The 242,562-nt window shown below is 38.9% G+C and overlaps 3 protein-coding genes and 1 non-coding gene across 7 annotated transcripts; 3 read left to right on the top strand and 1 right to left on the bottom strand.

Annotated features, from left to right (window-relative positions):
- The first annotated feature begins 7,942 nt into the window (after positions 1 to 7,942).
- Positions 7,943 to 49,423, top strand: CARNMT1 (carnosine N-methyltransferase 1). 2 transcript variants are annotated; one of them, XM_043890835.1, is made up of 9 exons: positions 8,274 to 8,401; positions 14,069 to 14,133; positions 14,959 to 15,154; positions 15,981 to 16,144; positions 28,575 to 28,715; positions 29,657 to 29,835; positions 31,846 to 31,959; positions 46,061 to 46,164; positions 46,838 to 49,423. In XM_043890835.1, exons 2-9 carry the CDS (start codon positions 14,087 to 14,089, stop codon positions 46,937 to 46,939), a joined length of 1,047 nt encoding a protein of 348 aa, XP_043746770.1. In that variant the 5' UTR covers positions 8,274 to 8,401; positions 14,069 to 14,086; the 3' UTR covers positions 46,940 to 49,423. The 2 variants fall into 2 exon arrangements, with proteins under 2 accessions (XP_043746769.1, XP_043746770.1); XM_043890834.1 differs by lacking the exon at positions 14,069 to 14,133 and having other exon boundaries at positions 7,943 to 8,401.
- Positions 49,424 to 52,909: 3,486 nt separating this feature from the next.
- On the top strand, positions 52,910 to 58,553 carry C29H9orf40 (chromosome 29 C9orf40 homolog). Its single transcript, XM_043890836.1, has 2 exons — positions 52,910 to 53,598; positions 57,980 to 58,553. The coding sequence occupies exons 1-2, from the start codon at positions 53,170 to 53,172 to the stop codon at positions 58,136 to 58,138; spliced, it is 588 nt and encodes a 195-aa protein (XP_043746771.1). The 5' UTR covers positions 52,910 to 53,169; the 3' UTR covers positions 58,139 to 58,553.
- Positions 58,554 to 66,135: 7,582 nt separating this feature from the next.
- TRPM6 (transient receptor potential cation channel subfamily M member 6) lies at positions 66,136 to 240,859 on the top strand. 3 transcript variants are annotated; one of them, XM_043891277.1, is made up of 41 exons: positions 66,136 to 66,247; positions 89,946 to 90,034; positions 90,891 to 91,056; positions 145,854 to 145,933; positions 148,460 to 148,498; positions 149,338 to 149,515; positions 151,828 to 152,041; positions 155,593 to 155,717; positions 158,010 to 158,181; positions 160,619 to 160,787; positions 162,061 to 162,184; positions 164,500 to 164,572; positions 164,691 to 164,791; positions 167,844 to 167,978; positions 169,061 to 169,114; positions 171,037 to 171,177; positions 173,360 to 173,494; positions 175,365 to 175,645; positions 176,822 to 177,050; positions 179,568 to 179,714; positions 183,502 to 183,648; positions 186,292 to 186,420; positions 188,031 to 188,282; positions 191,631 to 191,805; positions 192,010 to 192,124; positions 195,805 to 195,998; positions 198,917 to 199,049; positions 206,360 to 207,492; positions 207,636 to 207,748; positions 209,376 to 209,499; positions 211,593 to 211,684; positions 213,253 to 213,311; positions 214,981 to 215,006; positions 216,509 to 216,559; positions 218,029 to 218,094; positions 219,884 to 220,170; positions 220,569 to 220,651; positions 221,403 to 221,608; positions 228,339 to 228,390; positions 233,492 to 233,598; positions 236,094 to 240,859. In XM_043891277.1, exons 3-41 carry the CDS (start codon positions 91,048 to 91,050, stop codon positions 236,225 to 236,227), a joined length of 6,084 nt encoding a protein of 2,027 aa, XP_043747212.1. In that variant the 5' UTR covers positions 66,136 to 66,247; positions 89,946 to 90,034; positions 90,891 to 91,047; the 3' UTR covers positions 236,228 to 240,859. The 3 variants fall into 3 exon arrangements, with proteins under 3 accessions (XP_043747212.1, XP_043747213.1, XP_043747211.1); XM_043891278.1 differs by lacking the exons at positions 66,136 to 66,247; positions 89,946 to 90,034 and having other exon boundaries at positions 90,867 to 91,056; XM_043891276.1 differs by lacking the exons at positions 66,136 to 66,247; positions 89,946 to 90,034; positions 90,891 to 91,056 and adding an exon at positions 125,091 to 125,130.
- On the bottom strand, positions 130,098 to 130,177 carry LOC122686363. Its single transcript, XR_006338732.1, has one exon. It is a non-coding gene; the product is annotated as a small nucleolar RNA U2-19 (small nucleolar RNA).
- Positions 240,860 to 242,562: the final 1,703 nt, after the last annotated feature.

Raw genomic sequence — 242,562 nt, 5'->3', positions numbered from 1 at the left:
GACCCCTTCCCTCCTGTTTCAGTATTAGTTACCTTCCTAGAAGCAAACTACCCCCATCCCCACCTAGCTTAGACTATAAGACTTTCTCACTGATAAGAGAAAAGAGAGGCCTGATAGGTTTAGGTCAAGATCAAAAATCCTGATTATATTTCAGGATTATAAAGATAATATTAGTTGAAATCTGTCCAGGTAATTCTATGTCTTTTGTCTATTATTAGTTTAGAAATGGGAATGTGAGGCACTTTGGGAATTCTGCTGGGTGGCTCCCAGGAAAGTGTGCCTACTGTAGAGAAGACATATATATGGGAGGAAACAGGTTTTGTTAAATTTGCAGTATCTGAGTGTGATGCCTGGAACTGTGGCAACCATCTCATGATTGTGAGGAATTAAGCTGGCCTGTTGAAATAGCAGAGCCCCAGGACAGAAAGAGCTGGGTTGATAATGTAGCTAACTCAGTCTGGAGCTGATGTACCATTGGAACGTCATGCTATTTTAGATAGTAAATGTCATTATTACTTAAGTTAGTTTCGGTTGGGTGTTCTGTTCATATCACGGAGAGCAGTCTAATGCAGGCACCTAATGTAGGCTCTCAGAGAGAAAGAATACAAGAGACTTTCATCTGTCATAAGTAAAAGCATTCATATGTGTGTGTATGTTCTGTGTTGTTTCTAAAGCAGTGCTTTTCAAATTTTAATGTACCTATGAAACACCAGGGAATATTACTTAAATGCAAATTCAATAGGTGAGCCTGAAATACTGCATTTCTAAGAAGCTCCTAGGATTTGTCTACAGTGCTGTAATAGGGTTCACACCTTTGAGTAAATGTAGATCACAGCTATACTTCATTAAAGGTTAAATAGATGGAAAACTTACAAGTGACTAATAGAATTTTTAAAGGGAGAGCCATGAATCCGGATGAGGTACAACAGTGACTGCTAATTCAAATAGATTAGTCCAATGTGTGTGAGTACCTACTACGCTAAGTCGCTTCAGTCCTGTCCAACTCTTTGTGACCCTATGGACTGTAGCCCACCAAGCTCCTCTGTTCATAGTATTTTTCAGGCAAGAATAGTGGAGTGGGTTGCCATTTCCTTCTCCAGGGGATCTTCCCAACCAGAGATGGAATCTGCATCTCTTGTATCTCCTGCATTGGCAGGCGGGTTCTTTACCACCAGCACCATGGGAGATTAGTCCAATAATATTACTTATTAATTTCAGAAAAGGAAAGGGCTATATAGGTGGTGAAACCAGGACAAGATTTTAGAGGCTACCTCTACAGAGAAAAGGGAAGTAGTAGAACGTGTCTTTCTTATTTGTAGCAGGTGCTCAGACAAAGCACAAATCCATGATACTAGCAGGGCTTTCAGATGACTTTTATAGGCCTTTTGCCTGAAAATACTGTGGTATTCCCCCCTTCACTACCATAGGCAATCTAAATTACCACCACCAAAATAGTCTGTAAAATAAGTGTAAGGAAGCCCAAATTTTTATTTTCCCCCCATCATTACTACTTTGACACGTTTCTTTTTTTGGGGGGAGGAGGGAGTAATAGGTGTATTGCTCTTCTTAAATTTTGAAAGGAGTATATTTGCTTGACTGGTACCCTACACATATACATGGGGATGTCAATAAGGTCACTTGGCCCAAGATTTATGGATGGGGAAGCACAGAGTAATGTCAATTCAATTATTTTTTTAACGTGAAATGTTCTCAACAATGACAAAAAATAAATGATTTAGAGCTTAGAGAATGAGAAAATTTCCTTATAGGGACTACTTTAGTGCTTCTGGGAAAAAATAGTGACTCCTAACAGTATGGTGGATAATCTATGACTTATTTTGAGTAATAGTTTGAGTTAGTTTGAAATTAACTATTGAGAGCATTAAACTATGTGTATATGAAGACTGCAACTGGAAGTGGCTCTTGTGATTAAAATATAAAGATTCACTTAAAGTACAAAGAAATCATTTACAGTAGTCATATCTTTAGTTCCATTATTTAAAGACAGATGATGGTATCTTTAGCCTAAATCCAGGTATTATTAATAGGACAAAGAAAACAAAAGCAAAACTAGCTAGTTCTGAGTTGAAGACAGCACTCATAAAGAGCGGACTTACTGGAGGGATTCCAAGAAGGAGAAACTGTAAATCCTAGAATGATGATGATTATAAGTAGACTCTGATATTAAGCTGAGGAAGTCTCTACCTGCTTTCCCCTTTTTCCATGAGGTCCTTAGATCAATAGCAGCTTGAATCTTTGTTTATAAAAACAAGATATTTAAACATAAAAAGTAGGAAAGAATTTCTCTGCATAAGCATATTTCTTGAAAAATCTAATCTCTCGTTTCATCAGTAACATATACATATCTTTTCTTGCCCACCTCGAATGTCATATTGCTGTAAACAATTATTTGTGGGACTTCCCTGGTGATCTAGTGGTTAAAAATCTGTGCTTCATATCTAGGGTTACTGAAGTCTCACAAGCTGTGAGCAAAATGATAATAATAATTTCTTTTTTAAAAAAAGCAAGTATTTGCAATGTTATTTGCAAAAGTTAAAAAAAAGAGAGACTTCATGAAACTTATTTAGAAAAAATAAGATCAACTTGAGTTGAGGCAGTAAATCCAGGGAATAAAGTTTTTTTTAGCTTTGTTCACTTCCTTTCAGATTTGGTCTTTACCATTGAGGAGCTGTATGACTTTGATAGTGTTACTTAAAGTCTTTTAATTAAGTGTTTTCATCTGTTAAAAAACCAGGAATGATGATACTACTGTAAGTACTAAGTTAAAGGCAATGACGTAGGTAGTGTTTAACACAGTGCCTAGCACTTGTAAATTCTTTTATTCATTCCATAAACTGGTTTCAGAAAACCATGAGACAGATACTGTGCTGGATGTTTGGGTATACGGGCTTGAACAAAACACATATGCCTCTTACCCTCAAAGAAGTTAAGAGTCTAACAGGGAAAGCATCTGGTTAAAAGGTAAACCAACTTAATATACAAGCACAGACTTGGGGAATGTGAGACACAAAAAAATATCAGTTCAGTTCAATTCAGTTGCTCAGTCATGTCTGACTCTTTGTGACCCCATGGACTGTAGCACAGCAGGCCTCCCTGTCCATCACCAACTCCCAGAGTTTACTCAAACTCCCTTGAGTTGATGCCATCCAACCATCTCATCCTCTGTTTTTCCCCACTCTTCTCCCCTTCAATCTTTCCCAGCATGAGGGTCTTTTCCAATGACTCAGCTCTTCGCATGAAGTGGCCACAGTATTGGAGTTTCAACTTCAACATCAGTTCTTCAAATGACATTCAAGACTGATTTCCTTTAGGACAGACTGGTTATGACTAATAGGTGAATAGGCTTGTTTATTTCTCAGTCTTTATTTATAAACATTTATTTATTATAGACTCAACATTCAAAACACCAAGATCATGGCAACTGATCCTACCACTTCATGGCAAATAGATGGGGAAAATGTGGAAACGGTGTCAGATTTCATTTTCTTGCGCTCCAAAATCAATGCAGACAGTGACTGCAGCCATGAAATTAAAAAACGCTTGCTCTTTGGAAGAATAGCTATGACAAACCTAGATAGTATATTAAAAAGCAGAGACATCACTTTTCTAACAAAGGTCTGTATAGTCAAAGCTACGGTTTTTCCAGTAGTCATGTATGGATGTGAGAGTTGGACCATAAAGAAGGCTGAGCACTGAAGAACTCACACTTTCCAACTGTGGTGCTCGAGAAGACTCTTGATAGTCCCTTGGGCAGCAAGGAGATCAAACCAGTCAACCCTAAAGGAAATCAACCCTGAATATTCATTGGAAGGACTGATGCTGAAGCTGAAGCTCTAATACTTTGGCCACCTGATGTGAAGAACTGACTCATTGGAAAAGACCCTGATGCTGGGAAAGATTGAAGGCAGGAGAAGGGGAGGACAGAGGATGAGATGGTTGAATGCCATCACTGACTGGATGGAGATGAGTTTGAGCAAGCTCAGGAAGATAGTGATGGACAGAGAAGCCTGGTATGCTGTAGTTCATGGGGCTGAAAAGAGCTGGACATGACTTAGTGACTGAACAACAACAAATTCATTATACAACAACCTTGAGAATAGCGAAGGAATAACTTTGTTGGTGGTCTTCCAAGGTGCAAAGTGGTAAAGAATCCACGTGCCAATGGAGGAGATGCAGGTTCAATTCCTGGGTGGAGAAGACCCCCTGGAGGAGGAAATGGCAACCCACTTCAGTATTCTTGCCCAGGAAATCCCATGGACAGAGAAGCCTGGCAGGCTACAGTCCAAGGGGTTGTAAAAGAGTCAGATGCAACAGAGTGACTGAGGACACATGCATGTAAATTTGTTGGTAGAACTGGAAAACTAAGCTATTATTAGTGTGTTTTGGATATTAATTATTTGATATTAATTGACATCTGGATGAAAACATTCCAAAACTTTTAGCCAAAGGGCTCTATTTTTTTGTTGTTGTTGTTGAGAGATTCCTGTAGGAGAAACTCATTGCCAAGAAGTTAGAAAGAGGAAGTCTTAAGAAAAGTGTTTTAAAAGGTAAAACGTATATTATAAAGAGCTAAAAGGAGAGAAAACATTTATTAAGCCAATATACCAGACATTTTCACTCTTTATCTCATTTATTTCTCCCAACGGGGCCCTGTATTAAGGGTACTATTATATCATTTTAGAACGGTCTAAACCTCAATACGGTCTAAACCTCAAGTAGCTTTTTAAACAGATCACACTAACTGGCAGAGCAAAAAGGAGAAGTCCATGCTTCTATTAGCTTTTGGCTGCCTTTAGCTCAGTGCAAGAGGTAAAGGAGGGAACAACACATTTGTTGGAAAGAATGAATGAATAAATGTACTTCAGCTCTGCTCTTTACGTGTCCCTGCATAAGGCAATTAATTTTCTGAGCCTGTCTTCATTTTTTAAAGCTAATTATTTAAAACATTTATTTAGTTTTGATTGCATGAGGTCTTTGTTGCTGCACAGGCTTTCTCGAGTTATGGCGAGTGGGGGCCACTTTCTAGTTCTGGTGGGCAGGCTTTTCATGGCGGTAGCTTCTCCTGTTGCTCTTTGTGGGCTCTAGGCATGCGGGTTCAGTAATGTAGTGCAGGGGCTTAGCTGCTTTGAGGCATGTGGGATTTTCTCAGACCAGGGATTGAACGAACCTGTGTCCCCTGCATTAGCAGGTAAATTCTTAACCACTGGACCACTAGGGAAATCCTCTTCATTTGTTAAAGGAAGATAACAAGACTTCCTTCACAGAAATGAGGTAAGGAACAAATAAGGTGATACAATAGGGAAAAGCAAAATATAAAATATTAAATGTTAGGTAATGTCAGCTACAAATTGGCACTTGCCATGGGTGTTTGTTATCTAACACTTACAAGGATTAAATCATGTGTTGCTGCAGCTGCTGACCTTTAACGGTCCCTGAAGGAGTTCAGGGTGGAGAGGAAAAAGCAGGCACTCTGTCTGTGCTCGGGGAAGCATTGGCAGGACAGATTTCAGATAGTTAGATATTCTAAGGAGTTGGTTTATGAGCCCAATTCTTATACTTCCTCATATCTAGAAGAGCACCAAAATCCTTCATGGTAACAACTGTTTCTCATGACTAGCTAAATGACTAGCTAAATGAGACTAACAGAAACGGTCTACCCAAAGTATATGCTTGATTGCATGCGCTCCGCCTTTACCAAAATCACATATATACTGTCCCTTCCCCTTACCTCTTTGGAACAGTTTCTCAGAGCAAAATGGGGTGCTGTCTCCTGGGATGCAATACTCATTTTGCCCCAAATAAAACTTAACTTGAAATCCTCACGTTGTGCATTTTTTAAGTTGACAGTAGCGTGATACAAGTAACAAATTGATATGCATAATTTGTGTGTACAAATGAAAACAGCTGGAGAAGGGCATGGCAACCCACTCCAGAAGTCTTGCTTGGAGAATTCCATGGACAGAGGAGCCTGGTGGGCTCCACGGGTTACAAAGAGTCGGACATGACTTTTCACTTTTGTGCATTGGAGAAGGAAATGGCAACCCACTCCAGTGTTCTTGCCTGGAGAATCCCAGGGACGGAGGAGCCTGGTGTGCTGCAGTCTATGGGGTCGCACAGAGTCGGACACGACTGATGCGACTTAGCAGCAGCAACAGCATACATAACTTCCAAGCACCAGACCCTAAGAGAAATGGTACTGCATAGAAAAGTTGGAAAAATAAGCAAGAAATTTATACACACACACACATATATTTATATATATATTATGGGGTGGTTAGTTTTTTTTTATATACCCACTGCTTTATCTCTTTATTTATTTATGGCTGCACTGGGTCTTCCTTGCTGCACACAGGCTTTCTCTGGTTGCAGAGAATGGGGGCTACTCTATAGTTGTGGTGTGCAGGCTTCTCATTGCTATGGCTTCTCTAGTTATAGAGCACAGGCTCTAGGCTGCAGGCTTTGAACTTGTGGCTAGCAGGCTCTAGAGGTGTGGGATTCAGTTGCTCCTTGGCATATGGAATGTTCCCTGACCAGGGATTGAACCCATGTCCCCTGCCTTGGCAGATGGGTTCCTATCCACTGCACCACCAGGGAAGTCTCCAAGAAATCGATATATTTATCTGAAAGGGGATATGGGCGGTTAGCAACAGGGTAAAGAAACCACATTTGTAACCTTTGCATTTCCCTTTTTAATTTTGAACCATGTGTTACTGCGTTGCTATTCAAAGAAATAGACTTTAAACTTTATAAAAACATTATATAGAAATGTAGCATTTCTATATGTAATATGTAACATTTCTATATGTTATTAACATAGAATAACCACAGTACTTTTCACTGCCTTTTTTTCAATTACTAAATTATGAAAATTAAGCCACTTCATTTTCAACATGATAATATCTTTTTACCAGAATTTGTGGCCCCAGGGCAAGTTTGTTGTTGTTGAGAATGAAACAGTCTTACCATTATTTTGAAGTGCTTCCCTGATGGTTCAGAGGTAAAGAATCTGCTCGCATTGCAGACGATGCGGGGAGGGGGGTGCGGGGTGGGGGAGGGGGAGATGCTGGTTCTATCCCTGGGAGGTAAGATCCCCTGGAGAAGGAAATGGCAACTAGTTCCAGTATTCTTGCTGGGACAATCCCAGGGACAGAGGAGCCTGGCGGGCTATGTAGTTCATGGGGTCGCAAAGTGGGAGATGCGACTGAGAAGGCACGCACCATTATTATGAAAGACTAATTTCCTCGATGGTAGATTAAATTGAGTGGAATGAGTTATTTTCTAAGAATAACACTAAGTGCAGGTAGGGCAGCCGTTTTGTTCCTGAGTTCACAGAGAAATGGAGAGAAAAGTGAACGAAGAGTTAGTGGTTAACTCTGACCTTGCTATGGGGTACCATTAGTCGTGCACCGCTACGGCTCCTGAGAGCTTTGGCGGTCTTCCAAAGCGCGTGTACTAGATAGGGTCCTGAATTTTTCCTAATCTGCTGCCATGACCAGTCCAGGGTGGGATTAGGACTTTCCTAGGTCCCCAAACACTGGAAAGATGACAGTATCCCTCTCTCTTTATGCAATTAAAAACAGAAATTCACTTAAGAAATTAAAAGTTAAATTAGGGTGAATGAAAGGCCTTCCTTCTAGACTTCCTGAAATAAAAGTGCAGAATAAATTCATCAAAGCTGAACTTTTTTCCTGCATTTTCTTTCCTTTCCAATATGTTAAAAAGTCTGTTCCACCATCCAGAACTCGCAGGCTCTAAAGCCGGAACCACGCGGCTCCCCTAAGTGGCCAGCCCTAACCCACCAGCAATCTCCTTCGCCCCACCCATCTGGCACTTAGCCCCGCCTACTTCACGTGTCGCCGTGACGTCAGCACGCCGTCGCAGAAGCCGGGCATCAAATGAGCGCAGGTGGCTGCGGTCCTTCGTCGGGCTCTCGAATGCGCAGGCGCTGTCGTTCCGGGAGCTCTGAAGACCTGGCGGAGCCCGGCGCGGATGGAGGCCTCAGGGCGGCGGGGGCGGAGCGCGCCGCGAGCGGGGGGCATGTCCGCGGCGGGCGCCGTCTAGAGGAAGGCCGAGCAGCCACCACCACGCTTTCAGTCGCGGCGAGACGCAAGCGAGCCAGGCTGAGGGCCGCGGCGGCGATGCAGCGACGGCGGCGCCCACCGCCGCCGGCCTCTCAGCTGCCGGAGGGCTGCGGGGGAGGCGGCGGCGGCCGCGGGGGAGGCGGCGGGAGCGAGGAGGTGGAAGTGCAGTTCTCCGCCGGGCGTTTGGGCTCCGCCGCGGCAGTTTCGGCGCCGGCGGCCGCGCGCAGTACGGAGGAAGAGGAGGAGAGGCTCGAGCGCGAGCACTTCTGGAAGATCATAAATGCCTTCCGCTACTACGGGTAAGGAGCCCGTGGCGGACCCCGGCTCAGCCCGTCGGGGCGCCAGCCGCTTGCGGCGGACCCGCCGGACGCCACGCCTCCGGGGCGTCGGAGCCGGGCGGCCTGAGCTGACCTCCGGGCCCCCGAGTCATCTCGCACCACCTTAGCCCCTCCCGGCCCAGCACACCCGCGTGTCTGCCGCGCCGTCTGCTGCTCAGCCTCTTGTCTTCTGACCTCAGGATCAGATTATCCCTCTTGCCTTCCATCCCTCGTTAAAGGTTTGGCTTTGAGGCCCGTGGGGATGACCGGAAAAGTGCTGTAAGAATTTCAGATAGAAGATGTTGATGGTAAAATCGTCCAGTGCTGGGCATGATTTGTTTGTGTTGTCGATGTCCTCCAAACTGAACAGACGGAGAGCCCAAGTTCACCTACACGTGGGATGCTGTAGGACATTTTTTCCCAAACTGTTGCCAGTTCTTGTTGAGGGCAGCATTAAGATCCCCCGGCCCTCCCCGCCCCAGCACCCCCTCCCCCGCGCCCCGGCGCTGTGAGCGCACAGGCACTTTTGTGGTCCCCTACCCCCACCCCCTATTTGGCGCGGGGAACGCACAGGCACTTTTGTGGTGAGCCAGTGAATGATGCCACTCGGTGTCTTTAACTGGTGGGTGAAATTAAGGTCGCAGATAGTCCGGATGTTCTAAAATTTGCAAATTTTTAGGGAGGGAAATGAGAAAACACTGTAGGAGCCGCCTTTATGATCTTCTCTGCAAATATGTATCGATTTCTCACTGGATTGGGCATCGTGGTAGGATTTTTAAACTTCCTAACTTGCACTTTCTTATAAATAAATCTAAAAGTAGCTTAGTCACAAACTTGTAATTACAAGATCTGAAAGGGACTTAAAACAACTGGGTTTTCAGGTAAAGAAAGCACTTTTATTCGTATGACGGATGAGTCCACCGACCACTGTGTTCTGAGTCTGCATTTGGAATCAGATAGATGTGACCTCCTACTCAAGTAAAACTGTTCCCTTAGATGGGCTCCTACTGTGCTTTATGCAAATTTTTTAATATTGCTTGACTGACCTCCTCAAGGGCAGGGACTGATCCTTATTTATTTTTATGTCACCAGTGCCTGGCGTTTTGTTGGAACTCTATTTTTAACGGGACGAGTAGTAGCAAAGAAGTACATTTGTCATTCCCAGATAGTCTGTCAAGTTTGTAACTGATGGTTAGTTTGTTACTATTCTGAATTTCAAAACTTGTTTAATAAAAGCTTTTTTAGACTCTGGTTACATTTGTGACATGAATTTTTGAGGTTGAAAGATCTTGATGAAATAATTTACTAATTAAACCCAGGCATATGAACCATGGACCACATTACTTACGGAGCTCTGAAGGGAATTTGTAGTATGGGGATTTTATTAGTGTCAACAGAGGGAGAAAGGCAGACAACCAGAGAATTGAATTTGTTGTAAGTATTATGTCTGGAAGAACCACACAGGGAGAGGAAGAAGCTGACATTAGGTAGCTCAAAGTGGTAGGTACAGAAAAGTCTGGTATATTTTAATGTTGAAAAATCTAGAAAGAATATTGGGAAATGTCCTGGGACTGTAGTAGACACAGCTGATATGTGTGTTTGTATATTAGGCGTAGTATGTATTAGGACTACTTTAGAATTGATATTTGTGATTAAGTATCAGCTGGGCCTTTTTGTGGGGGAGGGCAAGGGATTTTGATCTGAAACTAGGACCCAAGTGTGGTAATACCGAAAAGGACAGTGTGTGTGTGTTCAGGTGTTTGTGATACTGTTTCCTACACTCTTCTCCCTCTTCTGTAGCAGTTCAGTGTGAGATCGAGGAAAATTTCATTTTTTACAGCAATCCTTTTTATTTGTATGTACTCAAAGAAAAAAATGGAAATCCCTTATACTAAAAATAGTATACAGTTAAACATATATTTAGAATTATGGAAAGGATTGTGTTGCAGAAAACACTGAATTATTACTTTCCAACATTTTATAATCTTACAGACCTATACTGCCCAATATAATAGCCACTAATCACATCTGGCTGAATTTAAGCTTAAATTAATTAAAATGTAGTAAGATTTACAGTTCGTCTTTTCAGTCTAGGTAGCCGTATTTCAGGTGCTCAGTAGCCACATGTGGCTATTGGCTGCTGTCTTGGACAGTGCAGATGTAAGCCTTTCCATCACTGTAGTAAGTTCTTAGGGACAGTCCTATTCTAGACTGTTAGCAGGTACATCCAGATATTGGAGAACTGGGTTTTACTGCTCACTGTCTTTTCGTCAGGATATAGGAGATTTAAATAAAGGTCGTGAGGCAAGAAATGTCTTCTGATTAATATTTTCTCTTTCCAGTGTACTTTCTCTTTCCAGTGTACTTTCTACAGATTTTGCTTAGATGACATAGTCTCACTAAGGTAAAATGATTATAGCATTGTACTGAATAGCAAAAAATGTTAGCCTTAAGTTACCACTTTTGTTATAAATGGAGATACCGACTGATATAGGATATGCTACATTTGAAATAGCAAAGGTCTGGTCAGAAATGTCCTACTTTTAGAAATAGCAGTTAGGTGGGATCTTAAACACTGAGATGCAGAGCTCATGGGGGAGGAAATGGTAGCCCACTCCAGTGTCCTTGCCTGGAGAATCCCAGGGACGGCGGAGCCTGGTGGGCTGCCGTCTATGGGGTCGCACAGAGTCGGCCGAGACTGATGCGACCTAGCAGCAGCAGCAGCAGCAGGGCTCATTTTTACAGGTGAGGGCATAGGCATGTGAAGAAGTAAGCGACTTGCACAGCATTGTCCAACCAAATTGTGGTAGAGTCTGGCCTGAAATCTAAAAGCATTAACTAAAAATTTACCCTGTATTAGTAAGCAGTGATGCTAGTAAGACAGTTTCAACTTTGGGTATTTAATAAATATTTAAAATGGGTTGAGACACTCTGCTGAATAGCTTTGTTTCCCTGTTTGAAATTCTAGAACAGTTCAACAGGAGCGGAGGAATGGGTCTGTGACTCTTGGCCAGATCTATCATTGGACCCACTCTTACAAAAGGTGACTGAGTCAGAGTTGGGGTCACTGCCTTGTAGAGGGAGCTTGAGGTAGGGATACACTTGAGGAAATATAGCCACTGACCCTACTTTCTCCTCTGAGGTACCCAAGAATGTGGCCTCTTAATGCTGACTCAGTTCAGAACCAAGGAGAGTCTGAAGGTTGTAAAACATTTCTTTAAAACAGGGTTGGCTCTTTTCTTAAAGAGCCAGGCAATGAATATTTTAAACTCTGAGAGCTAGGTGGTCTTTGTTAAAGCTGTAGGCCTGTGTGCTTGTGTGAAAGCAACCGCAGGTAGGATGTGAAGGAATGAGCATAGCTGTGTTCCAGTAGAACTCTTTACAAAAGCAGGCAAGTAGCCAGGAGGTCATAACTTGTCTGCCGCTGTCTTAAGCACATCGGTGATGTAAGCATTTACAGAAGAGCCAGTTAAATTAGCCCCGGTTAAAAAATCCCACAGACAGAGGAGCCTGGCAGGCTACAGTCTATGGGGGTCACAAAAAGTCAGGCACGACTGAGTGACTTAACATGCTTGCATGCACGAAAGGGTTCTGGTCATCTTGGTCGTGTGAGCTGTGAGTAGAGGCATTTTAGGATGACTCGTTAGTTTCTGACTTGGTGGATGTATATGGTGTACCATTGATCAACAGCAGCCATTTAGGAAGAAGTACACATTTCTTTGGTGGGACATGTGCTAAGTTCAGGTTGGGAATGCTGAGTTTTGAGGTGTGCTCAGAGGGAGATTGTAGGGCATCCAGGGCCAAGGAATTCAAGGAAGGAGTTACTATGAGACTCTTTAACATGTTGACAGTAAATTATAAATGGTTGCAGCTCTGCTGTTTGCTGACTTTAAGTAGTTCCTTGGTGTCACACTCTACTGATAGCATTGTCAATTGATACAGTTTTTCTGAAAATCAGTTTGTATCAAGAACTTTACATACTCTTACCTTTTCTGATGTGGTAATTCTTTTGGGAATTTGTGGTAATTTTTTTCCCTCTAGAATATAGATAGATTTTGAATACAAAAAGTACATTGTGTAGTCAGGTAAAAGTATCTAGATGCCCAATATTTGGGAAGTAGCTAAGTAAATTTTCGTTGTGTAAGATGGGATGATGAGCAGTCCTTTTAGTCGTTTTTGTCTTATAGTCGTTTGAGAACTTTTTTCTGCCCTGGGAAAATTATTTTGATAAGGATGAAGAATTTCAAGTGTTTCTAAAACTTTAATATCCATATGAGTCATTTGATGATCTTGTTAAAAGGCAGATTACATTTCAGTAGGTCTTGCATGGGACGGTGATTCTCCACTTCCAACCACTTCCAAGTAACATGCTGCATTTTTGACTAGAAAGGTATTAGATTACTTTGTCTTAAACAACAGCAATAAAGCAGAAATATGCCAAAGAGTTAGAAGTGCTTACCTCTAGAAGAGGAATTATTAGGAACTTACCCCCCACTGAGTACTTTTACTGCTCTGTATTTTTCATATTTTCACTATGTATACATTAATTTTATAAATTAGATATACCTCCTATATTTGAGCTCTAATGTTTTAGGCACTGGGCTAAGTGTGTAGTATGCATTATTTTGTTATCATTTCGGTGAAGTGTGTTAGGTAGGCAGAGGGATATACTGGTATTTGCCTCATGGAGTTTTATAGTGACTTGGTTTAGTGCCTGACACTTACTAAATCTCAATAAGTCATAGCTTCTATCATTATCATCATTGTTATATATTCCTTGTTCATGTGTATGAGGCAGTTTAGGCACAGAGAAAGGAAGTAACTTGCCAAGAGTCACATAGCGAATAGGTAGCATAACCTGGATTTCAGTCCAGATCTGTTGGACTCCAGAGGTCACTATTAGACTGTCTCCAGGGGTTATTAAAAAAAAAAAGAAAAAGCAGCAACAATTGGTGCAACCACTGCCAACTCCAGTTTACATTATCCCTAACCACCCTCAGAATACCACCACACACAGTCTTCTAAAAATGTGACTAGGTTTTTGCATAAGTTTTGTCAAGGGTTTCTTCAGAATCTCCTTAGATGGGACTGTTCAGAAATTAGACACTGATTTGACATAAGAAGATAAAAATGAGAGAATTATTTGGATGATTAGAGGGATTCACACAACCAAATGAAAAAGAATATTTTTCATTTCCATTTAGTACTGAGTAAATGCCATGAACGTTTAAAAGAAACACATCATGCATTTATGTATTTGTTTATTTGTATATGTAAAATGTAAAGAATGATGTAGTGAACATCTATCACCCAGTTTAAAAAAAGAACAATATCTTATCATTTTCCCCTCAAAGGACGTTTTTCTGAATTTTCATTTCCTTGCTTTGCTTGTAGTTTTTCTACGTATGTTCAGTCCCTACAATATATTGCTTATTTTTATATAAGATGAAATTTGTACATTATGTATTTTTCTGCAACTTGCTTTTTTCCAACAAATATTTTGTTCCTGAGTTTTATCCATTTTATTGTGTGTAGCTGTATTTATTGATTGTATTCCGTTGTACAACTATATTGTATTTTCTTTGTTCAGTCTATTGGAGATGGACTTTCTGGGTTGTTTCCAGATTTTTTTCTTGTTATTTCTTGCAGTGCTGTGATGAGACATTCATGTGTCATGTGCCCATTTGCAAGAGTTTCTTGATTTTGTGTCTAAGGTGTGTATGATTGTTAGGTCATAGGGAGTGTGCATATTTTTACTAGGTAATGCTAAATTTTCTGAAGTGGTTGTACTAATTTATGCACCCACCATCAATCAGAATATAAATATTCTAAATCTTCCAAATTTTTACCAATATTTCATATAGTCGTTTAAATTTTGCCCATCTGTCTGACTGATGTAAAATGATATTTCATTGTGAGTGTAATATTTAACTTAGAAATGATGTTCTTTTTAGGTTTTATAAATTGGTTGTCTTCAGAGTGACCTTTAGAGTTATCTGGAAACTGTTGTGAATGTTGTTGTATAAAAAGCTATAGAATTTCAGTTTTTCATTTGTTTACTACTTTTGTGGCATGTAAGATCATTTATAGTATTTTTAAAAAGTTCAACTTGGTTGACTCAATAATTTTAAAACACAGTTTATGTGTATTCTGATTTTAGAGCAGCATTCTGCTACTTGATGGATAAATCTAAAGCATTCAGCTGTTTTGCTGAAAACCTTTTTTGGAAATTGAAATCATAAAAATAAACTTATTGTGCATTAATCCTCTTTATGTTTGCTTTTTTTCCTCCCTTCTAATTGATGCAGATGTTTTAAACTATTGGTCTTTTGTTTAGTTGCTTACAGAGTTTGTAATACGATGTCAACATAGAAAACTTCATAAGTCAATATCCTTTAAAAAACTGAAAGGTTGTAAATGGCTGGACAGTATACATTTTAGGGAAATAATCTGTACAGGAAGACAACCTTAAAATATTTTAAGATTGGCCTCTGGTGAGAATTCTTTTGCCAATTAAAAAAACACCTTTTATGTTTTAGCACCAGTATGCATGAGCGAGTGCACCGAACAGAAAGACAGTTTCGATCACTCCCAGCTAATCAACAGAAACTACTTCCTCAGTTTCTTCTTCACTTGGACAAGATCCGGAAATGTGTTGATCATAATCAAGAAATACTACTGACCATTGTGAATGATTGCATACATATGTTTGAAAATAAAGAATATGGAGAAGATGTATGTGAAATTTTGTTCTCTTTGTTTTTATTTTAGGATTTAATCTCTATATTTTGAGATCTTTCTGGATTTCGTTTCTGTAATTTTGCACAGCTCATTTGCTCTACTGGGAGAATATTTTCACTTATTATGTTCAGTCCCTTTTATTAGGCTTGATAGCACAGTATAACAGAAACTGGATTTGTTGGCAGATTTTTTTTTCCCCCCTCAACATACTAAGATAATTGTTGGCATTTTGATACACTTTTCACGTAGTGTTCTGACTATTACAGCATGTGGAGTTAGTGACTTACATTTTTTATAAACAATTTTACTAGCTATGTAAAATTAATTCACCTTGATATTTTCAGAATCATATCTATTGATATTCATCTTTTACTTTAAAAAAATTAATTTTTACTTATAACTCTCAAGGGACTGGCAGAAATAGGAGCTCAAGTCCTTCTTGTATCCACAGGGCAGATCCAGTTGGGCCACTTGAGCCTGTCCATGCTGTCCCATGAGTGACCTGAAGGAACTTTCTTCCCTCTCTTACAGTTTGGTCTCCATGGCAGTCCAGTTCCGATCCTCTCCTGAGTACAGGTTGCTTAGTTAGATGGTGGCTTCATGATTAATGGGCCATAATTTATTGAGGGTAGAAGTGAGACCACCAAACTCTTTTCATTTAGGATCTCAAGCTGCACTTGAACTCAGGTTGAGGTGAGAGGCTAGTGATTTACCCTCTAAACCATCTATAAGGGATCGTTATAGCGTGATTATTTAACTGTAACCATATGCAAGAGTGATTACTTTCTGAAAAACTAATTGATTTCTGTTTTTTAAACAGGGGAATGGAAAGATTATGCCAGCATCTACGTTTGACATGGATAAGTTAAAATCCACATTGAAACAGTTTGTGAGAGACTGGAGTGAAACTGGGAAAGCAGAAAGGGATGCCTGCTACCAACCAATCATTAAAGAAATTTTAAAAAATTTCCCAAAAGAGAAATGGTAAATAGTATCTTGCTTTTAACCAATTTCTTGAAGCTATGTAAGCACTGAGTTTCTCTGAGAGAAATTTCACAGCCTTGATTCATTTTCACAGTTGTTGTGTGCCTGTATTTTTTCATGTGTTGGTGTGTGCTGTTAATATGAGAAGTTCTTGGGTGCTTCATCTGTGTGAGATTGCAGTTAATGTTTTGAATAATTATTGTTTTAGCACTGTGGGACATTATCTAGAAATTAAATAATGGTTAGATGGAATGTTTGTTATCAATGATGTCTATCCTTTTATAATTTATGGCAGAGTGAAAAGCTCTAAACTATTTTAATTTTTCTCTTTATGGCATATGTGTATGCAAATGAGCGATCTATAGCTCAGAGAAGAGATTCTTAACTTTTTTATGCCATGAAAACTTTGAACAGTCTGAAGCCCATATTTTCTTTTTCAGTAAAACATTTCTAAATGAGTAAAGTGACATACATAGGATTGCAAAGAAACCAGTTATTTTGAAATATGGTTATCAAAATGCTAAAGCAAGCTTGTGATATAACCTGCTTTTTTATCATGTATCACATTTAAGTCTTAAAAGGAGATTTTAATAGATTTTGAAAATACCTGAATACTAATATGTTATTTTGAGAATCTCAATAGCTAATATGAAGTGAAAATATATATAATTTCTGTTGGTGATAAAGTCACGGGTACTTCTAAAGCTACTGTTGTTTGTTGGCTGCATTCACAGTTGATAGAAACATCAGTTAAAGGCTAATGAAATTAAAATATAATTTTTTCTTCACCTGCTTGTACGTATAGTGAATTCTTTCCATAGACCTCTTTGGTCCATGGATCCCAGGTTAGGAACCTGACTCAGAGGTTATCTGTTTAAAGAGAACCAATGGATGGAGTTCAGTCTAGGATCTTTGAGGAAAGAAAGCCTCCTTTTCCTCATCTTCCCCTCTTTGTTGATTGACATCTTTAAGTTTAGATGTATCTGTTTCAGAAATTTTAATACATATGCGTATGTCCCTTCTCTTTTTTGCAAACATTTTATTTTGAAATAAGTTCAAAGTTACCCAAGAAGTTGTATGAATTGTATAGAGAGCTCCCGTGTATTTTTCACCTAAATTCACCAATTCTTAGCATTTTACATTTGCTTTTTTGTTTCCTTTTCCTACTTCCCTTCATTCTTCCCTCTTTTATGTGTTTATCCACGGCAGTACATATACACAATTATTTAAACTATTTGAGACGTCAGTTTGTATTATATCCTGTTTTTTACTGCTTATTATTTGAGCTTTTTCTTAAGAACAATGATATTCTCTTACATAAACCCAGTGCAGTTACCAGATTGAGGAAATTTAAATTTGAATACTGTCTTCTTATCTATGGTCTATATTTAAACTTCACAAATTATCCTGATAATGTCCTCTGTAATACTTATTTTTCTGTTCAGTCTAGGATCCAGTCAAGGATGTTAGGTTTAATTCTGATGTCTTAGTCTTTAATCTGGAAGAGTTCCTTGGTCTTGTTTTTTTTTAACTTTCATGACATTGACATTTTTGAAGAATATGTGGAAGTAATTTTTTAGAATATTCTTCAGTTTGACATTGTCTTAGGCTTCTTCATGGTTAGGTCTAGATTGTGTGTCCTCTCTCAAAATAATACAGAGTTGATGTTGTATCCTTTTCAGGATATTACCTTCAGAGATATGCAATGTCTGTTAGTCGCTCATTGATTTTAATCAAGATGTTATTTGGTTCTTCCCACTATTTAGTTACTGTTTCTCTTCTTGCAACTAATAAGCAGTTGTTGAGGAGATACTTTGAGACCATGCAGTTAGTATCCTGCTCCTTTGCAAATCCTCTCCCTCCTAAAATTGTCATCCATTGAATCTTGCATGAGCTAACCTTGTTACGATGTTTGTGGAATGGTGATTTTCTAACTCTACAGTTACCAGCATCCTGTTAATATTCTTATCTGTCTATTACAGGGGTGACTCATGGTTCCTATTTATTCAGTAGGTTATAATCCACTACCATTGTTTTTTAAATTTTCTTCTTTAAATTTCCTCAGGTTTGGCCAATAGGATTCCAGTTGGTTGGTGCCTATGTCCTTTTGGCATGGCATGCTTCAATTAGTTTTTGGAGCACTTCCTTACTTTCTGGAATAATAAAGACATTTCAGTTCAATCTTGTATCTTCCCTGCTTAAGTCCTGGAGTGGGTATTTTCCCAAGGACCTGGTCCCTTTTAATGTAGAATGTAGTGTAGAGACCAAGATCTGGCAGTAGGCATGTCATTGTCCCTAAGATGTCATTGCTTATGGATCAGATAGAAATTAAACACACACCCCAAACACAAGAGATCATGAGTTCATATTGGTACTTTCAATTCTAATCCAACCCTGTTGGATTCCTCCTGTAGCTTCCCCCATTCTCTCTGTCTCTCAGTCTCTTCCACAGTGAAAAACCTGACTTCTGACATCAGTATATTTGCTTACTCACTCAGTCCTACAATACTTGGGCTTCCCTGGTAGCTCAGATGGTAAAGAATCTGCCTGTAATATGGGAGACCTGGGTTCGATCCCTGGGTTGGGAAGAAGATCCCTTGGAGAAGGGACTGACTACCCACTCCAGTATTATTGCCTGGAGAAGTCCATGGACAGAGGAACCTGGCAAGCTACAGTCTGTGGGGTCGCAAAGAGTCGAACACTACTGAGCAACTAACACTTTCTTTTTGTACAATACACACAAAAGTTTCAGAATTGTTACCTCCATATTATAGGAAAAACAAAACTACCAAAAGGAGTTCAGGATTTGCCAGGAAGTATTCTCCCCTCTAAGGGTTTTTAATAGAAATATTCTTCACTGTTTACTCAAATTAGCTCCCTTTCAGCCTTCTCACCCTAGGTGTGGTTATATTTTTTTATGTGAAATTTAGTATATTTAGGTTTATTTTTGTTTGCTTTTAGTTTTAGGGTTGTGTGTCCCTGCCTCCTCCCCCATTCCTATTGGTTTTTTAATATTTTGATTTGTGGACTATCATCTTGACAAAACTATATAAAAAAAGTGATATTCAGAAAAAATGTCATTCATTCCTCTGTCTTTTCTTTACCCCACTCTACCGCATAGGAAATCAGTATTATTGATTTTTCATTTATCCTTCTTCTTTGTGTTTTCAGTCTTTTATGAAGGTACGTAGGTATTTTTTCCCCCTCTCTAGGTATCCCGTTTTGTCATACACAAACCGCAGCATAATATATATTTTATTTTGCACTTTAATTTTTTTTCACTTAATGATACATCCTAAATTAGCTGTATATCAGTTCATGGAGATCTTAGTCGATCCTTTTTTTTTTTTTTTTAACAGTTTCAGACTACTTCGATCTCCTATACTTGGTTATTTAAGTAAAGAAGTTGGCAGTATCTTGCAATTATAATGCTACAGTTAATAACATTGTGCATGTTTATTTTTGGATTGCTGGAGGTGTATCTCTAGTGTAAATTCTTAGATGTGAGATTGCTGCATCTGAAAGGTAGATGTATATTGGTGCAACAAAATACCATAAATTTAATTGCTTAAAACAGCACACATTTATACTATATAGTTTCTGTGTGGGTAGGGATCTGGGCATGGTGTCACTCTGTGTAGGATCTTAAAAGGCTATAAACAAGATATCTGCTGGACTTTGTTCTCATCCAGAGACTTGACTGTAGAAACACAGACTTGCAAGCTCATGCAGATTGTTGGCAGAATTTGTTTCATGGTGGTTATAGGCCCGGGCTTCTTGCTGACTGAGGGCTAGAAGCTTATCTCAGCTCCTGAAGGTCCCTCACACTCCCTTGGGGGCCTTCACAATTGCTACTTGGACTTCCTCAAGCTAGCAAGAAAGTCTCTAGAGTAAGCAGGCTCTGTTACATTATAAGACTTCATTGAGTGTTTTATAATGTAACACAATCACAGGAGTGACATGTATTGGCCTTGCTCAGTTGGTAAAGAATCTGCCTGCAGTGCAGGAGACCTGGGTTCGATTCCTGGTTTGGGAAGATTCCCCTAGAGAAGGAAATGGCAACCCACTCCAGTATTCTTGCCTGGAGAATTCCATGGACAGGAACCTGGCAGGCCACCGTCCCCAGGGTCGCAAAGAGTCAAGACAGGACTGAGCAACAACACTTTCACTTTTTTCATATGTAAGTATTTATTTCTGGACTCTCTGTTCTATTCCATTGGTCTATATGTCCTTATGCCAGTACCATACTTATTTTAATTTCTATAACTTTGCAAGTTTTGAAGTCAGGAAGTATGATTTGTACATTTTATTCTTTTTCAAGATTATTTTAGTTCTTTGGGGCTCTTTGCAATTTTATATGAGTTTCAGAATCAGTTTCTCTATTTCTCTGAAAGAGGCTGTTGGAATATTGCCAGGGATTGTGTTGAATATGTAGTTTGTTTCTGGTGGTATTGATATCTTAATAATGAATAATGTTTCCCAGGTGGTGCTAGTGGTAAAGAACCCACCTGCCAATGTAGGAGACGTAATAGGTGTAGGCTTGATCCCTGGGTGGGAAGACCCCTGGAGAAGCGCATGGCAACCCACTCCTTTATTCTTGCCTGGAGAATCCTATGGACAGAGGAACCTGGTGGGTTATAGTCCATAGGGTTGCAAAGAGTTGGACACACCTGAAGTGATTTAGCACTAGCACTAATTCATGAATATAGCATGTCTTTCCATTTATTTAGGTATTCTTTAATATCTTTCAGCCTTGTTTTTTAAGTTTCAGTATACAAGTTTTCAGTGTAGCATCTTCTTGGTTAGATTTAATTCTAAGTTTTTCATTCTTTTTCATGTTATATAAATGGAACTGTTTTCTTCATTTCCTCTTCTGACTGTTCTTTGCCGATGGATAGAAACAGAACTGATTTTTTTTTAATGTGTTTATTTTTATGTGTTGCAACTTTGCTTAATTTGTTTACTGGCTCTAGTAGCTTTCTTGTTGATTCTTCGGGATTTCCTACATAAAAGATCATCTTGCTTGTGAATGAAGGTAGTTTTTGCCTGTTCCTTTCCCATTTAAATATCTCTGGAAGTACATCCTTATCTAGTTTCTGGTCTTAGAGGAAAAGCTTTCAGTCTTTCACTTTTGAGTGTAATTTTAACTCTAGGTTTTTTATGAATACCCTTTTTTGATATTGAGAAATTTTCCCTATCTTCTATTTCCTGAGAGTTTTTGTCATGAAAGGATGTTGCATTTGTCAAATGCCTTTTCTATGTCAAATGAAGTGATCATTTTTTTTCTTTTTCCTATTAATAATTTTCTTTTATTCTTTAAGGCTACCTTTGTTTACTCTAATAAGTGCTACAAGTTATTTTGTTAATTTTTTTTTTTTTTTTATTTTGTTAATTTTTATCAGTGGTCCTACATTAAATATTCTACAACTGTTAAAATCATAATCTAGTCTCATATTTCCTTATTTTTCATACTTTTTATAAATAAATGTTTTCAGTTTAGGGAACTTTTATAAAGATTCTAGTTGGTATACTCAATGTATGTACTATCTATAAAATAATAGATCATATATTTTACTAGCCTTTGTAAACATAAAGTCCAAGTATTTCTCAATATTCAAAATATCTTTGTTTATGAAAAGTAGATTGTGAGATAAGAGTCTTTACAGTTGGAATATACCAAAGTTTGGGTATTTTTGGAAGGCTGAATGCCAAATGCATATGTCAGCATAATTTCTAGCACTTTAAATATGATTTCATTCATACTTAGTGATCACTGAATCATGTATATTACCATAGTATCCTGTCAGCATAACAGTGTTAGCTATAGTAAAAGGGGATCTCACGGTTAAAGGCACTTCATGAACCAGCACAAGTATTATTTTACTGTTATTTACCTGTTAGTAGTAGTATTTTTATTACTGTTGACAGATAAAATGTAGACTGGTGAGAAAAGAATGAATTAACTTTAATGTTTCTAACAGGTTATTTTAATGTAAAAGAATAATTTAAAAATGTTTTAAATAGGTATTTTACAGGATTCAAAATTTTAAAGGTTTCAAAGGATATAAAGTCTCCTCCCCAGTTACCCATTTCCCTTCTCTGATAGTAATCAATATTATAAAAGTAGGCAGGGATGTATGAATTTTAAATCAAGTGCATCAAAATATCAAACTTTTTTTTGTCATTCTGGTACCCAATGGAAAATTTACATATTTCTTCCTCTGTCATTTGTTTTGCTTGTTTAATTTAGATTGGTTTCCTTAGAGCATATAAGATGAGTTTTTCAAAAATCCTTAAAAATAAGCTTAACAAAACATAGCAAAGTCTTTATCCGTATTAAAGCCATAACTTTGCCACAAAAGGTAAATTCTAAGTCCTGAAAAAGGGACATGATTGTAGCGCTTCAGAATTCAGGTAAATTCTGCTCAAGTTTGGGTCTCAGATAAAATTTTTAGGATTCTGTTTGTGCCACAGCAAACACCTGTGAATTTGCTATTGTTAAACTCAGGCTGAATATCAGGAATGTTTATGTCAGCTAGCCTTTTGATTGTGTTCTTTTCTTTTTGAAATTTCAATAAAGGCCTTTTCTAACAGATCTGTTTGCAAAACATAATATACTTAAATATGCATAAATTAAATATTCTTGTGGTCATTAAAATACTTTTTTCCTGTGTAAGCATATTTGTCTTATCAGTTTGTCCAATTTGTTCCTGTTGAGAATTTTTAAATGTCTAAGTTTACAAGTATAAGCAGCTTTGAAGCTGACAGACTGACATGTGTATTGGGGCCTGTTTGTAAATTAATGAAATGCTGTTTTAGTTGTGCTGAACGCCAGATACCTCAGTTATTATTATTTCAGAAATTTAGTGCTATGAGTTTATAGTTGCTAAGGAAAGAGAGATTCTTAGGTTCAAGTCCTATTGGAAATGGGAAATCATAACCATGTAGAACCATATTCTTTTATGAATCCTGAAAACTACTGGATTGTAGTTTTTAGATCTTAGTTTCATTAACTCAGTCTATTTTAGAAGAATTTGAAGTGTTATTTTGTTTGTGGGTGGTAAATCTATTGTGTCTTTGCCTCTCAGAATATGTCTAACCCTTCAAGAAGACTTTTAAAACCCTTTAAAGATGGCTTTTTCTACTTAGATTAAAATAAAGAATGTAAGTTATAAAAGAATTATTTTCAGCTGAAAGAAACCATTTTATAAGAGCAAATGAAGATTGCCAAATAATGCAAAGGTAGTTTAGAGGCTGAAAATAGTCTCTTTAATATTTTAAGAGATATTAAGATAAAATAAATAAGATAATTAATAATATCTCTTTAATCCAGAAAGCTCTCTTAGACCAGAGAGACAAATAAATATTTCAGATTTCTTTCTGATCAAGATCCCAAGTGCCTACATTCCAGGATTTCAAGTACTTAAAAATCTTGAAAAACTTTTTTCAAGTATTAAAAAAAAAAAAGTGGAAAAACAATTCAAGACGATAACCTAGTAGAAAAATAGTGTAAATAGTAAACAGAAAAATAAATATAACATGCTTAATCTCATAAGAAAATGCAAATATAAAAACCATACTAAGATGCCATTTTAATCTACTGCAAGAATTTGAAAATTATATAACTTACTGAAGGTATGAGGAAACATATGTTGCTGGTGGAAAAATAAATTAGTAAAATTTAATGGAGGGCAATTTGGTAACATTGAACAAAATTCAGTTTTGATCCTTGCAATTCAGTTTGAGGAAAGCTTTCTACAGATAAACTCCTGCATATGGAAATTATTTATGCCAAAGATATTAGCTTTAATGTTATATAACAAGATATTGGAAGCAATCTAAATGTCCTTAATTAGCATTATTATTTTGATACATTATTTTATAGTATTAAATGGACTACTTAGTCATAAAACAGATTAAGAAAGCTCTGTGTACTGATTGGGAAAGAAGTTCAAGGTATATTAAGTCAGGAATTGGTAAGCTTTTTCTTAAAGGGCCAGCTAGAAAATATTTTAGGCTTTGTAGGCATTGTGGTCTCTGGCTACTGACTATTTAGCTGTTGTCATGAGAATGTTGCCATAGACAATACATAAATGAATGGGCATGGCTGTGTTCCAATAAAGCCTTTTTACAAATACAGGTGACTGGCTAGTGGGTTATAATTGCTGACCCCTGTATTAAATGACAGAAGCAAAGTGATGAACTGGGCATATAAAGAAAGGTATGAATGAAGCACTGAAAGCGCTGAGGAGTGAGTTAAAGCTTTGCCTGGGATATTTGGGAAAAGAAAGACTTTATAGATAAGGTGATCATTTAAGTTTCTGCAGGTATGTTGGAGCTCTCAAGATTAAGGTGAGAAAGTGTTTTCTGGAATTGATGAGAAGTTGTCTTGGTGATGTACGAAGTTCTTTGTTGGAAGTAGATAACTAAGTTGGGACCATACTTTTGAAGGGACTAGACACAAATTCTGATTTCTAAACCATTTTCTAGTTTGAATAAAGTGTCTCAACATCCATCTCTATTAAACCTTGACATTTTGCCATATTTATTTTAGATCTCTTTGTTGTTGTTTATCAGTTGAAACTGCTCTGCAGACCATACAGAGCACATTCTTCTCTCTTTCTGGAGATAACAACTAGCATAAATTTGTTATTCTAATCTTAGCTTTCTACATTAGCTACATGTTTATATATACATATATGAATAACATATTGTATTCTGTATGTTTTAAAAGATCATTCAATGGTTTGTGATGTCATTTCACAATTGTTTTTTGCCCAAAATCATGTGTTTATGAGTTCTCTGTATGGATTAGCCGTGTTCAATAGAAATACATTGCAAGTCACCTGTGTTACTTTTAAATTTTCTAGTAGTCACATGAAAAGTGAAACAGGTGAGATTAATAATATACTTTAATAACCCAGTATATCTAAAACATGTTAACATATGTTACGGTATACAAGATTTTAATGAGATATTTTACATTCCTTTATACTGTCTTTGAATATTGGCATTTATTTTATACATGTAGCACATTTCAATAGAACTAATCATATTTTAAGTATGTAGCAGCCACATGTGGGTGGTGGCTTCCACCGTGTGAATTGTGATTGTAATAGAACCAAACCCTTGAAAGTTGTACCTAACACTTACCACCAGGGGTCAGCCAAGTGTCATCATGCTGACACACCAAGAAAAAGTATTTTGTGTGTTGGAATTTGCTTATTTGCAGGTACTGTGCAAAAATTATTCTGTGTACAATAAAGGAAACTTCTCCCAAGAACAGCATTTACTGACAGTAAAATAGCTGGAGAGCAAAGGCTGGTATAAACATGGCCAACCACGGTGCAGCCATGGCCTCTTCAAACCCACAAGGGCTCTCTGTACTCTTTATTCTTGCTTGTCTGGAAGAGCATTGGAAGTTTCCCACTATTATCAGAGGTGTTACATTTGTAGTAAATATATTGCTTATCCATCAATTCAGTTCAATAGCTCAGTTGTGTCCGACTCTGCGACCCCATGGACTGCAGCACACCAGGCTTCCCTGTCCGTCACCAACTCCCAGACCCTACTCAAATTCATGTGCATTGAGTCGGTGATGCCATCCAAACATCTCATCCTCTGTTGTCCCCTTCTCCTCCCACCTTCAATCTTTCCCTGCATCACTGGAGGAGGGAATGACAAACCACTTCAGTATTCTTGCCTTGAGAATCCCATGAACAGTATGAAAAGGCAAAAAAGATTGCTCATCCATAGTCCAGCCTAATAACTACATACACTTGTTTACATGCCAGTTTTTTGCTAAGAATCTCAAGCAGGCAACACTTGATTACTGAGGCACATATTAATTATATGGCTCCTGGTTTTCTAAGTTTAAAGTCAGCTCACCGAAAAGGTCTAAACTTAAATTTACATTTCTCTTATTTTCATAGAAAATGCCCTAGACTTCATAAAGACTCAGTTGAAAATGCCTTTTAGAAAGCCTTTGTTTTATATACATTGTGATTAGAGACTTTTTCTTGTATGCTGTTAATGTCCCTTATATGAAGACCCAATAGAAAAAAAAAATTCTAAGAGCAAAGGTTTGGCAAAAAATTCTCCCATTCATTGCTTGATTCTTGATCAGTTTTTCAGTTCTTAGTTTGTTTTATGTGTTTCCTTTAGTATGTCTACTGAAATCTTTTTTTTCTTAATACAAATAATTGGTAGATCTATAGTAATCTCTATTAACTCTTAAGGTAAGGCTTGCTATATTCTTTATTCTGTGGCTTTAGGACAGCCTTTCAATAGCAGTTCTATATAGAAACTTTCTGCCACAAGGTAGGAATAGAATTCTAAAGCTTGATTAGTTCAGGAGTACTTAATAATAGCTGTCAAAAAGCTAACTTTTTTTTTTTTTTAAAGCTAACTTTAAGTGAATAAAATATTAGTACTGTTATTAATACAACTTTCCTTTAAATTAAGGTTGGCATGATTTCTAATTTCTGCATGGTAGTCTTTTACTTTCTTAGAAATTGATTATTATTGATTATTTGGATAAAGATTTAAATATTCTATGAATTTACTTCCAGATCCTTTATATTTTCTGTTGTATTACCTTGATTTTTTTAAAAAAATTGCTGAACAGAGCCACTTGGGGAAAATGCATGTTTTTGATTGGACAAATAGAAACTGAGAAAAGATAAGAGGTAGTTCTAGAGAGTAAATGTTTTGCTGGGTCTAGAAGGGCGTAGAAGATGATGATGAGTCCTTTATACAAGGGCCAGCATGGTGTCCTACAGATAGGAGGTTTTTAAAATCTAGTGTTAAAAATATGTGTGTAAAAAATATGTGTTAAAAATATGTTAGATAACCCATATAGGTAGGCGTGAACCAAATGAGATGTTCCCATTTTCTTTATTAAAAATCAAAGTGTTCATACACATGGACATATTGTATATAATCTGGAATGAAAAGGCAACATTTTATTTTATCTTAGTGAAAACTTTTATAAGGCACCTTGGTTTTAGTTTGCCCATGTCAAGTATTAAAGAATATCTTACTAATCACAATAAGCCTATTTGTCAGAAATCATTTTTTAACAAATTTCAATGTATGCCTTATTGTATATATAAAATTCAGCTGTGAAACAGGCTAAATAGACTTCTTTGAGGTTTTTATACAAATATATGTTCCATATATATCTAAGATTGAAAGACCCTAGACAAATCCTCTTGTTACTATATTTGTAGACTGAATTTTGAAAAGCCCCATAGTTCTGTTCGTTTGTTTTCTTTTTCTTTCTTTTTTTTTTTCGTTCGTTTGTTTTCAAAGTGGGGAATGCTAAAGGTTATCATATGAGCTGCTAGTAAAAAGTCCTGTTGCTGTTTTGGAGCACATCAAACTTAAAGACCATACAGTTTAAAGATAAAGAAGTGTTCATGGGAGTAGATTTGGAAACTGGATTTGTTTTATGAGCTAAATTTGGGGAATACAGACAGTAGTGAAATTCCCTTTTCATTGACGTGATAACAGCTGATTATATACTTTTTTCTTTGGTTTTCCACAAGAATACCATTTTAGTTTCCTTAAGATTATATTGAGCCAGAAGTCCTGAAAGGTCTTTGCTTTGCTAAGGCTTTTTGGTGATCTGAAAGTAGAATGGCAGATGTAATAGCAAAGGAAATTTGTGATGGTAAGGTCATGGTAGTAAGTGGAGAACAGTTTGGTTGCAAACCTATGGCATGGTGTGATGTCTTTGCCATTATGTATGTTCAATTAGTGAAGAAGGAAATGGCAACCCACTCTAGTATTCTTGCCTGGGAAATCTCATGGACAGAGGAGCCTGGCGGGCTGCAGATCATGGGGTTGCAGAGAGTTGGACACAACTGAGCAACTTAACCACAACAACAGCAGTGCTCAATTAGAAAGCAGTTCCCTATCTTCCTTATAAGAATATCCCAGCTCCAAATTCTTCTGCCAACTGAAATATATCAGATTTTAAAGAGAGACCTGACACATTAAAATCTGCTTGTACTTGATTTGGCTATATAAACCATTGTATTAGAAACAGAATTTAGAAATAAAGTTTTGTTTTTACTGTTTCATTTGCTGAAATAATTGTGTTCAGTTTCTTTGTTATGTACAGAGATTCCTTTGGAATGACTTGTCTTTCCAAGACAGGTGATAGCTAGGCGTATCTTCATTATTTTTCTTCTGAAAAATAATACTTTGGGGATAAAACCCTAGTCTGCTAACATTTGATAATTCCTTATATGCTTATTTCTCATTGATATTTAGAAGTATTTCTCAAATTTAAGAAGTTAGAGCATTGAGTGAGCTTATTCTTATTAAATATCTTAAGTTTTTAATTGTTAATATGGATTTTGTCTTTTTTTTTCCTGCCCTTTCCTTTGAGGAGTTTGGACATAATTGCCTTATTTCATTTCAGGGATCCTTCTAAAGTAAATATTCTGGTACCTGGTGCTGGACTAGGAAGACTGGCCTGGGAAATAGCTATGCTAGGTTATGCTTGTCAAGGAAATGAATGGAGTTTTTTTATGCTTTTTTCTTCCAACTTTGTACTCAACAGGTATTTAATTTACTTTTTGCTAGAAACAGTAATTTCTCAGAATCGGATTGACTTACCCTATTTTTGAAAAATTCTGAATTTGAAGAGAAGTGCATAGTGTCTAATTATGGTATATATCATAAGTGTTTCTTGTATCGAAATTAAATTGCTTATACAGTTACTACTTTCATTGGTTGCCTAGTTAACAGAATGTTGAACAGGATGGGTAAGGGATGTTTTAAAAAGTGATTGGGTATTCATGAAACTGAAATGATTTCTCTGCAGAATTTAGGGCTGAGTATTGTCCAGGAAGGAGTGTTTTCTTATTGTTCCTTAAGCTTATTCAGCCCTTTGTTTCTTTAGTGGGATAAGATTTTAATGTGGTGATCACATTTTTTTTACTTAATCAAATTCTCATAAAATGACTCCACATAACTGAGTTGGAAAGATTTCTCAGAACTTCTGTGGCCTCATTTATAAAGTAGTGGAAAATAGTCTTTAAATCCAGAAGAGGTATGTTAGAGAAAAAATAAATAGCTGCCTTGTTTAAACAATATGTTGTCTTGGTAGCAGTGTGAGTTAGAAGTTAGTGAAAAGGTAAAAAGGAGAGTGTTACAAAAAAATTAAAATAATTAGGTAACAAAACATACCATTTTTTGAAAAAAAAAATAGACTGTTTTTCACTTGGGCTCAAGTTTTAACAGTATGTGTTTAAAAATTTGAATGAACAGCACATCTGCATATCTGAATTTACCTTAACTTTGTTTCTGTCTTTTAATCCATGATTGGTTACTCATCTACATGCATATGTGGAGTTTCAGATAATTGGGTAGAGTATAGTGGTAACCCTTTTTTTAGTTATATAAGTAAATCTTCAATCAGATTATAAATTTTGGTATTTAAAGTAGATTTTCTTGGTAAAATATTTAGTTAACACTGAATTTTATGCTCATATTTTACAGATGTTCTGAAATTAATAAATATAAGCTTTATCCCTGGATTCATCAGTTTAGCAATAACCGGAGGTCAGCTGATCAGATTCGACCCATCTTTTTCCCTGATGTTGACCCCCACAGTCTTCCTCCTGGTTCTAACTTTTCTATGACAGCAGGAGATTTTCAGGAGATATACTCAGAGTGCAGTAAGTCCAAAGCAAGCATTTTAAAAATCACATCCTTTATTCTAAATTTAATGAGCTAATTTTGTACTGAGCCAAAGTTGTTATTCATTTTGATGGTAGAATTTAAGGTATAGTTCAGTGACAGTTTATCAATAGAATATTTTCAGAGTTATCTGTAAGACAGTCATGGGAACTATAAAGAAATATGGGATCTGCAGTTGAGAAATTTAGACTCTGTTGGGTCTATTAATATAAGACAACATGGACAGTGACTTGAAGAATAGGGAGGAATGGCATTCAGAGGTACAAAGATATGAATGAGTAGGTAATTAGGGATGATGGAATGGCCTGGCTACAAGGAAAAAGGACTTTGTGGGATTTAATGGGCGATGAGGCTAGAGAAGTAGGTTGGTTCCAGAGTGTGGAGGCCCTTTACAATCAGACTGTGAAGTTTGGACTTGAGCCTGGCAAAAGGTAGAAGAAATTTGAGCTAGTCATTAGAGAAAGGGAGATGTTAATGGGGAAAGAGGAGAGAGACTTGTCAATAAAAAGAAAAAAAGAAGGCTGAGGGGTGAGCAAGTTTGTTTGTTTAACAGGTATTTGTTGAGCACCTGCTAAGTAGGAGGTACATGCCAGGTCCTGCAGAGACAGCAATGAGGAAAACAAAGGTCCTGTTCACAGGGAACCCGTATTCTAGTTTGGAGAGAGGCAATAACAAATTAATATTGTGAGGAAGAAAAATAAGGCAGGTAAAGGGGATAATGATTGGCTGGGGAGGGTCTGCTGTTTTATATGGAATTACCAAGAAGGTCTTTCTTAGGGGGGACTTAAAAATTGAGCAGAGAACCTTGTAAGACTGAAGAGGCAAGTCATTCAGATATATGGGGGAAAGGGTTGCAGACAGAGGAAACGCAAAGGAAGGAGGATTCCGGGGTGTGACGGATACTTGCTCTGCTCAAGAAGAGCTAGAGGATCAGTTTGGCTGTGATGTGAGCAGTGGGCGGGTGATGGGAGGTGAGGTTAGAGAGGGTTTGGTGAGACAAACTTGTAGGCCATAGCTAAGACTTCAAATTGTCCTCAAAGCGGAACGGGAGGCCTTGGAGAGAGGAGAGCAGGAGAGTAACGAGGTAGTGAAGTGACTGTTTTTCCCTGAATGCCGGCACTGGGAGGTCCTGCGCTGAAGGTACAAGGAGAGACGTGGTGTTAGCATAAGTCAGGGAGCAGGGTCTCAAAATAGAAGTGAGATAATGAAAAACATTGCTTTGGCAAGTAAAAATGACTTTCTTCTGGAGCACGGTTTGAAAGAGGAGCTGGGGAAGGTGACCCCCGGTTGGATGAAGGGCCTTATCTGTACAGACCGCCACTTTCAGCGCAGTCTCTTCTGTCTCTGTGCCAAGCCACGGCCTCCAGCTCCAGAAGGCAGACGGTTCTCTGTTGGCTTTTCACCCTCTGCTGCTGACTGTCCCATCCCCCCTTTTAACTGGCATTTCCCCCAAGTACTGGTGGACGCTTGTGTATTTTGATACCATTCATTTCTCACGTGGCAACAGATGCATTCAGTCTTTTTTGAAACCTTCCAGAATTGGTAGTTAACACTGGTTTAAATCACAACTTAAAATGACTGTTACTTTCATTGCAACTGGTTTTATTTTTAAATTTAAAAAAATCTTTAATTCTTAAAATTTTTATTAGAGTCATCATAACTGATTTAAATAAAGCTAGAAATTGAAAAGATTATAAATAAAACTCATAAATATTATTTGGTGAAGATATAGTGATATAGGTTATCAAAAATGATTTCCAAATTGGTTACGTTATCAAATTAGCAATAAAAGCTTTTATGAATGACGGCGTATTTTGTAAATGATTATTTGGTTGCCTAGATTATAGTATTTGATTGGAAGGGTTTAGCTTCTATACCTCTGCAGTTAAATATTCATATCTGTAAAGAGGTAACTGGTTCATTTATAGAATTCATGAAAAGAAAGGCAAAATAGCATAACATGTAGTAATTTGATTTTCCTTAAATAGATACCTGGGACTGTATTGCTACCTGTTTCTTCATAGACACAGCTCACAATGTAATTGATTATATTGATACAATATGGAAAATACTCAAGCCAGGTGGAATTTGGATAAATCTAGGTAAGTTCCTCAGTATTTATTAGAACTTCTACATTAATCTGAGTACTTATAGCTGTCCTGCATTTGGTAACTTCACACATAGTACTAAATATTCACGAAAGTTGTCATTATGTTTTACGTTCGGTTTTTTTCATAATATATTTTTAATTGGAGGATAATTTGCTATATAATTACCGTGTTGGTTTCTGCCATACCTCAACATGAATCAGCCGTATGTCACATATGCCCCCTTCCTCCTGAACCTGTCTTCCATCTCCCAGCCCATTCCACCCCTCTCTGTTGTCACAGAGCACCAGGTTTGAGTTTCCTTCATCGTACAGCAAATTGTCACTGGCTATCCACCGTACATGTGGCAATGTATATTTTTCCATGCTACTCTTAATTCGTCCCACCCTCTCCCTCTTCCACTGAGTCCACAGGTCTGCTCATTATGTCTGTGTCTCCACTGCAGCCCTGCAAATAGGTTCATCAGTACTGTCTTTCCAGACTCCATGTACATGCGTTAATATACAGTATTTGTTTTCCTCTTTCTGACATACTTCACTCTGTATAACAGGCTCTAGGTTCATTTACTTCATCAGAATTTACTCTGCATTTTTTTTATGGCTGAGTAATATTCCATTATATATGTACCACAACTTCTTTATCCATTCATCTGTCAGTGGACATCTAGGTTGCCTCCATGTCCTAGCTCTTATAAACAGTGCTGCAGTGAGCATTGGGGTACATGTGTCTTTTCCAATGATGGTTTTGGAACCATGGTGAGATTGTTGCATTGTATGATATTTTTATTCCTCGCTTTTTTAAGGAATCTCCCTACGGTTCTCTATAATAGCCGTATCAATTTATATCCCACCAAAGTGCAGGCATTTCTCCAAAGAAGACACAGAGATGGCTAATAAACACGTTAAAAGATGCTCAACATCACTCATTATTAGAAATGCAAATCAAAACTACAATGAAGTATCACTTCACACTGGTCAGAATGGCCATCACCAAAATATCTACAAACAATAAATGCTGGAAAGGGTGTGGAGAAAAGGGAACTCTCTTGCAATGTTGTACGTGTTTTAAAACCTTCATAGTTTACTTTACACTGCATTCTAGTTAGTGGTGCAGTTCCTCCAATCATAGCTAGTCCCTCCAAAAGCAGTGGAACCCCCAAAAGTTGTGTATCCATACTAGGTCAGTCTCATAGCAGCCATAATTTCAAAGAGGTGGTGGTGGTTTAGTTACTAAGTCGTGTCCAACTCTTGCGAGCCCATGGACTGTAGCCCACCAGGCTCCTCTGTCCATGGGATTCTCCAGGCAAAAATACTAGAGTGGGTTGCCATTTCCTTCTCCAGGGGATCTTCCTGACTCAGCAATTGAACCTAGGTCTCCTGCATTGCAAGCAGATTCTTTACTGACTGAGCTACAGGGAAGCCCAAAGAGGTACTAATTATTAATTCAATGATAATCATCCCCTCATCTTCCCAATTCTCCACTCCATGGAGAAACAGCACTTCTGTTCAGGAGAGTGGTCTTTTAAAATTTCTGTAATGAAACATTGAAGGGGAAGCACTTAATCTCTCCCATGAAATCCTCCTCCCTGGTGTATATATGTATGGGGAAAGAGGAGGTATGATAACTTATGTATCTCCTTTAAATTTAAGAAAGAGTAGAAATATAACTTCATTTATGCAAAAACCTTTTTACTGCATCTTATTGCTAGTTGCTAGAAATCAAATGATGAGTATCACATGGTCCTTTCCATCCAAAGCCTAAGGGAAATTGCCCATTTTATCCTGTTCCTTTAAAATAAAGGGGAAATAATGATAATTAAGGTAAATGTACTTTTCTTTTTTTAGTAAGATAGATAATCCTTATTAAGAAAGAGTATATACATAAAAGTCGAGTAAATACATAAAAGTCAAGTAAATATTGAGTTCTTGGTCTTGAGTATTTGTGTAGTTCTGTTGGTAGGTTCTGTCACTTGCTCTCTTTAATGATTTAGCTTACCAGAGATGTAGTCAGTAGGTCTAAGCCTCCAGGTCATAGTAGGTCTTTTCCAAACTTCTTTTTAGAAGTCCATAGGACAGATGAGAGCAGCGTAATATATAGCCATGATATGAAGCAAGTATCTCAAACTTATGAGTCTTCCTTAAAAGAGAAGTACTCCTTTTCTGAAGGAATGACTAAAAGATAGCATTGCCAACTGGGTATTTGCTTCCTTGTGGTTAGGCATAATGTTGGCCACTTACAAAATATCTGTGTAGTCTCAGAACAACCATATGTTGAAATGGGGTTTACTATATAGTTGAAGAAACTGAATCTTGGGTTAAGTAACTAGCAGAAAAGTTGTGGAGCTTATATATGGCAGATGGGCTGACAGCCCAGATCCAACCCCTTGACTGCCTAATCAGCTACCTCTGCAGGCTTGCACTGGGTCAGTCTGTAACTTACCTTTATTCTGACTGTGTGTTTCTGTGTCTAAAATTTTTCATACCAGTTATTGAGTTATGTAAGGTTCTGTGTATTTCCAGACCATTTGACTTAACTTTCATAGAAACAATTTTTCTTTTTGAATGTTTATTGGTTTATTAATATGTTACTAAGTTCTATAACAACAACAGTTACAACCGCCTGGAGCAAATACATGTGGCCCTTGGTAAGTAAACTGTTCGATAAGACTAGATGTGCTGAGGTGTGGCCTGTGGTCTGTCATTGGCATCACAGTTAATGCAGCATGTTTGTTAACATGAGATCAGTTAAGAAGAGGGCTTCCACTCTTCTTACCAGGGAGTTTCTCTTATGCTCCAAGCCAGGGTGTCCAACTTGGATGCACCACAGATGCTTCCTGATGCATGTGCCTGGAGGAAATGATGCCCATGCTTCCCCTTTGCCTTTTGTGTTCCATCATCTACTCAGATTTCCCCAACCAGAAAACTGGTATAGGCGTTTAACCTTTCTTCTCCATGTGCATCTAGTCAGTCTATAAGTTTTACCTCCTAAAACTCATTAATAGCTCTTATATCTCTTTATAATCCAGGGTTTCTCAACCACTGTACTTGTAAAGTTATCTTCAACGCTTTACCCTCCTTTCAGTTCTCCATTTACCACCAGAGTGGTCTTCCCAATGTGCAAATCTATTCTTATCAGATCTCTCCTGCATGACAGTCTAGCTTTGTTGGTAACCTAAACCCTTCTGGGCGTGTACAGGGCCCTTTGTGATCTCTCTTCTGTCTTGTCTCCCAGCTTCATGTTTTTGTTTTGTTTTTGCTGCCCTTCCTTGTCCTTACCTCAGGCACTAGTCTTCTGACCTAGAAAGCCCTTTCTGTTTCCTCTCGATTTTCATTTGGCTCTTCCCTATGTGCTCTTTAACACTGCTCAGAAGATCCTTTCAGATTGGGTTAAATATTATGTTATTTCTCTTTTATATTCTCACAAGTCTGTCAGCATTTAATGCATTGTGGTGTAGTCACTCATCATTTTGTTTCCCCTACTAGTTTCTAAGTTTTACAAGGGCAGGAATCTAGTGCTTCTTCCTCACTTGGAGTTAACTGTTATGTGTATAAATGGATGTATTGTTTTAGAATTTGAAATAAGGATCAGAGTAAGATGCCACAGAAGATTGGCTGCTAAGAGACATGATGATAAAATGGCATTTACATTGGTAAATTCATAACATTCCTGTGTTTTGAGCTTCAGTCATGTGGACTTGGAAAATTAGTTTCATCTGTAAACTGAGAATGTGTCCCCAGCCCCTTGGGGCTCTAACTTATGCAGATGACACCACCCTTATGGCAGAAAGTGAAGAGGAACTAAAGAGCCTCTTGATGAAAGTGAAAGAGGAGAGTGAAAAAGTTGGCTTAAAGCTCAACATTCAGAAAACTAAGATCAGGGCATCCAGTCCCGTCACTTCACGGCAAATAGATGGGGAAATAGTGGAAACAGTGACAGACTTTATTTTGGGGGGCTTCAAAATCATTGCAGATGGCGACTGTAGCCATGAAATTAAAAGACGCTTACTCCTTGGAAGAAAAGTTATGACAGACCTAGACAACATATTATAAAGCAAAGACATTACTTGGCCAACAAAGGTCCATCTAGTCAAGGCTGTGGTCTTTCCAGTAGTCATGTATGGACGTGAGAGTTGGACTGTGAAGAAAGCTGAGCGCCAAAGAATTGATGCTTTTGAACTGTGGTGTTGGAGAAGACTCTTGAGAGTCCCTTGGACTGCAAGGAGATCCAACCAGTCCATCCTAAAGGAAATCAGTCCGGAATATTCATGGGAAGGGCTGATGCTAAAGCTGAAACTCGAATACTTTGGCCACCTGATGTGAAGAACTGACTCATTTGAAAGACCCTGATGCTGGGAAAGATTGAAGGTAGGAGAAGGGGACGGACAGAGGATGAGATGGTTGGATGGCATCACTGACTCAATGGACATGAGTTTGTATAAACTCTGGGAGTTGGTGATGGACAGGGAGGCCTGGTATGCTGCGGTTCATGGGGTCGCAAAGAGTTGGATGCAACTGAACTGATGCTTATATAGACCAGAATATCAGTATATTCATATGTAATGAGAAATGTGCCCACTAGCCATTCTGGAATACTAAAAAGTTATGTTGGAAGTTAAATTATAATGAAAAATTTGCCATAGTGTATGAAATTAGAGTTGGGAATATTATTAACTTATAAAATGCTCTGAGGGGTATTTAAGGTACTCACTTGAATGTTTTGCAGGTTTGGGAAAACTAGTGAGCTTTTCAAGGGAACTGTTATGTATGCATATATCCTTTGGGAAAGGCTCTGATTTGGCAAAATGCAGAAAAATGCCTATGCATCCTGTTTTTCATGGTGACTAGTACCCCTTAAATGCATCTATATGTAATTTAGTTTTAAAAGTGGGGGTGAAGGAGTGTGTGTGTGTGTGTGTCTGTGTCTGTGTGTACACTCATGCCCTGATACATAGTTGGAAAGTGGAAGGCAGGCAGTTACCAAAGTGAATCTACCTTCATCTGGAAGAATTAACAAGTTAAAAGTACCAAAGGGGATCTTTGTAATGTGTAATGAGAAATGGAGCCTATCAGAATTTAGAGCACTGTAAAGCTACAGAATTTTTAAAAACATGAGAGATTGCCTATAAAAGGTAGATGATTGGACACATTGGACACATACATTAGTTCCTCATTGAGATCATGTTAACAGTTTATAAAAAGTTATAAACATGGATAAAGAATGGCAGGATGTCATCAGGGGACAAAAGAATGTAACAATATTTTAGAAGATGGAGTAGGTGGATAAGTTTTGCAAAGAAACCAATGTGAATACAGCCAGTTGGCCTGGAATAACCATGGAAAATGAGGCACCAAATGAAACAAACATAAATTGAAAGTCTATATGTAGGGAATAGCTGACCTCTTATGTAACCAAGACACCCACCTTATGCCCATTTCCAGACCATGCTTAGCCAGGAGACCAGAAATTTAATTCACTGGAAAAACTGAATGGAAAAGGAGCAGAATTTATGAAAGCATGGCCTAATAAAGAGTGAGGATGAAATGCAGGACAGAAAAGAAGAGGATTAATTAAAAGTCTGCATTGGAAAATGATTGGACAGTGACCGCCAGTCATCCTACTTCTACCTGCAACATCTCCCTACCCTGCCTATAAAGCTTTTTGCTGGGATTTGGGTACCGGCTATCTGTTTTGCACGGATGCAAGCCATGTTTATTTAAGTGGGCATATTAATATAGTTACAGAGCTTTTAGTAATTGTATGGTGGATCTTTTTTTCTTTTTTTCCAGTTTTATTTATTTATTTTCTTTATTGTATTGGTTTTGCCACACATTGACATGAATCCAACATTGAGTGTACATGTGTTCCCCATCCTGAATCCCTCACCCACGTTCCTCCCCATCCCATCCCTTTGGGTCATCCCAGTGCACCAGCCCTGAGCACCCTATATCATGCATCGAACCTGGACTGGCAATTTGTTTCACATATCATAATTTACATGTTTCAATACTTAAATCCTTTCTGTATCTTTATGTTTTAGATGTATCTCTTATATACAGCATATAGTTAAATTTTGCTTCCCTGGTGGCTCAGCTGGTAAAGAATCCACCTGCAATGAGGGAGACCTCAGTTCAATCCCTGGGTTGGGGAAGATCCCCTGGAGAAGGGAATGGCTACCCACTCCAGTATTCTGACCTGGAAAACTCCATGGACTGTATAGTCCACGGGGTTGCAAAGAGTTTTACACATCTGAGCAACTTCCACTTCACTTCATCTAGTCTAATAATCACTGTCTCTTAACTGGAACTTTTAGAACCTTAAGGATATAAATGATTTAAATAAATGTATCCCAGATTCAACAAAATGGGATCTCCTTCAAGCTGGCTCCTATGTCCTTTTGACATATCCCTGCCATTGTCTGAGCATCTCCTTTCTGGCACAACTAGGTATTCTGGGCTCATCTTCCACTTTTTCTCCTGAGATCAGCCAGTTTTTCCAAGGATTTCTGGTTCCATTTAATGGGGAATGGTATGTAGAGATGAAATTCTGGGTTCTCCCACCGTCATGGTGTTGCTTCTAGGCCTTTTTATAAGTATATGTATGTATCCTTCTATGTCCATAAACGAGGTCATGTTTACAGACTGTGAGTTTATGCTGATACTTCTAGTTCTATAGCAACTCTAGGTATGGAGTGCAAAGTTGGCATATAGCTTTCAGCACATTTAAGATGTCATTCCAGCAGTTTCTGTTTTTGCTGTTTAGAATTCAGCTATTTTAATTGTTGCTTCTTTGAGTAATCAGGTTTGTTTTTTAAGATTTTCACTTTGTAGTTTTTTTCAGGCTCAATATTATATGCAGGTATGAATTATTCTTTTTAAAAACTATACAGTTTGTTGGGCTACCTGAGTCTGTAAATTTTTTCATCAGTTCTGAAAAATCTTAGCTTAAAACAGGTCGCCACTTGCCAATATGAGACAAGCATAACATCAACATAAATAATAACAGTTATTATTTCTTTGTATACCTCCTCTCCCACATTCTTTTTCTCTTCTTCTGGAAATGCACACTCACTCACAAAGCTTTCACTTTGCTTTACTTGCTATTTTTTTTTCTTGTGTTGGTCTCTCTGTCCTGCGTTCTAGGTAATTTTTTCTGACCTATCTTCTTCCCATTCACAATTTTTTTCTTTCACTGTGTCTAATATCTATTTTATTTCCATTTGGTGGGGACTTTGTGTGTGTGTGGGGGGAGGTTACTTTTGTTATTTTGTTTGTTTGGTTTTAGTCGGCTTTGTCATTTAAGAATGTGCTGTTCTCTGCATGTATTTTCTTGATGGTCTTTTACTTCTCTGAAAACACGGAGTGTATTCAGTGCGATAATTGTGACATCTCAGCTGTTTGCAGGTCAGCCTCTGCTTTCTCTTGTTCCTGCTGGTTCTTGGCTATAGTTGTTTGTTTCCCTGGGCTATAAGATGCAAAACTGTACATGTAATATCTCATTCTAATGCATCAAGGAAAGGAGATACTGCAAGGAGATACATTAAGTTTTCAAGTGGTTGTCTGTGTTTATTAGGACTGGACATGGGTTTGATTTTATTTTATGTTATTCAAGTTATGTTAGCTTTCTGTTATTGAGCGTACATTATACTTACAGTCAAGGAAAAAACGTTTCTTTGCTTCTGGTATTTCCATTAAAAAATGTGAAGACAAAATGGATTAAAGACCTAAATGTAAGACCAGAAACTATAAAACTCTTAGAGAAAAACAGAGACAGAACACTCGATGACATTAATCAAAGCAAAATCCTCTATGATCCACCTCCTAGGGTAATGGAAATAAAAACAAAAGTAAACAAGTGGGACCTGATTAAACTTGAAAGCTTTTGCACAGGAAAGGAAACTATAAGCAAGGTGAAAAGACAACCCTAGGAATGGGAGAAAATAATGGCAAATGAAATAACTGACAAAGGATTAATTTCTAAAATATACAAGCAGCTCATATAACTCAATACCAGGAAAACAAACAACCCAGTGAAAAAGTGGGGAAAAGACCTAAACAACATTTCTCCAAAGAAGACATACAGATGGCTAACAAACACATGAAAAGATGCTCAACATCACTCATTATTAGAGAAATGCAAATCAAAACTACAATGAGATATCACCTCACACCAGTCAGAATGGGCATCATCACAAATTCCACAAATAATAAATTCTGGAGAGGGTGTGGAGAAAAGGGAACGCTCTTGCACTGTTGGTGGGGATGTAAACAGATACAGCAACTATGGAAGACAGTATGGGGATTCCTTAAAAAACTAGGAATAAAACCACCATATGACCCAGCAATCCCACTCCTAGGAGTATATTCTGAGGAAACCAGGGTTGAAAAAGACACATGTATCCCACTGTTCATTGAAGCACTATTTACAATAGCTAGAACATGGAAGCAATCTAGATGCCCATTGACAGATGAATGGATAAAGAAGTTGTGGTACATATACACAATGGAATATTACTCAGCCATAAAAAAAGAACAATTTGAGTCAGTTCTGATGAGGTGGATGAACCTAGAACCTATCATACAGAGTGAAGTGAGTCAGAAAGAGAAAGATACATATCGTATTCTAACACACATATACAGAATCTAGAAAAATGGTTCTGAAGAATTTATTTACAGGGCAGCAATGGAGAAAAGACATAGAGAATAGACTTATGGACATCGGGAGAGGGTGAGATGTATGGAAAGAGAAACATGGAAACTTAGTTCAGTTCAGTCGCTCGTTTGTATCCAACTCTTTGCGACTCCATGAATTGCAGCACGCCAGGCCTCCCTGTCCATCACCAACTCCCAGAGTTGACTCAAACTCATGTCCATCAAGTCAGTGATGCCATCCAGCCATCTCATCCTCTGTCATCCGCTTTCTCCTCCTGGCCCCAATTCCTCCTAGCATCAGGGTCTTTTCCAATGAGTCAACTCTTCGCATGAGGTGGCCAAAGTACTGGAGTTTCAGCTTCAGCATCAGTCCTTCCAGTGAACACCCAGGACTGATCTCCTTTAGGATGGACTGGTTGGATCTCCTTGCAGTCCAAGGGACTCTCAAGAGTCTTCTCCAACACCACAGTTCAAAAGCATCAATTCTTTGGTGCTCTGCTTTCTTCACAGTCCCAACTTTCACATCCGTACATGACCACTGGAAAAACCATAGCCTTGACTAGACAGACCTTTGTTGGCAAAGTAGTGTCTCTGCTTTTTAATATGCTATATAGGTTGGTCATAACTTTCCTTCCAAGGAGTAAGCGTCTTTTAATTTCATGGCTGCAGTCACCATCTGCAGTGACTTTGGAGCCCCCCAAAAATAAAGTCAGCCATTGTTTCCACTGTTTACCCATCTATTTCCCATGAAGTGATGGGACCAGATGCCATGATCTTAGTTTTCTGAATGTTGAGCTTTAAGCCAACTTTTTCACTCTCCTCTTTTACTTTCATCAAGAGGCTTTTTAGTTCCTCTTCACTTTCTGCCATAAGGGTGGTGTCATCTGCATATCTGAGGTTATTGATGTTTCTCCTGGCAATCTTGATTCCAGCTTGTGCTTCTTCCAGCCCAGCATTCCTCATGATGTACTCTGCATATAAGTTAAATAATCAGGGTGACAATATACAGCCTTGATGTACTCCTTTTCCTATTTGGAATCAGTCTGTTGTTCCATGTCCAGCTCTAACTGTTGCTTCCTGACCTGCATACAGGTTTCTCAAGAGGCAGGTCAGGTGGTCTGGTATTCCCATTTCTTTCAGAATTTTCCACAGTTTATTGTGATCCACATAGTCAAAGCCTTTGGCATAGTCAATAAAGCAGAAATAGATGTTTTTCTGGAACTCTCTTGCTCTTTTGATGATCCAGCAGGTGTTGGCAATTTGATCTCTGGTTCCTCTGCCTTTTCTAAAACCAGCTTGAACATCTGGAAGTTCACGGTTCACGTATTGCTGAAGCCTGGCTTGGAGAATTTTAAGCATTACTTTACTAGTGTGTGAGATAAGTGCAATTGTGCGGTAGTTTGAGCATTCTTTGGGATTGCCTTTCTTTGGAATTGGAATGAAAACTGACCTTTTCCAGTCCTGTGGCCATGGCTGAGTTGGCATATTGAGTGCAGCACTTTCACAGCAGCATCTTTCAGGATTTGAAATAGCTCAACTGGAATTTCATCACCTCCACTAGCTTTGTTCCATAGTAATGCTTTCTAAAGCCTACTTGACTTCACATTCCAGGATGTCTGGCTCTAGGTGAGTGATCTCACCATCGTGATTATCTGGGTCATGAAGATCTTTTTTGTACAGTTCTTCTGTGTATTCTTGTCACCTCTTCTTAGCATCTTCTGCTTCTGTTAGGTCCCTACCATTTCTGTCCTTTACGGTGCCCATCTTGCATGAAATGTTCCCTTGGTATCTCTAATTTTCTTGAAGAGATCTCTAATCTTTCCCATTCTATTGTTTTCCTCTATTTCTTTGCATTGATCACTGAGGAAGGCTTTCTTATCTCTCCTTGTTATTCTCTGGAACTCTGCATTCAAATGGGAATATCTTATCTTTTCTCCTTTGCTTTTTGCTTCTCTTCTTTTCACAGCTATTTGTAAGGCCTCCTCAGACAGCCATTTTGCTTTTTTTGCCTTTGTTTTCCATGGGGATGGTCTTGATCCCTGTCTCCTGTACAGTGTCATGAACCTCTGTCCATCATTCATCAGGCACTCGATAGATCTAGTCCCTTAAATCTATTTCTCACTTCCACTCTATAATCATAAGGGATTTAATTTAGGTCATACCTGAATGGTCTAGTGGTTTTCCCTACTTTCTTCAATTTAGGTCTGAATTTGGCAGTAAGGAGTTCATGACCTGAGCCACAGTCAGCTCCCAGTCTTGTTTTTGCTGACTGTATGAGCTTCTCCATTTTTGGCTGCAAAGAATATAATCAGTCTGATTTCGGTATTGACCATCTGGTGATGTCCATGTATAGAGTCTTCTCTTGTCATATGTCAAATAGATAGCCAATGGAATTTGCTGTATGGCTCAGGAAACTCAAACAGGGGCTCTGTATCAACCTAGAGGTGTGAGATGGGGCGGGAGATGGGATGAGGTTCAAAAGGGAGGGGATATATGTATACCTAAGGCTGATTCATGCTGAGGTTTGACAGAAAATGGCAAAATTCTGTAAAGCAATTATCCTTCAATAAAAAATTTTTAAAAATGTGAAGAGACAATGAGAATTGAGAAAATAAAGAACTCCTTCAGGAATGTGACAGTGTTTTATTCATCTTTATATATTCAGTGCCAAGTATTTGCTTGGTGCTTGATAAACATTCCTTTAAAGAATGAGCTGGGGACTTCCTTGGGGGTTCAGTGGTTAAGACTTTGTTCTTCCACTGCAGGGGGCGCAGGTTCATTTCCTGGTTGGTGAACTCACATCTTGCATGACTTGTGGCATGGCCATAAAATAAATTTAACAAATAAAAATTTAAAGATAGTAAAGAATGAGCATAATAAATGTGACAAACTGCTCAGCCTCAAGGAAATGCAGATGAAATTGTGCATGGCCTATTATTTTCCTCTTGCCAAATTAGCAAATACTTAGTTTAATAAAAATAGTGTGTTTTTTCTTTTTTAGATTTTTTTGAGGAGGGGTATAGTTGACATAAATTCACTTTTTTAAAATGTATAACTTGAAGTATTTTGGAAGCTGGATAATCATGCAGCCATTACATATATCAAGATAGGGAACATTTCTATCACTCCCCAAAAAAGGTCTCTTCTGACCCTTTGTAGTCAGTTCTCTCATCTTCAGTATCTGGCAGGTAGCGCTCTGTTTTATGTTATTATAGTTCTCCGTTTGCCAGAAAATGATATAAATAGAATCATACAGTAAGTTGCTTTTTGTGCCTGGCATCCTTCACTTAGCATAATGCTTTTGAAATTCATTTCGTTGCATGTACCAGTGGCTTTTTTCTTTTTATTGCTGAGTAGTATTTCATTCTGTTTATTCTTTGACTGGTTGATAGACATTTGGGTTGTTCCCAAATTATTACAGTTATGAATAAAGTTACTATAAACCCTCATGTACAAATCTTTGTGTAGCCACAAGCTTTCATTCCTACTGGTGGAATTGCTGGGTCATATGTGGAACATGCATGTATAACTTTACAACAAACAGCCAACCGGTTTTCCAGTGTGACTGTACCATTGCATTCCCACCCCTTGTTAAGTAAGGTGTTAAAACAAGTACTTAATTGCGAGTGAAAAGTACTATGTCTCTATTGGGAAGCATTTTGGCAGTCTGAATCAAGTTTAGTAAAAATATTTACTATCTTTGACCTAGAAACTCCACTTCAAGGCATGTCTTTGTAATATCTCTCTGAAATATACGCAGATATGTTTGCTGAAATACCATTTGTAATAGGAGACTGAAAAATACAAAGCAACTGTAATGGCTGTCTTCAGGTGATAAAATTACAGATGATTAACTACATTCAGTGCTATGCTGGGCATTATAGTAGATTAAAAAGAAACGTAAGATATGTTCCTTTGTTCATGTAGCTTGTAATGAAACACACCATGAGTAGAAGTAAAATATGGTCTGAGTCTGTAAGAAGCGTAGGAATGTGTTTATGTAAATGTAATAAAACAGTATTGTTGGAGGTTCTTCAAATAATCGAGAAACAGCATATGCTTTAGTAGTGGAGATACTTGGCAATGAGGCTCTGCATTCTTTAATAAAAGAATGTTTCAAAAGCTTTGGGATGATCTTGGATACAACAGGTGCTCAGTAAATGGTAGCACCTTCCATTTTTACTAGTACTAATAAAACTTAACAGGAACTTAAGTTTGGTGGAGTAGTTTGGTGGGGAATCATTACTGTCTTGAGAAAAGAACACTAATATATAAATTATAGTTATTTTATTCTAGTGGTTTATGTACAGTAAAAAAAAAAGAAAAAGAAAAACCTTTTAACCCTAAGTAAGTATGTTCCACAGAATGGTGAGCAGTTTGGGAACAGCAATTTTGTCTTGTTTGTTGCTTTTATCTCTTATGCTTATTAACACATGGTAAGAGGAGTGGGGTAGGGTGGGGGTGGTGAGTTGGTCTCAGGATTTATAATTAAACCAATGAAAGTAAAGATTGTCTAGTCCCTTAGTATAACTATGGAATGATAATGTTACCTGGATGAAGTGGATAGATTGGGCAAAATGTGAGATTTAAAAGAATGGAATATCTGGTTTGAGCCAGATAACAGTTCCTTGGATATCTAGAGTGAGACAACAGTAAAGGGGAATGTCATTTTAAAAAGTTGTAATAAAAAAAAAAAAAAAAGAAGAAGTTGTAATAGCTGTGGTTAACCTAGCACCTTCTGTATGCATGGTGTGTTATATCACATTAAAGTCATGTTACAGATGGGGAAGAATTAGTTGGTGTTAGAGCTGGAATATTAACTGTGCTTTTAAAAAGCCAGCTCTAGGTGGTCCAGTGATTAAGACTTGGAACATTTGTACTGTGGTGGTCTGGGTTCGATCCCTAGTTGAGGAACTAAGATCCCACAAGCCATGCAGCGCAGCCAAAAAAAAAAAAAAGCCTGCTCTAGTATCACCTTTTCCTTCTAGGAAGCCATGCCTATAACTCTCCAACCCCCCTTACCCCCACACTTTTTCCTGCCATCTGGCTTGAAGAACCTTCTCTGTTTTCATGAAATAGTTTGTAACTGCAGTTTTGCATATACTTATGGAATTATAGTTACAGTATACCCTTGCATTTTGGGGACTTGGTATTCTGTGAGTCAGCCACTCCTTCAGGAACTTAGAGTTACCGCTGTAAAGCCCATGATGTGGAGAATCACAGTGCAAGGCTGTTAAAACAAGAGGGACTCACTCCTGTGAATGTAGGACCAGCACTCAAATGGCAAAGTTTTACAGATACTTGTCTTTGGCAAATGTAACAGTTCTTTACTTCTCCCTTTTACATTTCATCCTCTGCCCAACTTATTACTCAACTTGGAGTTCAGTTTAAACAGCTAGTAGTGCATGTTTATATTTAAGTAGTGTCATAATGTCTTTAAATTATAGGTCCTCTGCTGTACCACTTTGAAAATTTGGCGAATGAACTTTCCATAGAATTGAGCTATGAGGATATAAAAAATGTTGTTCTGCAGTATGGATTCCAGTTAGAGGTAAGGATGGAATGAGTATTGTCAACTCTCAGAGCACTCAAACAGGAATGGTGATATCATGGCAGTTACTGGCTTTACTTAACCTCTTTTGTTTTCTAACCCATGAAGTGAAAATAATACTTCTTAGCTTTTAGAATTATAGGGATTTGGGATAATGTGTATGTAAGTGGAAAACTGTCATACCTAGTGTAATCACCTTTCAGTAAGTGGTAGCTGACTTTTATCATAATACTGGCATTTGTAGACAGATCGCAGGTAGATAGGATGGGAGGTCAGGTGTAACAGGGATATTGTTTACTATATGTACTTTTGTACTGTGTGGTCTTCCCTTATGTGATTATAACGTTTCATGATACTTCGACTATTGTTTTAGTTTATTTAGAAGCATTTGATTCATTTAAAAAATAAACAACAGGTTTGTTCTTAAAGATAAAAAGAAGCAATATATTATAGTAATTTTGAGTTCAGGCTCTGGAATTAAGACTTCTTGAGCGTGAATTCCAGTTTCACTGCTTACTGTTAAATGTGACCTGTTGTTTGTAAACTGAGATTACTTATAGTGCCAATCTTAGAGGGTACTTATGTGTAATAAATGAATAATACACAGAGTATGTTTAAAATAGCACTATTGTTGTCGGTTTCATCATCATTATAATTACTGTTTGCATTTCAGGTGGAAAAAGAATCTGTCTTGTCAACGTATACTGTGAATGATCTATCCATGATGAAATACTACTATGAATGTGTTTTGTTTGTGGTGCGTAAACCACAATAACAGTCTCAAGTGATTATCATCAAGAAAAAAGTTTAATATTAAATGCTGAAATAAACAACTCAAAATCAACTATCATAATGACAGGACACAACCTCAAATCAGTGGTGCCTTCTTATTCCTAACAAAATTTAGAAATAGTGTCTATTTTCTTAATATGTCTATCGCTTTTTCAGAAATATACTATGCCATGCATATTTGTACTACACAAGTAAAAATGGAGGAAATGTCTTCAAGTATACTTTTTCCTTGAAGCCCAGAATTATCTTTCAGTAGAAAAAACTTTATTTCCAGTGTCTTCATGAAGCTGTCCGTTAAGTCTGCCATATGAATAACTTATAGTATTGCAATCCATAAAAATCTCCCTTTTTGTTGTTTTGTATGCATCATACATGTTAAGTCTAAGGATCCTCTGTCACTTTCAACATCTGGAATTGGGATTTTGTTTACTTTGAACCTAAGCAATCTATACAGAAAATGCATATCCTTTTATCAAATTATTTTATTTTCTAGCTCAGCTGGACTTATAGTTACAAAATGTTGAATTTATAGGATCAAATTAGCCTTTTGGTCATACTAAGTTGAACACTTTGAAAGCATACTCATCATGGATCACTCTGAAATATATGAGATCTCAGCATTCTAAGTGAGGCACAAAAGTATTTATTAAAGGTACTGCTAGGAAACTGGGAAAATAAGAATAAAATCTGTCCATTTGAAATGTATGATTTCAAACTATAAATGAATACATTTTGTCAGTTAGATGTTTACAATAATGTATTTCCTTTAGATTACCTGAATTACAAAAGCAAGCACTTTTTTTTTCCGTTAAAACAATTATATACTAGTAAAAACTGTCATGATAGTATTAATGTGGAGAAATTTTCATTATGAAATTTAGGGATAAATTACTGCCCATGGTCTGTGTATTTAATATTCTAAGCAGCAGCCATTAGTATAATTCCAGATTAGTATCCATTTTGTTCCCTGATAGCTATAGCTAAAACAGTATATGCTGCTTTAAATTTCTACCTCTAGCAGATCTTTTTTGGAGGGAGTTTTCCTTTGTATTTTTTAATGTTTATTACCCTGTTTTCCAGTAGCTTGATAAATAGATGACTAATTTAATGTGTTTTAACCTTTTCTTGGAGAAAAGGGAGTAATATTGAATATTTTCATAGTTGGTTGTGATGACATTAAGTGACCTCTGTGGCAATTTTAATTAAATAGACTTAATCTCAGTAATGTGCTGGTAACATAAATGTCATGTTTTCATAGGAAAACTTATTTATAAATCTTTACACTGAAAAAAAAAAAAAATCTTTACACCTTTATTGTCAGTTAGGTGAGGGGAGTCCGGGTGTGATTTGGCATCTTACCAGTATGATCTTTTCTGCATACACTACAGGAGTGCCTGTGGCCTTTATGTCCATGATGCAATAAAGGATTCCATTAAGTTGATTTGTCAAGTTATAGACACCTGTATGTAACCTACTGAATGTTTCTGAAAAACTATTTCTCTTTATTTTGTGTTCCTGAGTACTTGGCAGATGTTCATTTAGTGGAAATTCTTACCTACCACATGAATGAACTTGAAATTAATTGCAAGGGAAAAACGAACTTATTTTCTTTTAAAGAAACTTAAAAGGAGCATAAATGTTTCTAAAAAGCCATTGAAAGGAATGCATGCCGTTTGTAATTTAGAAATGCTTTTTATTCACTGATAAGTATTCACTTTTTTACAGCTTGTATCCAAACAAACGATTTTGGTTTTCTCATAAAGGGAAAAACAGGTTGAAACCAGTGGGTTGGCATTATTCCTTAAAATTTTTGCTATCAGGTTTTATCCTTTAATAATGTTATTTGTACTTCTAAATTACAGCTTTTAGTTAATTATGAAATCAGTTATTTCATTTGTTTCTTGATTTCTCCATATTATGAACGCTGTTTTTAAAATATACTACACAAATTTGCATCCCTTTTTTTCTCTTAATAGCTTTTGTAGTTAATACATTCTAAACTTGAAAATTGTGGTATCAATCAATAATGGAGGTGTCACTGGAGGATTTAATTTTGTATTATGTGTAGAAATAGCTACTAAAATGTGTAAGCCTTAAAGTTTAAAACATTTTTCTTAAATATACTCAGATTTTTCATTTATTTTCATAAAGTGGGAGGAGATAGGTCATTGTGCTTGCTTTTGTTTCTTTTTTTATTTCCATAATCTGAAGCAGTACAGGCTAGGGTATGTTAATCAAGTGAGCAAGATGAGATATGTAAAATATGAAGAGAAGCTGTATAAATCACAGTATAAAATTACTAAGTTTGGGAACTGTAAAATGTACTGTATTTATATGTAACTCACTCTACAAGTTGCCACAAAGGCTGAATTGGAAGCTTCATGTCTGCATGAAATTTCCTATATTTTTAATGTGTATGATGGACTTAATTTTTCTTGAATATTAAAATCTGACAATTGCTATGAAACTGTATTTGCTTGCTTGTTTCCATCTAACCTGGCATAACCATAGATATGGGAATTTTAATTAATTGAGAACAATGTATTTGGACCCTGGAATTAGCCTTTTATATGCTTCTAGAAAGTCATTATGATTAGTTGAACTCTGAGTATGCTAGGCCTTGTACTAATTAAACTTGGTCTTTGGTTTTGTTATATAATCAAACAAGAATTGAAGAAGATGCCAGCACCAGCGATTAGTGTGACGAGCGCTGAACTGGCACTTAGATACTCTCCTGAGTTATTATTTGTGATCTTGGGCAAAGCATTCTGAGTTTGTTTCCTCATCTATGAAAGAGGACTGATACCCAGTTCAGTGGTTTTTATGAGGTCCTCTGTACTATATGTGAAATACTAATATTATACAGGCATACCTCCTTTTATTGCACTTTGCAAATAGTGCCTTTTTTTTTTTTTTTTACAAATTGAAGTTTTGTGACAACCCTTGTGTCTAGCAAGTCTGTCAGCATCACTTTTCCAACAGTATTTACTCACTTCATGTCTTTGTGTCATTTTGGTAATTCTTGCACTACAAACTTTTTCGTTATTATTGTATTTTGCTGTGATGTTCGGTAAACACTGATTTTAAGGTATGCACATTTTTAAAGACATTTAATAGATGACAGTATAATGTAAACCTAACATTCGTATGCCCTAGGAAACCAAAATATTTGTGTGACTCACTTTATTGCAATATTAGCTTTATTGCAGTGGTATCTGCAATATCTCTAATGTATGCCTGTGTGAATCTGTGAAAGCACACAGTGGACAAGTAAATGTGATTTCCATATATGTTGACTGCTGTATACACAAATCAGTTCCACATGGATGAAAGATTTAAATATGGAAGCAAAAATATAAAACCATAAAATGTCTAGAACTTGGAACAGGAAAGGACTTCTTAACAAGTAGTATGTGTAAACCAGACAACTAAACACTGATAAACTTGACTATGTTAAAATTAAGATATCAGACAGTAAAAATACAAGACATACTGGGAGCAAATATTTATAATATTTACAACAGCTACTACTCATAAGAACATTGCTTTCTAGAATATAAAAGAAGCTCTTCCAAATCAGTTAGAAAAAAACAACCATACCAACTTTTTAAAGTTGCAAAGAATTTAACAATCCTTTCACAAAAAGCTAGAGGTCCAAGTTGGGCCAAGCAGAGGCTGGCTGGGATCAGGTAGAGTGGTCTTGAAGCAGAGGTGATGGTGAAAAGGCCTACAACTTAAGACAAAAAAGCATAAACTATAGACAATGAAAGAAAAGACTGATAATGTAGACCACATTTACTCAACAAGACACCATGCAGAGTAAAGAGCCAGAATTACTGCTCCAGGAATGGCCCATAAACTATGTAAAAAGAGGTCCAGTTTCACTGGGGAAATACAAACAGGCCACAGTGAGATATATCACACTGCTCATGTAGGACCATGCTAAGTTTACTGGTGAGGATGTGACAAAAAGGCATCTCATCTTGTACTAGAATAAGCTTGTAAATAGCACCTCAGGAAGCTAGTCCACGTGAAGTTAAACATACACTGTACTACTCAGGAATTCCATCCTGGAGAGACAGGCGGCTCAGTGGTAAAGAATCCACCTGCCAGTGTAGGAGACACAGGAAACCTGGGTTCGATCCCGGGTTTGGGAAGATCTCCTGGCAGGGGAAATGGCAACCCACTCCAGTATTCTTTCCTGGGAAATCCCATGGACAGAGAACCCTGGCGGGATACAGTTCATAGGAGTGCAGAGTCAGACACGACTGAGCAACTAAACATGCATGCAGAGACATTCTTGCACATGCGCCTTAGAAATTATGAAGCATGCTCATATCAGGAATTCTCAGATGTCTCAAAGAATCTGCCTGCCAACATAGGAGACTCGGAGACACGGGCTACATCCCTGGGTTGGAAAGATCCTCTGGAGGAAGAAATGGCAACCCACTCCAGTATTCTTACCTAGAAAATTCCATGAACTAAAGGAGCCTGGCAGGCTATAGTCTAAGGGATCTAAGAGTTGGACATGACTGAGCACACACACATGTTAACAGTACACTATCTCTAAAATTTGAAAAAAACTCAAATGCTTATCAACAATGAAGTGTATTCATATGGTGGAATACTGTATTTAACATGAATGAAATTACATGCATAAAAATATGAAATAAGGAAAATAAAACAAATGACCAGTTTTTAAAATTGGGTAAAATTTGAGTATTTTACCTAAGAAGACATACAGATAGCAACTAAGCACGTAAAAGATCCTGAATATCATTAGTCATTAGGGAAATCCAATGGGATAAACTACAATGGGATACATGAGATATTTACTTAGATTAAAATTAGTCTGACCAAACTAAGTGTTGGAAAGGACATGTAGGAGTCTCTGAAACACTGCTAGGTGGAATGAAGAATGGTACAACCACTTTGGAAACCAGTCTGGCAGTTTTAAAAAAGTTAAATATACACACTTACTATGTGATCCAACCTTTCCACTCCTAAGTGTTTACCTGAGAGAAAAAAAAAAAGCCTATGTCCATTCAAAGCCTTACACATAAATGTTCTCTGCAGCCCCAAACTGAATACAACCTACATGTCCACCGAAAGTGAATGAATAAACAGACTGTGATATATCCATATATATGTAATAAACGGCAAGTTATTCTGCCAGAAAAAGAATGGAATTTTGCCGTTTGCAACAATATGGATGGATTTAAAGGTATAAATACGGTATCGCTTTACTTATTATGTGGAATCTAAAAAAAATAAATGAGCAAATAGAGAAACAGTCATAGATACACACAACAAACAGGCGGTTGCCAGAGGGGAGGGGGACTGGGGATGAGAGAAAACGGGAGGAAATGCAAAGATCAAACAGAAAAGCTACTGTTTACTACCTTACTTATTATATTTCTATAATAAACAATTGGTTGCTCCTAACTTCTCACAACAGGCTTGATGTATAGGGGCGTGGGATAATTAATTACTAATCATAGAACAATTATCTTCCTTGCACACTTTTCTCTAGAAGATCATAGTAGTTTCTCCCTTTAAATCACTTATACATAATTTTCTTCCTCACCTTTTTCTTTACTTGGTTTCTGTTTTCATTAACTATTAAAAATAAGGTTGTTTCTCTCGTCCTTTGACAACACATACCGTTTTGCTCTAAGAAAGGCTTTGGAATCTCACTTCTGACCACCGCGCAGAGGAAGCAAGGAACGCTGCCTTCCCCACATAATTTAAAAGCCAATCTCAAGTTTCAGTCGCAAAGCGACACAGATACTCTGAAACCTTTGCAGCGCCACTGGGCCTTTAATTAGCCCGCCTCGCCCCCGGGCGCGCACTTCCGGCCGCGGGGGCACTCGGGAGCTCGCCCCGCGAGCCTCCACCAACCAGGGGCTCTGCCTGGCTTGCGCGAATGCGCGCGCGCACATTTGTGCGCAGGTTCGAATCTCCGCCGCCTCGCGGTTGCTTCCCCAACGTCCGGCAGCGCCTCGGCGGCGGCGGCGAGAGCTGCGCGCGCGAGCTGGGCCGGATCGGCTGCCCCGCCCCCTCTGCCCTCTGCACTTTCCAGCCGCGGCCTCGCCTGGACTCGCAGTTCGCCCTCCCTCGCGCACTGCGCGCTCCGCCCTCGTCTTCCGCCCCCACAGCTATCGGCACTCGGCGTCCCGCGCCGGGCGGGCTCCGCCCGAGCCTTCGGGGCCCATGGCCAAACGCCGTGCGGCCGAGCCGCTGACGTTCCACGTGCCTTGGAAGCGGCTCCTGCTCTGCGACTTTCCTGAGGAGCCGCCGCCGCCGCCGCTCTGGATCCCGCCGCCGGGGGCCTCGCATCCCGGGCGGCCCCTCGGCTTCCCCGAGCTGCCCCGAAAGCGTAAAATCGACGCGGGGGCTATGACTGAGCCTTCGGTTTCGCCCAGCAAGCGCCGCGACGACGGGGATACCGGTGCTCAGGGCGGCGCGGAGCGTGAGGGCCGCGGCCTGGAGACCGGCGAGTCGCAGCTGCTGCAGCCGCCCGTGCGGCCCCGCGGGCCGGGGGAGGAGCCCCGGGGTGTCCGGCCCCCGAGAGGCGGTGGCGACGATGGGGCGGGGCGCGCAGAGTCCCAGCGGGGAGACTGGGGGGCCGCACCGCGCCAGGTAGGGGCTGGTGGTGGGCTGGGCGCTCCGACGGGGTGCGGGGGACGGGGTGGGGGAGAAAGGGTCACCCTTTTCCCGGCACTGCGCGTCCCGGGAAGGAACCTATCGTCCCCTTCTAAAGTGTTTGTCACGACACCCCCGCCCAAGATGAAAAGCTGGGGTCCTCCCCATGAGAATGTACACTGACACCCCCCCTCCCCGCGCCCGAAGCAACGCATCAAAGACCCTAGAGCTCGCCTTGGGCAGCGTCTTGGTTCGTTAGGACGGGCGGAGAGCACTAAGCTTAACTAGGGGGAAACAGACCGTTGGATGAAGTATACGCGTGGCCTTGCATCTTCAGCATTTGTGCTGTCCAAGAAGGAAGCAGGGGCGTGGGTCATCACAGACGGGAGAGCTTGGTAAAGACGTTGACCGTGAACCGCGATAAGTTAAGCTCCACGACAAAAGTTCAGAGAAAGGTGTATTGCGTCTTCCTCGGTTTAACGATGATTGTTTTCTGGAATTCATGATCGATTTCTTTCTAAAGAGGGTGACCAATGTAGTAGCCACCAGTTGGACGTCCTTTAAGGGATGGTACAGCTCTTTTGGTTGACAGAAAGGGCCTCCGTATCTCGGGGAAAAGGCATTCTTAACGCAGTGTGAAGTCTGATCCTATGAAAAAGGATCAGAAAATTAATCTGGTTCTTAACATCAGGCATATGTATGAGGATCTTTGGAGAGTTCCGCTTCAGTGGGAAATGAGCCTGCCCCATATCTGCACATAAGATGTCTAGATAGGTGTGGCAGCCACTCGAATTGTGACAACACCTGAGGTGTGACTAGTTCAAACTGAGATGTGCTCAGAGTGGAAAATAACACACTAGATTTCAAAGATTTCAAGAAATTTTATATTGATTGGACATTGAAATAATTTGAAGGTACTGGATTGAATAAAATATATACTTTTTAAATATGGCCATTCAGTCAGGTCAGTTCAGTCTCTCAGTCGTGTCCGACTCTTTGCGACCCCATGGACTGCGGCACTCCAGGCCTCCCTGTCCGTCACTAACTCCGGGAGTTTACTCAAACTCATGTCCATGGAATCGGTGATGCCATCCAACCATCTCATCCTCTGTCATCCCCTTCTCCTCCCGCCTTCAATCTTTCCCAGCATCAGGGTCCTTTCAAATGAGTCAGTTCTTCGAATCAGGTGACCAAAGTATTGGAGTTTCAGCTTCAGCATCAGCCCTTCCCATGAATATTCAGGACTGATTTCCTTTAGGGTAAACTGGTTGGATTTCCTTGCAGTCCAAGGGACTCTCAAGTATGGCCATTAGAGAATTTTAAATGATGTTTGTGACTGGCATTGTGTATTATTGGGCAGCTTTGGTCTCATCTTAGGAATTCAAGCAGCGTTTTGGCACTTACGGGTTGAACCAGGAGCTTTGCAGGTGGAAGAAGCAAATGAAGAGCTGAGACTTCACCAAGTTCTCTTCAACCACTACATCATATCATCTGCCCCACTTTTCTCCATTGTCCTAAATATCATAAGCATTGATAGTATTTTTCAAATACTTCGCCAGTAAAATAAGAGTAGTTTGGAAAGATCTTGTTCTGTGGTCGTCAGAAATTATCCTTTAGATATAATTATTATGATTAGTGTTTCTACCCCGGGTTTTCTTGGAATTTAGAAAATGAACCTTATTTAGACTTTTTTAATTCAAACTGCTTTTAGATGTTCAAGTCCTCTTAAGACTGAATGATAGCAGTTAGTTTTAAAGTAGAGTAAAGAGTTATAATTTGCAGTTAAATCATGTCATACCAATGTGCAAAACCTGAAAAAAAAAAAATGTAGAATGATAGTCATCCAGACATATTTGGTATGGAGGTAAGTACTGTATAGTCTGAGAACTTGACTGTTTCTGTTACCCTACCCATACCTAGGCTTGTCTTTCCTACCAGAGTATACTGACTGCAGTATGCCACAAATTGGTAAAAGGGAAATGAAAATGGCAGGTAGGCAAAGGAATTTTTTAGTAAACTGACAGCAGACATCTGCGTAGAATCTCCTAGACGCTAGAATCTCCTGGAATCTCCTACAATCTCCTATATCTTCTTCCACAGCAGTGACTACATCTAGAAGCTTTCTGCTTCCGGGACTCACTATAAGCCTGTAGCAGGGAACAAGCTTGTTTTGAGGGGTTTCTACATAAAGGCTAGTCCCCTGTTCTCTTTCCCCAGGAACCCTTATGTTCCTTTTTTTTGTCCTGTTCCTTGAGCTGCTGCTTTGTGCAAACTTAATTTTCTTCAGCTGCTTTTTTTCTTTACTGCCACCAAAGATGCTTGATTTTTGTGTTATAAGAGTCTTACAGCCCAGGGAAAATAGGATATAGCAGAAACATACAGAAGTTAAAAAGTTTTTTAGTTCCTGTAGCAAAAGTCTTCCCGGTTCCTCTTGTTCTCAGAGTTCAAGTCCCTATCCTTACCCTTGGGATCTCATTTAGGAAGAATTTCCTTAAATATGTCCTTTCTATATGAAGGATGAAATCTAGGCGGAATGATGGTACCTGTTTTCTGTCCTAGAATCTCAAGAGTATTTATTGAGTTGTTTCAGGTATTTTCTTAACTGGAGAACTAAAAACCAGGTGTTACTTCAATGAATATTCATGTATTTTCTCATGTTAGAGTCACTTTATGCAGATTCAATATTATCAGTGCTGACCTTTACTGTTATTAATTGATATTTTAAATAGCAGAAATGGTGTGATTTTAGTTTATAGTGATGCAGATTCATAGGCTTCTTGGGATATAATAGCTAGCTATATTTGGCAGTTACAGTGCTAAACCATAATTCGCACAAGAGCAAAGAGTCTGTCTTCTTTTATCTGTGATGAAATAGACTTCGGTCAAGATCAGAGTTAATGGGTGGTGGAGTTATCATATAAATGCAGACCTGTCCTGTGGGCAAAGTTTGTGCTCTTAGTAGGTTATACTGACCTTGTTAAGGGATCTTTTTTGATTTGTGTTTTATAAGTAGATAATTTGAACAATAGATTTTTTTCCAAGAGACAGAGAAATAGGTCATTGTTTTTAACCCTGTTTAAAATGAAATTTTTCTTGGCATCGTTTGTTATTAAATTTTTATCCCAGTGTTAAGAAATTCCCAAGGGACTCTTAATTCGCTAAGCCTTAGTGTCTAAGGCACTGAATGAACTTATTGAAAAGTCCTGTGCTCTCCATTTAAGTAACTAGCGACATGTGCCTATTGAGCATTGAAATGCGGCCAGTCTGAATAGTGCTGGAAGTGGAAAATACCTGGCAGATTTTAAGGTTTTAATTACCATGACAAGAGAAGTGTAAAACATCACATTAATTTTTTAAAATATTGACTGTATCTTGAAATCATAGTGATTTTGGTTCTACTAGGTCAAGTAAAATTTTAAGATTGATTTCACATGTTTCTTTTTACTCTTTTTTTTTTTTTAACTGAAGATACCAGAAATTTTAAAATTATATATGTGGCTTCTGTTATATTTCTGTTGGATACTGCTGCTATAGCAAGTATGAACCTAAAGTACAGACACGACTTAATAGACTATATAGATATATTGATACCCATTGAGGAAAGGTGTTAACCTTCAAAGTGATCACCTTGGAGGTCTGTATATAATTGCAGTGCACAACGTATTTAGGGGAGGCTTTTGAAATTTTGTGCCAATTTTGAAATTCTTTGGAACATCAACTTCATAGTTACTTGAAACAGTTTTATAGCCTTTAAGAATAAGTTGTTGAATTTTTAAAGGACTCGCACTCACTTGAATTTATCAGTTTTGTTTTATTGAGTTAAAAGTCATGTCTTGAACAAAATGGTATGTTTAATAAAATGATCAGTTTCAGATTTTCTTGTTATTTACTATATTTTTATTTTAATGTTTTTTTAGAAGGTTGTCAAAATATTTTAGCCTATGTAAAATCAACCCCTTAAAATTCCAAACCTCAGGGCAGAGGCCAAAAGTAAGTTTTAAGATGTGTCTATGTATTTTTTATATTGTTTTCCTCATTGAAATGTAAAAAAATTCTAAGACCATCTTCAGACATTATTTTTGGGTTGACAAATAGAAGAAAATTCTGGGAAGAGACGCTTTTGGAGGAGATTCTTTTAAATTTAAACTACTAGCAAGAAATACTTTCACAGATTCATGAATATGAAAATACAGATTTGACTGAACCCATGAAGTACTCTGATTAGGCAGAATTAATGTTTATTTGTTGAAGATGCAAAATTAAAGACTGCAAAATTTTATGTGAGTTTGCTTTTAAAACAAAAAATGGGTTTCATGAAAAACCTCAACTTTTTCTAGACCATTGATGTGCTTTCATCTCTCTCTTCTTTTCACTAAAGCTCAGTGAAGAATTTTGGCAGTATAACACCTTCCAGTACTGGAGGAACCCTTTACCGCCTATTGATCTGGCAGACATTGAGGATGTAAGCGAAGACAACCTGATAGAAACAGCACTGCAGGGCAAGAATGAAGTGGCTGAGATTGACATGGAGTCTTGACAGAAGGAGCTAAAGAAGTGGGTTTTTCTCAACTCGAGGAGACATCTCTAAGTGAATTTATGTTAAGGAACAAAGTTATTTTCCATACTTGATGTGGTATCATTCCCAAACCTGAAAAATGAGGAAAAGTTGTTTCAAAGATGAATGCCTGCAGTTACTACTGTACCTCCCAATGGGGATTTGTCAAGGATATAGTGCAGTTATAGGGGAAGTACAATATGTGTGCATTCTTAAGAAAAATGTATGTGTAGGTTCTAAATTTGAAGATATCAGTCTTACAAAATGGAATTCTGACTGTTACAGAAATAGATGGGAAACATTCAAATATTCCTGTTGTTGCACCAAAAAGTTAATTTGTGTACATGAAATGAATATTGTTTTATAATAACTTATTAATAAAATACTTTCTAATACACTTCATTGACTCTTTTTTTGTTGAACAAATAGCTGACTTAAACATCTGTGCAAACTTAAAATGGGATTCTTTCTGAAACCTGGTATAGTTTTAAAAGAGCTTTCTAAATGTAAAGTAGTGAGAATTTCAGTTTGGGTAGCATGTTTGTATAACTTCCAGTAATTAATATTTGCTAAACTTGACTTTAGGCCATCAGTAATGGATAAAGAACAAAGAGAATTGGGCAGGTGATTCATTCCCCTCCTTTCCTAGGATAAGAAGAAATTTATATTTCTTTTTATTTTTTTATTATTTCTTGATTTTGAATTTCTTTGAGGACATGGTGTTTATTGCTTATTATCTAGACTTGTAGTCATCAACACTTACAACTTTCAAAGATTCTGCATGGGCCCCACTCTTGAGAGATTCTCATATAATTGTTCTGAGGTGGGCTTGTGTATAACTTTTTTTAAGCACCAATCCTTCTTCCTTCCATTTCTCAAATGTGCAGACTGGTTTGAGAACCACTAGACTAGTTTGAGAACCATTCGACTAATAGTAGGTTTTCCTGTTTAAAGGGAATAACTAATGAGCTGAAGCACTGCCTTCTTAATTAGCTTTGTTTTTATTTTGCTCTGTTGATGGCTTTGTTACAACTAAATTGTTGTGTTATTAGTCTTTCATTGTTAAAGAAATTAAGCAATTTGTGTTTTTAGTTATATTAGTATCAATAATTAAGTTAATTAACTTTTGTACTGCATCCAGAATATTGGCTTTGTAATTGACTGACTTGTCTTTGTATATATTTTTTGTTGTTGTTAATGACATTAGATCCAAAAGTTAGGAAGGATGATAAATGCCATTGAGAGGGAGAAGAAATACTAGTGTGTACTGTAAAGTGTGTACTGTAACATTTAAGTATGGGCTGACATCAGTAAGAATATTCTAGAAGAGAAGACAAACTGTATAGCTAAGTCTTTGGGGTCAGGTTTGGTTCAAAGTCTTGTCCTGCTGCTTTCTACCTAATCTAATGTTAACTTGGGCTTCCTTGTTGGCTCAGCTGGTAAAGAATCCACCTGCAATGTGGGAGACCTGGGTTCAGTCCCGGGCTGGGAAGATATCCTGGGAGAGGGCATAGCAACTCACTCCAGTATTCTTGCCTGGAGAATCCCAGGGACTGGGGAGCCTGGTGGGCTGCCGTCTGTGGGGTCGCAGAGTCGGACACGACTGAAGCAACTTAGCAGCCAAGCCCCAGATGTGTCACTTGTAAAATTAGAATAAATAATATCTACCTCAGACTATTATGAAGCAATGTACTAAGTACCTGCATCACCTTGTCTAATTCTCATAATATTCTTAAAGGTACAAAAAAGTTATTTGGAATAAATGTGCTTCCTATAGTTGCACTTCATTCCACTTTAAATTGCTATTAGAAGTAATAAGGAGAAGAGCTGGAATTTGAAGAAATAGCAAAGGAACTATGGAGCGGGGGGTAGCAGTTAAAGTGTAGTGAAAAGGGGAAACTTTCTTCCTCCTTTATAGTTAATCTTGAGGGTAAGAAGGTGCCCTTTTATTTTTGGAAGGTGTCCATTTTTTTGCACTTCTCTTCCTAGTGCCTGAACAATGCCTGCCACATAGTAGATGGTTGCATGAACGAATGAATGTGTGCTCTTATCTGTTGGGAAGGTCATGCTGGCACTTTTAGGCCATTTCCCTTAGAGGTGTATACAAACGGTTTGTTGTAGAGATCCAGTAGTAAGACATTGGAAATGTGTTAAGTTTATTGTATTTATTATGTAATAACTAACACTATAAGGACTAAGATGTCTCCCAAATGAGCAATAAGAGATGGTTTACTTTGACAGGAAATTTCATAGGTTACCACATTGCAGTGTCTGAGTGAAGATGCAGAGTAGCTTGGATGTCTTTTTCAAGGATATGTCAAAAAGCATTAAAACCATAAGGTAAAGATTCAGGGAAAATACTTGCTATTATTATGTTAAAAGTTTTAATATTTTATGTAGGTGTATATGTATTTTAGTACAATGTAATAAAATTTATACATATATATTAATATGTAAAATATGTATAATATACACATACAGGGTATGTATGTGTGTGGTTACATATATAGAGAGATTTGAAATAATTTTGTCCTTTAAAAAAAAAAATTGTTAGCCTCAAGTAACTTGGCAAAATAGCCTTGTGGATAAATTGAAATGGAAATTAAAAAGTAGGTTTTTTTTTTTAAGTTGTATGCCCTTCACTCAGATTCCCTAACGTAGCATCTTACATTATCACAGTATTACTATGAACATGAGGAAATTAACATCAGTATAATTCTATTATACTTTTATGAGGACATGGAAAGAGTGACATCAGACAACTTCTTTAAAGAATGTATGTCAATAACCTAAAGGGAAGATTCAGATTTCATTGCTGTTCTGCTAACATCCCTTTTCTGGCTCAGGATTCAATCCATGTTATATGTTTAGTTGTATCTCCTTAGTCCTCAAAATTTCTTTGCCTTTCACAACCTTGGTACTTTTTGAAGAGGACTGGTTAGTTATTTCATCAGATGACACTTGATTTCTGTTGATTTGTCTGATATTTCCCATAATTATGCATTTTTGATGAGAACTTCGTAGAAGTGGTGTAAGCTCAGTTCATTGTACCAGGAGGCACTGATGTCAGTTTGTGTCGTTGGTGATTGTAACTTTGGTTAGTTGGTTAAGGTGGTGTCTGCCATGCTTCTTTCTTGTAAAGTTACAGTTTTCTCCTTTAATTAATAATTATCTTCTGGAAAAGTTTTTTTGAAACTATATAAATTTCTCATTCTGCACACAAGTTTTAGAAGCTTGATGATTCTTGCCTGAAATACTTATTTCTCTGGCATATGTCAAATGTTAATTTTCTGTTTCCATCATCTCTACCATATTTATTAGAATTCTACTGTAGAGGAGAGCTTTGCTTTCATCCTCATTTCTATAGTCAGTTGATTATATCAATATAGACTAATGAGTATATATTTTATCCTGTGAGTTATAATCTGTTGCTATCATTATTTAGTTACACAAATCCCAGGTTTAATCATTGAAAGTCCCTTCAAGTTGGTTCTTTTGCTCTCCCCCTTTTAAAATGCATTTTGTTATTTATTGTGTGAATACTGATTAATATTGGCGGAACACTTCTGCACTTAGAAGGTGAAGGATAGAAATCAGTGCCAGCTGTGGCATCACTATGTTACTTAACAATCTGAGTCTTGTTTTTCTCCTCAGAAAATGGGAACACTAATACTTACCTCAGAGGAACAGAGTTGAGGTGAAATGACATGGTAATTGTGGGGAACCCATAATTGCCACTAAAGACTCATTTATCTCCCTTTACAGTACTTCAAGTGCATGTATTCATTATCTTTCTGATAGATAGTTATTAGTGATATCAGTACCTAAAGTTGACTGAGGCAAATGCTCTACGGAGGTCACTTTTAAAGAATTTCAGCTATTATCTGGAGTCTACAAACCTAAACAGTAATATCATAACAGTTTATATTTGTTGGTTGTATGGCCGCAAGATAGGCAGAGATGGATCCCAAAATTTCCAGCCCCTGTTGTAACATCCAGTTATGTGATCAAACACTAATTTAGGTACTACTGTGACTACTTTGCTGATGTTACTAAGGTCTCAAACCAGTTGCTCTTAAGATAGGGAGATGAACTTGGTGGGCCTGATATAAATCACACAAGCCCTTTAGAAATGAGTAGAAGGTTAGAGATAGAGGAAGTCAAAGAGCTACAAAGTGTGGTAGGGGGTTCAATAGGAGAGTAATTCTCTGACTTTGAAGATTGAGGGAGCCCATGTGCAAGAACCTGAGAGCAATCACCAGAGGCTGTGGGTATGTCCTTGTGGCCACCCAGAAAGAAAATGGGACCTCAGTCCTACAACCTCAAGGATCTAAACTCAGCCAACAACCTGAATGAACTTGAAAGTGGTTTCTTCCAAAGAACTTTGAGAAGGAGCATAACCTGGCTGACATCTTGATTTCAGCTTAATGATACTCTGAACAGAGAACATTACCTGTCAAACTGGACTTTTGACATACAAAAGTGAGTTAATTCAGTGGTTCCAGATTTTGGACACAGAGACCACTCGCGGGGAGGACAGTTTTTCCACGGACCAGGGTGTGTCTGGGGGTGATGGTTTGGGGGTGATTCAAGGACATTTATTGGGCAATTTGTTTCTATTATTGCATCAGCTCATCAGACATTAAATCCCAGAGTTTGGGCACCCCCGAGTTAATTGAAGAGGTTTGTTTTTCTAGACTGCTTAGTTTGTGATAATTTATTATGCAGCAATAGAAAGCTAATAGAGACCCCATCACTTTTTAGCACTTCCTTATCTTCTCACACAAGACATCTGCCACAGATGTTTCTCTTGTAAATTTTCTACCCTAGTCCTGAAATTATTTCTCCAAAAAGCCCTGACTTCTTTATTAGAGAAAGGTATTTAGAAATGAAGAGCTCAGTGCAAGATATACTTGTTGGTATTGGGTATCATCGCTTTCTATGTCCTCTCAGCTGACAGAACAATAAAATATATTTGTGTATACAACTGTATGTATTTCTATAACCTAGATAGCATGTTAAAAAGCAGAGACATTACTTTGCCAACAAAGGTCCGTCTAGTCAAGGGTATGGTTTTTCCAGTGGTCATGTATGGATGTGAGAGTTGGACTGTGAGGAAAGCTGAGTGCCGAAAAATTGATGCTTTTGAACTGTGGTGTTGGAGAAGACTCTTGAGAGTCCCTTGGACTGCAAGGAGATCCAACCAGTCTATCCTAAAGGAGATCAGTCCTGGGTGTTCATTGGAAGGATTGATGCTGAAGCTGAAACTCCAGTACTTTGGCCACCTCATGCGAAGAGTTGACTCATTGGAAAAGACCCTGATGCTGGGAGGGATTGGGGGCAGGAGGAGAAGGGGACGACAGAGGATGAGATGGTTGGATGGCATCACCGACTCAATGGGCATGAGTTTGAGTAAACTCCGGGAGTTGGTGATGGGCAGGGAGGCCTGGCGTGCTGTGACTCATGGGGTCGCAGAGTCGGACACGACTGAGCAACTGAACTGAACTGACTGATATCTATCTGACTGTTGTGTCTATATCTGTGTAAACATTTTTTATTTTTGGCTGCACAGCTTGCGCAATCCTAGTTCCCTGACCAGGGGTTGAACTCTGCAATGCTAGCACTGAGTCCTAAACCACTGAACCGTCAAGGAATCTTGTACACCTTTTTTTAATGGATTTTTAAAATATTTAAAAACACATGAATTCGTATGGAGCTTCCCAGGTTTCACTAGTGATAAAAGAATCCACCTGCCAGTGTGGTATTAGAGGTATTAGAGATGAGGGTTCGATCCCTGAGTTGGGAAGATCCTCATCTGGAGGAAATGGTACCCCACTTCAGTATTCTTGCTTGGAAAATTCCACAGACAGAGGAGCCTGGTGGACTACAGTCCATGTAGTCACAAAGAGTCAGATAGAACTGAGCGTCTGAGCACATGAATTCATACTGATGCAATATGGCAGGGTTCATTTTTATCTTCCCCTCTTTCCTTATTTGTTAACTCTTCTCCAGTTGTGAGAAAACTGAGCTGTTTATCCAGAGTGTAATTATTTACTCAATTCTTGGCTCAACTATATATATATATATATATATATATATATATATATATATATATAAAACATAATGTAAATTGTTAACCCATACTTCTGTAAAAAACAGGGTAGCTAATTCGATTAAAATATCTGTATACATTTCTTTTTGTCTTTGGTCTTTGGATATTCAATTAAAATACTGTTTTCCAAAGTTACTTCAGTTGGTTCTTATTTCTCATCCCTCTCTTCAAAAGTGGTTATGTTATTTATTTGTAATATAGTTGGGTTTAATTGTTTCTGTTTTGACTTTACATCTTTGTCCTTTTAATTTTATAAGCTTGTAAAACATCCACATAGTTCTACAAGTCAGCTATACAAAAATGTATCATCAGAGAAGTCATTCCCACTAAATCTTTTACCCTACTCTCATTCCCTTGTTTTTCCTACTTTATTCTCACCCCTGAAAGTGAAACTCATTAATTGCTGATTTGTTCTGTTGTTTTTATTTTTGCACTAATGGGCAGGTAGACATGGAATTTCTTCTCTATATATAATATATAGACAAGTCATACAAATTTGTTATGAAACTATGATTCTAATAAATGAGTAATGAATTAAACTGCAAAAAAGTAGTTTACAAAAAAAAATGGACACGAGCAAAATATTTTGGTTGAGATCTGTCTGCATCTGTCTAGATGGTTGTCCCTCAGGTAACTGCATCAGTATTTATTCACCAGTTCTCTATCGAACTGTTGAATTGTTTCCAATCTTTTCTGTTACAGATAATGCCGCAATAAATTACTTTGTGCATCAAAAAATAATAATAATTTCTAATCAATTGTGGTCCTAAATTTAAGATACTACTTTCCTATATAAATTGGCAAAAGTTGCAGGTAATGCTTTAGTTTTACTAACACCTTTTTAAAAAAATTTTATTTTTTTTAGTTGGAGACTAATTACTTTACAATATTGTAGTGGTTTTTGCCATATTGATATGAATCACCCATGGATTTACATGTGTTTCCCATCTTGAACCCCCCTCCCACCTCCCTCCCCATCCCATCCCTCTGGGTCATCCCAGTGCACCCTGTCTCATGCATTGAACCTGGACTGGCGATCTGTTTCACATGATAATGTACATATTTCAAAGCTATTCTCTCAGATCATCCCTCCCTTGCCTTCTCCCACAGAGTCCAAAAGACTGTTCTATACCTCTGTGTCTCTTTTTCTATCTCACATATAGGGTTATCGTTACCATCTTTCTAAAGTCCACATATATCTAACACCTTTCTTAAAAGCAATTTGATGATATGCCTTAAGAGTGTTACTATAATTTGAACTGGTCATTCTATATAGGAAAATTATCCTGAAAATAATCAGAATTAAATGCACACTTATACATCACAGTATTATTTATAATAGTATAATATTATAAATAAATAATAGCTTTGAAGTGAATGGATGGATAATTTAAGTATGTATAACCAAATGAAACCATAATGTTACTAAGAATTTTAATGACATAGAAAAATGCTTAAAAATAAGTGAGAATAGGGACTTCCCTGGTGGTCCTGTGATTAAGACTCAGTGCTCCCAGTTTGCAGTGCCTGGGTTCAATCCCTGGTCGGAGAACTAGATCTCACATCTGTTGTGCCACACTTAAGACTTAGGACAGCCAAATAAGTATTTTAAAAAATAAGTGAGAATAAAATTAGGTCTTTAAGGGCTGATCAAGGTGCAATAAACTACATTCTTTCTCTTTCCCACTAATTACAACTAAAAACTCCAGCAAAAATACATCTGTGGTCTCTGAAAACTAAATGAAAACTACTGGGTTGGAAACAGAAGTCAAATTTGGCAAAGCAACTCATACAATGTTAAGTGTTCTGGTTTTATTTCTTACCCTTTTTCCCAGCTTTGAATAAAGAGTAAACACCCAACAGAACCCCGTGGCAGCGTGGGCAGTCCAGATTCTGAGAGAAGCTTCATTTTTTGGGTAGAAGACCAGGAAAGAAAGCTGCTTTGAGTAGAAGAAAGAGTTCTGGAGATAAGAGAGCTGGTAAGTACATAGAGTAATTCTGTATATAAACTGGCACTAGTCCTGGGCTCATCCCTAAGGCAGGGGTCCCCACCCTCTGGGATCTAATGTCTGATGGTCTGAGGTGGAGCTGTTGTAATAATTATGGAAATAAAGTGCACAATAAATGTCATATGCTTGAATCATCCCCAAACCACCTCCCCTGCCCCCACCACACCTGATCCGTGGAAAATTGTCTTCCATGAAGCCGGTTCCTGGTGCCAAAAATGCTGGGGACCACTGCCCTAAGGTGCACATGCGTGGGACAGATTAAAAGCTATATAGCAAAGACGTTGAGAACTAAATCACAGTATGAACTTGTGCCCAGTTTCTTCCCTGGTATCTGAGTGATGCATGCATGGGGCAGGCCCTTAGCAGCATAGCCAAGACTTTGACCACTAAACTGACTTTAGAACCATACGCACAAAAGAGACAGAATTTATGGTCTGAACCTAACTGGCCTGCTTTAAAAAAAATCAACATCCTTCAGTGGATTTTAAAAGGACCCATAATCTCACGATGTAATATTTGGGACAAAATCCAAAATACTTAACATGCAAACAATCAGGAAAATGTAATCAATTTACAAGGGAATAATAATCAACAGATGCCAATTCTATGGTAAGACACATGTTAGAATTATGAAAGTTGTTTTTGTGTTGAAATATAGTTGATTTACAATCAACAGTATATTAGTTTCAGCTGTACAGCATAGTGATTCAGTGTTTTAATAGATTATACTCCATCAAAAGTTATTACAGGATACTGGCTATAATTCCTTGTGTTATACAATATATCTGTATTACTTGTCTATTTTATACATATAGTTTGCATCTTCTAATTGCATACCCTTAATTTGGCCTTCCCCTCTTCCTTTTCCCCTCTAGTAACCACTAATTTGTTTTCAATATCTGTGAGTCTGTTTCTGTTTTGAGATATGTATCATTGTATTATTTTTTAGATTCCACATATAAGTGATCATCTAAGGTTTTTTCTTTGTCTGATTTCTTTCACTAAGCACGATATTCTCTAGGTTCATCCACATTGCTGCAAATAGCAAAATTCCATCCTTTTTATGCTGGAATAATATTCCATTGCATGTATATACGGCATCATCTTTATTCATTCATCTACTGATGGACACTTAGGTTGCTTCCATATCTTGACCATTGTAAATAGTGATGGCTATGAATGCTGGTGTGCATGTATATTTTTGACTTAGTATTATTGTTTTATATATTCCCAGGAGTGGAATTGCTTGATCATGTGGTTCAGTTCAGTTCAGTCTCTCAGTCATGTCCAACTCTTTGTGATCCCATGGACTGCAGCACGCCAGGCCTCCCTGTCCATCACCAACTCCTGGAGCTTACCCATACTCATGTCCATCAAGTCAGTGATGCGATTCAACCATTTCATCCTCTGTTGTCCCCTTCTCTTCATGCCTTCAATCCTTCCCAGCTTCAGGGTCTTTTTCAATGCGTCAGTTCTTTGCATCAGGTGGCCAAAGTACTAGAGCTTCAGCTTCAGCATCAGTCCTTCCAAGGAATATTCTGGACTGATTTCCTCTAGGATTGACTGGTTTGATCTCCTTGCAGTCCAAGGGACTCTCAAGAGTCTTCCACACCACAGTTCAAAAGCATCAATTCTTTGGTGCTCAGCTTTCTTTATGGTCCAACTCTCATATCCGTACATGACTACTGGAAAAACCATAGCTTTGACCATACGGACCTTTGTGAGCAAAGTAATGTCTCTGCTTTTTAATATGCTGTTTAGGTTTGTCATAGCTTTTTATCCAAGGAGCATAAGTCTTTTAATTTCATGGCTGCAGTCACCCTCTGCAGTGACTTTTAATTTCATGGCTGCAGTCACCATTTGCAGTGATTTTGGAGCACAAGAAAATGAAGTCATATGGTAGTTCTATTTTTTAATTTTTGGGGGGAATCTCTATACTGTTTTCCATAGTGCTTGCATGAATTTACATTCCCACCAACAGTGGCTCAGGGTTCCCTTTTCTCCGCATCCTCTCCAAAATTTATTATTTGTAGACTTTTAAAAATTCATAAGGTAAATTTATTTTTATTAATTTTTATTGAAGTATAGTTGCTTTGCAATGTTAGTTTCTGCTGTACAGTGAAGTGAATCAGCGATATGTATACATATATCCTCTCTCTTTTGGATGTCCTTCCCACGTAGATTACCACAGAGCATTGAGTAGAGTCCTCTGTGCTGTATATTGATAGTAGATTCTCATTAGTTATCTATTTTATACATAACAGTGTATATATATATATCAATCATGATCTCCCAGTTCATCTCACTCCTCTTCCCCCTCTGATATCCATTTATCTGTTCTCAGCATCTGTATATTTGTAGACTTTTTGGTGATAGCCATTCTGACACATGTGAAGTGAAATCTCATTGAGAATTTGATTTGCATTTCCCTGATGACTAGCAATATTGAGAATCTTTTCAAGTGCCTGTTGGCCATCTGTATATTTTCTTCAGGAAAATGTCTATGTGGGTTTAGGTATTCTGCCTATTTGTTCTTAATATTGAGTTGGTGATCTGTTTATATATTTTTGATATTAATCCCTTGCTGGTCATGTCATTTACAATTATTTTCTTCCAGTCAATAGGTTGTCTTTTCATTTTGTTGATGGTTTCCTTTGCTCTGCAAAAGCTTTTAACTTTAACTGGTTTCATTTGTTTAATTTTGCCTTTGTTTCTTTTGCTTTACAAGGCAAGTCTAAAAAATATTGCTATGATTTATGCCTCTTGAGAAACCTGTATGCAGGTCAGGAAGCAATGGTGAGAACTGGACATGGAACAACAGACTGGTTCCAAATAGGAAAAGGGATATATCAAGGCTGTATATTGTCACCCTGCTTGTTTAACTTATATGCAGAGTACATCATGAGAAACACTGGGCTGGATGAAGCACAAGCTGGAATCAAGATTGCCAGGAGAAATATCAATAACCTCAGATATGCAGATGACACCACCCTTATGACAGAAAGTGAAGAAGAACTAAAGAGCCTCTTGATGAAAGTGAAAGAGGAGAGTGAAAAAGTTGGCTTAAAGCTCAACATTCAGAAAACTAAGATCATGGCATCTGGTCCCATCACTTCATGGCAAATAGATGGGGAAACAATGGAAACAGTGGCAGAGTATTTTTTGGGGCTCCAAAATCACTGCAAATGGTAATTGCAACCATGAAAAGACGCTTACTCCTTGGAAGGAAAGTTATGACCAACCCAGACAGCATATTAAAAAGCAGAGACATTACTTTGCCGACAAAGGTCCATCTAGTCAAGGCTATAGTTTTTCCAGTAGTCATGTATGGATGTGAGAGTTGGGCTATAAAGAAAGCTGAGCGCCAAAGAATTGATGTATTTGAACTGTGTTGTTGGAGAAGACTCTTGAGAGTCCCTTGGACTGCAAGGAGATCCAACCAGTCCATCCTAAAGGTGATCAGTCCTGGTTGTTCATTGGAAGGACTGATACTGGAGCTGAAACTCCAATACTTTGGCTACCTGATGCAAAGAGCTGCCTCATTTGAAACGACCCTGATGTTGGGAAAGATTGAAGGCAGGAGGAGAAGGGGATGACAGAGGATGAGATGGTTAGATGGCATCACCGATTCAATGGACATGAGTTTGGATAAACTCTGGGAGTTGGTGATGGACAGGGAGGCCTGGTGTGCTGTGGTTCATGGGGTCGCAAGGGGTTGGACATGACTGAGCGACTGAACTGAGCTGATGTCAATGAGTATTCTACCTATGTTTTCTTCTAGGAGTTTTATGGTTTCAGGTCTTATATGTGGCTCTTTAATCCATTTTGTTTTTATTTTTGTATGTAGTGTTAGGAAGTATTAAAATCTCATTCTTTTATATGTAGCCCTTCAGTTTTCCCAGCACCACTTATTGAAGAGATGGTCTTTTGTCCACTGTATATTCTTGCCCCTTTGCTTATAGATTAACTGGCCATAAGTTAATAAGTGCATGGGTTTAATTCTGGGCTCTCTATTCTGTTCCATTGCTCTATGTGTCAGTTTTTGTGCCAGAGTCATACTGTTGGTTACTGTGGCTCTGTAGTATAGTCTGAAGTCTGGGAGTATGTTAGCTCTAGCTTTGTTCTTTTTTCTCAAGTTTGCTTTGGCAACTTTTGTGTTTCCATATGAATTATTTGTAATTATCCATAAGGGTAGTTATTTGGAAAATGTCACAGGTATTTTGATAGGGATTGTTTTAAATCTTTAGATAGCTTAAGTAGTATGAACACTTTAACTATTAATTCTTTCAGTCCATGAACATGACATACATTTGCATTTGTTTGTACCATCTTCAGAGTCCTCCATGCAGTATCTTATACTTTCCAGAGTATAGATCTTTCACCTCCTTGGTTAAGTTTATTCCTAGTTATTTTATTCTTTTCCAAAAAAAGTCTGAAGTAAAAAGCATAACCTACCATCTAAAGAAGTGAGAAAAGGAAGAAAAAAATCAAAGCCCCAAGTCAGCAGAAAATAGGAAATAATAAAGACCAGGGAAGGAAACAAAACAGAAGTTCAGAAAACAGTAGGAAAGATCAGTGAAACCAAGAGCTGGTGTTTGCAAAAAGCTAAACAAAACTGACAAACTATTAGCCAGGGTAACCAGGAAGAAAAGAAAGAGGAAAAAATAAACAAAGTAACAAATGATAGAAGAGAAATTACAACCAATACCACAGAGATGTAGAAAATGATAAGAGAATGCTACCATCAGTTATATGCTGACAAATCAGACAACCTAGAAGAAACAGGTACATTTTTAGACATATAACTTGCCAAGACTGAACCAAGAAGAAACAGACAATTTAAACAGCTTGATAACCAATAGTGGAATTGAGCTTGTAATTTAAAAACTTCCAAAAAAGTAAAATCCAGGATCGAACAACTTCACAGGGGAATTCTACCAAATATATAAATAAGGAATAATACCTATCTTTCTAAGAATATATATATATATATAAAAAAGCTAAACTAAAAGAATGGAACACTCCCAAATTCATTCTATGAGGCCACCATTACCCTAATACCAAAACTAGACAAAAACACTACAGAAAAAGAAGTTTATGGTTTTGTTTTTTAGTCCAAGGTAGAGTGATGTTGTAATCATTATATTACTCCTGAATATTTTATTTGGGTATTTCTAAAGGCTTACTGAGCCTTTTGAACACCTGGACTTTTAAAAATAGTATTGTTTTTCATATAAATAGCTCAATATTTTTAATTAACTGTTTAAAATATATTGGCTTGACCTTAAGATGAAAGGTAGTAGTTATCAGTCTTACAAAGGGCATTCTTACATAATTCTGCAATGCTTATTAAAATTTGAAAGCAATATTTTTAAATATGATAGTTTTTCTAACTTGAGCTTGTAAAGTTGCAGGTGCAAAAGTATGGGTGTATTCAATAATGTCTAATAGAATTCTAGCTAAGCTTTACAGGCCTCATTTGATCACTGTGTTTCATTGTTAAACAAGCAGCTATGGTATATGTGCTGCCGAAGCGAGCACTAAACAAGCAGCTGTAAAGTCTTGCAGACAAAGATGCTAACCCAGCACACGGCTGTATCTGTTCATGGCTAAATCTGTCATCTATAAGTGATAAATCTGTATTTAAAAATGTGTGTTATTTTTCTGACCATATAAGCGACATATGCTCATTTTGAAAATTCATTAGAGCATGATGATATAGAAAAATTAAAATCATGTTTCCAGAGACAATCATGGTTTTAGCTTGATTTTTCTTATCTATAGTAATATATATGTATTTGAATTCAACATCATTGCTTTATTTAATCAAAGAAAGACAGGACATGGCTGAATATACATTTAATTTTTTTTTCAAATTCACATTGTTTTTAGAGTGCTCTTGAGTTGTTAACACAGTCTTCTATTTTTAAATTAATTTTTATTGAAGTGAATTTCCTTTACAATGTTGTATTAGTCTGCTGTACAGCAAAGCGAATCAGCAATGTGTATATCTATATGCCATCTTTTTTGGATTTCCTTCCCATTTAGGTTGCCACAGGCCACTGAGCAGAGTTCTGTGGGCCATACAGTAGGTTCTCATTGTACATAGTCATGTCCGACTCTCCTCAACCCCATGGACTATACAGTCCATGGAATTCTCCTGGTCAGAATACTGGAGTGGGTAACCTTTCCCTTCTCCAGGGGATCTTCCCAACCCAGGGATGAAACCCAAGTCTCCCACATTGCAGGCAGATTCTTTACTAGTTGAGCCACAAGGGAAGCACAAAAATTCTGGAGTGGTTAGCCTATCCCTTCTCCAGGGGATCTTCCCAACCTAGGAATCAAACCGGGATCTCCTGCATTGCAGGCGGATTCTTTACCAACTGAGCTATCAGGGAAGCCAAAGTTTTCATTAGTTATCTATTTTATACATTGCAACATATATATATATATATATATCTCAATCCCAATCTCCCTATTCCTCCCACCTCCTCTTCTCTCCTTGGTATCCATATGGTTGTTCTCTACATCTGTTAACACGCTCTTCTTTTGTGATCTTTCCGTGTGCTTGAAATTCTGAAGTATTTTAAAATTTAATTTTAATTTATTAAAATTGAATAACTTGATTTAATTTAATGTATTAATTAATTTATTAAAATGAAGTGTACTCTTAGGAATTTAAGCAATTCAGGTAAGTGTGAAGAAGAATGTAAAAATGCCACCACTATCACTTACAGGTAATATATTCTTTAGCATTTATTTATTTGGCTGCACCAGGTCTTAGTTGTGGCACACAGAATCATTGCAGCAAGCAGGATCTTTTGTTATGGCATGTGAACACTTGGTTGCAGCATGTGAGATCTAGTTCCCCGACTAGGGATCAAACCCAGGCCCTCTGCATTGGGAGCATGGAGTCTTGGCCACTGGACCACCAGGGAAGCCTCAGAAATAATGTTTGACAACACTAAATGAGCATCATGTCCAGTACCTCTTGGTGTATAGAGAAATTTATGGATGGAAATACACTGGTGGATAGAAGATAGACAGAAGTAGGTTCATATTTAATAAAATGGCACATGAATAGTACCACATGCAACTTGAATTTAATAGAAGAAATTGAAGTAAAAATGGAAGAAGTTGCTAAACATCAGATAAATGTTTCTTTGCCACTATATATTGTAGCAAATAAAGTATCAAAAGTTAAAAAAGAGAGATCATGAAGAAGTCCATATGACTTACATGCTTTAATTTTATTTATTTTTGGCCATGCTGTGCGACTTGCCAGATCTTGGTTCCCTGATTGGGGATTGAATCCAGGCCCATTGCAGTAGAAACTTGGAGCCCCAGCCTCTGGATTGCCAGGGAATTCCCCCAAGAGTTTTTTTTAATGAAGGGAAAAAAAAGCATAAAACTTAGACAATTATTAGATATACTAGTGAGTGAGAAGGGATCCTGAGGCAGAGAGAGTTAGATAAAACATGACACTGAATTTTCAGACCTTGGTAAAACAGACAATAGCAATGGACCATTGCTAGAAGTAGAGAAGTAAGAATGGGAATTGTCAGAATGAAGGCAAGGCTAGTTTAGAAGAGTTAAATTGAACTTGGTGGTGGCTGCAAATATTTAACAAGTAGTCAGGAATTTTAGGCTGAAAAAGTCTTGAGGCTGAAGCATTAGACTTTAGAGTCATTTTCCTGGAGGTGCCCACTGAAGCAGCAGGAGTAATCGAGATATTGAGGGAGAACAGAGAAAGAAGATGGTGGCCCCATACTTAGGACCACTGCCTCTTTCAAACTATAGAAGGAGGTAAAAAAAAAAAAAAAAAAACTATAGAAGGGTATGAGTCAGAGGAAAGGCAGTCAGAGAGTGGGAAAGAGGGTGTAGTATCTCTCAAACCAAGAATGGGGAGACGGTTTCTATTCAAAGAAGATGAATCTTAGCAAAAGTCAAATCAAACTATTGACATATTTCAAAGGATTATTTTTCAGGAATCAAAGCCAGAGGCTTATACAGAGTAAGTGGTCAGGAAACATGACCCTTAACTCTGAGAGATGTCCCAGCCACCAGAAATGTAGGCAAGATGACCCCATTAAGTAATATCTGAGAGCTCACACTTGTTGAAACTGTGTGGTTATATACATATGATTCCTATATGTTTTTTTTTTGGGGGGGGGGTAACCCATCAGCATATTATATAGATAATATTCATGGTTCTAGGATTTGCAAAGTTCTAGGTGAAAGTCAAATTTGAGACAATATATATATTCCTATTTGGTCTTTTTGCAAAGCCTTTTTAGAATTTTCTTTGTCACACTTCTGACCTGTACACAATTTTGCTATGGATCATATTAGTTTTAATTGTGGGTCACTTAGTATAGCACACTTTTTTCATCTTTACTGCTTATTAAGTGTTACTCCAACTATGATTCCATTCTTATAGGGTACTAATGGCTCCATGACAAAACCAGCCTTGGCAATGACCCATCATGTGGCCAAGAACTATGGCCTCCTTGGGCCAAATGTCATTCAGTGATGCCAAGTCAAAATAATACTTCAAGGTGTCTTAACAGTTGGAAATGTCACTCATGTGTTTCATTCTGTTAGAATCATAGACAGTAGATTTTATTTAATGTTTGGCAATGTTCTGGTCAATAGCTTCTAAAGATTAAATATACCGGAACACATCTTCCTTTAAGAAAAAAACCTGAAAATGTCACGGAAAATAGGAAAGAACCATGGATATTAAAGTGTTTAGAATTCTACTTTTCTCTGTGAAAAGCCAAAAAGCCAAAAAAGTTATTATTTTTGTCTACTCCATCCCCTTGCAGTAGTGAGGACTCTAGACTGGCTCAGTTATACTTGAGGGGCTGTGTGTGTTTGTATGTGTGTGCTAATATGACACTGTGCAAAATGAATTGGACATAGACTTTGGAGGATAACATACTAGGCAGGCAGCAAGTCTAATGGTTCAGAAATGAAGATGTAAAGGTTACTACCAAATGAGAATAACAGTGAGAAGATTATAGATTAAACATTGTAATGAAAACTAGACAGTTCTAGCATACTTCTTCCTAAGTTACACTTCTGTGAGCTTGAGAAGGATTGGTCTGTTAAATAGGAATACTTATTGTACCTGCCTTATAAAATTGTTATGCAGAATAAATGAGAAAATGAATGCAAAACCAGCACCCAGTTTTTGTTTATTTATTTATTTAGTTTGATTTCTTTTTTTTTTTTTTTCCATTTATTTTTATTAGTTGGAGGCTAACTACTTTACAATATTGTAGTGGTTTTTGTCATACATTGACATGAATCAGCCATGGAGTTACATGTATTCCCCATCCCGATCCCCCCTCCCACCTCCCTCTACACCCAATTCCTCCGGGTCTTCCCAGTGCACCAGGTCTGAGCACTTGTCTCATGCATCCAGCCTGGTCTGGTGATCTGTTTCACCCTAGATAATATACATGTTTCGATGCTGTTCTTTTGAAACATCCCACCCTCGCCTTCTCCCACAGAGTCCAAAAGTCTGTTCTGTACATCTGTGTCTCTTTTTCTGTTTTGCATATAGGGTTATCGTTACCATCTTTCTAAATTCCATATATATGTGTTAGTATACTGTATTGGTCTTTATCTTTCTGGCTTACTTCACTCTGTATAATGGGCTCCAGTTTCATCCATCTCATTAGAACTGATTCAAATGAATTCTTTTTAATGGCTGAGTAATATTCCGTGGTGTATATGTACCACAGCTTCCTTATCCATTCATCTGCTGATGGGCATCTAGATTGCTTCCATGTCCTGGCTATTATAAACAGTGCTGCGATGAACATTGGGGTGCACATGTCTCTTTCAGATCTGGTTTCCTCGGTGTGTATGCCCAGAAGTGGGATTGCTGGGTCATATGGCAGTTCTAATTCCAGTTTTTTAAGAAATCTCCACACTGTTCTCCATAGTGGCTGTACTAGTTTGCATTCCCACCAACAGTATAAGAGGGTTCCCTTTTCTCCACACCCTCTCCAGCATTTATTGCTTGTAGGCTTTTGGATAGCAGCTATCCTGACTGGCGTGTAATGGTACCTCATTGTGGTTTTGATTTGCATTTCTCTGATAATGAGTGATGTTGAGCATCTTTTCATGTGTTTGTTAGCCATCTGTATGTCTTCTTTGGAGAAATGTCTGTTTAGTTCTTTGGCCCATTTTTTGATTGGGTCATTTATTTTTCTGGAATTGAGCTGCAGGAGTTGCTTGTATATTTTTGAGATTAATCCTTTGTCTGTTGCTTCATTTGCTACTATTTTCTCCCAATCTGAGGGCTGTCTTTTCACCTTGCTTATAGTTTCCTTTGTTGTGCAAAAGCTTTTAAGTTTCATTAGGTCCCATTTGTTTATTTTTGCTTTTATTTCCAATATTCTGGGAGGTGGATCATAGAGGATCCTGCTGTGATTTATGTCGGAGAGTGTTTTGCCTATGTTCTCCTCTAGGAGTTTTATAGTTTCTGGTCTTACATTTAGATCTTTAATCCATTTTGAGTTTATTTTTGTGTACGGTGTTAGAAAGTGTTCTAGTTTCATTCTTTTACAAGTGGTTGACCAGTTTTCCCAGCACCACTTGTTAAAGAGGTTGTCTTTTTTCCATTGTATATCCTTGCCTCCTTTGTCAAAGATAAGGTGTCCATAGGTTCGTGGATTTATCTCTGGGCTTTCTATTCTGTTCCATTGATCTATATTTCTGTCTTTGTGCCAGTACCATATTGTCTTGATGACTGTGGCTTTGTAGTATAGTTTCCTCCAGTAACATTCTTCTTTCTCAAGATTACTTTGGCTATTCGAGGTTTTTTGTATTTCCATACAAATTGTGAAATTATTTGTTCTAGTTCTGTGAAGAATATCATTGGTAGCTTGATAAGGATTGCATTGAATCTATAGATTGCTTTGGGTAGTATAGCCATTTTGACAATATTGATTCTTCCAATCCATGAACATGGTATATTTCTCCATCTGTTTGTGTCCTCTTTGATTTTTTCATCAGTGTTTTATAGTTTTCTATGTATAGGTCTTTTGTTTCTTTAGGTAGATATACTCCTAAGTATTTTATTCTTTTTGTTGCAATGGTGAATGGAACTGTTTCCTTAATCTCTCTTTCTGTTTTCTCATTGTTAGTGTATAGGAATGCAAGGGATTTCTGTGTGTTAATTTTATATCCTGCAACTTTACTATATTCATTGATTAGCTCTAGTAATTTTCTGGTAGAGTCTTTAGGGTTTTCTGTGTAGAGGATCATGTCATCTGCAAACAGCGAGAGTTTCACTTCTTCTTTTCCTATCTGGATTCCTTTTACTTCTTTTTCTGCTCTGATTGTAGTGGCCAAAACTTCCAAAACTATGTTGAATAGTAGTGGTGAGAGTGGGCACCCTTGTCTCGTTCTTGATTTCAGGGGAAATACTTACAATTTTTCACCATTGAGGGTAATGCTTGCTGTGGGTTTGTCATATATAGCTTTTATTATGTTGAGGTATGTTCCTTCTATTCCTGCTTTCTGGAGAGTTTTAATCATAAATGAGTGTTGAATTTTGTCAAAGGCTTTTTCTGCATCTATTGAGATAATCATATCATTTTTATCTTTCAATTTTTTAATGTGGTGTATTACATTGATTGATTTGCAGATATTAAAGAATCCTTGCATTCCTGGGATAAAGCCCACTTGACCATGATGTATGATTTGTTTAATATGTTGTTGGATTCTGTTTGCTAGACTTTTGTTAAGGATTTTTGCATTTATGTTCATCAGTGATATTGGCCTGTAGTTTTCTTTTTTTGTGGCATCTTTGTCTGGTTTTGGAATTAGGGTGATGGTGGCCTCATAGAATGAGTTTGGAAGTTTACCTTCTTCTGCAATTTTCTGGAAGAGTTTGAGTAAGATAGGTGTTGGCTCTTCTCTAAATTTTTGGTAGAATTCAGCTGTGAAGCCATCTGGTCCTGGGCTTTTGTTTGCTGGAAGATTTCCTTGCTTGTGATGGGTCTGTTAAGATCTTCTATTTCTTCCTGGTTCAGTTTTGGAAAGTTATACTTTTCTAAGAATTTGTCCATTTCTTCCAAGTTGTCCATTTTATTGGCATAGAGCTGCTGGTAGTAGTCTCTTATGATCCTTTGTATTTCAGTGTTGTCTGTTGTGATCTCTCCATTTTCATTTCTAATTTTGTTAATTTGGTTCTTCTCCCTTTGTTTCTTAATGAGTCTTGCTAACGGTTTGTCAATTTTGTTTATTTTTTCAAAAAACCAGCTTTTAGCTTTGTTGATTTTGCTATGGCCTCTTTAGTTTCTTTTGCATTTATTTCTGCCCTAATTTTTAAGATTTCTTTCCTTCTACTAATCCTGGGGTTCTTCATTTCTTCCTTCTCTGGTTGCTTTAGGTGTAGAGTTAGGTTATTTACTTGACTTTTTTCTTGTTTCTTGATGTAAGCCTGTAATGCTATGAACCTTCCTCTTAGCACTGCTTTTACAGTGTCCCATAGGTTTTGGGTTGTTGTGTTTTCATTTTTATTCGTTTCTATGCATATTTTGATTTCTTTTTTGATTTCTTCTATGATTTGTTGGTTATTCAGAAGCATGTTATTTAGCCTCCATATGTTTGAATTTTTAATAATTTTTTTCCTGTAATTGAGATCTAATCTTACTGCACTGTGGTCAGAAAAGATGACTGGAATGATTTCAATTTTTTTGAATTTCCCAAGGCTAGATTTATGGCCCAGGATGTGATCTATTCTGGAGAAGGTTCCGTGTGCACTTGAGAAAAAGGTGACGTTGATTGTTTTGGGGTGAAATGTCCTATAGATATCAATTAGGTCTAGCTGGTCCATTGTGTCATTTAAAGTTTGTGTTTCCTTGTTAATTTTCTGTTTAGTTGATCTATCCATAGTTGTGAGTGGGGTATTAAATTCTCCCACTATTATTGTGTTACTATTAATTTCCTCTTTCATACTCGTTAGCGTTTGCCTTACATATTGTGTTGCTCCTATGTTGGGTGCATATATATTTATAATTGTTATATCTTCTTCTTGAATTGATCCTTTGATCATTATGTAGTGTCCTTCTTTGTCTCTTTTCACAGCCTTTATTTGAAAGTCTATTTTATCTGATATGAGTATTGCGACTCCTGCTTTCTTTTGGTCTCCGTTTGCGTGAAATATTTTTTTCCAGCCCTTCACTTTTAGTCTGTATGTGTCCCTTGTTTTGAGGTGGGTCTCTTGTAGACAGCATATATAGGGGTCTTGTTTTTGTATCCATTCAGCCAGTCTTTGTCTTTTGGTTGGGGCATTCAACCCATTTACATTTAAGGTTATTATTGATAGGTATGGTCCCGTTGCCATTTACTTTGTTGTTTTGGATTCATGTTTATACAACCTTTCTGTGTTTCCTGTCTAGAGAAGATCCTTTAGCATTTGTCGAAGAGCTGGTTTGGTGGCAGCACCCAGTTTGTAATAGGTACTTAATAAATGATGGCATTTGGCTTCCTCACACACGCTGTCTCCTTGAAGGCATTTGCTGGTGAGGAATGTTTTTCTCTCCTCCGAAGGCATTGTAAGTGGAGTAGAAGTTGATAAACCAGATGGCATCTTAGTAGAAAGGGTGGGAAAATATAAGACATGTAATGGTCTCCACTTTCCTTTAGATAGCCTGTTACCATAGTGACCTGTGAATTGTCTGTAGCTATGAGGGTAGATGGAGCAATGTATGTTCTTCCAATCTGAGACATATCCTGCTTGAGTTCAGTTTCCAGCTCTAGGCCTCATTCCCTTTCCCAGTGTCCTGCCTTCCCTGTTTCTTTTGAACTCAGATGTAATTCCTTATCTTTGCTCAAAATGTCAAATATGAAGAGTTCATTACTGAGGGACTTCTCTGCACCCGAGCACCAAGTCACCATTCTGGGTGAGGATGAAATCATTTCAGGTAGGACTCAATTAGCATCTTAGGTTGGTGCCTAATGCTGGCACTAGGGTTACTGCAGCTGTATCGAAGCATGAAGAGAGATACTTGATTTGATCATATAAAAATAATGCTGATTTCAGGCACTTGCATTTTATCATTTAGGTCTAATTACTTTGTAACATCATGAGTATGGCTATCATTAACTGACTCTGAGTCAACTGAACATAAGCTATGATTGTCTGTACATGTGTTTTTATTATGCTTTAATTATAGTAACCTAGAAGGAAGTGGTAGCCCACTCCAGTGTTCTTGCATGGAGAATCCTAGGGACGGCGGAGCCTGGTGGGCTGCCGTCTATGGGGTCACACAGAGTCGGACACGACTGAAGCGACTTAGCAGCAGCAGCAGCATAATATTCATAATAAAAATAGGTAGTGATACTGTATGTCACTCAAAATAGTTAATATTGGGCTTTGCTGTATTATGGAGATTATACAATCCTTTCTTGAAAGTTTCAATACATATTTGAATAGTTAATGTTATAAAATATTGACTACAGTCTCTGTGCTGTACAGTATATCCTGGTAGCTTGTTTATTTTGTACATAGTAGTTTGTACCTGTTAGTCCTCTGCCCTTATCTTGCCCCTCCGTGTCTCCCTCTCCCCACTGGTAACTAGTTTGTTCTCTGTGTCTGTGAGTCAGTCTCTGTTTTGGTGTATTCATTTGTTTATTTTTTTTTCCACATGTAAGTGATAGCACACAATATTTATCTTTCTTTGACTTATTTCACTAAGCATAATAGCCTACGGGTCTTCCATTTTGTTACAAATGGCAAAATTTCATTATTTTTTATGGCTAAGTAATATTCCTTTGTGTGCATGTGTAATATATATCTTCTTTATCTACTCATATGTTAATGGACACTTATGTTGCTTCCATATCTTGGCAATTGTAAAAATGTTGCTGTGAACATTGGGGTGCACACATCTTTTCAAATTAGTGTTTTTACTTTCTTCAGATGAATAACCAGGAGTGGAATTATTGGATCCTGTGGTGGCTCTATTTTTAGTTTTTAAACAGTTTTTACTGGAATATAGTTGATTTACTTACAATGTTGTATTTGTTTCCGGTGTACGGCAAAGTAAATCAGTTACACATATACAGGATCCATTTTTTCTGTTTAGATTCTTTTCCCATGTAGGCTTTTACAGAATATTGCGTAGAGTTAACTGTACTATCGCGTAGGTTCTGATGAGTTATCTGTTTTACATACAGCAGTGTGTATATGTCAATCCCAATCTTCTGTTTGTCCTTTCCCACCTTATCTTCTGGTAACCATAAGTTTGTCTTCTACATCTGTGACTCTACTTCTGTTTTGTAATTAAGTTCATTTGTGCCCCTTTCTTAGATTACACATGTAAGCAATGTTGTTTAATATTTGTCTTTCTGAATCTGACGTAATTCACTCAGTATAACAATCTCTAGGTCCATTCATGTTGCCGCAAATGGCATTATTTTGTTCTTTTTATGGCATATAATATTTCACTGTATATATGTACCACATCTTCTTTATCTATTCCTCTGTTGACGGACATTTAGGTTTCTTCCATGTCCTGGCTATTGCAGATAGCACTGCACTGAATATTGGGGTGCAAGTATCTTTTCAAATTATTGTTTTATCCAGGTATATACCTACGAGTGGAATTGCTGGATCATGTGATAGTTCTGTTTTTACTTTGTTGAGGAACCTCCATGCTGTTTTCCATGGTGGCTGCACCAATTTACATTCCCACCAAGTGTGGATAAGGATTTCCTTTTCTACATATTTTTTCTAACATTTATTATCTGGGATCTTTTTCATAATAGCCATTCTGACAGGCATGAGGTGATCGTTCACTGTGGTTTTGATTTGCATTACCCAGATGGTTAGGATGTTGAGCATCTGTTCATGTGCTTGTTGGCCATCTGTATGTCTTCTTTGGGAAAATGACTGTTCAGCTTTTTTGCCAATTTTTTAATCAAATTATTTATTTATTTTTTCGTATTGAATTGTATTTACTCAGTTGTGTCTGACTCTTTGCGACCCCAAGGACTATAGCACACCAGGTTTCCCTGTCCTTCACCATCTCCTGGAGAATCCTCAAACTCAGGTCCGTTGAGTCGGTGATACTATCCAGTCTTCTAATCCTCTGTCATCCCCTTCTCCTGCCTTCAGTCTTTCCCAGCATCAGGATCTTTTCTAATTAGTTGGCTCTTCACTTCAGGTGGTCAAAGTACTGAAGCTTCAGCTTCGGCATCTGTCCTTCTGATGACTGTTTAGGATTGATTTCCTTTAGGATTGACTGGTTTGATCTTGCAGTCCAAGGGACTCTCAAGAATCTTCTCCAACACCACAGTTTGAAAACATCAGTTCTTTAGAACTCAGCCTTCTTTATGGTCCAACTCTCACATCCATACATGACTACTCGAAAAACCATAGCTTTGCAGACCTTTGTGTGCAAAGTAATGTCTCTGCTTTTTGTACACTATCTAGGTTTGTCATAGCTTTTCTTCCAAGGAGCAAGTGTATTTTAATTTCATGGCTGCAGTCACTATCTACAGTGATTTTGGAACCCAAGAAAATAAAGTCTGTCACTGTTTCCATTGTTTCCCCATCTATTTGCCATGAAGTGATTGGACTCGATGCCATGATGTTAGTTTTCTGAATGTCGAGTTTTAAGCCAGGTTTTTCACTCTCCTCTTTCACCTTCATCAAGAGACTCTTTAGTTCCTCTTTGCTTTCTGCCATAAGGGTAGTGTCATCTGCATATCTGAGGTTATTGATATTTCTTCCAGCAATCTTGATTTCAGCTTGTGCTTCATCCAGCCCTCCATTTCACATGATGTACTCTGCATGTAAGTTAAATAGGCAGGGTGACAATATACAGACTTGATGCACTCCTTTTCCAGTTTGGAACCTGTCCATTGTTTCATGTCCAGTTCTAACTGTTGCTTTTTGACCTGCATACAGGTTTCTCAGGAGGCAGGTAAGGTGGTCTGGTATTCCCATCTCTTGGAGAATTTTCCACAGTTGTGATCCATACAGTCAAAGGCTTTAGCATAGTCAATGAAACAGAAGTAGATGTTTTTTTTGAATTCTCTTGCTTTTTCCATGGTCCAATGGATGTTGGCAGTTTGATCTGCGGTTCCTCTGTCTTCTCTAAAACCAGCTATACATCTGAAAGTTCTTGGTTCATGTACTGTTAAAGCCTAGCTTAAAGGATTTTGAGCATTACCGTGCTAGCATGTGAAATGAGTGCAATTTTGTGATAGTTTGAACATTCTTTGGCATTGCCTTTCTTTGGGATTGGAATGAAAACTGACCTTTTCTAGTTCTGTGGCCACTGCTGAGTTTTCCAAATTTGCTAGCATATTGAGTGTAACATTTTAACAGCGTCATCTTTGAGGATTTGAAATAGCTTAGCTGGAATTCCGTCACCTCCACTAGCTTTTTTTGCTGTGATCTTTCCTAAGGCCCACTTGACTTTACACTCCAGGTTGTCTGACCCTAAGTGAGTGATCACACAATCATGGTTATCTGGGCCATGAAGATCTTTTTTGTATAGTTCTTCTGTATATTCTTGCCATCTCTTCTTAATACCTTTTGCTTCTGTTACATACTGCTTCTGTCCTTTATTGTGCCCATCTTTGCATGAAATGTTCCCTTGGTATCTCTAATTTTCTTGAAGAGATTTCTAGTCTCTCCCGTTCTATTGTTTTCCTCTATTTCTTTGCATTGTTCACTTAGGAAGGCTTTCTTAACTCTGCTTGTTGTTCTCTGGAATTCTGCATTCAGATGGATCCCTTTCCTTTTCTCCTTTGCCTTTTGCTTCACTTCTTTTCTCAACTATTTGTAAGGCCTTCTCAGACAACCGTTTTGCCTTTTTGCATTTCTTTTTCTTGGGGATAGTTTGATCACTGCCTCCTATACAATGTTACAAATTTCCATCCATAGTTCTTTAGGCACTCTGTATATCAGATTTAATCCCTTGAATCTATTTGTCACTTTTACTATATAATCATAAGGTATTTGATTTAGATCATACCTGAATGGTCTAGTGGTTTTCCCTACTTTCTTCAGTTTAAGTCTGAATTTTGCAATAAGGAGTTCATGATCTGAGCCACAGTCAGCTCCCAGCCTTGTTTTTGCAGATTCTACAGAGCTTCTTCATCTTCAGCTGCAAAGAATATAATCAATGTGATTTTGATATTGACCATCTGGTGATGTCCATGTGTAGAGTCATCTCTTATGTTGTTGGAAGAGGGTGTTTCCTGTGACCAGTGTGTTCTCTTGGCAAAACTTTGTTAGACTTTGCCCTGCTTCATTTTGTACTCCAAGGCCAAACTTGCCTATTATTCCAGGTATCTCTTGACTTCCTACTTTGCCTTTCAGTCCCTTTTGATAAAAAGGACATCTTTTTTTGGTGTTAGTTCTAGAAGGTCTTGTAGGTCTTAATAGATCCGTTCAACTTCAGCTTCTTCGACATCAGTGATTTTGGCATAGACTTCAATTATTGTGATACTGAATTGTTTGGCTTGGAAATGAACAGAGATCATTCTGTTGTTTTTGAGATTGCACCCAGGTACTGCATTTTGGACTCTTTTGTTGACTATGATGGCTACTCCATTTCCCCTGTGGGATTCTTGCCCACAGTAGTAGATATAATGGTCATCTGAATTAAATTCACCCATTCCCATCCATTTTAGTTCACTGATTCCTAAAATGTTGATGTTTACTCTTGCCATCTCCTGTTTGACCAGTTCCAATGTATCTTGATTCATGGACCTAACATTCCAGGTTCCTATGCAGTATCGCTCTTTACAGCATCGGCCCTCACGTTCACCGCAGACCCATCCACAGCTGCGCTGTTTCCTCTTTGGCTCAGCCTCCTCATTCCTTCTGGAGCTATTTCGCCACTCCTCTCCATGTCATACTGGGCACCTACTGACCTGTGAGTTCATCTTTCAGTGTCATATCTTTTTGCCTTTTCATACTGTTCATGGGGTTCTCAAGGCAAGAATGCTGAAGAGGTTTGATGTTCCCTTCTCTAGTGGACTACGTTTTGTCAGAACTCTCCACCATGATCCGTCCATCTTGGGTGGCCCTACACGGCATGGCTTATAGTTTCATTGAGTCAGACAAGGCTGTGAGCCAAGTGATCAGTTTGGTTATCTTTCTGTGACCGTGGTTTTCTTTCTGTCTGCCCTCTGATGGATGAGGATAAGAGGCTTGTGGAAGCTTCCTGATGGGAGGGACTGGCTGTGTGAATTGTAGGAGCTGTTTATATATTTTGGATGTTAACCCCTTATCAGTGGTATCATATGCAAATATTTTCTCTCATTCAGTAGTCTTTTCATTTTGTTGATGGTTTCCTTTGCTGTACAAAAGCTAAGTTTTTAAGTATCATTTGTTCATATTTGTTTTTGTTTCTGTTGCCTTTAGGAGACAGATCTAAAAAATATTCCTACAGTTTATGTCAAAGAGTGTTCTGCCTATATTTTTTTTCTTGGAGTTTTATGGTTTCTGGTCTTACATTTTTGCGTTTAGTGCATTTTGAGTTTATTTTTGTATATGTTGTAAGAAGTGCTGTAATCTCAGTCTCTTGCAGCTCCTCAGTTTTCCCAGAACCACTTATTAAAGAGACTTTCTTTGCCATTGTATATTCCTGCCCCTCTTCTGGTAGATTAATTGACCATAAGTGTGTGGGTTTATTTCTGGGATCTCTGTTCTGTTCCATTGGTCTTGTGGCTGTTTTTCTGCCAGTAACATACTACTTTGTTTACTATAGCTTGCACTATAGTTTGAAGTCTGAGAGCATGATAACCTCTAGCTTTGTTCTTTCCTCAAGATTGCTTTGGCTTTTTGGAGTCTCTTGTGGTTCCATATAAATTTTAGGATTATTTTTTCTAGTTATGTTAAAAAATGTCATGAGTATTTTGATAGGAATTGCATTAAATCTGTAGCTAGCTTTGGTCTGTATGAATATTTTAACAATATTAAATCATTAACTCATGAACACAGCATATCTTTCCATTTCCTTGTATCATTTTTCAATTTCCTTCATCAATATCTTATAATTTTTAGAGTATAGGTCTTTCGCTTCCTTGGTTAAGTTTATTCCTAGTGATTTTATTCTGTTTGATGTGATTTTAAACAGGATTGTTTCTTTGATTTCTCTTTCTAATAGTTCATTTTCAGTGTATAGAAAAGGAACATATTTCTGTATATTAATCTTATATCCTGCAGTGTTGCTGAATTCATTTATTAGATCTAATAGCTTTTTGACATAGACTTTAAGGTTTTCAATGTAAAGTATATGTCATCTGCAAATAGTGACAGTTTTACTTCTTCCTTTCCAGTTTGGGTTCTTTTTATTTATTTTTCTTGTATGACTGCTGTGATTAGAACTTCCAATACTATGTTAAATAGAAGTGGCAAGAATGGGTGTCATCTTTTTCCTGATTTTATAGGAAATGCTTTCAACTGTTCACCATTGACTATGATGCTGCTGCTGCTGCTGCTAAGTTGCTTCAGTCGTGTCTGACTCTATGTGACCCCATAGACGGCAGCCCACCAGGCTTCTCCGTCCATGGGATTTTCCAGGCAAGAGTACTGGAGTGGGGAGCCATTACCTTCTCTGGACTATGATGTTAGGTAATGGGTTTGTCATAAATGGTCTTTACTATGTTGAGATCAAATTGCCAACATCCGCTGGATCATCAAAAAAGCAAGAGAGTTCCAGAAAAACATCTATTTCTGCTTTATTGACTATGCCAAAGCCTTTGACTGTGTGGATCACAATAAATTGTGGAAAATTCTGAAAGAGATGGGAATACCAGACCACCTGACCTGCTTCTTGAGAAACCTGTATGCAGGTCAGGAAGCAACAGTTAGAACTGGACATGGAACAACAGACTGGTTCCAAATAGGAAAAGGAGTACGTCAAGGCTGTATACTGTCACCCTGCTTATTTAACTTATATGCAGAGTACATCATGAGAAACACTGGGCTGGATGAAGCACAAGCTGGAATCAAGATTGCCGGGAGAAACATCAATAACCTCAGATATGCAGATGACACCACCCTTATGACAGAAAGTGAAGAACTAAAGAGCCTCTTGATGAAAGTGAAAGAGGAGAGTGAAAAAGTTGGCTTAAAGCTCAACATTCAGAAAACTAAGATCATGGCATCTGGTCCCATCACTTCATGGCAAATAGATGGAGAAACACTGGAAACAGTGGCTGACTTTATTTTGTGGGGCTCCAAAATCACTGCAAATGGTGATTGCAGCCATGGAATTAAAAGACGCTTACTCCTTGGAAGGAAAGTTATGACCAACCTACACAGCATATTAAAAAGCAGAGACATTGCTTTGTCAACAAGAGTCCATCTAGTCAAGGCTATAGTTTTTCCAGTAGCCATGTATGGATGTGAGAGTTGGACTATAAAGAAAGCTGAGCACCAAAGAATTGATATATTTGAACTGTGTTGTTGGAGAAGACTCTTGAGAGTCCCTTGGACTGCAAGGAGATCCAACCAGTCCAGCCTGAAGGAGATCAGTCCTGTGTGTTTTGAAAGACTGATGTTGAAGCTGAAACTCCAATACTTTGGCCACCTGATGTGAAGAGCTGACTCATTTGAAAAGACTGATGCTGGGAAAGATTGAGGGCAGAAGGAGAAGGGGACGACAGAGGATGAGATGGTTGGATGGCATCACCGACTCGATGGACACGGGTTTGGGTGAACTCCGGGAGTTGGTGATGGACAGGGAGGCCTGGCCTGCTGTGGTTCATGGGGTCGCAAAGAGTCAGACACGACTGAGTGACTGAACTGAACTCAACTGATGTTGAAATATGTTCCCTTTATATCCACTTTGATGAGAATTTTTTATTGTTAACAGATGTTGAATTTTGTTAAATGCTTTATGTTTCTCGAGATGATCATGTGATTTTTATTCTTCCTTTTGTTAATGTGGTGTATCATACTGATTGACTTGTGGATATTAAACCCTCCTTGTATCCCTGGAATAAGTCCCATTTGATCATGCTGTATGATCTTTTTAATATATTGTTGGATTTGGTTTTCTAATATTTAGCTGAGTACTTTTGCATCTATGTTTACCAGAGATATTGGCCTGTAATTTTCTTTTTTTATAGTCTCTTTGGTTTTGATATCAGGGTAATGGTAACATCATAGAATGAATCTGAGCATGTTGTGTCCTCTTTAATTTTTTTGTGTAGTTTGAGAAAGATAGATATTAGCTTGTATTTATGTGTTTGGTAGCACTTCTCTGTGAAACTGTCTGGTCCTAGACTTTTTGTTTTCTGAGTTTTTTGATTACCAGTTCAATTTCACTGTTAGTGATTGTCTATTTCTTCCTGATTCAATCTTGGCAGATTTTATGTTTCTAAAAATTTATCCATTTCTTCTAGGTTGTCTAGTTTGTTAGCATATAGCTGATGGTAGTATTCTCTTATGATTTTTTAATCTCTGTGGTGTTAATTATAATTTCTCTTCTTTCTTATTTTGTTTATTTTGGTCCTCTTTTGAGACTACATATTTTTAATACTTCCCTGAGGTAGTGTTTCTTGCCCTTTCCTTTGTGTGTTATTGTCCAATTCAATTAAGGATCTGATGAACCCTAAGCATGTTTTCCCCAGAAAAATACACACAATTCTAAAATTTACATATAATTCAGTGTGTTCCCAGAATCCCTTAAATTGTAGGCTAAGAACTTCAGTTTTGGAAGATTTGTTTGTTTTGCTTTTGCTTTTTTCATGTGCTTGTTGTCACTGTTCTTTTGTAAAACTGAATAATGATGAATTTCAGTGCTTATGATCCAGGCACTATCATAAAGATAAGCAATGAAGATGACTTAGAGCTTGTGTTTTGGGAGTGGGGGGAGAGGGAATTTTCCTTCAACTTTCTAGCTGTTTGTTACAGCCCAACAAAATGAAGTGAAGGTGTGGTAGTTAGAACTGTAAAGTGCTCAGCGTTTAGGCATGCAGTGAATATTGAAAACTAACTCAGAGTGCCTGTTAAATTTCAGACAAAAGCAATAGAAAGTTGCAGACATAAAAACTAGTTGAGTTTATTTGGAATTGTTTTACAGCATTGTAACTGTTCAAACTTGGTTTCTTTGGTGGTGATGCAATTGAATTCCTAGAAGAAACTTAACAATTCGTGGAAAATACCTCAGGAAGGGTGATATGAACTCTGAGTCATCAATCTACTTCTAGTTCAGCAATCTAAGGCTATGAGGAAAATGAGGTTTCTAGTGTAATAAACACAACTGACAATGAGCTCTTACACTCTTTACTCAGCACTGTATTTGAGACCCAGTTTCAACTTTCCTAGGCCAGTTGACAGGAAATGCAATGCACCATCTACTTCACCCTGTTGGTGGAGTGAAAGCCCTCCTAAGGGAAACCGTGCATCTGTGTTATCACCTTAGGCTCCTACTCACAAATACTGCACCGAAGTTTGTCTAAATAAATCTCTGCCATTTCTTCCTCATATGTGGGTGAGTTTTCTTTTTTCTTTTACAAGTATTTATGAAGGACAGATTAGGCAGTAATGCTATTCATGACAATCATTTTAAAGAAAAAAAATCTTTTGGTGACTATCTAATGCTTCCAAATTATGTACACCTACCTATTAATTAGTTCTTCCTCATTTTTCCATGTCCCTGGTTTCCAGAAGAGTTGAGAACTGTCAGTTCAAAAGGACACTGAAGCTTTAGACACAAGAATGGCTTGGAAGAGAAACAAGGCTGAGAGAACACGAAGGTATTGCTATGCTAAGCTAAGCTAAGCTAAGCTAAGTCACTTCAGTCGTGTCCGGCTCTGCGCGACCCCATAGACAGCAGCCCACCAGGCTACCCCGTCCCTGGGATTCTCCAGGCAAAAACACTGGAGTGGGTTGCCATTTCCTTCTCCAATGCATGAAAGAGAAAAGTGAAAGTGAAGTCGCTCAGTCGTGTCTGACTCAGCGACCCCATGGACTGCAGCCTACCAGGCTCCTCCATCCACGGGATTTTCCAGGCAAGAGTACTGGAGTGGGGTGCCATTGCCTTCTCTGAAAGGTACTGCTAATATTACTTATAAAACTTTGGATTTTTTTTCTATTTTTTTTTTTTTCCACATCACGTGCCATATGGGATATTAGTTACCTGACCAGGGCTCAAACCTGTGGCCTCTGCAGTGGAAGTGCAATGTCTTAACCACTGGATCATTAGGGAAGTCCCCAAACCTTGGAATTTGAAGAAAATGGATCTTTCTTTTAAGGGGGTGATAAAGAAATTAAAAGTAAGAAAAAGCCTTTTATAATCATAGTTTTAATAAAATAACCACTAACAAAGTTGGTAGAGGTTCTAAATACACTTTTATTTAACTAAGGAACTAAATGCTGGCTCAGAAGGACAGTGTATTCACTGCGCACATGTCCAGGGTTGATAAGGTTCCCTTAGCCAGTTTCCTACAGCTGGAGAGCTCAAGCAGATGACGACAACAAGAGTGTTAATCATTTTCCCGATTCCCAGGCAATCTTAGTCACAAGTTCCTGCTAAAAGTGAAATCAGCCCCTTGGGTTTAAAAGCAGCTGAAAACTTTTTCCTCAGTTCACGTTGGAATTTCTCCCTTTCAGGTTAAGCACATGGAAATTTGTTTGGCAACTCTTTTTACATCACAGTTTCCATTACTTGCTCCCACAAACTGGGGTTTATCTGATTGTGTGGTAGATGGAAACCTCAGGATAAAATTCAATGGCTGAAGGTTGAGTGAAATTTATCCTGGCCGTGGTTATGAAGAGGGTAAGTGACTGGACCTCTTTGTTGCTCTTGAGTTTATTTTCTCATATGCTAGATTTTATATACTATAAAATGCAAAAGGCATAATCTTGCATTTATAGTCAACCATTTAAATGTGTTTGGTCATTGTTTTTAAGTGATCACAGGCCAAAACAAAGAATTTAAAACACACAATTAGGCATTCATGCCAAACAAAATTGTTTCATTTTCCTCCTAAAAATAATTGTCTATTAACTATGCAGTTTATTTGGTTAATTGAACTGTAATTAAAATGTCTTTCTACATTGATGGAATGTTGAACTGTTTAGTAAGTAGACTGGAGACAGTTTTAAGTGATCAAAAAGATAAATAATTTTTTTTATTGGAACTAGTCAAAGCAGGAACTGAATGGAACATCTGGGGGGATACTTCAAATGTCAGATACTCTAGCAGAAACTTATTTTATGGCTGTGTGTTTTTATTTAGCAAGATGATTTTATTTTCTTGTTTCTTGAAATCAATTTGAAGTTAGTCATAACAGTTTTATAAATGAAACCTAAACAGATATTTCAATTATTGTTTTTCTGGAAAAATAAAGAATGATATTTGGGTATAACAGATACTTTCATTAGAAGAATACTGACTTTTCTTTCACATTTCAATTGTGGTGACCTTTTATTTAAAAAAAAAAATCCAGAATTTCTCTTTTGAGGCCCAGAACAGTCCTGGGCACATAGAAGACTTTGTGGGATTAGCTATTGATTATTTGTCTAGTTTTAAGTCTGCACGTACATTAATGGATACCAGAATATATCTTCTAGTCACTTGTATAAAACTTTATTCAGTACTCAATAAGTCAGTGATGAATTTAAAAGGAAGTAGAAAAGGGTCTTTATCTGAAAGGAATTTAATTTGCCTCTTTCCCACTATAAACCAAATCTTTCCATTTTGGAGAACTTTAATACTTTTCTTTTGAGTGTTGGAAAAATTATGGAAAATGCCGCCTATTTTTTACAGCAACAGCGCATCATTCCTGTCCTATGATCCTTTCTGTCCTCAATATCCAACACAGGGCTTCACACACAGTAGGATGGCATTGTTGCTGAGTATTCTTTCCACAAATTTTATGCAGTTCTTAACTGTTTGGGGTTGATTTTGTAGATCTTTTTTCTTCTCTTGTATTTCTTGACTATATAAGGTTTAAAAAATTAAAAATTAAAATTAGAAAAAAAAAAAAAGGAAAAATCCACAGAACTGCATAAGCCCAATGTAGAAGCAGAGGTTTATAACAACAATAAAAAGTGTGACTGAGGAAAAAAAAGCTCAAAAGCTTAATTGGGTTTCTTAGTGCCAATAAAATAGACAACTACAATGGCAGGGAGTCGGGGAAGAAAGGAAAAGAAAAAAAAATCCAAAAGAATCTACAGAACAAGTAAAAAAATAAGAATAATAAATGTTTTTCTTGAGTCAGTGCTGTCAGAGTCTTTCCGTCGCTGGGAATCACAGTCCACCTCGCCTCCCTAGGAAGCCCTCCACCACTGTGCTGATCTCTGGCCCTGCTGTGGGGGCAGCTCGGATTCTAACCTGGTCCTACTCCTGCGTGTTCTTCCCTCCAGTGTCCACAGCTATCAGAGCTAGTGCGTTTTCTTTTGTGGGAGCTCTCAGTGACCTTTTATATATTCCATAGACACAGAGTCTGCCTAGTGGATTAATCATGTGGATTTAATCTGCAGCTTGTATGGCTGGTGGGAAGGTTCTGGGTCTTCTTCCTTAGTCAGTCTGCCCCTGGGTTTCCATTGTGGTTTTATTCCCACCTCTGCATGTGGGTCGTCCATTGCGGTTTACTCCTGAGGCTGCCCTGGAGGGCTTGGGTTTGCCCCTGTGAGGGTCATGTTGGAGGTGGTGCAACTGCTTGGGTCACAGGGGTTCTGGCAGCACCAGGTACTCAGAGGAGTTGGCGGTTAGGGCAGCAGGAAATACAGTGCTTGAGAAGGGTATGGCAACTAGTATTGGCCAATACGCTCCAGTGTTCTTGCCTGGAGAACCCCACTTCCTGACAGAAGCCTGGCAAGCCACTGTCTACAGGGTTGCAAAGAGTCCGACGCAATGGGAAGCAACCCTGGGTGCACAGACGCAAGACTTTTTTTGCCTGTGGCAGCTCTGCCCCAGTGAGAGTTGAGTATGAAGGTGGCATAGCTGCTTGGCTTGTGGGGACCCTGGCGGCGCCAAGTGTGCAGGGACACGGACTGCCTCCGCTGCAGGAGTTATGGCCCTCGCAGAGTCTTTTTTTGAGCCTCTTGTAGCTGGTGATCAGAAGGTCTCTCTGGCCTTTCTCCGTAGCTCCGCCCATTCAGGCACTTAGAGGGTTTCCTTGCCTGGGGTCCTTTGCTGTTGTTTGGCGCTTCAGGCACATAGAGGGGGCCCCCCTGGCTGGCGTCCTACCTAAAAGGGCACCCTGGGTGGGGTCCTACTCTGTAGTTCAGTGCGTCAGGCATTTGATGGGTCAGCCTCTCTATTGTTCAGCTAACTGATGCTGGCATGTGGGAAGAGAGAGACTATGGTGATGGCTCCACCCCCTAAGTGTGACTCAGCAGTATCACCCTGCTTCCATGGCTGCCTGGCTTTCCTTCACTTGCGTTTCCCACCACAATCTCCTCCCTCAAATCCCCTCAATCTGTCTCTCTGCAGTCAACAACAGCTCTTGCCTTGGGATTTCTCCACAATCCCTAAACTCCAGCTCCCAGCCACTGTGCCCTCCAGGGGACCAGCTTTCATGTCCGGGGTATGTATGGATGTGGCAAGGACTGTCTGATTCTCATTCCATTTAGGCTGCCACGGATCACTTGTTTCACTCTCAGCCTTAAATGTTTCTCCTCTGACTCAGACAATTGCCCCGATGTGGGGATTGGATCCCTGCTTCAGTTCCCCCACTGGCCAAGGGCAGGTCCAGTCCTATGAACACTCCTGTTTTCCCCCCTAGGTCCTTCATCTTACCAAGTTTTGCGTGGTTCTATATATTCTTTTCTGCTGGTCAGGTCCTCCTGTCCACTCTCAGGTGGTGTTCTCATGTGCTTCGGTGGCTGAAGGTGTATTCCTGATGTATCCATGGATAGAGATGCACTCCACGTCCACCTGCTCCTCCACCATCTTGTTCTCCTGCAGTTCTTAATCATGGCATATTGCTGTCATCCCTCCTCCCTCCTCCTAGGCTGAACATTGTATTCCATAGACACTTAGTACATTTGTTGAATGAATGATTGGTAATTGACTCTGGCATGTAATTTCTGTGAATATGGGTGATAAATTGGGTTCTGAGGGAGATGAGTAAAGGCTGTATCAGTTTGGGATTCTTCTGGTTGTCAGTGACAGAATACCTGACTAAAATTGGCAGAAGCAGAAGCAAAAGGGAGTTTATTGGCTCATATAGCAGTTTACTGATGCACCTGATTTGAGAAACAGCTAGACACTATGGCAAAAAGCGATCTGTCTTGTCTCTCTTTCTCTTATTTTGTTCTTAGGCTTTCTCTTTGAGGTTATAGAATAGCTGCCAGAATCTCCAAGAACCATTTTGTCTCAGATTCCAACCCAATGGGAAAAAAGTAAGTGTCTTTCAGCAATCCTGGAAAACATGAAAGTTCCTCAGAGTGGGCCAAGAGTGACGGTAGCCAGGAGAGTTACTGTCCTGGTTTCATGAGCTTCTGGGGTCCAGGGGTAAAGCCTCGAGCAGGACAGCTGAACTGAAGATGGGGAAAGGAGAGTCCCCTAGTAAAAATCAAGATTGTTGCCACAAGAAAGGGGAATAGCTACTTGAAAATTACACAACAAATGTCAAACGCAAGGTAAGAGGATTACTTCATTCTCTTTTTTTCCATTCTCCTTAACATAAATATATCCAAATATGAGTAAATAATGGCTGGGAGAACTCAATTAACTCTAACTCTATAAGGATGTGCATATAGGTACTAACTGTTAAAAAAGAGAAAGCAGCTGGAAAGACAGAAGAAGAGGGCTTCTGAGTTGTTTGAACCCAGAGTCCCATCTAGAACAGTGACCCTGAAATTTGCTCTATATTGAAATTATCTGGGGGTAATTCTGATGCTCAGGCCATTCCTTATAAAACATACCCTTATAAAGCTTCAGCACTTTTAGGCTCTGAGGTGTGTCGTATTAAATGCAAGTTGGAGACCCAGTAGTCAAGGGAGATATCATGGAAGATTTAGTATGGTTTTAAAGGTACTTGAAACTGTACCTTGGATATAATAGATCCGCCATAAAAACCTGATAATGATTTAAAAGAGGAAAAGAACATGACCGGGCAAAGGTGTGTGTGGGGATATTTGTAAACTGTTTACTGTGTGTCTGCATCATGTTCAACTCTCAGTATACATTTCTCACTTATCTTCTTAGTCAAGATTTAAAAAAGCAAAACTCAATGTACAGTGAGGAAATAAAGGTTCAGTAATGCAAAGTAACTTGGCAAAAGGTCAACCAGTAAGTAAAACAGGTCTTTTGGGCTCCAGATTATACACTCTTTCACAATACCACAATCTGTGACAAATTGCAGATGTCAGGCATGAGTTTAAAGGGGAGCTCAGCTGTTGGGTGTAGCAAGTAAATTTACCTGACTAAAGAATAGAGTATAGACCAGGCATGAAGGCAGTACTGAGAAATGGACAGACGTGGCCTCATCTGCAGCACAGGCTGGGAAACAAGGACCTGTGTGCCAAGTCCAGTCCACCACCTGTTTTTATAAATAATATTTTCTTGGAACACAGCCACATTTGTTTTCATATTATCTATGGCTGCTTTTGTACTACCACAGCAGACCTGAGTAGTTGTGACAGATACCATATGACTTATAAAGTCTAGCCAGCACTTTACAGAAAAAGTCTGACCTAGAGTTTGACCTAGAGTTTATGTTTTCAGGTGATAAGCAGTTCTGAGACTGGATTAGATTGCCATTAGCAGTCTAGGACTGATAATGCTTGTGGCTGTGTGAGTAGGATTCTTCTTTACACGCCAGTCAGCATGGCTGCTATCCAAAAGTCTACAAGCAATAAATGCTGGAGAGGGTGTGGAGAAAAGGGAACCCTCTTACACTGTTGGTAGGAATGCAAACTAGTACAGCCACTATGGAGAACAGTGTGGAGATTTCTTAAAAAACTGGAATTAGAACTGCCATATGACCCAGCAATCCCACTTCTGGGCATACACACCGAGGAAACCAGATCTGAAAGAGACACGTGCACCCCAATGTTCATCACAGCACTGTTTATAATAGCCAGGACATGGAAGCAACCTAGATGCCCATCAGCAGACGAATGGATAAGGAAGCTGTGGTACATATACACCACGGAATATTACTCAGCCATTAAAAAGAATTCATTTGAATCAGTTCTAATGAGATGGATGAAACTGGAGCCCATTATACAGAGTGAAGTAAGCGAGAAAGATAAAGAACATTACAGCATACTAACACATATATATGGAATTTAGAAAGATGGTAACGATAACCCTATATGCAAAACAGAAAAAGAGACACAGATGTACAGAACAGACTTTTGGACTCTGTGGGAGAAGGCGAGGGTGGGATGTTTCAAAAGAACAGCATCGAAACATGAATATTATCTATAGTGAAACAGATCACCAGCCCAGGTTGGATGCATGAGACAAGTGCTCGGGCCTGATGCACTGGGAAGACCCGGAGGAATTGGGTGGAGAGGGAGGTGGGAGGGGGGATCGGGATGGGGAATACATGTAACTCCATGGCTGATTCATGTCAATGTATGACAAAACCACTACAATATTGTAAAGTAGTTAGCCTCCAACTAATAAAAATAAATGAAAAAAAAAAAAAACAACCAAAAAACAAACAAAAAAAACCTCCATTCATTCATTCAGTTAACATTTACTGAGCATCTACAAGGTGCCTGACTTTCTGAACTCAGTTGAAATGCAGTGCAATAAATTCTACAGTGAAAAATAGGATTCCAAAATAAGATATATTTTCTCTCTGCTTCTAGGTTACATGAGGGCAGGTTTTGCTTCTGTTTTTACTCATCATCATGGTCTCAGCCTAGTAGACAGTAGAGGGGTCACTAAACTTTTGATGATTAAAAAAATGATCAATTAATGTGGTAGAGGTAAACGTAGGATGCCAGAGAAACATAGTTAACCCAAGCTGATAGAATGAGGTCAAGTTATGAAGCTGAAGAGGTGGAAGAAGTGAAAGGACAGAAGGCTACAAATTGGGGAGGGAAAGGAGCAGGGAGGAGGGAGGGCTTATAGTGGGAGTTCACTGAACCCATCTTGGGCGAGGTCTATCACTGTGGGAATGGAGAGAAAGAGAACTATGATCCTGAGCAGCATTTGCTGACAGATTTGATGTGATAATATAACACAGAAAAATCTATTCAGTTCCCAAATCAAAACCCTACAGAAGCTTCCTGTTGCCGACAGGATAAAATCAAGATTACTTGGTGAGACCTTGAAGTCATCTACAGTTTGTTCTCTGTTGGTTTAATAGTGAAAGTGAAAGTCACTCAGTCATGTCTGACTCTTTGTGACCCCATGGATTATACAGTCCATGGGATTCTCCAGGCCAGAATATTGGACTGGGTTGCCGTTTCCTTCTCCAGGGGATCTTCCCAACCCAGGATCAAACCCAGGTCTCCTGCATTGCAGGTGGGTTCTTGACCAGCTGAGTCACCAGGGAAACCCAACAATGCTGGAGTGGTGGCCTATCCCTTCTCTAGCGGATCTTCCTGGCCCAGGAGTTGAACTGGGGTCTCCTGCATTGCAGGCAGATTCTTTACCAGCTGAGCTACCAGGGAAGCCCCTGCTTTAACCATACTGCCCTTAATTCCTTACCTCAGTTCCCACCATCGAGTTTTATGCTTTCTGATTATGCTTTATTCAGTCTTGACTTTGTGCCTTGTAAAAAGACATATCCCCACTTGGGATGCCCTTTTCTTTCTCTCTGCCTCCTACTCATTATATCAGAAGTAAAATACACCTAGACTCTTCTTTTTTTCTTTTTGGCCTCACCACATGGCCTGCGGGATCTTACTTCCCCACCAGGGACAGAACCCATGCCTCCTGCAGTGGGAGTGTGAGTCTTAACTACCAGAGCGCCAGGGAGGTCCCGCAGGCAGACTTGACGTATTCTCCCACCTACTCCAGTCCTCACTGCATGTCTTCTCCAGACCCCCCATGCTAACATCCACTTCTCATCTTCAGACACAAAATCATACTGCCTAGGACTCTTTTGAGCTGTTTTGTGGGTTAATGCTTTACATCCATCATGAGAATGAAGGGTCCTGGGAAAAGCGGTCATAAAATGTTTCCCACACGTCTTCTGAGTGCCCAACAGTACTTTGTGCACACTTGATATTTAAGTAGACACTTAAATACTTACTGAGTAAATAAATGAGTGAGTCAGATGAATAAAAAGTTATGAGGTTAGATATGCTGCTAAAAAAGGAAGTCAAAGAATGGATAATAACAAGAGGAGATGCTAATAGCACAAGGAAAATAAATAGTACTTTGTGGTTTGAAGTACTCTCAAAAAGTACAGGTTTTGAGGGAAAATATTTAAATTTACTTTAAAACATTATAGTAGAAATTCAGATGTGGAAAAATAAGCTTATATACTTCTCAGTTTAGGGTACTTTATCATAATCTATAAGATTTTTTTAAAAAAATCTGTTTATTTCTGTGTCCCTCTTTATCTCTATTCCTATTGTCATTACTCTATGGCAGCCATTCTAGTTCAGTTAATGTGTGTTCTCTTTTTATATCAGTTTTTGTAAACTGTGTATTTTTTGTTTTTTAGTACATGTTTAAAACATATATTCTGTAATGCCTAATGGATCTCAGTTTGTGTTCTTTTTTCACTAAGTGGTAAAGTTTTAAAGATCTGTACAAATTGCTACCATATAGATCTGTTGTTTCTACATGAGGCATCATTATGAATTCACCACATTTTACCTATTTACACCTCCAGTGATAGAAAGCATATTAAAACCTCATATTGTTTCTTCATACATCTAGTGTGAGAGTTTATTTGGGTTATATCTCCAGGAATGGCATTTCTGGATCACAGAGTATGTATTATTTAATTTGACTAAGAAGTACTAAATTTTACTGCAGAATGGTGACATTAGTTTATATACATGTCCCCTCTTCTCAGCCCCCTCCCTTTCCAAATAAAGCCTCTTTCACTTTAAAAAAAAAAAAGAAGAAAAGAAATCTGCCTGTGGGAACCTTTCCAGGCTCTGTGTCAGGGTTTCTATAAATTGGTACTTGGGTGCAATCTCAAAAGCAACAGAATGATCTCTGTTCATTTTCAAGGCAAACCATTCAATATCACAGTAATCCAAGTCTATGCCCCAACCATTCTTCTATGTGAAAGAAGCTGAAGTTGAACGGTTCTATGAGGACCTACAAGACCTTCTAGAACTAACACCAAAAAAAGATGTCCTTTTCATTGTAGGGGACTGGAAAGCAAAAGTAGGAAATCAAGAGTTACCTGGAGTAACAGGCAAGTTTGGCCTTGGAGTACAGAATGAAGCAGGGCAAAGGATAACAGTTTTGCCAAGAGAACGCCCTCTTCCAACAACACAAGAGATGACTCTACACATGGACATCACCAGATGGTGAATACCAAAATCAGATTGATTATTTCTTTGCATTCGAAGATGGAGAAGCTCTATACAGTCAGCCAAAACAAGACCAGGATCTGACTGTGGCTCAGATCATGAACTCCTTATTGCAAAATTCAGACTTCGATTGAAGAAAGTAGGGAAAAACCACTTGACCATTTAGGTATGACCTAAATCAAATACAGTGGGAGTGACAAATAGATTCAACGGCTTAGATATGATAGACAAAGTGCCTGAAAAACTATGAGCGGAGGTTCAAACATTGTACGGAAAGTGGTGATCAAAACCATCCCCAAGAAATAGAAATGCAAAAAGGCAAAATGGTTGTCTGAGGAGGCCTTACAAATAACTGAGAAAAGAGAAGCTAAAGGCAAAGGAGAAAAGGAAAGATATGCCCATCTGAATGCAGAGTTCCAAAGAATAGTAAGGAGAGAGAAGAAAGCCTTCTTAAGTGAACAATGCAAAGAAATAGAGGAAAACAACAGAATGGGAAAGACTAGAGATGTCTTGACAAAAATTAAAGATACCAAGGGAACATTTCATGCAAAGATGGGCACCATAAAGAACAGAAATGGCATGGACCTAACAGAAGCAGAAGATACAAGAAGCGGTGACAAGAAGACACAGAAACTATACAGATCCTCAAAGATGATGCTGTTAAAGTGCTGCACTCAACATGCCAGCAAATTTGAAAGCTCAGCAGTGGCCACAGGACTGGAAGAGGTCCGTTTTCATTCCAAACCCGAAGAAAGGCAATGCCAAAGAATGTTCAAGTTCAGTTCAGTTCAGTAACTTAGTCGTGTCCAACTCTTTGCGACCCCATGGACTGCAGCACGCCACGCTTCCCTGTCCATCACCAACTCCCAGAGCTTGCTCAAACTCATGTCCATCGAGTCAGTGCTGCCATCCAACCATTTCATCCTCTGTCATCTCTTTCTCCTCCTGCCTTCAGTCTTTCCCAGCTGGGAAAGATTGCTGGGAAAGAATGTTCAAACTACCACATAACTGCATTCATTTTACACGCTAGCAAAGTAATACTCAAAATTCTCCAGGCTAGCCTTCAACAGTACGTGAATCGAGAACTTCCAGATGTTCAAGCTGGATTTAGAAAAGGCAGAGCAATGAGAGATCAAATTGCCAACATCTGTTGAATCCTAAAAAAGCAAGAGAATTCGAGAAAAACATCTACTTCTGCTTTATTGACTACGTAAAGCCTTTGACTGTGTGAACCATATCAGTGGAAAATTCTTCAAGAGATGGGAATACCAGACCACCTTACCTGCCTCCTGAGAAATCTGTGTGCAAATCAAGAAGCAACAGTTAGAACCAGACATGGAACAACTGACTGGTTCCAAATTGGGAAAGGAGTACTTCAAGTCTGTATATTGTCACCCTGCTTATTTAACTCATATGCAGAGTACATCATGAGAAATGCCGGGCTGGATGAAGCACAAGCTGGATTCCAGATTGCCAGGAGAAATATCAATAAGCTCATATTATGCAGATGACATCACACTTATGGGCAGAAAGTGAAGAGGAACTAAAGAGCCTCTTGATGAAAGTGAAAGAGGAGAGTGAAAAACCTGGCTTAAAACTCAACATTCAAAAAACTAAGATCATGGCATCCGGTCCCATCACGTCATGACAAATAGATGGGGAAACAATGGAAATAGTGACAGACTTTATTTTCTTGGGCTCCAAAATCACTGCAGATGGTGACTGCAGCCATGAAATTAAAAGATGCTTGCTCCTTGGAAGAAAAGCTATGACAAACTTAAACAGAATATTAAAAAGCATAGACATTACTTTGCCAACAAATATCCATATAGTCAAAGCTGTGGTTTCTCCAGTAGTCATGTATCGATGTGAGAGTTGGACCATAAAGAAGGCTGAGCGCTGAAGAATTGATATATTTTAACTGTGGTGTTGGAGAAGACTCTTGAGAGTCTCTTAGACTGCACGGAGATCCAACCAGTCCATCCTAAAGGAAATCAGTCCTAAATATTCATTGGAAGGCCTGATGCTGAAGCTGAAGCTCCAATACTTTGGCCACCTGATGTGAAGGGCCAATTCATTAGAAAAGACCCTGATGCTGGGAAAGATTGAAGTCAGGAGGAGAAGGGGACGACAGAGGATGAGATGGTTGGATGGCATCACTGACTCGATGGACATGAGTTTGAGCAAACTCCAGGAGATGGTGAAGGGCGGGGAAGCCTGGTGTGCTGCAGTCCATGGGGTCACAAAGAGTCGGACATGACTGAGCGACTGAACAGCAAATGAGAACTTCTTCTTATCTAGTTCTCTAATTTTTGCTAGACTAACACAGTTAAAACTGATATCTCGTCATTTTAATATGTGTTCCGTTGTTTATTAATGAGCTTCAATATCTTCAGTTTATTTCACTTTCTTCCATAAATTGTCTGATTTTGAGATATTGTCTGTTATTTATTAAGGGAATTATTTTGCTTGTTAATTTTTTAAATGTCTTTTTGGATCCTTTATTTTTATTATTAAAATTTTTTTCTTTTTAATTGATTTTTGGCTGTGCTGGATCTTCATTGCTGTGTATGGGCTTTCTCTAGTTGCAGAGAGTCGGGGCTACTCTTCATTATTGTACATAGCCTTCTCATTGTGGTGACTTCTCTTGTTGAGGAGCAGGGATCTAGGTGCATGGCCTTCAGTAGTTGCAGCTTGTGGGCTAACTAGTTGTGGGTGCATGAGATTTGTTGCTTTGCAGAATGTGTGATCTTCCCAGATCAAGGATCAAACCTGTGTCCCCTGCATTGGTAGGCAGGTTCTTAAGCACTAGACTACCAGGGAAGTCCTGCTTGCCGATTTATAATTATAGTAAATGTTTACTAAAACATTTTTAAACCAAGAAAATTAGCTTAAGTTGTAACATTGAATTACTTTATACCAAATACCTCTTACTTTTTTATTATTGAACATTATTTCTGAGTTTGAGACGATTGCAGTGGCTATGTAGTTGTTTGACCCTCTCAAATCCCCACATATAGAATATATAGCAAAACAACAACAACAACAAAAAAAACCCATGGAGAAAATTTGCAACAGAACTAAATAAACTAAGTTTCTACTTTGGCATGTAAGGAGATTAGAAGTTTCACTTCCAATGTCACACCAAGAAAAAAACTGAACAAATTGAAAATCAACAACTCTTTTCTGAAGAAATGTCAACAGAAACTTCTAAAACTGAAATGCAAAGAGAAAAGGGAATGAAATGAAAAAGACAGATATAAAAAAGAGATATTTGATCCTATGGGACAATTAGAAAATGCATAACATATTGCTTCCCAGGTGGCTCAGTGGTGAAGACCCCACCTGCCAGTGAAGGAGATGTGGGTTTGATCCCTCGGTGAGGAAGATACCCTGGAGGATGAACTGGCAACTCACTTCTGTATTTTTGCCTGGAAAATTCCATGGCCAGAGGATCCTGTGGGCTACAGTCTATGGGGTCACAAAGAATCATATATGACTGAGTACACACACACACTCACAACATCTGTGCAATGGCAATATCAGAAGAAGAAAGGGATAAGCACAGATATTTCCCCAAATTAGTGATAAGTACCAAACCACAGATCCAGAAGCTCATAGAACACCAAGAAGAATAAACAGCAAACTAAGTGACAAGTTAACTCTAGGAAATCCTGAGTACAATCAGGTAGAAATCACCAACAACCAGATTGTGTATGTTATTATCATCTATGTGCAAGATAGCAGAGAGAAGCAGTGGGGTGGCAGATGAACTGAGAACAGGAGAAACTCAAAGATGCGGCCAGATCATCACTAAGAAGTGTGGTGGGCACTTTGAGAACATCAGCTGACCTTGGGAGAGGTTCTGCCTACTCCACCAGTGAGTGAGGGCAAGCAGCCTTGTGATAAAGCATAAAGGACTATTAAGTCCACCCCATCATCTCTTGAAATGAACCCTCTATGGTTTCTTCTCAGAAGTGCTCAAATGGGAAAACTTTCTGGGAGTGAAAACAATATTGTTTTCATGAGCTTTCCCTGAGTAATCTACTGAAGAACAACTTATCAACCAAAATAATATGAGAGACCTTATCATATCATTGTACTGGTAGTAGGCATCAAATATACTGTATGATTACTTGTAGAACTAATATTATGTGAATATTTAAAAGGAAAAGTGTATGTAATGATGACCTGATCAAAGAATATAGACATCGTATAAGTACTTTAAAAGGAGAAAATTATGGTAGCATATGCAAAAGTTGTTCAAATGGCCTTCAGAAGTCATAATGATTAGTGATAGTATTGGAATTGTTTTCTGAGACTGTTGTATGTTTACGTAGAATAAACCAAATGACTAATTAATCGTTATTTAATTTTGTTGCCTCTGTCCTTGAGAACCAGGATTCTTTGTGTAGTTGAAAACAATCAGATTTAATATAAAAGAAGTTAAATAAAAATCTTTAATCCTGTATATGAATTGGAAATTTAAGTATGAACTCATAAGATATTTTATCTCTCTACTGAAAAGATCTAGAAATAATGAGCAACCAATCACCCATGGCACCCAGACTCTGGTCTTTCTCTAGATCATTCTGAATAAAATAAACCAGGACTTCTTGAAGAAATAGCTAATTTTTTTTTTAAGCCCATACTTTTCTTTTTCTTTCTTTCCTTTTTTTTTTTGGCTGTGTCACACGGCATGTGGGATCTTGGTTTCCTGACCAGAGGTAGAACCTGGGCCCCCTGAAATTGGAAGCTCAGAGTCTTAACCACTGGACCACCAGGAAGTTAGAGCAGGCAATTTTAAGAAAACCCTGAAAACCTATAGAGAACAAAAGAGCTATTACAGACTACTAGGATCATCTCAAATAACTCAGGAGACCATTTGAAGAGGCCTCCACTGGGAAAGAGGAGATAAATTGAGTTTCAGTAGCAGTAAGAATTGCAATGAATTGTAAATTAGTTACGTAGTACTGCTGTGTAGAAAAAAGTTGCTCTGGGACTTCACTTGTGGTCCAGTGGTTAAGACATCCCACTTCTAATGCAGGGGGTATGGGTTCAATCTGTGGTCAGGGAATGAAGATCCTGCATGTCACAACTAAAAGATCCCACATGCTGCAACTAAGGGCTTCCCAGGTGGCTCTGTGGTAAAGAACCCACCTGTCAAGGTAGGAGTCCCAGGAAATGTGAGTTCAATCCCTGGGTCAGGAAGAGCCTCTGGAGGAGGAAATGGCACCCTACTCCAGTATTCTTGCCTGGAAAATTCCATGGACAGAGGAGCCTGGCAGGCTGCAGTCCATGGGTCACAAAGAGTTGAACACAACTGAGACCCAGTGCAGCAAAATAAATAAATAAATATTAAAAAAAATAAATGTGGGAATCAGGTGGAGAGGGAGGTGGGAGGGGGGATCGGGATGGGGAATACATGTAACTCCATGGCTGATTCATGTCAATGTATGACAAAACCCACTGCAATGTTGTGAAGTAATTAGCCTCCAACTAATAAAAATAAATGAAAAAAAGAAAAAAATAAATAAAATGGATAAGCAACAACAACAAAAAATAAAGTGTGTATTAGTCACTCAGTTGTGTCTGAAACTTTGCAACCCCTTGGGACTACAGCCTGCTAGGCTCCTCTGTCCATGGAATTCTCCAGGCAAGAATACTGGAGTGGGGTGCCATTTCCTTCTCCAGTAGATCCACCTGACCCAGGGATCAAACCTGGGTCTTCTGCATTGCAGGTAGATTCTTTACCATCTGAGTCACCAAAGCATTAATTTAAAAAAAAAAATTGCTTCAAAGCCTTGCTTAAAGCCAGATAAGTTTATCATATTGTGGTTTCACAGAGTCAGGAATTCATGATCAACTTAACTGTTATCTTATCTCAGGGTCCTTAGGGAGATTGCAGTCAGGCTGTTCAGTGGGAATATGCTTATTGGAATCTGGGCATGGAAGATCCACTTTGAAACACATTCACATGGCTCTTTTTTTCTTTTTTTTTTTTAATTTTTTTAACACCCAAAACATTTTGTACTGGAGTATAGCCAATTAACAATGTTGTGATAGTTTCAGACGAACAGTGAAGGGACTCAGCTGTACATACACATGTATCCAATCTCCCCTAAACCCGTTTCCCATCCGGGCTGACACATAACGTTGAGCAGAGTTCCATGTGCTATACAATAGGTTTTGTAGGTTATCCATTTTAAATATAGCAATGTGTACATGAACTTACTTACAAAACAGAAAGAGACTCACGGACTTAGAAAACGAACTCATGGTTGCTGTGGGGGCGGGCTGGTTAAGGACTTTGGGAAGGTCACGTGTACATGACTCTTGACAGGAGGCTTACAGGCAGCTTACGACATGGCTTCCCCCAGAGTGAGTGTGAAGAAACGGCAGTCCGGTGAGTGCTCACTAAAAACGAAAGCTGAAGACTTTTCACCTAACCTCGAAAGTGGCACACCATTACTTCTGCTGTACAAGCATACCTTGTTTTATTGTGTTTTGCTTTATTGTACTTCATAGATGATGCTTTTATTTTACAAATTGAAGGTTTGTGACCACCCTGCATTGAGCAAGTCTCTTGGCTCATTTTTTCCAACAGCATTTGCTCACTGTGTGACTCTGGGTCAGATGTTGATAATTCCTGCAATATTTCACACTTTATCATTGTTATATTTGTTATGGTGATCTGTGATCTTTGATGTCACTATTATAATTGTTTTAGGCACCATGAACCATACCCATATAAGATGGTGAACTTAAAAAAATGTGTGTGTTCTGACTGTTCCACCTACTGGTTGTTCCCCCTTCTCTATCCCTCTCATTGGGCCTTCTTATTCTGAGATACAACAATATTGAAGTTAGGCCCATAATGACCCTACAAGTGACATCTAAGTGTTCACTTTAGATCAAAAGCCAGAAATGATTAAGCTTAGTGAAGAAGGTATGTCGAAAAGATATAGCCAGAAAGCTGAGTCTCTTGCACAAAACAGTCAACCAACTTGTGAATGCAAAGGAAATGTTCTTGAAGGGAATGAAAAGTGCTACTCTAGTGAACCCACAAATGGTAAGAAAGTGAAACAGCCTTATTGCTGATATGGGTAAATTTTGAGTGATCTGGATAGAAGAGAAAATGAGCCCCAAATTTCCTAATTCAGAGCAAGGTCCTAATTCTCTTTAATTCTATGAAGGCTGAGAGAAATGAGAAAGCTGCTGAAGAAAAATTTGAAGCTAGCAGAGATTACTTAATGAGATTAAAGAAAGAAGCCATTTCCACAACATAAGTGCAAGGTGAAGCAGCAAGTGTTGATGTAGAAGCTGTAGCAAGTTATCCAGAAGATAAGATAATTAATGAAAATGGCTACAGTAAAAAAGAGATTTTCAGCACGAACAAATCACACTTATATTGCAAGAAGATGCCATCTAGGACTTTCAAAGCTAGAGAGGAGAAATCAGTGCCTGACTTCAGAAAATTTCCAAGGACAGGCTGACTCTCTTATTAGGGGCTTATGTAGCTGATGTCTTTAAGCCGAATATTTTAAGCCCACAGTGGAGACCTCTATTGCTCAGAAAAGAAAGATTATTTTCGAAGTGTTATTGCCCATTGACAATATACCTGGTCATCCAAGAGCTGTGATGGAGATGTACGATAAGATTAATGTTGTTTTCATGCCTGCAAATACAAAGTTCATATATCAGCCCATGGATCAAGGAGTCATTTGTAATTTCAAGCATTATTATTGAAGAAATATACTTCATGAGACTATAGCTACCATAGATAGTGATTCCTCTGATGCTAAGGAAATTTAAAACCTCTGGAAAGGATTCACTATTCTATTTAACGCATGCTAAGTTGCTTCAGTCGTGTCCAACTCTTTGCAACACTGTGGATTGTAGCCCGTCAGGCTCCTCTGTCTATGGGATTCTCTAGGCAACAATACTGGGGTGGGTTGCCATGCCCTCCTCCAGGGGATCTTCTCGACCCAGGGATTGAACCCACAGCTCTTATGTCTCCTGCATTGGCAGGCAGGTTCTTTACCACTAGCATCGCCTGGGAGGCCCATTCTATTTAATAGATACCATTAAGAACATTTGTGGAACTTCCCTGGTAGTCCAGTGGTTAAAAGTCTGCCTTGCAATGCAGGGGATGTGGATTCCATCCCTAGTTGGGGAACTAAGATCCCATATGCCACAGGGCAGCAAAGCCCACGTGCTATAACTACTGAGCCCATGAGCTCTGGAGCCCACCCACCACACCAAAAGATCCTGCATGATGCGAGTAAGACATGACATAGCCAAATAAATAAACAAATAAAAATATTTTTAAAGAGAACATTTGTGATTAATGGGAAGAGTTTAAAATATCAACATTAATAGAAGTTTGAAAAAAGTTGATTCCAACCCTCATGGGTGATTTTAAGGGGTTTGGTATTTCAGTGGAGGAAGTAACTGTGGGTGTGGGAGAACTAGAATTAGGCATGGAGCCTGAAGATGTGACTGAATTGCTATAATCTTATGATAAAACTTTAAAGAATGAGGAGTTTCATATTATGGATGAGTGAAGAAATTGCTTTCTTGAGATGCAATCTACTCCTAGTGAAGGTGCTGTGAAGATTGTTGAAATGACAACAAAGGATTTAGAATATTACATAAATTTTGTTGATAAAGTAGTGGCAGATTCTGAGAGGACTGACTTCAATTTTAAAAAAGTTCTACTGTGGTAAAAGGCCATCTCAGATCATTGCAGGCTACAGAGAAATCATTCATGAGAGGAAGAGTCAGTCAGCGCAGCAAACTTTATTGTTGTCTTATTTTAAGAAATTGATTAGGATGGCCAAAGCCACCCCAACCTTTAGCAACCACTGCCCTGATTAGTCAGCAGTCATCAACATCGAGGCAAGACCCTCCACCAGTAAAAGTTTAGGGCTCACTAAAGACTCAGATAATGGTTAGAAATTTTTAGCAGTAAAGTATTTTAAAATTAAGATATGTACTTTTTAAAAAAGACAATGATATTTATTTATTTTTTTAAAAGACAATGATATTTAATAGTCTACAGTATAATGTAAGTATAACTTTTATATGCATGGGGAAACCAAAAAACTCATGTGACTAGCTTTATTGCAATGTTCTCTTTATTCTGGAACTCGACTCACAATATCTCTGAGGATGCTTGTAATTTATTGGTTAAACAGAGCAACCCTTTCTATGTGGGAGGGGACCATATAAAGGTGTCAATACTGGAAGCCAGGGATCACTGGGGGCCAACTTGGATTCTGGCTTCCACAATCTGACCCATTAGATATGCTTAAATCCATGAGTTCATAGCAGAGAAAATTTAGAAACCTGACATAAAAGACCCATATTTAAAAAAATAGGCGAGACTCTAGCAGCTAGGGATGCACATTTGATTGATAAAATTATAAAGAAATGCAAGGGAAGTTATCAAAGTCAGGAGAGTGGAAGTGAATGACTGCTAAAAGCCAAGATAGTAGTTACTTTTGGAAGGGGTGGTAACAGTCTGTGATAGATATGGGGCACATGGAGAGGCTTCTTTGTGGCTAGCAAAGGTTTGTTTCTTGACCTGCTGTCAATAATTTACTGAGATGTTAATTTGTTTCATGTGGTTTTTCTTTATCTGTGTTTTATTTTACAATAAAAAGATAAAAACAACATCTCTGAAAATAATACATCCATGTGGTAAAATGCTCAAACAGTGGAAGATTTTATATAGTTAAAAAATCAGTATTTCCAACTCATCTACTAGTCCTTGAATTTTCTTCCCTAGAGGTATCTGTTGTCACCTGCTTCTTGTGTATCTATCCGGAGATCTCATGCGTATAAAATCACCCACACACGCACAAGTATGTGTATAAATATGCATAAAATTTGTTTTCATTTAAAAGTATAAGTGGTAGAATTAGAATACCATGCACATATTCTGATCTTTATTTCACTTTTTTTTTTTTAAAGTTTGCTCCAGTTCTTATAGCCAGGATGCTATTATGTGTGTGTGTGTGTGTGTGTGTGTGTGTCTTTTTTTGCGGGGGGAGGGGGAGTGGGTGGGTGCTGTGCTGGTTATTGTTTCTCTGAGGGCTTTTCTCTAGTTGCAGTGAGGAGGGGGCTACTCTCTAGTTGCGGTTCTCATTGTGGTGGCTTCTCATTGCAGAACACAGGCTCCAAGGGACCTGGGCTTCAATAGCTGGAGCGTGTGGATTCAGCAGTTGCGACTCTGGTCTCTAGAGCACGGGCTCAATAGTTGAGCTTCCCAGGTGGCGCTAGTGGTAAAGAACCCACCTGCCAGTGCATAAGACATGAGATGTGGGTTCAGTCCCTGGGTTGGGAAGATCCCCTGGAGGAGGGCATGGCAATCCACTCCAGTATTCTTGCCTGGAGAATCCCAAGGCCAGAGGAGCCTGATGGACTATAGGCCATAGGGTCACAAAGAGTCGGACATCACTGAAGTGACTTAGGATGGCACATCAGTATTGTATATGATATAAGACACTGTAAGGTGTTACTGATACTAGACATCAAAAACAAAAAGATAACGTGAAAAAAATTCGTATTTACTTACAGATAAAATAATTCATGCTTTGATACCAAAGAAGCAGCAATGTGATTGCTTTATGGTATCTTTGTCTAATCAAAAAGATTGCCTCATGGTAGACTAGCCTATACACATGAGTTTGAGCAGGCTCCAGGAGATGGTGATGGACAGGGCAGCCTGGCGTGCTGCAGTCCATGGGGTCACAAAGAGTTGGACATGACTTAGCAACTGAACTGAAGGAATAAATCATTATAAAATTTTTGCAGCATGCAGGATAACAGTCCTATTCATAATACAGTATTGGAAATACTGTTTTGTTTTTTAAAAAACCACTTACCTGTGATAATGGGCTGATACGCAGTTTCTCCAGTTACAAGAGAGAAGCGTACTGTATGGTAATGTTATTCTTTGAAAGAAATATTATAAAACAGTAAAGAAAACTAACACATTATTAATTTATATTAAATATCATTACTTTATGCCTATGTAGGAATAGATTAGCACCTACATATGTTTTATGAATTCATCATATACCTTTTTCTTAATTTTTTTCAATATTTTTAGACCATGCAGTTCTTCTGCACATTTTTTCAAACTGTCAAAAATATTTTTAAAAATTTCATTGTATTTGTCGAAAAATATCCATGTATATGTGAACAGCCTACCCACTCCATCCACCCCAGACCAGGGGCTTCCTAGGTGGTTCAGTGGTAAAGAATCTGCCTGCAATGTAGGAGACTTGAGTTTGATCCCTGGGTCAGGAAGATCCCATGGAGAAGGAAATGGCAATCTCTCCAGTATTCTTGCCTAAGAAATCCCACAAAGAGAGGAGCCTGGCGGGCTACAGTCCATGGAGTCAAAAAAGACTCCGATTCAACTTTTCAACTAAATGAAAGTGAAAGTCGCTCAGTCGTGTCTGACTCTTTGCAACACCTTGGACTATACAGACCATGGAACTCTCCAGGCCAGAATACTGGAGTAGGTAGCCTTTCCCTTCTCCAGGGGATCTCTTCAGCCCAGGGATCAAACCCAGGTTTCCCACATTGCAGGTGGATTCTTTACTGGCTGAGCCACAAGGGAAGCCCCTTGCTGTTACAACTAAATAGCAACAACAATAAGTGAACCCACACAGTTGAATGTCTTTCAAAGGGTCAGTTCCTATTTTTAGGCTACAATCCATGTATTTTAACCTGCAAATAGCAGTTTAAGTCAGAAGTTAACTTTTCTAAGAATATACTTTATTAGGTCAGCAGATACGTTTCTAATTTCTTAATGTGGAGGTATCTACCATTCATATAGATTTTGAAGGTACCTATTTTTCATGAAGTTTAAAATTCACCTTTTTTTTTCATCCAACTTCTCAAGCAAACCTGTTCACCCTTTTATTCAGACAAGATTACTGAGGGAGGGGTGGATTCTGGAGTTAGCAAAGTGTTTCTTCAGCATTTCCCTCAATGAACTCAGATTTTATGGCCAAGTGCTAAAAACAACACACCTGGGATTAACCTTTGTGCTTTTAAGCTGATAGCTGCCTGTTTATGGTGATAACCAAGATTAAAGGAGGCAGATGTACAGGCTTCTACAGCCTTTAAACTCTAATCTTGGACCAGTAAATGTTTTCCTGGGCACCAAATTATATTGTTTTGTTTTTATTTTTTAAACTTAGTCAAGTGTTAACTATTTTTTTTCCTTTAATATTTACTGGATTTTCATTCACTTAGGTAGTATTTATTGAGCACCTACCATGCAGTTAACAGTGGGCTACCGTGGGGATATGAAGAAAGGAAGTACAAACACAGAACTTACAGTCTTGCAGGGATTCACAATATATGCACATATGAATTGTATTTGTTCACTAGGTTCAAGATGAACAAGATGTATTATATATACCTCATGTTTGTCTCAATGTATGTAAACATATATAAACATATGCAGTATACATGTAAATATACATGTCTACTAAGTGGGATGGCACAGATAATTAGAAAGTGGGCAAGATGCAGTATGGAAATTATTGGAAGGGGCAATAAGGCTAAACAGTTGAAAGGTGATGTGACTCTGATTTGTCAGGTAAGACTGTGCTGCAGCAAGCTCTGGAGCTTTTTTTCTTTTCCTTTTGAAATAATTACAGACTCACGGAAGTAGAAACAAATAATACAAAGAGGTCCCATGTACCATTCCCCCAGTTTTCCCCGATAGTGACATCTTATGTAACTTGAGTACAATACCCAAACTGGCATACTGACATTGGAACAACCTGCAGCTCTTTTCCAGATTTCACCAGTTTTATATGTATATACTTCCATGGAGCTAAGTTTTGATAAACAAGTTCAATAGACCGAGAAGAGGAATGAGAAAAGACTAGAGATAAGCAAAACCTCACAGGGCATTTATTTTGAAAAACTGTTCTGTTTCTTCTTCTTCCAACTCTTAGGCCTCCCCTAAGTAAATTATCACACTGCTTCCTCACTGGGGGTTGACTTGTAACCGCCTCTTCACAAATTTTACCCAAGCACGTACTCCTGTTCTCTCTCTCTCTTTTTAAATTGAAGTATGGTTGATTTTTGGAGAAGGAAATGGCAACCCACTCCAGTATTCTTGCTTAGAGAATCCCATGGACTGTAACCTGTCAGGCTCCTCTGTCCATAGGGTCGCAAGATTTGGACACGACTTAGTGACTGAACCAGTCTTCCCTCGTGGCTCCGAGGTTAAAGTATCTGCCTCCAGTGTGGGAGACCCCGGTTTGATCCCTGGGTCAGGAAGATCCCCTGGAGAAGGAAATGGCAACCCACTCCAATATCCATGCCTGGAGAATGCCATGGACGGAGGAGCCTGGTAGGCTACAGTCCACAGGGCCTTGAAGAGTCGGACACGACTGAGCGACTTCACTTTCACTTTCTTTTAGTGACTAAACCACCATAGTCGATTTACAATGTGTGTTAATTACTGCCGAACAGCAAAGTGATTCAGTTATGTTGTCGTTGTTCAGTCGCTAAGTCATGATTCAGTTATCCATACATACATATGTGTGTGTGTGTGTGTATCTGTACTCTTTTAAAAAGATTCTTTTCCATTATGGTCTATCATAGGATTGAATTTAGATATCTGTGCTATGCAGTAGGACCTTATTGTTTATCCATTCTGTATGTAAAAACTTACATCTACTACCCCAACCTCCCACTCCATCCCTCCCCCACCCCTCCCCCCTCCCCCCCCCTTAGCAACCACCAGTCTGTTCTCTATGTCCATAATTCTGTTTTTACTTCATAGATAGGTTCATCTGTGTTATATTTTAGATTCCACATATAAGTGATATCATATGGTATTTGTCTTTCTCTTTCTACTTACTTCACTAGTATGATAACCTCTTAGTTACATTCATATTACTGCAAGTGGCATTATTTCATTATTTTTATGGCCAGGTAGTATTCCACTGTGTATATGTGCATCTTCTTTACCCATTTATCTGTCACTCCTGTTCATTTATTCCAGTGATCCAAACATAGGCAGTCTCCCTCCTAGAAATTATTTTTCTGTAGGCTAGTTTGTAAATAAGCAGTTTGGAACCTGGAACAGATTTTCTAATGGCAACAGAGGCACATGAGTTATAGGTTCCCTGGCCTATCTCTGGGCCTGTGTTACTCAAAATGTAACTAATATGTATACAGAACAATTCTGATCATTGCTGTACATGGTGGTAGAGGTGCGGTTTCTGAGAGTTAGGGAGCAGGATTCTGTTATGTCAGATGGGCTCCTATTCTTCATAGCTCTATTGCTACAAACCCCCCACTGCATACAGTGAGTAATATTAAAGGAAAAGCCCCCTTTTTAATATGCTTTTAATTACACAAAATAAAACCTTTCCTAATTTAAGTATAGAGAAGGAAATGGCAACCCACTCCAGTACTTTTGCCTGGAAAATTCCATGGACAGAGGAGCCTGGTAGGCTACAGTCTATGGAGTTGCAAAGAGTCGGACAAGACTGAGCGACTTCACTTTCACTTTTCACTTTCATGCATTGGAGAGGGAAATGGCAACCCACTGCAGTATTCTTGCCTGGAGAATCCCAGGGACAGAGGAGCCTGGTGGGCTGCCATCTACGGGGTTGCACAGAGTCGGACACGACTGAAACGACTTAGCAGCAGCAGCAGCAATTTAAGTATTCACCAGCTAAACTATCAGTTCTATAAAGATGACAGAGGAAGTGCAGATAAGGGAGCTGTTAAGAGAACTAAGCAGAGGAATATTGAAGAGACCTTCTTAACGAAAATATAGCAGAATAATATATTTGTTGTCTCTGACAGGCAGAGTCACCAGTGATTCATTCTTCATATTCTCTCTCTTTCTCCCTCATCCCCACTTTCTCTGTCTTTCTTGTATCTTTCTGAATTCTCCAAATTCTCTACAACTGGGATGCATTGCTTTTATAGCCAGAAAAATGAGAGTACTCTGGAATGAAAGAGGTGCATGCAGGTTTTTTGAAGCAGTTCCCAATATGCTTAGCAGGAGAGGAGGTAAAATATGGAGCATTCTACTACCATGTGGAGGTAGAATACACTCCACGTGGTGGAGGTGAGGTGGTTTCCAGGTACGGTAACATGTACCTTCTGAGTAGGCACAGGCACATACACAATTCAGAACTTTACAGAGGAGAAGTTTACTCTGAAAAGGGACAGATGCTACCTCTTCCTTGGTTCCTGCAATGAAATATGAAGCCACCATTGACACCATTGGGCAGCATCCTGCCAGAGTCAAGAAAGGAGTCTGATTACTACTGAGCCATAAGTGCTTTAAGTCCTGGGTTTACATCCATTACTTCCATTCTGGAAGAAGTTATACTGAAAATCTTCCACTTCCCTTAAGGCATGTTGAACTAAATCTGCTATCAGTACGTGCTCATCCTCAAGAGAGGAGAAAGAAGAGCGAGTAAAGTGTCTAGATATCTCTTAGTAATATCTTCCTGAAATACTTTTTTTTCCTGATACTAATGATGTTCCTATGATCATGTTCATAGATCCTTTTCCATTTCTGCACAGAGCATCCAAGAGCAGCGTTTGGGCTTCCTGAATCCTCTCTATGCTGTCCCAGATAGGACTTGAAATCTATAAATACTTACGCCATGCCCTTTAAATATAGTCTACAAGTCCACATGAAAGTATTTGTCTTCTAATCTCTCCTTATCTTAATGATGATTGCATTACTTGCAGTAATCATCTGCTGTTACAATTTTGATTTCCATTATGCTATTATTTTATAGATTATTTTATGGGAACATAATATACATGTTCAATATGTTTGGCTTCGCCCTATAGATACAATCATGCTGACCTAAGCATACTAATGCCATAAAAAGCTAAAATGTTTTAACTTGCTTATTCTTCATGTTTTTTTAAAAAACTGAGAATTTCTCAGTCTAATAAAATAGAGATACTTAGCAATTTGAATCTGTTTCTTGATAATGTTAAGAGAGGGTAATCTGGAGCAAATATGACACTTTAGTAAGGATAATAAAGTTCCTACCTCAGTTTAATTTGGTTGTATAAACATTTCTTGCATGATGGACCATGTAAATGCTAGGTGATGCAAACATGAGAAAGAAGCAGTTCCTATCTTTACAGGATGTACAATCTAGTCAAAACAAAACAAAAATTGATGAAGGCTTTTAAATGAATATCCCTTTTGTCATTGTACCAAGGAGGTCTGTAATAGTCAGAGACACTAGAGTGATTGTGAAGAACCTCCTGGCTGAAGAGAAGTAGGGTATAGGAAGGACCGTGGGTGGCACAAGTGGTAGGATGACTACATAAATGTGGGCAGTTTTGTGAATAAAAGAGGTGCTACTAACATTTATGCCTATTCAAGAAGTGTAATATTAGATTATTTTAGGCCAACAGGAAGTTATGATGCCCCTTGTTAAAAAAAGTGATTTAGGAGAACTTCCATGAATCTAAATGGTAGGGAAGTATATTTGTTTGCTAGCACTGCCATAAATGGATGACTCAAACAATGGAAATTTTATTGTCTTGCAGATCTGGAAGTTAAACATCCAGAATCAAGGTGTTAGCAGGGTCAATTCCTCCTGAAGACTGTGAGGGAAAGATCTGTTCCAGGCCTCTCTCTGTAGCTTAAAAAGATTGTCTTTTTTCTATATCTTGACATCATCTCCCCTCTATGCATGCCTCTTGTGTCCAAATTTCCCCATTTTATAAGGACACTAGCCATATTATCTTAGAGTCCATCCTAATGACCTCATTTATCCTGATAACCTCTATAAAGATCCTAACTCCAGATTAGGTCACATTCTGAAATACTGGGTAGTAGTACACCAGTGTATCTTTGTTGGAGAGGGGCATGATTCAACTAGCAACAGGAAGGATGGTAGAAACTTGACAAGAGCACCACAGTCAAAGAGATGTTACGTCTGAATGGCTAGTGGGTACCATCTTCTTATATACATCATGATCAGGAGGCAGTTCTATCATAGGCTTTAATAAGGTAAGATGGGTAGGGAGAATAAACAGAATGGAGGATGACTAGAGAAATAGAAAGTCTGGGGGGATTATTAGTGTTCCACAATTCCTCTTTCCATTGGGCAATTAAGACTGGCCACTGATGGCAGAAGGATGTTCAAGTGGCAGTTGACTAGAGCAGGTAGAACTATGGGATGCCACGTTTGGGAGGTGCCACAAATAGGCTGGTCAATTTTTATCACATTGGTTGATAATTCTCTACTTTGAGATCTGACTCTTCACGTATGAAATTAAAGCTATTTTTTCCTTTACCCATCTCTACATGGATTTTATGATTACTAAAATAATAAATATGATGAATTCTGAACTCTGTGGAGAAATAATCCTGAGTTAGTTCAACATGTTTTAGGGACAGGAAGTACTAAGCTTGAAAAAAAAGGAAGTACCAGTTGAGTCAATATAATACACAAATCTTTAAACATTAAAAAAATATAGCCTTGGTACATAACTTGTGGGCTCAAGGGGCCTGGGAAGTGAGTGAAATGCATGTTTTATTCAGTCAGGAAGAATAAACAATCAGTAAAAGTATAATAGGGCTTCCTTGGTGGCTCAGTGGTAAAGAATCTTCCTGCAACGCATAAGACTGCCTCCAATGCAGTACACGCGGGTTTGATCTCTGAGTTGAGAAGATTCCCCTGGAGAATAAAAGGGCAGCCCACTCCAGTATTCTTGCCTGGGATTCCCATGGACAAAGGAGCCGGGCGGGCTCTAGTCCATGGGGTCACAAGAGTTGGACATAACTTAGCGACTAAACTGCCACCACAAAAATATAGGAATTTCTTGTACACTAATCCTGTAAATCATTGCAAGATATTTAAGATGTTCATTTTAAATTAATACATTTTTTTTTGGAAAATGAGGCCTCATTACAGAATACTTGTGCTGTGTGCTTAGTCGCTCAGTCGTGTCCCACCCTTTGAGGCCCCATGGACTGTAGTCCGCCAGGCTCCTCTGTCCATGGGAATTCTTCAGGCAAGAATACTGGAGTGGGTTGCCATGCCCTCCTCCAGGGGATTTTCCCAACCCAGGGACTGAACCCAGGTCTCCTGCTTTGCAGGTGGATTCTTTACCAGCTGAGGTAACAGGATACTTGGAAAAATGAAAAGTCATTTCTTTCTAATTTTTTCTACGTGGTTTCTGACGTGGTGGTTTAGTTGCGAAGTCAGTTTTTGACACAGTTGTGCTCATACAGTACACACGGATGTTCTAGCTCCCTTTTTGGTTTTGCATACTTTTCATTGTTAGCATTTTTTAAAGTTACATAATTGCCCATCTAATAGTTCACTTAATTACTTGTCAAATAATAGACTTCATAACTTTCTAATGTATTATGTTATTTAATTTTGATATAAATATCTAATTATGTGAATGTGCATCATATTAGGGCTTTGAGGGGCAAGAGATGTGATATTTCTGGGTCAAAGGATTAGGAAAGCTTTTATGACAGCATTTTGTTCTTAGGTTAGTAAAATAGTTTCTATTTTACCAGAGCCTAAGATGACTAAATTGTGTGGTTGGACTGTAGCAATTCTGAATTTAATACCTAAACATAATGACCCATCTTAAAGAAATTTGAATTATTAGACCCTCAAGGATATTACAGAAATGCTTGGGCATCTTTTTCTGTTAAAAAATTTTTTTTGTTTGTCTGTGTGAGCATCTTTATCATCAAGTAAATCACATGCAGTTTGTTTAGAGAAAGGTGTAATAGAAATATTTAATCAGTACTGGAAGTGTGCAGATTGTAATCACAAAATAAAACCTTGAAGTTAAGATTATTGTGGATAGGAACTCTGATAGGATGGAAACACCATGGGCCTTGTAGTTCCAGTTAAACTGGAACTGCAGCTCTGCCACTTATTCAATCTATGACTCTGGACAAGTTTGAAGTTTTCAGAATCTCAGCTATTGTATAAAATGGTGGCTAATAATGTATTAAATAAAAATAAGGCATATATCTAACAGTCTAGCCCACAGTGAGTGCCAACTTATTACTAATTAGGAGTAATTTCTTCCCTTCTTTATTTATGGCATACACTGAAAATCTAAAGAATATTTCAGGAGGAAATATATAATTTAAAATACTTAAAAGACTTTCATTTTAGTTGAAGGAACTCTACAAAAGAGTTTTGCAGCTTTCTGTGAGGCTTTACCATACTCTTTTTTTTTTTTTAATTTTTTTTTACCATACTCTTTTAAAAATAAAAAAACTGGACTTCCCTGGAGAAGACTCTGTGCTTCTGTTGCAAGGAGCATGAGTTTGATACCTAGTTGGGGGAATTTCCCCATGCCATACCTTGTGGCCAAAAAATAAATAAATAAAAGATAAAATGAAGAGTTAAGAAGAAAAAAAAGGCAATACTAGATAATCGAGTTAGGTATGGAGGGTTTAATTAGTTGGTTCCTTCTGGTTATTTATTTTTTCAGTCTCTTAGTTTCTCACCTGAAATGGAAAAACACAATTCCTTAAACTACTAGTGGTTCACCTTTTAGGGAGAACATAATAGGTTGAATGCTGTTTCCTTTCAAGCAATTTAATCAAGAGAAGAGGGCTAAGGTTTAAACATCTCCTGGTGGTGGTTTAGTTGCTAGGTCGTATCAGACTCTTGTGACCCCATGGACTGGAGTCCACCAGGCTCCTCTGTTCATGGGATTTCCCAGGCAAGAATATTGAAATGGGTTGCCATTTCCTCCTCCAGGGGTACTTCCTGACCCTGGGATCGAACTCATGTTTCCCATGTCTCCTACACTGTAGTCAGATTCTTTATACACTGAGCTATCAGGGAAGCCCCATAAAAAATTTCTTACTAGCAGACATTTCTTGTTGAATAAATATATTCTTAATTCTGATATATATAAGTAATAAAAACCAAGTTCTGATTCAAACAGTCATCCAACTAAATTTTTAATGAATGCTTGTTACATTCAAGGTGTGTGTAGAGAAAACAATGGACCTTTACAGTCACATACCTCTGTTTTCAAATTTTTGTTGGCTTCACACCTAACTAGCTGTGAGACTGGTGACATTCATGATGAAGATTTCTGACCCTCAGTGAAGCCTCACCAGAGATTTTGTGCAGAACAAAATTAGGAAAACGATGTGGAAAGAAACTGAGTTATCTACTGTGGCACAACACACAACCCCCAGGTTTAGTGGCTTAAGATACCATCAGTTCATTATTTCTCACGATGCTGATGGTTGGCTGGTTTCTCCACGTGATTTTTCTTCCAGGATGGTGGTCTCAGGGCAGTATTATGATAGGGTGAAGCCTGAAGCTGCAGGGCCACTGGAGGCCTAGGTCAGGAACTTAAACCACTGTGGCCACATTTTATTGGCCACAAGTCTAGCTCAGACTCATGGGGTGGAGAAGAGATTAGGCCGCTGCATGGGAGGGCTATTGCAAAATTACCTTGCAAAAAAGTATGCTGCTGGGCTGAGAGGAATATATGGTTAGTAAATCAGCTATAGAATCAGTTGTGTTTGTCTTTAAGAAGCTGCAAATGATGCTGCTTCTCAGGGTGCCTGGCACTTTGTTACAGTCAGTCTTCATCTTCCTCTTTTCTTCCCTTTGAGAATCATTCAATGTTGCATTTGAAGACAGTTCCAAAGGAGTTTGGGCTTGGTGTCAATGTTTGCAGTACACACTTTTAAACAGCACCCATAGCTATAAGAAGCCACCAGAGTAGGCTTGTATAACAATCTTGTGTGATAAGACACCCAGTTAAATTTGAATTTCAGATAAGCAGCAAATAGTATTTTAGAAGAAGCATGTCTTTTCTTGTTAACAGTTTGGCTTATATTCTTATAGGACTTTCCTGTGAATATTCCAACTTACACATGTACATTAAAAAAAAAACAACAGAAACATACTTACCTTTACTAGTTGCTATTTTCTCTTTCCATATCTGTTCATGTAGATCTAACTCATTCTTTTAAAAGCTGCATGGTGTTTTATGGTATGGACACATCACAGTTTATTTAAGCACCCACTAATGGCTCTTTGGATTATTGGCAATCTCTCTTCATTACAAAGGGTGCTACTGTGTATATCCTTATACACATATCTTAGTGCGTTTCTGAAATACGAAATTCTAAGACTGAATTGTGTTGGAAAAGGTTATGCCTTGAATCCACATCTCTCTAGTGAAGTGATAGTCGCTCAGTCGTGTCTGGCTCTTTGCGACCCCATGGACTATACAGTCCATGGAATTCTCCAGGCCAGAATACTGGAGTGGATAGCCTTTCCCTTCTCCAGGGGATCTTCTCAACTGAGGGATCAAATCAGGTCTCCCACATTTGAGGCGAATTCTTTACCAGCTGAGCCACCAGGGAAGCCCCCAGATCTCTAACATGCCTTCAAAAAGGGTATCATTTTAAACTCTTACCAAAAGTATCTGAGGGTTCCTGTTTCTCCCCTGGCCAATCATGAATATTTTTTTAAATTAATCATTTATTTTATTTTACAATATTGTATCGGTTTTGCCATACATTGACTTGACTCCTCCATCTGTGTACATGGGTTCCCCATCCGGAACGCCCCTCCCACCTCCCTCCCCACCCCATCCCTCAGGGTCATCCCAGTGCACCAGCCCTGAGCACCCTGTCTCATGCATCGAACATGGACTGGCGATTCGTTTCACGTATGATAATATACATGTTTCAATGCCATTCTCCCAAATCATCCCCCCCCTCGTCCTCTCCCACAGAGTCCAAAAGACTGTTCAATACATCTGTGTCTCTTTTGCTGTCTCGCATACAGGGTTATCATTACCATCTTTCTAAATTCCATATATATGCGTTAGTATACTGTATTGGTGTTTTTCTTTCTGGCTTACTTCACTTTGTATAATAGGCTCCAGTTTCATCCACCTCATTAGAACTGATTCAAATGTATTCTTTTTAGTGGCTGAGTAATATTCCTTTGTGTATATGTACCACAGCTTTCTTATCCATTCATCTGCTGATGGACATCTAGGTTGCTTTCATGTCCTGGCTATTATAAGCAGTGCCCAACCATGAATATTTTAATCTTTGTTTATGTGACAGGATAAGTGATTCATTTTCATAGCAGAAAAACAAATTGGGAGCATACTCCCACAGAAGCACTGAATAAGAAAAACATTTATTCAGTAGGCATAAGAAAATATATTGCTACCTTTCAAAAGGAAATTTGATTTGTAGCTGTTTAGGAGAATAAATGGATGGAATTCAAACTTAGCACCTTTGGTTTGAATGGGAAGGTTTGAAAACAGAAACAGTCACATAAGAATGAATTGGAGGTCTGGATTTTATCCTTCCTCACTGGAAGCATGTGCTATACTGTGCTTCGGTCGTGTCTGACTTTTTGTGACCCTATGGACTGTAGCCCGCCAAGTCCTCTGCCCATGGGATTCTCCTGGCAAGAATACTGGAGTGGGTTGCCATGCCCTCCTCCCGGGGATCTTCCTGACTCAGGGATTGAACCTGTGTCTCTAAAGTCTTCCCTCGTAGCTCAGTCAGTAAAAGAGTCTGCCTGCAATGCAGGAGACCTGGGTTTGATTCCTGGGTCAGGAAGATCCCCTGGAGAAGAAAATGGCAACCCACTCCGGTATCCTTGCCTGGAGAATCCCATGGACAGAGGAGCCTGGCAGGGTACAGTCTATGGGGTTGCAAGAGTCGGACATGAATGAACTACTAAGCACATTCTAAAGTCTCCGGCACTGGCAGCTGGGCTCTTTACCACTGGCACTACCTGGGAAGCCCCCACCTTTCTTTAAATTAATAGCCCATACCTTTAAACTTCTCCCACTGTGAAATGCCCTCTAGATCCATCATCATTTCCATCCCCTGCTTCAGAATGCTACTTCATTTATTTTGTTTCTTTTATGCTTCTGAAAGGAGAGTAGTGGTGGCTCCCCAAAGTGAAAACCATGAGCAGGAGATACACTATGATTCAGTGGGTAAGAGCTTCTCATGGTGCTCTTTCTTCTTGGTGCAAAGAGTTATTTATCCAAATAAAGGAAAATGAACCAAATCCAAGCTTGTAAAATTTTCTTTAGGAGAAGAATGCATATTTTAGAACCTACTTCTTAGTAGTCCCCAATAACTGGGACTCATTAAGATTTTCACATATAGGGAATTCCCTGGTGGTCCAGTGGTTAGAATTCTGTGCTTTCATTGCGAGGAGCACCAGTTCAATCCCTGGTCAGAGAACTAAGACCTCACAAGCTGCGCAACATGGCCAAAACCAAACAAAAACATTTTTACATATAAAAAAAGTGTTGTCATACTCATTTTTCTCTGTTGAAAAATCAGCTGTTTCCCTTCATTTTGAAATCTCTAGGTTGACTTTAAAAGTTAATGCCTTAAAGCCATGTGAGATCAGGGATAAAACATTTACAATGTTCAGGGTAAAAACAGAGATCTGATAAAGAAGAAAACAAAGGAGAAAAGAAAGGGAAGAGGAAGAAAAGGATTAGGAAAGGACAACAAATGAGAAAATAAAGCTGTGTATGTTGATGAGTGTTACCAGTGGTGACCCAGGTACTGTTTCACTTTTAATTGTTCCTCCTCCCTACAAACCCAAGCTCCTTGAGGACTGGACAATGTCTTATTCATCTTTGTTTTCCTAGCACCCAGCAGGATGTCTGACAAGCAGTCTGTGTTCAGGAAATATTTGTTGGCTTGAATTAAACCACCCTAAACTACTAATGAACATCCTAAAGTTTAAATTTCATTGCTGTCCACTAGGCAAAGGTATACTTGTGGCCAGGAGATTTTTTTTTAGACAAGTTTTAAGTTGAGTGAGCTGCTTGTGAAAGATACAGATTCCTGGGCCCCACCCCAGAAATTACTATATAGATGGTTTAGGTGGCCTGGGTGGGGCCTGGGAATCTGCACTTTTAACAAATGCCTCAGTTGTTTCTGTTACGGCTTGGAGACCAAAGGCACCTTGTACTAGCACATCAGATGTTTTAAGCCCTAAAATTGTCCTGATATTTTAGACTCTGCCTTGAGGCTTGATCTGAAAAGAATATGTGACTATCCTGATATGTAAATTTACCAAAGAGCTTAAACTAGATGTTAATTACAGTGCGCCAAAACTCTTAAGAATCTTGAGTTCCAAATGTTTAGTTTTCTTGTGGGTCTGCAGATATTTGAGAGCTCCCAGTCTCTAGTGCTGAGGCAGACCTAACAGAGGAGATGTGTGGAGAAATACCAACCAAGAGGTGCTTACATGCCTTAGAGGGGCTCCTGAATCCGTTAACTGCTCACATTAAAATTTTGAGGGAACTGGGTCAAGGAGAAAGAGAGTAAATGTGCTAATAGAAAAACAACAACAAAATGTTAATATGCAAATAAGATGTTCAAGTTTTCTAACAAAGAAAAATTAAAACCACATTGAGAAATGAGAGAAGGGACTTCCATCAGCAGTCTGGCAGTTAAGACTTTGCTCTTCCATGGCAGGGAGTGCAGGTTCATCCCTGGGTGGGGGAATTAAGATCGCATATAAACATGGCAACCCACTCCAGTATTCCTGCCTGGAGAATCCCATGGACAGAGGAGCCTGGCCGGCTACAGTCCATAGGGTCACATGACTGAAGCGACTTAGCAAGCGTGTATGCATGCTGCCTGGTGGGGTCAACAAGAAGGAAAAAAAGAAGAAAAAAATGAGTGGAAAAAAAAAGTGTCTGCAAATGTGAGCTCACTGGGCAGAAATTCAGAATGGACTAATTTGAAGTCAGTTAAGGATGAATAGCTACCATTGTTAACTACACTTGTAATAAGTGAGCCTCATCCCTGCCAGCATACTGGGATTCACCCACAGTAACTGACAGCAGCCTTAAAAAGCTTGCCTAACCAGGGGAACCCACCGAAAATACAGAAATCACAAAACTTCTGATTGTATCTTCTGGATTTCAGAATAGCCTCTGAGGAAAGGGGTTTATTCACCATCGTTCCCACTGTGCAGATAAACAAACAAACCCAGGCCCAGAGGGGTCACCTAACACCCAACAACTCCCAGATAGTAAAAGACTGCTTGTTAGGTTACCCCCCGCCCCCGCGTCCTCCCAGCACCTGACTGAACAAGACCAACACAATTAAATATACAATTAGATATATCTGTGATGATGATGAAAATCTCATCTGACCCTCCCTATACTCCTTGATCCAGGTAAGGTCGGAATCACCTTTCTACATTGGAGGTAACTGAGGCCAAAAGGTATTGTGACAAATCTATAGGACTGTAAAAGGCAGCGTGTGGAGGTGGAGCTCAGATCTGACTCCACAAGTCAGAAGCTCAGATAAGGCTTTGGTAGCGGGGCCGGCGAGTCCAGGATGAACGCTCCTTCCGCGGCGGAGCGCTTACAGGTAAGCCGGGTGCCGGTCGGCGGGGCTGTCTTCGGCGACTTTTCCAGATTTGAGCCCAGGGCCCTGGGTGCTTTGTAGGTGGGGCCGGCCATGCTTATTTAAGTAGAATCTAGAATAGATGGGACTTACGAAATATCTGCTCTCAAGTCCTCTGGTCTCCACCCGGAGCCGATTATCATATTTGAGGGTTCGCTACCGTAGGACACTTAAGTGCACGCCCCACAGCCCGGGTTCCGGGAGCTGGAATGGGGCCAGCGCGGAGGTGGTATCAGAGCGGAAGCCTAACGGGGCTGGGGGTCCGCTTAGGGCTGTGGGGAACCCGTCCCGGGAGAGGAGGCAGTTCTCTGGTTCCTCTCCGGGCGGGCGGCGGAGGAGACCGGACGTGGCGTGAGCCGGTCCCCGGGAGGAGAGAAGGCTCGGTTCGGAGCGGAGAGGCACGTCGGGGCGGCGCAGACCTGGAGAAGCCGGGCGTCGCGGCTCCGGGAGGCGGCGGGAGGGCTCCCAGGCCCCTGCCTGCACCCTTACGGGTCCCCGAGTCCCGGCGCGATGAGAGTGCAGGTCAAGGTAAACACCGCCGCCCAAACACCCGCCCGGGGCCCCCTCCCGGGGCTCCGCTCCATCCTCTACCTCCCGCCGCCGGAGCTTGCAGCGGGAGCTGCGCGCTGGCTCCTCCCGACTCCCATCCGAAGTGCGACGGGAAGTTTTTGGTTTTTTTTTTTTTTTGGTTGGGGGTGGGGAGAGGGAGGGCGCCCCCGGCTGCTGGGGAGCCTTGAAGGAGCTTGGGGAATTGGGGACAGGAGTGGAGACCCTGGTCGTGCCTTGGTCTCTTGTAAGGCGGCCAGACCTCGAACTGGCTATCACCTGCCTGTTTTGTCTGGGCTGGCACACGTGTGAAGTAGTATGGTTTTATTGTGCACGTTTTATTCTTGCATTTCGGCATAGTTTGGTTTTTGGTAGCGCATCCTCGCTTCACCAGTAGCTACGATATTGAACAAGTTACTGAACCTCTGTACTTTGGCTTCCCCATCTGGAAAATGGGATGAGGATTGTAATTTGAACATTAAATGAGATGCTATATATGAAATCACATTTCGAATAACATTGATTGGATTACAGAAGTTTGATTGTTATTATTTCACCCAGACAATAATCTTGTAAGATCTAAACATCACCACCCACCCACTCCCTCCACACTGGTTTATAGGTGAGGAAAATGAAGTTGAGGGAGGAGAATAGTTAGGATTGGAGCCCAGGGTAGTGGTTTAAAACACTGAGAGTATGGATATCTTGCACAGGATTTTGAGCATTTGTTCCTTAGGGAGAAGGTGGTTCATTTTTAACTACCAAAGTGGGGACTGATTCTTGAATTTCTTTTTTCCCTGTATAAAAATTTTGGTGTTTTGTTTTTCATTTGCTTTGGATTCTTCCATGACTGATAAAGCGTTGGATATTCTGGCTTGACTGACACCTGGGTTGGCTGTAAGAATCTGTTTCTTAGGTATTCCACCCCACCCCACCCCACCCCCCACCCCCCTGCGACCCCCTCCCCCTGTTAGGTATGGTTTTCTGATGTGGGTCTCGCAGTTGTGATTTTTCTCTTTTTTACTCCTTGGTTTGATTGAAGTTGTATATACACACAGTTCAGAAACAAATAATTCCATAAGGTTCATTACTAAAAACAGCAGAACTTGTGTGTCATTTTCTTCTTTTCAGAAAGAGCAGTCATGGTCATCTCTTTTAGCTAGTTGGTACTTATTCATGTCTAAATAATGCTTGTATTACTCCTTGATTTTTCAGGTTTAGTCTTTATGCACTGTCTTTCCAGAATGGAATATGAGTATTTAGCTTTCTTCTAAGTTCCTGCACCTATCACTAACATCTTTTCTCTTCCATCTATCTTCAGAATATAGTTAACTCATATATATATGTATACATACATATATATGTATGTATATATATTTAAGTCAGTATTTAGTTCAATCAACATTACTATGCCTTCCTATCCACTATTAAGAACTGGATTATGTACTACATGGTTACTTTCCTTTTCTTACTATTGTTTCCCCCTAGAATTGTTTTTCTGTGTGTGTTTGCAGAATTTTCTGTAGAGTTTCCACTAATTTAACTACACATTCTTTGCCAGTTGTCTAAATCCTCTCCCAAGATCTTTCACTGCAGTGGCTATTTCAATCAGTTTTATCTCGTGGAATACTGCTTTGTGGCCCGCTTTGCCTGTCCACAATGGTGGTCCTTGGTGTTGGGTGCACAGCTGTTAACTTCTCTCTTTACCATCCTTTTGGAGATTCCCTTTGAGTCTCTCTGATGTTGGATCCTATTTCTTGTATCCCATGTCGTTGTCTTTCTTATTTCCCATTATTTTGATGGAGCACATTCTCCAGTAGGTCTCTGAGAAAGGTTACATGTAAACTGAATCAATGTATTCCTTTTTTTTTTAAATATTTTTTTTTGATGTGGATCATTTTTAAGGTCTTTATTGAATTGGTTACAATATTGTGTCTTTTATTTTTTGGTAGCAAGGCATGCGGGAACTTAGTTCCTTTACCAGGGATTGAACACACACTTCCCTGAACTTGGAAGGTGAATCTTAACCAGGGACCACCAGGGAAGTCCCTGAATCAGTGTATTCTTGTGACTTATTATCCTTCCACATTTTTTTTTCTTACCAAAGTTTCACTAATAATATAAAAATATGTTCTTTTGGTAAATAATTCAAACCCTACAAATAGAAATTCAAACAGAAAGTTTCCTTTCTGTCTTTGCTCCTCATCTCTCTTAAACCCAGAAGTAACCAAACCATTGGATTTGAAGCATATTATTTCAGTACATTATTGTTATATATTACTATATACAATATATTGTTTTGATTTGTGCATTTGTTTTTACATAAAGGAAATTATACTGATTATTGATATGCAACCTGATTCCTTTAAAAGTAGTTCTTGGACTATTTTTCCATGTCAGTACAAACTGATGCTTTCCTGGCTAATATATTCAGATGAATTGGATCATTCAAAATCAAGCATATAAAATTTTCTGCACAATTACTCTTCTAGTTTCACTCAGCCAATAAGTAATTACTGAGTGCTAAATCCTGTTCCAGAACCTGGGAATATACAGTTAAGAAAACCTTCATTTTTGAGGTAGGTAGGGATGGTGAGATGGTTCTAGATGTTGGAATTGAGTGCAGCTGCAGCTTTAATGAGCTTGTTTTTCCTCTCCTTGGGTACACACATCATTCAATCACGTCTGTCTGTCTTTCTCCATAGAAAACAACCATTACAAATTGGACTCCATACCTTCTGTGCCACCAGCGCAACAGAACCATACCTCTGAGATTCAGAAATGGGTATTCTGAATAGATAAACACGATATACACATACAATGGAATATTATTCAGCCTTAAAAAAGAAGGAATTCTTGTACCATGCTACATCATGGATGAACCTTGAGGACATTATGCTAGATGCAATGCTCAGTCACGAAAAGACAAATATTGAATGATTCTGTTTAAATGAGATGTCTAAAGTAGTCCAGTGCACAGAAAGAAAAAGTAGAATGATGGTTGCTAGAGCCTGGAAGACTGGGAAATGAGAAGTTGTGTAATGGGAATAAAGTTTAATTTTTGCAGGATGAAAACATCCTAGAGTTTGGTTGCACAAGTTTAAATAGAGTTAATAATACTAAACTGCAGACTATAAAATGGCTAAGATGGTAAATTCTACATTATGTGTATTTTACCACCATTTTTTAAAAAATAAGAAAAAAAAGTTCACACAAGCTCTGTAGTGGGGTTTGTCCTCTACTTTGTAATTTTCATTTTATTTTTCACAGCGCTGGGTCTCCATTGCTTTTCTCTCATTGCAGAGATCGGGGACTACTCTGGTTGTGGTGCGTGGGTTTTCATTGCACTGGCTTCTTTTGTTGCGGAGCACAGGCTCTAGTGCATGTGGACTTCAGTGGCTGTGGCTCCCGAGTTCTAGAGCACAGGCTCCATAGTTGTGCTCAGGCTCCGTTGCTCCATGACATGTGGCATTTTCCCAGACCAGGGATTGAAACTGTGCCTCCTGCATTGACAGGCCAGTTCTTTACCACTGAGCCACCAGGGAAGCCCTGTCCTATACGTTGAATTCATGATCGAACCTGTTTTTAGCTAGGTTCAGCTTTTGCATGGAATCATGGCTTTTTTAGGGGTTGGGGTAACAATGGACTTCCCTGGAAACTCTTCTTGGCACCATAACCTTTAGCATGTCCCTTTGTTGGTGGTAGCCCAGTGCTATTTTTCATTTTTTTTTCCACGAGTTTTGGCATTTCCATATCTCTGGGGAAAAGGTCCCTAAGTTGTTTATGGCACAGATAAACTTTGAGACTATCTCAGAATTACACAATTGAGAGAAGTGAGAAGTGGTCATTTTGTTTGCCTTAAAAATTTCATTCTTTTCCTGGTTTTGTAAGCACGTGCCTCTCTGTGAGAGCCTTCTGGTCTGTTTTGACTGGAGAAGATGACTTTTACTGCTTGCATGGCACAGACAGGTGCCTTCCCTGGCCCTAGTTCTCCTGCAGTTTCCCAGCTGGCATTTATTTTCCAGCCCTGGCCTGATGTGGAATGATCCTCTGCCATTTGCTGGCTCTGGATCTTGACGCCCACCCACATCAGATAAGAGTCAGGTATCCAGGGGTTTCAGATGTGCTGTGTGTTTTGATTGGAGAGATCAGCCTGGTGAACTGGGTTCTTCTTCTTCTTTTTTTTTTTTTTTCTATTTCCCTGAGCTCAGATCAAGTGTAGTTATGAGGGTCTGTAGTAAAACCTTGTCATCATTGCTCAGAACTGATCAGCCTTTCATACATGCACACCCCCAGCCCACTCTCACTTATCCATCAGTGAATCCTCAGTTATTCACTGTCACCTTTACACACACACACACCTTATTTTAAATTATTCTCTTGCTTTTCAGAACTACTGAGATCATATGTCAGGTGGACTCAGAGGTCTTCTGGTGCTCAGATTTGGCTATTTTCATCATTAATCCTCTTCAGTTAGAGCAGATCTCAGAGAATGGGTTGTTCTTTATTCTCCCACCTCACCCTAAACTATGTGTGGGCATCATATAGAATTTTCTTCCCAGGCAAACTCAAAGCTCAGTGGGGTAAATGACTATAAACAAGTGACATTCTCTCCTCACTTTACCTATTGTGGACTTGGAGCTTCTTGTAAATAGTTTTTTGTTTTTTCAATTATGTGCTTTATTTTTAAAAAGTAATTTTATGTGTTTATTTATTTTTGCCTATTCTGGGTCTCTGTTGCTGCCCAGGCTTTTCTCTAGTTGCAGAGAGCTGGAACTACTCTCTTGCTGCAGAACATGGGCTCTGGGGTGTGTGGGCCTCAGCGGTTGTGGCATATGGGCTGTGTAGTCCTGGTTCCCAGGCTCTAGAGCACAGGCTCCATAGTTGTGGTGCACAGGCTTAGCTGCTTCACGACACGTGGGAACTTCCTGGACCAGTGATGGAACCTATGTCTCCTGCATTAGCAGGCAGATTCTTTACCACTGAGCCACTAAAAGTGAAAGTGAAAGTATCAGTTGCTCAGTCGTGTCCAGCTCTTTGTGGCCCCATGGACTGTAGCCCTCCAGGCTACCGAGCCACTGTTGCTGCTGCTGCTAAGTCCCTTCAGTCGTGTCCGACTCTCTGCGACCCCATAGACGGCAGCCCACCAGGCTCCCCCGTCCCTGGAATTCTCCAGGCAAGAACACTGGAGTGGGTTGCCATTTCCTTCTCCAATGCATGAAAGTGAAAAGTGAAAGTGAAGTTGCCCAGTCGTGTCCAACTCCTAGTGACCCCGTGGACTGCAGCCTACAAGGCTCCTCCATCCACGGGATTTTCCAGGCAAGAGTACTGGAGTGGGTTGCCATTGCCTTCTCCGACTGAGCCACTAGGGAAGCCCAAATAGTCATTTTTGACATCAGCAAACCACCTGTCCCAGGGGTGGAACCATTTTTATCTGTCAGGAACTTGTGCTTTCTATAGCAGGAGTGCTGGTAACCTTGGAGAAAACATACTCTTGGGATTATTTCCTTGTCCTGAGAGTTTAACATTCTTTTTTTATCTTCCTTGGGCTATGGGATAGGAGGACAGCTCAGGTTGCCCACACAAACCAAAGGAATTTAGGTCCAGGCAAAATTTGTGTGTGATTAGAAGATCATAGAGCCTGAAAATCATATGCCATTTTGGAATGTCTAGCAAGTTCTTTCCTTTCTCACTGATTTCTCTCACTTGTTGCTGAAAAAAAGAATAGGATATGGTAATTGTAGATGTTCTAGAAATATCAGGGAGGCCAGAAGAGTAATGAAAGTAACCAAGAGTCAGGAAAAGTAGTTTCACTGCTGACTGCACATTCTCCTGGCCTCAGGCAAGTTAGGTCAGTTTTCTTATCTGTAAAGCAAATGGCCACTGTTTGCTGGCTGCTTCTTTCTAAAGGCTGTGAATGTGCTTGGAGTTAGAGATTCCTTTGACAATCTGATGAAAGCTATAGATAAGTGACTCAAAAACTCACAGTGGAAACCTGACCTGCTGGGCACACAGGCTTACTGGGCAATTTAAACTCTGTCTAAAAATGACTGCCCACCCTTGGCCTTAACAGACCATTGCCAAATTAGGATGCAACCTAGTATTACCAGATTCTGTTTTTTGCTTGCTTGTTTGTTTAAACTTTGCTCCTTGTTAAGGAAAATGCGGATGTATAGATTTTTTGTTGAACATGAAACCTCTGGGTTTTTACATTTTTCTAGTTGCTTCAAAGATTTTTGAAAACACTTTATGGGCTGAACAAAGCATATTCATGGCTTGCTTTCTTCCTATGGATAGAAACATATCTGTATTTTGTTTTCCACTATGGTTAAACCCAAATTATTTATGGGTTTATTTGGGGGCTTTTCTCTCTTTCTGCCTGTGCCACTTCCTCCTTAAAATTTTTTTAGTGGATTTATTGAGATATATTCACATATCATATAACTCACACATTTAAATTATATAATTTAATGAGTTTTTTTTATCTTCACAGAGTTGTGCATCCATCACCACAGTCAATTTTAGAACATACCCACCATCCCTCATCCTCCTTAGCTGTCCCTCCAACTCCATCAGCCGCAGGCAACCACTGGTGTACTTTCTTTCTCTATGGATTTGCCTATTCTGGGCATTTTATATAAATAGACTCATACAATGTATATGCCTTTGTGACTGATTCCTTTCCCTTCGCATAACATTTTCATGGTTCATCCATGTTGTAGCATGTAACGGTACTTCTTTGTATTACTGAATAATGTTTCATTGTGTGGATATGTCATGTTTTATTTGTCCACTCATCCCTTGATGGATATTTTTGTTGTTTTTGCTTTTTTTTTTTCTTGTCTATACTGCTATGAACATTTGCGTACAGGGTTTTGTGTGGACATTTGCTTTCATTTCTCTTGGGTAGATACTTAGAAATGGACTAGCGGGATCATATGGTAATTCTGTGTTTAGCCATTTGAGGGACCTCCAGACTTTTCCGTAGCGCCTGTACTGCATTTCATGCCCACCAGTGATCTATGAGAGTTCCAATTTCTCCCCATCCTTGCCAATACTTTGTATTGTCTGCATTTTTTATTATAGCCATCCTAGTAGGTGTGAAGAGGTATCTCACTGTGATTTAGATTTGCATTTAAATGACTAATGATGTGGAAAATCTTCCTGTGTTCCCTGGTCAGTTGTATATCTTCTCTGGAGAACAGCATATTCAGACCCTTGTACAGCACTTATTTTCAATAGAGCTCTTGAGATTTTCTCTTGAGAAATGCATGTATTCATATCCATGCAAAAGTTGTTACACAATTTCTAGGGGTTTATGACCCTCTTGATATCTCTCTCTGGGTCTGAGGATACCCACAGAGGTTGGGGTATGAAGCAGAGAATTTTCTGGGCACTTCATGTGCTTTATGTCACTCTTATATCTGCTAAGGACCTTATGGGATTTGTGTGAGGATCAGATCTTCGGGAAGTGATTTGGAAACCCCAAATCATTGTTCAGCTTCAGGGGTTGGTACACGTGCAAGTTCTGAGGGTAAATGATGGTGAAATGAAGTCATTAAAGGTGTGGACTTGAATCTGACTGCCCATATTTGAATCCTGGTGTCATTTTTATGAACTATTGTGTTCTTGGGAAAATTACTCAACCTCTCTGACTCAGTGTCCTCATTTGTAAAATGGAGATAATAACTGAAACTACTTCCCACATGTTCTGGGGCAAAGTTAATATAAACAAAGTGTTTTGCCTTGTGCAAGTGGGTACATAGAGAGGGCTGAATAAATTGTTACCTTGCTGCTGTGGACTAAATGTTTGTGTCCCCCGCAAGTTCATTTATTGAAGCTCCAATCTACAATGTGATGGTATTTGGAGGTGGAACCTTTGGGAAATAATTAAGTCTTCAGAGTAAAGCGCTCATGAGTGGGATTAGTGCTCTTACAAGAGACACAAAAGATTTGAATGCTTTCTCTGCCATGTGGAATTATAGTAAGCAGGTGGCTATTATGAACAAGAAGAGAGTTCCCACCAGAACCCAACCATGAGGGCACCCCGATCTTGGACTTCCAGGCTATGGAATGTTGAGAAATAAATATTTGTAGTGTGAGCCATCCAGCCTATGGTGTTCTGTTACAGTAACCCAACTAAGATACCTGCTATTTATATTATCTTAGGGCTTTCCAGGTGGCATTAGTTGTAAAGAACCTGCATAGCAATGCAGGAGATCATAGAGACTCGGGTTCAATCCCTGGGTTGGGAAGATTCCCTGGAGGAGGAAATGGCAACCCACTCTCATGTTCTTGCCTGGGAGATCCCATGGACAGAGGGGTCTGGTGGACTACAGTCCATAGGGTCGCAAGAGTGGGTGGGACATGACTGAAGCGACTTAGCACGTAAGCGTATAGAACAGGATGGGCTTCCAAGGTGGCTCAGTGGTAAAGAATTCATCTGCCAATGCAGGAGACCCAGGTTCCATCCCTGAGTTGGGATGATCCTCTGGAGAAGGAAAGGGCAACCCTCTCTAGTATTCTCGCCTGGGAAACTCGGGAGGAGTTCCCAGAGGAGCCTGGCGAGCTGGAGCCTCAAAGGAGTCGGACATGACTTAGAGACCAAACAACAACAACATAGAATAGCACAGGTTATTAGCTTATAGTGGAGCAGGTTGGCCTTTGAATATGAGAACACCTTTCTTCTTCCTGGAGAAAATAGATATCTTCTGTTGATATTTTATTTCTTTTTATTTTTTAATTTTTTTCTCTGTTGATATTTTAAAGAACTAAGAGTTTTTTGTTTTTTGTTTTTTTTCTATAAACTGAATCTTGTTATCTTAGGAAAGAGAATTTTCCTCCCAGAAGGATTTCAGTACAGAGGGTACTTTACAGATCCTTGGCCTGGATCAGTTAATCCTGACTGACCTTTGTCACCTCTGTTAGTGTCTGTTTAAAGTGATTTAAAACAAACAAATAAAAACCAAACCCCCCAATTCTTGTCCTTATCTGGCCTAGAGAAACTCAGATTCCAAGTAGTCAGTATTGTTCTGTGATCAGGTCAAGTGAGTAGATCTTGCTGGATTAAAACAAAGGGAGTCCAAAGTCTTAAGATTTAAACTCTTTATAGTATTAGCTAGAGTCTTTAGGGCAGTCTTTTCTTTTTTTGCTATACCACACAGCTTGTGGGATCTTAGTTCAGTGACCAGGGATTGAACGCAGGGCATAGCAGTGACAGTGCGGAGTCTTGACCACTGGACTGCCATGGAATTCCCTGGGACAGTGTTAAGAAAGACAAACTAGGAGGGAGTCAGTGACTTGGCAGAAGACTTTACAAATTGGATCTTTGTTCTTGGATGAGATAAAGAGGCAAACCTCTCAGGCTCATGTTTTGGTCTCTTGAGCTGTTAATAGCCACTACTTTTAAGAATAGCCACTATTTCCAAGAGAAACCACAGTTTGAGAAGCAGCTCTTTTAGTGGAGATGTTTCAGCTGGAAAGTGCATCTTGCTGGCTGGTGTTTGGGTTCAGCAAATACTGAGTGTGAAAAGCAGGGTGGTAGATGAAGGAATAGGAGCCGTTTACCCAGAAGGAGACATCTGAAGTCCTTCTCTGTGGGGTCTCCTTGATGTCAGAGTCCTTCATTTCAGTTTAACTGAAGGGACAAGCTCTGTAAGTTTTAGCCCAGGAGAGAGTTTCTAAGAATTACTGGAATCCCAATATGTTGTCAGTGTTGTTTTCTAACCCGCAGACAGTGATGTGTGTGTGTGTGTGTGTGTGTGTGTGTATGTATGTATGTATGTATGTATGGTGGGTGGGTTTTGTTAAAGAAAAAATTTTCATGACATTTGTTAAAGAGAACAAGGAAGACCAGTCAAGAAAAAATGATTGCAATGGGAGTTTTCGGGAGGCAAGAGAGATAGGGCTTAACTCCAAATACAAGGGAAGTGGAGATTTATTGGCAAGGAGCAGGATACCATCAGTGAATGGGAAGGGTTAAGAGGAAACATCAAGGCTGGGGGATTCTTACTAGACCACTCAACAGGAGTCTTGTGGAAGCTGGGCCAGAGTGGAGTGATCAGATACCAAGCGTGGGGGAGTTTTGCTAAATTAACTCAGCTGGATTCTAAAAAATTGACTAAGTGAGCTAATGACAGAGCCCAAATTTGGGGCCTAGTTAGAAAGAGGATTCAAGTCGGAAGTAGCCTGACTCAAGTTTGGTCAGGGAAGAGAGTCTTCCTCAGTGACTGAGGTAGGACAGTCTTCTGAAGAGAGTCTTCCTCAGTGACTGAGGTAGGACAGTCTTCTGAAGAGAGTCTTCCTCAGTGACTGAGGTAGGACAGTCTTCTGAAGAGAGTCTTCCTCAGTGACTGAGGTAGGACAGTCTTCTGAAGAGAGTCTTCCTCAGTGACTGAGGTAGGACAGTCTTCTGTTTAACACAATCACAAAACATGTGAGCGTTTGAGTGACACCTTCTTTAAAGGAGAAAGTTGCTTTTCTTTTGTTTAATCACGTTTTTAGAATTGTCTTCTTAGGTCATTTCAAGGTCTCTTCCTTATGAATAGAATATACTTCTTCTCATCTTAAAATAGCAGAAGAAATTAGATATAGAAGAAATGTCTTAATAGTCAATACCCAGTGGAAATGAAAACCTGTTGTATAGTTTGGCTTTCAATGACTTAGAAAAAGGCATTGTGCAATAACTGTGTTCCCCTTTACTTCCTGAATTGCATTGAAAGTACAGTCAGTCTCTAAACAACAATATGGGAACTTTGAAAATCAAATATAACAACCAGAAAGAGGAGTTGGGAACTTTTTTCCTAGCAAATGGTATTTCATATCTGCCAACCTTTGTTGCTTACAGAATTCTTGGTACCCCACTGACACTTCTGATTCTCAACTTCCTGGACCAACCTCATTCCATAAAAACATCTTTTTCCTCCTTGAATTTTAGGGGAATTGTTTGTTCTGGATGTGATTTTTTTTCTTAGAAAAAGAAACAAACAACCAACCTGATTTGTACCCTACCCTACATCTTTCAGCTTAAATTCAGATAAAAATCTTAACAATTTCTATCTTTTAAATTAAACATTTCAAAGATTTTAAAAACTAAGTAAAAAATCCTAAAGATAAATGTAAAAATCTTACATTAAGATGTAAGATTTAGGGGAGGTAATATTCTTAGTTGATAAAGGGTGGAAGCCTCTTGGAAAAGAATATACCAAAATTGCATCCTGTGGAAACAAGTGTGTGATATCCTCAAAGGTGATCCTTGATTAAATATAATTAGGGGAACAATGGATAGTTTATTCCTTCTGGAGTCATATGAACAGAAAATGTTTTCCAACTGCTCATATGAGCAGAAAAGATTTTCTCCTTTCTTATCTGTTGTACTGGTGACATTTACACCATTTTCAAAATTACTTATTAAAAAAAAAGTTACTGGGGCTTGGCTAACATGTTCCATGAAAGAGTAAAGGTTTAGAGTCCAAGAACTAAGAGAAATCCAAGAACTATAACTAATGTTATAATTTTAACAATTATGACATTATGGTGGTGGTTGTGGTTTAGTTGCTAAGTCATGTCCGAATCTTGGCGACCCCATGTACTGTAGTGCACCAAGCTCCTCTGTCCTTGGGATTTCCCAGGCTAGAACACTGGAGTGGGTTGCCTTTTCCTTCTCCAGGGCATCTTCCCAACCCAGGGGGTTGAACTCAGGTCTCCTGCATTGCAGGTGGATTCTTTACCACCTGAGCTAGCTGTCACCTGCTACTGTAACATTACAGCAAATCTGTTCTAAGTAGCAGTTATGCACACAGTTGTAAAATGTTTACCGAAAGTGATTGTAATTATTTTTTTTAAATATAAGCAGAGTACCTATTTCTAAGTGTAGCTAAAGAAATGCTGAGGAAAATGTATAGCTGGATAGCTGGGCAGTTGGAAATTATTTTAACAATCCTTGGGGTGAATTACCCAGGAAGAATAGTATTTATCCAGTTTTCTGATAGAGATTTCTTACAGACTAGAAAAGGAAACACATTTACCTTGCCCTTGCTCTCTACTTCTTTTCCTTTCATTATACCTTGCTCTGACTTGTCCACTTGCCTGAAATCTCCAATTACATGTCACACAGTCTAGTCCTGTGGGCACACATTTTTTTTTTTTGGTTAGTGTATTAGGGACATTCCTGGAAAGTCATATGATAGTTTCTCCATAGGGTGAACAGTGAGATACTCTTGGTGTTCCCCATCTTTCTTTCTTTCTTCTTTTGTTTTTTTTGGCTGTGCCTCATGGCATGTGGGATTTTAGTTCCCTGACCAGGAATCAAATCCATGCTCCCTGCACTGCAAGAGTGGAGTCTTAACCACTGGACTGCCAGGGAAGTCCCACCTGCATCAATTTGAAATTTGTTGGATCCTCTACTGAGAGAGCATTTCCTATGCCTTGTGGTTCACAGAAAAGATACTGTGCTATGCTGATGTATTGTAAAGAGCTAGTAATGAAAAGGGGCACTGTGATTCCACTTGTGTATCACCTGCCTTTCTGTCTGGTTAAGATGAGCAAAGGAGAATGCTGAGATTTGCAGCCATCACAGCTAAATGGAGATGTGGAGAGCATAGGGCATATTCTGAAAAGCATAGATAAGAGGGGCTGGAGCAGAATTACCAAGAAGGGAAAGTTTGCCACTCTACTGCTTGCCTGTGTCACAAGAAGAAGCATTTTCCTCAAGGCTGAGTCTTCCTCCTTGGCTATTCATATTATTTTGTTTCCTGCTCCTCACCCCCAGAGTCTCTAAAGTCATTTTTATTCTCTCTTCCGTCTTCACTCTTTTATCTACATACATGTTTCCAGCTTTTTTTTTTTTTTTTTGTTTCCAGCTTTTTTAACATAAAGTCAACCTCTCAACTTTGTCTGTTAAACACAGTGCAGAAGAGTGCTGCTGCTGCTAAGTCGCTCAGTCGTGTCCGACTCTGAGTGACCCCATGGACTGCAGCCCACCAGGCTCCTCCGTCCATGGAATTTTCCAGGCAAGAGTACTGGAGTGGGGTGCCATTGCCTTCTCCGCAAAACAGTGCTAGTGCGTGTATTCCATAGAACCTGCACCATTCTGTCGAGGCGGTAATTGTATCTGTCTCACAGTTGTGAATAGCATTTAATGCATTTAGCACAGCCCTTGACGTATATAAAAGTCTACATAAGCATTGACTTTGCTTTATATTGTTGATCTAGTGGCTGTTTTCTTTCTTTCTTCCAAGGATATCGTACACTAGCTGCCTTCTCTGTTTTACAATCTACTTTCTGATTCTCTCTCAATCTGTGTGTTTGTCATGGACAATAAAAATTGTCCTTCTTACTTTCTTTTCATTATTAAACACTTCTCAGTATCTCTTTGAAAGTAGCTACTTTTGTAATAATACAAAATTTAGAGAGAAAAATTTTCTCCCTTCTCAACTTCAGGTATCATGTCATCCTGATTAATAACTCTGATTTTTATTCCCTGAAATTTATTCTATACCCTATGCTTCAGTTCAGTTCACTTCAGTCGCTCAGTCATGTCTGACTCTTTGCAACCCCATGAATCGCAGCACGCCAGGCCTCCCTGTCCATCACCAACTCCCGGAGTTTACCCAAACTCATGCCCATTGAGTTGGTGATGCCATCCAGCCATCTCATCCTCTGTCATCCCCTTCTCCTCCTGCCCCCAGTCCCTCCCAGCATCAGGGTCTTTTCCAATGAGTCAACTCTTCGCATGAGGTGGCCAGAGTACTGGAGTTTCAGCTGCAGCATCAGTCCTTCCAATGAACACCCAGGGCTGATCTCCTTTAGGATGGATTGGTTGGATCTCCTTGCAGTCCAAGGGACTCTCAAGAGTCTTCTCCAACATGGTCAGATGTTCCCAAAGGTTCCTGGCTCTTTTATCTTCTCTGTTTTCTCCTCCTCAGTGACTTTGTGGCTTTTGTTGTACCTTAACATTGGTGTCTTCTGAATTCTTCTCCAGGCCTAAGTCTCTACATTTCTAACCACCATTGAACTTCATCAGTCACCTTTCAAAACCTTTGTCATCTTTTGGGGGCTTCCCTGGAAGTTCCATGGTTAAGACTCCAAGCTTCCAGTTCAAGGCATGTAAGTTTGATCCCTGGTTGAGGAACTTAAGATCCTACATGATGTGCAGGGAAAAAATATCTTTGTCATCTTTCAAGGACTTTCTTAAGTTTTGTGACCTCCTTCAAGCCTCCCCCAAATACTGGCAGACAGAAGGGATTTCTGCTTCCAAGGAGTCCCACAGCCTGCCCTTGTGCCATACTTGGTATTAATGTCTATCAGTAAACATAGGTTCTTCTCTTTTGGTGTTAGTCTCTGGGACCCAATTTTATTTATTATTTTTATTAGAGTTATATAATATGCCCATCAAAGTATTTTGAATGAATGAATGGATAAAACTATTATTCTTATAAGTATCAATGGAGGAGTAGGTAGGCTGACAGAACATATACTGCCTGTGAGTTCTGGAGGGCTTATGCCTGGTACTTACCAGTGACGTCTTTGGGAGGATCCATGTGGTAGGTACTAAAGTCAGATGTAAAAGTAAAAATAAATGCAGTCAAATGTATCCTTCGAAAACCTCCTACATTGCTCAGAAAGAGAAGTATGTGAAGATTTGATCTCTAACTGCTTTTTTCTCTATGTTGGAATTTTCTTTAGTTGAACACCAGATTAAGTAGGTGATGTTGAAATACTGCAGTGCACTCACTGAGATGAGATGGGCAGACTAAGATGTGCGTGTGGGACCTGAGCCCAGCCAGGAAATGGCAGATCCTGTCTCATTCATACTGAACCCTAGTGCCTATGTGTGGTCACTTTTAGGCAGTGATCTTTCAAATGTGGTACCCCTGGGGACTACTCGGGATCTTTGAGACCCTTTCAGAGTTCCTCAAAGTCAAAATTATTTTTATACTGGTACATTTTCCTTTTTCACTCATTCTATCATAAGCATACAGTGGAGTTTTCCAGACATTACAGGACAAATCCATGATATCTAAAATGTTTAATAAAATACTATTTCCTTTTTCTAACTCCATGTCCCTGTCAGGTCAATTCTTTTTATGTACATCAACCAAAACCACCTTGTAACAGATTGAATGCAGAAGCAGATATAAGAATCCTGCTGTTTAAAGCCAGACAAAAATGCAATGCTTTTCTCATAAACCTTTAAAAAAATACTTTTCATGAAAACTATATTATTTATTTTAACATGTACTAGGTTGATTATAATTATTGATTTTTTAAATGAATTAATGGGGAGATACTTTAAAGAGTCCCAGTTTTAATTTCTAATATGTAAATATTGGTAGCTATATTCCACAAGTAAAAGTTCTGTGAAGGTCCTTGGCAAATTTAATGAATATGGAGTTCTAACTCCCCAAACTTTGAGAGCTGCTTCTCGTGGTCATGCTGTACTTCTGAATGTGGAATGGCATTGAAATTACCCACACCTGAACATTTTATATCTTTTCTCTCACCCTTCTTTTTCTAATCCTCCCTCATTCTTTTATTTTCCACTTAAAAAAAATTGAAATATAGTTAATTTACAATGTGTTAGTTTCAAGTATACAGCAAAATGATTCAGTTATACATGCATATATATGTATGTGTTCTTTTTCAGATTCTTTTTCATTATAAATTATTATAAGATATTGAATATAGTTTCCTGTGCTATACAGTAGATCCTTGTTATTTACTTATTTTGTATATAATAGTGTGTATATATTAATTCCAAACTCCTAATTTATCTCTCTCCATCTCCCCTCCCCCCCCATTACCCACTTTGATAGCCATAAGTTTGTTGTCTGTGTCTGTTAGTCTATTTATGTTTTGTAAATAAATTCATTTGTATCATTTTTTTAGATTCCCCATATAAGTGATATCATATAATATTTGTCTTTCTCTGACTTACTTCACTCTATGATAAGCCCTCTCTTACTCTTTCAGCAAAGATTTTGAATTAAATATGTGGTATGTGTGGTATTTAAATATGTTAAATATATGGTACGTATCTGCATGGAATTGGAAGCAGCAGTGTTCTTTCTGCCCTGTTACACTTGAAAGTGAAACATGTAATCTTCATTGTATATATGCCTTACTATGGATAACATAAATGCCATTACCTTTAGCCTGTAATTCCTAGTAAAGGCTTTATTGTCTCAGAGGATGGTGGGTTTTCTAAAAGTCGATTATTTGAGTATAGTTCTGCTAATAGTAAAGCTTCACTCCAAGAAACTTCTAGACTATGTTCACTTAGGTGTAGTACTTGTAAAGTTTTGGATAATTTAAGAAGATATTTGTAGCATAAATAAAGACCATCTGTGTACCTGAATAACAAATTTGTGAATGCTTTGCTGAGTGGAAATTGGAAATTGAATATATCTAACTTGAAAACCTTCTTAGAGTGGTTCTACAGCAACTAGGCCCCGCATTCAGTTAAACTCTGTATTTCACTATCCAGGGATAGTTGTAAAGAACACTCATAAAGGAAGCCTCCTATTTCCTTCTTCCTACTTATCAAAATGATTTCACATGATCTGAAGTTATAAACATCTTGTTTGCAAGTTTAGTTCCCTGAAGATAAGGCTGAGCATGTGTGAGAGCGGAGGGAAGGATGTCTTCTCATTGCCATTTGAAATTGTGTTTTTGGACTAATATAAAGAGAGCTTTCACCAATTTGGGCTGTGGAGGGATGTATGACATTTTAACTTGAACGTTTTATGATATACTCTACTAAGTAGGTCACTGTTGACTTCTGATTCCCCATTAGACTCTGTGGAGGATTCATAAATGTTTTACTCATATACTCATGAGTTTATATAATCTAAATAGTCATTCTGAAGTTCTAAATGCTTTTGCTCAGTAAGGCAGTGTATAGAAATGTCAGTAAAATTTCTCACCCAATAGGGGGAAGTGGCATTCTAGGGAATTGGGAGTTATTTAGTTGATATTCTATTAAAGATGTTACCATTAAAAAAAAAAGAAGAAAAATAAAAAGAAATCATTACTATCAAAATAGTGCTTACCTTTGACAAACCAAAGAGAAGAAAACCTGTAAGGTTATTTTGTGTTCATGAAGAAGTACTCCTAAATGATGCCTTCTGGAAAGATTATTTACTGGAAAACCAGTGAGGTTAACTTGTGGCAGTGTGGTGAGCCAGATCCTCAGTTTTGGGTTATTTTAGATTTGGATGCCCTTTACCTAAGACTCTTAATCTCAGATCAAGTGAGTCCCATGAGGTATCCCTCCGATTACGGCAAAACACCGTGGGAGACCCTGAGCTGAGTCTCCTAGTAGACGGGCTGGCTTTGCATTGATGCATTTCCCCAGCCAACACGTCCATCTGCCTGGCACTCAATTTGAGTATGTCGTTGCTCCAAGGGAGGGGCTGTGTAAAGAAAATAAAAAATGTCAGTCTGGAATGTGAAAATGTTTTCTGTATTTGATCCATTCTGGTGCTTCCCTGCATGGTGTAGATTCCATGATAAATAAACTAATGCCTATCTTGAAGTAGACTGTAATAATGTGGAGAAGAAAACAACTGAATAGGTGTGAGTAAGTGTTGTATGTATAAAAACATAGATATAAAATAAAGTAGTCAGTTTTACCTGGAAAAAGTATGTTTTAAGTGTTTAATTTTTTTTTAAGTATGAAAAAGTTAAAAAAAAATTACTTGTTAAGCTGTGTGCCCTTCAGCCCCTAATCACACAGTCTCCTGGATATTAAAAAAGAAAAATCCATGAACATTTAGAAGAATTTTTTTTTTTTAAAAAATCAAGAAATGCCTCTAAGACTATTCCTTCTCAGAGATTCCCCTGAGAAAGAATCTGTTATCCGGAAACCCTATAAAGCCCTAGTGTAGAAATACTTTCAGTGACATCAGGAATTAATTCATGTATAGCTACCATTAGAGAATTAGTCTTAGACATTTCTTTGCTGTTCACCACCCTCACCCTAGTCCTGGGCATGTAAAATCTGATATATATTCGGGTGAGGCAAACTTTGTGCCAACACAGCCTAAGACTGGCACTATTTTCCTTCTTTTCCATCTGCCTTTCCCTTCCCTAAATAATACCAACGATGAAAACACAACCTCACTGCCCCAGTATATAAAAAATACCCAGTCTATAAAGACTGCCATGGTTGCTGCAGAAATGGCACATTCTCTACTGTCAACAACAATGTTCTGCTCCAAGTGGCAAACACATGTCGATTGTTTGCCCTGAATAGATTTGGGCTATTGAATCAGAACCAACGGACATATGGCTTCTAATAGTACTCTGTTGAACTGAACATGGGGGGACCTCTTCCACAGGTGCTGAAGTGTATATTGCAAAGGCTACCATTATGAGGTAGGGACAAAAAAATAAAGTTCTAATTTGAGAATTGTTTTGAAACACTTGCAAATTAAGCCTGCTTTTCTTTTCCTGTAGTTTTGAGATAAGATATGGGAGTTGCAGGAGGAAGGTTTCCATGTTCTTGTTAGGGCACAGGTTTCCTGTTTACACCCTTGGAGAGAAAATTGTATACATGAATTCTTGAAGTTCTGTTTTAAGTGTGTTCCTTTTGTTGCTCATTCTGTAATCACTGGGTTGGGCCCTGGGGCAACAGCAATGACTGGCTTGGGGCCTGTTAGGAACTGGAGTCTGGTGGGGAAAAATGGACCCATAAAAATCATTCTTTGTAATATGAGAGGTCCCAGGAGGGAGACTTGGAGCTCACCGAAGTATTTTTCTATGAAAAAAATACACCAATGTTAAGTTCCCATGCTACCAACCAAAAAGCTAATTTTTACCTCTGATATTACCAATAATAATAACTAAGCTTTATTGAGCCTTAATAGGTCCCAAGGAGAACTCTAAGCTTTTAATTCCTTTCAATAGCCCATTAAGGTATTACTATCTCCATTTTTAATAGATGAGCAAACAGATATGAAGAAAGTAGTTTGCCCAGATAGTTCTACTGGTTGGCTGTCTAGCCTTTAAAAGAAGGGAATGTTTGAGCATAGCTTGCTTAATTTATATACATAGGCCCCTAAATTAAGTTCTCTTTTTGGAGCTATTTTTAATAGTTAATTGTTACACAGGAGGTTTAACTATATCAATTTTTTATCCATTTCCTTCTTTTTATTCTGAGTTTCTTCAGAATAAGAACTTTATTTGCCATAGGATTCCCAGCATGCCACATGGAGGCCTATTCTAAAATGTTTGTTGAATGAATTCAGATATTTTGAAATTTAGCCTATAACTTACTATGCTTATACAATGTGTAGCAAATTCTCCCTTAAAGAAAGCGGTAAACTGAGGCAAGCTTGAATGACCAGAAATTGAGTTCATTTGGGAATAGCAGAGGGATTGCAATTTGGGAAATGGATGCTGTCATAAGCTGTAGGTGAATCTGTCGAGGGTTTGGGACAGGGAGTGCAGAGAACGGGGCACCCAGCCGGAGTCCAAGCAGTAAATTCGTTGTCTTGAGGATGGGAGAGACTGTTGGTGGGTGGTTATTGGTCAGGAAGTAAGTCTCGTTTCCTGTGAATCGGGCGTTTATCCTGTGAATCAGGAAATCAGTTTTTCGGTTAAGGTCCCTTCTGAGGGCGCATGTGCAGTATTCCCCATTACGTATCCTCCAGATGAGTTTTAGATTGAACTCCTTTCATAGAATCTTGCTGAGATTACAGCCCTCCTCTGACATTCTTTCCAGCTTCCTGCCAAATCTTAGCCAAAGTGGGACTTTATAAGTGAGATTTTTGAAGTTTAAGAGCTTCATATTCACTCTATAGGGTTACGGTGCGAGATTTAAAAGTGACTTTTGGAAGAATTAAGAGAATGCTTCAGCTATATCTTTACTTCCTTGGTAGAGTTTTATGCATTTAGGAATCTTACATTTAAATAAGATTATGAACCAATTAACTTTGGGAATATTTTTGGCATTCAAATTATTTCTGTCTATATTGTCTGTAATAGAAGCCAATGAATGCTTAGTCTGTTTGGGGTTGGTCTTGGCATTTTAATTAGTGTGTATTATAATTAAACATATCTTGCCTACCTGGCCTACTGTGGTTATACTGAGTTCTCATTTCATTAGGCTACAAAAATAATGACATTTTTCTATTCAGTCCCAGAAATCTTGGATTGAAGGAGTGTTCAACAAGAGAGAGTGTAACAAAATCATACCCAGCTCTAAAGACCCTCACAGGTATAATTTTTAATTACATTTTTCTTTTTGAACCTGTAGTACTTGGGAGACTGCTTATTGAAATTTAGAGCTATGACTTTACCTTGGCAGAGCCACTGTTGCTATTGTGGTAAATTTTACTCTTGCTTTATCTTTGATACAGTTGTTTGTCTAGTGGGAGGATAGATACCAGGGAAGTATCTAGTACTACATCTATTCCACTTGGGTTTGGATAAGAAATTTATAAGTTTTGAGTATTGGATATTTCAACACAGTGTGAATTCCTTATCCCCAGGTGTCTATGGAATATAGTAGCTGGGATATTTAAGGACTCCATGCTCAGATTATAGAAACAGTTAATTTTTTCCTCCTGCAGGCTTTTTCCTTGAGCAGATAATGGGCAGCAGAATGAAATGACCTGAGTTTGACCACTCCGAGTTCTTGACAATCCTTTGAAAACTCTACTTGTAGAACAAAGTTCAAAACAGTAGCCAGTGAAAGACAGGAAGACAGGGCTGTGGAAAATTCCCCAGGGTAATGGATCCATGAAATTAAGGTTGGGTAGCATTACTCTTAGGGAAAAGAGTTAAAAGGAAAGGAAAATAGGAGAGCAGTGTTTTAATTAGGGGGACCATTCTACTTTTAGATTCTGTTGGGCAATTAGCCTTGTATTCATTTGAAGTTTAGAAATCACAGCTGTTATGTTCATGAAAGATAGCACTATGAGGTCACTGAAATTCTAGTTCTTTGGGGATGATGACTAAAATAGTGTTCTTTGCATTTGTTAAATATTTACTAGTCCCACCCTCTTTGAATTACCTGTGGCTTATAAGCCCTGTGATCGGAAATCCTCATTTTTACCTGCTTATGAAAGGTTTACAGAATAAAAAGTCAGGGTAACCTTGTTTTTTCCCTTCATCTTTTATGACATTTTGTAGTATGATGATGGCTGCAGTGGAAGGCAGATTGAGTTCAGGTGACTCCCACTGCTCTGTAAATGGAAAATCATCTTCACAGTCACTTTGAACTTCATGAAATGTGGTAAACTGTAGGTCATTAGCCCACAGACTCAAGAAGAACATCAGTGATCATAATTCCATGAATGGTCAAAGATGTACTACTTTTTATTGGAAGAAAGCAGTCTCTCTTTTTCTGTGATTGTAAAAAAAAAAGGTTAATGGATGATTATGGCTGTTTCTCCTATGCCAGCCTTTTTCTTAGACTCTAGTAAAATTCTAAAAACTGTAGCCTTCATGGAGTTTTCTTCCTCACAGTGCACAGCGAAACAGTGGTGGTTCATTATTTTAAACTTAGATAAAAGTTGATCTTTTACTGATTCTTTTTGTACCTCCTAATAAGAAACAAACCTGATGGACTTGATTACAGTGCCTTTTTTTTTTTTCCCCTCATTTTGAACTTGTTGAGGAAAAAAAAAATTCTAAAAGGCTGGAACATTCATTTCTGAATAATTTAGAATGACTGTTTTATGAACACTACCTTTTATTCCGTTATTTTAACTAGATTTCTTTTCTAGTTAAAACTTCTTCAGGGACTTCCCTGGTGGTCTAGTGGTTAAGAATCTACCTTGCATTGTGGGGAACAGGGTGGGTTTGATCCCTGGGCAGGGAATTAAGATCCCGCGCGCTGCAGGGCAGCTAAGCCCTTGCTCCATAACTGTTGAATTCATGTACTCTAGAGCCTGAGAAGCACAATTAGAGAGCCTGCTTGTTACAACAGAAGATCTGCCATGATGCTAAGATTTAAAAATCTTAATTTTACAAAACAAACAAAAAATCTTCAGACTTAAAATTGTGATCATTGATGACCATAATGCTAACTCCCAAATCTAGTAGGCTTTTTTGAATCATAAAAAAGAGATTAATAAAGATAACAATTATATTCACACCAAATGTTCCTCAATTTGACAGTGTTTAGGGTTTAAAAGGATGAGATGGCTGGATGGCATCACTGACTCGATGGGCGTGAGTTTGAGTAAACTCTGGGAGTTGGTGATGGACAGGGAGGCCTGGCATGCTGCGATTCATGGGGTCGCAAAGAGTCAGACACAACTGAGCGACTGAACTGAACTGAGGGTTTTAAAATTGTATATGTATATTTTCCTACTTAATTCTTAAGAATTCTGTTATCTTCATAGCATAATATTAGTAGCCAACATTATTATACAAACTGCAGTGTATCAAATATTGTACAACACTTTACATATATTATCACCCTTAATCCTTTTAATAATTGTATGGGTCAGATATTATTTTCAGATATGAAAACTGGGGCTTAGAAGAATTGTTAAATCATTGAGATTTAAATCCAGGTATTTTGGTTCCTAACTCTGTTCTGTTAATTAGATCATAGTTGCTAAGGTGTAATTATATATGGTAAATGACATAGGGGAGTATTTGGGAGGTAGTATGTATGAATACTCAGTAATCCTGATTTCTGGGCTATAGAAAATTAACAGATATTTATATATGAATTAGATTTGTTTTAAAATTTATTAATAAACTAGCTGGTTTTATCTGTTTTATTTAGATGCACTGCAGGATGTCAAGTCTGTCAGAATTTAATCAGGTAAGCCATAGATAAAAAATTCTATGTTTATATATATCTCTGAAGTCACATCTCTTTTTTTGGATTGGTTAATATTCCTTTTGATGTGCATTTTACATATTACATGAGGATATTTTCTTAATTTTAAGTCTTGGGTTTTTTTTTTGTGAAAACAGTTTTTTGAAGTATAGTTGACATAAATTAATCTGCACATGTTTAAAATATACAATTTGATGTTTGTTTTCTTTACTATTTTACTTTACTATTTTGTTTTTAAGTGTACAGTTCGGCAGTGTTAAGTATATTCACAATGTTGTGTAATGGATCTTTAGAACTTTTTCATTTTGTCCATCCATTCATCAGTTATGTTGTTCAGAATTTTAAAATTTTGTTGATATATTCATCTGTTGATGTTTCTTCTAGCTCTTGCTTATTGTGAATAATGCTTTTATGAACATGGGTGCGTAAGAGATCTTTAGTGTCTTCTTAAAGCATCCCCAAAATGATTCTAATGTGCAGCTAAGGGAGAGAACCTCTAAGAATGTTTTTAAACTTAGAATACAACCCAGTGTTTGAAATCTAATATAAACCTCAATGTGAAGTTTTTAAACTGTTGATATATGTCATCTATACATTACCCTAGAAACACTGAATCCAGTTACTTTTTATTTTTTCTTTTTTAATTTATTGACCACGACATGTAGCAACGTAGTTACCCAGCCAGGGATTAAACCCATGCCCCTGCAATGGAAGTGTGGAGTCTTAACTAGTGGACCACCAGGGAAGTTCCCATTACCTCCATTTCCTATTCTAAAATTGTGTGTTTTCTATTTTAAATTGGTTTTTATGTCAAATTTAAGGTGTTACTGTGGACTATTGATTGGAGACCATCATGGGATAGATTATGCTCGGACAGTCTCAGCTGCCAGCGGTAGTGAAGATGAACAATGGTCTGTTGAAAAGCACACCACGAAAAGCCCTACAGATACCTTTGGCACAATTAACTTCCAACATGGAGAGCACATCCACCACTCCAAGGTTTGCTAATAACTCTCGTTATTTTGCTGGTTTCTAAACAGAGGATATAACCTCCAAATGTATCTCCAAATAGAATTTCCAAGTGTAGATGATCAGATGACCAGATTTTATTGCAAAGGCGATCCATGTTGTTGACCTGTTGACAAAAATGACTCGGCTGTTTGCTTTCTATTTGAGGTGCAATTCCTAAATGTGGCATGGCCAGCTCTTTATTTATTTGATAGACCTCTTTCAAGCCAGCTTTTATGTCCCCTGCAGAAGAGAATGGCTTATTACTCTTGAGGCAGTTGCCAAAGGGCTGCCCTTCCTTTCGGGAATGTACAAAAGTTACTACCAAAGAACAGATTTCACCAGAAGTGTGGCCATAGCAATTCCCAGTAACTTAGCCTGTGGCTCTTGATGCCTGCTATGTCCCCATGAGAAATTCTTCTTGGAAAGGAAATGGGGGTGATTTCTTTCCGTACCCCCTGAATGACAGTGCTGGGCTTTCCGGGCCAGTTTTCCTCCTGTCTCTAACATTGTAATTTTGCATGTGATTTGCATAGTTATTGACAGGTCAGCTGTCTCTGTTGAGCTTGTTAACTACTCACTGGTTTTTTAGAGGCAGCTTTCCCTGGGGAAAATGCAGGGGGCACTCGCCTCAGGAAAGCTCAGAATCAGCTGTGCCCTGGAGTGTCACCATCAGTTAAATGGATTTGAAAGAATAATTCTTTTTTTTTTTTTTTTCTTATGTTTTAACAAGTCTCAAGTTTATTCTCTCTCTCTCTTCTTTTTATATTGGAGGATCATTTCCTCACCACGCTGTGTTGGTTTCTCTCATATAACAATGCGAATCAGCAACAGTTTTAATAGTGCCATAATAATAAGGTTTCATAATGTAATTGTATAGTAGTTTACATTTCTGATTACTAATCCTCTTGCACCTAACTTTGTGCATTGGCTTTTCCTTCACTTGGTAAGAAAACTGTCCTCGGAAGCTGACTTTCACAGAACTCTTTATGTGATTTTTCCCTTTTGTCTTCTTCCTTTTATGTTGGTTCATAATCATCATCATTTACTCATTTTACCTGGGAGAAAGAGTTGCAATAGAAGGAGAACTAACCCAGAGCCGCTTCTCTGCCTTTATTTATTACTTGGAGCAACATAAACCATTGCACAAAGGTCAACTTGTATTTTCCCTGCTCTTTGTATAATGATAAAGCCGTGGTAACTCCGTTTCCTCACTTGTAAATTGAATCCTAGTTACCCTTAGATTCTTTCTACTATTTAATACATTCTGTGATGGCTGCACCATCCTCATGTTCAGAATTCCTAATATTTTAATTGTGAAATAATGGGATTATGTTTTAAGAATTTCAAAGGTGAAGACAATTGTTTTAAATCACTATCACATTCTGGAGGATCATGTGATAATTCCTATTTGCATATCTATGGCAATCTCTACCTGTGGTTGTAGATTCATGGCTTCTTGTAGCTCTTATCCTATAACTCTGACTTATTCTTGCTGTTCGTTGGAGCACACTCATCTCAGTATGATTTTAACAATCTGTAAGTGGCTGCATTAGCTGGGAAAAGAAAGCCAGTCATACACTTTTTAATTTTGGGCAAAATGACAAATGATTCTGGGACTGTCTGATTTCCCTCTTTTTTGTTTTTTTTGGTTACATTGACCCTTTTGTGAAAACTGTATATTTTAGGGAAAAAAGTTTTTGGAGAGATTTTATTTATACACACACACACACACACACACATATATATATAGGTATATATAAATAATATCATTAGAATGTAAAATTTGAAATAAATATACATGCTCCTGGATCTTAATTTAAATTATGCAAATATGTAAGTATATGCATCTCAAGGAATGTACAGTAATTGTCAATAGTGGATGAAAAAAATATGCACATATGTGAAATGACCAAGTAAATTAAAATAGCCATAACATTTATGAAAAGCCTCATTTCACTTTTTTCTAAACAATTTTTTAAAATGGGTTTGCTGGAGTAATGATTTTTGCCAGTTTGACATTTTTCTGCCTCACCTCGGACCTTCTGAAGAGCATTGATGGACCAACCCTGAAAACCAGAGGAAATCGTCCTGCCGTGACTTGTAATTCCCAGAAGGAACTTAAAGGGGGTGTGGGATCCTTTCAAAGTAAATATTTCCGTTATAGGAAGATGAACTTTTAAAGAGATTCCAGGCACTTTTCTTTTAAGTTTTGGCATTTCAGTTGCCCTGCTGTGTGCTTATTGTGACTTGGCATGTCTTTTCCACTATTTTATGTGTATGTGTTTATGTATATCTTCCAGTATATTAGAACTTCTTATGACACAAAGTTGGATCATCTATTACATTTAATGTTGAAAGAGTGGAAGATGGAACTGCCAAAGCTGGTGATCTCCGTCCATGGTGGTATCCAGAACTTCAAGATGCCCTCAAAACTTAAAGAGATCTTCAGTCAAGGTTTGGTCAAAGCTGCAGAGACGACAGGAGCATGGATAATAACTGAAGGCATTAATTCAGGTAAGACACAGTCCCTGTTCACTCTTTTTTGTTTTTTTTCTTTTTCTTTAATTCTTTTAAAAACTGAATCAGGCAGTATAGCACCTAACTTTGCTCTGCAGTGCTCCCAGGAGATATAGGCAGCATGAGGGAGGAAGACTGAAACTGCAATAACTGGAAAAGAAACCCAGAAGAATCATAGACCTTTCCTGGACTATGTTTTTAGCATTGTCAAAATCTCCTATTTTAATATAACTTTGTAGACTTTTACCAAACAAAATGGTTTTTCATGAGCTTTGGACTATATAGTAAGGTTATAAAGAACATGGACTCCATGCAAGTGTGTAGTGTGTGGAAAGAGACATGAGCTGAACTTGCCATGGTCAAGTTCTCAGGAATTGGAAAGCAAGGATGTGTGCAACAATTGTATTGAGAGTATGGGGGATGAGGAGGTAATTAACTGCATAACTACCATTTCACATACTATCTGTATCTGACTCTTATATTCCTTGAAATTTGGCATTCAAAAACTTCATTTAGTAGCCCCTGAACCTCTAGCCCGACTCTCTTGCATCAGTTTTTATGAACTGTATGTGTGTTACAGAATCATCTGGAGCCATTATAAAAATACAATGCACAGGCTCTACTCCAAATTAATTAGAGTTTTTCAGGGTGGAACTTCTAAAGGATGTCTAATGTGCAGCTGGGGTTGAGAATTAGTAACTTCACCACCTCCTGTTATCAATCTGTTACTAACCTATCACAGTTCTAACACCTGTTTCCATGTGACCAGCTGAAACGTCCTACAATTCAACTCAGTTCTGACAATACTTACCTGGAAACAGCATCAGATCCCACAGGTTTAGGGCTCAGTCCCACAAGACCGTCCTCACTTCAGATGTCAGCCTCAAGTCCAGGTTGTTACCTGTGCTTCTGACTGGCTGGCTGCAAATCAGGTGGCTCAGACAGTAAAGAGCCTGCCTGCAACGTGGGAGATGCAGGTTTTATCCCTGAGTTCCCCTGGAGAAGGAAATGGCAACCCACTCCAGTATTCTTGCCTGGAGAATTCCATAGACAGAGGAGCCTGGTGGGCTATGGTCCATGGAGTCGCAAAGAGTTGGACACAACTGAATGACTAACACTTTCACACTTTCTTTCACTTCCCACTACCCGATCCTTGGGTTTGATTAATTTACTAGAGCAGTTCACAGAATACAGGAAACCAGTTTACGCATTAGATTAGCAGTTTGTTATAGAAGGATGTAACTCAGGAACAGCCAGATAGAAGAGATGCATAGGACAAGGCACACGTGGGAAGGGGCACGGAGCTTCTGTGCCTTCCTCCCATGTCCACGTGTTTACCCACTTGGAAGCTCTCCAAACCCTGTTTTTTGTTTTGTTTGTGTTTGTTTGGTTTTTATGGAGGCTTCATTGTTGTTCTCGCTGTTTAGTCACTGAGTCATGTCCAGCTCTTCTGCAAACCCATGGACTGTAGCCTGCTGTAGGCTACGGTCTGTAGCTTGCAAACTGTAGGCTCCTCTGTCCATAGGATTTCCCAGGCAAGAACACTGGAGTGGGTTGCCATTTCCTTCTCCAGGGGGTCTTCCCAAGCCAGGGGTGGAACCCGCATCTCCTGCATTGGCAGACAGATTCTTTACTACTGAGCCACCTGGGAAACCCATAAAGCTCATTATATGGGCATAATTGATTACATTACTGGCTATTGATAATTGAACTCAATATCCAGTTCCTTTCCCTTCCCTAGAGGTTGGGGGTGGGACTGGAAGTTCCAACCCTCTAATCACAAGGATGGTTGGTTATCCTGGAAACCAACCCACAACGGTAGGTCCAAAAGTTGTCTCATTAACCTAACAAAACCATCTGTCTCACCACTTAGGAAATTCCAGGGTTTTAAGGAGCTCTGTGTCTCTAACAGATTAATATTTATTTTTACAAGTCACAAAGTCACTCCTGTAGCTTTCCAGCTTCCCTTTACTTCTATTTCTACTTGGGATGTTCTAGCCAGTGTTCCCTATTAAGTTCTGCCCATCCTTTAGGATCTGCATTAGATGCTAACATACCCAGGAGGCATTCTCTATCTTAGCTCACTTTTGTTCCTTAATTTCTGTAGCATTTATTGGCTGTAGGACCTGTAGCATGTGTGTGTGCTCTGTCAGGATGAGCCCTGATTATGAGGTAGAGGCCAGGGCCTATACATTCGTCTAAGAAGTGAGCAACAGGTACTAAGATAAAAAATAATTTCTTTTGACTAAAAAGGAATGAAGAAAACAAGTGGTTGAAAAAACAAATAAAAAATAAAACCAAGGGATTTAGAGCCTGTCACTAATGGGTCACCTCTGGTACTATTGTTTCACATTCTTAAAAGAAAGTGAAGGTTGTAGAGTTCTAAGTCCAGTGTGTAGTACTTATTTTATTTCCAGTAAAAAAAATAATAAAAAAAGGTGTGTGGGGAAGTTCATAGAGTTCAGGAAAAGGTGAATTTGGGCATAGTTTTTTTTCTTTGAATAACTAACTGTGTCACATGCTTTACTTACTGCCTTTTTAAAATTTAATATTTTAGGTTAGGATCAATTAAGGAATGCAAATATAATAGTGTGAAAACTATTGAAATAGTTCATATGAACAACAGATATGAGATATATTTGGAGCTTCCTTAAACAATAACCAGGGTCTGACTTGATTCAAGCACAGATCCTTAGGGCCTGACTACACAAGAAGTGGTCCCTGGACCAGTAACATCAGAATCACCAAGGAGCTTGATGGTAACCCAGATATCAGGCTCCCCAGATCAGTGGGCTAAGAAGCTGCATTTTGATAACATCCCCAGATGTCCGATCAGGTTTTATGGAGCCCTAGCAGGTAATATGTATTAAGATCACATGTGGGCTGCTGGAAAACGGTCACCACCCCAGATGATTCTTAAAAGTGAAAGTTGCTCAGTCATGTCTGACTTTTTGAGCCCATGGTAATCCGTGCCAAACCTAGGGATCTGAATCTCTGTCGGTTCTGATGTGTGTTCTGTGGTCCAGAACCCCAGTTTTAGAAGATGACTGGGAAAAGTGCAAAAGATAGGCTGGAGGGGAGGATACCAGTGAGAAGAAAATGATTTAAGTGCTATGCTTCAGATGCATACAATATGCAGGGGTTTTGCTTTTTTTTTTTTTCCTGTGCTAATAACATACAGAGTCAGATTCCACATAGAAAGAGCAAATGGTGTAATGTAGTGTTTGTGATTAAAAGGAAGGTTAAGCCAATCTCAAAAGGCTACATAGTGCATAATTCCAACTATATGACATTCTGGAAGAGGCAAAACTATAGAGATGATAAAAAGATCAGTGGTTATCAAGGACTGGGGAGAATGAGGGATGAATAGACAGAGTACTGAGGATTTTGAGGACAGTGAAACTATTATGTTTGTAATTCCTCTGTGCCAGCAGCTTTCCCTGGTAACAGTCTTTTGCATATACTTGTCTATTATTCTCTTTCTGGCAGTCACAGTGTTTTGTATGATTTGTGAGTTCAAGTTTGACTTCTAACCTGGTTGTTCATAGGCGTGTCCAAACACGTTGGGGATGCCCTGAAAGCCCATTCCTCGCAGTCCTTGAGAAAAATCTGGACAGTTGGAATCCCTCCTTGGGGTGTCATTGAGAATCGGAAAGATCTTATTGGAAGAGATGTAAGTAGATAATTCTTTAACAGCAAAAGAAAATAAACATATATCCACTTGCCAGCTTAGCCTTATACCTGGACACCTGTAGACATCTTGAGTGTAATATGCCCCAGACCAACTCCTGACTTCATGCCGCCTCTCTTACCCTGGCTTAGAAAGGGACAATCTCACCCTGCAGTTGCTTAGGCCCAAAACCCTGCACTAACCCTGAAATGACCTCTGCTCATGCCTCAAACCCAATCCCCTGGATAATTCTAATAGCTTTCCCAACTCTCATCCGTGGCTTCCCAGGTGGCACTAGAGATAGAGAACCTCCCTGCCAATCAATGCAAGAGACAGACAGGGGTTCAGTCCTTGGGTTGGGAAGATACCCTGGAGGAGGAAATGGCAACCCACTCCAGTATTCTTGCCTGGAGAATCCCTATGAACAGAGGAGCCTAGCAGGCTACAGCCCATAGTGTCACAAAGAGTCAGATTTAGTGACTTAGCATGCACTATATATAAAATAGATAACTGGTGAGAAACTGCCGGATAGCACAGGGAACTCTACTCATTGCTCTGTAGTGACCTAAAAGGGAAGGCAAGCTAAAGAAGAGGGAATATGTGTATATAGCTGATTCACTTGCTGTATGGCAGAAACTAGCCCAACATTCTAAAGCTACTGTACTCCAATAAAAACTAAAAAAACAAAACAACTATATCTTGAAAAAAAAAAAAAGTGCCTCATTGCCTTCCAGAAAGATGGTAATAATTTCCATTCCTAACAACAGGGTATGAGGATGCCCATTTTTCTGTATCATTCCTGGCTTCAGAAGATATTCTGGCTTTTTAGAAAACATTGCTTTTCTGATAGGTATAAATTAATACCTAGTTGTTCTTAAGTACATTTCTCTGATTACTAATGAGGTTCAACATCTTTTCATGTGGTTTCTGGACACTTTTACACACTGTTAAAAATGTTGAAAGACCTTTTTATAATTCATTTTAGCATTTTTGTTTACTATGTATGCTGCATTTCCCAGATTTTAATTTGTATTATTTATGAAATCTTTCCATATATTAAAAAATATGTTAAATCTATCAATCATTTTTGGCTTCTAGCTTCAGTGTCATGCTTAGGAATTGTATAGGTAACTTTTAAAGACTAATGTTTTAACATTTATGGTACTTTTTACATCCATTATTCCTTTAACACCTCACAGCAACCCTCTACTATAGGAATTATTAGTATCACTTACACATGAGGAAAATGAGCCTGAGAAAGGAGGTGGGTATTACCCAGATTTAAAATTAAAAAGTAGAAGAGTCTAGCCTTAAACTTGGCCTCTTAGACTCTGAACACAGTTGCCCCTCCCTGTTTGTGGATTCTGCATCTGAAGAGTCAACCAACACTGGATCCTCAGGATTCAACCAACCACGGATCCAGGGGATACGAAAGCCGACTGTATTATGCCACTTTATATGAGAGATCTGAGCATCCGTGGACTGTAGTATCCCTGAGTAGTCCCGGAACTAACCCCCCATGGATACCAAATGACTGTACTGTGCTTTCCTCCCTAGAAACAAACAAGAATTGGAGTAGCTTATAGAAGAATCAGTAAATATTAATAAGGGGCTTCACTAGTAGCTCAGATGGTAAAGAATCTGCCTGCAATGAAGGAGACCCAGGTTCGATCCCTGGCTTGGGAAGATCTCCTGGAGAAGGGAATGGCAACCCCCTCTAGTATCCTTGCCTGGTGAATTCCATGGATCTGGGTAATTTATATTGAATGTGAATACATCTCCATTTAGTCTTCCTTCATTTGGAATACTAGAAATATAAATCAGTGTCCAAATATTATTCTGAAATAGATCTGTTTAAAGGCATAGCTTCTGAATACTGATGCGTTCTGTGTATCAGTGCAGATCCTTGAACTGTGTTTTGAATGATCTGAGACAAAGTAAGAAGAGAAATTGAAAATAAATATTTGGCAGCATTTTTAGCAATATAACAGTGCTGTGGCTCCAAGCACATGGTAAGTGTCCTCATGTTGCTGTGTGCGCGAGTGCCGTTGAACTTGGGTCACGAGTCTAATGTAGAACAAGCTGCAGACTAGTCATGCGTTGCATACCCATCCAGAGAAAAATAAAAAGTAAAGGAACTCAGATTGAGTCTTCACTGCAGATAGCCCGAGAGGCACTGCTCTTAGTAGCTAGTAGTACTTTCTGGCATGGACCGGAACTCTGTAGTGCACAAACAGGCCTTTGGAGCAGTCGGACCAGGAAGGAGCTCTGACCCCTGTTCTCACTGTCTTGCAGGTAGTGTGCCTGTACCAGACTCTGGGAAACCCCCTCAGCAAGCTCACAACACTCAACTGCATGCACTCCCACTTCATCCTGTCTGATGATGGTACTGTGGGGAGGTATGGCAATGAGATGAAGCTCAGGAGGAACCTGGAAAAGTACCTCTCTCTGCAGAAGATACACAGTTGTGAGTACCCACGGGGACTCAGCTGACAGGTCCCGTCTAGGGGCACTGCTGCGGAGAGGTCCAGCTGGGCTTCTGGTAGTCCTTGGTAAACCCTTGATATTGAGAGAGAGCATTTATCCAAAAAAAAGGCTGACTCATAAAGCCCGTAGAAATCCTTGGGTTCATCCATATGAAACGTGGCCAATGTCAGTTCCTGTGCTGTAGGTCTCTGTGGATGGAAAGCATAGGATTGGGTGACTCTGCATGTCTTCATAATCCAAGTCTGGGAGAAGCGTGCCCTTTCCTGGGATGCCTATCCTAGGAGGTTTTCGTCTGGAGGTATAATGTTGTATTCTTGCCTAAACTGGGAGCCAGGAGTAGAGGCAGCTCTCTCATGAGATTTATAAGCAAGAACTTCACAGTTGTTTTCCTTTTATAACAAATTTAATTAGTCACATCAGTAAGATTCTTTTTGTAGAAAACAATAATAAATGTATTTATTTTTGTGGAGATTAGTTATTGCTTCAAGAAAGATGTACCTAACTGAAATAGAATTATTTTCCTCTCTCCTTCAAAATACCCTTACTGATTTCTTTTTCTGATGATAAAAGTGTTATATACTCTCATATTCAGATAAAGAAAAAAAACATAGAAGGAAGGCATAGCCCTCTGTAATCTTACTACCAAAAATAACCATTGTTAACTTTTTCATCTGTACGATTTCAGAAGAACATATCCCTTCTGCTATGGAAGTCTATCCCTTTCTTTTCCAAATAAAAACCTAGAATTTGAATTTATTTTTTATGAGATGATGTTACTAGAAGATTATCCCTATCAATTGGCACATCTTAGGTCTGATTTTTAGCGACAAGGGGAAAGTAATAAGGAGGTGGAATTATGTAGAAAAGGAAAGGAAGTAAAATATTAAAACAATGGGCTAAGAGGCCCACTGCTATAATTTTTGGAGTCAGGACAAGCTGCACATGGAAGCCCACATACTGTTTGTTTAAATATTTAAAAGTTTTAAATCAAGCTAACAAACACAAATAACAAGATTAAAAACATAATAAAAATAATGTTTAATCCTTTTACCTTCGCATATATAGCTGGAAGGCCAGGTTTGAGGTCAGAGTCCTGGATTCTGAGGAGTACAAAGCCAAATCATGGAGGTGAAGCAGAACCAGCACCTTGGTCCCTGGTTGACAGGTCACTCTCTGCTTCTCTTCCTACCTTTGGCTCAATTTCATAATGTCTGGGCCTGACATAGACGTTGTCACCTAGACACCCCAATATATATGTCCAAGCTCTACTCCCCCCAGATCCTCTTGCTTTGACAAGTACATCCCTGGGGCAGAGGCTCAAGCAGCCCCTGGAAGCAAGAATTTTGGGGTCTAGTACAGTCCAGTGTAGGACAGGGAGCACAGGCTTCCCTGGAACCTTGCCCCTGTAGACTCCTCACTGTGAGGGGAAGGGCTTGGCCAGAGGAGGGTGCTGCGGAACATGGAACCCAGAGTGAAGTCCTCCATTGCTCAGGTGTGGGCCCGGTGTTGCCCGCCAGTTTTCCTTCTTTTGGGAAAAATAAAATTGATTTAAATATTAAATATATCAATACACGTGTGATGTAAAAGTTAAATCAAACAAGAAGCCTATAAACAGTCAACATTTCCCAAAATCTTCCCTGCCCTTCACTATTAATAATTTGATATATATCATCTCAAAGTTTTCTGGTTATTTATGTAAATATAAAAACATGTTGTACATATAGGTATGTGCATATGTATATATAAAATATATACCTATATATATGGTTTTAAAATTTTAAATAGGGTTTTAAATAGGATCATACTGGACATATCAATCTGTAACTTTTGTTTGCTTAATATCTTTAAAAAGAATGACTCCACACTCTTTCCTTTCTGTCGTCCTTACTTTAATAAAGCAATATGTAGTCTGACAAGAAAGTCAGCTAGTGAAAAATGGAATATGTTGAAATATAAAAGTCTTTGAGGTTTACCCATCCCATTCTGCTCTTAGAAATAACCACTATTAACAGTTGATTGAATTGTCAACAGCTTGATCATTTTTTTGAGGTGAATGATGGATACATTGGGATCCATTATATCATTCTGTTTTCTTTGACATATGTTTGAAAAGTTCCACAATAAAAAGTTAATTTCTTTAAGACTACTACTTATTATTATTTTATAATTACCGAAAGCCTTTTAGATACCTTTTTAATTTGGAGAAAATACTCTAACCATATTTGTGGCTACTTTTATTTGAAGTCCAAGTTTCTGACTTGGCCTTGAACTAAGTAAACCTGAGTCAAAGAAGAGAATGGCTAGTTCCAGTAAGGAATATACGCGGTAATTGAAAGACTTGTGTCTGGGAATTGGCATTGCAGATTGCGGATAGCATTCCTTTGTGATGATTTGATGCTGTTTGTCATCTGAAACAGGCTCTGGACAAGGCGTGCCCGTGGTGGGGCTGGTGGTGGAAGGTGGTCCCAATGTCATCCTCTCAGTGTGGGAGACTGTGAAAGACAAAGACCCAGTCGTGGTGTGCGAAGGCACAGGCAGGGCTGCTGACCTCCTGGCCTTCACCCACAAACACTTAGCAGATGAAGGGTGAGTTGTGGAGTCTTCATTTCTAAAACTCTGCTGACTCGTTTTTCTTCCTAAGCTCTGCCCTCATGTGGGATGGATATCCTTAGAGGATAGGGACTGGAATTCTCTGGATATCTTGGAGGATGGGTTGAGACTGGAATTCATTTTTCAGTGATTTTTGTATTTATTAAAGCAACACCAAAATGCCCTCCAGTGATGCAAGTTGCTATTTCTTTAGCTGTAGAATGGCTTGCATCTACAAAAGGACTTTGAACCTTGTCTGAGCTTAGGGAAAAAGCATTTCCAGGGGGAGTGAAGGAGAAGATCACTATGGTGGTCACTTTTGAATTCAATTGCTATTAGTAAATATAGCAGAAATTAGAGAAATCGACATCCTGATATTTTTGTAGCATATGTTGTACTTGAAAAGTGAAAGTGAAGTCACTCAGTCTAGTCTGACTTTTTGTGACCCCATAGACTGTAGCCTACCATAGACTGTAGCTTACCATTGACTGTAGCCTACAGGCTTCTCCATCCATCAGATTTTCCAGGCAAGAGTACCAGAGTGGGTTGCCATTTCCTTCTCCAGGGGATCTTCCCGACCCAGGGATCGAACTCCGGTCTCCCGCATTGTAGACAGACGCTTTACCCTCTGAGCCACCAGGGAAGCCCTATGTTGTACTTAGTTGAGGTTTTAATCAAGATGGGAGTTTTCCTTTAAGCCATCCCTAAACCCAGCGTGATTCTTCCAGTTTCAAAAGCACGGTATTTCTGCCGCATGAGTAAATGCAGGGCCTAGGAACTGAAATGTTGACCCCACTCATTTGCTTAAAAGTCATTTACTTTAAGCTATAACTGTTTTCTGATGACTTTTCCCTTACAGTTTCTCTCCCCTTTCAGCCCCACTTCCACCCTCTACTCTCTTCCTCTTCAGTTATACCTCTTTCTTTCCTAAAGTTACCCTAGACAAGCGATTCTTACACGATTTGAAGTGTCAGATTCTTTAAGGATACCACGCCCATAATTTCTGGAGGTTCACAGTCCCTTAGATGTCTGTCAGCTCAAAAACCTGCCCCAAGTGCTGTCTTTGCAGAAGCATGGCCTATGAGTCCATCCTTGTTTTAATGTTCAGCCTTCTCCTCATGCCTCCTCCCATTCATTCGTCTCTTGACACAAATGTCCACAGACACCTCCATTTTGTGGACAGACACAGTGATGTTATACTTGTGCTGACGTTGTTGGCTTGTTCCCTCTCTTGATTGTGTCAAGTCACGGCCATTTCTCTCTCTCCCAGGACCCTGCGTCCTCAGGTGAAGGAGGAGATCATCTGCATGATGCAGAACACCTTCAACTTTAGTCTTAAGCAGTCCAAGCACCTTTTCCAAATTCTGATGGAGTGTATGGTGCACAGGGATTCTGTGAGTATGATGAGTTGATGACTTGACCAACTTAAAAAGTGCTAATGTTCAACAAGGGGCTTCCCTGATGGCTTAGAGCTAAAGAATCTGCCTGCAGTGCCGGAGACACAGGAGACTTGGGTTCAATCCCTGGGCTGGGAAGATCCCCTGGAGGAGTGCATGGCAGCCCACTCCAGTATTCTTGCTTGGAGAATCCTGTGGACGGAGGAGCCTGATGGGCTACATACAGTCCATGGGGTCACAAAGAATCAGACATGACTAAGCTGCTAAGCATGAGCACTAGTGAATGTTCAACAATTGTAACATTTATTTTCACAATTTTTTTTCATTTCTAACTTGATTGTATATAGTGCTACAGAACTTGACTTTTAACTTGACTTTTTGTTCCCTCCTTCTCTGGAACCATGCTTCAGATTCCTAATGGTACCTGGGAAAAAGAACTTAGATAATATAACAGTATTACAGGAAAGTGATTGAATTTAGTGTAAATGTGAATATTTACATAGTGTACATATTTAAATAGTGTACATGTGAATATTTTCAGAGGGTAAAGAACAGCTTGCTGCCTTAAATAAACTCAAGGTTGCTGGCTTAGATGGCGGTTTCTCAGAATCCTCAGTATATCCTGCAGGAATCACTGGGGATACACTGGGTACTGCAAATGTGAGAATATACTCTCAGTTGGGAGATGGAGGCCACAAACTATGGACTATGAACATGATACAGATTCAGGAGATTTTAATCTTTTAGGACATTTTGATCAAAATTTTTTATGAGTGACTTGGATGATAGATAGCTGACAGTTACATTAGATATGCAGATATGTCATGATTCACAGTGATCTTTCCAGAATTTGAAGGGTGGACCAAATTATACAAGACTTTGGTAATATTAAAGCACTTGGCCTTAAAAAACCAGTCAAGCAAGTTCAGTCTAGACTAGGCATGGCTAAACAGATGTGAAAGCCCTTTGGGATTTTTAGCTCACCTAATAATAGCAAAAACAGCAACTATGTCTACAGTTAGCAGTGTGCTTTAAATATATGTTTCTCTTTTCCCAATAATTTTTTCTTTTACATGAAATATCCCCATGGGTGAGTTCAGTATGGCAGTGATTGTTTATTTCAGTTTCAGAGATAATGAACTGAAGACTAGAGACTTTAAGTTGTTCGCCCAGAGTCATGCGGTTATGAAATAGTAGAACTGAAATTGGGGCTCAGGGTTGAAATCTTGTGTATGATCTACCACATTTTATACTCCCCACAATGTCAGTAGGTAAAGGAAAGGACATGTTAAAGGGATCTCCCTTATACTTGCCTCTTCCTGTCATCAAGGAGAGTAACCAGGGAGTGGTGTAATAATCAAGAAGAAACAAGAGGAGGCAGCTAAGGGTTTACACATGAGTGAAATTAGGTCCTGAACTCCTATACAGTTGAGGGTTGATTTTAGTCATGGACATGGAGGGGCTGTTAGGTAGAGAGGCTCTTAGTGTGAATTGTAGAAGCATAGTTTTTCTGTCTTTATCAGACCTCAGAGATTAGTTAGTGAGTTCCTCTCTTCTTGTGGGTGAGGAACCCAAGAGGCAGTGGCTTTATAATATTTACCCAAGACTGACTAGTTAGTGGCATATCTCAGACTGGATCTTGCCAGTCTTGTTGGCTCTTTACTGTTGAACAGCTTCCTCTACTATATATTTTCATTTGGAAAGACTGAGATACATTCGTTAACACGAGAAGGCCTATTATAATCATAAAAATGTCCTTATTTGTGTTAAAAAAAATGAGTCACATGCCAGGGTACAGTGGAGACTTTGACATTGTACAGGTTTTCTGTGCTATCCATTGTACCTGCTGACTGGGTGTGTTACAACTGCCTCATTTATCTTATGACAAGTCCTTGAATATTCATTTCTCATTGAGAAGCAAAAGCCTTCATTTCTAAAGCTAGGTGACTAGAAGGCTCCCACTTTGTATCCTTTCAAAATGAGGAATAGTTTGCTTTACATGAGGAATTGACACTGGGTTTCCATTATAGCATATGAATAGTAAATTAATGGTGTAATGTTCTTTCATGCATGTTTCCTCTGAGATACTTGGAATTTTTCAGTTATTTTTCACCCCTTGCGTGTGCACAACTGCATTACCCTACTGAAAAGTTTTCCCTCTTATTAGTGAAAAAAAGAATTTTTTAAACTGTGTGATTTTTGACATTAATGAAGAATGTTTCACTTAATTCATTAGTGCAAAAGCAAATTTTTGAAAGCATTTCTTTGCTAGTTCTCAAAATGTATGGGTTTCTGTTTTTCAACTATTACAGATAACCATCTTTGATGCTGATTCTGAGGAGTCACAGGACCTTGATTTAGCAATCCTAACAGCTCTGCTAAAGGGTGAGTGTCTCAATAAGGTTCTACTTGTTCTTCCTTCCCTCTTTTCACACTCATGGCACTTTGTGCTTTTTATGTTGATATTGTAAATAGAATATGTGATCCCTTTCTTTTACCCTAGGCACGAATTTATCAGCATCAGAACAATTGAATCTGGCAATGGCTTGGGACAGAATGGACATTGCCAAGAAACATATCCTAATTTATGGACAACATTGGAAGGTATAATGAAAATGAATTTATTTTGAAGAAATGTGTTGTGCGTTGGTTTGTTTGGGAGGGACCAAAGGGAAAACTGGAGGAAAGATAGGTTGTTTCGGGGAGGGAGGTGGCATCTCTGATGCTGGGTACACATGATCACTAAGACATTTCTTTTGTCTACTTTGCCTTCTTGGAAACAGTTTTTTCTATGAATCTGCAGCCTAATTGAAGTTGACAAAAGACGTTGGGGGAAAGGCAGATGAAAGGGTTTTTTATTCACTTTTTGAATGGGCAGATTTTTATACTGTTATTTAAAACTTAAAGTTTATCTTATTTTTTTGCCTTCAAATATAATGCGTACTCATAGTAGAAATTAGTGAAAACAGAGAAAAACAGAAAGAAGAAAGATTATCCATAGTGCTAATGCTAATCACTATTAACATTTCATTTAAAAAAATTATAGCTGTGACCACACCACAGGTGTGTTATATTGGGGTTTAACTAATTAATGCACATTGTTTAAAATGTCAAATGGTACTAAAAAGCTACCAAAAATACAGCAATTCTTTACCCTGCAAACCACAAGAGCCAAAAACTGAAAATTTTTGGACTGCTCTGGCATTTATAAATCTCCATATCTCTAAATAATAAGTCATATTGTTGTTTTCTGATTCCTTTTAATAATTTATTTTATTAAACTTTGTTTTTTTTAATTTATTTTTAACTGAAGGATAATTGCTTTACAATATTGGTTTCATTTCTTCCGTACATCAACATGAATTAGCTTAATTCATGTACATATGAATTATGTGTGTATGTCCCCTCCCTGTTGAACTTCCCTCCTACCTCCTACCCTTTCCCACCCCTCTAGATTGTTACAGAGCCCTGGTTTGAGTTCTCCAAGTTATTATTTTTTTAAACTTTAAAAAATTGTATTTATTTATTTGGCTGCACTGGGTCTTAGTTGCAGCATGTGGGAACTTTAGTTGAGGCATGCAGTTTCTCAGTTGTGGCATGTGGGATCTAGTTCCTGAGCAGGGGTTGAATCTGGGCCCCCTGCATTGGGAGCAAGGAGTCTTAGCCATTGGCCCGCCAGGGAAGCCCCTCTGATTAACTTTAAGACCTCTTAACCCTTCTGTCTGTGGCCCTCGCTGCTGCCATCTGGACTGGTTGCCTGCTCCTCCTGGTGCTGAGCTGTTATTCTTCATCATCTTGGAGATGCCCTCCTTGGTTAGAACACCTGTCTTCTATATCCCCTGTTTTGTTCTTTCTTGGTTTACTCCTTTATTTGATCTTTTCTGAGAAAGAGAATATGGGAGATAAAAATACTGAGGCCTCATATGTTTGGATATATTTTAGTTTAAGATGAGACTAATTTTCTCAGTGAATTTTGAATGCTTAGCTTCTAGTACCCAGCAGTGACTGTTGAGAAGTAAAAAATCTTTCTGTTTTTTGACCCTTTGTGACCATTTCTTTCTTCTCTGGGCTTAAAAAGAAATCTTCCTGTGTTTCAATGTCCTGAGATTTCACCAGGATGTGTGTGTGTTGTTTTAACTTTATATCCATTACAGTGGACACTTGCTTTCAACTTGGCACTTACGGGTTTCCATTCTGGGGAGCTTCCTCTCCTGTTTCCTCTGCTTTCTTTCAGGAATTTTATCATTTAAAAGTTAGATCTATGGACTCCTCCTCTAATCTTATCTTTTCCTCCTCTCTTCTATATCTTTTCTTCGGTATATTCCTTGAAGTTTAATTTTCCATGCCTTGTATGTAGCTTTTTGTTTCTGGTGCTTCTGTGCTCAGGTTGCTTAGTTGAGTCTGAGGCTTCGTGGCTCCATGAACTGTAGTTTGCCAGTTTCCTCTGTCCATGGAATTCTGTAGGCAAGAATACTGGAGTGGGTTGCCATTCGCTAGGGAGTTTGCCCCACCCGGGGATCGAACCTGTGTCTCTTGCATCTTCTGCGTTGGCAGGCAGATTCTTTACAACTAGTGCCACCTTGTTTCTGGTAGCATGTTATTAATTTCTAAGGGTAAATTTGTTGTCTTTTTAAAAATAGCATCCTGTATATATTTTCTTTTGTTTTTTTTGGAGGCTATTTATGATTGTTCTTTTGAAGTTTTCTTCTTCCTTTATTGTCTGATTCTTCCTAGTTGATGTTTTTTGATCGTTTAGCCTGTACTCTTTTTTAAGAGTAGATGAAAGGAAGATCATTAGAAATTCCAAGCCTGTAGATTTGAGCTTCACAATAGGGTGATCTGGCTGCCATTTGTTGGGAGACTTGCAGTGCTAGCATATTCATATATTTTCCTCTTGCATTCATCACTATCAGAAAGAAATCCTCCAGTCTCCTGCTTAGAAGGTATAAGCCTTGTTGTTATTGTTAGGGAAGTCAGTAGGGGAAGATGAGTGAAAAGGTCCCAGTGTTAGCAATTTATGCTGCTAAAATTCTATTGCATAGATTGTTTGGTTCTTTGCTCTTTTTCCAGTTTCTGGGGACTTCTTTTCTGGTTTCCTGGGAACTGCTAAGTCAATTACCATTTGGCCATCTGCTTTCCAACTTCTGAAATATTTCACTTTTGACCTCCTTGTTCTTGTGGATTCTGTTTTTTTCCCTGAAACCCTTTACTATAATTTTAGTGAAGTTTTAGGTGGTATTAAAAGTAAATGCATGTTTAATTTGCCATTATACCCAGAAATCAGGTATAGTTTAAAAGGGAACATGCCAGGTTACCAAAAAAAAAAAAAAAAGAATAGAAGGAGAAGAAAGAAAGAAAAGAAGAGACCTTGGCTTTTTATTAGAATTGTATTAACTTTAAACATTAATTCGGGAAACATTGAGATCTTTACCATAGTCAGTCTTTTCATCCAAGAACACATTTATTCAAAAGGTCTTTTAGGTCTTTGGTTTACTTTTTGTTATTTCCTCACTTAGGTCCTGAACATTTCTTAGTAAGATTGTGTTTTATGATAATTTTTGTCTGTATAGTTTTGAGTTCAAATACATGTAACTCTTTAGTTATTTCTGCTTTCTTAATTGTTTCTGTATCTCTTTTTTATCTCTCCCCTCTGAAGCCTGGCTCTCTGGAACAAGCAATGTTAGATGCCTTGGTGATGGATCGAGTTGATTTTGTGAAGCTCTTAATAGAGTATGGAGTGAACCTCCATCGCTTTCTTACCATCTCCCGACTGGAAGAGCTCTATAATACAGTGAGTATTGGAACAATTTATCAGTTACAGCCTTAAGATTACTTATTAATTAGCTACACTTAGCTTCAGCTGTATCTTGAATGTTCAAATTTCCTTCAGTGCTTATGTACAAAGATAGCTTATAAAGAGACAGACTTTTCAACCAAAGAAGAAACATTCTTAGCAAATCCTAGGACCATTTCTGCATTTCCCACTTTAAATAATTATACAGAATAGAAGCATAAACTGATTTCAGAAATAGGATATAGTAACCCCATAATTAAAGCCAAAGATGGGAATAAGAACAAATTGCTTGTATTGAGTAATAGAGCACTTCAATCTAGGGACACTATTAAAATTTTGTTCCTGCAATTTTCCTATACAAACCTTTTATTGAAACTAGACTGGCTTACTCCTTATAAAAAGACATGAATACTCAAGTCAAGCACCCTTCCTGAGGTGTTCTTCCTTGCCTTTGGATCTTACCCTTTCTTTAAAGCCCTGTCTTCTTGATCACGCCATAGTCTTTTGATCTCTATAGATCTTCTTGATCACTCCATAGATCACTCCAAATCACTTCATAATAATACAGAGTATTTGCCATTGTTTTGAATATACTCTTCATATTGTTGAGTTTTTTTTGGTGTAAGTACCACACTCTTATATTAGGTTGTAAAAATTCTGTGAAGAAAGTACTTATATTCTTTGTTGAATCCCTCAGTAACTTGAATGAATGTAGCCAGTGCTCAACCAGTATTTGCTGATGCAATGTAATTGTGTGATGGAATTTGTAATTGGGTGATTTATAAATAATAAAAGATAGTTATAGATTTTTAAAATTTGTTTCTGCCTCTTGTCACAAGGTTAATTAAGGCCTTCCTTACTACCTAGGTATATACATTGTGCGCTGAAAAATATTTCAGTCTAATTATGTCTTCTCTTGGGAAATACCTTCCTTAGAATTAATTTGGCTTAAGCTTCATTACTAAAGGTGTTGAAGAAAATTTTCAATATTCTGGATTATTTATACATTCTGAAATAAAGGTATTTTATTTCTCCCCAACACATGGTAATTAAAATTCTTCCTTTTTTATTTATTACAGAAACAAGGACCAACCAATATGCTCTTGCATCATCTTGTCCAAGATGTAAAACAGGTAACCTAATTATGAAGGTGTGCAAATTTCTTCTTGTGTTGTCTTAGCTTTGTGGTGAAGTGTTGCCAAATTTTGCTTTGTAAAAAATAGTGTTGGATTTTCTAGTGAATTACCTATCCTCTTTGACTCTGAACAGTTGTGACTCTGAACAGTTTTAACTAAACCACACTCAGAATTTTTTCTGTAATTTACTTTGTGTTTCAAAAGATTTGACCCGGGAGCAGTCTCTAAGCTATCTGAGTTGCTGCCTCCCCAGCTGCAGTCCTCATTTTGCCCCAAATAAAACTTAACTCACAACTCTCAAAAAAAAAAAAAAAAAAAGATTTGACCCACCAAGTTAGTGGCATGAGCAAATAATTATTTCCTCTTATAAAACATGATTTGTAAACATAGAAACTTCCAGGCAGAATTTCAGCTTAACATGATATAACAATATTGCCAATGATGATAATAATACCTGTTGAAAATGAAACTTTCTGGTTGTGTTATCTTTACTGAAGGACTAGCATGTGATTTCTGTTGTTTTGTTCTTGTTTTGACTGTTATTGATAATTCAGGGGCTCTCACTTCTTTTGTGAGTCTATGTGTTGTTCTAGGGAACCAGGACCAATCCACTAGTCCCATCTTTGCTTATATTTTACTCATGCTGTTCTCATATCACCCTGAGTTAAGTCAGACATAAAATCATCTCTGACCTCCCATTAGTTACTAAAACGTTCTGAGTTTAACAGACTTTTTTTGCCTTAATTCTAAAGTCTAATACATTAGTGGGGAGAGTGTGGGCTTTCTGATTATGCTGACTTGGTGAGAGAACCAGAGTGAAAGGACTGTGGAGGAAGGTATTTAGTTGGCAAATCAGTAATAAGCAAAAGTGTCCATGCTGATGTAAATTTAGTGTGCATTGCTTTATGCTGGGTCAAAATAATTTTCCTTAGATTCTTTCCTTAAACTCTGATTCTATGACAGTTTTCTTCTAAACTGAAGAAAAAGGAATGAAATAGTTAGATATGCTTTTAACTAGCCGAAAAATGAGAGCATTTTTTGTGTTCCTTACAAAAGTAAATTATAATGTGAAAAAGAAATTAAATTATTTATATTTATTTACATACATAACCTTATTTCTTATTCAAAGCTTTGGGAATGTTATTCATAGACTGTTCATTTCAAGGATCTTATTCATCATTGTGTGCCTTTAAAAGTATACTGTGTATGCATGGTAGTTCAGAAGAGGCGCTAAGGTGGGTTTTAAGGGGTCAAAATAATTTTCGTTTAGGCTAATACCATGTATTTGAAAATCTGCTGTTCAGGGCTCCTACTAACCATAACCTTTGTCTTGGCACAGCCTCGTGTTTTGATATCTCATTTTGTTTCACCATTTCATGTTCCTTACTTCATTTGTTTTACTTCCTTTCATCTTCTTGTTTTGTGTGTGATGTTATAACCATTTCAATAGAGAGGCTTAAGATTGTAACCTAATGTTTATTTTGGATTCTCCAGTGTCTTCTCCAGTGATTATACTTCTGTTATAGTAGTTCTGCCATTGCCAGTTAAAAAAATCTTTTATGCTGTCTTTAAATGTATTTTATTCTGAAAGTGTGTGTATGCATGAGAAAGAGAGGAAAAGAGTCAATGTGCTCTTATAAGCAGACATTCTGTGAAATTAAAAACATATTAAGGCTAAGTAATTTTTCCCATTTGAACAAGCAGATTGTAACAGCAGCTGATTGTATTAATTCATAAATTGATTTTGTTATTGTTTTGTTATTAGTGATAACTCGGGGTCTCTCACTTCTTTTGTGAGTCTAAGCATTGTTCTAGGGTTAAAGAATATGAGTTTCCCTCTTTGGTTATGTCCTAGTTACATGACAAAAGAGAGACAAAGAGAACTGACAGTTATAATTTGTTACGTGTTTTTGTTGCAGCATACCCTTCTCTCAGGCTATAGGATAACGCTGATTGACATTGGATTGGTAATAGAATACCTTATTGGTGGAGCATATCGCAGCAGCTACACTAGAAAAAATTTCAGAGCCCTCTACAACAACCTCTACAGAAAACATAAGGTAGCATAATTGAAAAGTACCCTTGTAGAACTGATGATTTCTAGGAGTTATACTTTTAGAAAAATGGTTTGGGAAGTTTAGGTGGGAAGAGTTTTCCAAATGGACATTCTGTTTATTGACAATTATTGAATATTTGCTCCATGTAAATTACTGTGCTAAGTGCTAGCATGCTGGCCTGGATGGATGTAGACTTGCAGTTTAGAAACTCTTAGAGGAAACAGACATGAAGAACTAGCCACAATACAAAACAGGATATAAAATGTGCTAAAATAAAATTGACATAGAAGTATGTGGTGAGAAAGTTTAGAGGGAGAGATGACTAGTTCTTTCCTCATCTTTCTTTTGAAAATACACAAGTGGAAAGCTTAATAGGATTGCATCTATAAACTCATAATAGTACATAGCCTGGAGATGACAAACTTGGAACGTATGTAGGGGTTATATTGGAAGATGTGTGTAGAGTGTACCATGTAAATATACATACTATATATACTTTATTTTCCATCATAGTTTTGAAAGTGTGAAAGTGGAGGTGTTAGTCACTCAGCCATGTCTGATTCTTTGCAACCCTATGAACTGTAATCCACTAGGCTCTTCTATCCATGGAATTCTCCAGGCAAGAATACTGGAGTGGGTTGCCATTTCCTTCTCCAGGGGAGCTTCCTGGATCTCCTGGGTCTCCTGCATTGCAGGCAGATTCTTTACTCTCTGAGCCACCAGGGAAGCGCCAGAATTAAAGTTGGTAGTTGGTTGGTTAGCAGAGAAAATATTGCTCATTTCTTAAAATTGCCTTTCCAGATTAGTAAATTGAAGAGCTTAGTTCTTTTGTTAATTAATAAGTAAATTTTAATTGTTCTATGCATTTGGAGGAAAGAAAAGCATGTAATGAAAGAGAGTGACTTAGATGGGGAAATCAGAGAACATCTCTGAGGAAATGACGTTTCAGTTAAGAATGGTGGTAGATCTAAGGTAGGCAAGAATGAAGGGAGGGCAGTGGAAGTGAGGGGACTAGTATACTCAGAAGCCTAGAGATGAGAGTGATTCTGGCTTGAAGAGCTAGTTCTTCTTGGGGAATAATGCAAGTGTTAGAAAAGATAGTTTGGGGCATTTTTGTTTGAAAGAAGAGCAGGGACAATACAAGGCTCAGTGCTGTGAACATCAAGGTATGGTTTTGCAGTGACCAGGAGGCCTTGGTCGCTGGACAACACCAGAAGTTTGTGAGGGATGATGCTGGAAAGATCACATGAAAAGTCTAGACTATCAAGCTCCTTTTGATCTTTATTTTAAAAGAATGGAGGGAAGTGAAAACCCAACTTGGCTTTAGATGAGGAAGCAAAACAGAAAGAAACCCAGTTCTCCCAGAGAAAATGTCCTTTATTGGAATTTCACAGACATAAGGATATACTTGAGGTATCAGCTCCTTCATTTAAACAAAATAAGCCTTGCTGTGAGGCTACCAGGGGCAGATAGAGGACTGACTGTGATGTTGGTGCAGTCCAGTGGGAAGCTTGCTGGCAGGTTCCTCTAATGCCCTTTCTAGAAATGGGTAGGAAATTGCCCATTTCTCTAACTATTTTCTAGTGAAGAAGTATAGAGTTTATTATGTTTCCTAGTAAATTAGATTATAGCAGTTACAAACTAGTGCCACTTGGGAAGCCTGAAAGCTTCATACTGACAAGCCATTAATTATATTGTTATTGGATCTAGCCATTGGAATTCCACTCCAATAGTGATATTATGTAACACCTGGAGACATTTCATAGCTTTCTAACTTAAGCTTAACCTTGGAGCTGCTTGTGAATGGGAACTTTCTCTTATCAGACCTGTGAATCTTTATTGCCTGTTTTGAACTTGTTCCAGGTATAGAACATCTGTTGATTCTAATGGAATTTCCACATAAAGAAGGAATGCAGATATATAATAGGGAACAAAAAAAGCATGTTCTTTAAGATGTTAGGAAATAAGAGTGTGCTTAATAAGAAGGGGTCATGAGAGGCTCTGGTTGGATGAGTAATTAATTACTAACCTTGGAAGAGAGACAGAACCATTGGATATTTGGTAGGATGCAATATTATATTTGGTTTTATTGTCTAGAAACAAAAGATTGTCACCACTTTCATTGTTACCATAATCATCTTTTTCCCTTTTTGTTTTGTTTTAAAAATAAAATAACACATGCCAGCAAATGACTACTCTCACTCAAAGCCTGTCCCAGCCTGCTCTTCACCGAAGATGCCGCTCAGGAAATAGAAAGGAGTCTACAGAGAGCACCCTGCATTCCCAGTTCATTAGAACTGCCCAACCTTACCAAGTCAAGGTACCACTTACTTATTTTAGATTTGAGAATAAAATTGTCCTTGAAGACTGAGATCTTTTCATCACTTTAAATTCAAGAATGGGGAATCCAGATAGAGGGACCATTTATAGGAACTGTAATGGTACAGTGGTACTAAGATGGTACAAGTCAAAAACATGATACAGCTGTTCTCTAACAATGACGAGCAAATGCCCAGGATGGGGAACTAAATGATCTCCAGGGCTGGCACCTCAGGCTGCCTTCCTTGTTCCCACCTCTGCCATGTCCAGATGATGACTCAGGAAGGCAGTCCATGGAATGGTACTAAAAAAATCCCCATTATACCTTCATCCTCCTTTCCTTAAGGCTAATTAGAGAGGTGACTGTTACCTTCTCCTTTGCTTTTCTCTTACACTGTCCTCTTGTATCTTCTTTTTTCCCCTTTGAAGTTTTTTTGAAATTAATTTTAACCTAATGTTACAGCATGGTAATGATAATGTATTTATGAATGTGTGTATGTGTGTGAGCAGAGTGATGCCCCTCTTCCCTGCACTACCTTAGTCCCACTTTGCTCTGGACATGAATGCTTTTGTTCAAGAGTTTCCAAAGAAATGGTTCTTATGTTGGCTGAAAGAGGCTTGCTTTTTAAGGCTCTTAGAATGAAAAGTTATATCATAAAATTACTGTTGGTCATAATCAATGAACACAAATTCCCGCTACTTATAGAAATAGAAGAAGCTTATTACAATTTTTGCTCTGATCTCCTTTAATTAAAAAAGAATAATTATTGAGTCTTATCATTTTCCAGGCATTATTTTGGGCTCTTGGTTGAATTCGAGATGCAGGTGGGCTGGAGAAGATATAATGATGACTAAGAAATGGTCCTGCCCTCCCCAAGAAGTAATCTCAGTGCAGTGTGATGAGCATTGAACTAGAGATACATGCAGAGTGATATAGAAGACTGTGGGGCTTTAGAGAATGGTTTTTGAGATGAGTTGTACAGGGTGGGTCTAACCAGGTAGAAAATGGTATTTCATTATTACCTATTACCATCACTCTGGAAATATAGCCAGAATAAAGGAGATCAGAATGAAAACCAATCTATTTGTAAGAATGATGGCAACACTAGTGTCATTTTACTAAGAGGAAAATAGTGGATCTATTTGTAAGGTAAGGTTAGAGGGTTTTTTTTTTTTATAGTTCTCATTTGTCTTATATGTAATTTCAGCCCATTTTCTTGAGAAATTGAAGACTGTTGTATAGTTAGTGATTTTTCTAAAGGTATAGAGTTTTAAGTTGTGTTAAGTTGTTTTATATTGTGTTAAGCTCTGTTAAGTTTTAAGCTGTGTAAACTTAAGTGGACTGGAGGTATCTTAGCCTAGGGACCCTGTAACTATTAGATACAACAAGAAATAGATGAATAAAAGGGCAAAGTTTTGGTTTCTGATTTATAAAGTTCTTCTATTATTTCCATCCTTTTTTCAGTGATTTTAAAAATATTTCTAAGATGCTCAGTGTCTTTTATCAGGTAAAACATCATGTATCTGAGTATTTGGACACCCATTCCTATTTTATAGGACTTCCCTGGTGGCTCAGTGGTAAAGAATCCACCTGCCAGTGCAGGAGACCTGGGTTCGATCCCTGGGTCAGGAAGATCCCCTGGAGAAGGAAATGGCAACCAACTCCAGTAGTGCTGCCTGGGAAATCCCATGGACAGAGGAACCTGACTGGCTACAGTTCATAGGGTCACAAAAGTTATAAAGTTCTACTATTATTTCCATCCTTTTTCTGTGATTTTACAAATATTTCTGAGATACTCAATGTCTTTTGTCAGGTAGAACATCATACATCTGAGTATTTGGACACCCATTCCTATTTTATATTCTAACAGGAAAAGTCTGTAGCCCTTCATAAATCAAGGAAGAAGTCAAAAGAAGAACAAAATATATCAGATGACCCTGATTCTACTGGCTTTATTTATCCTTATAATGACCTGCTGGTGTGGGCTGTGCTCATGAAAAGGCAGAAGATGGCCATGTTCTTCTGGCAGCATGGTGAGGAGGCCACGGTCAAGGCAGTGATTGCTTGTATCCTCTACCGAGCAATGGCCCGGGAAGCCAAGGAGAGCAACATGGTGGATGATGCCTCCGAAGAACTGAAAAATTACTCAAAGTAGGAGTTCTCCCTTCACCTCATACTTAACATCGACACTTCTTAGAATGGTTAGAAACGTTTATCTTCCTCACCCTAGAACTTGTAAGAGGTGTGGACTTACAGCGGTGCGTTTCATGGACTCTTCCATAGATAAGGCTCTTGAGATATTTTAAGGACTAAAGGAAAGAGAGGTGGCCCTTAGTTCAGGAGACTTGGGTTCTTGTCCTGGGGCCAGCTCTTTACTAACCGTCAAATGACTTGCCCAGATTGTGGGACTTTAGTTTCTTTTTTTTTTTAATTTAAAAATTCTTTTTGGCTTCACCACATGGCATGTGGGATCTTAGTTTCTCAACCAGGGACAGAACCTGTGCCTCCTGCAGTGGAATTTTGGATTCTTAACCACTGGACCGCCAGGGAAGTCCTGGGACTTTAAACTATAAAATGTTCAATGAATGATTTTGGAAATCCCTCCTGACTATCAAACTCTTTGATACTAAGTTATGTTAAAAATTGTTGTTTACTTTAAGGACCTCTCAGACAGGAAAACAGGTAAATATATTATATATTAAATGCCAGAGAGTGATGATGGAAGATAGAAAAGTTAGGAATGTTTTGTTTTTTTTTATTTACTAATGCATGACGGTAGTAGGGAAAGAAGAGAAACTAGAGTTAGTTAATAGAAACTAATTTACAATTTTTATTTAAAAAAATTTCAGAGAATGACAGTGTCTATGTTTTAGAGAAAACAACCTCCCAGAAGATATCCTGGGGGTGTCCACAGGTCTAGCTTCTTACTTAAGTCATCTGTGTATTTTGTAAAATCTTAAAAAAAATATATAGGAGTGAAGGGTTTCCACAGTTTTTCCTTAAATGATAGTTTGATTTTGAATAGTTTTTTCTGGCAAGAATTCTTCATTAGGACCTATCAGGGAGCCATACATAGCTTGTTTTGTGGTATGGAGTCACTTTTCGGGAATAGCTCAGGGACTCTCGGTGGAAACCCTCTAGGTCTGTTCCTTCAAGAAAGGGAGAACAATCTATTTTCTGAGCTGCAGTCCCTTTTAAAGTAGCTTCTGCATTTTGCTGTTCCCTCTTTTCTCCTGGTCTTTTCTGAGTCTCACATATAACCTTTTTGAATGTTTCTGGGACTCCGGCCTGCCTTTATGCTTGCCGCTCACCACTGTGTCATTGCAGACAGTTTGGCCAGCTTGCCCTGGATGTGTTGGAGAAGGCCTTCAAACAGAATGAAAGGATGGCCATGAAACTGTTGACCTACGAACTCAAAAACTGGAGCAATTCTACCTGTTTGAAGCTGGCTGTTTCTGGAGGGTTGAGGCCCTTCGTTTCACATACTTGTACCCAAATGCTACTAACTGATATGTGGATGGGGCGTCTGAAAATGAGGAAAAACTCTTGGTTAAAGGTATATCTACTTGCTTTATAGAGTTTAATGTTATTAATAGTTCAGTCTGGAGGTCTGTCTCTTTTTATTTGTCCCTTGTTCCAGGAGAGTACTTTCAGGAAAACCAATTATTAATACTATTTTTGATTCTCACAGATGAGCAGAGATCTTCACATTGGAACCTCTGACAACTACTTTATCTCCCACTCCTATGGTTTCTTTTAAAAAATGGGCATAATTTTGCCAGCCCAGTCCATTGCAAAGGCATATTCATGAGAAAGTGGCTAGAAGTTAGAAGCATGTACAGACCTAAGTAAGATTTCATTATTAGTATTCACCACTGCCCTGATCATTATAACAGAAGTAAATGAGACTTTTTACTGAAAATTTTCTCAGTTTAAGGATGCTAACCCATGATAAACTAAATAAAATTAGCAATTGGTTGTGCTCATCTAATGTAATGTTTCAGGAAATAAATGGCTGTTTTGTAAAGCTGTCCTCAAACACATTTGTTCACACCACTATATCCAAATTTTTGTATTCCATTATAGTTTAGCCTTATCTTTCATCTTGAATTAGAAATTAGAAACCCTTATTCTTGAGAACGTAATAACTTTCTGCTCCTTGTATACTTTACTTTTATATCAACAAAGAGACTTAAGTGAAGCAAGACTAAATGTTTTTCCCCCAAACATGGTGAGCTGACAAAGAAGACTGAATTAGCTACTTAAACTCTCTGACTTGAAGCAAACCATATTGCTCTCCATGCCTGGATCCTAATTTATCAGTGCTTGGCTTGTAAGTTTTGGGAACACTTCCATAAATAATTATAAAATGACTAGTTCGAAGTGGATGAAGACTGGAGGAAGACCTTATAGAGTTTTATGTGGAAAGGAAAGCTCATGTAAATGCTTTTAGGGAATAGACTCTAAACCCTTCCTTGGAAATGGGATATTGGTGTCATTGAACACTGTTTCATGAGCTGATTGTTCTGCAATGGTCAATGGCAACAGAATGTGGAGCTTTTCAGAAAGTAGATTAGGAATTAATTAGTGCAATATTATCATTGTGTTTGATAACTATGATGTTTCCAGACCTAGAAGATTGCATGTATTTTGGGTTCAACATCTGAAAAGAAAACAAACACACAAACAAACCAATCCCTACCAGAACTGGGACAAGTCCAGAGAACTTCCACAGGAGATCAGGCTTTATAACAAAACAACAAAAAGTCATTTCAGCATGAAAAAAAAAAAATTGACAAGGGCATGACTTTAGTTTATTTAATCATGAATGGTATAGAGTCAGGGTAATCTTATTTTCATTCACTGAACCCCAGAATACTGGGGCTTAATTTTAGCTTGAGATAATATTCACCAAGGTGATTCTCATAGAACTGAGTAAATCCAAGCTCTTTACCCTGAAAGGCCATACAAGTTGAATAGACTATAAATAAATTCATGAATGATAGCAATAGAGTGAAAACTTTGGATGTCTGGAGTTATACCTTCTGTGGGTTTTACTGGCAGAGAAAATGTATGTGTGATGGGAGATGGATGTAAACAGAGGGACTTGGTATGTTTTTACATTCTTGTTTAAAATATAAATAAATTTTATACTGTTTTATGTGATAATAACTACTTAGTGGCTTGAAAGAATTATTCAAGCAATATGCTCATTGATAAAGAAGACTTCTCAGTGCCTTGCCTCTAGTTTTCTTTTTTTAATTGGAGGATAATTGCTTTACAATGTTGTGGTGGTCTCTGCCACACATTAATGCGAACCCCCTCCTTCTTAAACCTCCCCCCCACTCCATGCCATTCTACTTCTCATCGTCATCCCCGAGTGCCAGGTTGGGCTCCCCATGATATACAGCAGCTTCCTGCTAGTTGTTGTTGTTTAGTCGCTAAGTTGTGACTCTTTTACAACCCCGTGGACTGCAGCCCACTTTTCCATGGGATTTCCAGGCAAGAATGGGTTGCTGTTTCCTTCTTTAGGGGATCTTTTCGACTCAGGGTTTGAACCCAAGTCTTTTGCATCGCAGGCGGATTCTTTACTGTCTGAGCCACCAGGGACAGAGTGCTCCAAATTCAAGTTTGCCTTTTGGAAGTGTCTGAATTCTTTTTTTTTTTTTAATATTTTTAATCCACAGTTAGTTGCATCTGTGGATGCAAAGCCCACATATATGATGGGCTGACTGAATCCCACTCTTAGGTTGTTCCACATCAGCCGTCCTTCTATAGGTGGACATTTATGCTCAGTTGCTTAGTTGGGCATTTATGTTGACACTAATTTTTTTGCCATTACAGATAGCCCTGCAGTGAACACCCCTATCCATATGCTTGGATTCATGAGTATTTCTGAGGGAGACGCTTCTGGTATTGGAATTCTTAAGTCAGAAAATATGTATACAGTCAGGGTAGCCACTTAATTGGGGATGGATTTGACGTTTCCCATACACCCAAATCTTGACTTTATTTGGATCGTATGTGTGTCTTGTATAACCCTCACTACCTGCTTTGTTCTCCTCCTTTGAAGATCATCATCAGTATTCTTTTCCCACCTGCCATTTTGACACTGGAGTTTAAAAGCAAAGCGGAGATGTCGCATGTCCCACAGTCCCAGGACTTTACATGGTATAATGGTGACCAGAACGCCGGCACTCCCAAAGAAAGTTCTTCTCAGGTTAGTGGGATATCATGGTGAGCTAAGTTTTCATGACCTGGACGGCACACAAATATACACAGACACATAGCTTATTTATTAACAAACTATTTAACAATCTTAATCACATTATAGTATGGTCACGTATACTATGTTTGATAGTTCTGATTAACCTCCATATATGATTAGGCAAAATACCCTATTTCTGCCAAAATCAAAGACTCTATTATATCTAGGAAGCTGCTTAATATTTCATTTTCCTTTGTGACTAGTGGAACAAATAGACTTATTGTTTCTTGAAAGCTATAATAAGGGATGCCTCACAGCCTTCAAAATATTTTATAAAATGCTGGTTTAGAATTTGTGCTGATATTCACTGTTTCATGCCACAGTTTTTTCACTTGTTATCTGCAGTGAGTTTGGATAGTTTTACTTGAATTCCCAAAAGTGTACTCTTTCATGGGTAACTTGAGCTGGTTCTCTTGCAACCCGTCTTTGCCACAGAGCCTCCAATATGCTGTCTGCACATCCATTTTTTGAATTTTATGTTTCAAAATTGGATCATTGCTGATGAAGTTGCCATTTACTATGAGATGTTCAGTTCAGTTCAGTCACTTAGTCATGTCCGACTCTTTGTGACCCCATGGACTGCAGCACACCAGGTCTCTCTGTCCATCACCAACTCCAGGAGTTTCCTCAAACTCATGTCCATTGAGGTGGTGATGCCATCCAAACATCTCATCCTCTTTTGTCCCCTTCTCCTCATGCCTTCAATCTTTCCCAGCATCAGGGTCTTTTCAAATGAGTCAGTTCTTCGCATAAGGTGGCTAGAGTTTCAGCTTCAGCTTCCAATGAATATTCAGGACTGGTTTCCTTTAGGATAGACTGGTTGGATCTCCTTGCTGTCCAAGGGACTCTCAAGAGTCTTCTCCAACACCATACTTCAAAAGCATCAATTCTTCGGTGCTCAGCTTTCTTTATGGTCCAGCTCTCACATCCATACATGACTACTGGAAAAACCATACCTTTGACTAGATGGACTGTGAAGTGTAGTGAACATCTTTTCTGGTACTTAATACTTCAGTGAGGCTACTTCTTTAGCTAGTGTCTTGTCTGATGGGCTTTTGTACTTATGAGGTATTTGTTATAATGTTGAAAACATCTTTGATAAATGTTAAATGAAAAAGAATTAATTATAGTTTGTATGGCTGGCGTCTGTTGTGATTGGTTGAGTATCCATTCTGATTGATAATGCCAGATCAGTTAACCAGATGAGTTATTAAATATTTTGACTATCATAACTCTGGGTATGTGTGTTCCTCTTCTATCCCTCCTTCCCTCTCTTCCCTTTTTTTCTAAGCCTGATAGTTCTGTTTGGGGTTCTCAGAGTACAAGATGGCAGGTATATTCTAACCTCTACAGAGTGTGTGAGAAATTCTCTGTTGCAAAACTGGGTTTTGCAAGTTGTCCTAATTGTGATTGTACTGGTTAGATTATATGTTTACTACTGCTGCTGCTGCTAAGTCACTTCAGTCGTGTCTGACTCTGTGCAACCTCATAGACGGCAGCCCACCAGGCTCCCCCATCCCTGGGATTCTCCAGGCAAGAACTAAGTTTAGACCGTTCCTTTTTTTTTTTTTTTTTTTAAGGAAAGAAAAGAAATTTAGTGCTGGCCTAACCTTATTAGAAATGGAAGGCAGTCTTTATATGTGAGACATTCACATGCACATGTTTGATTCTATATGGTCTCAAGGCTAACAGTACAGCCTTCTTTCACTGTTTTCCTCATTTGGAGTTCTATTTCATGCCTTAAAGCTGCAGAATCTTTCTCTCTGGTAAGCGCACATGGCCAAGAACTATCTTTAAACCAGGCTACATTTTAAGAGACTTCACTCTGAATCACCCTAACTGGAGAACATGTCATCATCTCCTTGAATCTTGGTGGAAATATTCATGCTTGAGCAATCTTTCCAACACAGGTGTTTTTCCAGTACTCTGCTTTCCAGCCACAACTCTTGGCAGATGCTCTTGTGTATTTTATTTGATATCATAACCAGATACAACATCAAGAACTTCATATACATGTCATGGTATTTGGTCTTTGAATTTAACTCAGAGATAGGCTCAATGTGTTTTTTAAAATAATTTTGTTTATTTTGGCTGTGCTTGGTCTTCATTGATGTGTGGGCTTTTCTCTAGTTGCGGCAAGTGGGGGCCACTCTCTTGTTGTGGAGGACGGGCTCTAGGGCACAGGGGCTTCAGTATCTGTGGTGCATGGTTTATTTGCTACGCAGCATGTGGGATCTTCCCGGATCAGGGATCGAACCTGTGTCTCCTGCATTGGCAGGTGAATTCTTTACCACTGAGCTACCAGGGAAGCCCTCAATTAATGTTTTGTAATATAATAATAAGAGAAGTTATTTAACAACAAGGTCATTACTTAAATAGCTTTCTGGAGTCTTTCTGTAGTGGTACTGATATCATTAAAATCACAGTATATGATGACTTTTAAAATCAGTTCTAAGTCATAGTTCTAAGCCATTTTAACTCTAGGCTGGTTCAACTCTGTTAGTAACTGGCTCAGTTCCTGTACTTCTAAATCACGTCTCTGATTCCACTGTCCAAAGTGACATGAATAACAGAGCTATAAATCAGGCTCTGAGAAAACCCATCTAGAGGCTTGAGGCCTCAACATTTAAATTTTCTTGCTATTACGTGGATAATTCAGGCAAAACTTGATTCATTCCTTGGCTTGGAAAGTCTTGGTAATCATGCAGGTCTGGTGTTCGAGAGACATCTTTTGTGGATAGGTTGAAGAAATAGGCTAGTCTGAGAGGCACCGTAGAACGTTCCTTTCTTTTCATTTAATATGACTTTCATAATTTACAGAAGTAACACATTTCCTGTTAAAAGATTAAAATCATGCAGACATCTGTGAAGTAGGATGATACCTCTTTTGCTTTTCTTTCATCATCCCTAAGTTTCCTCTTTTCAAAAGTAACCAGGGTGCAAGTGCTTTTCCCTTTCTCTTTCTTTTTTTCTCTCTCATGGCTCTTCTGAGCAGACACCTCTGTTAGTCACATTCATGCAACCACTTCCTTGTCACACAGATACTCATTTCTCACCACCGACAACTGTTAACCCCTTTAGGCTGACCCATAACTTTTGAGAAACTGATGGAAAATGCTTTCCCTAGAAAATGCATGTGCAACACAAATGCTTGCATATAATTGCAGCAGGTGCAAAGAACTCCATAAGCTCAGAGTCTGTGAACTTCAGGTAAAGAACCTTTGTTGTTAATGAGTAGAGAAGCTGTCAAAGTCGGAATTCTTAGACTAACACTGAGCCTGACTTCCCTGTGACTTGGGAAAGATGTATCACCAGTCTCTATCCATTTTGTCCTCCTTTTATATGGAAACAATTCTATTCTCTACTTAATTGATTTCATAAGGACTTTATTTATATGAATATCCTTAGGTTCCAAAATTACTGATAAAGGAGATTAAAAAGAACAGGAAGAGGGACCATTTTAAAATGCTTGGAACTACTCTTAGTTTGAGTAAATTTGATTATGGGAGACTCAACTTGCTTTTCAGAAATGCCCTGTTCTCTTTACCCTGTCAAAGATAGATAGAATACATGTAGTTTTTCTTCTGTTCAAGACTAAGATTGTAATTTGGCAGATGGGTGCCCAATTAATTTCTAATATATTTATTATATTTATGAAATATATAATATTTTAGATATTTTAAAATGTTAGTATTTAGTTAAAGCTCTGACAATAAACAATTATTTGTTCATTTTACAGAAAGACCGTGATTTGGAAAGGGGACCTGATGAGAAAACAGATGAAAGTCAGCACTTTGATTTAAAGAGTGGGCCCCAAACCCTTCCTTGGACCAGGAAAGTCTATGAGTTCTACAATGCTCCAATTGTCAAGTTTTGGTTTTATACGGTTGGTCTCATTTAAAATATTATATATAGTATTCAGGATGGTTAATTGCTAATGATAATGTTGATAGTGACATGCCTAATTTACCAACTTGTAATAAAAATGTAGTTTTTAGAAAAAGTGGGAGGCCTGGCAAAGGAGGTAGGAAAGAAGATTGGAGGGAGGTGAGAAGAGGTGAGGGCAGGTCTCTCCTACTTTTGGGGAGTGAAAGCACAAGCATTTTTTTCTTCTTCTGAGTGCTTATAGTTAGCACAGCTGGAACTAAACATTTGAAACTTTGTGGAACAATAAAATGAATAATAGTGGTTGTAGAATTAAGTGATGGGGGTGGATTCATTTCCCATCTTGAGCAAAAATGTCAGTAGTTGAATTGATTTTTTTTCTTTGTAGGACTGTTGTGTAATATAGACTAAAAATGCAAGTGTTTATTGTTGTTGTTGTCTTCAGTAGCAAATACTTACAAATATATGGAGAACAACACAAATTTTAGAAGAATTGAATCAAATACTAAATCTGTTATGGATGGAGAGATAGAGAAAGCAATAATTGTACACTAAATGTATTGAGTGCTTTTTACATTTATTTAATAGTATTTATTTTTCTAATGCTTATCTATTGTTAAATTGCTTATGGTCAAGGTTGTATATTTCTAAAACATCTGAAGTCATTATAAGAGGATATTTATCTAAATGTGTTATATTTCAAAATATTTCCTTGCCCAACCACACACTTGTTTCATATACTTATTAAATAAGTACATAGGTCCAAATAACTTTTATGTTTTCAAAAAGAAAATCTCATTCAGATGATTCAGGTTTTACCATTTTTGTGAATATGCAACAAAATCCTAGAGACTCTGATAGTAGCATCAAGAGAATTTAACCAACCCAGGGATCGAACCCAGGTCTCCTGCATTGCAGGTGGATAATTTACCAGTTGATCCACCAGGGAAGCCCAGCCATTGTCACATCACTGGGTAGAGTATTCAAGTGTTTCTTTCCTTAGAAAATTCCAGCTTATGAACTCTTAGAGACAGGAGCAAACTAAGCAAATAGAACCACAACAACAATGATTATGATGAAAATAGCTAGGAAAAAGAACAGACTAGCCAACCATATCTACCCACCACAGTGAACTGTATTAGCTGTGAGCACAGGCATTTTAGTCATGGCTGTTACATTGCTAGGTTATGTTACGTGTACTTTATTAAAGAAGTGTCTTGTTGTAAATGCTATGATGAGAGAGCAAAAGTGTAAACATTTTTGGATATCTTTTAAAAACCTGGAAAGAAAAAAAAGGGTCAGAAGTAGTACCACCAGTATCTACAATGTTTTAGTGTTTGGCCACCATGAAACCAATGATAACGATGTAAAAAACGTCTGCTTGACAGTACAAGTTTATTTAAATTGTGTCCCTATGGGATCATCAAACATATTAAAACTATGAAATACAGATCTAGAGAAGTATAGAATTTACTTTAACTTTCTTATATGCTTCTCTATTAAATGTCTTAACTCATAGGTAATGCTAATAGCCGTTATGCCTGCCTGAAATGCCACCTATTGTATATGTCAATATGGTGTAGTCAAAAGTGATTTCAGCCATTCTCTATGCAGAACTAAGCTTAGCAGACTTATCAAACTTAGGAAGAGCTCAAAAAGATTTGATAAATAAGGTTCAGTTTAAAATAATATGGTTCTCATGAGAATGAACACACACACAGGCATTTTTCTCTCTTTTGATCTGGGATTTGTAATGCGTGTTTATCAGCTAGCACCGTGCATGGTCTCTGAAGATATTGGAAGGGCTGCAAGTCTCATGCCTTGTTGGTGATAGAGAAATTGGTAAAGCCTTTCTGGCTGGCAACTTAGTATGTGTCACGTTTTTAAATGTGTATAGCTATTCTGCTTCTGGAAATTGTAAGACATAAGAATGTTAGATAAGATCACAAAGCTGTTAATCACCATATATCTATGTGTATGTGTTTACTGTGCTTTAATTCTTGGAAGAGACTGGAAATCTAGGTTTAATATATATACAGCTTAAACATACATTTCTTGATTGTCTATCATGTGTTAGGCTGAGTGCTTAAGTTCTGTAGATAAAAACGTCAACAGTCTTTAATTATAAAGATTCACAATCAGATAATACTTTTCTATCAACCAGGATATTTTAATCAGCATAAAATAAAATTCTCAGCAGTAATAAACATTACAACTTATTATATTTGAAAACAGTCTCCTACAAATACTGCTCCTTTGGCATCCTTAGGATACAAGTTTTATGTTTAAATGGAGGAGGAGGTGTGCGATTCCTTCTTGGCTTGTTGTTAGCCTGACTGTGTCCATGCCAGAATGTGCAGGGTTCTGAAAATTCTGATCAGGAGCCAACAAGATGAGACCCTGCCCACTTTCATGCATTTGAGAAGAGTGCTCTTCTTTCCTTCCACAGAATCATAGAATAGAGAACTGTGGATTCTTGTGCCTTCCTTGATATTAGGTCATCAATAATCAGAAGGTGGTCCCAGTTATATTTCCTTGCTATCATGTTGAAGTCCATGTGATTTCTGTTGAGTTGGGTCCATGTCTGCTTGGTATCCTCCACTATGACTCACTCATGACCAGGGAATGCGTGTCCCCCTCACAGATGGTGTACTTGGCATTCCTTATGCTGTTCACTTACACCGTGTTGGTGGAGATGCAGCCCCAGCCCAGCATGCAAGAGTGGCTCGTTATTATCTATATCTTCACCAACGCCATTGAGAAGGTCAGGGAGGTGAGTTACCCTTTCTCCCCTTGTCTTCTGTACATCTCTGCTAGAGGTGTTCTGGGATGGGATGGTGAAAATGGGGAGGTCAAAGGTTGAGGTGGGGTGGGCAATGATCCTGAATTGGCATGCTATAGGAGGGTAATTGGGGGAAATTTCTGATCTCAACCTTTTATTGTTGCCAAATAATTTCTCTTGGTTGCCGCTCTTTGAAAGCAGTTATTTTGAGGACATCTAAGTGTGTTTATCAGTCACAGAGTGATAGTGTCTAGTTGTTATTAGACCCTCTGACTGTTAGATTTCCCATCCCTAGAGTGTTTTTTTTTTAATAAGATTGATTTTCATATAGTCTAACTTTACTTACATATTATCGGTTTCATGTCACATAGTGGCTAAAGTTGTAGAGAATTCATGTAGAGCCTTTGAAAATTCCTACTAAACATCCCTCTGGGGCAAGTAGTCCAAGAAACAAAACAAAGAAAACTTTTTATTTTTAATTTATAGTGAGTCATTTAAAAAAAAAGGGATGAATATTCCCATTCAGTTATAATGTAATCACTTATAGTATGCTGCTGCTGCTGCTAAGTCGTTTCAGTCATGTCCGACTCTGTGTGACCCCAGAGACGGCAGCCCACCAGGTTCCCCCGTCCCTGGGATTCTCCAGGCAAGAACACTGGAGTGGGTTGCCATTTTCCTTCTCCAAAGCATGAAAGTGAAAAGTGAAAGTGAAGTCGCTCAGTCGTGTCTGACTCTTAGTGACCCCATGGACTGCAGTCTACCAGGCTCCTCCATCCATGGGATTTTCCAGGCAAGAGTACTGGAGTGGGGTGCCATTGCCTTCTCCAACATATAGTATAACTTAGACTATTTTAGAATCATTGTATATATAGCTCTACCTTTGTTCATTTACATATATTAAATTTGTCCTAGAGCTATTATGACCAATACTGTATATGATGTAGGTATAGTCTTAGTAATTATATTTATGTTGCCTGCTAGTTACTATTGTGGAGTTTATAGATTGTAGAAAACAATTCAGCAGAAAAATGTTCTCTAAATTCTACCATTCTTTTTAATGCCTCAGGAAAAATGGGTTTACTGTTTGACATTTCAATTTGTCTGACATCCTTTTGTAGGGGTAATTTCTTGTAATAGTGAGTTCTAATGTCACGTTCAATTTGCTAACTGTTCACTAACAGCAATAGTGGGACCAGATTATAGGATTCTTTCATTTCTTTGCACTAGGCTATTCATGAAATGGCATTGCAGCTATATTCCATTGCAATGTTGAGCTTTAAAATTGTCTCAGTGTTTCCCTGTATTAGTTTAGGATTGATCAAATCTAGAAAAAACTTTTCTTTCTTCCTTCTTTTTTTAAATTTCTGGTTGGGTTTTTAAATAGTTGACCAGCATTAATAGTCACATTAAGCTGTATTTATAGAATTATTTAAATAATTCATTCCCCAAGGATAACTTACATCTCCAAAGCTGCCTTATGATCTAAGGTTTGGCAGGATTCAATTCCTCCGTAAATGCACAGTTGAAGTATTGAAGATCATATTGATGAGACTCTTGAGTTATAACCCATTCTTTGTTTCTTTCTTTCTGTCATGTTTTAGGTCTGTATTTCAGAACCTGGGAAATTTACTCAAAAGGTGAAAGTATGGATTAGCGAGTACTGGAACCTAATGGAAACTGTGGCTATTGGTCTGTTTTTGGTGGGATTTGGCTTTCGGTGGGGTGACCCACCTTTCTACACAGCAGGAAGACTGATATACTGCATCAACATCATATTCTGGTTCTCACGGCTCCTAGACTTCTTTGCTGTGAATCAACATGCAGGTCCCTATGTGACCATGATTGCAAAAATGGTGAGTACTGTCTGCTGTATAACCTGGTATTCTTTTAACAGTTCTACCTGATTTCATGGTTCATATTCAATAGTATTATAACTTTTAAAATTATTTAAAGAAGTACACACTTCATCACCACTTATTGTATAACTTAAATTCATATTTAACAAATGTCCCTGGATAGCATATTGGATAGTTGACTGTGATACTCATCTTACCCTTTTGGTTAGGGCCAGATGATGGGGGATTCAGTTGTATTTGTCTCTGAGCTCAGTAAGCTGAAATACTGATTTGTCTTGTCTCTCTACCCTTAGCCAACTCTTAAATAGTGATTACTGTGGGCCACACCCTGTTCTAAGTACTTTGTATATATTAACTCATTTAATCTTAAAAACAATTTTAAGAGATGGGTACTATTATCCACATTTTACATTCAGGGAAATGGAGTTTAAGTAAATTTCCCAAAGGAGTAAGTTTGGGAGCCGGGATTCAAATCTGGACCAGCTGGCTCTGTCTGCCATCTGAGTTCACTGTGCACTTGTATAAGCCCTGTCTAACTGACTTTGCCCAGGACTTAAGAAGGACAGCACCTCAAGATCTTCTTTGCTTTTTCTTCTAGAATATTCACTAACAGGGAAGGGGCAAGCTCTTGAGAAGGAAGAGTTTTGTTGAGATAAAGGAAGAGGACAGTAAAGGGAGAACCTCCAGGATACCAAAGATAGATTTCTGTTACTTTATACTTTTCTCTTAGACCAGCAATATTTTCTCTGGCCTTGGTGACATTGGTGTTAATTTGGTAATCTATGCTGAGGTAACCAGTGTATCCCAGTGACTCAGTACAAGTTTATTTCTTCCTGATGCAAAGACTGATGGGTGCTCATGGAGGCCGGCCTCTATCCAGTGACTGAGGGATCTCGAATCCTTCCTTCTTGGGGTGTACCCATGTCATTATGTGGCTTCTGAGGTTTCCTATGACAGGGAATAAGAGGGATGGAGAAAATCCCATGGAGGAGCATGCTTTTAAAGGGATGGAGCAACTTCTAACTGCTCTGAAGGGGAAGTGAGTCAAATCGCTATTATTCCACAGCCCATTGGCCAGAACAGGTCATGTGGCTCCTGCCTCGTGGAAGGGAAGCTAATAGGAAATTCATGGTGTAAGTTTCTGCCACAGTGAACAAGTAGATTAATCGGATGTATTAATATATTTAGTAATATAAATGAATTATTTGAACGAGCTTTTCCAAATTATAATACGTGTGTATGGTACATGTATATATGATATGCATTCTCAAGCAGTCCTCCATTGCATACTAAAACAACCAGGCTTACTTTGTTTTTTAAACTTTTTATTTTGTACTGGGGTATGGCCAATTGACAAGCAACGTTGTCATAGTTTCAGGTGAACAGTGAAAGGATTCAGCCGCACATATACATATATCTGTTTCTCCCAAACTACCTCCTTTTCAGGCTGCCACATGACGTTGAGCAGAATTCCCTGTGGTATACAGCAGGTCCTTGTTGGTTATCCATTTAGAGTATAGCAGTGTGTACATGTCCATCCCAGACTCTGTAACTGTCTCTCCCCACTGTCCTTCCCCCTGGTAACCATAAGGTCATTCCCTAAGTCTGTGAGTCTCTTTCTGTTTTGTGATAACTTCATTTGTGTCATTTCTTTGTAGATTCCACCTATAAGGGATGTCAGATGATCCTTCTCCTTCTCTGTCTGTCCTGCTTCACTCAGTGGGACAACTTCTAGGCCCATCCATGTTGCTGTAAATGGCACTATTTCATTCTTTTTACTGGCTGAGTAATATTCCACTGCACAGATGTACCACACCTTCTACCGTTCCTCTGTCACTGGACATTTATGTTGCTTCTTGTTGCTATTGCTGTTTAGTCATTAAGTCATGTCCAGCTGTTTGTGACCACCAGACTCCTCTGTCCATGGCTTTCTCCAGGCCAGAATACTGGAGTGGGTCGCCATTTCCTTCTCCAGGGGATCTTCCCAACCCAGAGATTGAACCCATGTCTCCTGCGTGGCAGGCAGATTCTTTACCACTGAGCTACCTGGGAAACCCCAAGGTTGCTTCCACGTCTTGGCTATTGTAAACTGTGCTGCAGTGAACATTGGGTTGCATGTATCCTTTCAGATCATGTTTTTCTCCAGATACATGCTCAGGAGTGGGATTGCAGGGTCATATTGAAGCTCTATTTTTAGTTTTTTAAAAAACCTCCATCCTATTCTCCATTGTGGCTGTACCAATTTGCATTCCCACCAACATTGTAGGAGGGTTGAATCAGGCTTACTTTTACTGCAAAGACTAACTGAGAGTTAATGAACCACTGGATTTAACAAACGTCATTTTATAGTTGCTTTTACATCTTTTTTTCCCCCCCTTAAATTCTTCAGTTTGCTAAGTAGCCTGGAATTGTTCAGCAGATTCTTGGCCTGAGCAATTTTCTCAGACTCTAAATACTGCTGAAGATAATCCTGGGAATAAGGAGCCATTTTACAAATTTGAATTACCCTAATTTTTTTCTTTTCGTAATCTCTGATGAAAAGTTAGATATTAGCCAGTCAAAAGCTATTCATATTTCATCACTTCTTTAAAAAAGCACAGATTCTCTTCTGTTAGTACATTTAAATTATTCCATAGGCTACATGAAACATGTATTGTGCAGAGAAAACAAGATGTTTTAAACAAAGGAAATCCAGTTGTTCATGGAATAGGTATGTTGGTCAATGACTAGACAGTCTTATTATTGGCAGGTATAATTATGATGACTCCAGGTATTTTATTTGTTTTGAATTTCTAATCTATGTGAAAATTTTGGCTGTGCCATTTTTTTTTAAATTTTTTATTTTGTACTGGGGCTCAGATGGTAAAGAATCTGCCTGCAGTGAGGGAGACCTGGGTTTAATCCCTGGGTTGGAAAGATCCCCTGGAGAAGGGCATTGCTACACACTTGAGTATTCTTGCCCGGAGATTTCCATGGACAGAGGAGCCTGGCAGGTTATAGTCCATGCGGTCACAAAGAGTCAGACACGACTGAGCGACTAACACTTTCACTTTCATTGGGGTATAGCGATAAACAATGTTGTGATGGTTTTAGGTGGACAGAAGAATGATTCAACAATACATGCACATGTATCCATTCTCCCCCAAACACCACTCCCAGCCAGGCTGCCACATTACATTGAGCAGAGTTCCATGGGCTATGCAGTAGGTCCTTGGTGGTTATCCATTTTAAATACAGCAGTGTGTACATGGCCATCCCAAACTCCCTAACTATCTCTTCCCGCTGGTGACCATAAGTTCATTTTCTAAGTCTGTGAGTTTGTTTCTGTGCCATGCTTTTTTGTAGACAGCAAACATGTTCTACATTGTGATCATCATGGCCATCGTCCTCCTGAGCTTTGGAGTGGCACGTAAAGCCATCCTTTCACCAAAGGAGCCCCCATCCTGGACCCTCGCCCGAGATATCGTATTTGAGCCATACTGGATGATATATGGAGAAGTCTATGCTTCAGACATAGATGGTATGTAGAGGACTCCACCACTCTGTGGAAATAAAACCCTTGTAGACACTCAGAGTTGAAAAGAACTCTGGAAAACAACCATCTGAATCTTAAAAATGTCAAGAGTTTGTGGTATTCTGCTAAGTCAGTATGCTAAATATTTGTCCATGGTCATAGGACTGTGATTCACCTTGTCTCTCATTCTTTTAAATTCTTTCTTTGCAGTTTGTTCAAGCCAGCCATCCTGCCCTCCTGGTTCTTTTCTTACTCCATTCCTGCAAGCTGTCTACCTCTTCGTGCAATATATCATCATGGTGAACCTGTTGATTGCTTTCTTCAAGTAGGTTATTTTAATCAGATATGGTTATTTTGTATCTTTCAAAATGGGTGAAGTATTTTGAAAGATTCACATGTAACCTTTGTTTTAATGCGTATCATGCTTTATTACTGTGGTTTTATGGTTTTAAAAATATGGGCATGGGAATACTGGTAGGAAGGTAGTGGAGTGTGAGAAGAGAAAAAAACAACAGACTAATAAAAACAGAATTAGAAGAGATCATACACTGTAATTAAGCAATAATTTGGAATCATGGGGAATAGCAATTAACGAGTTGAAAGTTGACTAGAGAGTCCTTGATAACTTCCCTTCATCTGCTCTCATGATATTTCATCCTCTGTTTCCTTCAATATCACGTCACTTCTTCTCAGCCTTCTTTCCCTGGTTCATCATCTTCTCTCCAGCCTTTTAACACTGGGGTTTGTCCCTGGGCCCAGACCTTTTGCTTATGCTTTGCTTGGTGATCTCTTTCAGTTTCCTGTAAATATGTTCTATATCTTGACAAACTCCAACGTATATCTTCAGCCTACGTCTCTTTCTTGCACTCCAGTTCTATAGGTCCAGCTGCCCTGTTCCATTGCCAGTCAGATGTATAATAGATTTCTAAGCTTTTAAATGTCCAAACTCTTGATTTCCCCTCTTTCCCAATATACACTTATTCTTCTTATAGTTTTTCCCACATCTTTAAAGAAGACCACACATTTCTGTCACAGCTTCGTCTTTTTTTTTTGTCATCCAGGCCAAAAACCTTGGCCTTCTTATTGCCTCTCATATTTCTAGGTTTAGATTGTCAGAAATACCTTTGACTCCACCTTCAAATAGATCCTCAGTCCAACCACCTGTCATACCTCACTGCTACCACCACAAAGCCTCCAAAGTATTTCTCTGCTTCTGTCTTTGGGCCCTATTTTCTTTTCTCAACACTAATGACACTCACCAAACCTAAGGATGTTATTTAAAAGTGCAGCTGCCCTTTCCTTCCATCATCTCCTTGGCATGCCTGGTCCCCCTTACCCTTCTTTCTTTATCCTACTCACTTATATATACAAATATATGTTATAATTTATTTATATATTACTTTTTGCCCCCATTTATCTCATTCTGGAATATAGACTTCACAAGAACAAGTTTGGTTTTTTGCTTTTGGGTTTTCTTTTTTCCTTTTTTGCCTATGAATTTATCCCAAGCATTGAAAATAATTTAGTGGATGAAAGAAATCAAGTGACATGATGGGAGGCAACTAGTTTTTTCTGAATGTCTCCTTTATGCCAGGCACTGTATGAAGTATTTTATTTATTATCTTACTGAAAAGGGAAAGGGAAATCAATGCATAGAAGCTAAGTAAAGACAGTAGAGGAGATAAGGCTGAAAGCAGATAAAATAAATAAAAACACAGGCAAAAAATGACTGTTGTTGCATATGTATGGGGAAAATCTTATTAGTTATTACAAGATTATATGATAGCTGTCATCTCTCTTTAGTCTCACCATTTTATGAACTTGTAACATTTGCTGGTGTTTAATTGTTATAGCTTTTATCCTGACATTTCAAATAAGATCAGTGGGTATGAGATTTTTGTTTCTCAAAAATAGCAGGTGTCAAAAGAGAGGCTGAGAAACCCTCCCACAGGCCAATCTTGTCACTGTGATGAACACACAACGAGAACCATACAAGCTGCTTCTTGTTCAGCTGCTAAGTCGTGTCCCACTCTTTGCAACCGCATGGACTGCAGCATGCCAGTCCATGTCCTTCCCTGTCCTTCACTGTCTCCCAGAGTTTGCTCAGACTCATGTCCATTGAGTCGATGATGCCATCCAGCCATCTCACCTACTGTTGCCTCTTCTCCTGTCTTCCATCTTGATCTTTCCCAGTTATCAGGCTCTTTTCCAGTGAGTTGGCTCTCTGCATCAGGTGGCCAGAGTATTGGAGCTCAACTTCAGTATCAGTCCTTCCAGTGAACATTAAGTGTTGATTTCCTTTAGAATGTTCTTCCAAGTTGAGCAACCCCAGATCTGTCTACTTATCCAAAAGCCCCTTTCCAGAGTCTGTAATAGTTAGGAAGAGCCTGACAAACACTGAAGATTGCCACCTGCTGGTAGACATGCTGTAGTCTCACTTGGGCTGGGAGTAGCTTGGAACCTTGGTGATCCTCAAACTTGATTGTGTAAGAGAATCACTTGGAGGACTTGCTGAGAGAGGGATGACTAATTTGGTCATTCTGGGGTGAGTCAGTAAGTGAAAGTCACTCAATCATGTCCAGCTCTTTGCAAGCCCATGGACTGTAGCCTGCCAGGCTCCTCTGTTCCTGGAATTCTCCAGGCAAGAATACTGGAATAGGAAGTTGTTCCCTCCTCCAGGGGATCTTCCCAACCCAGGGATCCAACCCAGATCTCCTGCATTGCAGGCAGATTCTTTATTGTCTGAGCTGCCAGGGAAGCCCCATTCTGGGGTAGGGCCCAAGAATTTGTATTTCTGACAGGTTCTCAGGTGATGCTAGTGCTGCCAGCTCAGTGACTACACTTTAAGAATTGCTGTTAAATCCAGTCATCAGTGCTTCCTTCATCTATCTTATGTAATCTGAGACTTCCCCTTTCCTTTCTCCTCTCTTTTTTTAAATCTCACTAAGTGTCTTGCGGGGTCTTAGTTCCAGGGCCAGCATCCCATGCCGTGGCAGCATGGAGTCTTAACCATGGATGCCAGGGAAGTCCCTCCCCATTCTTCAGCCCTAAACTGTTTTTCTCCGGGGTAGTTTGAGTTTCTTCTCTTTACCACTCCTGCAGTTTAGGGTAACTTGCATTTTTATTTGTCAAATTTGTCTGCCCTTCTTAAGTTCTTCTCTGCCATCTTTCTCTAAAGGAATAAATTCTATATTAGCCTAAGCAAAATATTAAGATAGATATTTCATTGTGCCCTCCCCACCCATATCATATTACAGACTTAGAGTTATATAGTTAAGGATGACATGTTGCTTGAGAATGGGTACCACTCATGACAACTTCATCATAAGCTCTATAATATCAACATATTTTTCTGCACTATTTGTCTATTGTAATTGATATAATAAAGGGAAAAAATCCAAAGTAGCCTACCAATATGGAGTTACTTTTATTATAAAGTTAATGTAAATAATTGATCTAGCTTCTAAATCAAAGTTCTGCTTATTGGTTTATTTTAGGATGAATTGATTTTTATTGCCTGCCTCATCTTTTTCTTTTTTTTTTTCATTTGAATGTTTTAGGTAGGGTTATTCTAGCACTTCTCACATTTGATAATTAGGAGAATCTCTTCATAAGATTGTTAATATAGAGGAACATTAAAACTGTTTATCATTAAGGGTGACTTATGGACTGAAAAGATCTTATGTGAAAAGAGATAGTGAATCAGGAATAATGTTACTTCCAGATGATAGTTTCTGTTCATTGTATTTAAAATGTTAGCATTTTCTTTTCTCTGATTGTAATTTCTACCTTTTGCATCTTCTGATTAGCATATTTTATTGTAGAGGATTAATGTGTGTTGTTTGGGAAAGAAGAATCATAAATGCAATGGATATTATTTTTATTGGCTAACTACTGGTCACATGAGGTGAACCAATCATAAGCTGGAAAAGAAAGCAGTAATCTAACTGTCATGTTTCAGGATTCTGTATTAAAACACTGTCCCTCTTTTACTGCAACTTACAGTAACGTTTACATAGATCTGAAATCCATTTCAAATAACCTGTGGAAATACAATCGCTATCGTTACATCATGACCTACCATGAGAAGCCTTGGCTGCCCCCACCTTTTATCCTGCTGAGTCACATTGGTCTCCTGCTTCGTCATCTTTGCCAGCACCAAACTCCAAATGACCAAGAAGAGGGTGATGTTGGATTAAGTAAGTTTTTAACTGGTGGAACAGGAGAAAGAGAGTAAACAGCAGAGATCCAAGGTGAAGACACCTGGAACATTGTCGATTAAATTCAGGGCACAGGTTGGAAGGCTCTGGGAGTTAAATTAAAAGATGATCAGTTGGGAACCTGGGTCTAAGTAAATACATTGATCTCATTATGCGGTTAAAGTATCTTTTGCTAAGAGTAATTAATAGTTTGAAAGAAAGAAATGGATAGGAACAGAAGCTCTGCTTGGATTTGTAAAGGCTTTTTGTCATCTGGAAAACCTGTATTTTCTCTGTTTAATTGAGAAGTCATCAGAATAGTTCCTAGAGAGTAGTAGTCCCAGTGACCCATTCTTATTCCCAGTTGATGAAGATGAATCCAAATCGAAAGGATACAGGTCTTGTGGATTAAAGGAAATAGATAAACCAGACTTTGTCTAACTTACTCACTAGAGTCAAGGCTTCTGGTTCTCTGATTTACAGAATGTGGAGGTCATTCTCTATAGATGTCTCATATTTTCAGGAACTTCAACTCAGGATGCAGAAACGTGGATTTTCTCTCTTTTTGGCAAAGCTTAACTCATTTTGAGATTTTTTTCCTAGTTCATTTTGCTTATCTGTATCTTGTCAGCACGATATGACTGTCATACTAATCGTCATAAGAGAAATTCATTCTTGTGGTTTACAGATCTTTTGTAGTTCCTCTAGGCCTGGTGGTACTAGGCCCGTTTCTAGATAATTCCTAGATATAGAGGAAATGGCATAAATCCACAATCCTTTATCTCAATTCCTAAATCCAAAATAAATCTGAAAATGGAAAGTCTTTTTCTTCTTAAGTTAGAGAAAGACTCACTTGGATAGAAGAGGGTAATGGGACTGATGTAAGCCACTTATCCTCTTTATCCCTTGTAGTAAGAATACTCATTGATTTTGCTGCAGAAATAATGTGTTTAATTTCAGAGTATTGCTCTAGCCCCAATTAAGGATTTTACTTCATTTATGGCATATGCATTATATTACACTTCCAGAACTAGAAAAGTAAACTTCTGAATTCTGAAACAGACTGGTTCCAAGAGTTTCAGATATGGAATTGTGGACTATTTGTGCATTTTGGTGAGCCCTTAACAGGTGTTATCACAAGGCTGATAGGGTGACATGCTTTTGCTCCTGCTGGTAATTGACTCTGAAGTATTTTTCTCTTCTTGAACCACTGTATTGATTTATTTTTCTTTTCCATTTCTTTCCCTCAAGAGATTCAGCCTTTATAAGGAAGTCAAAGCAACAACTGAAGTTAATTTAAAGGCTTATAATTATATTGTAATTTTTCAGCTTCTAATGTAACAGGAGAGTGTGAACCACTTGAGAGATCCTGGAATTAACTAGGATTTGGCCAGATTTTATAGCACCATAACAAAGAACCCTTTCCTGAGCTTACCTTGATATGAACTTATAGGGTGATTCTGGTATAAAACTTGAGGAAATATTCTGATGGGTAGAGGTGCACTTACCCTGAGTTTTAGGAAATTCTAAATTTTTGTGAGATTGCTTTTGAGCAATTGAGGATCAGGATGTTTGCAGACGGCGTAGCAGTGCCACCTGATGGACAGTTGCGAGAAAATGTCACATACTGCAAGCTGTACCTATCACTATCGCTGGAATTGCCCTGGGGATTGTTTGCTCTCAGGAATCCACAGAAGGTTCAAATCACACAATTCTAAACTTCCTTACTCATACAAGATTCTTTAATGCAAACAAAAATTTAGAGCTGAGTGGGGATGGGGGGGATATTGTTTTTTTTTTTTTTTGTACCTGAAAAATTCTTCCGTACTATAAAAATCAGAAACATTGTGAACACCTTTTGTGGTTGAATATTTTCTTTTAATTATCCTCTAAAATTAATATTTTTGTTAATTTGTATTTTAAATAAATTCTAGAACCTTTGAATTTCCAATTAATTCTGGAGAACTTTAATGGTTCTTTCTTATTTTTTCTTTTTTTTCCTCTAATTTAGGTGAAATGGTTGAAGGAAGAAAACCTTCCAATTTTACCCTTTTTGCAGCAGCATTTTTATATTTAACAAGTGTTAGAAACCTGCTTAAAAGATAATTTATTTTCTGTTAGGTAAGAGTCAAGGTGGTATACCACATGTGATCACTGAAGTTTGATGGAGATTGCATTAGTTTCATAACATCATGAAATGATGTGTCTTTTAATGAATTAGTTATTGTCAGTGAAGATGTATAGCCTTGACTGGCCATTGATAATACTGGCAATAATATCTTTTTTCAGTAGAAGAATTTAGTATATACCAACTCAGTGTCTATATAAACTCAGTGCAACAAGGTACAACTTTCTTACACTTACTGGATTTGCTGAAATAGATGTAGACTTTTTCTAACCTTGATTTTAACCTGTGGGTTACTTGTCATTTTGACAGTTTAAACAGTTGGTGGAGGAACTGCCATTAGCATATAAATATGATGGATTTTTATGTGTAAAAGTATTCTAACTTAGGAAAATTTTGAAGATAAAGTATCTGTTCCACATGAGTCACCTCCAAACCCCCACTTCAGTTTATAAAACAACTAGGAGACTCAGCCTGGTGCTTCCAGTTGCTGCTGCTGCTGCTAAGTCACTTCGGTCGTGTCCGACTCTGTGCGACCCCATAGACGGCAGCCCACCAGGCTCGGCCGGCCCTGGGATTCTCCTGGCAAGAACACTGGCATTTCCTTCTCCAATGCATAGTGCGTCCCAATTAGTATTAGTAATACAGTGTGAGCAGGCAGTTAACTATTATCACACAAACTATAGTTTTATCCATTTTCAACACCAGTGGAAGAAAAGTCACTCAGACACGGTCTCACCTTCCTATGGAGGGGGAACAGTGATTCTTTTTATATACTATACTTATTCCACAGAACTCTACCTAAGTAAGGAGGATCTGAAAAAACTTCACGATTTTGAAGAACAGTGTGTGGAAAAGTACTTCCACGAGAAGATGGACGATCTGAACAGTAGTTGTGAGGAACAAATCCGAGTGACATCAGGAAGGTAAAAGTTCTGTATGTATTTTCACCCCCTAAATTGCTACTTAAAGCTGATTCTTGTTAGAATGGCTGAAAAAAGTAAAAGGTCTACTTTTAAAACCCAAGGTTTTGATTCTCTAAAATTTTCTCAGGTAGTGTGTAATATTCTTGTAATCATTGCACATTTATTGAGCATCTACTGGGTTCTAGACAGTCTTATAAGTTAGAGGAGATAAATGGTGGATGAGACCAGGGGCCTTTCCTTTCTAGGACTTACATTCTAGTGCATGCATGTGGAGGGGTGATGGGAATGGAGGACAAAAAAGAAATATGTAATTTAATGCCAGACCATAAAAGAGCGATGAGGAAAAACAAGTAGTATAGGGGGATAGAGAATGATGGCCGTGAAGGGTCTGCTGGAGTTGGGTTGGGTTGGGTAGGTTGGACTGTCTGGGGATCCTGGTGCAGGAGGGTTGCTTTGAGGCAGCTGAGGAGGAGAGACCTGAGGAAGGTGGGATGGTGCCCCAAGAGTGGATACGGACGTGTCCAGGAGTAGCAGGTTGGTCCTGAGGAGGGCAGCGGCAGGGTACTGGTTGCCCTGGGGGTCATGGAGCTCTCAAGGAGCCTGACTAGCTCTTGTGCATTGAGTTGAGGGTGAACAGTAGAGACAGAGGTCAGAGGCAGGTTCTGTAAGAAGTTTACCTCTGAAGCAGGGTATGGGTACATGGTGGGATTCTTTTGTCTCATGTGGCGATAACAAAATTAATGTGTGTGTTCCTGGAAATGCGAGGAGCTGCAGGAGCCAGAGGGAAGAAGTGATTTGCTGAGTGAAGTCCTTGGGAAGGAGAGTTAGTGGTGGGGACCAGAGGAGGATGTGGAGGGTGGGTGTGGCAGAGGATGCAGCCGGGCTGCAGGAACCAGGACAGTCATCAGTGAGGGTGTCTGTGGGTGGGTGTGATTTTGGGGGGAATCAGTGCAGGAAGGCCACTCAGAGTTTTGAGGAGGAAGAGATGTGTTGGAAAAAGTGAACAAACAGATTCTAGTAAGATCAAAGCTGCTGTGCATGTATTACTAATTGTAGGTGTTAAAATAATGAAGGATTGCATGTGATTATATGCATTTTTCAAATTTAGCTGTAATTGACCTAACAATATATTAGTTTCAAGCATATAGCATGATGGTTTGACATTTGTGTACTGTGAAATGATCACAGTGAATCTGGTTAACATCCATCACTGTACACAGTTACAGATTTTCTTCTTGTAATGAAAATACTTGTTTCCAAGGCAAATCATTCAGTATCACAGTAATCCAAGTCTATACCCCAACCAGTAATGCTGAAGAAGCTGAAGTTGAATGGTTCCATGAAGACCTACAACACCTTCTAGAACTAACACCCCAAAAAGATGTCCTTTTCATTATAGTGTACTGGAATGCAAAAGTAGGAAGTCAAGAGATACCTGGAGTAACAGGCAAATTTGGCCTTGGAGTACAGAATGAAGCAGGGCAAAGGGTGACAGAGTTTTGCCAAGAGAATGCATTGGTCATAGCAAACACCCTCTTCCAACAGCGCAAAAGACTCTACACATGGACATCACCAAATACTCGACACCAAAATCAGACTGATTATATTCTTTGTAGCGAAAGATGGAGAAAGTCTATACAGTCAGCAAAAACAAGACTGGGAGCTGACTGTGGCTCAGATCATGAACTCGTTATTGCCAAATTCAGACTTAAAGGGAAAACCACTAGACCATTCAGTTATGACCTAAATCAGATCCCTTATGATTATACAGTAGAAGTGACAAATAGACTCAAGGGATTAGATCTGTTAGACAGAGTGCCTGAAGAACTATGGATGAAGGTTCATGACATTGTACAGGAAGCAGGGATCAAGACCATCCCCAAGAAAAAGAAATGCAAAAAGGCAAAATGGTTGTCTGAAGAGGCTTTACAAATAGCTGTGAAAAGAAGAGAAGCAAAAGGCAAAGGAGAACAGGAAAGAGATATCCATCTGATTGAAGAGTTGCAAAGAATAGAAAGGAGAGATAAGAAAGCCTTCCTCAGAGATCAATGCAAAGAAATAGGGGAAAACAATAGAATGGGAAAGACTAGAGGTCTCTTAGAGAAAATTAGAGATACAAGGGAACATTTCATGCAAAGATGGACACAATTAAGGACAGAAATGGTATGGGCCTAACAAAAGCTGAAGATATTAAGAAGCAGTGGCAAGAATACACAGAAGAACTATACAAAAAAGATTTCCATGACCCAGATTGTCATGATGGTGTGATTACTCACCTAGAGCCAGACATTTTGGAACATGAAGTCAAGTGGGCCTTAGGAAGTATCACTACGAACAAAGCTAGTGGAGGTGATGGAATTCCAGTTGAGCTATTTCAAATCCTCATGGACTTGAATCCTCATGCGACCTCATGGATGCTGCACACCAGGCTTCCCTGTCCTTCACTGTATCCTAGAGTTTGCTCAAACTTATGTCCATTGAGTCAGTGATGCCATCCAACCATCTTGTCTTCTGTCATTCTCTTCTCCTGCCTTCAGTCTTTCCCAGCATCAGGGTCTTTTCAAATGTGTCAGCTCTTTGCCTCAGGTGGCCAAAGTATTAGAGCTTCAGCTCAGCACCAGTCCTTCAGTGAATATTCAGGGTTGATTTCTTCTAGGGTTGACTAAACTATTTCATTTGCTGTTACAAAATTTCCCAGACTGGGTGGCTTAGAAGCTGCAGAATGTTATTGCTCATAGTTCTGGAGGCTGGGAGTCTGAGATCAGGGTGTGAGGATGGTCAGGTGAAGGCCCTGTTTGGGTTACAAACTTCTGAGTGTATCCTTACATGGTAGAAGGCGCTAAGGAGCTCTGTGGAGTCTCTTATAAAATAGAGCATTAATCCCACTCGTGAGGGCTTCATCCTCATGACCTAATTACCTCCCCAAAGCCACATGTACCAACACCATCACTTTTGAAGATTAAGGTTTCAACATATGAATTTTGGGTGGGGACACAAACATTTAGGGCATAGCAGAGAGGATAAATAAAGACATTTAGAGACGACAGTTCATGAGATGAGTTAAGGATTGGATGTGGTGATAAGGGAGTAGATGGAGTCCAGGATGAATAATATCTAAGGCAGGGTAATGAGGTGAAAGGTGGCACTGCAGAGATAAGGAATGTAAGAAGCATGGCAGAGACTGAGGCAGCAGGTAGAAGCAATGAAGTTTAAGTTGAGCCTGAGATTCTAGTGGCATATTTAGCCAGAGGTGTCTGGAAGGCTTTACATATATGGCTCTGGAGCCCTAAGGGCAAAATTTGAATGGGAAATTTGGAAGTCAACTGCTTGTGTTGTAGGAAAATAAGACTATGAGAGAGGAAGCAATTATGCTCAGGAAGCAAGTGGAGTGAGGAGACTCAGTGGGTCTCACCCTGAGCGGTGTCAACACCTGTGTCATGGGCTGAGGAAGAGGAACTCGTGGAGAAGACTGAAAAGAATTGATCAGAAGAGAATAATGAAAACTAGGAGAAGGTAATATCATGAGTCAAGTGAATGCAGAGTGAAACTTGATAATAGTAATAATAGTAGACTGAACACCAATAATCATCATATGCTATTACATTTTCTTCAGTTTTTTCTTGGTGTTTGAGTAGAGAAGTAGATGGTAGATGGTAGATGGGTAAGTAGCTTCTGAAAAAGATTCTAGATGCTTTCAAAGGCTCTAGTATTTGGTTATTAAACCCTAATTTAATTTCAAAACACAATTGATCAATATTCCTTTTTGATAGAGCTGTTTCACGAGCCCCCTTTTTACACGGTGGTCCTTATTGAGGTCCTTCTGAAAGTTGCTCAGGTGTGTCCAACTCTTTGTGACCCCACAGACTGTAGCCCACTAGGCTCCTCTGTTCATGGGATTTTCCAGGCAAGGATACTGGAGTGGGTAGTCATTCCCTTCTCCAGGGGATCTTCCCTACTCAGGGACCAATCCAGGTCTCCTGCCTTACAGTCAGATTCTTTACTGTCTGAGCCACCAGGAAGGGAAGAATATTTTCTGGCAGTAACTGAGCAATAGTTGGAAGAGGGAGGGAGAAGACATTAGGAAGATGTTTGCCTACCTCTGAAGGAGAGATTATCTGTATCCTTACAGATTTAGGCGAATGGTAAAAGTGGGAAGAGAACATATTAAGTCTGTTTTATATTTTACTTTTTCTATTAGGAATGTTGGCTACTTTTTCTCCCTAGTGATGGAAGCCAGTGTTTTCTCTCTCTGTTCTATAGAATAAGCTGTTAACTAGGGATTTTTCCATAGTAAGCATGTTTGGTTTCATTATATTTGGGAAGTGCTATATCTTAAAAAAAATTTTTTTTAAACTATCATGTTGAGCAATGTGACTCAGCAGAGTTATAGCTTGAGCAGATCCCATCATCATTTCATCATGATATCTTACTGAGAAACATTTGTGAACAACTCCTAGCATGGAAAGTGTGGGTGCAATTCATTCGTCCTTCATGGGACTCTAGGACCCCAATAGAACTTTGCCTGGATCCCTGCTGAGTTGCTGAGATCTGCTGGAGGGCAGTGGTTAATGCCATTGAATATGGAGTTGCACGCTCTGGCTTTGAAGCCTCACTCTTTCACTGACCATGTGATGCGTAGTGTGACCTATATTCATGAAGGGATAGTAGAATGCCTACCTTATAGAGTGGTCATGTGGATTAAATAAAATAATGTATAACGCCTGGCACATAATAAGCACTCAGGAACACTGTGATTATCATGATGATTATAATAATAATAATACTTTCTATAATTTCATTTTACAATATCTAGTCCAGAGACCCACAATGAAACAATAACCATACTGGTCTCCTCCTCACTCTCAAACCTTGCACAGAAGAAACAAAAATTATGAGAATTTCTTTTCCATGTCAGAATGACTCAAAGACTTGATTAATGTAGATCGTGGTTGAGAAATATAATTAAAATGTTTCATAGGACATTGAGCTTTAGAAAAGAAGTGCCTATGAAAGCAAGAGGACCTGATCCGAGGGTGACCAGGTTATTTGCCTAACGGTCTCTCTTGTAGCAGATTACCTGTGGCTCTGAATGCTTGTTGGTGTCTATTGTATCCTTTTGATGGGGCTGCTGCTAATGGAACTTAATGAGTCTCCATTACTGTTGTTTGGACTGTACTGTTTCTGAATTAGATGAAGCAGTGTGCTAGATAGAGAGGCTCTAATGAAGCATATTTGGAAGTGAATATACATATATTTTGTGCTCTTTTCTTCATCATCCTTGCCAATTCTAGTTTCACAGGTTCCAGAAGGTCAGGAAGCCTTTACTAAGGCTCTATAGAGTTATAAAAGTTGAAGCAAGAGAGGGCTCCACCTATCACCCTCAGATGATAATAAAAATGGAAAAGACCACCCACTTTATTCTTTCATTTCTATCTTCAAAGATTCCAGAAAGAAAAAAAAAAAAAAGATTCCAGAAAGAAGGGGAAGATTTCTCAATCCATGTGACCTGAAATATATTCTAGAGAGGGGATGTCTAACACTATTTTGGAAAGTGCTTCCTAGAACTGAGTGCCAAGCTCTTCATGATATAATCAATCACTGCTTCTCCCAGCCCCCAGATAAGACTGGGAACAATTTTTTTTATTTCTGCATATGCTGATATGAGTCATGAAATTGTTGACTATGTTCCCTCCCTTGCTACTTTTCACTTTATTTCTGTTTATCAAAGATTTTTAGTATTGAGAAATTGGAAAGTATACTCCTTTCTGCAAAGGAGAGAATGAAACAGAGGGAAGAAGGAAAGAAAGAAAAATGTTATAACTGTATTAATTTCCTGGGCTGTCATAACAAAGGGCTTCCCAGGTGACGCTAGTGGTAAAGAACCCGCCTGCCAGTGCAGGAGACATAAGAGACCCGGGTTCAATCCCTGGGCTGGGAAGATCCCCTGGAGGAGGGCATGGCAACCCACTTCAGTATTCTTGACTGGAGAATCCCATGGATAGAGGAGTGTGGCGGGCTACAGTCCATGGGGTCGTAAAAAGTGAGACACAACTGAAGTGACTTAGTACGCATGCACGCACACCTCACAAAATACCAAAAGTGTGGGTATCTTACAACAACAGAAATTTATTATCTCACAGTTCTGGAGGCTAGAAGTCCAAAATTACGATATTTGCAGGTCCATGCTTTCTCTAATGACTCTAGGGGAGAGTCTTTCCTCACTCCTTCTAGCTTCTGTCGTTTGCTGACAGCCTTTGGTGTTCCTTGGTTTGTAGATGCATCACGATTTGTAGATGCATCACTCCAGTCAGGAGGTAGTTGTCTCACATTGTCTTCCCTCTGTGTCCAAATTTCCCCTTTTTATAAGAATATGAGTTACACAGGTTTATGGTGTACTTTAATGACCTTATTTTAACTTGATTACCTCTGTAAAGGCCCTCCTTTCAAATAAAGTCACTTTCTAGGAATACTGGGGGTTAGGATTTCAACATATCTTTTTTTGGGTATACACAAAACAAAACCTATACCCATATAACAGAGATAGATATAGATATATTTTCTTTGTTCATTCTAATTCTCTAAATGAAGTCAATTGTTAAATTTAATTTGACTCTACTTGCAATGTACTTTTGTACTTGTATAACTGATAGTGTCTTATGCTGCTTTTACTTGAACCACTGGTTCAATATCATAATTTGGGGTTCCAGTATTCAAAATCACTTAAGAATTGCCTCAGGCTTTCTCTGATTGTAGGTCTCTTAAAATGGGTTTTGTTTGAAACCGGGATGCTTGTTTATACTGTAGACATGGAATTTTATTTTAAAAGATCTATAAACTTTTTCTAATAATGTTTTTTATTTTTGATTCTACTCCTATCATTCTGGTTTCATCCTCAGGATTTCCTTTCTCTACCAAAATAGCACAGTGGTTGACAATAGGAGATATTAAAATGTTTGTCATGTAATTAATGAATATATTAATGAATACAAATAGGCTGATTGATGAGGTGATTGGGAGGATAACTAGTAGAAGCTGGAAATGTGGTTCTGAAATGCTGGAGAGAAACAAGGGCTAGAAATACAGTTTTTAATTTTCCTTTTTCTGGTGACAGTGGGAATTATAGGAGTGGGTGAGAGCACCTGGGATGAGAGTGCCTACTGGATCGGGAAGGAGGCGGAAGACAGACTGAACATAGGGAAGCAGCTTAGCCTGGGGAGCCGCCTAGAGATGGAAGCAGAGCAGGAAGACAGGAAGGCCAGTTCCCATTGGCTTACTGGGCTTACTGGTTTTCTCTCTCCTTTTACCCTTAGGGTTACTGAGATGTACTTCCAACTGAAAGAAATGAATGAAAAGGTGTCTTTCATAAAGGAGTCCTTATTGTCTTTGGACAGCCAGGTGGGACACCTGCAGGATCTCTCTGCCCTGACAGTGGATACTTTAAAAGTCCTTTCTGCGGTTGACACCTTACAAGAAGATAAGGCTCTCCTGGCCAACAGAAAGCATTCTACTTGCAGAAAACTTCCCCACAGCTGGAGCAATGTCATCTGTGCAGAGGTTCTGGGCAGCATGCCACTCTCTGAGAAGAAGAAGTATCAGTGTTACAGCATGCCCCCTTCTTTGCTGAGGAGCCTGGCCAGAGGCTGGTATCCCCCACGAGGACAGAAAGGACCCTTTCTTGAGATTACAGATCAAGAGACTTCAAATGTAAGAGATGACCAAGGAGAGCAAGACATGGAAAATCGTGTCGTTGCTTCTGGGGTGATGCTGAACAGACACGCACACCCAAAGTATGGCCAATATCTCCTGGTCCCGTCTTATCTAGAACAAGTTTCTTATTCTGCAAAAACTGACTTGCCTCTGTCCAGACCATCTGCGGAAGCACGAACAGATGGGCTGACAACTGAACACTTCAGGCAGGCTGAGGTCCCTGTTCACCTCATGTGGCAGACTCCGGGTGTCTCAGCCCAGGGCACCATGGTGGAAACCAAGGAGCAGGGTGAGTCACTTGCTCAGATACCAGCCAGACCAGATGAGGGGGAACACGTGCTCCCTGCTTTGATTTGCCCACCTGCACCCACGAGAGTGACCTCCCTCCCTTCCCAAGTCAAGAGCATGGAATCTGGAGGTGGATATGTGAACTGGGCGTTTTCAGAAGGTGATGAAACTGGTGTGTTTAGCCCCAAGAAACAATGGCAAACCAGCGTGGCCTCCACTTGTAACCATGACTCCAGACAGAGTGAACATGGCCGGAGGCAGATCCGGGGCAGATCCCTGTCTGATAACTCGGCAAGATTGGCCCAGAGGGATTGCTCAGAAGTACTTCCATGGCTCCAGCCAAACACATCCTTTCGAATCAGTCTGCTTCGGACAGATAAGCCCTTCACTGGGAATCAGAGCTTGAGATTACACAAGGAGGAGAAGCTGAAGATCTCTAAGATTAAAAGTAAGAAGTAAACATTTTAAAACCGGAATTAAATTTGAATGTTGCTACCATTCTTATTCTCCCCATTCTCTCAGTCTTACCTGTGAAACAAAATGGTTCCACATATTGTTTTAATTGCCTCATGTAAATCATTTCCCTTACAGATCTATCAAAATTCTCAGAGATAGGACAGTCAAAATGGATCAAAACAAAATTGCTAACCAAGGATAGGAAACTGTCAAAGAAAAAGAAGAAAACACAAGGACTACAGGTGCCAGTAAGTGCCTTTTATGTTCTTGGCAACTGAGTTAGTATCCTATCCTAGCTCGATTTCTCTTTATTCTAAAGTGCCAAGTACACAAATAACACTGTCCTGGAAGGAATGGAGATGTAAATCTAAGAGTCAACAGAGCCGATTTGCAATAATTCATTTATCAACTCATGTTGGAGGACTTTTGTGTTACTTTCAGTTTTGGGCTATTCCAAGCGAAGCTGTTAAGAACATTTGTGTACAGGTCTTTGTGTGGACATATGTTTTCACTTCTCTTTGGTAACTAGGAGTAGAATAGTAAAGTCATATGGTAAGTATTTGTTTAATTTTAGAAGAAACTTACATTGCCACCAGTTTATGAGTCGTGGTTTATGAGAGTTCCAGTGGTGTGCGTCCTTGCCAGTCCTTAGTAGGCTCAATCTCTTTGATTTTAGCATATTAGTGAGCGTACAGTGGTATCTCACGTGGTTTCATGTGCCTTTCCATAGTGACTAGTGCAAAATCACCTTTTGAAGGAGACTTAACATCCATAAAGAATGTGCTTCCTTCAGGGAACATGCGATGAGTTGCTGGGATCCCATAAAATATGAGTTTAGAATTATGTTGGGAATAGTTAAAATGGCCAGAGTTAAAATAAGAATTAATAACTGAGCTCAAGTACTAATAAGTTGCTTTTGTTTGTTACCTTGTAGTTTGTCAATTTATCTCATTTCTTCTCTGCCCCTGTGAAGCACTTGAGGCAGCCATTATCGTTAGCTCTCTGTTATTTTAATGATGAAGGGAATGGAGCTCATAGACATGAAGTGATTTGCCCCGTTCATATAGTTTCTGAGTGACAGGGATAGAATTCTAACCAGTTCTTTCAGACCCAAGCCTTATGTTTTTGTTGTTTTGCTTTATACCAGTGGTTCTTAAACTGTGGTCTCCCATCAGCATTACCTGAAAACTTAAGAGATTCAAATTTGCCCTCTCCTCAGACCTACTGAGGGCTTCCCAGGTGGCACTAGTGGTAAAGAACCCACCTGCCAATTGCAGGAGACATAAGAGATGCAGGTAGGATCCTTGGGTTGGGAAGATCCCTTGGAGGAGGGCATGGCAACTCCAGTATTCTTGCTTGGAAAATCCCATAGACAGTGGAGCCTGGCAGGCTGCAGTCCATGGGGTTACAAAGAATCATGGACAACTGAAGGGACTTAGCACACACGCACAGACCTGCTGAATCACACACAGATCCTGAGGGTGGGACCCAGCAACTGTGGATTTAACACAGTCCCGGCTGATTCTGATACACACTCAAGTCTGAGAAACCCTGCTCCTCACCCTGGTTCTGAGTCAGGACTGCAAATAGGAAAGTGACATGGATGCTTGTGTCCTGCCAGCACGAGTGATGGAAGTTTAACACTTCCCAGGTGACTTTAATGTGCAGCCAATATTAACAACCACTGTTCTTCAACATGCAGTTGTTGTTCCATTGCTCAGTTGTATCCAACTCTTTGCAGCACACCAGGCTTCACTGTCCTTCACCATCTCCCAGAGTTTGCTCAAACTCATGTCCATTGAGTCAGTGATTAATGTGATTTGGAATGTATTCAGCTTAACGTCACTCTGTTCCAACGAGTGTCTTTCTCTCCAGGTCATAACAGTCAACTCCTGCTCTCAAAGTGACCAATTGAACCCAGAGCCCGGAGAAAATAAGATCTCAGAAGCACAGAAGGGCAGCAAGAACTGGATTCCAGTGTCCAAATTTAGTCAGATAAGTAGGTAACAGTCTGCATTCTTGAATTACCCAAGCCCTGGTAGTTTCCTCAGGGTATGGGCTTTAGACCAGTGGGGGTCTCTGCTGTTCTTTCAAGTGAAGGTGAGAGAATGAACAGGGGCCACACTTTCTTAGAAAAATAGCTCTTTTCTGCTTTTAGTTTTTATGAAAGAGATGCAATTTGCATTTGTTTAATGGGATAATTGTCAGAATTCAGAAAAGAAAAATTAAAATGAATTAAAATGTAGATAGTCTCCTATTCAGAGCTGTTGAATCTGCAGCAAGGAGTATTCATTTAGTCTGATTTATGGGGTGGAGTCATCTAATGTTATAAATTCTTTAAAGTTCAGGTGACGTTGAAATGGGCCCTTACACAGAGCTCCGCGGATTGAGTTGTAGTTGGTTATTTACAACTGCTCCCATATAGTGTTTATTCCATCGGCAAGATTCCCTTAAACTTAGTAGTAATGATGTTTGTAGAGGATAGAAGACAGATCAGTGAGCTAGGAATGAAAACTGTGAGCTAAGCATAGACTAAATGAGCCTGGATAGATATGTTGAGGACATATTATGAACAGAATAGGTAGCGATGAACTGAACATTGAACTTCTTATATTTGATAATAAGAGACCCTTACTAATTTTTAAACAGAAGGGACTATGTGGTTAGCAAGTCATAAATATTTAAAATTATTTGAAGTACTAAACTTAAGGTACACATATTAGTTTTAGATAAACAACATAATGATTTGATGTATGTCTATGTTGCAAAACTAGTACCACAATAAATTAATGTCCACCACCTCCTATAGTTACAATTATTTTTTCTTGTGATGAGAACTTTTAAGATCTATTATCTTAGCCACTCTATAGTATTGTTAAACTATAATCACCATGCTGTATATTACCTCCCCAGGTATTTATTTATCTTATAGCTGGAGTTTGTACCTTTTGACCATCTTCTCTTATTTTAAAAAAAATTCAAACTGAGAAAAATGGGAGTGGCAGGAGGGTTCTGGCAAAGAATCTCATTTAAATCTAGGAAGAGAAGACCTAGAGAATTAGGCTAATTCCAGGTGTTTGGCTAATCTGAAGACGTCAGCAGGCATAGTGTCTTGATCCACATTTGGGTTGAGAACTTTGTTTTTTTAAAAACTTGTCTGAGTTAATAATTGAAAAAGAATTAAAAAATAATTTCGAGGGTGCCCTGTCAGATAGCTCCTCCTAAACGCAAAAAGTAAAGTTTTGAGGAAATTAATAAAGGAAAGGCATAGTTTCAGGTTTTCATAGAGGTATTTTATTTTAATTATAGTACTGTGCTATCATTGAGATCGTATTTATCATAATTTTATGATATTATGAGAGGTATCATATATATAATTTTGTGGGTTTTTTTTTCCATTTCCTATATACTTTTTTCCCAGCACCAAATAGTAGGAAAAAATAGCAACTACTTTTAGCCAGGGACTTTTAATAAGTATTTTTCTCAGAATTAATCCAACCAAATATTTATTAAACTATTATTGAGTGCCTTCTATGTGCCAGTGACTTTTAAATACCAGGTATAAAAAATATTAACAATAATGATCCTTGTTAAGTTTTTTAAAGAAAAGGCTAAAAATTAAAGCTATTTGCTGGCATTCTTTTCTATCTTTCTTTTGTCTTTGTTTGATTTTGTCTTCTTTTTTAAGTAGCCTACAGTAATGCTTGATTCTGCTATTAAGGAGGAATTACTATCAATTTGGATCTCAAATTTCATGTATTTTGAATAAAGCATGGATGACAAGGTTCAGGGGAAAGTGAAAATTACTAAAGGTATTTTATAGAAAGATAAGGTATGGATAAGTTAATTCTTTGATAGAGAAGTATTAATTATTATAAACAATAAGGGTAACTATGGAAGAATAGAAATGGGGTAAATAGCTTTCAACCACTTGAGTAAAAAGGACAAAAGAATCTTGGTAAAAACTTGCTTAAAAGAGAAAAGTATATTCCAATTTAGATAAATGCAGTGTTGAGGTCTTTTATTTGTAACTGTGATTCACATGTAACACATTTTCATGTATCCTCTAACTTTTTCCTTCCTTTTAACAAGGTCTAGAATCTTACATATATCAGAAAATGAAAACTAAAGAAGCTGAACGACATCCTGTGCAAGCCAGTGGCTATGTAAGGCAGTCTCAAGAGGTGAAAGCATTTTGTTTGATATTTTAAAAGCTCAGCTTTCACCCCTCCTCCTCCCACTTTATTCTTTCTTTGTTCTCTTTTTTTTGCTATTTATCCATCCAATAACCTATCCTGAGCATTTTAGCATGAATGAGAAAAAGTTTAGGAATTTTTGAAACTGTTTTCAAATATGTAAAAGTTGCCACGTGGAATAAAAATATCTCTAATACACTTTTCAGAGGCAGAGCTGAAAAAACAACATATACAAACTACTGGGAGACAGGTTTCAGCCTGATTTGAGAAGGAATTTTTACCTTTTGCAGCTTTCCAGGGGTGGAATGGTTTATCTCCCAGTAGTTAATGTCTCACTTAGTATGGTTAGTTAAACAGGCTAAGCCAACTTCTTTGTAGATGTGTTGGAGGGGATTTGGACATTTCAGAGTAAAGGACCTTCAGTGTTTCTTCAGTACTGATTTTTCAGTCTGTTTTTCTTTCCGTCTGCAAATATGTGCTTGTTATATTGCCACCCACCATGGGGGAAGCATGATCTAGATAGACTAACCACCACCTACCCGCCCCCCCCCAATATAATTTTGATCTTTGTTTGAACATTACCTCTATGACCTTGGAAAGTGTATACAAATCACTTATATGAACATATACTAACAACCTCAGATGTTCCTATAGGAATGTAATCTGTGAAACAGAATACTACTTGAAGGTAGTCAGGGAACCTGTCTGTCCTGTCAAATCCTGGCTCTTCCACTTTCTAGGTTTCTAAGTTATACATATCAATTAACCTTATGAGCTTCCTTAGCTGCATCTCTAAAATGGGGTTAATGCCATCCTTACCAGTTTAATAGTGGATAACAAAAATAGCACTAGTGAAAATGCCTAGAGTGATGCTTGGAGTGGCTTCCCTGGCGGCTCAGACGGTAAAGAATCCACCTGCGTTGCAGGGTTCGATTCCTAGGTTGGGAAGGTTCCCAGGAGAAGGAAATGACTACGCATTCCAGTATTGTTGACTGGAGAATTCCATGGACAGAGGAGCCTGGAGGGCTACAGTCCATGGGGTGGTAAAGAGTCTGACATGACTGAGCATGCACGCACACACAATGCTTGGAGTATACTAGATTTTAAGAAATAATTTGAATCTAAATAGAAATAGAATGAGATATCTCCAAGGTAACATTCTGAATAATCATTAACTGAAACAATGATCTGATGATTTGGCATAACAATGTTTCCTGTCAACTTTGACCTTCATTCCTTCTTTCACACCCTTAATAGATGTTATATGTTCACTCTCAATTTTGTAGAAACCATTATATATTACAATTTCTCTTTGATGTCCCCATAAAATTCTTTCTGTTAAAGCTGGTCACCACATTGAGTTACTCATATATTGTGCTAACATTATTCATCTTTCCAGCTTGAATTTTGATACTTAGTAAAAGAAATATTGAGCTCGAGCAGGGGGAAAGAAAACAACCATATCCTCCAAGGAGTGTGTTTTGTAAATGTGTTGTTGGAAGCTTGAGGTGGGAGAAAGTTGGGTGAGCATGTAATGATCTTTCCCTTCTGCTCAGGATCTTAGCAAAAGCTCTTTGTGGGATTCCAGGAGCACCACAGTCAATAGGAAGTCTCAGTGAGTATTTCTGAATGTCTGTCTTTAAGCATCTTTGGCTTATGTTCTTTTTTTAACTGGACTGGGAACCAAGGTTTATTTGGGTCAGAAAAGGAGAAAAAGAGAAGTGTGTCCAACAGCAATATTTTTCTTTTGTTAGCAAGAATGACAATTATTTATTCTCCTAGCTTTCCTGTTTTTGGCAACAAGATCTCACCTTAGTGCCTTTTAAGAATATAATGAAAAAAAAAAAAAAAAAGAATATAATGAAACATGTACTATTGCAGCAAATTAACCATTTTGTCTTTTTTTGTCAGAAAAGCACACATGAAATAATAAGTATCATTTCTCATGTGAAATTTGCATTAAAAAGTAGGAATAAATCTGTCTTGACTGAAAAAAAGACTTAAAGACTAGATAGTTCTTTCCCTTAGTTTTTTTCCCCCAAATGTTTGTTTAGTTTCTAAGATGGATCTTTCTGGGTTCTCCTTAACATCCTAGTTAGTTAGTTAGTTAGTTAGTTAGTTAAGTCGCTCAGTCGTGTCCGACTCTTTTGCGACCCCATGGACTGTAGCCCACCAGGCTCCTCCCTCCTTGGGATTCTCCAGGCAAGAATACTTAACATCCTAAGTGTTCATCAAAGCAGTAACAATTTGAGAAGGTGTGAGACAGGAGGACAGGGCTAGAGAGAGCAGATAGAGAACTCACATTTTTGTAGACTTGAGACTCCTGGATATTTATTATTCAGAGAATATTGGAACACCAGCCAGGCAGATTATTCTATTTTGTTTGTCGTGTTTTATGGACTTTTCCAGTTATACCATCAAATTGACTATTCTTATAGGTAAAGCAGAAGAATTCAAAAGCATCTGTACTCTACAAAGGGGCCATTGATGTCAGGCAGGTGGAATATGATGGGCAGTTTGCAGTAGCGGTGTTTGAGATGGCCTTTTCTCTGAAGCTCCCATCAAGGTCTCTCTGTGCAAGCCTGCCTCTAGAATTAATGTGCACATGTCTTTCTTCTCCCAAAGGTTCAGTAGTTTGTGCTCATTCAGAGTGGTGGGTTATTGCGGCATGAAATTAAACAATAATTGTAATTGTACTTTCTTCCCCAAGGACCTTACATTCTGGAGATATTCTTTGAATGCACTTATTTTGACTTGCCCATGGCCACTTGTGCACTTGAGCAGGGCACGTAACCATTTAAAGACAGCTAATTTCAGCCTTGAACATTTAGGGATCACGTGGGCTAATGAAACTGATTTGTAGGCTTGTCCAGAGACATTCATAGACTCATTTGTAGGCATCTACTTTGCATAGTTCAGGAACCTTTTAGTTTAACTGATCCAGAAGAATACAAATACAGTTAAATCTTATATATGTTGTGTGATCACACAGCTAATTAAAAACAAAAACCAACAACTGCTTTTCAGTTAGCTTAGGGCATACACAGTAAACGACTTACATGCATATCTGGTGCTCATTTTTCTATGAAAATAATTGCTGTAAACTGTTTCTCTAAAAGTAGGGGTCAGATGTAACTGACACCTTTCCTTTAAAGAAATATATACACATGTATATAAATATATGCTTATAGACTCTGTATTATTTACTGTTTTTGCGTACTTTTTCTATCTTTGATCATTGAAAAATTTAAGCATTATCTAAACAACTTTAATTTTCCAAACAGGTTGAGAAGTTCAAATGGAGTTAACAGTAAGTTTTTATATTTTTTTCATATTATTGTTGGTGAGGTTTATGCTCCTGCTGAGATTTTTAGTTCTTGAAATCCTATTTGTGATTTTTGTCTACTATACAGAGTAGCAAATTCGGTAGAAAAGTAGAAAGTTTTTGAATGTCTTTCCCCAGACAAATCAGGACTGATATCTGGTTTAAAATTTTTTTGAGTAACTAATTTCCAACCATGATTTTCCAGTGAGTGAGAGTATAGTCACTGAGCTCATTTAGACTGCTCGACAACTCTTTACTGTGGTGTTTTAACACATTGCCCAATAAGAACTCAGGAGATTATATGTAGATCTTTCCTTTGTGGCTTCAGTGGGACTCTGTGCCCCAAGTGGCTAAGTAGGACCAAGCATGCTTTGGTGAGACACCTCCCTCACCGAAACCACTCTGTAGCTACTTTCAGATTTTACCCCTTTCTGTCTTTTTGACCCCTTGATACAGATCAGACACCTTCCTCTTCTGTGGTCTTGTTCCATCTCAATTTCTTGTATTTTCAGTACATTCTTTGCAGTTGATTCCTTCTCCACCTACAAAAAATTTTTCATGTACAAAAGAAAAATAGTAATCCTTTTCTTGATTTTACCTGGCTTTCAGACCGCCACTCCTGTTCCTTACCTCCAAATTAACTGAAACAGTGTTATTCCAGAAAGGAACAGTCTTTTGTGATGATCTTACCTTTTACCCAGCACCCCCAAAGGGAGGGAGTTTTTTCCTTTGCTTATCCAGCAGCAAAAAGCCAGAGACATCTGTGAAATTGGGCTCATTACGCTGCTTATTCTACAAAGTATAAAGCAGTTACCACCACGAGACCAAAGTTCTCCACTTTAATTCTGACTTTATGAAATGGCAAAACTGTTGGAAAGGATTTCTCTTGAGCCTTGTAATTTAGGACTTGAGCAGATAGAAGAGAACCAGTTGAACTTGCAAGAGGTATTCCCAACACACAGTCCTTCTGTAACCACACAAATCCCTTACTGTCTCCTTCCCTTCCACCTCCTTTGTTTCTGATATAGACCTCTTAATATGTTTCACCATTTTGTTGTCATTTTTAAGTCAGTGAAGTAGTCTGCTAATAACTTGATATTAATAACATCTTTATGTGGGCACTGCATCTTGGCAGGGAGCTCAGAGAATTGTGCTTCTGGGATGTCGTGAAATGTGATGGGCAGCTGCGTGCCTTCTGCAACCCAGAGGTGTAATTGGTTCAGAGGAAATACATCTTTGAGGCTAATATTACCTGTCTTTCTTCAATTCCCTATATAAATATATTTGGAGATATTGCATTGATGATTGGAAGCTGTCAGGATACCATGCACAATAATGTGGTTAAAGGATATTAGGCAATCTTTTTCAAAAACCGAGAAGCCATTCTGATTAACCTGTTCAATAATAACTTTGAAGGCAATATATTCATAAGTATGTATTTATCTCCAGCCAAGTAATTAAAATGTCAATCTTCTCTGTAATTTCAGAAATCTCAGCCTCCTTAAAAAGCCCTCAAGAGCCTCACCATCATTATTCAGGTAGGATGCGTGTGCACATGGATATGTCAATGGAACTAAATGTCTGTGAGACTGCATTTGGAAACAAAAGCATTCATGAATTTGTGGTGTTGATATGGCTGCAACTTGAAAAGTTGTTTACTCTGATGAGAGCACATTCAGGTTTCTTAACTTGGGAAAACAAATTGTTAGGATTTAAGAAGTTTTGGATTAAAAAAAAAAATGTTTGTATTGGTAAGTTCCAAATTGTAAAAGGGAAGGATGACCTTGAGATCTGAAAATTCCTTACAAGGTCAAAACCAGAGATCTTTGTGTTTTGGACTGGGGAGGAGACAGGCCTGGGGCTGGTTCTCTAAGGAAGGGTTTTGTACCCTCACTGGGCCCTCAGTGAACATAACCACTGAATGAATGCCAGCCCCACAGGGGGTGTTCAACAAAGACACCTTAAGGGATGTTATTAAACAAGACGTCAAGGGTCTTGACTCTCTTAAGCAACATCGCTTCCCAGTGATTCAGTAGTCTTTCTTTCAAAGTGGGAATAATTGTACTTGCCCTTCCTGAGGAGCAATCTGCCAAAGGGCTAGTTGAGAATAAAGGAAACCCTTTGAAATGCAAAGTAATGTAACAACCAACTGGACTCATGCCATTGGGTGGTCTTTTGGGTATCATTGCTCTCAGCATTGGTTTGGATACTACATGACTGAACTCTTTATACACTCTTAAAGCTGGATACAAGAGTACAAGTGTATTGGTGTGATAATTACCATTATTATTATATCAAGGTCATGTGTTCAGGGTTCGGTAAAAGGCTACCTTATCCTGAATTCTCCTCTGTAATGAATAGTGTTTCAGTGAATTTCAGACTCCACATTCCAGGCTCTCATAACTGGGTCTTTCAGCTTAGCAGTAATCTGTTATTTTGACTCCAGCTGTCAGCTGAAGAAAGTCTCTGGTGAGGAACACTCTAACTGACATTGATTCTGATCTGTTAGGATACAACTCGTAACAGGAAAATTCAGAGCACTTGCTTCTAATTAAAATTAGTCTTCAGCTCTCTCTGGGAAAAGAAGATGAACTCTGCAAAATCAACAGTAGATGTCCCCACAGCCCACTGTGCATTAGATTTGATCTGGAAAGAAAAACCAGAGAATGAAGACCAAAGATTAAAAGGCTCTTTAAAAGCAAGTTCCACATATGTATATGGATTAGTGTGGTATTTGCTATTCAGGAGGGTGTAGGTGACAACCCTAGCTCAGGATTTACTAGATAATCTTATATAATCTGTTACTAAAACTGGGATATCCTTCCTGTTTAAGGCATAGTTTATTTTAAATACTGTATTATAGATACTGTTTTTGATAAAGGAACAAATAAAGGGCCTTCAAAGTAAAATATTGTAGCATTATGTGAGTATATTGATGTGGGGAGTCTTTCTATAAATTCAGTCCACTGATGCGTACTTAAAATAGTAAATCTGCTTTTGTTTGCAGCCATTGAAAGGAACAATTTAATGAGGCTTTCTCAGACCATACCATTTACACCAATCCAACTGTTTGGTGAGTGCCATTTCTACCTTCTTGAGGTTGTGCCAGAGCAAAGACAAAACATCTGAGTGAATCATAGGAGAAAACATTTTGCATAATTTTAATTGAAAATATTCTTTTACCCATGGTTGCAGTTTAGCAATATTAATTTCCTAAAATGGAAACTCTTATTAACTGCCTGGCTGGTATCTAGGCTCAAAACCTAATATACTATGGGGACAGGACTATAATGAGCAGCAGTTGGGGGAAAAAGCAATACTGTTGCACCTGGCATTCACTGATCTAAGGCTGGAAAAAGTAGAATAGAAAAGAACCAATCAGCCATACGTAATAAACAGAGAAGAAAGCATTAAATGTCAATACAGAAAAAGCTAACAGACATCTAAAGAGAAATGTTTGGTATATTGCTTTTTATTTATTTGTTTTGTTTCATGTAAACTAATTGCTCTTAGCTCAGAGAACAAACGTGATTTTTAAAGGCTGGAGTAGTAAAGAAAAACAAACTCACGTTAGCCAAGGCTACTGATATTTCTCTTTCCTGCCAGTTGACAACATAACAAGGGTCCCTGCACTGTCCTTGATCTTGATTTTCTCCCATCCTGCACATAAGGACAGATCAGGTGGCTTCTGATCGTTGATGCAAATGCCTTCTCCTTCCACTTGGCTCCACAACTGGTTGTTCAACTCAGTAGCTTTGTTCTAAATCCTTTAGGTATTTAGAACTCTAAAGAGATCTCCAGGGCCATTTATCTGGGCACCAAGAATAAATATTCAAAAGCATGTTACTGTTACCTAGACATGTTCTTTGGTAAGCAATTAAATGCAAGAGTGAGCGAATAGATTCTTTTCTTTGTAAACCAGTACAGTGTTATATAAGAAAAGTCATTTGAAACAGGTGTAAGGAGAACACAGGCCGGACAGAAGTTTTATGTAGTATGTCCCCTCTGTCAGGAAGCGTTGCACACTATTTTAGGTGGAGTCTAGGCCCCGTAAGAATGGCTCCCTGTTCAACAGCCTAAAAGTGGAAGCTGCAGAGCAGTGAGAGAACGTGTGGGTGTAAAATCTTTAAAGTGGGATTGGGTTTGTAACTGCGAGTCTGCTTCATATTAGCCATGTTACTATATTTAATCTTTACAACCACCTAATGAAGTGACTCTTCTAATAACACTTCCATTTTACTGATGAGCAAGGTGAGGCTTTACATAACTTGTCCAAAGGCACAAAGGAAGGAGGGAAAGGTTCTGGGGTATGACTTTGCTTCTAACTTTAACCTATCTCAGTGGGATAATATCACCCCCGAGGGAGCAAAAACATCTTTTTATTTTCATGTGTAAAGCACAGATACACACACACTCAGAGTTCATAAACAGATATACAGTATATCCTTGGTATTAAAATGTCAGGGAAGGGACAGTTAGGAAAAAAAACAAAAACAGTTCTAAAACAACTCCGAAGGGGGATGATAATAAACACGGGGTTTAAACTGTCTCTTTAAGAGTACTTGTCTTTAACAAAAGAAGCATAGCCTTGCTACTCTGATTTTATTTTCATCTAGTTATACTCTATAATAAGAACAACTTAATTCTTATGTGACATCTGGCACTTTGTTCATTTTTCCTCTCCCTCTTCACTGGACTCTGACACAGCCAGATGTCTGTACCTGACCCTGAACAGATGCAGTTCCCATTCCCCTCTGATCCTTTGGGAAACTGAATCGATTCTTCTGAGTTGGTATTTAGGAGGCCGTTCATGTCACAGACATAGGTCTCATTGAACCCCTTCCCTGCATCTCTCTTTGCAGTAGGAGAAGAAGTAACGGTCTACAGGCTGGAGGAGAGTTCCCCCTTGAATCTGGATAAAAGCATGTCTTCTTGGTCCCAGCGGGGGAGATCTGCTATGATCCAGGTGTTGTCCCAGGAGGAGATGGATGGTGGCCTCCGCAAAGCCATGAGAGTCATTAGCACCTGGTCTGAGGATGACATCCTCAAGCCAGGGCAGGTTTTCATCGTGAAGTCCTTTCTTCCTGAGGTTGTGCAGACGTGGCAGGAAATCTTCCAGGAGAGTACTGTGCTTCATCTTTGCCTCAGGGTGAGTCAGAGACCCAGAGCCCAGATGGACAGGTCGGAGAAAGGGGATCTGGCTCTGTCCTGGTCGAAGGCCATTACTTCAACCCAAGAGATCTTGAAATTGGGGCTTCCCTGATAGCTCAGTTGGTAAAGAATCTGCCTGCAATGCAGAAAACACTGGTTTGATTCCTGGGTTGGGAATATCCTCTGGAGAAGGGAAAAAGCTACCCACTCCAGTATTTGGAGATGGTGGTGTTTTATTATTTTTAGCTTTTACTTTTGGAGTGGGTAGTGATGGAGCTGGAGTGGGTCTCTACCTCCCAGGTAGAGACCTGGGAGGCCTCTAGTATTTCTGTGATCATTCATTAGTAGGCATGTGGTAGTAAAGCAATATTTTTATCAATGCTCCTTATTTTGCAGGAAATTCAACAACAAAGAGCTGCTCAAAAGCTGATCTATACCTTCAACCAAGTAAAACCACAAACCATTCCTTACACTCCAAGGTGAGGAAATATTGGCACCTGACCCTTCATCTTAAGTAGGGATTTCTATCAATTTTGTTGTACCCCTGTTGGTCACAAGAAATACCAAACTCATGGGGAATTTCTCCATGATCTTAATTTTGTTTTCTTCTTTAGATCGTTCTTAGAGACAGTAAAAAGAGAAGTAGACATCCCAGGGGTGTTTGGCTTAAATCACTGAATTTATGTGAGTGGAAAAGAGCAGATCAAGCAGAGGCCATGACTAACCTCTCGATTACGAAAGCAGGCAGATCTGGGGTGTTGTTACTAATATCCAGAAACATTATGGCAGGAAAACACTTCTATTGTAGGCATAGTTTCCTCTCCTAATTATCTTATAGAAATTAGAAACTTTAAAGGATTGAACTCTTATTACTTTCACCTGAGTGTTTCCGTATACTTGGATTCGTTTAGCAACACAGATCATACATAGCTCAGTGCTGAGGACTCACAGTAAAGTTTTCTTGTTCCATTTACAAGGAACTTCAATAGAGCAAGGCAAGAAAAGTTGAATCCAGTACTCATAAGAGTTCCTCAAAGAGCAGGGAGGTGGGTGAGCGTGGGGAAAGCTCCAAATCTTTGCATCCCATTTTTTTCAGTAGAAAGGCAGAGACATGTGCACTGGGGCTGCCCGGTGAAGCTAGGACATCTCCTCTGTTGTTCTCTGTCCAGTGACATAACTCACACCTTTGCTGCCTGGTGGGAAACCAGTGACCTCTTTTCCTCCTCATAGGTTCCTGGAAGTTTTCTTAATTTACTGCCATTCAGCCCAGCAGTGGTTGACCATCGAGAAGTATATGACGGGGGAGTTCCGGAAGTACAACAACAACAATGGTGATGAAATTGCCCCCAGCAACACCTTGGAGGAGCTGATGTTGGCTTTCTCTCACTGGACCTATGAGTATACTCGGGGAGAGCTGCTGGTTTTAGATTTGCAAGGTGATTGATAGCTGAGAATTTGGTAGAACAAGCATGAGGCAAAGTTCAGGAAACCCGGACCAAAGATTGCTTTCTCCTTGTCATTGTCACCTACATTTGCCCCCAGCTCTTTCTTAAAGTCACAGTGAAGATCATTCAGTGGAGACATTCCTTGGCAGTGCGTACTTTTTTTTTTTTTTTAATTTGAAAACAGAAGATGGTATCTGTTTTCTGAATTTATTTACTGTTTGTGGAACTGTCCTAAGCGGGAAGAATCAGGCAGGTGTCCTGAGAGATCAGGTGAGAACCAGAATAGGTCATGTATGGAGTTGCTCTGTCTAGCTTTGAAACGAGGTAGGGCCGTTTATGCCAGAGACATTGTACAGTGATGATCAGGAGCAGATGATATAGGCAGATGATTATCGGCCTAGAACTTAAAGTTATCTAAAATGTTAATCTAAATGGGAGAATGATTTTTGTACTAGATTTCTAGTTTTATGGCTTTTCTTTGGACTTAAGTTCACAATAACACTTAGGCATGCATTGATATGTATAGGAAAGTTGCAATTCTGGTCACTTTTCATGATTTTGAGCTCAGTACTTCAGCAGTTTATAAGTTAGCTTGCTCTCTTTGCTGTGTTCCTTGATATAAGAGTTCCTGAAAGTACAGACTTGGTCTGGGAGAGGCAACACAGTGCACTGTTATTTAATGGAAGCCTTTGATCAGTGCATCTCTCTACTAGCAACACCTCAGATGTGATATATAATCTTGCAGCATGAAACGAAGTATCTCTAGCAGGCTTTCCTTGAAGGGACAGAAGGAGATATGTATTAAGGTCAAAGTTTAGTCCTAGGGCTCACTGACTGGGGCTTTGGTTTCAAATAAGGGATTTAGCCCAGGAACTTTCAGAGAAGTTATCTCATTTAATCCCAGAAGCAGCACCTCGAGGTAGATATTATGGGGAATTTATGTCCTGAAAGTTTAAATAACTTGCCCAAGGTTGCACAGCTACCTAAGAGGGAGCCAGGATGCAGGCTTAAGCTGGTTTGATCATCCATGCTCTTTCTTGGTCACTGTTCTTTTATTTCTTTGTAAGTTTCAGATCCTTAGGAATGTTACCATGTTCTGATTCCTTTTATTTATTTTTTTTAAAAAATCTGGTCTCTCCCTTGTCCCCTCTGACTTTTCCCTTTCTCCAGACCTGGGATTCTGTGCCAAAACCAGGCTTGGAGGCTGGAGACAGATGAAATGAGCAGGCAATCCTGGGGCATTGGGAGCAATGTTCACTAAGACTGCAAACCCATTTTGATTGAAATTTGTGCCATGTGCTCAAGGATGTGTCTGTATATATGTATATGCATATATATATATACACACACACACTTTTCAAATGACACATAAGTCCTTCTGTCCTTTCATATCTGTGCTGCTCACAAGGTTGAGTTATATTTCTAACCCTCAAACACAATATTTTTAAGAAGCAATATAAACAAAGTTGAAACAGTCAAGATGATTCAGTTTTAAGCCAGCGAGTACATGATCCATGTAAACCCAGCACACTGATGCCCTAGGCATCTGCTTTTGTAGCTCATGTTGGGGAAAGGTTGATTGTTTTCATCTGTACTTGAGTGTCTGTGCTTTGAGGTTTGGGTGGAGATGTTTAAAAAGTAAAAAACAAACCAAAAAACAACCAAAGAAAAACTTTAAGGAATTAATGATGACTCTTCAGTGTGTTTTGTATTCCACTTGAATAGGTTTTTGTTTAATGATGTTTATGTTTGGGGATTTTTATGTCTCTTAGTAATCCAAAGTGACATTAAACAGAACAAATACTGCGTTGATAGTCTTGGGGGGAAAAAGGAATTAACTTTATTTTTTCACTGGGCAATTATGTGAACTGCAGAAATAGGCCACTCCAAATAAACTATGTCAAAACACTGACCTTCAAAGAAGGGAAGAATGGACATCATAGAATGAGCATGGAGAAATTGAGATACTTATTGGAGTGTTTTGCCAATTGTTTAGCCCTGAATTTATGGAAGAATGTGAATCCTGTAATAGTAATTATACGCAGTTATAATACTACTCTACTAACTAGCGTTTCCTGGTTATTTTGTGTCAAATACTTGGCTAAAGGCTTATGTGCCTTAATATATTTAATTCAAACCAGGTTGGAAAGGAAAAATGGGAGAATATAGTCTTAAAATATCATAACAGTTTTCAGTTCAGTTACGTTTTATATTTATTTGCGTCGTATTTCTAGTCTTTGGAGAGACAATGTGCGTTGCCTGGGTGGCAGGGAGTGGAGACTGAAAGGCCAGTGAGCTGCAGTTAGGAGAAGCTCTGAAGCCACGGTGCTGGGGGCTGACTCCTGGCTCCACCGTGAATTCGCTGCGTGACGAGAGCGCAGCCACCTGGAGTTCCACTTCCGCATTTGTAACTGGGATAAAGCATGTTATGCACTTAACTCACGGGGCTGTTCAGGGGCCGAAATGAGGCAAGTTCCCGACCCAGCAAGTGTAGTCATTGTTCTCAGTGTTAATGTCTGTGTGGCTTGTTAACATGGAAGTTACTCTTCAGTTGTGGGTGGTCTACTCTTAGCTGTGTGGTCCTGGTGGTAACTTAAAGGACATCCCAGCTTCTGCCTTTGTAGAATGAAGCCCTGATCAGCTTGCTGTGGCTCCCTATTGCCTGGAGGGAAAGAAAGAATGAGAAATACTCTGCCCATTTATTCTTTCAGTTTCTTCTTTTCTTCTCTTTATTTTATTCCAGAGAGTGCCAGGCATAACTCAGCAGCTGCCACATCAGGCTAGGAAGCTGAATTTAGGGAGAGGCTTGACTAATTTCGTTTTTTTCTTTTTGTTATAATTAAATTTATTTATTTTTAATTGAACGATAATTGCTCTACAATAGAGTGTTGGTTTCTGCCAGACATCAACATGAATCAGCCACAGGTTTATCTATGGGGCTTGACTAATTTCTGATCACTTGTAATGATGCTGTAGTATTCATCTCCTCCTATTTAAAAACCCTACATGTGAGCGCCTGAATCATTTTTACACATGAAATCCAGTATTTTATTTCCAGCAATAGGAATGAAAAACAACTGTATTTGAAATTACAGTGGTCTATGGCGTCTTTTTTTTTTTTTTTTTTTAAGGCTCGACACAAAGAACCTTTGGGGCTATTAATTTTTTATTCAACAAAGCAGTTTTCAGTATAAGTCAGCCTTAGCAGCAGCAGCATCATGGTACATTCTGCTGCTACAAGGAAAGTAACTTCTTTCCATAGATATGGAAGTTCACTGATGTATCCCAAAGCGGTTGGGATCAGAATGTAAGTCTCTGAGCTTCTCATAAGGGCGTACTGTGTGTTGCCTGTACATGGGCACATACGCTGTGAATGCCAGTAAAGAGGCACCACTGGAATTTTTAGATGTTAAAATGTTCTCGTTTTGCAGATGTCTAGCTGTGTGGGTGGGCTTCCCTGGGAGCTCAGACAGTGAAGAATCTGCCTGCCATGTAGGAGACCTGGGTTTGATCCCTGGGTTGGGAAGATCCCCTGGAGAAGGGAATGGCAACCCTCTCTAGTATTCTTGACTGGAGAATCCCATGGACATAGGAGCTTGGCAGGCTGCAGTCTGTGGGGTCCCAAAGAGCCGGACATGACTGGGCGACTCGCACACACACAGGTGTGTGGGTGGGATAGGCACCTGTGTTACAGGTGCCTATTGAGTGACTCCTGTGTAGCCGGGAGAGGCTGGCGTGGACGTGGTGGAACGGCATGATTGGTTCTCTGAACTGCGTTCTGTTTTTCCCCCTTCTGCCATTCACGGGTCTCAATAGATACGTTTAGTGGTTCAGCTCTGAGCTGTCAGATTGGGTTTAGGGATGTAGAGGTTTGTGGGTACTCTTCACCCTCAGTCTTAGAGCAGGTTCTGTTCATTAGCAAACAGTACCTCAGGGAAGTGAGGTCATTAGAGCCTGGTTTTACCAATGGTAAGAAAATAGAACTTTAGTTCACAAGAACTTTTGATAGAATTGTTGTTTAGTTGCTCAGTCGTGTCTGACTCTTTTTGCGACCCCAAGGACTGTAGCCCACCAGGCTCCTCTGTCCATGGGATTTCCCAGGCAAGAATACTGGAGTGGGTAGCCATTTCCTCCTGCAGAGGGTCTCCCTGCATCTCCTGCATTGGCCGGCAGATTCTCTACCACTGAGCCACCAGGGAAGTGCCTTGATAGAATAAAGACAATAAAAATAGCAGTTGACATGATTCACCTTCTTCTGAATCATATGTTTTGCTAAGCAGTTTGTATATGCTGGCTCCTGTAATCCTCTCAGTAACTACGGGATAAGGCCCATGATTATTCACACTTTCAGATGATACAGCTGAGACACAGAGAGATGAAAGGTGTCCAGATTACACAGCTAGAGAGTGATGAGGCTGTGAGTGAGACCCGGACCCTTTGACTTCTTCCTATTTAACAGGCCTGCAAGACTGAAAATAAATGGGAACTGGTATGATTTTGATAGACTTTTCTCCCCCTGTAAAGTCTCCCTTTCTCCAGTTCTTTCAGTACTGTGCATATCTCCAACTTAAATTTACAATTTACTCAGACATCTGCCTAAAGCTTTCATCGTTGCTGGAAGCTGTAGGCATAAAATCAGGTCTGAGCTTAAATGTGTGAAGGATTTGTGGCCTTCACTCTCTATTGGTCATACACGGGATGTCTGTTTTTTTGTTTACTACATAGTGCTGTTTATTTACTAAAATAGTTAAACAAAGTTGTTCTTTTTATTTACTGCATGTTTGCTATATATAGTTAGGGTCCTGCTAGGCTGTTTCTTCTTATATCTGTAATGAGAAAAGTATAAAGAGCCCAGCTTCTCCCTATGACATTTTCTTTAAAAAGGATAGCATATTTGCATACTTCCCCATGAGCCTATGTTTCAGACTTATTTTCCCTTTCCTTATTCAGAATCAGTGCCCAAAGAGATTCTAAGCTAGGCGTTCTTAAAGGGTCCCTGGGTAGAATTCGGAGGGTCTGTGAACTTTGATGAAAAAACAAATTAAGGTTATACCTTTATACTAATCTATAGCTGAAAGTTATCATTCCCTTCAATTATAGTGGAGACAGCAAACCACAGTGGTATTAGCAATACCCATGACTGTTTGCAATAGCAATTACAGATGTTAACATGGCAAATACAAATATTTTTCTCAAAATACAGGTTGTATTTTTATTATTTGAATGTTATAGTGTTATTAGACTTGTGCTTGATCCTGTTAGCTAATGTGCTAATAAAGAAGCACATGTATTGCAAAACTATTTAAAAATATTTTAATCGCTGTATTTCAATATCATGGTTTCCTTTGTAATCTTATGTATTCAAATTACGCATTTTAAAGCATTATTCTGAGAAGGGGTTCCCTTAGCTTCATCAGGCTGACAAAGAGTATCATGATACAAAAAGTTGGAACCCCTACCCCCTGTCCCCACTTAAAACAGGTTATTTTCCTAAAGAAGTCAGTTTCTCAGGGGAATGGCTTATAAATTGTAAGGATTACATTTTCCTGTGAAAGGTGCCAGTATATGGTAAAAAGTACAGAACATGGTAAAAATCTTTCTTTTTTAAAGTAGTGGTTATAAACATGTTTTTTTTTTTAACCAAATAGAAACACATAATAATGTTTTACATTTTATGTAATTTTAAGTAGATTTCCCACGAGGTTGGTCTCTTCCAAGCCAGGAGAACCAGTGCTGATTAGAGTATGGTCTCAGAAATTGCTGGCTTATGCCCACGTGGTGCACTCAACCCGTCTGACTGGCTCACTTGTGAAAAAGGTGCCTGTGGAAGTCAGTCTCATCACCACTTGCATTTAATAACAGAGATTCACTGTGATGTTGAGCCTTATTTTGATAAACGTTTGTTTGAAATTACACTTACATTGTCTTTTTATGCTTTCATGCCATTTTTTAAAGAAGTAAAATTTGCTGAAGGATCACATACATTCAAGAAAGTGCACACAGCATAAGTGTACATCTCAAAGAATTTCCACAACTGAACACATGTGTATAACCAGCACCCAGATCAAGAATGCAGGCTGTTTGTATTCTTCTGTTTCTAAACGTTATAAAAATAGCATTTGTTGTGTGTCTTTGATGGACCAGAGGTGGGTATCTGCAGAACCACACAGTACCTTGCACCTTGCTGAGCACTGATGGACTCCATCTAAACAGACCATGGACTAGGCAGAGGGGCACAGGCTTTGGCTCAGCTTGAATCCTGTTATGACCTCTTGTGGTCTGTGCAACCTCTGACAAATTGCTTAATATCTTTGAACATCAGTGTACTCATTGGTAAAATAAGGCTATCAGCATACTAATACTTGTCTTTCATGATTGCCAAGAGTTAGAAAAAATAAAATTAGACTGTCTAGTGTATACGAGTGATATATGAATGATGGATGCCATTGTCAGTAACTGTGAACACTTCAAAACGCACTCATTTGTAGCCTAGAGGTTTATTATTAGCGTAATAGAGGGGGTTGCAGGAGATAGTGCATTAACTAAAGTTTTCAAACTTGCTTGGACAAGTTTTATAGTATAGTAAATTCATATGATGTTGAATTTACCACAGTGTGGATATAGGTTTAAAGAAAGGAAATAAAACTTGGTTATTATATTCTTAAATTTCTGAGAAAGTGAAACTCCCCATTTACTAAATGAATTTTCTTTTCCTTTGGAGGTGTTGGAGAAAATTTGACAGATCCATCTGTAATAAAACCTGAAGACAAACAGTAAGTTAATTTATCACTTAGAAAATTGCATTTGACACATTGTACATGATTTCTTAAACATAATTTTTAAGCACTTATATATCTTGCCTAGATCCTAGGAAAATTTTGAGGCAGCTTTTGTCCATGCCTGTATCTATATCCCCAAATATCTGTATCCAAATATGATAAAATACAGTAAGATTTAAAATACAGTTTTGAAGAATGCATAGATTAGGAAATGAGGGCCAAAAAATAAGCAGAATATGATTAAATCTGAAGTTGTTAGTACATACACAAAAATGGAAATTATATAAAGACCAATGCTGTAGCCAGAAGTTTGTTGCAGATTTGACTCTGAGTTTTCTAGTATCCCAGACAAAAGAGAAATATGGGTAAGTTCAGCCTCTATAGGCTTTGACCTGAAGACAATGTCATAGGAGAGACAGTTTCCTTTGTTGTCGTCACAATGGAGTCATTGTATTCTTGTCATGGGTAGTGTCTTCCATCACATGCCTATAAAATTAAAGCTGGGGGCAGAAAGTGTGCTATTTAGTAACAGCAAATCTGTGAGAGGCCCAAACTGTGGGGCTTAGATATGGAGTCATCAGATTGTCTATTAGTTCAGGATGGTAAATTATACAGAGAGATGAGTCATCTGCCTGTCCTTTGAATTCCCATGGACATTTTATCCCATGAGCAGACTTTTGGGAGGACTTGGCAGTAAAGGATCTGAGGTGGTATTAAAGGTGGAGTAAAAAGAAGTGATGATTAAGGAAAAAAGTGGTGATTAAGGATGGATCAATATAGAAAAACGACAGTGGTTTTCAAACATAAACTTTCATCATAATCACCCGGAGAGCTTGTTAAAACACAGTTTGCTGCCCTTTACCTCCAGCTTTTGCCCCTGGTTTCTAATTCAGTGGGTTTGGGATGGGTTCACATAATGTCGCAAGTTCCCAGATGATTCTAATTCTGCTGGCCTAAACTCCACACTTTTGAGAACTGCTGGCATATGACATCGGAGAAGGCAATGGCAACCCACTCCAGTACTCTTGCCTGGAAAATCCCGTGGACGGAGGAGCCTGGTAGGCTGCAGTCCATGGGGTCACTAAGAGTCGGACACGACTGAGCGACTTCACTTTCACTTTTCACTTTCATGCATTGGAGAAGGAAATGGCAACCCACTCCAGTGTTCTTGCCTGGAGAATCCCAGGGACAGGGGAGCCTGGTGGGCTGCCGTCTATGGGGTCGCACAGAGATGGACACGACTGAAGCGACTTAGCAGCAGCAGCAGCATATGACATTTTAATTTCTTAGTTGTCCTAAGTGTCTAAACTTGGTCTGTGAGGTGTGTGTGTGTATGTGTGTGTGTGTGTGTATATTTATAAAAATGGGTGATTTCTATATGATGAACTCTGAAACTTATTTCCCTCCCATGGACTCATATTGTAATTATTCACTACTTTAATGCTACATTCTTTTACTGAATGATTTAATCTAAATATGGTACCATCTGTAGGTGTCTCTACAAGGAGGTACATCTAAAAGTGTATTAGCTGTTTCTTTGAATCAGGTGAGCTAGAGAAAATAAAAGTGAGCTATATTGCTCCTCTGCATCCAAACCCCATGATATTTGACCCTGGAGTTCATGCTGTAACCCTTAGTGTACAGATAAAGGCTTTGCTATTCTTTTAGCTAAAAATATGTATTATTTCTTCAGTGGTCCTGTATGCCCAAGAGTTTGTAGTAGAAACTTTTTATAATTTTGCAGTGAAAATTTTTGCATATATAATGAATCAAGTTTATGTATACTTTATGTATATCATTTATTAAATTTGACCTTGGTATGTATATTTAATATGACCTGAATATTTCCAACTTTTCGAATTCTAAGAAGATTATATTATTCCTCTTGACAGTTGAGTATTTAATTGCATTCTATAAGCCAGTGTGTCTCAATTTCTATTAGGGTCACCTAGGGAACTTTAAACAAAAAAGCTGCTCAGAATTATCCTCAAGTCAGAATCTCAGGATGGGACCCCGATGTCTGTATTTTTCAAAAGTTTCCCATGTGGGCAGTCAGGGTTGGGAGCCTCTGTCTTATAGCAAACATTTTTTAATGACTGAGGATGGGAACACTGGAAACTGATAGGTTGGTATCACTATAGCCTGTCTGGTTTTGTGGGGTCACCTAATTTTGGTGCAAATGTTCTTCATCTTCATGGTGAAGATAATAAGTACTATTTTCTCACAATGTGGAGAGTAACATCTGATTAGTTCAATGAGGCTCACATTTCCGGATGCCTCTTATATGTTAAACTTGTGCTACACAAAGCATGGGCCAGGATCAGTAGCACCAGCATCACCTGGAAGATGGTTAGAAATGCAGCCTCCTGAGACCCTGCCTTTGTTGTTGTTCAGTCATTCAGTGGGGTCCGACTCTGTGACTCCATGGACTGCAGCATGCCTGGCTTCCATCCTTCACCATCTCCTGGAGCTTGATCAAATTCATGTCCATTGTGTTGGCGATGCCATCCAACCATCTCATCCTGTCCCCTTCTCCTCCTGCCTTCAGTCTTTCCCAGCATCAGGGTCTTTTCCAATGAAAAGAAGATCTTCAGGTGATTTGGTGTAAATAAAAGTTTGAGAGGGACTTTCCTGGAGAGTCAGTGGTTAAGGCTCCATGCTTCCACTACAGGGGGGCGTGAGTTCCATCCCTGGTCAGTGGAACTAAGATGCTGCATGCCTCGCAGTGCAGCCTACAGCCCCCCGCCCCACCAAAAAAAAAAGTTTGAGGAGCAAGTGCTGTCACATGTTGTTTATTTTACTCTTAACAGTAACCTTAGAAGGAAATGTCTTCAATCCCTGTTCACAAATGAGGAAACTGAAGCTCAGTGGAGATGGTAACTTGCCTGTGAGGAGAAAAGGGTCAATGAAAAGGAATGATCCTCTACCAAGAGGGAATATATTTTGTGATGCAAATTCTGATACTGTCTCTAATGCCTGTTGTCTCATAACTTTCCCCAACATGTGAACTTTGCCCTTGCATGCGAAGACCAAATCATTACACCTTCTCTCACAAATCCTCTCTGGCCACTCACCTTGGTTCCTCAGGTCACTGACCCTCAGTGGAGGTTGCCTCAAGTGTTATTAGTAGTTTGGGATTGCATCTTTTTTTTTTCCCCACTTACTGCATTGATGGTTTCAGGCATTTGACAAGTATGAAATGATAATGATGAGATGTTCTTTAGTAAATCTCTATGTACATGGCACTAATTAGCATTTCCTCGAATGTGAAACCAAGTTACCACCTGCTTTCCTGTGCTGTGAAAAATCTGGAAAACAGTTGTATATTTTTTCAGACATGGTTGTCTGAGACTGCAAGGCTGTAGGCATGGTGTATTAGTGTCCCTACAACCTTCCTTCACTCTCCACCGCTCAGGGAGTCGTTGAACCCCTGATACATACATATTACAGTAATTTTGATTATTTTGTCTTAACTTTAACAAAGCTCATAGAGGGAAATTGTTTTGTTTACAGCTTTTATCTGAGAATCAGTGTTGCATATCTAAGTTGGGAACTTTCATGCTTTACTGGGGGGAAAGAAATAGCAGTGTGGAAGGCAAAAGAGTGATATATTCCAATAGGGTCATGCCAGAGAGACTAAAAAAGGAATCCTGCAATTTTAATGACTCAAAAACCACCTTTGTTTTTCATATTATCAGCATCATAGAATTCTGGTACTAAATACTGTGTGATTCTACTTCTTTGCCACATTTGGTTTCACCTTAAAGAAGTGATTCCTTACCGTGTAGACTGAAAGAGGAATAGTTAACAAAAGGCAGCTTATGCAGCCTGGTAAACACCACAAGAGCTGTATTGTGTAAGGGCGATTGAGTGACCAGGAAAGTTAATCCTGGGTGTCTGTTCATGTCATCTTCCCAAGAGGTTTCCTCCACCTACCCGCCTCAGAGCAAAGAGGCAATCTGAGATCAAACTGACATCAGCCCTCGTTCTGAGCTTGGCACATCTTCAGAGCAGCTACTGTTATTCTGCCAAAAGGAAGTGGAAATTGAGATAAATGTTTCAATACTCAGATGGAAAAAAAAAGTCCATTTTTACACCACGTCCCTTTTGAAAAACCACATTCCTTAGAAGCAAAGTTTATTGTTTCCTTTTGTGATAGTTTGCTTTTCTTTTTTCTTAAGACGTGGTATTTAAGAGCGGTAATTGAGTTCAGATTTTAAAATGTGCTGTTTTCCACTCTGCATGTCATTAAAATAAAATATTAGCTTTCATAAAGTTTCTTTGGAGGTATTTCTGATGTGCTGTGTTCCATGGTGTGTAGCATGTCAGCCGAAGAATGGTGCTTGTATGTGATCTAATAATGGGTAAACTTTGACCCTGGAATCTATTATAATTTTATAGTATTATGAGAATCTATAATAGATCACTTACAGAGTGGTCAAAATGTGCCTACTATATATGATTCTGTTTGTAATTTTGTCACCTAAGTTTACTTCCATAAAATCATTGTCTCTTACTTGTCACGTCTTTTCACTGAGAGCCCAGAAAACGGCCATAGCAGTTTGCAGAGTAGAAGGAGCTATCGAAAGAGCCATGAATCCTGGGTGTCGGATTTTGTTGGGCTTTTGTGTTTGAGGACATTGATTATGTGCAGAACAGTATTTGGGTTTGAAATAATGCACATCAGTCTTTTCAGAAGGGGTTCTCCAATAGCAAATTTATTTTATTGCATACTTACCTTTCGGGTTTTCTAGTAGAACAGTTGGTAGTGAATGTCATTCTCTCACCCCATATGCATGAAAAAGGGTCTCACTGTATTTTGTTTTACTGTGGTATATAGAAAATTCACTTTTCTATCAGATTAGTGTGGAAATGAGTTTCACAGTAGGTCTTGGAGTTGGGTACAAAGATTGAAGTGCATTTGAATTTTAAATGTGCAGACCTAACATTGTTGCTTCCCCAAAGTGCTCTGTTCTTTGTTGGCTCCTTCAAGTTTACTGGGTTACTATGGGATACTGTTCGGTATCTGAGAGAATCCTAGTTGAGCTCCTTTTTCTTAGCTGTGATCTAATTGATATTCTGATATTTCCTCTAGATCAAGAGGAATGGTGTTTGGACCAGCCAACTTAGGGGAAGATGCAATTAGAAGCTTCATTGCAAAACATCGTTGCAACTCCTGCTGCCGGAAGCTCAAACTCCCGGGTATGCCCCAAACAATTCTATTTTTCTCTAAGTAAATCTCTCATTGAGCAACAGCCATTGTAACCTGGGATGGAGTAGAAAATCTTAATCACTTTTTTATCTCATTCGCAGTCGAGGCCTGACTTTCTGACTGCAAATTTTTCAAGTCTCTCAAGGGATTAAAAGGACAGAGATTTACTTCAGGTTCTGCCAAAATGTGATAAAACAACATCAGGTCCAATGCTTGTCACAGTCTCTCTAAGGGAAAAGTTCCACCTACTTAATTGGGGGTAAAATTGGATGGAGGCAGATTCCCCCCACCGCACCCCACCCCTTGGATCTTGTGTGATGCCCACAGTATTTCTGTTCTGTTCCTATTTACTCATTGGACATTTGGGAGGCTGGGGCATGGAGGGAAGTGACAGCTATCAATTAAAGTAGTGCCTTTTATGATAAAAACTTACCCCTGTCCACATACATTACAAGATATGTTTTTAAAATCTGATTTGATAGTGTGACATGCTTTCTCTAAGACTAATAGACTCAGCACAGAAAAATATTCCTAACATAAAAGGCAACAGCCGGAGGTCTGTGGGCCCCAAGTTGGCAGCCCCAGCTCTGTCGCATTCTTTCCTTTTATCTCAGAAGGGATGCTTTATGTCTGTCTCAGCTCACTCCCTGTTTCTCTAAGGTTGTACCACACTTGTTCTTAAAATGGAATTTCACATCTTTTAAGCTGAGTAGCCCTTCCAGCCTTATCATTAGTGATTGGACCCCAAATTGGAAATCAGTAAAAGATCAACATCCACTGTAACTTAGGATGGAGTAGGTGAAAATTTACAGCAAAGAAAGGCAATTTCTAATCTTGTTGGAGTTGAAGGTAGGAGTTGCTCTTGTGGGCACGATGCAGCAGGAGACTGGGATGGGTAACAGCTCCCAGTTCCAGCAGGGAGTAGCTTGTCGGCCGGGGAGGTTGTGGTGGGGATGTCAGACTCGAGTGGTACAGAGAGTGGGGTCTCGCTGTCATCTGGCGGCTGCCCAGGACCCCTTCTCACAATCCACACAGTGGAAGTGGGCAAAGAGAACAGTCCTCGGCACATTGGCTGAGCTGCCCATGGACCTCCTGTCTGGATCGCAAGAGCCCAGGAAGGAGCGGGGGCTGGACTGAGCCACATCCAGGCCTCCAGGTAAGGGTCCTCTGGGAGGCAGGAGCTGACACGTATCTCCCAGCCTATGATCACAGGCCAGAATCTAGCTCATTAACTCAGCATCCTCAGGTGCTGACCTCTTCCCGGTTCTGAGTCATTGTTTCCTGGGCAGGACCACTTCTTGTTCTTGAAGACACAGGGACTATATCTGATCAGCCAGGATTAAGGGAAATTTGAGGCGTAACTCACTGCTTCCATCACCTCTTCTGTAGGGTTAAGATTCCTCCACCTCCTTCCCTTTTGCCTTTCCCTACCATGGTGACTTTTGAGTCATTCAAGAATTCCTCCATGTCTAAACCTAAACCTTATTTCCTTTCAAAACCTTAGTTAACACATTTAAATGAAAATAAGAAATATCCTCATTTACTCGAACATTTGGTAATTTGAATTTAAAAAAGCTTAGCTCAGAAAACAGGAGTAGGGGTGATTTTTCTTTTTGTTTATGTTTTACTGTGTGTTTTTTTTTTTTTTTTTTTAAAGAGAAGTCATTTTGGAAAGTGTATAAGAGCATGGAGTCCATAGGTTGAGCTCACATCCCAGGAATGCTTTGTACTAATTTTGTGACCTTGGACCTCATTCTCATCTGTGAGCTGGGAATGATAGCACCTCATAAAGTTGGTGTAAGGATTGAAGCAACGTAATAAGTGTTGGCTACTATCAAACTATAGTATGTAGTAGTTTTATGTCCAGATAGTCCCCATTTAATATTAAAACACTATAAAGGAATGTATGTTTAAGCTTAACAAATTTAATCAACATGGTATATACCATGATATCCAAACATTTAAAGCTCACTGTTGTCCTTAAGTTCTCCCCAAGGGTTGCCCTTGTTAATGATTTCTTGTAATTTCCCTGTTGAACTAAAGAAGGAGGCTTCAGGAAGCAGAGAATTTGATCATTGGACGATGCTTTTAGAGGTTCAGCCAAACCTGAGGTCCATTTTTGTTGCAGAAAACCGAGCAATGATGTCTCAAGTCCACCATTTTGACTGAACAGTCTGACTCTGCCATCATTCAACAGTGAAAATGCCCTGTTTCTAGTATGGCCTCACTTAACTCTGGCCACGTCATGTCTCAAGGGCACTGTGTATTGAGCCAAGCAACCGAGTCTTGCCACAGTGAACACAGCCTTTGGGAGTTAGAGTCACATATGTGCCTGGTGGGGTATACCTTGGACAGGGTTGATGGTTTGAGTTTCACACATCAGAGGGAGCAGAGTCTTCTCTGAGCACTTGGCCTAAAGTCCAATCTATCTGAACATCACGTTCTTAAGGTTTCCCTATCACTGTCTTAACTGTCTTCCTTGCAGACTTAAAAAGAAATGACTACTCTCCTGGAAGGATAAGTTCTGCCTTTGGACTTGAGATCAAAATAGAACCAGCTGAGGAGACTCCAGCGGGCGAAGAGGGTAGTAATTCTCCAGAGGACCTCACACGATTGTAAAAAAAAAAAAAAAAAACAGAACAGAAGTAAGAAGATGACAGCCTTTGCCCTGCCTTCCATGAACTCTATGGTAACATAGATTGGGGATATAACATTGATGATGTCAGAGCCTCTGCCAGAACGGCCTTACCCCGAGGGCCTTCTGGGACATGCCTTCCGAGTCTCAGGTCTCTCTTGTCCAAGGACTTCCCTGTTGTTTGATGAATGGGTTTTCCTAGACATTGACCCTTGTGCAGGGTTCATCATGCCCAAGTTGCACAGGAAGACATTTGGATGAATCAACTGGGAAAGCTGCTCCTTCATACCTCATTCCTTGGTGCAGAATGCTGGGCACTTAAAAGAACCAGACAGATTAATTTATTTTCTCACTCTGTGTGCAGACTCTAACCTCCACTGCTATTCATCACCTAACCCCCATATTGTATTTATGTATATAGTTGTACATAAAAAAGTCACTTGACTTCCTCCTCTCTCCTTTCCAGCAGCATAGGGCTTTATATAGTGACAGAAGGGAAAACAATAGAGAGAAGGTGTACTTGCACAGACTGGAGGATGCTCCTGCACAAACCAGTCAGTGAAAAGGTAGCATCCTAGTGCTATCTACTGAGTTTGAGTATCATCAGTGGATCATATAATCACTGGGCATTTCAGGTTTCTCTAGAAGAGAGGAAAGGGAAATCTAAGACAAATGCCCTAGCATTTTCTTTTTTTTTTTAAGGGAACAAGAATATATAAAACGAGCAATTATTAAGAAATGTTTTCCCTTCCCTTAAGCTCAGGGACACTATTGGTTAGAGAGTTGAGTAAGCCAACCTCTTAAGAATTACTCCCTTTTTTCAAAGCTGGGTATATAATATTACAAGCTGAATTACTCTATGTCAGGTCATATACGTAAAGATGGGGTTTCTGAATGAAAACCTGCTTTGAACATTTTGATTCATTGCAGTGCAGAGTTCTGGTGGCTTCAAGAGTGCTGGAGTGTATAGTTTAAGTATGGCCTGAACACATGTGATCAGTTTCAGAAGCCTGAAGAAAGGGTCCCTGGAAGCCACACTGTACAACATGTTTGGGCAATCAGTCATCCCTCTTTCACACTTATCAAGGGTCACCCTACCTCAGAACAAGCACAAACTGTTCCCCCAAGGAGGACTTGAAGGGCTGGATACCTCCCCCCGCCACCCCCCCATCTCCTTTCCTCATTAAAAAGCATTCCAATCTATCAGCAACAAGCCTCCTGGGGCTTGAAATTTTCACCTTATCCTTACCGTTAGCCCTTACATTAGCTGGCTTCCTTTCAGATCAGTGCTCCTGTATTCCTAGGTTATACTGTGGGGAAATGTTGCCCAAAGCTAGGGGGATGGGAAGCCAAGGGTTTGGTTTGCCAAGGATAGTGTATGATTTTTGTGAGATGCATGATGGCTGATTTACAGCCCCTTTACTTTGGTCTTGGGGGTGGTGGGAGGTGGGAAATCTGGGTGATTTCTTGATTGGCAATGAGGATAAATTGTTAATGCTTCTTCATAGCTTAACTGCTTTATCCTGTTATGAAAATCAACAAGAGATCTGTTGGTACTCACTTCAGAGCCGTGTTCAACTATGGAAAGAGGCAATTTTCATATCCAAGGCCATACTAGAAAGCATTAATTCATTGGTCAAATATCTGTTACCTGGAATGGAACTTGAAAAAATACATTTTGATTTTTCTTTTCTGTGTTGTGGTTTTGTGTCTCTCTTTTTAAGAAAATATCACCAGAATAGCATTTTAAAAAGATGAAACCCTGGACAAAGGTCACCATGGGATAGCTGACAGGAAAATACCAATGTGATAATCATGACTTTGATTCATGACCACAAATGAATGAATTCATTCATTTGGTTAATTTTATTCAACAGGTATTTATTAAGTGCCTTCTCTGTAATGTGTAAGAGATGAGGGTGCAGTGCACATAACATTTCTTTGCCCTTAAAAAGTGGCATGTCTTATATTTCTTTCTGTTTTGGTGGTTGTTCCAGGTTTGGATTTCTGGTGAGTGCTGAAAAATTTGACTTTTGGGGGAGTGTTGGACGCAGAGATGTGTCCCATATTCTATCTGCCAGTGAGCAGTAGGTTTAGACTGGGATATGAGAATTAGGGCAAATGAAAAGACATAGCTGGGATGGTTTTAGGAACCATTGAGGAAAAATGGACTGCATCATCCTTATAGGAGCCCTAAGCCCATCTCACAGATGGCATCTGAATCTGGGGACCAGAGAAACAGCTAGGTTCTTGGGAGTCCTTCCTGAAGGCATCCTGAGCACAGGCATTCCCTTCTTGGGGCTGTGTGTTCCTAGGATAACTTCTGCCCCATGACATCTTAAAGCTTCTAGTAATAACTCTGGGGAGTGAGATCAGATATAGTTTTGGGTCTTTCTCACCATGCTATTTTCTGTGGCCTTGCTAAACAAGTTCTGGGTGACTAAAACTTCCCTAACAGCCATTTAATGAAAAGTTGAAAAAAAATTTTTGTTGTTGCTGTTTGTTATTGTTTTAGATGAGATCACTCACACTCCAGAAGTCAGGACATAGATGTTCCCGTCGTGGCTTGTAGCCTTTCTCCATCAGTCACCAGCATCTACCACAAAGCTTGGCATGTAATAAGCTTTCAACTTTATTTGTTGAAAGAAATAATAAAACCTTCACGTGATAATGGATTTCATTTACTAGTTAACAAATCAGATTTGCATTTTTAATCTAGAAGGGAATGATTACCAATTCCTTAAGACCCAACACAATTCTTTTGATCTCTCTCTGTTTTAATTTTCCAGGAAATAGCTTTTAACAACCTACACCTTGTCTATTGAATTCTCAACCAGTTCTTGCCCTTATCGTCATGGCAATAATACCAGACTACCATCCTTCTTACTGGTGACTATTGAAATGAGATGATAACTTCCCAGAAACTGCCTAGAAATAATCATCACTTTATTACCCTTTGAAAAGAAGATTGATAGAAAAGTCATTTGAAAGATGGTTCATTACCATGCCCTAGTACGATTTCTTTACTCACATCTCTCCAAAGCATGAGAAAGGAAGGATTATTCTCTGAGGTCGGAATTTGAAGGCTGTGTGTTTGCCTCTTTGAAGTCTTGGTATTTAATTTTCTGTAGTCATTTCTTGGGCAATTTTCTAAGAAACTAGTTGAAGCTAATTTATCATAAGTTAAAGTCAAATGACAGAAAAGATTTTTTTCCCCCTTAACAGCATTTTATTCCACAGAGGTTAGCTTCTGAAGGAAAATGAGACTTAAATAGCATTTCAAATCTCCAGCCACATGGGTGGGTACACAGAATAGAAAGGGTTCTGGAAGCCACACTGTTTTTTTTATTTAGCACAGTTATTATTTTGTGAGTTTTCTTCCTAGACCTTGATGTACAGATAAAGTATATTTTAGTGACATGCCCTCCTAAAAATAATTAGTGAAGTTGCTTAATTTTTCAAAAGGAACTTTAAGTCCTCAAGGGATAACAACCCTTGATCTCTATCACTGGCAGATTTGGTTTAATTTTATATATTTCTTTTAACCTTTCTTTTAGTCCGTAACTCTGAAATGAGGATGAGATACTTACCTTTTCAAACAGAGGTGAACAATAACGAGAGAGCATTTATAAAGTCCTTTGAGAATCTCATTTAAAAGCCTTCTTGTGAGCATGGGATCCAGTTCAATAAATAATAAGGGGCTTTCATTTTTGATATTATGTGATCATTATTTAATGTTTACAGAGGATGCTCAGTGGACTTGTTCTAGTATAAACACAAAAGTGGTTTCTGCTGTTTCTCTTTCCAAGGGGAAAAAGCTCATTGCTCCCTTTTTATTTTCAAGCTTAATTAAGTGGTTCAAAATCATGATGTTCACCATTTCACAGTGTCTCCTACTTATTTTCTTTTTGATGGATTTGGGTTTACACAGCCAAAGTCTTTGGCCACCTTCTGCCCAAAGAAAGCCTTCCAGGATAAGTAAAGCCCAAATCTGGTACCATCATTGATGATATTTTTAAGAATGAAAAAAGAGCAGGTTTAGAATCTTGGTATTTGTAAGGCCTGATGTTTTATAAAAAAATTAATTAATGCTGATTTAGATTTTGTCAGTATAGGGCTGTTTAGTAATAGGAAAATTCTGGCCTATGGCTTGTACATCTTTTAGTAACTAACTTCCTTCAGCATTCTCATCTTCCCCTAGTGGTTTTGTTCATTTGTTTGTTTCACTTTGAACCTTTACAAATTCCATCTGCTACTAATAATCAGAAAGTTCATGCAATTGTTATGGTAGAAAACCTTTGGCTAATGACTGTCCCAATGTGGACATAATAATAACTGCCTTTCATTGGAGGAATTTGGGGGGAATCATCATTGGTATCATGTGATTGCACTTTGGCTTGTAATGAATCTCTTTCTTTGTTCCGTATTGGTCACCAGTAAGAGGTCACAGAACCTCAGGATGCTTTCGTAACCTAAAGAAATCCTTGGTGTGTGTTCTGGGTTGAATCGTGTCTCCCCAAATTTCATGTGTGGAAATCCTAACCCCAGGTACCTTGGAATATAATTGTATTTGGAAATAAGGTATTTACAGAGGTAATAAAGTTTAAGTGGGATTATCAGGGTGGACTCTGACTCAATATTACTGTTGTTCTTATAAGAAGAGGAGATTAAGACATAGATACACTGAAAGTGAAGACCATGTGAAGACAGAGAGAATGCATCATCTGCAAGCCAACCAAGGTGAGAGGCCTAGGAGGAAATCAGTCACACTGACATCTTGGACTCGAAGCTTCCCGAACGGGAGGGAAGAAATTTCTCTTGTTTAAGTCACCCAGTCTTCTGCTTTGTCATGGCAGCCCTGGGAAATTGTTACCTTGTTGCGATGCTTTGGAATTGCCTATGTGACCCTGGAATTTTGTAGGAAGGGATGAGAAGAGATGAGGGCAGCAGCAGTGGAGAGGAGGAGGAATGACCGCTGGCCATCTTCTGTGGCAGAGGACAGAGGGTATCACAGATGGCAGGACTTGGTGAGTCATTTCATTGAGAGAGTAGAAACTGATGTGTTCTGGAGATCACCCGAGTGTTACAGGTGAAAACGAACATTGGCTGGGCTTCATGAGATGAGATGTTTGTCTGCTGCTAAAGGCTTCTGGGGACATCGTAGGGGACTGGAAGAGAAGTGTGGACTACAATGTAGACCTTAGTTTTCTACATCCGATCAGTATATATCCTATTTAAGAAATACTTATTGAGCCTTACCATGTGTTATGTCCTGACCCTAACGTTAGACTTGTTAAATAAGATCCATTTCTGTCTTTGAGGGTCTCCAAGACAATTAAGGGGTTTACATTATACTGATTTGTCATTGCCCGCAATAATAATGGTTATAATGATAACTTTTTAATATTATTATAAGGCATGGGTGTTGAGCACTCATTATGTTCTAAGCATTGTGCTAAATGCCCATTACAAAGACTTGAAAAAGCTGCTTATAAGTTAGGCAGCTTAGTTAAGTCAGCTATCCAAGGCGGAGCCAGAATTTAAAGCTTCATCCAATCAGTGGCATAGACGTTAGGCAGTACTAACCAGCACACTCAGAATTACTACCACATGAATCCCTATGATGGTTTGAAACACAGATTTGAAAGTCAGGACTTGACTTCGGCCACTGGATGGGAAGCTCCAGACTGTCACCTGTGGGATGTTACCTTGGGTCCTCTCCGTATATGTCGTTGTCAAGGAAATCTTCCCCACACAGTTAATGGCCATTTGTAATCTGTGAGTCCATGCGAAAGCCATTACCTCCTGACATCATCACGAGGTAAGTGCAGGCTGATGAGAGGGCTCTTTTTTGAATCTGGCATTGTATCTACCAAGGAATTTTTCTGTTTCCACTGCATTTCTGCCCTCGTTTTATGTCTTTCTAGAAAATTAGATATTTGTTTGGTCACAACAAATAACTATTTGTTATTAATAATAATACAACTGCTAACTGGTTGATAGCGTCTAGTGACCTTCCAGTTTATCAATTTATAGTGAAAAATAGAATCTATGCAAACTATAAAACCTTTATTAGCCTGACCATCACACTGTGTCCCTGGAGGCCTTGGAAGCCGGATTATAATCAAAGGTTTACATGAAGTGCATGGAATCAGAACAAAGAGAGTTAGATAAATCACACATTTAATGGTGTCAGGCTAAGACATCCTGTTTCATCCCATCTTCTCCAGAGAAATGGGTCTGCCAAGTGGGAGTGGAATACCCAAAGTGTGCAATATTCCAGACTGATTCCAAACTACTGAAAGTGACTCTTAGATCA

The sequence above is a fragment of the Cervus elaphus genome, chromosome 29 (assembly GCF_910594005.1).
Source record: "Cervus elaphus chromosome 29, mCerEla1.1, whole genome shotgun sequence".
In the NCBI taxonomy this organism is placed as follows: domain Eukaryota; kingdom Metazoa; phylum Chordata; class Mammalia; order Artiodactyla; family Cervidae; genus Cervus; species Cervus elaphus.
Note: the sequence above shows the minus strand (reverse complement) of the source record. Positions and strands in the feature narration are given on the sequence as shown.

Bases quoted from the DNA above. Each gene is read 5' to 3' on its own strand.
- C29H9orf40 (XM_043890836.1), top strand. From the start codon at position 53,170: ATGGCCAAACGCCGTGCGGCCGAGCCGCTGACGTTCCACGTGCCTTGG. The intron at 53,599-57,979 runs GTAGGGGCTGGT...TTTTCACTAAAG, and splicing joins GGGGGGCCGCACCGCGCCAG to CTCAGTGAAGAATTTTGGCA.
- TRPM6 (XM_043891276.1), top strand. From the start codon at position 125,098: ATGAACGCTCCTTCCGCGGCGGAGCGCTTACAG. The intron at 152,042-155,592 runs GTAAGACACAGT...GGTTGTTCATAG, and splicing joins AACTGAAGGCATTAATTCAG to GCGTGTCCAAACACGTTGGG. The intron at 221,609-228,338 runs GTGATTGATAGC...TTTCCTTTGGAG, and splicing joins GCTGGTTTTAGATTTGCAAG to GTGTTGGAGAAAATTTGACA.
- CARNMT1 (XM_043890834.1), top strand. From the start codon at position 7,956: ATGCGCAGGCGCTGTCGTTCCGGGAGCTCTGAAGACCTGGCGGAGCCC. The intron at 31,960-46,060 runs GTAAGTTCCTCA...TTTAAATTATAG, and splicing joins TGGAATTTGGATAAATCTAG to GTCCTCTGCTGTACCACTTT. The intron at 46,165-46,837 runs GTAAGGATGGAA...TTTGCATTTCAG, and splicing joins AGTATGGATTCCAGTTAGAG to GTGGAAAAAGAATCTGTCTT.